This window comes from Callithrix jacchus, chromosome 11 (genome assembly GCF_049354715.1).
Source record: "Callithrix jacchus isolate 240 chromosome 11, calJac240_pri, whole genome shotgun sequence".
NCBI classification, from domain to species: domain Eukaryota; kingdom Metazoa; phylum Chordata; class Mammalia; order Primates; family Cebidae; genus Callithrix; species Callithrix jacchus.
The window spans coordinates 88019850-88255254 of NC_133512.1; the positions used below are offsets into that span (position 1 = coordinate 88019850).

Consider the following 235405-nt stretch of genomic DNA (forward strand, 5'->3'; position numbering starts at 1 on the left):
GTATAGTGGATCCAAAGAGCCAGAAAGAAAGAAATGATTTATACGTCCAGAGAGCAAATAATACAAACAACTCCAGATGGAAGTGGTCCAAGCTCAAACTCACCTTTCTGCATGGTAGAAAGGTTCTAGATGGTAGAACTTCTAGATATTGGTAACACTGATTTTCTTTGCTACCACAGAAAAGTAGATCCACCAAGAAACAGGGCACGTTATATGTATCTCAAGATAATAGCTATGCACCATTATTTGAAAACTTTTGTGATAAGGTTTTTTTCTTGCAGATTCTTTGATAAAAGATTTTGAAATTATTTACTTCTGAAGCTCAGTGATAAGTATTTTTAAGTAGTTTAGCTATTTGGGGGCCACACCTGTCTTTCTAAATGGATTCATTCAATAAATGTTAGGGGTTATTTATTACAGCCAAGTGCAATTGGGTCTGGGGAAACAACGTCAAACCATGGAGCCTCATGCACTCATACTTTAATAAGGAGAGCTAGATAATATGCATGGAAAAAATAAACAATACTATTGCAGATTTTAAGTGCCTTAAAAGAAACAAGTGTGCTCAGTTTCTGGAATCAAACCACTTTGGTGTTTCCTGGGAGAATCACTTACAAGAAGTAGCTGTGTGCCCTTAGGCAATTTATTTAGCATCCATCTGGGTACCAGCTAACTTGTCTGTAGAATGGAGGTGATGATATTACCAACCAAATGTAATTGTTATGGGGACTAAACGAAGTATTAGGCTTGGAGTAAGGTCTGTCTCAATGTAAGAGGTAGATTTTAGATAGGGTAGTCAGACCTGCATAGAGTCCTAAATGACAAGCCATAAAGAATGAGAGAATAGAGCTTGGCAGTGGAGATGAGTAGTACCAGGGGGCTAAGGCAAGAAAAAAACTAGGACTCAGGACCAGGATGGGCAAGTGAGGCCCCTAAGGAGCAAAGTTTAAGGAGGTCCTCTCAGGGTCCTGCACATTCAGTGAGTGGCTCAAACTTTGCTCCTAGGTAACCTCACTTAACTTACCTTAGTTCTTGTCCTGCTTGGACCAGAAAGAAGGCCTGAGGCTAGAGCTTCGTAAGGGTAGGCATGTGTGATAAGAGGTCCTTGTGGGCCTTAAGTGGGAATCTGGATTTTACTCAAAGCAATTGAACAGTGAAATGTTTTAAGCTAATGAAAGACATGTTCTGATGTGTGTGTGTGTGTGTATTGTAAAGAAGGTTTTTGGTTTGAGCAGCTGGCTAAGGAGTCGCTCCATTTACTGAGATGGGGAAAGACCAGTGGATAAAGGAGAAGATTTAATAAACATCCCCAAATTAACATATTCAAAAACCAAACAACCAAGTGTAGCTGTTAAGTGGTTAATTGGATATTCATGTGTGGACCCTGAGGGAGCCTGGTCTTGGAGATATAAATGTGGGAGTTATCCAAGTACAATTGGTTTTTAAAAACCTTAGGATTTACCAAGCAAATTGTTTTGTAAATATAGATAAGATTATGCCAAGTTGTATGTGGAAGGGCAAAGGAAGTAGAATAGTTCAAACAATTCTGAAAAAGAAGAATAAATAATGAAGAATTGCTCTCCTTGATTTCAAGACTTCTGTGTAGACTTTATTTCTGGATTTTGTGGTATAGACTAATAGAACAGAAGAGAAAACCTAGACATAACACCATACAAGTACATATAGTATGACAAACTAATTTTTGATAAAGGTGCAACATCAATTCAGTGGAGGAAGCAAAGTCTTTTTAACAGTTAGTTGTGAAGCAGATGAATATCTTTAGGTAGAAAATGAACTTCAGCCTAAGCCTCATGCCTTTTACAAAATTGATTCCAAATACATAATTAATGTACATGAATTAGTTGTACGTGAATGTCCATAGTAGCATTATTCATATTAGTTAAAAGTAGAAACAACCCAAATGTTCATCAACTGATGAATGGATAAACAAAATTGGTACATCTATACCATCTGAATTAGTTTCCTAGGACTACCAAAACAAATTACTACAAATTGGGAGGCTTATAACAACAAATTTATTCTCTCACATTTCTGGAGGCTAGAAATCTAACATCAGGTTGTCAGCAGGTCCATGCTTCCTCTGAAAGTTGTAGGGGAAGATCTTTCCTTGCCTCTTCCCAGCTTCTGGCAGTTGCTGGTAGTCTTTGGTTTATAGATGCATCACCTTAATCTCTGCCTCTGTTTTTACATGGCAGTCTCTCCTGTGTGTCTGTGTGTCTGATTCTCTGTGTGTCCATATTTCTCTCTTTTTATAAGGAAACCACTCATATTGGATTTAGAGTCCACGGTAATCAGTATGATCTCTTCTTTATGTGATTATATATGATGCCATGACCTTATTTTTAAATAAGGTCACATTTACAGGTTCAGGTGGACACAAAATTTTGGGGGACTCCATTCAACTCAGTATACTTTATATATCAGTTAGCATGAAGTTTTCAACACCCAATTGTAGCATGTGTTTGTAATTCATTCCTTTTTGTGCTAAGTAATATGTGATACTGATTTCAGAGGGTGATTTCAGCAGGTAGCATTGACCATTAGGAGGTGCCTATAATTATGAACTAGAGAAGTGGCGGGGAAAATGGAGAGGAGGAGGCGTTTTCAAAATTTATTGTGAATTATAATAAATTTCCCTCTTAACACTGCTTTAGTTGCATCCCACAGATTCTGGTACATTGTCTCTTTGTTCTCATTAGTTTCAAAGATCTTCTTGATTTCTGCCTTAATTTCATTATTTATTCAAAGTCACTCAGGAGCAGGTTGTTCAGTTTGTATGTAGTTGTGTGGTTTTGAGTGAATTTCTTAATCTTGAGTTCTAATTTGATTGTGCTGTGGTCTGAGAGACTTATGATTTCAGTTCTTTCACATTTTCTGAGGAGCCTTTTACTTCTGATTATGTGATCAATTTTAGAGTAAGTGCCATGTGATGATGAGAAGAATGTATCTTCTGTTGTATTTGGGTGAAGAGTTCTGTAGATATTTATCAGGTCCACTTGATCCAGAGCCAATTTCATATCCCGAATATCTTAATTTTCTGTCTTGATGATCTAATATTGTCAGTTGGGTGTTAAAATCTCTGACTATTATTGTGTGTGAGTTTAAGTCTTTTTGAAGGTCTCTAAGAATTTACTTCATGAATTTGGTTGTTCTTGTACTGGGTATATATATATTTAAGGATAGTTAGCTCTTCTTGTTGAATTGAATACTTTAAGATTATGTGATACCCTTCTTTGTCTTTTTTATCTTTTTTGGTTTAAAGTCTGTTTTGTCAGAAACTAAGATTGCAACCCCTGCTTTTTTCTGTTTTCCATTTGCTTGGTTAAATTTTCCTTCATTGCTTTATATTGAACCTGTGTATGTCTTTGCATATGAGCTAGTTCTCTTGAAGACAACATACTGATGGGTCATGATTCTTTATCCAGTTGGTCATTCTGTGTCTTTAATTGGGGCATTTAGCCCATTTACATTTAAGGTTAGTATTGTTATATGTAGACTTGATCCTGTCATCATAATGCCAGGTGGTTATTTTGCAGACTCATTTTTGTGGTCGCTTCATACTGTCACTGGTCTATGTTCTTCAGTGTGATTTTGCAATGGCTGGTAATGGTTTTGCCTTTCCTTATTTAGTGCTTCCTTCAGGAGCTCTTGCAAGGCAAGGTGGTGGTAACAAATACCCTCAGTATGTGCTTGTCTGAAAAGGACCTTATTTCATCTTCACTTATGAAGATTGGTTTGGCCAGTTATGAAATTATGGCTTGGAAATTCTTTTCTTTAAGAATGTTGAATATTGGTGCCTGATGTCTTCTGGCTTGTAGGGGTTTCATTGAGAGGTCTGCTAATAGTGTGATGGGCTTCCCTTTGTAGATGATCTGGCCTTTCACTTTGACTATCCTTAACATTTTTTTCTTTTATTTTGACCTTGGAGAATCTGGTAATTATGTGTCTTGGGGATGATCTTCTCATGGAGTATCTTATTGGGGTTCTCTGCATTTATTGAATTTGGATGTGGGCCTGTCTTGCTAGGTTGGGGAGGTTCTGCTGCATGATATACTGAAGTATGATTTCCAACTTGGTTCCATTCTCACAATCTCTTTCAGGCACCCCAGTCAGTCACAGAGTCTGTGTCTTTATATAATTCCATATTTCTCAGAGGTTTTATTCATTCCTTTTCATTCTTCTTCTTTTTTTAAAAATTCTATTCTTGTCGACCTGTCTTATTTCAGAATGATAGTCTCCAGGCTCTGAGATTCCTTTCTCCACTTGGTTTGGTCTGCTGTTAATACTTATGATTGCATTGTAAAGTTCTTGTAGTATGTTTTTCAGTACTAAGAAATTAGTTATGTTTCTCTCTAAACTGGCTGTTTTGGCTGTCAGCTCCTGTATTGTCTTATCATGATTCTCAGCTTCTTTGCATTAGGTTACAACATGTTCCTTTAGTTCAGCAAAGTTCATTATTACCCACTTTCTGAAGCTTACTTCTGCCATTTCAGCCATCTCAGTCTCAGCTTAGTTCTGAGCCCTTGCTGGAGAGCACGCCCACAACCATCTAATCTTTGACAATCCTGACCAAACAAGCAATGGGGAAAGGATTCCCTATTTAGCAAATGGTGCTGGGAGAACTGGCTAACCATATGCAGAAAATTAAAACTGGACCCCTTCCTTACACCACATGCAAAAATCAACTCAAGATGGATTAGGATTAAGATGATGAAGACACCAAAAGTAATTGCAACAAGCAAATGTTGGCAAATGAGATCTAATTAAACTAAAGAGCTTCTGCACAGCGAGAGAAACTGTTATCAGAGTGAACGGGCAACCTATAGAATGGGAGACAATTTTTGCAATCTCTCCATCTGACTGCAGTCTAATATTCAGCATCTAGAAGAACTTAAACACATTTATGAGAAAAAAACCCATTAAAAAGTGGGCAAAAGTACATAAACAGACACCTCTGAAAAGAAGACATACATGTGGCCAACAAACAGATGGAGAAAAACTCATCACTGATTATTAGAAAAATGCAAGTCAAAACTACAATGAGAAATCATCTTAGCCAGTCAGAAAGGCTGTTATTAAAAAATCAAAAACAACAGATGCTGGTAAGGTTGTGGGTAAAAGGAGTGCCTTTACACTGTTGGTTGGAGTGTAAATTAGTTCAGCCATTATGAAAGACACTGTGGTGGTTCCTCAAAGACCTAGAGGCAGGAATACTATTTGACCCAGCAATCCCTTACTGGGTATATAACAAATGGAACATAAATCATTCTATTATAAAGATATTGGCATATGTATATTTATTGCAGCACTAATCAAAATAGCAAAGACATGGAATTGACCTAAATGCCCATCAGTGATAGACTGGATAAAGAAAATGTGGTACATATATATCATGGAATATTATGCAGCCATAAAAAGGAATGAGATCATGTCCTTTTCAGGGACATGGATGGAGCTGGAAGCTATTAACCTCAGCAAACTAATGCAAAAACAGGAGTCCAAATGCTGCATGGTCTTACTTATTGTGGGAGCTAAATGATGAGAACACATGGACTCAAGGTAGGGAACAACACACACTGGGGCCTGTTAGAGGGTGGGGCTTGGGATGAGGGAAAGCATCAGGAAGAATAGCTAATGGATGCTGTGCTTAATACCTAGGTAATGAGATGATCTATGTAGCAAACCACCATGGCACATGTTTACCTGCATATCCTGCACACGTACCCCTGAACCTAAAAGTTGGGGGAAAAAGAAAGAAAGAAAGAAACATTTCCTAGACACCAAGCAAAGGATTCAACATTCAGCAAGCATCCAGGAATAAGCCTTGAACTGGCATGCATTATTGAACTCAAAATATGTTTTGTCTCTTCTTTGGCTTTTTACATGCCTTACTCTCTTGCTGAATATTCATTTTCTCTGTTTCCAAATCCAAATAGTGGATAATAGTAAGCAATTGACTATTCTCAAGTTTATATGTTATATGTTCAAAAGGCCAGCCAACATTTCTCATTTCCGAATTACAGTGATGTAATCCAACCCTGAGGGTACACTTACTCTTAAATGAACTGAATAAATTAAATGTTAAGCTGAAAAAAAAATAGGATTTGGTGATTGGATATAAAGGATGAGGGGGAGAGAGGAGTCAAAGCTGGTAAGAAAAGAACAAGGAAGAGAAAAACTTTTTGAGGAAACAGGTAAGTTTTGTTCTGCAGAAGCGAATCTAAAAAGCTAAGGAACATCCACATCCAGTTAAGGTCCAAAGTTCCCCTAGAGAGGCCTGGGTTATTCAGCTTTAGAAGTCATCTAAGAAGTCATAAGGGACGTATTAAAGTAATAATGTTATCAAGGGAGAAGGGATAGGATGAGATGAGAGTGCCAAGAATATATTCTTAGGGATTGACAATTTCTTTAGAAAGTCCTCAAAAGAAAGGGATCACTTAAGGGGCCTAAGAAGTAGTGACCAAAGCAGCAGCTGACCTGGAAGAAATCAATGCTTCAAAAATCTTTCACTGAACTGTAATATACAGGCCGGGTGCAGTGGCTCAAGCCTGTAATCCCAGCACTTTGGGAGGCCGAGGCGGGTGGATCATGAGGTGAAGATATCGAGACCATCCTGGTCAACATGGTGAAACCCCGTCTCTACTAAAAATACAAAAAATTAGCTGGGCATGGTGGCGCGTGCCTGTAATCCCAGCTACTCAGGAGGCTGAGGCAGGAGAATTGCCTGAACCCAGGAGGCGGAGGTTGCGGTGAACTGAGATCGCACCATTGCACTCCAGCCTGGGTAACAAGAGCGAAACTCCATCTCAAAAAAAAAAAAAAGATAATAACAACCACAGCAATAATAATAATAAATGCATTTTATGGTATATCCTCTATGCCAGTGACTTTCTATGGGCTTTTCTTATATTACGTCACTTAATACACAGTCCTCTTGAGGTATACGTTATCTCAATTTTACAGAAGGAATTAGAGGTACAGAAAGGTAATATTACATGCCCAAGGTCATCTACCCAGAAGGGCAGGAAACAGCCAGCTCTGCAGTCCATGCTTTTAGTAATTTTTGTTTGGTTGTTTGTTTTTTGGGACAGAGTCTCACTCTGCTGCCCAGGCTGGAGTGCAGTGTAGCCTCAACCTCCACCTCAAGATTGTTTGAGCTGGGCTCAAGCAATCTTCCCACCTCAGCCTCCTGAGTAGCTGGGACTACAAGTGTGTGCCACTATGCCAGGATAATTTTAACATTTGTTGAGATGGACTCTCGTTGTGTTGTCCAAGGTGATCTCAAACTTCTGGCCTGAAGTGATTCTCCTGCCTTAGCTTCTGAAAGTGGTGGGATTATAGGCATGAGCCACTGCACCAGGCTAGTGATTACTAACACTTAGATAGCACTTCCATGTGCCTTGACACTTTTCTAAACATTTTGTGTTCACTAATTCATATAATCATCATGATAGCTTTTCAAGGTAATTACTATTATCTCCATTTTATAGATGAGGAAACTGAGGAACAGGAAGGCCATATAAACTGCCCAAGGTTATAGAGGTGGGACGTTCTAAACTAACACCAGACTATAGGGCTCCACAGTGGTGCTCAGATTTTACATGGAAAGTATAATGCTCACAAAAGCACTCTTTCCCTAGGGGAATACTTTTTTCCACCATTTGTTTCACTCTCACTCGGTAGAGGGAAACATTCCTTTCCAAAGGAGATTTCATCTTCTGACCAGTAAATCAGACTCAGAATGACCTATGATTCATTTACAGGTAAATCACAAGCTTTATTCCTGGCCAGATAAGAAATCAGTGATTTGGTTTTGTCTGAAGAGATCTGGGAATTCCCCCAAGATGATTTCCTGGAGTGGGTCACAATGCCACCTACATACTGGATTAATGACTTCAGTGTTCTGCTTGGTTCACTGATGACAGGAAACTGGTAAAACAAAGAGGATGAGAAACCAGCTGTATCACAGTAACAAATAATACTCAGATTTAGGCTCTTCTTCCTAGTTCCTGAGTTTGTTTTCTTTAACTTTCAAGCTTTGACTCAGACAATATGCAACAATTAGCTAATACAGTTGTTTTACTATTACAAATGACAATGGCACATTTCGTGGGGAATTTGTTTTAAAGTTAATGTTATCACATTTTTACAATTCTTATTTTCTATACTAGTACATGCAGTATTACTTTCAATAGTTTGCAAAAATTCTGTTGGGATCCTGAATTCCTAATTTTGACTGACATCTTTTGGGGATAATTTTAGAGGCATAACAATGGTAAATCAAATTTTTTCAATTTTTAGAGTTCATGTGCACAAGATAGTCAGGGAGAAAGATTAGCAACTAATTTTTTTAAAAATAGCATTAATCGATTCCACAAATAGTTACTATGCTGCTAGCCTATTTTCTTCTAAGCATCAAGTATAAAGTTGTGAGGAAGACAAGGCAAGATCCTTGATGTTCAAATGTTTATAGTCTGGCAAGAGAATAAATGTATAATTAAATGGTAATGATAAATTCTATGAAGACAAATTAACCAGGTAAAGGAGATAGAGAATAATGGAAGCAAATCGGAATTAAAATAAGAACTTCAGAGAAGGCCTCCTTGAGATTTTATTCTTACTGCGATGGAACATTTCAAGGATCTGATTTGTTACAAGGAGGAAAGACTGTATGTATGGGAGCAAGTGTAGAATCAGGAGCACCAGTTAAGAGTCGATTCCAATAGTCTATGTTCTCAACCTTATCTGCTCCTTAGAATTCCCTGGAGATAGTTCTAGCTAGCCCCAGTTGAAACCAGTTACCGTATGTCAAAATCTTTGAGAGCAGAGTTCAGGAGTTGATATTTCTCAAGGGTCCTCTAGTGATTTTAAAACATAGCCAAGGCTGGAAAAGGTTGTGGAAGAAAGATGTCAGGGCAACAAGTCTAGGGCAGTTTTCTAAATCTAGTAGGAACATGTTAGCTGTTAAAACAGGATTGGCTTCTTATCTGGATTTGTTTTCTTCTTTAAGGAATATGGTTAGGTCAGAGAACAAATTCTTAAACAGGAAAAAATTTATCAGGAAATGATGAAGATAGATATTGGCTAAGAAGCATTAACTAGTATAATACAAGGAAGTAGTGGTGAATGAAAGTGTTTGTCATGTTTGTTTCTTCACATATTCTAGTGTGGAATCCATGGTTGAAAATGGTTGTGAAAGGATGATGTAGAAGACTGGTCTCTAGCAGTGATCTATGCAGGTGGCTAGAGGTCAGATTCAGGATATACACATTTTGTAGAGATAGCAAGTAAGATTCACTGATAGATTGGAAGTGGGATGATAGGAAAAGATGGGTCATCAATGACATCCAAATTTTAGGCCTGAACAATTGGGTGAATTGTTGCATTTACTGCATTGGGGGAAAGTGGGTAGAAAAGTAGAGATGTATCTGTGTGGGGGAGGAGGTCAAATATTGAAATTAATAGTATCAGTTTGGACTTGATAATGTAAAGAGTGCTAACTAAACTCTAAAATGAATGTTAAGTAGAGAGTGAGATATAGATTCACAATTTGAATGATTTGTTTCTTGATTTAATAAAATCAAAAATTTCTTTACATTGCAATTTTGTAAACTGTAGTCCTAATAGACTGCTAGGAAAGAGTAATAACCCATAAATGCATAAACATTTTAGTGTTAAAAACATTGCAAAATTATGTTTTTAAAAATGAATTAAAAGATAACTAATGAAATTTTAGAACATTATTTCCAAAACTTTATTCACTACAGAACAGTTTAAAATTAGTAATATATTGATGAAAACCAAAAAGAGCTCAACAGATTTAATGGGTTCTTGAATTAAAGTAGATAGCAAAAAAAAAAAAAAAAGGGGGGCTTTTAGACAGATTAATCACTGTAAGAGAGGATCCTTTATCATGTTTTTAAAATACAGTGAATTAAGAATACATCAATTAGACAAATATATATCACATATTCAAATTCAATTGTAACATCAAATCAATGCAATCCAAAATGTCATTAACTGGAAAATAATACTCATAGTTAAAATTTTTATTGAGCACTTAAAATGACTAAGAACTATTCCAAGCATTTTACTTATATTAACTCTATCAGGTAAGGAATACTTTTAGCTGCAAGTGACAATTTCAGTATTGGTTGCATAGAAACCTATGGTTCATTGCTTTTTATGTTAAAAGGTGTCTGGAAACGTATTGGTTCAGTGGTACAATGGTTTCTCATAGCATCTATGCTGCTCTCTTGGCCTCATCCTCATGATTGTAAGATGCCACTCCCAGGTCCAGGAGGCATGTTTGTGTTAAAATACAAGAAAAAGGAAGGAAAGGATGGACTCAGGAACATCTGTCTCCTTTTATCAGGAAAGTCAGAGCTTTGCTAGAAGCTCCAACAGATTTCTGCTTAGGTCTCCTCTGCTGGCACTATTACTTAGCACCCCTACTTGCAAGGGATGTTGGAAAATCAGGTTATTACATTTTTTTCTGCCTTTATAGCAGAACAGGAGGAAGGAAAAGAAGGTTGAGAATGGGTTTTGCATTATCCAGCCAACAGTGACTGCCACAAATTCATGTCTTTCTTCTGCAAACCCTCTCAAAGTGGTACTTTTATTTATTAGCATTTTTCAAATGTAGAACTAAGACAGTGAGAAGTTAAGAAATTTGACCATGGTCACACAACTAAATAATGTAGAACCAGAAGTCTAGTCAGGTGGCCTGTCTCCAGAATCTACTTTCTTCTCAGCCACTCTACTATAGTATAGAAATTAGCCCAGACAGATTAACATTGAGCCTTCTCGTGTGAGTGATCTTCCATATAACTTCCTTATATTCTCATGAATGATACATTTATTATAATAGGCAATGCATTACCTAATGATAAAACTAAATAAATGTGTACTATTGCTCTTATTCTTTCTAATTGTACCAGTAATAACAAACCACATGGTTAATTTGAATTTGTAAAGTCACCCTTTCAAAGAATTCTAAGTGTTTTCATAAATATATACTTCAGATTTCCTCATAAATCCTGTGAGAAATAGAGGTAGACATGATTATTTGCATTTGATAATTGGGAATATGAGATCAAGCTTATGTCAAAAAGATCTGGAACTTAAACCTAGATTTATATAGAGCCAGGCCATTTGTACTTCATCAGATGCCTGTCAGTATAGATATCTTTACTTTAGGATAAATGTTAATTAAATTGCAGAAGAATGGAAACGTGTTACATTTCAAATTTTCTCACCTTGGCAAAGGTTTAAAGCTTTAAAACTCAACATTTAATGTTTCTTAATGTCTTAACAATGGTCTCTGAGATACCAAATTTTATGAAAGCTAGTTCTGTTGGTTACTAGAAATTCTGATACATTTTTATAGCTCTATGTTATAAAATGTATTACACTGAGTAATTATAAATTATATGCAGGAAGTAAATATACATTTTGTTGTTGTTTTTTGAAATTAAAAACTTACAGATATGATTCATGGCAAGTATGTTTTTCTGCTGGAATTTATTTTGTTTCTTACAATAAAATTAAGTAGTTTTTTATTACATTTTTCATATAATAGGCAACATTGATTTTTTAAAAATTTATTTTTGCTATACTTTATTTTTCTTGAATATTTATATTTATGCTTTTTGTTTCTATCCACACTGGTCTTTTTCCATTAATTTTTCAACTTTTGTTCAGGGGTACATGTGCAGGTTTGTTACATGGGTAACAAATTGCAGGTCACTGGGTTTGGTATACAGATAATTTTGTCACCAAGGTATTGAGTGTAATAGTACTTGATAGATAGTTTTCAAACCTCACCTTCCTCTCATTCTCCACCTCAAGTAGGCTTGACTTTGTATGATGGAAATATTTTACATCTCACACAAAGTAGGCACTGGTACTTACAAATTTATGAAAATTACTAGAACTGTTAAGATTGAGGTGAAAAATTTGTACAGCTTTCCACAGTTTCAAAGAGGTAGTAATAGATACTTGACCTCTTAGTGATATCAAATGTTGTTTCTTCCAAGTGTTTTTCAGACCTGGTTTGATGTATGGGTTCATCAGGAGAAATTCTAGGGTTATCTTTCCTATCTTTGTTCTCAGCAGGAAGATGCAATGTAGTTCATAGGTCTTTTGTTTGGGCATTCATATCTGCATTATGTGGAAGGAAGAAAGAAGCCACTCTGGTGTTATTCCACTTACAAGCATTGTGCAAGGTTATCCAGAGATCCACAGACACTGTATGAACATCTGCCCCTTGTGTGGATGGTCACCTCATGGATTATATCTTAAGTGCCCATTGTAGACTGCTTGCTGAAGAAGGTTACACTCATCTTTGTGCCAAGTGTTCACATGATTGGCTTTTTCAGAAAGTAGTTTTCACATTATAGTAAGGTTAGAAACATGCCTTCAGTTCATGATTTTCAGTTTTTTCTATGGATGTCTGATGGGTTATGGAGTGCTCTTGGGTTAAAAAGTAGACTTTTTCTTCATAGCCCAAATCAGCAATTTACTTGAATCTTTTCACAATTTTTTTTTCTTGCAATTGATATTGCTATTCATTTTTTCTTCATCTTGCTCTTCATCTTCATCAGAATTGCCTATTCTGAGACTTTGAGTACCAGTGGGAATAAGTATCCTTGTGTTTCTTTCTTTCTTTTTTTTTTTTTTAAATTGTACTTTAAGTTCTGGAGTACATGTGCAGATCTTGCAGGATTACTGCATAGGTACACACATGCCATGGTGATTTACTATCTCCATCTCCCTGTCACCTACATCAGGAATTTCTCTTAATGTTAATCCTCTCCAACTTCCCCACCTCCTGCTGTCCCTTCCCTAGCCCCCCACTCCCCAGCAGACCCCAGTGTGTGATGTTCCCTTCCCTGTGCCCATGTGTTCTCATTGTTCGACACCCGCCTATGAGAAAATGCAGCATTTGGTTTTCTGTTCTTGTGTCAGATGGTTTCCAGACTCATCCATGACCTACAAAGGACATAAACTGGTCATTTTTTATGGCTGCATAGTATTCCATGATGTATATGTGCCACATTTTCTTTGTCCATTCTATCATTGATGAGCATTTGGGTTGGTTCCAGGTCTTTGCTATTGTAAACAGTGCCACAATGAACATATGTGTGTATGTGTCTTTATAATAGAATGATTTATAATTTTTTGGGTATATACCCAGTAATGGGATTGCTGGGTCAAATGGAATTTCTATTTCTGGATCCTTGAGGAATTGCCACACTGTCTTCCACAATGGTTGAACTGATTTACACTCCCACCAACAGTGTAAAAGTGTTCCTATTTCTCCACATCCTCTCCAGCATCTGTTGTCTCCAGATTTTTTAATGATTGCCATTCTAATTGGCATGAGATGGTATCTCAATGTGGTTTTGATTTGCATTTCTCTACTGACTAGTAATGATGAGCATTTTTTCATATGTTTGTTGGCTGCATAAATGTCTTCTTTTGAAAAGTGTCTATTCATATCTTTTGCCCACTTTGAATGTATTTGTTTTTTTTCTTGTAGATCTGCTTTAGTTCTTTGTAGATTCTGGATATTAGCCCTTTGTCAAATGGGTAGACTGCAAAAATTTTTTCCCATTCTCTTGGTTGCTGGTTCACTTTGATGATTGTTTCTTTTGCTTAATTAGTTTAATTAGATCCCATTTGTCTATTTTGGCTTTTGTCGCCAATGCTTTTGTTGTTTTAGTCATGAAGTTCTTGCCTATGCCTGTGTCCTGAATGGTTTTCCCTAGGTTTTCTTCTAGAGTTTTACTCTAGAAGAAAATACATGGTGCTAGGTCTTATGTTTCAATCTTTAATCCATCTGGAGTTAATTTTAGTGTAAGGTGTAAAGAAAACTTCAGGCCAATATTCATGATGGACATTGATGCAAAAATCTTCAATAAAATACGGCAAACTGAATGCAGCAGCACATCAAAAAGCTTATCCATCACGATCAAGTAGGCTTCATCCTGGGGATGCAAGGCTGATTCAACATATGCAAATCAATAAATGTAATTCATCGCATAAACAGAACCAAAGACAAAAACCACATGATTATCTCAATAGATGCAGAGAAGGCCTTTGACAAAATTCAACAGCCCTTTGTGCTAAAACTCTCAATAAACTAGGTATTGATGGAATGTATCTTAAAATAATAAAAGCTATTTAGGATAGACCCACAACCAATATCATGGTGAATGGGCAAAAACTGGAAGCATTCCCTATCCTTGTGTTTCTAACAATTCAGTTTGATTAAGGTATTCAGAAAAGTCCAAGGAATTCTCTTGTTCTGGTTTTCCATTATCATTCACTTCCTTTATCCAGTTTTACTACTACTATATATAAAAAGTACTTCAAATGCCAGGGTATAAATAGTATAAGTAATATTTCTAGAGATGTGTTATATCTGCTTTATTTTATTCATCAAAATTTGATGATATTCCTGGTATTCTATCAGTAATTAATAGGATGCCTTTCCTAAATTAAAGGGCATATTCTGTATTGGGAGAGATATGAACTATGTCAATTTCTCACAAACAACTCAGTGACAGGTGGGGCTATAAACTGCATTTTACAGGTGTATTAATCTGTTTTCACACAGCTGATAAAGACATACCTGAGACTGGGAAGAAAAAGAGGTTTAATGGACTTATAGTTCCACAGGTCTGGGGAGGCCTCACAGTCATGACAGAAGGCAAGGAGGAGCAAGTCACATCTTACATGAATGGCAGCAGGCAAAGAGAGAGCTTGTGCAGGGAAACTCCCATTTTTGAAATCATCAGATCTTGTGAGACTTATTCACTCTCATGAGAACAGCATGGGAAAGACCCATCCCATGATTCATATACGGGAGTTATGGGAACACAAGATGATATGTGGGTTAGGACACAGAGCCAAACCATATCAACAGTGAAGTTACCTTAAAACAACTTGCCCTAAATCAAGGACTCTTCAGTGAAACTGAAAGGCCAGATACTCTGATTCAGCGGTTCCACATTATTTTTCACTGCACAACATTTTACTGCTCTAAGCACAAAGCAATAGAGATGTGCTGAACCCAAGGATCTAGGGGCAACAGTAAGGGAAAGTAGATAATGAAAACCTGTAAACTAGGTCTCGTGAGTGGGAGTAAGGGAGAAAGGGCATCCAGTTCTAGCCTTGTGCCACTAGCTGGTCATGCATAGGCCTAGGAGTTCTGCCTGCAGCTTTCCTAATAACAGCCAAGAGTGGAGTTACCAAACCTGATGGGGTCTGACCTGCAGGGCTTGGCCTGAGTTGGACAGGTCACTTGCCTCTACAGACCTAGGAGTTCTTAGATGGTGAGAGTCTAACAGGAAGTGAGGCCCTGATTTTTAACATTTCTACAATGTTTGTAAATAAACAAAATGAGATGATTATTTCTCTTTAGTAGACTTGATTGTTTACTACCATGTCAAAATAGCTTTCATTTTTCAGTGTTTCAAGGTTATAGAAAATGGATTTTTGCAGTTATTGCTGCCATAGAATGCTCTTAAAACAGTTTTTGTGAACCTGAAGAAAATGACCTCTGGCACATACCATTTTTATTTGGAAAAGTTTATTATTATTTATATGTATACAGTAATTTAAGCTAATTATAACTGCATATGTTTGATTTAAAGCCATGTTTGGAATTGTCGTATTAAAATAAAAGAGTAATATAGATAGGATGTTTTTGACCCCCAAGAAAAATTTTAGAAACCTGTCTCTCAAAATTCGTTAAATGGATAATAAACATCTTGAAAAAGGGGCTATTCAAATGGTATATTTTTATATTTTGGGAAAGAGGAGCACTTGTCTCCTTGTTCTGGCTTGGCTTTATGGCCAGCACTTTCTTACATTTTTGTAGTCACCAGATTGAACAGACATATTTGAATTATTAAACTGTAATGAGGTAAAGAATAGATTTTCTGAAGTTTCATAGGTTCTTGCTGAGTGTTGGGAGCAAAGTAAACTGAAAGCAGCAACATGAAGAGGAAAGCATATTTAAGATGGAAATTTAATGATCATTAACGACCTATGAAATGTGGGACCTTTTCATGCAATTTTATTTAAGTCTGAAAGTCATCCTGAGAATTATGTATCCTGATTTTGCAATTGAGAAAAAAACTGAGGTTCAAGAAGTTTAATTACCTTGCCTGGAATACCTGCTTGGATTTGCAACCAGGTCTCTTTTGTTCCACAATCATCCAACAAATATTTCTTGACACCAAGCTAGGCTTTGAGAAAGACAAAGAAGGAATATTGTGTTGTAAATATATCTTACTGTGCTTTAAACATCATCTGTTGGAATATAGTCATTCCATCAAATTCTCCATTTTTTTAGACAGCAAATGTGAGTTGTTATGTGCTGGTTGAAGACATCTATAAGAAACATAAAAACCTTGAAAAACTTATTTACATTTTAATGGGATTGACCTTAAGAGTCAAATGGCTGGATCCCCTCAGTAGCATAGAAATGCATGTAACAGAAGAAGGCTCTTGGGGCTGGAAGTGGTTGCCCACATTTGTAATCTCAGCCCACTGGAAGGCTGAGGCAGGAGGATCACTTGAGCTCTGGAGTTTGAGGTTACAGTAAGCTATGATTGTGCCATTGCATTCCAGCCTGAGTGACAGAGCTAGATCCTGTCTCAAAACAAAAGGTTCCTGGATCCAAGGAGGGTGGGAGGGTAGTAGCGGTCATGTGGTGGTGGTGGTGGTGAGGTAGAAAGGGGTGAGGTGAAAAGGCTAAGAACAATATCCTAGTTGTAGGAAAATCCTAAGAATGCGCCCAAATTGAGTAGGAGTTAGCACCAGGAGATAGGGGAGAGAGTGCTAAGTTTGTCCCAGGAAAGGCACAATGAAAGGTAATTGCAGACAATAGAGGACACTCAAGAAGTGAACAGTGGTAGCTTCTTCCAATCTGGGAGGTATGGGGAACAGGAGCCAGGCCACAGAAGAGAATGTCAGCACCAACCATGCAAAGCATCCCTCTACTTTTAATCCCCTATTTCACTCATTTCTCTTCATTTTGTTATCCTTGTGACCTCATTTCATACCACTCTCCACCTTGCTCACTCTTTTTATTGCTTTTCCTGAAACATGCTAGATTCTCTCCTATTATAAGTCCTTTGCTGTGGCTGTTTCTTCTTTCTGAAATGCTCTTCCAGTGATCTTCACCAGAGTAATTCGTTTACCTTTTCCATGTGTCTACTCAACTCTTACCTTCTCAGTAAGGCCTGTCATGCCCATCCTATTTAATACAGCAAATGGCTCCTTCACCCTCTGGCATGCCTTACCCTACTCTATATACTTTCAAAATTCATTGTGGTTACCACTTTCTGACATATCACAGTGTATTGTTTGCTTATATATTATGTTTATTTTCTTCTAAGCATAAGCTCATGTGGCAGGCATTTTGTTTTATTCCCTGATACCCTAGAATAGTGCTCTAGGCAAGTTGGCCCAAGTTAATGCCAATCAGAAATGTCACCTGTGAGCCTATACTTGTGTCTTTAAGCTAGTCTAATGTACATCACATGAATAAAATGACAAAGCAGTAGTCCTTAGGCATATTGCTAATCTTTAGCTCACCACTACCTGTCTTTACTATTATAGGGTCTGAGTCTTGTGTATTAACCCCCTACTCCCTGCCCAGCCACCACCACCAAGTGTTTTATATACTCACAAACAAGTTTGGTCAGCTACTGCAGGGGTTCAACCATTTTCTCTTTCTTTCCATTCTTCTTTTTCGTTCCCTTATGCTAAATGGGTATGACTTCTTCAAGTTCTTCCATATCTTCTTGGCAAGGCTATTGCTCTCATGAGAATCACGTCCTCTCCCTGCCACTTGGGCTTTTTCACTAAGTACCACCACTGAGTTGCTGAAGATCTGGTAATTGCACAGACATCTGTAAAAATAGGCAAGTATGTCTTTTTTGTGTAATTCTCTGATGGAAGGAGACCCAAAAATATTTATTTGTGGAGTTTTGCCAAGGACAATGTCTTATTGAAAGATACCATATAATTTGTTAAACCATTCTTGCCTTCTAGCCGTTTAGCATTTTTAAAAGCATCTATATACTAAGCATATTTATCAGCACCAGCCCAAGTGTTATATATGCATTATTTTCTTTTTATTCTTGAAACAACCTTGAGAAACAAGGGTTATTCTCCTCAATTTAATAGATAAGGAATCCCAAGAGCAGAGAACTTAAATATTACCTAAGTGTCACATAGGTAATAGCTATGTGGTAGGATTAAAAACTAGAATAATTAAACTCTATAGAAGATGATGCGCCACTATACCTACTTTACCCTGCTGTCCATTTCCTCCTCCAGCTCATACGACTGTGGGCTGGTAATTCAGAGAATTACTCTCTTCTGAGAGACTATGATTCCTCCAATTCCTACCAGCAGATCCTGACCAATGACACAATGATGGGGAGTTCCAATGGGCTAACCACTTGCTTCAACGTAGGGCTGATTCTGTGGTGCAACTTGTTCTGCAGAGCATTCCTGTGGGATCAAACTGAAATTATTCTCTAACTCAGCCACATTCTTCCCTCTCCTGACCTATACTACTTCCTTCACTTTTCTTCTTTTCAGAGTACAGCCTAACTCATCTCAGGTTTTCCTAGGGAACCTGACTTGAACCAGACCCATAATCCAATTTTTTAACTACCATAATAGACTGCCTTCTTTTTTTTTTTAATAGGACCAAGAGAGTTTACTCAGTTCTTTCTTCCCTTACTATAAAATGCCTCAATTGCTCATGTAAATGGATAGTACAATAGAGTATATCTCCATGATAAATGTATCTTGTGATAGGGTTTAGTTGTTCTTAAACCATATTCTTTTCATGGACAGTATTCTAAAGTTGAACATAGATAAATATTTGTAATTAGTCTTGTGAACTGCTGGCCCAAGGATTTCTAGTGGAAATTTTAGACTGTATTCCTTTGTATGGAATTAAGTTTAATACTTCACATTTTTTTTTTCTGATAGCAAAAATTGCGTAATTAGAAAATTTTAATACTTTTCCATAACAGAATACTAGGTTCCATGAAAGAGCATATATTTTCTCTATTCCAGAGTATTATGGGTTTTACCTGTAGCTTTTCAGGAGCTCTTTAACTACTGGAAGTAATATGTAGTTTTTGTGAAACAAAATACAGGTACATCCAAAATTAAAAATATATACTATATAGTAATAAGAATGTGCTATAAAATTTCTGGGTAGAAAGTGGAAACACAAAAGAAGATTAAGAGACAAAATTTTTTAGCAAGATGATATTCACAAAGAACTTTATTTTTCCAAGCACGCATTAATATTCTACCATTGGCTGACTAAAATGTACATCTTATCATTACAAATAACTTCTGTGTAATCAATCCACATGAGGCATTCCAGTGGAGGTCCTTGTTGATTAGATTGCTCATTTTTACTTCAAGGTCAGGGAAGCGGATAGATTTTGTAATGAATGGTATAATTGTTGAACATTTAAACAAACACAATCTATTTGGAAGTGGACGGTATGATTTACGTAATGGGATATCATGCCAACCAATCAGGTTTGGTTTAATAAAATGATAAATAGCTATTTGAAAAAAAGAGAGGCACAATTAGATGTAACTTATTAACATTAGAAAAAAATACCTTTGACAAAGTCTCCCTTTTCCCTGCTGTGCCACATCATCCCCACACACATCCCAACACACACATATCCCCCGCAGACTGTTTCTTAAAAAGACACACTATAAGATTGGAGGGAATGCTTTGCTTTATCTAGAAATTGACTAAGAAATCAGGAATGAAGTGTTGGAACAGTTGATTTTTAAAAAAGAAAACTGGTAGTTGGCTTCCTCAGTAAGAAGTGCTGACATTAATCTAAAATTTTTACAGATCAAGCACTTATATTAAATCCCTGAGTTCACAATTGTATTAAACAAGTGATTTTTATATGTGAAAAAAAAATTAACAAAAAGATTGTAAAAGTCTGAGATGCCAGGAGAGAGAACAGAAGGAAGAGAGTTGAACTTTGGTGTGACTAAGTATAAGATAAGATGTATGGGTAAAAATAATTCAAATTTTAATTGTGGGGACATGATCTTATGAGAGTATAGACCTTCCCTACAGATTTTTGGAAGTTAAAAATGATGGCTCACATTTAAAAACATTTTTAATTTTATCTTTATGGTGGTGAAACATATATAACATAAAATTTGCTGTTATAACAATTTTAGTGGCATTAAGTATATTTCAGTTGCCTTAAGTACATTCACAATCTTGTACAGCCATAACCATTATTCGTTCTAGAATTTTTTCATCATGCCAGACAGAAACTTTGTATCCACTGAACAGTAACTCCCCATTCCCCTTTGCCTCTTATCCCATGGAAACCTCTACTCTCTCTGTCTCTATAAATTTGCCTATTGTTGGTACTCCTAAAAGTGGAATCCTACAATATTTGTCCTTTCATGTCTGATCTATGTCACTTAGCATAATATTTTCAAGGTTCATCTATGTTGTAGCATGTATCAGAACCTTACTCCTTTTTATGGCTGAATAATATTTCATTGTATGTATGTTTTTTCTTTTTTCTTTTGGAGACAGGATCTTGCTCTGTTGGCCAAGCTATAGTGGCACTCTTATAGCTCGCTATAACTTAAACTCCTAGCCTTAGGCAACCCACCTGCCTTGGCCTTTCACAGTGCAGGAATTATAGATGTGAGCCACCATGTCTGGCTTATAAATTTTCTTTAAAAACAAGAAAGTGTATACTATCAGCCATGTAGTATGTTAAATATTTTATGGCCAATATCTCATTTAGTCCTCACAATAGCTAATAGAGTAGATGATACTATTATCTCCAATTTATAGTTGAGAATACTTTGCCCTAGAAAGTTTAAATAACATGTTATAGTAAGTGATAGAGATGGGTTTAAACCAGGTATGTTTATCTCTACTGTTAAATTACCAATCCTGAACTTCAAAAACTGTATGAGAGCAGAGCAAGATGGTAGAATAGAAGCCTATGCCGTTCATCCCCCTCACTGGAATACCAAAATTTTAACAACTATCTGCATACAGAAAAGCACCATCACAGGAACCAAAAATCAGGTGAGCAATCACAGTACCTGATTTTAACTTCATATTGTGAAAAGAGGCACTGAAGAAGACAGTCCTGAATAGCTAATGCTACCCCTCCCTCAACCCCCAGCAGCAGCCAGTGTGGTGCAGGGAGAAAATTTGTGGACTTTGGGGAGGGAAGAACACAGTGCCTGGGGGACTTTACATTTGAACTCAGTGCTGCCCCATCACAGCAGAGAATAAAGCAGTGCTGGGCTCAGCCAGTGCCCGCACAGGCAGGAAGCATTTGGACTAGCATTACCCAGAGGCGAATCACCATCCCAGTGGTTGGAATGTAAGTTTCTCAGCAATCCTCGCCACTGTGGGCTGAAGTGCTCTGGGGTCTAGGTAAACTAGAAAGGCAGTCTAGGGCACAGGATTACAGTTCCTAGGCAACTCCTAATGCTAGGCTGGGCTTAGAGCCAGTGAGCTAGGGTGTCAGCTGACCTAGGGAGACATCAGCTGGTACATTTAAGGGAGTGCTTGAGCCATCCCTCCCCCAACCCCAGCCCTAACTCCTGGATGATATTTTTTGATATTTCAAGGGAATCTGCTGCCTTGAAGGAAGGTGCTAATCCTGGTAGGATTAATCACCTGCTGACTAGAGCCCTTGGGTTCTGAATAACCACCAGTGATAACCAGGGAGAATGCCATGAGACTTGGAGTGTGAGATGTGTTGGTTTCATGGGTGACCCAGCACATTCTTGGCTGTGGTGGCAATGGTGAAAGACTTTCTGTTTGAGAAAAGCAGTGGGGAAGGTAAAGGGGACTTTGTTTTGCAACCTAGGCAACACCTCAGCCACAGTGGGGGTACAACAACAAGCAGGCTCTTGGGGTCCCTGAGTCCAGGCCTAGGGTCTTGGATAGCATTTACAGATGTGTTCTGGGCCAGAAGAGGAGCCTGCTGACCTGAGGAGAAGTCCCAGGTCTGGCAACATTCACCACAAGCTGGGTGAAGAATCCTTGGGCTTTTAACATTGGTGGCAGCCTGGCAGAACCCCCTGGGGACCAATGGTGCTAGTGGCCACAAGGAGAGGCTCCTCTGCCTGTAGAAAGGGGAGAGAATGGTGGGAACAACTTTGTATTATGGTTTGAGTGCCAGCTTAGTCACAGTAGAGTAAAACATTGCCAAGGTTTTTTGACTCCAATCCCTGGCATCAAGGATTGATGGCATCTCTGGACATGCTTACAGCCTGAGAGAACTCACCACCCTGAAGGGAAGGGCCTTGGGCAAGGTGCAGTGCTGTGCTGGCTTCAGGTCTGACCCTGCACAGTCCCAGTGGTGGTAGACACAGGGATGCTTATATCACTGCACTGCCAGTTCCAGGTGGCTCAGCACAGAGACAGATATTCAATTTGTTTGGAAGAAAGTAAGAGAAAAGAACAAGAGTCTCTGCCTGGTAATCCAGACATTTCTTCCAGGTCTTCTCCAAGATCACCAACGTGGTACCTCTATGAGTCTGCAAAAACCACAGCATTATTGGGTCTTGGGCCCAATTCCCTTAAAATACCTGGAAAGCCTTCACAAGAAGGACAGACACAAACAAGTCCAGACAATGAGTACTACAATAAATATACCTAATTCTTCAATACCCAGATACTGACAAGCATCTATAAGCATCAACAACATTCAGAAAAACATGACCTCACCAATTGAACCAAATAAGGCACTGGAGACCAAGCCTAGTGCCTTATTTATACATCTATAAGCATCAACAACATCCAGGAAACATCTATAAGCATCAACCATCAACATCCAGAAAACATGTATAAACAACATCCCAGAAACATATAAACATCTATAAGCATCAGCAACATCCAGGAAATCATGATCTCACTAAATGAACTAAATAAGGCACTAGGGACCAATCCTAGTGCCTAGAAACATACAGGTAACCTTCTAGATAGACTTCAAAATGGCTGTTTAGAGGAAACTCAAATTCAAGATAACTCTGAGAAGGAATTCAGAATTATATCAGAGAAATGTAACAAAGAGATAGAAACAATTGAATCCAGAAGAAAATTTAGAGTTGAAAAATACTATTGACATGCAGAAGAATGCAGCAGAATCTCTTAATAGCAGAAAGGATCAAGCAGAAGAAAGAATGAGTAAGCTTGTTGGGAGGCCGAGGCGGGTGGATCACGAGATCAAGAGATCGAGACCATCCTGGTCAACATGGTGAAACCCCGTCTCTACTAAAGATACAAAAAATTAGCTGGGCATGGTGGTGCGTGCCTGTAGTCCCAGCTACTCGGGAGGCTGAGGCAGGAGAATTGCCTGAACCCAGGAGGCGGAGATTGCGGTGAGCCGAGATCGCGCCATTGCACTCCAGCCTGGGTAACAAGAGCGAAACTCCGTCTCAAAAAAAAAAAAAAAAAAAGAATGAGTAAGCTTGAAGGCAGGTTTTTTGAAAATACACAGAGGAAACAAAAGAAAAATAGAATGTAAAAAAATGAAGCATGCCTATAGAATCTAGAAAATAGTCTCGAAAGGGCAAATCTGAGTTATTGGCCTTAAAGATGAGAAAGAGATACAAGTAGAAAGTTTATTCAAATAGATAATGTCAGGAAATTTCTGAAACCTGGAGAAACAAATCAACATTCAAGTACAATAAATTTATAGAGGCCAGGTGTCATGTCTCATGCCTGTAATCCCAGCACTTTGGGAGGCTGAGGCAGGCAGATCATGAGGTTAAGAAATTGAGACCGTCCTGGCCAACATGGTGAAACCCCATCTCTACTAAAGATACATAAATTAGCTAGGTGTCAGCATGCACCTGTAGTCTCAGCTACTTGGGAGGCTGAGACAGGAGAATCGCTTGAACCCAGGAGGCAAAGGCTGCAGTGAGCCGAGATCATGCCACTGCACTCCAGCCTAGTGACAGAGTGAGACTCCATCTCAGAAAAAAAAAACAAAAAACAAAAAAAGATGTTATAGAACACCACGCAGATTTAACCCAAAGAAGACTAGCTCAAGGCATTTGATAATCAAACTCCCAAAGCTCAAGAATAAAGAAAAAAAAGGATCTTAAACACAGCAAGAGAAAAGAAATTACATGTAATGGACCTCCAATATGTTTGGCAGCAGACGTTTCAGTGGAAATCTTATAGGCCAGGAGGGCATGACACAACATATTTAAAATGCTGAAGGAATAAAACTTTTACCCTAAATAGTATATCCAGTGAAAATATCCTTTAAGCATGAAGGAGAAATAAAGACCTTCCCAGACAATCACAAGGTGAGGGATATCATCAACACTAGATCTGTCCTACAAGAAATGCTAAAAGGAGTTCTTCAGTCTGTAAAAAAGAATGTTGATGAGCAAGAAGAAATCACTTAAAACTCACTGGTAATAGCAAACACACAGAAACAAAAAGAACAGTATGACACCGTCATTGTGGTATGTAAACTTTTCTTGACTTATATAGAAACACTAAATGATGAACTAATAAAAAATAATGACAACTACTTTTTAAGGCCTATACAGTACAATAAGACATAAAGGAAACAACAAAAGTTCAAAGGCAGGGGTACAAATTTATAATGGAGAGTTTTAATTTTTTTGTGTTTGTTTATGCAATGTGTTAAGTTGTCATCAGTTTAAAATAATGGGCAATGGGCTATAAGATAATATTGACAAGCCTTATGGTAACTTTAAATTGAAAAACAACAATACACACACACAAAAAAGCAGGACACTAAAGCATACCACTAGAGAAAATCTCCTTCACTGAAGGAAGACAGGAAGGAAGGAAAGAAGGAAGAGAAGACTGTAAAACAACCAGAAAATGAATAATGAAATGGCGGGAGTAAGTTCCTACATATCAACAATAATGTTGAATGTCAATGGACTGCTCTCTCCAACTAGTAGACAGAGAGTGGCTGAAAAAAATAAGACCCAATGATCTATTGTCTACAAGAAACATGCTTCAGCTATAAAGATACATATAGGCTGAAAATAAAGGGATGAAAAAAGATATTCCATACCACTGGAAACCAAAATAGAGCAGGAGTAGCCATACTTATATCAGACAAAATAGATTTAAGACAAAAACTGTATGAAGAGACAAGATTATTATATAATGATAAAGGGGTTAATTCAGCAAGAGGATATAATGTTTGTAAATATATATGCACCCAAAACTGGGTCACCCAGCTATAGAAAGCAAATATTATTAGAGCTAAAGAGAGAGATAGATATACTGCAATACAATAATAGCAGGAGACATCAACATTCCACTTTCAGCATTGGACAGATCTGCCAGACAGAAAATCAACAAAGAAACATTGGACTTGATTTCCCCAAGGAACAAATGGGCCAAACAGTTCATCCAATGTCTGCAGAATATCCATTTTTCTCTTCAGTACATGGATCATTCTTAAGGATAGACCATATGTTAGGTCACAAAGCAAGCCTCAAAACACTGAAAAAATTGAATTAAGCATATTCTCTGACCACAATGGAACAAAACTAGAAATCAGTAACAAAAGGAATTTTGGACTATACAAATACTTGGAAATGAAACAATATGTTCCTGAATGCTCAATGGTTCAATGAAGAAATTAAGGAAGCTGAAAAATTTATTGAAACAAATAATAATGGAAACACAACATACTGAAACCTATGGAATACACCAAAAGCAGTACTAAGAGGGAAATTTATAGCTAAAAGTGCCTACATAAAAAATGATGAAAAATGTAAATAACTGAATGATGCATCTTAAAGAACTAGCAAAGCTAAAGCAAAGCAAACTCAAAATTAGAAGAAGAAATAATAAGGAACAGGATAGAAATAAATGAACTTGAAAAAAACAGTACAAAAAATCAGTGAAACAAAAGTTGGTTTATTGAAAAGTTAAACAAAATTGACAGAACTTTAGCTGGACTAAGAAAAATAAAAGACTCATATAAAATAAGAGATGAATAAATAAGAGATGTTACAGCTGATACCATAGAAATTCAGTGATCATTACTGGCTGCTGGGGCAACTATGTACCAATAAATTGGAAAATCTAGAAGAAATGGATAAATTCCTAGACACATACAGCCTACCAAGATTGAACTATGAAGAAATCCAGAACCTGAACAGACAAATAACAAGTAATGAGATGGATGCCTTAATGAAAAGTCTCCTAGTAAGGAAAAGGCTGGGGCCCAATAGTACCACTGCTGAAATCTACGAAACATTTAATGAACTAATACCAATCCTACTCAAACTGCTCCAAAAAATACATAAAGAGGAAATACTTCCAAACTAATTCTGTGAGGCCAGTATTACCCTGAGACCAAAACCAGACAAATACACATTAAAACAAAAAAAGAAGAATACAGGTAGATATCCCTTATGAATGTTGCTGCTAAAATCCTCAGTAAAATAACAGCAACCAAATTCAACAATACATTAAAAGGTCATTTATCATGACCAAGTGGAATTTATCTCAGGGATGCAAGGATGGTTCAACATATGCAAATCAATCAGTGTGATATATCATATCAACAGAATGAAGGACAAAAAGCATATGATCATTTCAATTGTTGCTGAAAAAGCATTTGATAAAATTCAACATTCCTTTATTACAAAAACTCTAAATAACTTTGATATAGAAGGAACATACTTCAACATAATAAAAGCCACATACAACAGACCCACAGGTAGTGTCAAAATGAATGGGGAAAAACTGAAAGCCTTTTTTCTTAGATTGAAGATGACAAGGATGCCCACTTTCACCACTGTTACTCAAAATAGTACTGGAATTATATTGCCTTAGCTACAGCAATCAGGGAAAAGAAAGAAAGGGCATCCAAATTGGAAAGGAAGAAGTCAAATAATCCTTGTTTGTAGATGATATGATCTTATATTTGGAAAAACTTAAAAACTCCACCAAAAACTATTAGAACTGATAAACAAATTCAGTAAAATTGCAGGATATAAAATCAGCATACAAAAATCAGTAGCATTTCTATATGCCAACAGTGAACAATCTGAAAAAGAATTTTAAAAATTAATCCCATTTAAAATAGCCACAAATAAAATACCTAGGAATTAACCAGAGGTTAAAGAGCTCTGCAATGAAAACTATAAAACATTGATGAAATTGAAGAAGACACCAAAAAAATGGAAAGATATTCCATGTTTGTGTATTGGAAGAATCAATATTGTTAAAATGTTTATATAACCCAAAACAATCTACAGATTCAATGCAATCCCTGTCAAAATACTAATGACATTCTTCCCAGAAATAGAAAAAAAAATCCTAAAATTTATATGGAATCACAGAAGACTCAAAATAGCCAAGGTTATCCTGAGCAAATAGAACAAAACTGGAGGAATCACATTACCTGACTTCAGTTATGCTACAGAGCTGTAATAACCCAAACAGCATGGTACTGTCATAGAAACAGACACATAGACCAATGGAACAGAAAACTCAGAATAGAGAAACCACAAACAAATCCACACACCTACAGTGAACTCATTTTTGACAAAAGCGCCAAGAACATTCACTGGGAAAATACAGTCTGTTCAATAAATGGTATTGGGGAAACAGTATAAGCATATACAGAAGAATGAAACTAGACCTCTATCTCTTGTGATATAAAAAAATCAAATCAAAATGGATCAAAGACTTAAATCTAAGACCTTAAACTATGAAACTATTCCAAGAAAGCATTGGGAGAACATCTGCAGGACATTGGTCTGGGCTAAAATTTCTTGAGCAATACCCCACAAGCATAGGCAACCAAAGCAAAATGGACAAATGGGATCACATCAAGTTATAAGTCTTCTGTGGAGCAAAGGAAACAATCAACAAGGTGAAGAGACAATAAGATAACCCACAATATGAGATAAAATATTTGCAAACTATTTATCTGACAAAAAAATTGATAGCCGGAATATGTATGGAGTTTATAGGAAAAAAGTCTAATAATCTGATTAAAAATTGGCAAAGATTTGAATAGACATTTCTCAAAAGAAGACATACAAATGGCAAACAGGCATATGAAAAAGTGCTCAGCATCATTGATCACCAGTGAAATGCACTGAGATCAAAACTACAAGGAGATATCATCTCACCCCAGTTAAAATGGCTTTTATCCAAAAGATAGTCAATAACAAATGCTGGCAGGGATGTGGAGAAAGTGGAACCCTTGTATGCCATCAGTGGGAATGTAAACTAGTAAAACAACTGCAGAGAATGGTTTGGAGGTTCCTCAAAAAACTTAAAACTAACATATGATCCAACAATCCCACTTGTAGGTATATACCTAAAAGAAAGGAAATTAGTATATCAAAGAGATAGCTGAACTCACATGCTGGTTGCATCACTGTTCACAATAGCCAAGATTTGGAAGCAACCTAAGTGTCCATCAGCAGATGAATGGATAAAGAAAATGTGGTACTTATAAACAATGGAGTACTATTCAGTGATAAAAAACCGAGATTCAGTCATTTGTGATAACATCATTGGAAATAAAGGTCATTATGTTAAGTGAGGTAAGTCAGGTACAGAAAGACAAACATCACATTCTCACTTATTTGTGGGATCTAAAACTCAATGATTGAACTCATGGAGATGGAGAATAGAATGATGGTTACTAGAGGCTGTGTAAGGGTGAGGTGATGATGGTTAATGGGTACAAAAAAATAGAAAGAATGAATAAGACTTAGAATTTGATAGCACAACAGGGGGACTATAGTCAACAATAATTATTATGCATTAAAAAATAACTAAGGGCATAATTGGATTGTTTATAACCAAAGGATAAATGCTTGAGAGGATAGTTATCCCATTTTCCACAATATTATTACACATTCCATGCCTGTACCAAAATATCTCATGTACTCTATAAGTATATCACTTCCTATGAACCCACAAAAAAATTTTAAGAAGAAATATATAAAGCTATAGGAGAACATGTAGGGAATGACATTTTAGGGTAAACAAAGAATTGAAGGATTTTGCTGTTGCCATGTTATCAACTAACAGAATTATTTTTTCTGAATAGATGAAGGTAGAAAGGCAAAATGATTGGAGTTAAATCTTGAAGGATATATTTAGGACAAATAGAATCCTTTTTGATAAATCCTGAAATATTAGAAGTAGAGATCTTTCCTTAAAAATTTCAGAAGAAAAATTTTGAAGAGAATTACTATATTATTTAAGAAGTAGAAGTCATCGAGACTGAAAATACAGATAGTTGTAAGAAAAGGTTTATATAGGTTCATGTATTCTATTAAGAAAAAAATAAGGTTATTATGAAACTTCAACCCTAACTTGTTTTTAATTGATTTATTTATTTGGTGGTTGGTTTGTAAAGCCAGGGTCTTCCTATCTTGCCCAGGCTGGTCTTGAACTCCTGGCCTTAAGCAGTCCTTAAGCTGATGACATGTAAGGCAACTATACCGTCCCACATCACATGCTGTAGTCACACCTTTAAAGCCAGATGAATTAGCTTAAAGGTTATCTATTAAACTGTCCATTAATCTATGCTTTAATACTTCCAGTGTCAGGAAGAACACAGTCTCATTTCATCACTTGACTGTTCAGGTACACTGTTTCATGTTGAGAGTGTACCTTCATCCTTTTACTTTCTAGCCTAGGGTCTTATTCCTTTCATGAGACTATGCAGAACAAGTCTCATGTTTTGATCCCTATGAACATTTCAAATATTTGAAGACAATATCAAATATTTCCTACCTTCTTCCTCTTCATCATGGCTCAAGATTAGTAGCCATGACTGGAGAGACCAAGATACTAGAGATTAAAGTTCATGTTTTGTTCTTAAGATGCTTATAGATTTCTAATACGCTACAAAAGCTCTTAAATATAAAGGAAAATATTAATAAATTAGACCATTAAAATTAAGAACGTATTTTCATGAAATGATAGTATTAATAGAGGTGAAAAGTCAACTTACAGAGGGAAAGGAGATATTTGCAATCAATATACTATATCTGATGAAGAACTTATATCCAGAATATATGAAGAAACTCTTAAAAATCAATTAGAGATAGCATGCAAGATAATGGAAAAATGAGCAGGTACTTCACAAATGAATATATTCAGCTGGCCAATAAACATAAAAATGTACTCAAAATCATTAATTATCAGAACATTTAATTTTAAACTACAAAAGATTCTATTTACCACAATGGCTAACATTAAAACAAAATTCCTGATAATACATAGTATTGTCTTAGTGGTGAAATAACTAGAATTCCCATATGCTCTTGGTAGAATATGAATTATGAATTGGTACTAACACTTTGGAAAATGATGGAAATATTTACTAAAATTGAACATATGCAAATCCTGTGACACAGATTTTTTCCTCCTGGCATATACCTTAAAATGCAAAAAGAAGACAATCCAGTTATTTATTAACAGTAGAATGATAAATTTATCAAGTGTATACATACAATGGAATACTATGTAGTAAGGAAATAATTACCTTTATATACAATAACATGAATGAATCCTACAAACACAAATTTAGTGAAAGGAGCCAGGCACTGAAGAGTACATACTGCAATTTCACTTACCTGAAATTCAAAAATGTGCTAAACAAATTGATGGAATAGAAGTCAGAATAGTTTCTTTTGGGAGGAGATAATGATTGAAAGATGAAAAGAGGAAGAATTCTGTATTGCTGATATACTCTATTTCTTGATCTAGTGATAGTTGCCTGGATGTATTCACTTTGTAAAAGTTTGTTGAGATGTATACCTATATCTGTATCTATCTGTCTATATCTGTATGTGTAACTCATATGTACATATATAGCTAATATATGTGAATTGTGTACTTTTCTGTATATATATTAAATTTCAAAAAATTAACTTTAGAAGGAAAAATTGGCCATAGATGGGTCTAAAAATTCTAGTTACCTAAAATGTATGACTGCCATATTGTGCAATTGATAAGCCTGTACTTTCATAATAAGCACAATATAAAGATACTGAAACTTATGTGGCGTGTAACAAATTGAGTTTTGTCTTGGGAGAATCTGAAAAATACATACATACAGTGGTTTCCTAATCCTTCTCCCCCAGTAAAAGAATTCTAGCTCATCCCTTTTTGAGAATTGGAGTTGGGCAGTAAATGAGTCAATTACCGATCCAAATTTGTTTTTTTCTGGGTTTTTGGAACATGTGAACTGCTCCATGTAGGTTTGGCACATATCAAGCACCTAAGATATAAATTACTAAGTTTTTTATATTTGCATTCCATTTTACTCTTGAGTTTGTTACTAACTGAAATATCAGAATCTCTTTCACAATGGTAGCACTACAAACTTCATGCTTGTGTATTTTATTTTGATAGAATTTGTTCAATTTCCAGTCTGTTGAAATCTTCATGGATTGGGATTTACTTAATTTTATATTCAACAGTGGTGAAAATGTTGGTCAGGGAGGACTAAAGATAAAGCCCTGTAGACCATCCTTATTAACCTCTACCTTGGCTCACAGTGATCCATTAGACCCTTTTAGATATGGTCATTAAATCAGTTATGACTACTGCTAATGGAACTCACGTCTAGTCCATGCTTATTTTGTCAATGAGGATGTAAAGATAGAAATAACATAAAATTGCTGGGCGCAATGGCTCACACCTGTAATCTCAGCACTTTAGGAGGCTAAGGCCGGTGGATCCCCTGAGGTCAGGAGTTTGAGACCTGCCTGGCCAACACACTTGAAACCTTGTCTTTACTAAAAATACAAATATTAGCCAGGCGTGGTGGGGGGTGCCTGTAATCCCAGCTGCTCAGAAGGCTGAGACAGGACAATTGCTTGAACCAGGGAAGGGGAGGTTGCAGTGAGCTGAGATCACACCACTGCACTCCAGCCTGGGCAACAAAGAGCGAAACTCCTTCTCAAAACAATGGCATAAATATCTTTCATAATATTTTTAGATGTTTGTATTCTTATTTTAACATAAACTATATAAAATAGTGAAATATTTCTAAATCTTCCTCCTTTTTTTTTACTCCAATCCTAACTCACAAGCAATATTTAATGTATAAATATGGCTTCCAAGAAGAGTGATGGCAAATTAATTAAACATGAAGGCTAATGAATCTGGCCTTATGAAAAATTTTGTAACAGTAAATATTGCTTGTATGAACTGTGCTTTTCCAGGATGTTTGAAGTGTCTTTACTTTTCACTTTTCTCTTTTCACCAGCAGAGGGCAGGTAAGGAAGACAAAAGAAAATACTGTCAAAGTACCCAATCCTCTTCAACTATTTAAAACACTTCTCTGACATATATTTACAAAGTGGTCTATTTTTTTTCTCTTCAGTGATGCTATTTTGAAAATAATTGATCTAAGTATAAATTTTAATTTCTTACGTATATTTGGCTTAATGAATCACCAATGATATTAGTACTTTGAATTTTTAATTGTTTATTAATTAAGTTTTTGAATTATATTGAAAAGTCTGAATATTCTTTATGTTTTGAAGTGATATGTCTAAAATGTCCCCTTTTATTTTGGATAATTCAAATAATTAGACTTTTTCCTTTGCTGGTTTTCTAATTCAATGGTGTGAATATTTTCCATAGACAACTTAATATAGCCATTTGGTCATTTCCTTCAACATGCAGAGTTGTTAAGCATGGTTTTCAGTTTTATTGATCAAGTAATCTATCTTGTAAACATAATCGAATGAAACTCAAATGAGATGTGATAGAGTTTTTTCTTTTTTGCAACAGTATACCTTACAGGAATGTTTAAATACAATTTTAGTAGGTATATTAGGATGTTTTCTCTTGAAACTTTAAATTTGTTTAATTAATAATGAAACATCTTTTTTAGAACATTAGATGATATGATAAACTATGTAATTCAGCAGTTCAAAATAGCTTTCACGTAACCTTTGTTAAATCAAAGGTCAGGTGGCAACTTGGATTTTTGCCTTTTCAGCTTGAATAATGCCATTGTTCTGGAAGTAATGCAGCAGAGAGCAATTGAGTAAGTCCTGGGAAGATAAATCCCCATAACACTTATTCCAAGTACTAGAAATTACTTCTTTCCTTGAATCTTTTTTAAACTGTCAAGCAAGATTATGTATGAGGGCTCCCCTTGGTCATTCTAAGGAGTATTTCCAAATACTAGACAAAAATGAACTTCCTCAGATCATCTAATGAATACAACCTTATAGTTATTATAGCTTAGGACATAGGTGTATCGGAGAACACAAGGAAATGATTCTCGGGACTAAGCAAAAAGGAAATTCTTCCAGTAGGCAGAGTGATGAAGTTTCAGCCCTGGGATTGCCGTGACAGCCTCTTTACTGAATTCTTGTATGTCTTCTTTCTCCACTAGGCCACCATGTATATTTATTCTGCTTTTTTCTTTCTAAAATGCAACACATTGATGTTATTTCCTTACTCAAAACCCCATGCTGACTTCCTTTTGCCAATGGTAGTAGGCACGGGAGTCCTTTTTCTGCCATTTGAGACTCTGAACAAGGTCCCAATCTTATTTTCCACATTTATTCCTTCCTCTGCTTTTCACAAACCATGCAAACAGTGCTATTTCTAAACTATGTTCTTTTTCACTCAAATCTTTCTCACTCATCTCTGCCATCGGTGGCCCCTTGTCTTTCAAGGCCCATTGTCAATGACATTTTCTCCTGAAGACTTATCTGATTCTTAACTGGAAATGATCTTTGGTGCCCGTAAGTCTCATGGCTATTTGCATCTGTAGAGTGGCCCTCATTATATTCTATCATCTATTATAGGTATTCATATATTTGTTTCTCTTTATATGCCAGCTATAAAGTCCTTGAGAGCAGGGACTGTGTCTTGGTGTCCCCAGAGATTAGCATGGTGTCCTGCAACTGGCAGAGCCATTCAGAGAGACCAGGGCTAGTTGTATTTTTTCAGACCTTCAGTATATTAAAAACTGAAGAAATGCCAGGGTTAGAAAATTGTGGCATATTTTAAACATTACATCAAACAAATGGGTGTGATGAAAACACATACATGCCTACAACAGTCCCCAATGTAATTGTGCTGTTTATAAGATAATTATAGGATTTCTAAAATATTTAGCTTGTGGTACTTTTACCTGGACACAAGTGTAATGTTGCATATTTTGTATGTTGATTTTCTTCTTTCTGTCTTGTCAGTTTATTTCTGGGACTGTTAATCTGAGGCCTTGACCAGAGGACTCTCTAGACTCTATGTGAGGGCCCCCCCATGTAGATCTCTGAAATGTTAACTGAAGTGAGTACAGTTTAATTGCACACCAAAATGATGTTATATATAATATTATACCATAAATTTCTATTTTTGTGTGATCATGCTATTCTGAAATAAGCTTGAAGTTGTTAAAGTCTAATTAAATGTATAAATTTAACTTTTAGTTGTTTGACACTTCAAAGGTCGGAGAACTAAAGTACACTTTTTTAAAAAAAAATCATACTGTAAGTTCTGGGATACATGTGCAGAATGTGCAGTTTTATTACATAGGTATGCACGTGTCATACAGGTTTGCTGCAACTTGTCTTCTACATTAGATATTTCTCCTAATGCTATCCCTCCCCTTGGCCCTCGATCCCCTGACAGGCCCTGGTGTGTGATGTTCCCCTCCCTATGCCTGTATGTTCTTATTGTTCAACTCCCACTTATAAATGAGAATGTGCAGTGTTTGGTTTTCTTTTCCTATATTAGTTTGCTGAGAATGATGGTTTCCAGCTTCATTCATGTTCCTGCAAAGGACATGAACTCATTCTTTTTTATAGCTGCCTAGTATTCCATGGTGTATATGTGTCACATTTTCTTTATCTAGTCTCTCATTGATGGGCATTTGGGTTGGTTCCATGTCTTTGCTATTGTGAATAGTGCTGCAATAAACATACGTGTGCATGTGTCTTTATAGGAGAATGGTTTATAATCCTTTGGATATATACCCAGTAATGGGATTGCTGGATCAAATGGTATTTCTAGTTCTAGATCCTTGAGGAATTGCCACATTGTCTTCCACAATAGTTGAACTAATTTACATTCCCAACAATAGTGTAAGAGCATTCCTCCAGTATTTGTTGCTTCCTGACTTTTTTAACGATTTACATTCTAACTTGCATGCGATGGTATCTCATTGTGGTTTTGATTTGCATTTCTCTAATGACCACTGTGGTTTTGATTTGCATTTCTCTAATGAACGTTTTTTCATATGTTTGTTGGTTGCATAATAAAGCGTGTTCAAATATGATGGAGGAAGTCAAATGGTCTGTTTGCAGATGATATGATTGCATGTTTAGAAAACCCCATCCTCTCAGCCCAGAACTCCTTAAGTTGAAAAGCAACTTCAGCAAAGTCTCAGCAGACAAAATCAATGTGCAAAAATCACAAGCATTTCTATACACCAAAAATAGACAGGGAGCCAAATCATGAATGAGCTCCCATTCACAATCACTACAAAGAGAATAAAATACCTAGGAATACAGTGTATAAGTGATGTGTAGGACCTCTTTAAGGAGAACTACAAACCACTGCTCAAGGAAATAAGAGAGGATACAAACAAATGGAAAAAAAAAACATTATATACTCATGGACCGGAAGAGTCGTTATCATGAAAATGGCCATACTGCCCAAAGTAATTTATAGATTCAATGGTATTCCCATCAAGCTACCTTTGACTTTCTTCAAAAAGTAAGAAAAAACTACTTGAAATTTCATATGGCAGAAAAAAGAGGCCATATAGCCAAGACAATCCTTAGCTAAAATAACAGAGCTGGAGGCATCATGCTATCTGACTTCAAACTATACTACAAGGCTACAGTAACAAAAACAACATTGTACTGGTACCAAAACAGATATATAGACCAATGGAACAGAAGAGAGGCCTCAGAAATAACACCACACACAACCATCTGATCATTGAAAAACCTGAAAAAAACACGCAATGGGAAAAGGATTCCCTATTTAATAAATGGTGTTGGAAAAACTGGCTAGCCATATGCAGAAAACTGAAACTGGACCCCTTCCTTATACCTTATTAACTCAAGATGGATTAAATACTTAAATGTAAGACCTAAAACTATAAAAACCCTAGAAGATAATCTAGGCAATGCCATTCAGGACATAGACATGGACCAGGACTTCATGACTAAAACACCAAAAGCAACTGCAATGAAAGCCAAAATTGACAAATGGAATCTAATTAAACTAAAGAGCTGCTGCATAGCAAAAGAAACTATCAGAGTACAGACAACCTACAGACTGGGAGAAAATTTTTGCAACCTATCCATCTGACAAAAGGCTGATATCCAGAATCTACAAGGAACTTAAACAAATTTTCAAGAAAAAACAAACCCCATCAAAAAATGGGTGAAGGATATGAACAGACACTTTTCAAAAAAATTACTCATTTTTACTACCTGACTGACTAATTATATATTTCCCTGCACTATAAGGTGCATGAAGAGTCAAATTGTATCCTTGTAACTCTCTTGAGTTAGTAACAAAGATGAATGCTTCATGAGAATTAGTTTAATTTTTTTTCAAAACTAGCTTACAGGTAGAAAATAATGAAGAATTCTATCACTTCAATGTATGTAGAAATTATTACATACGAGTGCAAACTGATATCAATACTCAATCATTCTTTGATATTGGATAATATAGCTTAATTTTGCCTTGTTAGAGATATCCCTATCCTGAGGGACATAAATACATGAATTATGTATCTCTGTGATTCTCCTTCTAGTATAGAGCATATAAATCAGGCACACCTGGAGTAAGAACTCACCATAAGAATTACCATTGTTTATTTTTTGACATGTATGTATTTAGATTTTTTTCTGATACAATCTCATTTTCTTAGACTAGTTAGTAGAATGATATGTTTCAAGCCCTATTTTCCTAAATTAACATGAACCCAACCTTTCATATAAAATTATTTTATAGTGAAAAGGAGAACAAGAAATGAGTTATTATAATTCAGCAGTAAGAAAAAAAATGTGGTTGTTTAAACATTAGGTATCAACTTTTTCTCCTACATCCATACAACCGAGAGATGTGATGATTTTTCAAGGAGCAAGAACAGAGATGGATTGGACCTAAGGGGTGATGAAGTTTGAATTAATTAACTTATACTAAATGCAGTTGCTTCCTCTGCAAGAATCACTTGTAAGATGTATATAATTAGATGCAGAAAAACTTGAAAGATGAAGTTATTTGTGAAATTTATTGATTATTTTAAATCTGTTAATTTATTTAAAATGTATCATACGTTAAAAACATTTAAAAATCCATAATAACACTAAAGGTTTTTCTTTCTTTTTTTTTTTTTTTTTTGAGATGGAGTTTCAGTCTTGTTACCCAGGCTGGAGTGCAATGGCGCAATCTCAGCTCACCGCAACCTCCGCCTCCTGGGTTCAGGCAATTCTCCTGCCTCAGCCTCCTGAGTAGCTGGGATTACAGGCACGCACCACCATGCCCAGCTAATTTTTTGTATTTTTAGTAGAGACAGGGTTCACCATGTTGACCAGGATAGTGTCAATCTCTTGACCTCGTGATCCACCTGCCTTGGCCTCCCAAAGTGCTGGGATTACAGGTGTGAGCCACCGCGCCCGGCCACACTAAAGGTTTTTCTATGACTGGAAGTTGCAATTTGAATAACCCATAGTCACGCCTCTTTCTTATTCTCATTTTTATTCACAAAGTTTTATATTCACCAAAAGTAAAAAGCATTTTGTTAACTTTCAATTTGTTTTTAAGTAAAATACATGAAAATGTTTTAAATAAATCACACTAGAACTTAACCTTAGGAAACTGAATATCAATATGCATATGTGACTAAAATAGGGTTTTATGGAAAAAAGTGAGGACAGTTTCATAAAACCTAAGGAAGAATTTCAAGAGGACACAGTACATATAAAAATATGCCTGAGGCCAGGCACGGTAGCTCATTCTTGTACTCCCAGTACTTTGGGAGACTAAGGTGGGAGGATTGCTTGAGCCTAGGAGTTTGAGACCAGCCTGAGCAGCACTGTGAGACTTCATCTCTGCAAAAAATAAACAAAATTAGCTGAGTGTGGTGGCATATGCTTGTAATCCCAGCTACTCAGGAGACTTAGGTGGGAGGATTACTTGAGCCAGGGAAGTCGAGGTTGCAGTGGCCTAAGATCACACCACTGCACTCCAGCCTGCATGATAGAGTGAGACTCTGTCTCAAAAAGCAAACAAACAAAAAATATGCCTGAAAGGTTAGTTTCCATACTGCCCAGTACTTTCTAGTTGGGTAGGCATATACATGTCCAACAGGCATCTGAAAGTATACACTCATTTGTGGACAAAATCCTGTTAATTATATAATTGTGAAACATGCAACATAGTCCCAATGATGTCAAAGTTTCCATCAAAAATTTAAAATTTATCTTATTTGAAGAGACTATAAATTTTAACATTTTTGTGCAATGTTACCAAACAAAACATAGTACGTGGCTTGATTTATATATATAATCACATGGAATTTTATACTGAAGCCCAACAAAACTTCCATTACCCTTCACACCCATGATTTATCCTTTACTCTTTCTGCCAATCACAGGTGCTGGACAATGATTCTAGGTCTAGCCTGAATCTGAATCTTTGAATGAGAGGTGCCTCATCTACTGGACTTCTCCTGAGTATTGGAAAGGTAAGAAGAGGGTTTTGCTTCTTTATTCACTCCTTTCTTACCCTTTGTGTTATAACATGGCTTTCTTGGGATTCAAGGAAACAAACCATACAGTCTCTTTTGCTAAATACCAAAAATCAAGAAGCCAGTTGAATTTTTCTGTCCAAATTATTTCACAAGTGTTACACAGTAAAAAACTTTGTTTCTCAGTTTGAGGTCTCCTGTTAAAAATTTAAACAAAATTAATTTTACAATTTCGTATTCTCCTGTAATCCCAGCACTTTGGGACGCCGAGGTGGGTGGATCACGAGGTCAACAGATGGAGACCATCCTGGTCAACATGGTGAAACCCCGTCTCTACTAAAAAAAAAAAAAAATACAAAAAAAATTAGCTGGGTATGGTTGCGCGTGCCTGTAATCCCAGCTGCTCAGGAGGCTGAGGCAGGAGAATTGCCTGAACCCAGGAGGCATAGGTTGCGGTGAGCTGAGATTGCGCCATTGCACTCCAGCCTGGGTAACAAGAGCGAAACTGTCTCAAAAAAAACAAAACAAAACAAAAACCAATTTCCTATTCTCAATGATTTTGATTTTTTGACTGACATTTTACCCTACAACAATATAGTGAAAAAGGGTGGTCTTGGGATTGGTTAGACCTAATTCAGGACTACATGTACTAGAGGTGAGGAAAGTATGTTAAAGATTATTTGGAATCTTATTTTACTCAAAAGTAAAATGGTATGTGTAGTAATAATTATTTCATATGGCTATTGGGAGCATTAAGTGGGGAATAAAAACCACATAGAAGGCTTAGCACATTAGAGACTTAATACAAATCAATTTCCTGCATTTTGCTTATCCTGGATATACCATGGATTTGCTTCAGATTGGAAAACAAGACAGCAACAAAGATCCATGTTTCATGCTTCAGTGACTTAAAATATCAGTTGTTCTGGCCAGATGCAGTGGCTCACACCTGTAACCCCAGGACTTCGGGAGGCCGAGGAAGGATGACTGCTTGAGTTTGAGACCAGACTGGGCAACAAAATGAGGCCCTGTCTCTACAAAAAATAAAAAACGTAGCCAGGCATGGTGGTGCACACCTGTGATCCCAGCCACACGAGAGGCTGAAGCAGAAAGATTGCTTGACCTTAGAAAGTAGAAGATGTAGTGAGCCTTGTTTATGCTGCTGTATTCCAGCCTGGGTGACACAGTAGGACTCTGTCTCTCTCTCTCACACACACACACACACACACACACACACACACACACACAAATACACACACGTATATTAGTTCTACAAATAAAAACATTTTATTTTCAAAACATGGTTTGCTAAAAGTTTTTCAATAAGGGTGTAAAAACTATTATTGGTCAACTTTGACTTCTTCTAAAATGCTTTTGTATTTTGAATGAAATGTTACACTTTGTTAGTTCATTGCAATACTACTTAAATATGTAAAGTTTAAAGTCAGTAATGGTAAATATAGAAAAATCAGAGGATAAAATGAGTAGAAAGATGGAAAGCTACAGATTGAATATAATTATTTAAGTAAAATATTTTCCTAGAGAAAATAGACAATAGAACTTCGAGGTTGAATCTCTTTAAATGTAATATTTTTCTAGAATCCAAGTGTTTTTACATCATACAATAGGAGTGGAAGTTTGTCACCACTCTGCGGACAAACTCACTTTTCTTTCTTTCTTTCTTTCTTTTTGAGATGGAGTCTTGCTCTCACCAGGCTAGAGTACAGTGGTGTGATCTTGGCTCATGACAACTTCCACCTCCCGGGTTCAAGCAATTCCCCTGCCTCAGCCTCCTGAGTAGCTGGGACTACAGGCATGCACTACCATGTCTGGCTAATTTTTTGTATTTTAGTAGAGATGGGGTTTCACCATGTTGGCCAGGATGGTCTTGATCTTTTGACCTTGTGATCCACCCACCTCAGCCTCCCACTGCACCCAGCCTTTTTTTAAAAATTATTTTTACATTAAAAAAATTTAATTCATGTCCAGGTTTGTTATATAGTAAAAAATGTGTTATTTTTAATTTAACACTTTTTATTTTTAAGTAATGCAACTCTCATAGCAAGTAGTTAATATTACCTTGAAAGTTTCGTATCATTGATGAATTCCATCCTCTTAATAATCGTTACAGATTTTTGAACATTTGCAGACTAGTTTGAGGGTCTGGGTTGGCATGAGAACATGAAGGTTTACTTTTTCCTGTGAGCTTTCTTGGGATGAAGAAATTTGGTTTTTTAAAAAATGTTTAAGAAATATTTATTGACTATTGTTTTGTTTTTTACATGATTTATTTTCCACTGGAAAATAAATCCCACCGGAGATAGACTTTTTTTTTAAGTCACAGAGTAACCCCACTTGAAGCCAGTTTTTCAGATTTAGGCAGTTCATGCTGTAAGCCCTAGATCACATAGTCACCCTTTCAGGAGAAATACCTAATTGAAAAACATTAATATGAAGAGCATTAATTTTGAAAGTGCTAAAATGACATAAAGGGATTTCACTGGGCTTGAAATATTAAATATTAAAAATTATTAAAGGTTTGTATTGTTACTAACTTGTTATATATTGCATAGAAAATGTGCCAAATGTCAGTAAATTAAAGAACTCCTGTTTTTTAAATTAAAATTTACAGAAAAATTGTGATGATACCACAAAGAGGTTCTGTACATGCCACACCCAGTTTCTGTTATTATCATCTTACATTAGTATGTTATACTTGTTACAATTCGTGAACCAATAGTGATGCATTAGTATTAACTAAAGTCAGGGTTCTCTTTATTACTGAGTAGTATTAGAAACCAAGGTCTGCGTACTGTGGTGTGCTGGTTGCTATTGAGATGTTATTACTTTTAGATTCTCTCCCAGCTGACAGAGCAAAGAAATATGTGTGTGTGTGTGTGTGTATTAACCTATGTGTACACGTCTATAATCATTTCTATATGTAACAACTGTATCTTTATTAAACTAAATATGAGCTCATATGGTGTCTTCAATTCTAATTAATTACTGTATAGATCATTCTAGCCTCTTCCTCTTACCTCTTAACTCCCCATTTCAAAAATAGTGAAAAGTCTGTCTTCCACCATCGCCATCTACTTATCTAATTTCTCATTTCCAGTTTATGTATATAATGGTTTCAGAATTATTACATATAGCCCTGTGGGATACAACTTTGTCAATTAGTGGTGTTTATGTAGGTTCTTTTATCTTTAGTTTTACTGACTCTACTCATTTCCAAAGTTTCTTAGTCCAGAACATTTCACTCATACTTCTAGTGAAGTTGTTTCATATGTTAGTAACACAGATTCTTTCTTTGCAGTCTGCATTCCATTTTAGGGTTCCCTCCTCTCCAATCTCCTAAATTATTATTTTTTCAAATTCACATATGTCAAGGTTTATTCTTTGTGCTGTAAAGTTTTCTAGGTTTTGACAAAAACAAAGTGTCATGTACCCATCATTACAATGTCATACAGAATTATTTCACTGCCCTAAAAATATCCCTTGTCCTTTGCCTGTTCAACCCTTCCCCTCCTTTCCCAAACTCCTGGCAACCACTGATCTGTTTATCATTTCTATAGAGCTGTGCCTCTTCCAGATGCATATAATTGAAATCATATAATACGTAGACTTTTCACCCTGGCTTCTTTCATTAGCAATATGCATTTAACATTAGTCTATGCCCTTATGTGCCTTGTAGTTCATTACTTTTTACTGCTGGATAGTATTATATCATAGAAATGTACCACAGTTTGTTTCTTTATCCATTTGCTGATTGAAGTATAGTAATATACCTAGGAACATGACTGCTACATAGTAAGACTATATTTAGCTTTGCAAGAAACTGCTAAACTGTATTTCAAAGTGGCTGTACCATTTTGCCACAAGCAACTGTTGCCAGTGATCCAGTATTGTCAGTTTTTTGGATTTTAGCCATTCAAAAAGTTATGGTATCTCATTGTTTTAATTTGTAATTTTCTAATGACATATGATGGTGAATCTCTTTTCATATGTTTGTTTTCCATTTGTATATATTTTTTGGTATGGTGTCTGCTCAGACGTTTTGCTTATTTTTTTAAACTGGGTTTATTTTTTATTTTTATTTTTTGAGACGGAGTTTCCCTGTTTCACCCAGGCTGGAGTACAGTGGCGTGATCTTGGCTCACTGCAAGCTTCGCCTCCTGGGTTCAAGCAATTCTCCTGCCTCGTCCTCTGAAGTAGCTTGGACTACAGGTACCTGCCACCATGCCCAGCTAATTTTTTTTTTTTTTTTGTATTTTTAGTAGAGACGGGATTTCACCGTGTTGGTCAGGCTGGTCTCATCATGCTCCTGACCTCAGGTTATCCACCTGCCACGGCCTCACAATGTGCTAGGATTACAGGTGTGAGCCACTACACCTGGCCAATTATTATCTTATTGTTGAGTTTTATCTTCCTTTATTTTTGAATGAAGTAAATAAAATAAAACTGGTTGAGAAGATACACATTAAAAAAATCAATGAATTGAATGATACACATTCAATTCTTTCACAGGAAAACATCATGGAAGAGTCAGTTCAATATTCAGTGAATCATTAATATGAGGTTGTAAAATTTGATATACAATTTATTGAGCACTTATTGTGCTAAATTTTTTACTTTTATATTAACTCATTTACTTCTCACTGCAGCCCTGTGTAATGGAAGCCCTTCTTTCCACCATTTTATAAATGAAGAAACCTAAGATCACACTCAGTGGAAGAGTTCTAAACCCCTATGCCATGCTGTCTGATAGAAAATATATTTTAAAATTATATGATTGAAGGTTTGTTTACTTACAGAGCTAAAGGAAAGTATGTCTTAAATTTAATAATGAGTGATTTTAGAAACGGATTACAGGAAATAGTCCATCTTTCTTGAATTATCCAAATTGTTACAAGCCTCAAATTCATTGTTTGTATGCGAACTCTTTTAGATATAGTTTTTCCCAGATGTTTAAATTTATTTCACATCTCTTTTTTTTCACCTTTAGTTTCTTCAAGGAAAGTAGGATAGAATGTAATAATCAAAAAGGCTTTTCTCCCCCACCCCATTAGACCAGATAAATAATTTCCAAGAGCCATTTGCTTTGTTATTGGATAAGTAATTAACAAAAGGAATTCCTAAAGGCAATTAGAATCATGACCAAACTGGATCTTGAAAACAGCAGTACAATCATAGTTGATGGCTGTCTTGGTGGCTGGCGATGAGCCTGCAGCATGGGACTGGGTGTTCCACCATGGCTTGGCTGTTGTCCAGGGAGCTGTCAGTCGCTGGGTTTCCCACAGTGCCGAGCACGAGGCAGGTGCAGAAAGGATGAAGGTTTCTGTTCCCCATTAGTGTGGAGGGCATACAGGTCGTCTGACATGAGGGGTATGAGGAGTGAAGTTCCTGCTTTGCTTTGGGTAAGGAATCTGCATTGATAGGGGCTCACAAACCTGCTCTTACACCTCACATGTCTTGGCCTGGCTTTTGAGATGAGTAGGGAGTTTGAGTTTCCTTTTAGAGAAACAGCACTAAGTCACTTTCATTTTTTAGTTTCCTAGTATCTTTTGTTAAGAAAAAAATGAGTTCTAAAAATGTAAAATTTTTAGATTTCAAATTTACATTAAAAAATTAATCCTTTTTTTTTTTTGATGGAGTTTTGCTCCTGTTGCCCAGTCTGGGGTACAATTGTGTGATCTCAGCTCACTGCAACCTCCTCCTCCCAGGTTCAAGCGATTGTCCTGCCTTAGCCTGATGAATAGCTGGAATTACAGATGCCCACAACCATGCCTGACTAATTTTTATATTTTTAGTAGAGATGGGGTTTCACCATGTTGGTCAGGCCAGTTTCAAACTCCTGACTTCACGTAATCTGCCTGCCTCAGCCTCCCAAAATGCTGTGATAGGCATGAGCCACTGCACCCAGCCAAAATTAATGCTCTTAACATGTGAAAAATAAAGTACAGTGGAACTGTGACACTTAAACAAGATAATATAACTTACAAGATTTATAAGAATATTAACTGCTAATGAATAGGAGAGGGATTTGGTTATGGATTAAACATTCAAATTTACCCGAGGAAAGGGTTTTTCTTCTACTCCCAACGGGGCATCTTCGTGACTATAATGAGAAGATTTTGTTTTCAGTCTTAAAACAGGAATGGAGGAGAAATGCAGACCTGGGTGGGTGGGTACAAAAAACGGAAACTGCAGGAGACTAGGGAGTTACTGTAGATTTTGCAGTGCTGAAGAAGGTCAGAATAAATAAAAGAGACAATGTTGCTGGTAATTTTCTTTGGGCTCAGAGGAGTAATGCTTTGCTTTGCCAGAGTTGTAGTAAAATTTACATCCAAGAAGCTTGTTGGAAGTTGTAGCAGATTCCTGTTTTGTTTACTTGTCCACTGCCTGGCACAGAGACGGAACACTATAGGCTTTCCAAAAACATTTGTGAAATGGAATCAGAAAGTCACTTTACTTCCCAAGATGCAGTTCTTCATTTTGAAAAAAAATTATTAAAAAAATTTATAATTTATGACATGATCATGACATACATCCTTCCAGGTTTTTTTCAGTGCTTATACAAACATACATATGTGACCTGGAGGTCTCCTTTCACCCCGTTTTTGCAGTACAAATAAGGTCATATCTCTTCTTAGCTTTAAATGTTTAAAACATTGAAGTTAGCAAGAAGTCTAGAACTTTTTTTAAAGAACTTTTTCCACTCCTAATTGTCCAAGAACTCCAAGGTTGTTTTGGTTCAAAGAAGTAATTTCCTTTTCTAAACACTAGAAAAAGGAGAATATTAAGGATCTGAATAGTCTATTGTCACATGTCCCACCCCATTTTCTGCTGCAAGAGCCTCTGTCACCACAGCATTGTGTCACTGATGAAAATAGGTCCTCCCGTAGTGTCAGATGCATCCAAGTCTACTGCTACTATTATCACCCTGTTGGAACCGATCCCTGCACAGGTCACAGCAGTTCCTGGAGAAAGATGAAACTCATTCTCCCAGCCTTAATATCAGCCAGTGGTACTTTATTCTTGGACTTCCAAAGTTGTTATAGTAGTTTCCAAAGCCCACCTAGCACCTAAGGATGGGTGGGTTAAGACAAGCTTCCAGTTTCAGCTGCAAAAACAAGAACCCATCTCCCACCACATAGTAGGTGTTGGCATTAAACCTTGTCTCTCTGGCCGGGTGCGGTGGCTCACGCCTGTAATCCCAGCACTTTGGGAGGCCAAGGCAGGTGGATCACGAGGTCAAGAGATCAGTATCATACTGGTCAACATGGTGAAACCCCGTTTCTACTAAAAATACAAACAATTAGCTGGGCATGGTGGTGCGTGCCTGTAATCCCAGCTACTCAGGAGGCTGAGGCAGGAGAATTGCCTGAACCCAGGAGGCGGAGGTTGCGGTGAGCCGAGATCGCGCCATCGCACTCCAGCCTGGGTAGCAAGAGCGAAACTCCGTCTCAAACAAAACAAAACAAAACAAAACAAAACCTTGTCTCTCATTGTGTGGTGTGTTCTCCTTGGGATCTTTGATGTCTCTGTTTGCATACTCCAATTGGGGTCACCTCAACACATCAAATAGATTCTAACTACACTGAATCTCAAAAGAAAAAAAATAGTCTGTCAAGCCACAGAAAAGAGCTTGTTCTTTCTTTTCCTCCTAAGCACCTACATACTTTTTATTCCTTTAAGGAAGAGGGTCCATTCAATGAATTCAGAAGAAATAGAGAAAAAAATTCAAGTCCAGTTTGTGATAAGTCTTTGTTTTCACCTAAACAGAGAAGCAAGAACACAAATTATATAAGGCACCTTCTCTTAAATAAACAAAAGAGTTCTATGTGGTCTAGTGAAACACAGATTATGGTGATTAGCTGCTCAGCTCTGGATCCAGACCACTGAGTTTGTTCAGATTCTAGCACTCTTTCTTGAATTTGGGCATGGCATTTGACCCTTTGTACTTAGTTTCTTCATTTGTAAGATGGGATGTTGGTAATAAAATCTATCAACTTTATAGCATCTTCCTTGAGGCACATAATGCAATTTATGCAACATGCAAGTATACGTAACATATTTTTTTTGCAAAGATAGTAATATACTAAATTTGCTTTTTTTGAAAAATTATATTTTTAGGTAAAACTTGGTAAGTTAATTTGTTTGGATGGAAAACATACAAATTTATCAATTTGATTTTGCTTCATTAGCATGATATACTTTGTTCTAGAAAGGACTTAGGCAATTTTCATACATTTCTTTAAATATAATTTTTGCACATGTAAATAAGAGTTTCAGAGTGTTTTGCTATCATTTCATCAGTGTTGCCTCTCAACAGCCTTTGAAGTGAGGATTTTCCAGTCACTGTCTCAGACACAATGATGCAGGTTATGGAGGCCAATGAGCCATAGTCACCAAACTGGGAATTGGCTGTCCTTTTGACTTGGCAGTTAATCACTATAGTTTCACCAATCACATTGAACTTGAGGATCAATAAATGACCTGAAAACAATGAGTTTTCATAGACTCTTTCTGTATAGTGGAAGTTAAATCAAAAGGGAGACCCTAAACCTGTAAATTCTTGAATTTTAGTTTTTTAGGCCAAAAAGCCTTCTTTAAGTGACTTTATGTCCTGTCCTTGGTTTTTGATCATAGACTGGTATAAGGAATGACCATAAAATAAATGTTTTTGAAAAAATTATAGCTGAAAATATTGTCCATGATGCCATTCAGTGATATAAGTCTCTAAACAGCAAACTCTTCCATGAATGGAATGGAAGGGGGATAGTTTTTATTTCCAGGTGAACTTGCGTGTTGCTTTCTATGAGATATCAGACTATGAGAATAATGCAGTGGACTGGGTTTTGACAGTCAAGACTTTCAGAATTGATGTTAGTACCCATGTGGAATAAAATATTTCTAACTTATTTCTCTTATTATTATTATTTCAAATGCCCTGTTTTACCTGTTTTGATTACTAATTATCTATTTAGAGGGAAAGAGTTATAAATAAATTATTCATTGTTCTATTTACTGTGCACCCCTGCCTTTCTAAATTTAACTCTTCGATGTAGCATGTAAATTATCACTGAACTCATCTGAGAAAACATGCCACTATTTTTCATTTTAGAATTCAAATTTTTAATTATCTAATTATATATATAGCATCTGGCTTTCAGCATGATATCACTAATGAAAATTTAATCTGTGTTATGAATTCCCTGGTTTCTAGAAAAGCTTCAGTAGGAAAATGAGAAGAGAACCCATATGAACAATAAAACATTTCATGAATGGTAGCTTTAGAAAATCCTAGAGAATTTAGTAGCTTTTACATTTATAACAAAGTTGTATTTTTGATATTGTTCAGAATTATTCCAGTGTATTAGCAGCATTAATAAACTCCCATTTTGTACAGCGTGAAGATCTTTAAGACGTCCTTAATGAGAAACTACCTTTAAGTTACAGAAGACCCATCAGGTGCCAAATTCCATCTGGACAGAGTTACAAACAAATATACCGCTGATGATGAGCTGAAAATTAGAACAACCAAACAACAGAGCTTTAAAATATTATTTCAATACAATGGGACATTTCCACCTTATACAAATAGAATTTTGCTTCTCAATAAAAATTATTTGCAGTTGCAAGAGTACTTGATTTACCCCTTTTCATCTAGTTCAAGTACTAACAAAGTCTTAGAGAGCAAGAGAGTCCAATGTTCCTGAGAATTCTGACAGCTTTTAGAGAGTTCAGTTTTCTGTAGCATTCTATTTTGCAATACTACACAAAATTCTAATTTATAACCAGTGGTATGTAATGATAATTTCTAACATTTGTTAAGTGTTTATTAGGTTCTAAGCCCTTTATATTTGGTATATGTATCACATTTAATTTATTTCATTTAATGGCCCTCAACTGGGGACAATTTTGTACCTCTCTCCCCAAGATATTTGGCAATCTCTGGAAACAGTCCTGTTTGTTACAACCTAGGATATGTGTGTGGTTCTCTGAGCATCTAGTGAGTAGAAGTTAGAGATACTGCTGAACATTCTACAGTACAAGGGCAACCCCCACATCAAAGAATTATCCACACTCAAATGTCAATAGTACTGAGGTAGAGAGACCATAACGTAATCTGTTCAACAACCCTGTGAGGTGGGTACCTTTTCTTTTTTGGACAAGGTCTCAATCTGTCACCTAGGCTGGAGTGCAGTGGCATGATTATGACTTACTGCAGCCTCCATCTCCCAAGCTCAAGCCATCCACCTGCTTCACCCTTGCAGGTAGCTGAGATCAGAAGCATACACCGCCACACCTGACTAATTTTTTGATTTTTTTTTTTTTTTTTTTTTTTGTAGAGAAGAGGTCTTATTGTGTAGCCCAGGCTGATCTTCAGCTCCTGAGCTCAAGCAGTCCTCCCGCCTCAGCTTCTCAAAGTACTGGGATTACAGACATGAGCCATGACACCTGACCAAGGTGGGTATATTTAACGTTATTTTCAGGCAAGGAAACAAAACACAGAAATGTTAAGTAACTTACTTAAGGTCATACAGCTAAGTGAATGGTGGTGCCAGGATTGAAAACCTAGTTCTTTATTGCTTTAGCCCAAGCTATTTCCACTATACTCTGTCATGTTCAGAGAATGTTGATGTCTAGATTTGGAATTTCGAAGGGTGGAGATACTGCCTTATTCTGTACATCTGCTTTAGCACAAAGATCTTGATTGGTGAAAAATTAATGGTAACCATTCACCTCTACGCATCTTCAGATGTGCCCTTTAGAATGACATTTCAACTATTAGGTCAGTAACCCCAAGAGAAAATGGTTGTTTGAGTGCATATACTGTATTACAAAATACGTGGTGAATTCAAAGGAAAACAGAAGATGTAATTCGTGCCTCCAAGGAGGTTGTAGGGAAGAGGGGTTATGTATGTATATAAATAGAAGTTGGTGTGCATGTGTGTTTATAAACAGAATTGTCAGACCAAACATTATTTTGGAAGCAGTAAAAGTAAACTAGAATCTGGCCTACTCATGTCCCAGGACACCTCTTTCTAGTCCTGAAACATCTTTGTGAGACTGTAATGTGTGTTTACATCCTAGGTAATCACTGTGGTCCACTGTTGAGGAGCTGTGGCTGTTCTTACCCTTCTGGCTTAGATAAACTTATAAGCACAACCAGAAGACATATGTGAAATTGACAAGTCCTTGTATTTTTTTTTATGAGTTTTTCTTTCCTACAGGAGTGACTATTTCTTTTCCTCTTCTACTTTTTCAGGTTTTAGTGCACTGGGGATTGCTACCCACTTATCACTATTAAAGCCCACTCATGAGAGAATCTGAGAAATACTCTCAAATTAAGTTGAACATGGTGGATAAGTAAAGTATTGTGAAAGTTCACTCTCATGATTTCAAATGGTGAAACCTGGAAGGCTGAGTAATGTTTTATGGGAAGGTTATCACTTATAATCTTTTATATATTGAGATCATTTGTAAGAAGCACCCAGTATATTGCTGAACACAAAGTAGATTCTAAATAAATGTTGGCTTCCTTTTCTTCTACTCCTCCTCACTCTTCTTTTTAATATACCTTTAAAATGCTGCCACACAAATGGCCATCCAGTCTTCTATATTTAAGCTCATTCTTGCTTAAAACATTAGGAAATTCCATAGGGGAAGTATGGGTAGTCATTAAATGCTTGGGCTCAGGCCACAGATTGTTCAGGTTTAAATCCTAGTTTCCTCTGTTATTATTAATCATGCAACTTGCCTGGGAAAATATTAAACTTGTTGTTCATCAGTTTCATTATCTGTAATATATAGTTAATGAAGAAGTTACTTGTCCCATGAAGGTATCGTAAAGATTAAAAAAAGCAAATCAGGCTGTGTATTTGTCATTATAATTGGCATGTATGGTAAGTGCCCAAAAACCGTAAGTGATTATAAAATTGTTATAAAATGATATGAACTATTATTACTCAGCTTGGAGAGAAGAACTTCACTGTTTCACCTACTCTCACCCTGGCCCATTAATCTGTTTCCTGTTCCTGACATTTCGAAGACACGTTTAGGATTTCAGTCATAACCTTAATCCACATTTGAACACTTTTCTGGTAGATAAGTCCTCATTCCCACATTAGGTATGTACCTAGATGCAAATCCTGAATATCATGTCTCAATTAGTGCATTTGGACATGCTTGCTAACTGTGTTAAAGCTCTGAATAATGATAAAGTTTTATTTCTACCAAAACAAATTGGGGCTGTAATGTTTTATGATAAAAATCTAGGGTCTTCCTATGTACACTTGTATGTACATGCTTAAAATGGAATATTATAGTTAAATGTCATTCATTAAAAGTACATTACTCCAGTGGCTACTTAATTTGTAGATTTATGTTTTCCTGTTTCATTGTTGAACAGCTCTGGAAGTTATTATTTCATGAAACTAATGTGAGGAGAAAAATTAGGTGGATGTATAAGTGACGGTATAGAAATACATGAGGGTGATCTGATTAGAAGCAGTATTACACAGTTACAGGAGTAATAATTTACAACTGGACTCAGGTTTGAGTCTTAGCTCTATCATTACAGGCATTTACTTAACTTTGCTTGTTTCCCTACTCAGCTGAAAACTGAAGATAATAACACCTATTTACATGGTGGTTGTAGGGGTTATATGAAAAATGTCTGGCAGATAGTAGGAACTCAAGTAACTTTTATTCTTTCCAGAAGAAGAGGATTGATTGAAAAACATTTGGGGTCTCCTCTAGCCATATTCCTTGGTCAGCTTCTACAATCCTCTTTGGAACATAATTCTTAATTCCTTTATTTTCACTTGCTTATTGATCGCAAAGAAGAACTAATTTTAAATTTATTTCAAAGTGCATCTATTATATTTGCTGGGCCACACTAATAGTTATCAAGCAAACAACAGTTGGGGGATGGGGAAGTGGATAGAGTGAGTTCAATCACATGTCTGGGAAAAGTCAATAGTGAAGACAGAGTCTCAGTTTTTGTCATACTGGAGAGATTAAAATACAGGCAGAGGACTTCAAGTAACAGATTGGATGGTGAGTTAAAAATGCTGAAGTTCTTTCCTGGTGTCTCACTTAATGCAGTTGGGTTTATCTCTTTCCTCTTTTCTCTACTGATCAAATTTAGGATAATAAAGTTTAAATGTTTCTAAATCTTACTTTACAATATCAAGATAAAAAGGTATGCTTTTGTCCACTGAATGCAAAGCAGAGCTACGAAAACCTGCTGAACACATTCTTTATTTTCAACACATGTGTCTTTCCACCATTATGAAATGTACTGTTTTATTTGTACTGTGTTTGGATGATCATAAGTCAACAATAATAAATTCACAAGACCCTTGCCTTAGATGTGTCGGCAATAAAGTAATCAGGCCAAAATTTTACTTTTCTTTAAATTTTTCAATTCAAACACAATGTGTGCTTGCTTTTACATAATAGGGTTTAGGGATTGATTAGAGGGCTGGCTCTTTAAAAACCACCAGAGACACACGCAATCCTCACACCAAATGCTGAGAAGGAAGGTGACTACGCCTGGGAATGCCCAGATGCCCTCAGAGGGTTGAAGACGGCGTTTCTCTGAGTCAGGTCAAAGTTAACACATTACCTACGCTTCAAAGACTGCTTGGATTCCTTTCAGTGGATTAGTCAAGATGTTTTGATGACTGAGACTAGGAAATCTATAGGAGGGCGGGTTAGTTTACATTGTTCTTTGTCATTGTCGCTAAAACACACCAAAGCCTTCGTTAAAAATGCACACTGGGCTAAAAATGACAGACAAGGAGCAAATCCTGGGCCGGCAATTAGGCAAAGCATTATCTCCTCTTACCTCCTTGTAGATTTTTTTTTTCCTTTAAGTATGTCTCCTAAGATTTCTGTGCCATACTTGGAGTTCGCTCACCTAAGCCTGAAACTAACCACGCTTGTTCTCTTCTCCGACACGACACGCAAAGGAAGCACTAAGGTAAATGCATCAGATCCACACGGCCGCGGAACTTTTTGGCTCTCTAAGGCTGTATTTTGATGCATGAAAGGCATATTTTCCTCCCCTTTTCAAAATGCACCTTGTAATCCTGACAGGAACCCAGCTAGGGTCATCTGGAAAAGGAAGAAAAGGAGGAGGAAGGCTCCGGGAAGCTGGTGGCAGCTGGTCCTGGGTCTGGTGGACCCTGACGCGAAGGAGAGTCCGGGAGGCTCCCCGGGGACCCAGTTCTCCTGCTGATAGTTTCTTGCGACCTAGAACGTTGCCTACTGGACCTGAAGAGCTGCCGCGACTGTCGCCCACCTGTGGGATGGGCCTGGTGCTGGACGGTAAGGACACGGACCTGGAAGGAGCCCGCGCAAGGGAGGGAGGCTGGGAGTCAGAATCAGGAGAGGGAGGTGCGGGGTGGCGAGGGAGGGAAGGAGGAGAGAAGGAAGGAGCGGGCGGGGGGTGCGGCCCCAGGCGGGGTGGTGGGGGGGGGGTGCGGAGTGGGTGGAGAAAGCCGCTAGAGCAAATTTGGGGCCGGACCAGGCAGCACTCGGCTGGCTTTTAACCTGGGCAGTGGAGGCGGGGTAAGGAGCAAGAGGAAGGGGAGGTGTGTGGAGTAGGGGTAGGTGGGGGGAGTTGGAAGCAAATGACATCACAGCAGGTCAGAGAAAAAGGGTTGAGCGGCAGGCACCCAGAGGAGTAGGTCCTTTGGCATTGGGAGCTTGAGCCCAGTCGGCCCTAGCAGGGACCCCAGCGCCCGAGAGACCATGCAGAGGTCGCCTCTGGAAAAGGCCAGCGTTGTCTCCAAACTTTTTTTCAGGTGAGAGGGTGGCCAACCGAGCTTTGGAAGGACACGTGCCCACGAAAGAGGAGGGCGTGTGTATGGGCTGGGTTTGGGGAAATGGAACAAGCAGTTTTTAAAAAGATGCTCTATCATTCATTGTTTTGAAAGAAAATGTGGGTATTGTGGCATGAAACAGCATTAAGAAGAGATGGAAGAATGAAGTTAAGCTAATGGAATAGAGCCACATCTACTTGCAGCTGAAAAGTTAGAATCTCAAGACCCAGATATGCTTCTATGTGGTTGTTTTCTTTCATTTTTCTAAAAAACTAAAAAACTTGTTAACAACAAATACGTGTGGTTTATTGGTTTCCCCCCTCAAGCCTTGGACACTTGATTGTCTTCCTGGCACATACAGGTACCATGCCTGCATATAGTAGGTGTTCAGAAAACGTTTCTTGACTGAATTCTGCAAAAGAAAATTTTGGGGGGTAGGTAGAAAATATATGCTTAAAGTATTTATTGCTAGGAGACTGAGTGACTAAATTTAGTATTTGCCACAAGTAAATTATTCTTCCTTTAAAAATTGAAAACCAATTTGTTGAAATATTTATCTTGAAAAAGTTAACTTTACAAGCTATAAATTTTAAAAGCCATAGGAATAGATACTGAAGTTATATCCAACTGACATTTAATAAATTGTATTCATATCCTAATGTGTTGAGCCATAGAAGCTTGCAAACTTTAATGATTTTTTAAAATAGTGTCTAAGTTTGGAATCTTAGGCGGAGTGTTATTAGATGTAGCACTTCATATTTGAAGGGTTCTTTGAATATTGCATCTACTTTGTTCCTGTTATTTTACCTGTGCGAATGAATGAATAGGTACAGCTCTCTCATGGGACCTTACTTGACTCATAATTACCCAATGAATAAGCATACAGATGTATCCAAAAAGTCAAATATATTATAAATAGCTCATATATGTCTGTAGAGCAGAAGGAATTTAGCTTTCATATCTCTCTTATGTTTAGTTCTCTGCATGTGCAGTTAATCCTGGAACTCCGGTGCTAAGGAGAGACCATTGGCCCTTGAAGGAGAGCTCCTCCCTGTGGATGAGAGACAAGGACTTTACTCTTTGGAATTATCTTTTTGTATGATGTTATAGCACCTTTTGTTACTCCATCTATAAAATTGGCTTATCTGTTGATCTGCTTTCCTACTACTTATAAATCAGAATGTTAATTAGCATAAATTATAGACTTTTTTAGCAGAGAACTTTGAGGAACCTAATGCCAATCAGTCTAAAAATGCAGTATTCAGAAGAATGAATATTCCATGGATACTTCTAAATACCATTTAACTTAAAAATAACTTACTATTTGATCTATCAAATTGGGTTTTTATATAATTTTCTTTTTACAAATCACCTGATTAATGTAGTTTTAAAAATGCTCTCAGGTTGGTTTGCAAAGAAAATATATTATAAAGGCTACTAAATTTGTTAAGAGCATACTCATTTCTGTTCTTCAAAATCTTTCATAAGTTGCTCTAAGAATAGGTATGTTTTTAAAAGTTAAGTTCCTACGGTTTATAGGAACTGAAAATCACCTAAAATACCAGTGATTACAAATTTCCTTCTGGCCTTCTGGACTGCAATTCTAAAAGTGTAGAAAATATATTTTTCTGCATCAAGTTAGGCAGTACTGCTTAGTCTTCAAGAGTGGTAGGCTTTGAAGTCAGATTATTTTGATTCAGATCCTACATCTACTGTTTAATAGCTGTGTGACCTGAGGCAGGCCCCTTAACATCTCTCTGTGTGACTTGAACTTTAAAATTTGGAGACTAATAGGATCTATATCATAGGAGTTAATCTGTTGAGAAAAGGAATGTGAAGAGTTAGCCCAATGTTAACTGCTATTATTATGGATTACCGTATTTTTACAGTCATTATAGTACATATACCTTTTTTATATAAGATGCTCAATTAATGTTTGTTGAGTATAATTTTGTGACTCTCAATCTGTATATGCAGTGAGTGGGCCTGTATGACAATTTAATTTATGAAAAACTGTGTTTCACATGGCCTTACTAGCTCTACAGGAAACACATCACATATTTCTATCATATGATGTTACATGCCTTAGAACTTAACTTTCTGAATAGGATCCCTTCAGTTTGAGAGTCACAAAAGAGTAAAATTGTTATGGTATGGGTTATAGATTGTATTGAATATCTCCTTATATGTCTAGGTTTTGTCATTGGAAAACCAAAACAGTTTGGAAAATAGTATATAAGTTATTTCTTACTTTTTAAATTTTGCATGGATTTGACATCAAGTATAAATTTTGAAAGACATCTGAACTGTCATAATCCATATATGTATAAAATAAACATAATCTAAGAGAATTTCACCATGAAAAATTCAGGTAGTTTGTGAATGTCAAGGCAAACAAGTAAATTAAGTCGAAACTTTTATGAAAATAACATTTATGAAGTAGGAAGCTTTTTTTTTAAACTAGAAGTGATATATTAGCACAGAATTTATAATTCATATACAAGTGGGATTGATTTATAAATGGTCACTGACAGATTGTGCTTTTTTAATTTGGAGCAATTTTAAAAGTTTACATTTTCTCACAACTTTTAAGGTAGTTATTCAAGTTGTTCTTCTCTGTCTCTTCTCTCATGCCCTGAATTTTTCATGTTTCGATTAGTTGTAAGAGTGTATATCAAACTGTGTGTCAGATGACATAACTTGAATTTTGGTCATGTTATCTGTGCTACAAGTCTAGGTCTATACTGAGGAATTGTGAGACCCTCACAGAATCCAAATATACAAATGCCACTGATTTCTTACAAGGCACATGGGGTCTCTTATCTCTGCTGATAAGTCTCAAGTAAGAACAAAGAGTAAAATATTGTTAGGATTTAAAGCGGAAATTAATCAAAAAATCACGTAGTGTAAGTCTCATGTTAACAGTAAGATAATTTGAGATGCTTTTGTAATTATTAAATAAAAAGCAATGAGAGATTTTTAAACAAATACACCTGAATTTATATATCAGAATAGGTATGGTGGTTCAAAATAGCTACCTAATGAAAACCACAGTCGTATCCTAAACATTCTGCCTTTGATCAGAATAATTTTGGGTCTCTTAGTATGAAATTGCCTTTCTAAATAATGCATAAATTTCTTCTCATTAGTATATATTAGCCTCATTATTTTATAGTTATTATTTAATATTCATAGCTTGCTTTAGGTTAAAAATTATATTACCCAGACTAGTTTCTTGGACTTGCTTCCAAGTGACTTTTGACTATATAACAAAATCAAATTCACTCTGAAAATATAAAGATTTTTCATCACAATTTCCTTTGTTAACAGCCAAGTGCTACCTAATTTTAGGTGTTTTCATTAAAAAAAACCTGCATTGCAAACTTCAAAGACAGTTCCTTTGTTTGTTTTTAGAAGACAGGGTCTCACTCTGTTGCCCCAGCTGGAGTTCAGTGACGCAGTCATAACTCGCTGCAGCCTCCACCTCCTGGGCTCAAGTGAGCCTTCTATCTTGCCTCACAAGTAGCTGGAACTACACGTTTACAGGTGTGTGCCACCATGCCTGACTAATTTTTTTTTAAGTTTTATAGAGACAGTGTCTCACTGTGTTGCCCAGATTGCTCTCAAAACTCCTGCCCTCAAGTTATTCTCTCACCTTGGTCTCCCAGAGTGCTGGGATTACAGGCACAAGTCACCTCACCCTGTCAGCCCAAAGACAGTGCTTAATGAGAACTATGTGCTCTGAGCTATGAAAGTATAATAATAAATATATTATGAAAGATTTGTAAAGATGACCATTTTTAACGGCACCACACTTATTTAGTTATATAAATTATGATACACTATTACAAATTCATCATGATGATTTTATATTTACATTTTATTTACATGTTTGTGATTTGTGAGGAAAGCTAAAATTATGGCTGAGGCATAAATATTTTTGCATTTTGTTGTGGGTGTTTGTAAAAATGTTGCCACGAGAGACTAGTTGGCTACTCAAGCAAGGGTTTAGTCTAGTTCTGATCAATACATATGCATTATCTCAGACATACCTTAAGCAGTCCAAATCAAACTAACATAGATGCATAAAACAAAGGCCAATATGTGTTGAACAATTATATTGTGATGTACAGCTGCCAGTGTTCCTGATTACCATGAGTCCATTTAGTCAGTCCATGGGCAAATGCCAACAATGTGGACAGCCCAGGGTGTCCACATTCTCTTTTAGCTTTATATCCTGTAGGAATCGGAGGAGGCCACCTCTGGGATAGGAGCCCTTCTGTCTTGAACAATGTTGCCTGAACACTAACAAATGTTGACTGTCTACACCAGTCCCTCAGTAGTCTCTTCCATTCAGCTTCCTTTTGCTGACCATGTTTTGTTATTACACAGTTGAGATTTTTCAACTGGGAATATGTGTTAATTTTGTGTCAATTTTGATTAACTTAATTCTCAGAGTTCTAAAAATGCCTCCTGTACATGATATATGACTAAAATTATAATTACTTATGTTTATACATAAAATATCTGTGTATGTATAATTATATACTTTTCTTTTAGTCAATTTCACAAGTTTTAAAAAGTCCTTCTTTGTTTTGAAGTTTATTCCAATAGTTTATATATGCTAGTTAAATTATTAATCACTTGATTCAAGGAATATTCTTAAATACTTATAAGGCATAGTGTAGTTTTAATATTTAATTCCTTGCTAAAGAGAGAAGTGGAATCTATTTTTCTTAGCTGCTTCATCAATATTTTATGTTTGATGTGACAGTCAAAATATCCCTCAGAGCCAACTGTTACACTAGGGAAATCACAGTTTTCCAGTTATGTTTTATGGGAGGGAGTGGAACAGCGTAATAATATTCAATACATAAACGTTAACACTTGTTTAAAGGTCCTTGAGTGAACACTGCTATAAAATGCGTTATTATTGCTAGTGTCTTTCACAAGAGCCTGTAATTTCAGTATGATAGAGCTACAATATAAGCATAGTATTGCAAAACCATCAGGAAAGGATGTTAACTATTTAGCATACAGTTATATATTGGTTGTCAAACTTTAAAAACTTCTCTGACTCAGCAGCAATTTTGGCAATTTTGATCCCAATGCATCTGCGTAGGGCGTCTTCCTGGAGCAAAACCTCTGAGATGCAATGAGGTCAGGAGGGGAAACAGACTATGATAAAGGTCTTGTTGTTTGGAGATCTTGGCAGAAAGATCAATTTACAAATATGTCAAGTGTATTATCACGGAGGAAAACATTGCTCTTTCAATTGGTTCTCTTCAGCACTCTAGAATCAATGTACCACAGAGTTGTTTCAGTGTGAAATTGGCATTACGAAGTAGCTTTACTGTAGGGCTTTGTGTCAGCAAAAAGCTTAGGCTTCTTTTAGCAAGAAGCTTGTACAAATTTAATTTACTATTAGCTTGCTCGATAGAGACATTCCTACAGAGCTCTGAAAAATCTTTTCTCAGAATTTTCACAGCTGTATTCAAGTTGCAAGGCTTGTCAAATTTCCTATTTTCTGTGCAGCTCTATTACTATCTTTTGACATAATTACAATTTCAGATTCTAAAACTTTGTATGTAGGGCCTTTTATAATTTGTTTAGCACAATATTCAGACCATTTCAAGACTCTTCCATGGAACAATTTAATAAAGATCTTTTTGTGATGGTTATGAGTTCATGGTGATCAACCCTGGAGACCCATGTATATTGTAGATTGATGACATTTAACAGCCCTGCAGTGTTGGCATCATTTTGATAAAAACGAGTCAAAACAAGTGGGACTGTGGGCAGATTCTTAATACTTAAAACAATTATTCCATCAAAGTTTTCTTGTGTCCCTTCTGACTTAGCCTTTGTGGGATAGCATGCTTACTAATTCCTTGGTCATGGGGTAAGGAAATGAAGATTTTTGCTAGGTCCGTAGGATTATTAGAACTTTCGACCCTAAAACTATACCTGGATAGAGCCAGAAAATTTTCCCATAGCTTGCTCGAAGGAGTTGAGATAGAGCAGTACTTCTTTTGTAGGTCATGATTCTGGCTAACTTGGAAGATAATCTCATTTGAATTCTGTATTCTAAGTGAAACATTACGAAGGTAGAGGTAGACAGAAGGAAATTTGTTACTGCCTTTATGAAACAAATTATCTGAAACCCAGGTTTCTCAAGGGCTTCATAGAAGCACTCAACTGAAGCACTTAACCTAGTCTAAGGCTGGTCAAGGAAGGCTTGCTGGAGGAAGTGTCTTTTGCATTCACACCAAAAGGAGGTTATTCAATTGGAATTATCCAGAGAGGGTGGGGATAGGTTAGGAAAAATTTGAACAGATAGTGTGGAGGACTGTCAGGATAAGTAAGCATGGCACCTTCAAAGAATCCTGAGAAGTTCCCTATGACTGGAACATAAAATGTGTGACAGAAATTTGTGGGAGATGGGTCTGGAAACTCTAAAAGGGCCCAGAACATAAGGGATTTTGTAAGCTTTGTTTGGGCTTGATCATACTGGAAGTGAAAAGCCATGGCTTTTAAACAGGGAGGGACATAATTGATTCACATACTGTTGCAGTTTTGCAAAAGAAAAGATGAACTGAAAGTGGCAGTAGGGAGAGAGAAAGAGAGCAAGCGAGAGATTTGAAAGACAGGAGGTAAAATCAACTGGTTTGGTAATTAATTAGCAGTGGAAAAGGAAAGGAGACGAGTTAAGGATAACATCTAGATTTGTTGATTTGGATAATGGAGGGGATAGTGGTGCTGCTTACTGAATGAGAAAATTTAATTGAAGAAGAAAGCATAGAGTAGGAGTGGAGACCTATGAGACTCTAATTCTCTCAAAAACAGAAAAGGAAATGATGTGTATGGCTCAGGGTCAGGCAAGATGGTTATTTGAAAATGTTTTAAAGGGATTTAGAGCTTAGCCTTAGGTAAGAGTTATAAGATGTCTGAGGTGACAGTTTTATAAATATTTAGAGTGCCCACAGGTTGGGCCTTATTGTGGCATAGCATGACCTGAGTAATAGGAACAAGCAGCTGAGTTTTAGGGATAGTGCTGGTTAAATTCTACTTAGAAGGTCTACTTAGAACTCTCCTATGTAACCTGCTAACTGATGTCTGAACCTCCTGATCTTCACTTCTTTAGGCAGTGCTTTTCTCATCATGGGACACAACATATGAGAGGTCATAGAAACGTAATGAGTTATGAAAATCTGTTTGGGACTTGAGATACCATCTCCAGTGATTGAATAAAAATAGGACCTCACCTACTATGATGAGGTTTTTGTGTGTGTTAAAAGAAGGTTTTCTTTACTTTTGAAAAGGTTATATATCCTTTTTTTATTTTAAAATTTTGATCTTTGTTAAATATGCAGAATTCCTTCTCATCACTGCCTAGAAGTGCAGCTACCTCCTACCTGACTTCATATCTACTCCCAAAGGCTTAGTGAAGGCTTAAGAATTTCAAAAAGAGACTCTAGAATTTCATTTGGTACAAGTCAGGCAAATACATGAAAATTAGGCATAATAGGCAGAATCCCCTGACAACTGTGTTTAGAGGTGATTCAAGGGCCAGACCTTAGAGTCCAGCATTGGTTATGGGTGTGACACAAAAATGAAGCCTATGTTGACTGGGATTAGCAACCACAGTTCTAGAGGAAGCAAGGTGGAGAAACTATATAGGGGACTCCCTTTGTACATTTTATTTATTTTAAACATCTTTATAAACTCTAGAAATTAAAACAATACCAACACAAAAGCATCAGTTTTTCAACCAAAAACTGTTATACTTTGTTATACTTTTATGTGTAAAAGTATAATCCATTGTTATACTTTTATGTGTAAAAGTATAATCCATTGTTATACTTTTATGTGTAAAGGGACAGATAGTAAATATTTTCAACTTTGTGGGCCACATAAGTCTCTGCCATAGACAATATGCAAACAAATGAGCATGGCTGTGTTTCAATTAAACTTTATTATGAACATTAAAATTTGATTTTCATGTAACTGTCACATGTTGCAAAATACCTTTATTTAAATTCTAATGCAATACGTTTTAAAACGTATTGTTTTAAACGTACAGTTTTTAGTCTTTCTTAGTTTAAAATAAAGATATGGAAAATATTTTAAGGCTTTTGTGACATTATTTTGTTCAGTAATTGAATAATTTTAGAAGTAAGTGAAACATTTAGACATGCAAAATGGACTTTTCAGGAGAAGAAAATGGTAGCTTAACAGTTATTAAATTATTTTCCGGAATAATTTTTGCCTTAAAGGCATTTGTTGACCATTTCATTGCCTCTTTTTCTTTTGGACTATGCATCTTTTAATGTGTCCTTCAAGACAAAGGCTCTATCTTATCTCTCTTGTGTCTTGCATTTTCCCAGGGCAATGTTTTTCACAGTTGTTTAAAAAACAATACTTTCATCAATTTTCAAATGAAATCTTCCATGGGACTGCAGTATATAAAAACAGAAGTGACAATAAAAGATAATAACTCTCCCATAAATACAAAGAAAGTTAACCTAGCGCTCTAACGTAAAGGCCATGGTGATTTTGTATAACATTCATGTGCAATTTTCTTGATCCTCCATGCTTGTATTTTTCACAGTGTTATGTTTTTGAAATTGAGATGCCTTTTATAATTGATGTCAAAAGAAACTTGTCCACCACCAGGCCAAGGAATAAGTTGTAATATGGGAACTTATCAATACATAAAAGGTATATATTCCTGTGACCTCAGTTGAATTATTTGCATTGGTTGCATATCACAAGGCTGACTTAAAGTCAGTTTGTTGCTTGAAATTTCTTGGGATAAATTAATTTGTGATCTAGTTTTGAAAAAACAACCAGGTAATATTTAGTCTGAAGTTTGTCTGGCATACTAAGCAATGTAATTAAAGTAGAAGTTGCCTAAGCTCAGCACTGTATTATGCCTTGAAATTATACTGCCTGTCCTACAGGTGGAGGTGTTATGAATGCAGCTTGTCACTGTAACTCTATTCATAGCTCTGAAAGGCTGAGAGTGACTCAGAAGAATATTTTTGGTCTGAATATGAAGAACGCTTAGACTAAAACTTTAATTATGATGCTGAAGAAGAAAGTGGGTAGGTGATTGCATGAACAAGTGCAAAATATTGTTAATTTCTGAAAACTGTATATAGTTAATATAGTGCTTCTTTTTGAAAAGACTATCGTTAAATCGATGGTGAATCCTATAACCAATATCACTTTAAAGCAAGTAAGCATGATAAAGTATTATAAAACCATGATAATATCATATGTGGCTTGTTATTGTTCCCTGGGTATTGTACAACTCTGTTATGCTGTGATGAGACCTCGTGCAAACAGGTATGTCAAAGATATGATGGGCTATTAACTGAGCTTGGCCCATGTATGCTGTAGTGACATGTTCACTAATGCAGTGCAGAGATAACCAATAACAAATCATAACAGGTCTAAATATATGCAAAGAGATGTCAGCAGAAGCTTTCCTACATAGTGGATACTAAAATAAATTAGCCTGACAGCCCAGAATAATGTTTGGATGAATCTAGTGTGCTACAATGAACATATATCACACATTTGAGAATGGGCGATTTTTTTTGTTCCTATCTATAAAATAATATTTTAAAACATACACATTTCAAATCAGAAGTTGGTGAATTCACTGAAATATCTCTAGAGAACACTGGATGTTGGGGCTCACAGTGTGAAAACCACTGACTTCTTCCCCCATATTGGTTGTTCCTGATCTTCCCTTGTGTCCCTCATTTCACCCATTTGTATCCTTAGAAAATGATCTCATATTCTACTTCATCTTTATCTTCATTGTCAACCCTCAGGTAGCAATATATGATGGAAGGAGCATGTACTTTGGAATCAGACAGACCTGGCTGGAATCCTAACTCTGTCACTTATTAACAATGTGATCTTAGGCAATTTACTTAATCTCTCTCAACCTCAGGTATTCTCATCAGTACAATGAGTTATCCTTATCTTAACATGGCACAGTATTGTGATATCAAAAATTCATTGAGCATTTGTTCTGTGTATTAGTCAAGGTTTTCCAGAGAAGTAGAACCAAAGGTACACACACATATACACACACACACAATTTATTATAAAGAATTGGCTTACATGATTATGATGGCTAACAAGTCCAAAATCTGCAGTATGGATCAACTGGCAGGAAACTCAGGAGAGTCAATGTTCCAGTTTAAGTCCAAAGGCAGTCTGGTGGGGAATTCTCTCTTTCTCTGGGAGGCAGTCTTTTTGTTCTATTCAGGCCATCAGTTGATTGGATGAAGTTCATCTTTATTAGAGAGGGCAATCTGCTTTACCCTAAGTTTACTGATTTAAATGTTAATCTCATCCAAAAACACCCTCCCAGTTGACATATAAAATTAACCATCACTCTCTGTAAGCACTTTCTATGCATTAAGTGATAGCAAATAATGCCAGACATAAGGTGTCTTTAATAAATGGTAAGCGCTGTTATCAGCAACAACAGCATTATTATAATTTAGCACCTTTTCATCTTTCCGTCTGGGTGCTGAGAAAGTACCTTTCTTCTCTAAATTTAACCTTGCTCTCCTATGAATTATACCCAGTGCTTTCTCTGAATTATGGATGTCATACTCCTCCTACAAATGCTCCTGTCCCCAATTCTACATTTGTATCCTTTGGTTTGCCATTGACTTTTATCCCCAGCTTTTACATTTATAGGCATATGTCAGTTAACAATGGGGATACATTCTGGGAAATATGTCCTTAGGCAATTTTATTGTTGTGAGAATACTACAGAGTATACCTATACAAACCTAGATGTTGTATTGCCTACTATACACTTAGGCAATATGACGTTGCCTTTTGCTTCTAGGCTACAAACCTGTACAGCTTGTTACTGTACTGAATACTGCAGGCAGTTGTAACACAGTGGTGTTCGTGTATCTAAACATGTCTAAACACAGAAAAGGTGAACTAGAAATACTATGTAATGATCTCATGGGACCACCATTATATATGCAGTCTGCTGTAGACTGAAATGTCATGCAGAATATGACTGTATCTTACATACCAGAGTATAACCTTTGTTCATTTGTCCCCTTGTATGCATTATCCTAACGTGGAATTTCTCTGTTACTTAGGGCCAGCGTATTAGTTTACTAGGGCTACCATAACAAAATACAAACTTGGTGGCTTAAAGAACAGAAATTTATTATACTACAGTTTTGGAGACTAGAAGTACAAGATCAAGGTGTTGGCAGCTTTGATTTGGTAGGTTTGATTTCTTCTGAGGCCCATGAGGAAGAGTTTATTCCATGCCTTTCCCCTGTCTACCATCTGGTGGTTTGCTAGAAATCCTTGGCATTCTTTGACTTGCAGAAGCATCACGCTGATCTCTGTCTTCACATGGTGTTCTCCCTGTGTGCCTGTCTCTGTGTCCAGACTTCTTTCCTATTAATATAAGGACTCCAGTCATATTGGTGGAAGGTCCACTCTAGTGACCTCATTGGAATGTTATTACCTCTGTAAAGATTCTATCTCTAAATAAGGTCACATCCTTAGGTACTGGGGATTAGGACTCAGACATATCTTTTTTGGGGGAAACACAATTCAACCTATAGCAATCAATAACAGTCTTTAGGAGCAGAATGACATATGGAAGTAATTTGAAACCATAAAGTATAATACATGTAATTTATGAAACTTTTTTTTTTTTTTTTGAGACGGAGTTTCGCTCTTGTTACCCAGGCTGGAGTGCAATGGCACAATCTCGGCTCACCGCAACCTCCGCCTCCTGGGTTCAGGCAATTCTCCTGCCTCAGCCTCCCGAGTAGCTGGGATTACAGGCACGTGCCACCATGCCCAGCTAATTTTTTGTATTTTTAGTAGAGACGGGGTTTCACCATGTTGACCAGAATGGTCTTGATCTCTTGACCTCGTAATCCACCTGCCTCGGCCTCCCAAAGTGCTGGGATTACAGGCGTGAGCCACCGCGCCCAGCCCTATGAAACCTTTTAAAAGCTAAATGTACTTCATGTATAGTAGTCCATGAACAGCATGGAGCCATTGCAGAGGATGTTAAGTGACACCATATAGGAACAATCTAAGAGGGTCATAAGAAAAAGGACCTTTTACTCTTGAGAGGACTGAAGAATGACTTTCCATTTATGAAATTTTGGTACATGTCCACTAACAATAGGATGAAGGCCAAACGTTTGGAAGAATAATTTGATAATGGAAAATGTTGCATATGAAAACATTTTATTGAGGAGAATTAAATAATGTTTACTGGAAGCTTTAGGATGATCAACTTTAGGCCTCAGAAAAAGAGAAGAAACATTATTAAAGAATGGTCTCTGAACAGGTATAGACACCCTCACATTTGCATTGTGTTTACTATAGAATTGAAAAATGTTTTACCTCTTTTTTGGGGGGGTTTAATATTTCTGACCAGGGTAACAGCTAAGCAGCACCTTTTTGCAATCAGTGTCCTTATGTGGGCTATAAACATATTATGTTTGTGTAATTAATTAACTGAAACATTAATTTGTTCAATTTCTGCTCTGTCCCAGGCACTGAACAAAATGATGGAGATAGAAAGATAGATATCACATCTACATTGTCCTCAAGAACTGAGTCTTCTGAGGGAAAGAAATTAGCAAATTGTAATGGCAATTATGTTCCATGCCTCGTGCAGGGAATTCAGTAGTTAAAACACACACACACACACACACACACACACACACACAGCGCGGTGGCTCACGCCTGTAATCCCAGCACTTTGGGAGGCCAAGGCGGGCGGATCACGAGGTCAAGAGATGGAGACCATTCTGGCCATGGTGAAACCCGTCTCTACTAAAAATACAAAAATTAGCCGGGCGTGGTGGCACGCACCTGTGGTCCCAGCTACTTGGGAGGCTGAGGCGGAAGAATCGCTTGAACCTAGGCGGAGGTTGCAGTGAGCCAAGATTGCTCCACTGCACTTCAGCCTGGAGACAGAGTAAGACTCCGTCTCAGAAACACACACACACACACACACACGATCTATAAGGTGTTTCTTCTTGTGGACCTTATAGTCTAGGGTGCTTGGAAACATGGGGGATTGGTAGACAAGTAAATACGCATTTTGTGGTAAAGGCTCAGGTGGAAGAAGTACAGGATAGAATAGAGCACACTACAGGGAATTAACCTAGACTTCAGAGAGGCTCACACATACATAATTTATATATGACTATTTCCATGCATTTGAGGCTTCTTGAAAATAGAGGCTAAGTTTTATTTTAAGTAAGTTATCATTTTTTTTGGTGTGATGTGGCTGAACCAAAGAATGCCATGCCCAGTGATAGTAATAGGAGAATCTTTTGAAAAATTAAAAGATATCTAATAAGTCAATAGTTTCATTCAATAGGAGCTCCTGCAGAGTTCAAAAAGAAGAAAATCTGGCACATTTCCTTTAAAGTTCATTTTCCTAAACTGTGAATGGATGCAAGAGATTATAACATTTTGAGGCAGAAAAAAAATTCTGAAATGACTATAAAATTTTTCTCCAAATTATCATGCTTTCTGCTTTTAATGACCTGATTGCAAAGGTGAACATTTTGAATTCTTGAATTGCTTATTAGAATTGGTTAATGAATCAATTATCCATTATTGTGTGTTTTGCTATTGGAAAAATAGCAACTTAAGTGTTTTGCAGACCTTTACTTAGGTATATGTTGCTTTTACGAAAAAGAAGACATAAATATGAAGTAAAAGGGATTTAAAGCAAGGCTCTTGCAGTAGAGTTTTATTAATTCCTTGGTAAACCTTGAACCAATTGCTGTCTATGTTCTCTGCCTCTGTCTTGTTCCTCATCTCTGGGATTCACTGTGGGAATGGGGGATTGTTAATCTGGGGTTCTGACCAATCCTGCCTCTCTCAAGCTTTGCTATTGGTCTCCTTCCCAGTGATAGCAAGGCTTGAGGAAAATGAAAGTAGCTTTAGTATTGGTCCTCAAACTCAAGAACGGGATGAAACTTAAATCTTGAGTCACACAATATGTCTACATACATTCTCCTGCGCCCAAAAAGGCAAAATAAAGAAGATGCTAGCTTTACCTGTTAATTTGCAGTACTTTGCAGTTTGTTTTCTTGAGGGTTAAGTAATAACAGGGAAGAAAAAAAAAGGGTTAAAATGCCACCAAGAACATAATTCCATGTTTAGTTTGAAAATGGGAAATCAGCTGCCACTGGGAAGTCTGAATCCAATGCCATGATGTTCTTGGAATCCTTCTGAGAAATAATCATGCGTAGCCGTAAGGTAACAGCATAACAGAGCAAAGAATGTAAACAGATGAGGGTGAAGGAAAGATCACAACAGATGAGAAAAATTCCAGATGACTGATCATTTTATCTATTTGGATGATTTCAGACAGAATCCTAGAGACCAACTTTATTACAAGTGAATTTTGAAAATCACCAGCTTTGTCATTGTGAGGCAGCATCAGTTTCAGTATTATCCTTGGAGTATTAATTGTTACTCATCTTCATCTTAGAACATTTTGAGGTCACTTCTAGTCTCTATTTTACCAATGAACAAACAAGTAAAAATCCCCAAACTGCATCAGAAAGAATTACACAGTATTTTTTTTTTTTTTTAATTTGGGAAAAGTCGATTCAAGGCAGTAACTTACAAGCAAGTGCTAGAAAGGATTTAATAAATAGTGATTTTTTTGTACACATAGTGAGAGGTCATTAAATCATTTAGTTGTTAAAGGTCATAAAAAAGTCTAGCATGCACTTTGCCTATAGTGGTTCATGCCAGACAGGTTCCTGACTCTATAGCCCAGAGATTATCAAAGGATTTATGTCCCCAAAGAGAAATGTCATCTCTACCTTTCAATAAACACTTTAGCAGAGAAAAATCAAATGCCTTTAATTCCAAATGTTGAGTTAATTCCAGAAAGACAACCATGGCTCAGAAAAGATATGGCTATTTCTCTGTCAAAAGACAGAGAAACCCATTAGATAGTGTTTACTTTAGGTCCTATTGATGGTATCTGAACGAGCTAGGTAAACAAAGAGCTTCAAGAAGGGATTTTGAAGACTAGAAAAAGAGAGGAAATACCAAATAAATGGAATAATTATAAAACAAATACCAGCAAAGTTAAATCAATATATCATATGGGAGATATCCTCATATCACTCATGTAATGTCTATTTTGTTTCTATATTAGGCAGAAGAGAGGTGGAACTTGTTTTCCTTTTTCCCTCTCGGCTTTGAATGGACATGCTTGAAACTGTTTCTCTGCTTCTGTTCTCTAGAATGTGATTGTCTAACAGTAATAGTGATGAAATTTTGACAGTTGCACAAGTTTCTCTCTTTAAGCTTTAAAAATGCCAGCCAGTAACCCAGTGGCATTTCTACCGTAAAATCTTAAGGCCAATCCATTTCCCCTCTTCCTTATTTTCTTGGTTTCAAATATATTTTTATTGCCAATGGAAATAAAAATCTCTAATTAGAGAGCAATGGTATCCCTTGTCTTGTGAGCAAAGAGCTCCTAAATATGGACTCATACAGGATGCAGCAGTTTACAGTTTCTAGCCAGTTGTTCCAGCTACAGTTTCGTGTCTCTTATTGGTGGCATAATGCCTCGATAGAATAAAAATCAACCCCAAATCATGGAAAGGCACTCTGTGGATGCTTCTCTAAAGTAGATGGGCATCAACTATAAATCACAATGCTTTGTTTCTTCTGTTATCTTTCAAGATGGGTCAGGTTTTTTTTGGGGGGGGCAGGGGCATTGCTTATTATTGTTTCTTAAGTGCTTGAGTCTTTGAAATCCAAGTTATGTGAGTGAATTAGATACAGCTGTTAGAAGTGGCCTTTCATTGCCAATGGTACATGTTCCTTGATTTCTTTACAATACTATTGCCTTTACCACTTTTTATTTGAATTCATAGTAGTCCCAGAAGTGAAGTTCATTGATTCTGGAGGACAAGAAAAAACAAACAATTTACACAACTTATGGTGCATGTCACCAATCCTTAGATCTTCTCATGAGCTATGCATGTAATCTTAAATCACTTGCTCTAGCCAACCAGCTATTAACGTATTTAAAAGAGCTTAGATTATCAAAGTCACTGTAATTAAAATTTTGATTTCATCAGTTCTAGGAGTGAAAAATCAAATGTTTTGTATAACTTTCTAATATTAACACTGACAGTTGATTTCTATATGCTGTTGTTCTGAATAACTTTATTGAGATATAATTCATATTCAAAACAACTTACCTATTTAAAGCATAGAATTCAATAATTTTTTTCATATATTCAAAGAGTTGTCTATCACCATAATCAATTTTAGAACACTTTAGTCACTGTGAAAAGAAGCTCCATTCCTATTAGCAGTCATTCCTTATTCCAAATTACCCTGCTTGCCCTAGACAACTACAAATGTACTTTTCATCTGTGTAGATTTGCCTATTCTGGAAATTTTATGTAAATGAAACAAAGTGTTATTTTGTGGCTGGCTTATTTCACTTAGCATATATATATATATATATATATATATATTTGAGATAGAGGTTTTCTCTGTCACCAGGCTGGAATGCAGTGGGGTAATTTCGGCTCACTGCAACCTCCACCTCTTGGGTTCAAGTGATTTCCCTGTGTCAGCCTTCCGCGTAGCTTGGATTACAAGTATGTGCTACCACGCCCAGTTAGTATTTTGTATTTTAGTGGAGATGGGGTTTCACCATGTTGGCCAGGATGGTCTCGATCTCCTGACCTCATGATCCACCTGCCTCGGTCTCCTAAAGTGCTGGGATTATAGGCATGAGCCACCACACCCAGCCTTTACTTAGCATATATATATATATATATTTTTTTTTTTTTTTAAATATTCACCCCTGTTGTAGCATGTATCAGTGGTCATTCTTCTTTATTTTATTAGAGTCAGGGCCTTGCTCTGTTGTCCAGGTTGGAATGTACAGTGGCATGATCGTGGCTCACTGTAGCCTTGAAGTCATGGGCTAAAGCAATCCTCCTACCTCAGTCTTCTGAGTAGTTGAGACTACAGGCATGTGCCACCATGACTGGCTAGTTTATAATTTTTTGTAAAGACAGGATCTTACTATGTCGTCCAGGCTGGTCTCAAGCTCCTAGGCTCAAGTGATCCTACTGCCACAGCATCCTAAACTGCTGGGATTACAGGTGTGAGCCAAAGCACCTGGCTTGCATTATTCTTTTTATTGTTGAAATATTGCATATATTAGAATATATATTTTATTTATTCTTTCCCCAGTTGATAGATATTTTTGTTTTTCTTAATTTTTGTCTATCATAAATAGTGCAGCTATGAACATTTGTGTACATGTTTTTGTGCAGACATACATTTTCATTTCTTTTGGGCGTATACCTAGGTGTGGAATTGATGGGCCATGTGGTAACTTTATGTTTAATATTTTCAAATTGTTTTCCAAAGTGGCTGCATCATTTTAAATATCTATCACCATTGTCTGAGGGTTTCAGTTTCTCTACATGCTTGCAATACTTATTATTATCTTTATTATCTACTTTTAAAAATTACAGCCATCCTACTAGGTATGAAGTGGTATTTCATTGTGGGTTTTTTCTTTTCCTCACCAATGATTGTGGATTTTCTTGATGGTGTCTTTTTAAGCACAGAAGTATTTAATTTTGATAATTTTCAATTTATTTATTTTTTGTTATTGCTGCTTGTGCTTCTAGTGGTGTATCTAAGTGTATGCTACTTAAAATTAATTATAATATGGCAAATTGGATACACATGTGGGCTTTTGGGTCACAATTCTATTTTTAAAAATTCTAACTTCGCTCTTGACAAATTGAGCTTCCTCAACCCTAGTTTCTCAACTGTAAGATGGAGATATGACCAAGACCTCCCTCTTGAATTGTTGTGGACATCAGATGGAATAATGTGTGTGAAATACCTAAAATTATGCAGGTCTGTGGAAATGAATACTCTACTAATGTGAGCTATCAATTTTGTTATAATCCCAATAATAAACTCTCATGCTGTGAAAATTAAACCAAAGCCAAGGAGTTGATATGAAGAAGTATGTAAAAATGTACAGTCATAATGCTTTACAGACAACATTGAATTTGGCTCCCATGAACATCAGCAATAGTAGTCATGGTAGTTATTATCTCCAGCAGGAACTGCAGCTGAGAGATCTTAAGAGCTTTTTCCAAGGCTACATGGATGGGAAATAGTAGAGACAAGGTTACAAGCCAGGGCTGTGTTTCTTCTTAAAATATTTAGTTCAGTTTTTTTTTTTTCCAGTAACAGATTTGTTTTAGGCATTAGGCGACCAGGGATTTGTATTCTTCAAGGCGAAACATTACCTCTGACAACCATTTTGAGAAAGAAAAAGTGATTTTATAGAAAATTAATATTGATAGCATTACATGAAAATCATAGAGTTAAAATATATTTGGCCAGAAAATTTATGTTAGTAGTTACCCATAGCAATTAATGCATTATAATTATAGGTACCTTTTCTTTAATGAAAAAGAATTTCTTCCTTCCAAAGTTATGCATACTATTGTTAAACATTAGAGCATATAGAGAAGCAAAAAGAAAATATATTTTTTGATACTTTCTTAATATGCTTTGGTTCCTAATAATATTTATATTTTAGAAGCATCTTATGAAATGGGTAGATCGATTTTCTATTTAATGTTTGGATTCATTAGGCATGAAGTTAACAAATTAATTTACATTCGGGTACCTGTATGGTTGTAAATCCTGGACCTCCAGAAGATTTTTCAGTATTGGTTTATAATCTTTTGTTTAGCAGCAAATAATTAGTTCTGCAGAGCTTCTGAAATTAATCAACCACTTTAATGCTGTTTACTTATCTAAAGAAAGAAACAGAACTTCTACAAGTCCCTTGATAAAATTAAGCCTTGGGAACAATTACCTTAAACACACACATGGCTTATCTTTAGTAAGCATGTACTCTCTAAGGTTGATTAAGCTGACCAAGTGGTTATTGCTTATAAATTCACCATTTTATGGAGAAGTAGCAAACACTGCTGAATACCTTACAGAATCAGAGGAGGGGAAATTAGCAAATTGACCCCAATGTTGTGATTTTAAATTGAATTCTTGAAGCCTACAAGTTTTACACAGGACTTTTTGAAAGCTGGATGCTATCACTTTGTCAAGTCTTATTTTTATTATGATTCTTGAGAAAAATACATCTGACCAACACTGAATCTAAATTGGGTAAAATAATTGTGACATTCAAAACGTTATTTATGATTTTAGAAAAATATCCTTATAGACACTAGATGAGTTTTAGTCTCAAATCAACTTTCCCCATCATAGTTATTTATCAAAATTACTAAAGCAAAGTGGTAGAGCTGTGCTCTAGGAGTTTTGGATTTATGATCATAATCTCTTCTAATGAGTCCTCTCTTTCCTTTCCCTCCCTTCAACATTTTTTTTTTGTTTTTTGGTGAGGACTATCCAGATCACGTGGCCTACGTCAAATTCATGGCAAATACATTTGATGCTGAGAAAATTTCTAATGTATTCGAATTTGTCTACACAAACTAGTTTAATCTCTATTTACCTCCTCAAGTATTAGTTATTTCATACATAAAGGAAAAAGGCTATTAGTCTAAGTGTATTAACATGTCAGTATTTGGGATAAGTGTCATGCAACTAGTGGTTTGAATTTGGTATTTTATTTTATTGCGTTTTACTTTATTTGCCTAGTTAAATAAAAAGTAATGTTAAATACATGGAAGCATGGTTGTTTTCTACACTAAATATCATTTTGACTTGAAAAGATCTGATATCTGACCTTCATCTGAAGTTTTAGCAGATGAAAATGTCAGATGTCTATGTTGAATTAATAAAAGGCAAATGTCAAATGAAAAAATAATTATAAGGTTTAATTATATGACTTTAGGAGGGCATGTTGTATGAAAACCAAAGCTTTAATAGTTATTATAATTGGCAAGTTCTTTTCTTTGTAAGGAATTACAAGTCACTTTATATGAAAATTGGAAGTTTTGTCCCAAGAAATGAAATTTGCTAAATATAGTGACATCTTTGTGTGTGTGTGTATGTATGTGTATGTGCGTTTTAAAAATCAAGTGATAGGGCTTTTCCTTAATAAAATCTGAAATCTCTTATAGTTAAATGAACAGAACAGTATATCTAGGATGCTAGACTTTATTTTCAAAGTTAGTTTAAAACTTAAAAAATAGTAAAAATCCATATGCCTTATGGATCTCTGTCTGCTACCACATAATGAATGATTAATTTCTGTTAGAAATAGCCAGAACTAGGCCAAGTGTAGTGGCTCATGCCTGTAATTCCAGAACTTTGGGAAGCCAAGGCAGGAGGATCTCTTAATAACAGAATTTGCAACAATCCTGGGCCGGCTGGTGAGGCCGTGATCTACAAAAACAAACAAACAAGTGAAGGACAATAAGAAAGAAAGAAATAGCCAGGACTTTGAACAAAATTTCTAAGTAGACCAGTTGACAAGTCTATTGTCAATATGTAGTGGCTGGTTATGAGTGGAGGAGGATAAGATGAACTAGAGGTGAGATGAGAAGACAGCAGGGGTAAGAGAAAGGCAGAGCCAAGTTTATTGCTTTTTGGTTATTCCGGGTGTATCTGCTTTGTCTCATGAAAAACCTGGATGACCATTGATTTCTAGTGGAAGAAATGCTGAAGTGAAAGTCCTGACTGTGCATTTTAAAATTCTAGATTTGTTTAATATACTCAGGGTTTTTCAAAAGGAAGGGTGACTGGAATTTTGCACTAATTAATAGTGCATAAAGTGTCTAAGTATAGATGTCTGTTTATTTTTTATTTTTTTATTTCTAAGACTGGCCTGAAGTGGGCATGGAGAACTCCTTGATGGGACAGAATTTTCATTCAATTTTATTGGTTTAACCTCACAAAATAAAGTATTTTCTTAAGATGACTCTATAGTCATTGTTGGGCAAGTATGCTTAATGGATTTTAGTTATCATTATTTACCTTAAACCAAATATATATTTCAGGACACAACTATAGATTTATTGTAGTGAATCTTCCAGGAATACTAAGTGATATTAATAATTATAGATGGTGAACTTAAGTCTTTATATTACTGAATCTGCTTGATTTGGTGATGCTAGGCTATGACATTCTTGCTAATCCAAACAATGTGTCATGGTGTAACGTAACTTATGAAAATGGGCACAGATAACACAGGAAGCTTTTTATAAAAGCAGCCCACAAATTGTGTTTCCTTGAAATGAACTGGCCATTTAAGGGAATGATCACTGGGTTGTAGATATGGACCAAAAGAGTTATGTTTATATTTTTTAAAAGAGATTGAGGAGATTTATTTTTAAATTTAATGAAAATGACTTTTTTGTATGGTATTGACAGTGAATTTCTGTTCATTTGTAAACATAGTGTCATATTTTAATAATTTCAAACATATAGAAAACTCAGACTTTATTAATTAATAGTTGGAGCACATTTTCCTTTTTTACTAAATGTTGTACAGGTTCTTTTCTTTCCATCCACAGTGCCATTACTTTCATTCTAAGCCTTTCAGACATCTGGCAGTCAGTGATCTGCCACACTTGGCTCTTTCCAGCTGAGCTGATTGTTGAATTTTCAGAAAATTTGTGAGCTGATTGTTAGACATGGCCATTATTTAAATTATTTTAACTTATAATTAAGTAAATTATATTAAAACAAATGTATTAAAAAACTCAAAAGTTATCACTTCCTAATTATTTTACATTTTACTATTATCTATGCTATTAAGGTTATTTGTGTTCATTGTATTTGAAAGGTGGACTCTATTCTATTGTACTTTCATTGTAGTATATTCTAATATGCAACTGTGTATCTCTTCCTAACTCTGTGTTCACTGACTTTATATTTGGTTGGTTTAATATGGTGACGGTGAGAGTGTTCACACCACAGAAATTAGCAAATGCCGTACGTCAGTTTATGTTTTTGTTTTCGGGAGGGGGATTGTTAAATATTTGCCTGCACAACATCACCACATGCAGTCTGCTATCTTTTGTTCTTCCTGCTTTCAGGCTCTTCTCCCAGCTGTCTGTCTAGCACCACCCAGCAGACTTTTTTTTTCTTAAATAGGGAAAGCTGAGCATGGTTAAAGAATGAATGATATCAGAAGAATGTGGAAAAATCTAGGCTTGCCATTTAGTAGTCTAGGCAACTTTAGCATCTCTAAGCCTCCATTTTTTTTACCCTTAAAATTGGGCAATGATCCCTTTTTTTTCTATCGATTTAAGAAGATTTTCCAGTGAAAGCCACGACCTGCTCATGTTTATGAAGGGACTTTGGAAAGTGCTAAATATATGCTGTTTTTTTAATCATTAGTAAACACTACTTCACGTTTTCACTTCTTGGCTTTAGTTTACAAGGGCTCATAGTCTAAATTATATCATAAATTGATGTCCTAGATGATTTTACAGCCTAACTGCTACCTATATTTTCAACTTTCCTTTTGTTCTTTATGTTAGATACTGGGATAGTGTGCACAGATAGGTGTGCCATCGTTTTCTCAGATGATGCCCACTGAAGACCCTGCATGATCATGGCACTCATTTTCCTGCTGTATTCAGATTGGCCTCAACAATTTTCATTATTGCTCTCCAGGAAAAATTATGAATGAATCAGATTGGACAATGAAGACTAAACCTAATTATCACTCTTTATTAAAGAAAGTTCTTGTTAAAACGCAGATATTGCAAATTAAGAGAAAAATATGACATAGTAAATTATAGTCACTCATTAATATCTTAGTAAGAAATAGTTAATGAAGTCACTTAACCTTGAAGCCCTAATTCAGTTAAGTTTCAATGAAGGATGAGTTATAGAGATATTGGGAACCCAGGGCAGGAGCCTACTGAAGAAGTTTCAGACCAAGGAAGTATAAAGAAGGACCTGGACCATTAGGGTGGGACCATTGAGGTTGGACATGAGGGCCACCTGTAAAGTTTTGCCCCAGAACAATGTCAAAATGTTTGCATTTGGCATAGTACTTTCTCTTTTTGTTTGAATGGCTTTGCTAGAATATATTTTCTATTATGGATTTATCTTGCTTCTCAGATATTGCTAAGACACTCCCTTTTGATTTTTGGTGGTTTAAAATGCATTTTGGTACATTACCAAATAAGGTCTGAATTATGCCAAATTTTAGAATTCTCCAGAGAAAAGAAAGATGCTGAGGGAAAAAGGATAGGTTTGGTACTCACTAAATCCAAGTTCAATTCCTTTTTTAATAAACATAAAATTTTACCTGAGAGAGCTATCATGTTCTCTAATTTTATTTAGAAATTTCTCTTTGTATATGATTGATTTCATAATCCTCCTCTGCCCCCTCTTCCCCTTTCTTCTTTCTAGATTTTCCAATCTTTATACAGATTATTCTGCCTTATGCTCAATAGTTAGATACAATATTTGTAAAAATCACTAGGGTATACTGCATAGTGATTTCCCATGGCAACTTTACTAGTTTCCATTATAAATTATTATTCATTGGTGCCTAGAGGTCAGATGAGTGTAGCTGCTATGGAGTATGAAGGCAAAACATAAGAAAGTTATAGTCTTACCCTCAAGTAATGATTCAAACATGATAATTAAGTCAACAAATTGATAGAAACTAGTCACTAACTCTGGTTATACTCAGTTCCTTCAACAAATAGCTCATTGCTGAGTATGCTATGCTGCAGTAACAAAATTATATAAGGCTGTTGATTAAGTGCCTGTCTTATCATTCAGAGTTCATTTTATATTTGAAATGGAAAAGGCTGGATTTCAGCAATTTGCTATAAACTGCTAGTATATGATGATTTGGGGGAGGTTATTTTTTAAAAAATAATTTAAATATGGAATGTTCAGCAGCTTGTTTTTTTTCCCTGGGAAAAATAGTATTATTATTCCCAATTCCTCTGACAAAGTGACTGTCACATTAATTCAGAGATGTTGATGTTTTATACAGGTGAGGCCTGTAAGAGATGAAGCCTGGTATTTATAGAAGTTGACTTATTTTATTATCATATTCGTGTGTACCTAATTTTCTACATGCCAGAAAATTTGAATAGGTATCAGATTTCAAATGTGTATTGGAGACCAAATCAAGTGAATATCTGATCCTTCTCTCTTTATTTTTAGCTGGACCAGACCAATTTTGAAGAAAGGATACAGACAGCGCCTGGAATTGTCAGACATATACCAAATCCCTTCTGCTGATTCTGCTGACAATCTATCTGAAAAATTGGAAAGGTATGTTCATGTACATTGTTTAGTTGAAGAGAGAAATTAATATTTGTATTTAGAGAAGAGAAAGCAAACATATTCATGGGCTTAATTCTTATATTTAAAATTAGGAGACAGGTATGGTGGCTAATGCCTCTAATCCCAACTACTTGGGAGGCCGAGATGAGAGGATTCCTTGAGACCAAGAGTTGAGACTAACCTGGGCAACATAGCCAAATTGCATCTCTACATGAAAGAAAAACGTTAGATGGGCATGGTGGTGCATGCTTGTATTCCCATCTACTCAGAAGGCTGAGACAGGAGGATCACTTGAGCCCAGGAGTTCGAGGTTGCAGACCCTCTCTCTCTTAAAGAGACCCTCTCTCTCTTAAAAAAAAATCTGATTTTCATGCTGAAATATTGACTAAATGGAGAATTAAACAATGAAATCATAAAAGAAAAATAATCATTTTCCTGAGAAATGACTTTTTTTCTCCCTGAAAAATACACATTCGGTTTCAGAGAATTTTTCTCATTAGAGACCATGAGATGAATGTTGTGAAAACTTAAGTAATACCATTATGAAGCAAATTGTGTATATTTGCTTTTGAAATCTTAATCCTTGAATACAGATATACTCCCTGGGAAGTGTTATGGTAATGGCTACTGGCTATCAAACAAATGTAAAAATTGTATATTTTTGAGTACCTATTACATGTGCCAGGTAGAATATCTCCTCTCGGCCACAGGAAAGCATCATTATCTCCATTTTACAGAAAAGCAAACTGAGGCTCAGAGAAATGATATATTTTGCCAGTTAATGAATGATGGAGCCATGATTTCAGCTGAGATCTGTACTGCCTTGCTTTCTAGAAGTGGTAGTCCCCACCATAAAGTATTTCTCAGTTTCCTTTACAATCAAATGGTTAGGACCCTTTTGATTGCCAGTGACAGAAACCCAATTAATTAGCTTAAGTAAATAAAATGAAATTTATTGGCTCATGAAGCCTGAACTATGTGAAGACCTAGGTAGAGAACTGGTCTTAGGGACTCAATGGGACCGAGGACTCAAATGCCACCTGGTGGCATTTCCCTTATGCTGGTTTTATTTTCTGAGATCAGGCCAGCTTTCTACATACAGTGGGTCCTTGGTTAGAACTCTTTGCTCCTATCTTCAAGGACCATGGAAGTAAGAGCCCTTTGTTCTTCGCTCAATGTGAAAAATCCTGGAGACTCTTGAGTCACAATGCTTACTCCTTGGGCCACTCATACTCTAAAATGAGTTAGGCTGAATCTCGTGCCAATGGCACAGGTCTGATGCCAGATAAAAGGGAGAATGAGTGGGGATAAAAGATAAAACATAACTATTAAATCATTGTACCAAAGTATAAATGTTAAGTCGACTTGCAATTTGTTTATTTTAATTAAATTCATTTCCTTGTTTTGGCATTTTGAAAACAAAGTAAGATATTAAACTTTATTTGTATTGATTTTATCCAAGGAATTAAGCCAGTAGGAGTAGCAGTTTCATAATTCTAAGACCAAGGACCAGCTTCTATTATTGGATATTTGGTGTGTGCAAGTGCCATGAGGAAGGGATACTTTGTTTTGATTTTTATTTTTTATTGGATTTGATCTCTTTTATGATGTATCCCCAAGTGCCCAGCATAGGGCCTGGAATATGGTATATACTCAATAAATATTTAATGAATGAATCAATGATTGAATGTGAAATGGCTGACATTATATAGAAACCTGTAGCATTGCTGGAGAGATAAAATATATAAACATAATTCATTGCAGATATATTGACAAGTTCAAAATAATATAATGGATATTGAATATCTACCTTTTTTTTTTTTTGAGACGGAGTTTCACCCTGTTGCCCGGGCTGGAGTGCAGTGGTGCGATTTCACTCACTGCAACCTCTGCCTGTGGATTCAAGTGATTCTCCTGCCTCAGCCTCTTGAGTAGCTGGTTTTATAGGTGCCTGCCAGAAATGCCTGGCTAATTTTTGTATTTTAGTAGAGATGGAGTTTCACCACGTAGGCCAGCCTGGTCTCAAACTCCCGACCTCAAGTTATCCGTCTGCCTTGGCCTCCCAAAATACTGGGATTAAAGACATAAACCACCATGCCTGTCCTTAAATATCCAAGTTTTAATTGTATGCTAAGGGAATAATTAATCAGAGTAAGGCTGGGTTAATTGAAAAATGTGTACTCCAGATACATTTTTATTTATGGCCAAATAGAGGACATCTATCTGAATTTGCAGAATTATCTGGCTTAACATTTTTTTATTTTCGTTTTCACTGTGTTCCCCATGTTGATTCAGTTTTAAAAATATTCCTATTTTATTTCAATTCAACAATGCTGTGCCAGTACAAACCCATAAATTCTATTATTTTTGTTTTGTTTTTTTGTATCTCTTCCTCTCCCTGTTACTTCTTTTCTTATAAAATTGGTATTTGGGATTGATTGAAATATTTTGGAAGAGTGACATATCATTTATAGTATTTTGTACCTCTGCACCCTTGGGAAGTGACCCTGGCTTCACATTTCATAACTGCCTTGTGACCATGGCCCTCAAATGGTTGCCAGATGGTTGAAGATTATTAACCCATCTGGCTCAATTTTGTGACCATGGATTGAATCCTGTACATAACTTCAATGTGCAAACTACATATCCATTCCAAGATTGTAGTCAGGATATGAGCTTTATAAGAATAAAACATATTCCCTTTTGATTTGGGCCTGGTATGTGGTGCTACTAGAACCACACCACCAACTCTTGGTGCTAACAATTTGTGGCACCAAGTTGTTCATGTTTCACCCATTAAACAAATTCCCCGATCTTGTCTTCTCCTCAGGTAACTACCCGTTCCTTTTTTGTTCTTTCATAGCTAACGTTGTCTGCTCTCCTGGTCTCTCTACTTCTTCACTTTCATTTACATCTCAGCTTCTGAAATATGGTTTCCATCATGTTCCTAAAACTACACTGACCAGGGTCACTAGAGACCTCTTAAGAAATATAACGACACCTGTCTACTTCGGTGCTGAGCACTTTTTCACATTTGAACCCATTTCATTGATTTATATACACACCCTTCCTTGGCATTCCTGTCTGACCCATTTCTCCTTTGATGGAGAAGGTGAGTCTCCTCCATATTTAGCTTTTTACTGTATTGTGAGTCACCAAATGTTATGGATGGGAGGTTAGCTCCGAGTATGAGAAAGGGTGGAGAAGAGTGTGGGGAGGTAAATAGATGGGAAAGGGTAATTAAGCTTTATAGAAAGGCTCTCATTAGCAAGCTTCTGGGGGATGCCAAGATCCACACCCAGAGATTGCCAAGCTTGTCTTCAAATATCAGTTGTATATCACTCCTTTATATTTTTTGTTTGTTTGTATTGTTTGTTTTTGAGGCAGAGTCTCGCTCTGCTGCCCAGGCTGGAGTGTAGTAGTGTGATCTCAGTTCATTGCATCCTCTGCCTCTTGGATTCAAGCGATTCTCTTGCCTCAGCCTCCTGAGTAGCTGGGACTATAGGTGTGAGCCACCATGCCCAGCTAATTTTTGTATTTTTAGTAGAGACAGGGTTTTGCTCTGTTGGCCAGATCACTCCTGACCTCAAGTGATCTGCCCGCCTTTGCCTCCCAGAGTGTTGGGATTACTGGCATGAGCCACTGCTCCTGACTTATTATTCCTTTAGAGTGATTTAGAGCCATGTTTAGTTATGGTAACTTGATAGTAATGGGAATAACCATTGATGAAATGTAGCCTTTATCTAATCATTTGTCTAGTTCTTTCTTGCTTGTGGTTCATGAAATTTTTCATCTCTGTACAGTTTCAAAATTAAGATGATAATATTTAGAGATAACCTTATTTCTTTGTGAAGAGAAAAAAGGCTTTTATTAACAGAAATCAGTGGCAATAATTTAATAAATACAATCAGCTGGTATTCCTATAGTATTTAAAAGAAAACACAATGTTCACTAGATTTCAGCCAGTTTTCAGACTACTTGATGTCTATTCTTACTATAACAGAAAATACATCATTTGATCCTGTACTCATATTCAAAGACTTTTACTCTAATAAATGATTTCAGTAGTTTAAAATGAAGTTTAATTATGTTTATCTTATGCTTCTACGTTTAAAAACAAAGTCTAACAGATTTTTCTCATGTTAAATCACAGAAAAAGCCACCTGACATTTTAACTTGTTTTTGATTTGACAATGAAATCTTGTAAAATCTGCCACAGCTCTAAACAGATAAAGATCAAGGTGTGAGGGAAAAATGTAGGATATTTATGTGTTTATTTTTTCCACCTTGTTCTAAGCACAGCAATGAGTATTCATAAAAGTCTTTCTTTCTTTGTCCACACTTTCCATTGTTCTTTAGAAGCCCCACACTTTTCTTTAACACATACAATGTGGCCTTTTCATGAAATAAATTCCCTGCACAGTGATATATGGCAGAGCATTGAATTTTGCCAAATATCTGGCTAAGTGTTTGATGTTAGAGGGTCTCCATGAGGTTTTGTCTCTATAATTACTTGGTTTAGTCTCCTTGGATATACTTGTGTGAATCAAACTGTGTTAAGGGAAATAGGACAAGTAAAATATTTGGCCATGCAACTTATTGGTCCCACTTTTTATTCTTTTGCAGAGAATGGGATAGAGAGCTGGCTTCAAAGAAAAACCCCAAACTCATTAATGCCCTTCGGCGATGCTTTTTCTGGAGATTTACGTTCTATGGAATCTTGTTATATTTAGGGGTAAGGATCTCTTTTGAAATTCATTATGTATCACATAATTATATGTTAATTTTTGTGATCCTTAAAGGACTAGGAAATCTGGTGAATAGGTATAAAAATATAAAGGATGAAACCAACTCCAAACCCTAAGAAACCACTTAAAACTCTAGTAAGGTCGAGTACAATTCCTTTGGAACTAAAATGTCCCGGAACACGGGTGGCAATTTACAATCTCAATGGGCTCAGCAAAACAAATTCCTTGCTTACAAAATTATTTATTGTTATGATTCCAAATCAAATTATCTGATCTATATGAGATTATTGATGCCTTTATTTTACAGTATTCAACAGGAGAATGTCAGGAGACAATGTTAGCAGAATTAGGTCAAATGCATCAAATTACACATATGAATATGTGTCATATTTTGAAATCATCTGCATGCTGAATTGTTTCAAATAAAAATACTAAAAATTTACAATATGGCAGCAAAGTTCCCTTGCAACATATTTTCTTTTCTTTTTTTTTATTGCATTTTAGGTTTTGGGGTACATGTGCAGAACATGCAAGACAGTTGCATAGGTACACACATGGCAGTGTGTATTGCTGCCTTCCTCCCCTTCACCCACATTTGGCATTTCTCCCCAGGCTATCCCTCCCCAGCTCCCTGCCCCGCTGTCCCTCCCCTATTCCCCCCAATAGACCCCAGTGTTTAGTACTCCCTTCCCTGTGTCCATGTGTTCTCATTGTTCATCACCCGCCTATGAGTGAGAACATGCGGTATTTCATCTTCTGTTCTTGTGTCAGTTTGCTGAGAATGATGTTCTCCAGATTCATCCATGTCCCTACAGACGACACGAACTCATCATTTTTGATTGCTGCATAATATTCCATGGTGTATATGTGCCACATTTTCCCAATCCAGTCTATCATCGATGGGCATTTGGGTTGGTTCCAGGTCTTTGTTATTGTAAACAGTGCTGCAATGAACATTCGTGTGCATGTGTCCTTATAGTAGAATGATTTATAGTCCTTTGGATATATACCCAGTAATGGGATTGCTGGGTCAAATGGAATTTCTATTTCTAAGGCCTTGAGGAATCGCCACACTGTCTTCCACAATGGTTGAACTAATTTACACTCCCACCAACAGTGTAAAAGTGTTCCTCTTTCTCCACATCCTCTCCAGCATCTGTTGTCTCCAGATTTTTTAATGATCGCCATTCTAACTGGCGTGAGATGTTATCTCAATGTGGTTTTGATTTGCATCTCTCTAATGACCAGTGATGATGAGCATTTTTTCATATGTTTGTTGGCCTCATGTATGTCTTCTTTTGTAAAGTGTCTGTTCATATCCTTTGCCCATTTTTGAATGGGCTCGTTTGTTTCTTTCCTGTAAATCTGTTTGAGTTCTTTGTAAATTCTAGATATCAGCTCTTTGTCAGATGGGTAAACTGCAAAAATTTTTTCCCATTCTGTTGGTTGCCGATTCACTCTAGTGACTGTTTCTTTTGCCGTGCAGAAGCTGTGGAGTTTCATTAGGTCCCATTTGTCTATTTTGGCTTTTGTTGCCAATGCTTTTGGTGTTTTGTTCATGAAGTTCTTGCCTACTCCTATGTCCTGAATGGTTTTGCCTAGATTTTCTTCTAGGGTTTTTATGGTGCCAGGTCTTATGTTTAAGTCTTTAATCCATCTGGAGTTAATTTTCGTGTAAGGTGTCAGGAAGGGGTCCAGTTTCTGCTTTCTGCACATGGCTAGCCAGTTTTCCCAACACCATTTGTTAAACATGGAATCCTTGCCCCATTGCTTGTTTTTGTCAGGTTTATCAAATATTGTATGGTTGTAGATATGTTGTGTTGCCTCCGATGCCTCTGTTTTGTTCCATTGGTCTATATCTCTGTTTTGGTACCTGTACCATGCTGTTTTGATTACTGTAGCCTTGTAGTATAGTTTGAAATCCGGTAGTGTGATGCCCCCAGCTGTGTTCTTTTTGCTTAGAATTGACTTGGCTATACGGGCTCTCTCTTGGTTCCATATGAAGTTTAAGGTTTTTTTTTTCCAGTTCTGTGAAGAAAGTCAATGGTAGCTTGATGGGGATAGCATTGATTCTGTAAATTACTTTGGGCAGTGTAGCCATTTTCATGATATTAATTCTTCTTAACCATGAACATGGAATGTTTCTCCATCTGTTTGTGTCCTCTCTTATTTCGTTGAGCAGTGGTTTGTAGTTCTCCTTGAAGAGGTCCCTTACGTTCCTTGTGAGTTGTATTCCTAGGTATTTTATTCTTTTTGTAGCAATTGTGAATGGCAGTTCGTTCTTGATTTGGCTCTCTTTAAGTCTGTTATTGGTGTATAGGAATGCTTGTGATTTCTGCACATTGATTTTATAATCTAACATATTTTCTTAACATCTTATGTGTTCACTAGTATGAAGAGTTGCACACCTGAAAATCAAGGCTTTGTGGTGCTTAAGTGCCTTGCATGTTCCCCAGCTGGTGTCCAATGTGACTCTGATTTATTATTTTTCTACATCATCAATGCATTATTTGAATACTTGGTTGTAACGTATAAAAGGTGACAGGTTCAAGACTTATTTAGTCTTCAAGTTAAGGCTGTGCACAATATTCACTTTGGGGTATTTACTTCCCATATGGATTGACTTGTGTTCATATAGGTCTTTATGCCTCAGGAAGTTAAGTAGTACTACAGTGTCTCCCAAAGAAATGCCATTTGAGTTACCTTGCTTAAAAAATTTCAGTTCATACACCCCACGAAAAATACATTTAAAACTTACCTTAACAAAGATGACTACATTTAGATCTGGAATGTTCTCTAATGCACTTGATAATTTTCTAGAAGAAATTTTTCTGAGTTTTGAAATCATAGATCCATAATATATATTCATATGGAAATCTGCAACCATTTGGGAATTTTTGGGTAAAAAGTATTTTATAAATTTAAATGAGGTAGCTGGAGAATTCAATGTTTTTTAGGTTCCCTTTGAGATGATTTTTCTCAATCAGGGCACTACCCAGAGCTTTGATAAACTATTTTATTTATAGCTTCTGATTTTATTTGATGTGATTTTTAGAAAATAAGTTTTGCTGGGTGCTTTGAATCAGGGTATGGAGTACAGTTCACTCTGATCCTATCATATAAATCATGTAAGTATGTAGCATTTTCAATAAATGATTGTTGGATTGAAGTGAATAATATTTCAAGCAATTGTTATGTCATGGCTAAGATTTCAGTGAAACTCAAAATTTCCCCTGGTCGTATTCTCCACTGCATGCTACTTCTATTGATTAACATAAGCACTGCTGAGTAGAAGTTGGACGAGGAGTCTAATTAGGAGGCCCCTTTCTAAGCTCTGCTTGGCTTGTAAAATAATTTATTTCTCTAGAACCCCCAACATAGTAGTTTCACGTGAGCAAAAGTGCCCACCTAAATGTCAAAGTTTGTATGATACATGGACATATCTAAAGAATATTTTTGTCTGATGTATTCCAAAAAATAAACATGATATAGAACAGTTTGATATTTATTGAGTACCTAACCTGTTCCAGTTCAATATGAAGCTCTTTATGCAGATTATTCTATTTATTTTTCTTAGTAACTCTTTGGAGCAGGAATTATCCCTAATTTACATAATAGGAAATTGAGCATTAGGGAAATTAAGTAACTTTTCTAAAATCACACATATGGTAAATTTAAGTGTAACCAAGTCTCTTTAGCTTCAAAGACTTTGACCCTTTCACTGAACCAGATTATGATTGCTATTAATATATAATTATAATTAATGATTGTATTTATGTACTCAACAGAATGGTAACTCTGGTAACTAGCCTTGGTTCTGCTGAGCTTCTCTGCATCTTCTCAGGAGAAACAGGCTACAGAGCTTGAAGGCTGAGGATTCTTCCAGGGTCACTTCAGGGGCAAATCTGAAGGAACTGCACAACAGGTAGCAGGACAGCAATCGATGAGATCTTCTCACTTATACCCCGGGGAAGGGACTGTGTGAAATCTACCCAAGAACCAGTCATGCTAAGGGTCAAACCTATAGACAAAATAAGGGATAGGAGAATGGAGTAGGTATGGAGAAAGACTAAATTGTTCTTGAATTTTTCAAGATTAAAAATATCCCAGCAAAAGAGATATTAAAGCCCTTCATGGAGTATTAATTATCCATGCTGGGGGGTGAGTGGAGAGGTATTCCTGAGCCCGAGGCTACAGCTCTGGAACTAGCAGCACATTTGAAGGGCAAAGCATGTTTTCACCAGCTCAACTCCTGCTGATAACCAATGAAATATTGGTAAGTAAAGGATTCTGGCGGGAAGAAGCAGCTGAAATGTGTATGGTGAGAAAACAGAGAGAAGAATATTTATATTGGAAATGGCACAAGTGTGTGATGAGGCTGCGGGTCTTTCAACCTTGTCATGGAGAAAAAGTCATGCTGAGACTATGCAGTTTTAAATAGTGAGAAATTTGCAAATTGTTAGGTCTTGAATAATTTAGATAACCATAGTGACCATTTAGATGAGTGCAGTTTTTTCAGGGTATTTGATCTCTTGATTTCATCCTTTTTGTCTCTTATAAAAATAAAAGGGGGAAAAATTTAGCCATTATAGCATTTCTCTAAATTTTCTCTGTCATTTTAAATAACTTAACCAGTGCCTTCCTATATATATAGGCATTTCTTCTTTCCTTTCATTGAGCAAGGATAAATGAACCAGGGATTCTTGAAACTGCTATAACATTGTTCTTAGAAATAGATGGTCATACTTCCAGAATGCCTATACATTCTTAGTCCCACTAAGCAATGATGGTTTTGGCATTAAAATATTTGGTTGGTTTCAGGACTGATGAGAAGAGTACTATAAAATCTGCTGTTAACTGTGAAAGGTTAAGAAAAAGGAAGTGCCATCATGAAGGAGCTAATCTTTCTGAAGTATTGCTGTAATGTTAAATCATATTAGCTATGGTTCTCACCATTAACTATGCACTCGTTTTTTTCATCTGACTCAGCAGCCAGATAGATGCAACATTGTCTTTAACATTTAAGACTCCTAGAATGGAAGAAAAACTGGCTGTTGAATAACTGAAGGTGAGAGTCAATCTAGGATAGTTTGAGGGAAGCCAAGTAGAGGAAGTTCTGTAAGCAGATTGCTGAGAGAATATGATTATCACAATGCATTTATTATGATAAGAAATTCACAGGCATTCACTCAAAAATATTCTTGATTCCTAGGCAGCTCTGGGCATGTTTCTACCAACAAATTGAGGCATATGTCAGTGCAGCTTAGGTCAGACTACCTTTTTTCATTAAACCTCACAAAATTTAAGGACGTGAAGAAGTCCTAGTACTCATACTGCCAGACCACAGTCTATATGGAAAAAGAGGATATCTGTCCCTTATGTTTGGATAAAAACACTGGGTAGGCATTTGAATACAAGCCTACTGCTAATGTGCTGGCCAAGATCTTTGGACCCCTAAAGGTTTGCCGAAAAATTACTGACAGGAGGAAGATTGATTAATAGAAGGAAAGGCACACAAATATATTTAATGTGTATAGAAGGGAGCCTTCAGGATGAAGACCCACCCTCTCAGTGCAGTACAGAAGCTTGTATACCATCTTGAGGTTACAGAAAGAATGAGGATTTGGATTGTTGTAAAACAGGTTTCAGTGTCAAGACAGGTTATAAGAGGCAGAAAGGAAGAGGCTTAGGTAGCAAAGGAAGTCTTGTTTTGTAGATAAATCCTTAGCAGCCCACAGAGAAAATAGATGGTAAATGTTTCTTTTCAGACCTGGACAGGTGTCAGACTCTTAGTTAATCTCTCCTAGATTAAAAAAAAAAAAGACCCTTAGAAAGGGAAAACCTGGCTGTACTAACAGATTTTCTACAGATGTAAATTTCTCCCACAAAATATAGCTGTGCAAGTCTACTTCTATCAGCTGGGCCTGTGACAACCATTTCAAAATATGTGAATGAAATATATGTAGGGGTAAACTGTTTTCATTTATTTCACTAAAGAGGGGATGGTGTTCTCTCGGGAATTCTGTGCATAGAAAGCCTGTGCCGTAAGCACTTTAATTTATATATGTCTCTTCCCGCAACTGGCTACCTAGGGACTGCTATCTCCAGCAAGTCTTCTAGATATCTGCCATGTGGAATTCCTTTCTCATCTCTCTGTCTCACCTCCTTATCTAGCTGCTTCTCTAACCCCAGCAGTGACTTGCATGCTGCACTCCCCCACAATCTCCTATGTCCTGAGTATTTTTGCCCCATCCTAAACCCTGTCTCTAACACAGCTGCACTTTCTCGTGCTACCTACTGCATTGTACATCTTCCCCTTAGACCCCATGATACAGTTCTGCCCAACACCAGAAAATGTAATTTAATTGGTCTGGGATAAAACCTGGGATGCTACCATTCTTAAAATGTTCCCCAAGTGATTCTAATTATACAGCCAATGTTGAGAACCACTTGTAGACAGGCACCAGCACAATGACTGAATAATCTGACTTTTGCTAGATCTAAGGTGAGGGGATTGGAGAGTGGTAACCATAGAAAAAACCGTTTAGTTTAATTGCTTTTTATTTCTTCTAAAAAAAAAATCTAACAACAGAATACATGTGCAGAACATGCAGGCTTGTTACATAGGTATATGTGTGCCATGGTAGTTCGTTGCACCTATTAACCCATCCTCTAAGTTCCCTCCCCAAACCCCCTACTCTCCTACAGGCCCTGGTGTGTGTTGTTTCCCTCTCTGTGTCTACCTGTTCTGAATGTTCAACTCCCTTTTGTGAGTGAGAACATACAGTGTTTGGTTTTCTGTTCCTGTGTTAGTTTGCTGAGGATGATGGTTTTCAGCTTTATCTATGTTCCTGCAAAGGACATGATCTCTTTCCTTTTTATGGCTGCATGGTATTCCATGGTATATATGTACCACATTTTCTTTATCCAGTCTATCTGTGTGCATGTGTCTTTATAATAGAATGCTTATATTCTTTTGGGTATATGTTCAGTAATGAGATTACTGGGTCAAATGGTATTTCTAATTCAAGACACTTGAGGAATCGCCGCACTGTCTGCCACAGTGGTTGAATGAATTTACATTTCCACTAACAGTGTAAAAGCGTTCCTATTTCTCCACAGCCTTACCAGCATCTATTGTTTGCTGACTTGTTAATAATCACCATTCTGACTGGCCTGAAATGGTATCTCATTGTAGTTTCGATTTACATTTCTCTGATGAATCAGTGATATTGAGCTTTTTAAAATATGTTTATTGGCCACATCAATGTCTTCTTTTGTGAAGTGTCTGTTTATATCCTTTGCTTACCTTAATAGGGTTTTTTTTCCTTGTAAATATGTTTAAGTGCCTTGTAAATTCTTGACATTAGACCTTTGTCAGATGGATAGATTGCAAAAATTTTCTCCTATTCTATAGGTTGCCGGTTCACTCTGATGATAGTTTCTTTTGCTATTTAGAAGATCTTTAGTTTAATTAGATCCCATTTATCGATTTTGGCTTTTGTTATAACTGCTTTTGCATTTTCATCATGAAGTCTTTGCCCATGCCTATGTCCTGAATGGTATTTCCTAGGTTTTCTTCTAGGGTTTTTAAGCTTGGGGTTTTACATTTAAGCCTTTAATCCATCTTGAGTTAATTTTTGTATAAAGTATAAGGAAAGGGTCCAGTTTCAGTTTTCTGCATATGGCTAGACAGTTTTCCCACCACTATTTACTGAATAGGACCTCCTTTCCTTATTGCTTTTTTGTCAAGTTTGTCAAAGATCATATGGTTGTAGATGTGTGGTGTTATTTGTGAAGTCTCTGTTCTGCTCCATCAGTCTATATGTCTGTTTTGGCACCAGTACCATGCTGTTTTGGTTACTGTAACTTTGGAGTATAGTGTGAACTCAGGTAGCATGATGCCTTCAGCTTCATTCTTTTTGCTTAGGATTGTCTTGGCTATGTGGAGTCTTTGATTCTATATGAAATTTAAAATAATTTTTTCTAATTATGGGGAAAATGTCAATGGTTCTTTGGTGAAAATAGCATTGAATCTATAAATTACTTGGGGTAGTATGGCCATGTTCAAAATATTGATTATTTCTATCCATGAGGATGGAATATTTTTCCATTTGTTTTTGTCCTCTCTTATTTCCTTGAGCAGTGGTTTGTAGTTTTCCTTGAAGAGTCTTTCACATCCCTTGTTAGCTGTATTGCTAGTTATTTTATTCTCTTTGTAGTGATTGTGAATGGGAGTTCAGTCATGATTTGACTGTCTGCTTGCCTATTGTTGCTGTAAACAAAATTCATCTCCTGTTCTTATTTGTGAAATTTTGGAACCAAATCTATTTGCAAATTAGAAATTGCTTGTGATCCTGGTTTTGCAACTTAGATTGGATACGAGAAGATGAGATATTAGCTCTTTCATTCCTCTGTAGGAATATGGTGCATCTTTCATTTTTATCACTACCTACTATCCTTTAATGACTAATGATTATGGCATGGTGAAACAAAGTAAAATATATTTGATGCACTAAGTTTGTATTTTCCCCAAACTTCAGCATTTTGTATTTTGTAACTCCGTTGGGATCTGCTTTATGCACTGATACCACGAATTTATTGTATAATCTTAAGCAAATGAAAAAAAATTTGTCTGGACCTCAGTTTTCTTAACTATACAATTGAAGGAAACCGTATAGTATAGCTGTAGTTCAGTGTAACATCTCTACCATAACTTCCATCTTTTAAATTATGTGTTTATGACATGGGGTCTAGAGAAATGGTATTTTTCTTAAATTACAGTGGTACTAGCTTATAACTTAATTTGCTAGGTCATATTGAACTGATAATGATATGTGGACAGATGAGCATCTGAGAAGAAACCAGGTTGTGTTATAACATTTTTGTTTTTGATTTAGGCTTATGAATAAGGGTGGCGATGGGGAGGGGACTTTGGAATCTAAATTCCAAAGTCCAGTTCAACTATTAGTTTTTGTTTATTTTTATTTTTAATTTTTTGTGGGTACATAGTAGGTGTATATATTGATGATGTACATGTGATGTTTTCATATAGGCATGCAATGTGAAATAAGCACATCATGGAGAATGGGGTATCCATCCCCTCAAACATTGAGTTACGAAAAATCCAATTACACTCTTTATCAGATCACAGTTTTGCCAGTTAATAGCCATGTGATTTTGGGCAGGTTACATAAATTCTCTTTATCTCAATTTCATTACTGTAAAGTGGAGATAATGATAGCACATATTTTATAGAGTTGTTGTGAGAATTAAATGCATTAAGCACATAGAATAGATTCTGGCCCATAGCAAATGCTTTCTCTATATATTTGGTACAAAAGTAATTGTGGTTTTCACCATTGAAAGTAATGGCAAAGACCACAATTACCTTTGCACCAATCTTAGTATATGAAAGGAATATATATATCTTAAACCTATATATATGTGCCACATCTATATGTCTCTGTCTAACCTATTATAATATATAACATATTTAATTTATTATAATATAGTAATATATATTCTAAACAAATATATATTACTATAATTAATATAATATATATAATTTTAATATATAATAGGCTATATTATAATATATACATATATGTGTGTATATATATGCCTTTCATAGACGTACATATATAGCAACAATAATAGATAAGAAAATAGAAAACATATATATACATATGTACACACACACATACACACACACACATATACAGAAAATATATATATATGTTTTCTGCCTTCCTTTTTTTAGAGACAGGGTCTCGTCATGATGCCCAGGCTGGTCTCAAACTCTTAGGCTCAAGTGATCCTTCTGCTTTGGCCTCCTGAAGTGCTGGGATTTCAGATGTGAGCCACTGCACCCAGTCCCTATATTTTAATAGACTCTCTACCTAAGTGCACAAATACTCATTATTTACATTCACTTATTTCTGTATATATGCTACAAATAAATCTTGAAGCACCAGTTTGATTTTTATAAGGCACAGGAATACATTTTGCTAATGCTTTAAAATGATAGCTATATTCTAGTATTATTTTAGAAATTAAAATTAATATTTTAATACATCTTTCATTATCATATTGTCTCAAGCAAACCTATAATTGCTACTATTTCAGCAAATCCAGGAGCTTTTTCTTATGAAATATGATGAATATAGCTTAGATTTCTAGTGAAGATGTTACCAGTAATAATTTATGAAATCAGTAAGCACTAAAAGGAAAATACCAAAACCAAAACATTTTGAATTAGTCATTGAATCTAAAAGCATGATTGAAATGTAGATTTTTTTTTTAGATTCTGTTCTAGGTGTGGTATATGTGTGTTTATGCAAAAACTATAAACAATTGTGGCAAAGTAAAGGAAATATTTAAAAATAAACTTCTTAAACAATACTTCAGTGGAATAAGCATGAATATGTTTTTATTATCTATGATAAATGTGAAAAAATTCTTAGCAGTTTGTATGAAGCCAAAAACTATCATGAGACTCTGCTGTGTCAAAATAAACAAAAAAATTGACACTCATGTTAACCCTACCGAAAGCAAAATTGTAAACTTTTGTTTTAATATATAAGCCAGCATTCTTGTATCCTATGATAAGTTCTGAGTGTAGGTGTGTTTGCTTTCTAAAATTTTTTGTATATATGTTTTCTTTTTGTTATTGTAAGTACTATGAAATTTTTATCCAAATTTTAATTTTTCTTAGGTGTTTTTTCTGATGAATAATCAGAATGATCAGATAATTATTAATCAATTTGATGTTAATCCTTCCATTTCTTTTCCCATGGGAATTTATACTTCCTAAAGGGGAGAGGTGATCATTACATAATGTGCTATTTATCTGCTTCTCCTTTTAATGTGTTGTGAATGCCTTTCCATGTCATTAGATGTTTTTCTACCTAATTACTTGCATGAGTCATATGGCTGTACCATGATTTATCAGTTCCTCATCATTGAATATTTAAATTGCCTCATTTTTTTTACTACTATAAAGAGTCCTTCATTACACACCCCTTTAAAAGCTGACTCTTAGAAGATTTTCTTGACTCTTTACCTAAATGTACAAATACATATAAATTGCTTTCCAGAAAAGATGTACTACTAATTTACTTTCCTGATACTGAACTATGAAAATTCAGTCCTAACAATAGATATTTTAAAAGATGTTTTTCAAAATGGTAGGTAAAAAAGAGCCTGTTACTATTTTTATTTGCATTACTTTTGGTTCCTAGTGAGTTTAAACTGTTTTTGTATATTAACTATGCAATTTTATTTCCTTTTGTGTGTGTAAATTGCCTTTCATGTTCTTTGTGTGTTTTTATTTTGGTGTATTTGTCTCTTTCTTGATACATGAGAGAATATTTTCCCTAGCCAGTTAGTTTCCTTATAATTTTGTTTCTAATGAGTTTAATTTTTTTAACAATTAGAACTTTTAATTTTTGAAAAATTTGCTTGCAAATCTATGTATCTTTTTCGTTTTCTGCTTTGACATTATTCTTTTATAAAGGCCATCCCACCCAAATATTATGTAAGCATGCGTCTATGTTTTTATTACTTCATCCTTTACACTCTTTTTGGAATTTATTGTGATGCATGTATGAGGTAGAAATCTAATTTCAAAAGGATAAGTATCCAGTTTTTCCATCATTTATTGCATGATCTATTCTTTCTCCGCTGAATTAAAATGTCATATTTTATAATATATTAAATTATTACATGTGCTTGGACATGTTTCTGGACTTTCCAGATAGATAGGGCTATTTCTTTGTCATCTCATGTGTTATTATGGCTTTATGATTTAATATCCAGTAATGTAAACCCTCTGACACATTATTTTTATTCCTCAAATATTTTTGACAAATTTTTTTCCAAATGAAATTTAGAATCATTTTATTCATTGATTCAACAAATATTTGTTGAGTGGATATTCTGTGCTTGGTATTGTGCATTGTGCTAGGATGATTGCAAAAATTGAAACTGACATTCCCTACCCTTATATGGTATTAAAAATTCACTTCCGGGCCGGGCACGGTAGTTCACGCCTGTAATCCCTTTGTGGGGAGGCCGAGGCGGATGGATCACGAGGTCAAGAGATCGAGACCATCTTGGTCAACATGGTGAAACCCTGTCTCTACTAAAAATACAAAAAAATTAGCTGGGCACGGTGGTGCTTGCCTGTAATCCCAGCTACTCAGGAGACTGAGGCAGGAGAATTACCTGAACCCAGGAGGCAGAGGTTGCGGTGAGCCGAGATCGCGCCATTGCACTCCAGCCTGGGTAACAAGGGTGAAACTCTGTCTCAAAAAAAAAAAAAAAAATACACTTCCAAAAAATCTACTTCAAATTTTGATGAAGAGTGCACTAATCTTATAACTTGGGGGAGAATGTAATTTTTGTAATATTAAGTTTTTTATTTCAGAAAGTTTTAAGTCTCGCCCTTTATTTGACGCTTTTAAAATATGTCCCAATAATGTTTTGTGAGCTGTGTGTTTTAAGATATATGTCTTATTGCTATTACAATGTATCTTTGGTTATATTGTTACTATGAATGGGATATTCATTTAATTAGTTATCATGTTTGGTATATAGGACTCTATTTTCTTAGCATAGTTATATTTTAAACCTATACCTATTAAACTCTTAATTCATTTAAATTTGTTACACAATCATATTCTATGCTGATAATGATACTTTTTGTTCCTTCTTTCCAATATTTGTACCTAAATCATTTTTCTTGTTGGGTTATATTAGCTAGAAGTTCCAGAAAAATGTTGAATGGTAGAAACAGCTAGTATTCTGGTTTTTTATTGACTCTAAAGGTAATGCATCTAGACTTTTATTAATTATGGCATTGATTGTTATTTTGAGGAAGAAATTCTTTTTCAGGTTAAAAATAAATCTTTATATTCAAGTTTATTAAGAACATTTATCAGAAACAGATACTAAAATTTTATCAGATTCCTTTTCAGTTGTTATTGAGATAATCATAGATTCTCCTGTATTCTGTTAATTAATTTCTTTAAATTAAACTGTCCTAGTGTTCTTGGGATAAAGACATATAAAGTACTGTATATTTAAAACCACTGAAAAGTATAACGATGATTTTATTAAGTGACCTGACACAAAAGAAAACAATGTAGCCTTAGAAGTTTTCCAACTGATCATTCTACTTAGAAACAACTCTGCTTTGGGATCAGAGCTGTAATTTTTAAAGTGAAGTTATCTTAATATTAACTCATTTAATGTAATTGCAAACCTGAATTCAGTTTTCTATCTTTTACCTGAACTTTCCTTCACGGTCTGAATACCTAGGAAAAGCAGACTTTCCTACCTCTAGACCCATTTGACGCTATCCTAGGTATGCATTACAATTTTTTAACCAGAAATGGTTAAAGAATTTAGACTCATCTACAGTAACTTTGAAGCTCTGATCTTAAAGTCCTGTGAGAAATGAGATATAATTCCTAGAAGATAAGGGGGTATTTTTAGGCTTCCAAAGTTTTCCTGGAAGACTGATCTAAATTGAATCCCCAAGTGACTCCCACCGGGAATGCAATCACTTGAGTTGTTTTCTAACCTGAGGCCCTCTACCCAGATGGTCTTCTGAACTCACACACTGTTCAGACTTTCATCCCTCTGAGTAGAAAACAGCCATAGTCATGGCAGGACGAGGGCTAGGACAATTACCCAAGGAATTCTTGGCCTCTGCCTTGTGAGTCTGCAGATTCAGATGATGTAATTAGAGATATTAGCACTGGAGGGGACATCACAATTAACTCTCTCCACCTCTTAGTTTATCAATGAGGAAAACTGTCCAGAGTAGGGAAGTGACTAAAGTAACACAGCCAATGTAGGTAATGTGCTGGATAAGAATTTGGAATTCATGATTTTGGATTCAGTGTTTATTTTACCATCACACTGGCTTACACATCGGTATCAGGCTTCTTCTATTATTGAAGTGAACCATTAAGTGAATTCGATCTTGATTTGTGTTTGATAAAGAGTGATAAACTATTTTATTAAATACCAAAATAATTGTACATTCTTCCTCCTTACATGCAAGCCTCAGTTTGCTTGTATTATTTCATGTGGTAGCAAATCAGGACATTTCTTGTGTCTCTGAAAATAGTCTGAACAATGGAGCACAGGCAGCTTTCTTCTATCAAGAATATAGGGTCTATGTTTCTCCCAGTCATTCTGGGGATAATTTTTGTAAAGGATTGCACTTCATGGATTAAGCTAGGTAACAGTTACCAGTGTTTTTTTCCAAATAAAGAAATCAGGTGATATCTGTAAATGGTTCCATTGTAAATATTAAAGAACATGCTTCTTAAAACAGATTAAGGAAAACTGTAGAAAGGGAGGGGTTTTAGAGAGCTGATTTTGTCCTGGAATGGTAACAGCTCCATGTGATGGTGGGGTTTATGTTGGTTTGCTGTTTGCAGATGATCTTATTATTAGAATTTTTCATACTGCAAATAAACTGCACTTTAGTCTGTAAACATATGCCCATCCATAGCAATGCTACCAGTTCTTTGTAACATAGCCACTGTTGTTCAAAGGATGACTATGTCCACTTTGGTTAAGGAAAGATGATAACTAACTCAGTAATGACAGTAGGTAAAATAGGCATTACAAACCAGGCATGGTGGCATGAGCCTATAGTCCCAGCTACTTCAGAGGCTAAAGCAGGAGGATCTGTTGATCTATAGATTTGAGGGTGTAGTGTGTTATGATTGCACCTGTGAATAGCCCTTCAACACCAACCTAAGCAAGAAAGCAAGACCCTGTCTCTGAATTTAAAGAAAAAAGGCATTCCACTCAGTTTAATATACATTTTAATTGCTTTATTATAAATTACAACTGAATAACAATTTAGCAAATAAGTCTATCATGATAGAGAAAACAAGTTCTGGAAAATATAATGGAGAAATCCAGGGGAAGAGAGTTTAGTACACATTACTCAAAAGGAAAACATCTTATACAAGTCTTAACATTTCTAATGTGAAAAATTCTGAGCTAAAATTTTGTGTGGTTGCTAAAATAGTTCCCTTTTTTCTCAGAAGTTTATTTTTAGCATTCCACAGACAGAAGTTACTCTTTAAAATATTTACATACTTGCTTTGCAAGGTATTATTTATCAGTAGTTTTATATTCTTTGAGATAATCTATCCATTCTCTCTCTGTTGGTATCCATCTTACATATCTGCATAGATATATATTGGGAGACAAATGAGTTCAGAAAGGGAAGAAATATGTTTATGCTAATCATTATATAAGCAATTTGACTTTATAAGCACTGTTGACAGGTCATACTCTTCCAGTTATTGTCTTACAATGAACAAGAAATGATGCTTTATCTGGTATGTATGGTAAATAATGCCCCTTGCTCTCTGCCTCAAGACCACATGTGATACTTCTAACATGAGTAGCATAAATCCAGTGTCCTTGACTGCAACGCAAGAGAGCATTTTGGCCAAGTATAAACCCATTAGTCATAAAAAAAATCAAATCAAAATAAGTTGATGGTATTGACATTTGTCTATGACAAACAACATAATATAGAAAAATTCTGGGATAAAATATTAATCTACAATAATTTTAAGGATTAAATATTGCTACTGAAAGCATACTCTAAACAAGTTTGTGGTGCAGATATATTTATAATTTTAAATCCAAGATTTATCTTAACTGTACATTTTTCTAATTTAAAGGAGTTATTTTGAAAAAAAAAAATACTTGAATTTAGAGAAAGTTTGGCAAGCACCTGTGGAACTTTGTAAAACCATCCAGGGCAGCACTTTCTCTGACTGCAGTAGTTCAGAAGTAAAAACAATACAACTGCTCCAAGTGTGGAAATGGGCAAATAACCCAATTTGTTCACAGGATGGCATGTTAAGCAGCACGTAGAATAAATGAGTTGGCTATACAAGTATTGATAGGGATAAATGTGAGAAACACAGTGTTGTTTTTAAAAAGTTGGAAAAAGCACAGTAGGATGCCATTTATATAAATTTTAAAACCTTAAAATCCATTATCTCTTGATAGATATTCTAAAAATCCACATGTGTGTAATAGAAGTACAAAACATACATAAAATAATACATACTATATGGTCATTTGTATACTTATTTACTTTTTAAAGAATATTTCAGTGGATATAGCAAACTAATAACATGTAATATTTGGGTAGGAGGTTAGTGATTTTCTTTTTAGCACCTACCTGTCTGCTGTCATTCAAACTCACACTTAAAATGTGGCTATGTGAGTTGACAGAACTCCAAGTTTGTGATTACTTTGGAAGCTTTTTGAAAGTTTGAATGTTTTCTTGCATTCAGAGCCTTGGTTGACACAGTTAATTCAATATAAAACATTGTATATAAAGCACAGAATGAGCAGCTACACAAAGCTACTCAATCAATGACAGCTCTATATGGGTTAGGATTTCTTGTGGGGGTTCCACTGATGTAGAAAGCATCCTCATCTATTGAGAATGAGGGGGCTGGAGGTACTGGATACTTGAAGTTTAGAACATACATTGTAGAAAATAGAAAAAAAAAACAAATTAATGGATGAGGCAGAATAATGCTTGGCAATATAGGGGGTAGGGGGCAGTCATGCTTGGTAATACATATTTAAAATAGAACCAATTATCATAACATCATTTCCTTGCAGGGTTACCCTCTGATCCTTATTTCACTAGGTTATTATAAAACAAAGTGGGGAATTATGTGTCCTTCCATTTTGAAGTCAATTTAGCAAGATATGTAAGAATTAGACATCCTGGGTTCAAAATCCCTGGATTCAGATCTATTCCCATATATTCAGGAGAGGTGGTAATAAATTTGATGGACAATTTAGTTTAGTAGTTGATTGAGGACCCTGATGAGGTATATTTGGGAAAATATAACTTCTGTTCTCCCTCATTGACTCACAAGCCTTTGAGGAGTCCAGGAGTCATTGGAATCTGGCCTGAGGTTGAGGTTGTTGGCAAACCCCTTCACCAAAGTCTATTCCTACTGCTGACTGAGAAGGTACTAGTATTGGAAGTGGCTGACTTTAAGTACTGCTAGTGCTCATGTGGTCCTCCCTCCCATAGCCAGCTCTGCCTTATATAGTTGCCTTGAGAAGCTAAGTTCATTCTGAAAATAATGCCATTCCCCCAAACACTTTTGAAAGTTCTAGTTTGAAATTACATCAAGTCACTTGGTCTCTTTGGCCTCAGTTTCTTCATCTGCAAGTTGAAAATAATACTGCCTACTCTGTAGCAAAGAAAGTCTCTATAGTGAAAAAATAAAATAATAATGCGTACTCTGATACTGAAAGTTGTAACCAAAAAAAGAGGGAAATGTTTTAGAAACTGTTAGGTGAGTGCTATGTAGATGTTACTAATTAACAAACCATTTTGGAAACTATACTTTTTATTTTGTGGCCACTAGTCACTGTTTAATTAAAAATACCTCATATGTAAACTTGTCTCCCAATGACTTTTGCTATAACAAGTCCCCACTCTTGTTTCAAAGTACCAAGATATTAAAAATAGTGCCAAGTGTTTCACATATGGTATGACCCTTTATGTAAACTCAATTTAAGTCTCCTCTAAAGATGAAACATCTTATATTGAAATTATCAGGGTATTTTATGAGAAAGAAATGAAATTTAATTTCCCTGTTTTTCTCCTTCTGCAGGAAGTCACCAAAGCAGTACAACCTCTCTTACTAGGAAGAATCATAGCTTCCTATGACCCAGATAACAAGACAGAACGCTCTATTGCGATTTACCTGGGCATAGGCTTATGCCTTCTCTTTATTGTGAGGACACTGCTTCTACACCCAGCCATTTTTGGCCTTCATCACATTGGAATGCAGATGAGAATAGCTATGTTTAGTTTGATTTATAAGAAGGTAATACTTCCTTACACAGACTCCATGGTACATATATTCTGTATTGTAAATATTTTAAATGCCAAATTAGGTATTGAGCTGATACAAGTAAGAGATACACGCTGAAATTCCATATGCCTATGAAACAAACAACAGGATAATTAATGCTCTTAATTATCCTTGATAATTTAATTGATTCAACTGATAATAATTGAACGTCTTCTGTAAACTGTCTGTGTTGTAGGGTTTTTGTTTTCTCCTAATCATGTTATCATGTTTTTGGAATCCATGGTTTCCTGTTAAGATGACTCACCAGCCTATATAAAAGTAATTGACAAAATATCATCTTACGGTAAAATGCTGCACATCTTTATGTTTAGTAGGAAGAGTTTAATATATAATTGTTAATGATAACCCAAGCAATAAAAGTTTTCACTGCTTGTTGTCACAAGTGGTAGTATCCATGGCTTATTTTGAATTGGATTTTTATCTTCCTGTGAGTCCTCAAATTTAAAGTTTTTGGAACAGCATGTGCATTGAAATCATAGGAATCTACTCTGCTTTTCTGCATGTGTTGTCCAGACAAGAGCCCAAGCTGCCAGGGCATGATTTAGGTGAATTCAAATTAACATTTAGGTACCTTACAAACACGATTTAAGTTTGTCTCAAAGCCATGTGCTTTCATCAACCTGATTCACTACCATGTGTGACTAACTTGGATCTGCAAAGTCATTATAGAAAGCTGTTTTTGATGGAATAATTTGGATATTGCTTTACCCTTCTCTTTCTTCTTTTACCACTGTAAAAATGTTATATATTAAATACTTGGCTTATAAGGGATATCGATCTGAAATCTGCCACTAGCAAATAACCCATAACCCTTCTAAGATATAACTGCAAGGTCGACTGTGTTGTAAAACCTCAATAACTGTACTTTATTGTTCAAAAAAGCCTTTTATGAAGGCAGAAGTAAGAAAAAAAAAACGGAGTCCACAGTTATCACCTCAGCTGCAATCTCATCAGTTCACAAGTACCAGGGAAACGTGTGATAAATCAACAAAAGTTTTATTTTGATCCAAACCTTTACATAAGTGAGGACATTGTTAGATATCATTTAGAATGTAGACTCTACACAGCTGGCATATCAGAGAAAGTTGAATTCATTTAATAAATATTTATAAAAATTGCTTATCTTAATGGTAATAGCATGTGCATGACAAATTTTTAGGCAATTAGGTACACCATCTCATTTGATCTTCTGCACAACTCTTAATGGTAGGTATTATTACCCCTATCATATGGATAAGGAAACTAAGATTTTAAAGGTACAGAACATGGTGCAGACACTGCTTCAAAATTTCTAAAATAGGTAAATCACAATCTTTGAACTGGAGGGTTTTCCAACCACTCGGGACAATAGAGTACTGATATTTAGTGGGCAGACTCTACTGCAGGGAGAGAGAGGCATGGGCTAATGGGGTACAGAGATCAAATAATGGGCAGGTTAGTTTGTAAACAAGTCCCTATGTAACATTTAGCACAAATATAGGTGCTTTCAGACCCAGATGCACTGATAAAAAGTTAAATGGTATAGTATTTGTCTTCCTTTCTCAACATTGAGTATCTGTGTTCTTGGTGAGTTTGATTTCTCTCTCTAACCACCCTTATGCCTACATTGGCATTATCACCAAAGAAGGCAATCCCGTCTCTGTGTGGCTTTGGTTTGGTTCCTAAAGTGAACCTGTGTTTACTCTTCCCAGGTCTGATGCTTTCCCATATCTGACCTGTTTGGCCTCATAACCAGGATATATGGGATATTTCCTACAATGTTCCAAAGTTTGTAACAGAGCTCTCCTCTGCTTTGTTCCAAATTCTGCAATATTTTACTTTAAATAATGAATTTAAATACAAACAATTTTGAGCTTTGCCTATACTTTTCAAGAATGCAGAAATAACTTAATTTAAAAATATTTATTGAGTCCTTACTGTGCACACAGCTCCATGTTAAGCCTTATGCAGGACTCAAAGTCACTTGAGACTAAGCCTGTTACTAAATCATGTGCAATTTAGCTCAATGGGTTTTCCCCCTTCATGTTGCTCTGATAATGTTTTGGAATTAAGTGCCTTGATTCCTTCTTTTCTCTGCTTATCTGCACACTGTTTATTATTCCACACCATCTCAAATTCTAACTCCTCAAGAAAATCCTTCCAGATTTTTCTAACCAGAAGTTTTAACTTTTTCTTAACTACCCTATTACTTTCTACTTTCCTTAACTCATCTATCATGTTATATTTAGTTATTTATATACTAGGTTGCTTTGAAGAAATAATTATGTTTTAATAAATCTTAATAATCATTGAGGCATCAAGTAGAGTGATTTGTATTTACTAAATGCTCAACAAGTATGTGAGAGATTCACTTGAAACTAATATTAGATAATTCCCAATCAAAGTGAGCTAATAGCAAATCAATTCTTCTACAGTTTGAGGTCAAATTGAGCAAAGTATGACTCTGATCTTCCATAATCATAGTCAACTTTATAATTTTAAGTAAATTTAATTAGTAGATAAATAAGTAGATAAAAAATAATTTACCTTCTTAACTATTTTTCATATGCCATTGCACTTTTCTTTGTAAAATTTAAGGATTTTGTTAATATACTTTTTCACAAAAGTAATAATTACTCAGCTATTCATCCCATACTTTTATTAACTTTAACCGTAATTTTATTCAAAAGAGTTAGTATAGGACTGCATGAAAAATTCAAGGCCAAGGCTTAATCTCAAATTTCCCTCCCTTTGGCTCTATTTTTTGAAACAAAACAAAACAAAAAATCCCATACCATATAAATGGGTATTTAAGTATAATATCATTTTCATTGTGAGGAGAAAAAATAATTATTTCTCTCTAGATGCTGGAAAATAAAACAGCTAGAAGCCTGCCAGTATAATACTGTTAAAAGTAATATTTATGAATCTGAGAAGATAGTAAGCTAGATGAATAGAACATAATTTTCATTACCTTTGCTTAATAATGAATGCATAAAAACTGAATTTCTCAGTCATATTATAACGTTACTTAAAATATATTTGTATTTTGTTTGTTGAAATTTTCTAACTTCCCATTTTTCTCTTAGACTTTAAAGCTGTCGAGCCGTGTTCTAGATAAAATAAGTATTGGACAACTTGTTAGTCTCCTTTCCAACAACCTGAACAAATTTGATGAAGTATGTACCTGTTGATTTAATATTTTATGCACTATTATTATAAATTATACAATTGAAAAGGTAGAGTTTTCCTGGGTCACATGATAGTAATTAGTGGTTAAGTCTTGCTTATCTCCAGCTTCCCTATTCTGGAAACGGAGAAAGGTAGACTGTATAGCATAGCGCCATTCTGGGGTCTGGTAGAACCACCCAACGCAGAGGCATCTCAGGCTGTTGTTAATAAGATTTTTCAAAACTTAATTCTTATAAGATCTTGCTTCTCTTTACTACTTTAAATCTGTTATATACTTTGGCTGAATATGATACTCAGAGCAATTTTTGTTCTATATTGTCTTATGTGACAAATTCAAGCTCCTTGAGGATAATGTGTTTTACTTATCCTTGCATGTCCAGTACTTAAAATAGCTTTGGACCCACAGCTGGTACAAAATTGATTACTGTTGAATTGAACAACTCTTCCTAATGTTTCTGTCAGTTGACAGAGATGTGCAGTTGTGCGGATTGAGTCTCTAGAGAGTTTTTTGTTCTCTCATGTCCTGTGCTGTATTTCTTGCCTAATCCAAAAAGAAATAAGTTACTAAAAACCTGGACATGATTCTTAAGATATCCAATCTCAATTCCACTGAATAAAAATATACTTTAAAATGCACTTACTTGAAATTTGTTCTTTGGGAAAACCTAGTCTGTATGTAGAATGTTAAAGCACATTGTTATGTGCTCCATGTAATGATTACTTGATTTTAGTGTGCTCAGAACCATAAAGTGTTTGATCATATGCTCTCTGTATTCGCTTTCTTTCATATGTGATTGTTTGTTTCTAGGGGTGGAAGATAAAATGCCACCTGTTTTTGCTGTGCTTTTATTTTCCAGGGACTTGCATTGGCACATTTCGTGTGGATCGCTCCTTTGCAAGTGGCACTCCTCATGGGGCTAATCTGGGAGTTGTTACAGGCCTCTGCCTTCTGTGGACTTGGTTTCCTGATAGTTCTTGCCCTTTTTCAGGCTGGGCTGGGGAGAATGATGATGAAGTACAGGTAGCAACTTATTTGCATAGCTTGAAAATTTTAAAAATTATGTTTTCAAAAAGCCCACTTTAGTAAAACCAGGACTGCTCTTTACATAGAACTGTGATCTTCAGTGTCACTAAAAAAGCCTTTTTTTTTTTTCTTTTCAAATTCTTTTTTGGAGGCAGAGTCTAACTTTGTTACCCATGCTGGAGTGCAGTGGCACCATCTTGGCTCATTGCAACCTTTGCCTCCCACTCTCAAGCAATTCTCCTGTCTCAGCCTCCAGAGTAGCTGGGGTTACAGGCACATGCCACCACACCTGGCTAATTTTTATATTTTAGTAGAGACACGGTTTCACCAGGTTACTCAGGATGGTCTTGACCTTAAGTGATCTGTCCACCTCAGCCTCCCAAAGTGCTGGGATGACAGGCATGAGCCACTGTACCTGGCCTAAAAAAAGACTCTTTAAAGTGGTATAAATATTACTTCCTATATCAATGGGAAAGTTTTTGCTTGTCAGTCTCTAGAATTCCTTTATAAATATGTTGATTCAGTTCATTTTTTAAGATATAAAACAGCTAAAAATGGATAAAATTTTTATGTGAGTTAAAAGGAATACCTGATTTTTGTGTAGAGTTTATTAGCTTTTAGGACTCTGGTTTACGGATCATCACACCAGAGCCTTAGTCACTTTGTATTACAGAATAACTAATACCAGTGAATGAATGACTTACACCAGTCACTGCTTGTGATAAAGGGCTTCCTGAGTCAGATAGAATATGACATAAAGTATAAAAATTTTGGAGTCAAATAGCTCTTTGTTTGAATCCCAGATTGCATACTTACTAGTTATATGACCTTAGTCAAGCCAGTTCACCTCACTGTCTTTGCTTTTTTCATCTCTGAATTGAGATACCCACCACTCATAGACTCTCATAAGGGACAGGGACAATGCCACGTAGGAGGCATTTACTAAACAGTAGTTATTATTTTTGCTACCATCTATTTGATAAAATAAATACCCATCTGTTGAACAAAAGAAATATGACTTAAAACCTTGAGCAGTTCTTTGTAGATAATTTGACTTGTTTTTCCTATGAGATTGATTGATTGATTGATTTACAGAGATCAAAGAGCTGGAAAGATCAATGAAAGACTTGTGATTACATCAGAAATGATTGAAAATATCCAATCTGTGAAGGCATACTGCTGGGAAGAAGCAATGGAAAAAATGATTGAAAACCTAAGACAGTAAGTTGTTCTAATAATTTTAATATTGTTAGTAATTCTATCCTTAATAAAAAAAAGTTTGTCATGGTAGACTTTCAGCTCATATTTGATGTTTCTGACAATCAAATTAAGTTATATCAGTATTCATGCATTAGTTCCATAAACTCATTTTCATGGGCTATAGTTTTATGTAATTGGTCCAGGGTGTTATTTTGCACTGCAAGTATATTATATTTATACCTTATTAAAGAATCTGCTACATGTGTTCATTGCTGCTCAATACATTTATTTCATTGAAATCATCAAGATACTGAAGGGTGATTAGTAACTCAGATGAAACTGGTGGGATATACAATTCTGAACCAAATAAATGATTTTCTATTATTATATCTTAATTTATGTATTATGGTACATTAACAATGAAAAAATTATATTTGATTACAATATGTTTGTTCTTCCTTAAGTTGGGAATGACATAGGATAAAATTCATAAATTGTGTTCCTATAAATCCTCCACTTGAAGTGAAGTCAGTTCAAGTCATGGAAGGTACCTCCTGAGATAGAATCAGTACTTGGCACCAATCTCCAGTGTTCTTTCACCTCATATAACCTTTCACTGATTAGAAAAGATTATGTCCAACAAAGAAAGTACAGCACAGACTGAGATATGATTACTGAGATAAATTTGGGCAAAATATAAACTACAGCACTTCTGTAGCAATGACCATTTTTCTTCAGTTGAGCTCCATGTTCTACAAGCTGCAATCAAAAAAGGTTCTAGGAGACTGAGTGAAAGTTGATACACTGTTGAAGGGACAAATAATTTCAGCACATGAGAATTTCACAAGCAAAATATACGAAAAAGAAAAGTACCCTTTTGGATGATGTCAGTATGGGTTATGGGGAATTCAGGCTGCTGAGTCCAGTATACAGTGGTAACTGAGCTGCAGGTGTGTGATTGGAACAACAAAAGAAATGCTGAAATATTAAGTCCTTTGCCATGTAAATAGAAAGAGTAAAAGAGCATTTATTTCCCAAACATTATTGGTCACCTGTTTTTGTTATGCCTTTCAAGATAAATCCAGGAAAGGAACTGCATTTTCCTTCCAGAAAACAAGATCTTGGGGGAATTGTTCAATTGGTAGAAGTTGTTTGTTTCATTAACAAGTGAGTGCTCCATTACGCTTGCTTGCTGCATCACTGTTCTGCCTGCAGACACATGTATAGCAAGGGTGATGACGAGGATATCAGGTCTGGTTTTCTCAAAACTCATGATAAACTCATGGGTAGGTCGTTCTTGGTGCTGACTTTACTTTGGTTTTTATTGCTATTGTTCCCTCTTCCTCAAAAGATGAATCTATCTCCTTACTTGGTATTTCTGTTTGATATATAGCAAATGTTTGGTTGCAACCTGTATAATCTGGCATGAAATTGTCACTTGAAAAGGCTAGAAAGTGCTGATGTAAATATGGGAAAGCAAGAATTGCTTCTACTCAAGAGAGCAAATACAATGTTCTGGAAGAGATTGGCAGAATTCACATCAAAGGAGTGATTACCCTAGCCTGGGCCACTGTTATACTGGTCAAAAGTCTGTGCAAAGCTCTCTGAAAATCTACTCTTTTATTGCTCTTTAGTAATAAAGTTACTTTCAATTTTAAAAATAAGAAACTGAAAAAATATTTTTATGATTCATAAAATGTTACTGATTATGTTATGGAGAATATACTTTCTGGGTGATTCTTATAAATCTTCTTGGATCCATTTCTTTTTTCTTATAGTACCTCTTCTTCGTGTTTTTCTCAACTCTTTCTAATATATTTCAATAACAGTTCAACAAATTTAATATTTTTATAAAAGGTGTTTTCTATCATTTTATTAATACCAGCCTAGGCCATGTTTTTCCTTTTCTTTTTGTGGATAAAGAACACACATTGTAAATTCAAAGTATATAGACCTCTACTGTGCTCTTTAACCTTGGCAACAACTCCATGAAGGAGATGATATGTTTTCCTTCTGTAGAGGTGGATTTTGTAAAGTTAGAGGGAAGAGTGACTTGCTTAAGATGGCATAGCTATAACTAGCAGAACCAGGATTCAAAGCCAGGTAAGATTCTAAAATCATAATCTGATTTCAGTATCAAATTAGGTCAGTAAGTATTAGACCTAAATAGCCTGAATTGCAATCTGCGTGGGCACACTGAACTCCATTTTCTTCATCAGTGTGCTCAGATTACGTTTTAGTTTTCATACTAAAAACAGAAAAAAGCATTCCCTCTTAGCTCTGCACTTGAGAATGAGAATGGCTTTTCTGAATTATACAAGCAAGTAGAACTAATGCACAAATGCCAGGTACCCACATGTACTATGCCATGGCACAGCTGTTGTCCCCTTCCACCAGAGCCCCCGGTCTGTATTTTGGTTGACCTTTCCTTGTACAACAGCTGGATGGGGAGGCTCACAAGTGATTCCAGTTGTATGGCTTCTGGAAGACTGGGACTGAGTTGAAGGCAGTGTTGTCCTCTGCTCTCTCTGTTTTCTGCCTGCTGGATCATTTAAGCATCACATGTATATTAAAAAAATAATTTCAATTTGTATTTTAGACTAGAAGATTGAATGTATAGTATAATGTAGTTGCAAATAATTACATTGAAATGAGACAGTGAGAATGTAGTATCTATTTTCATAATTTTTCAAAACCCACCTGCAACTTGAATCAAAAGAATCACTTGGGTTTTTTTTTTTCAAACGCAAATCCTGGAAACCTACTGAGACTCATTCAATCAGTAGCTCTGAGAGGCGGGCCTAAGACTGTATTTTTACTTTTTTTTTTTGAGATGGAATTTTGCTTTTGTTGCCCAGGCTGGAGTGCAATGGCATGATCTTGGCTCACTGCAATTTCCGCCTCTCAGGTTCAAGTGATTCTCCTGCCTCAGCCTCCTGAGTAGCTGGGATCACAGGCATGCATCACCATGCCTGACTAATTTTGTATTTTTATTAGAGACAGCGTTCCTCCATGTTGGTCAGGCTAGTCTCCAACTCCTAACCTCAGGTGATACGCCTGCCTCAGCCTCCCAAAGTGCTGGGATTATAGGCCTGAGCCACCACACCCAGCCAAGACTGTATTTTGAATAAGTATCTCAGGTGATTTTTACACATGCTAAGGTTTGAGAACCACTTTTCTGTAGTTTATATGTTACTTTCAATGTTCCTCAAAGCCAAGTTAGAATTTCCAGTGTTAAAAATCCGTTAGGTAATCACAGAATTGTCTTTTTTAAAAGAAATCTTGCAAAGTTATTCTCATTTCCACACTTAATTTTTAAAAAATACCAACCAACAAGCAAAAAATGATTAGTCTAACTAATCTTACAAGTTAATAATGAAGTGAATAAAGGCATAAAAATAATGTCATAATAATGTTAATAAGTATGTGCAAAACACTGGTACTTTCATTGTTATCCCTTCATATAAGGTAACTGAGGCCCAGAGAGATTAAATCACATGCCCAAGGTCACACAGGTGATACAATACGGAGCCAGGATAAAAGTAGGGGCAGAAAGACTCTGGAAACCATGCTCAGATCTTACATTCCAAGATATCTGATATTTGAAAAATAAATAACATCTCAAATTTTATTATTATTATTTTTTTATAGAACAGAACTGAAACTGACTCGGAAGGCAGCCTATGTGAGATACTTCAATAGCTCAGCCTTCTTCTTCTCAGGGTTCTTTGTGGTGTTTTTATCTGTGCTTCCATATGCACTAATCAAAGGAATCATCCTCCGAAAAATCTTTACAACCATCTCTTTCTGCATTGTTCTGCGCATGGCAGTCACTCGACAATTTCCCTGGGCTGTACAAACATGGTATGACTCTCTTGGAGCAATAAACAAAATACAGGTAATGTACCATAATGTTGCATTGTATACTATGATTTAAGTAATTAGTCAATAGATCAGTTCTAAGGAACTTTGCAAATGTGCAAAAAAGGTAGAAAAAATTTCCTTTACTAGGAAGTTATAAAATTTGCCAGCTAATAATAGGAATGTTCACCTTAAACTTTTCCTAGCATTTCTCTGGACAGTATGATGGATGAGAATGGCATTTTATGCCAAATCACCTTAAAATCCCAATAATGCTGATGTAGCTGGCAGCTTTGAGAAATTCTAAAGTCTTTAGGTGATAAGATTCAATTTATACAAAGCTAATTGGATAAACTTGTGTATGATTAAGAAGCAAATAAATGGTTATAATGCTTTTTTGCTGTTTTTAAAAATATTTAACCCAGAAAATATGTCTCTGTGACAGAAATAAAAATGAGGGTGAAGGGTGAACCACTTTTAGGTAGTTCTGCTATTATTTAATCTAGGCTAGAGGTTGCAAATGGTGACCCATACACCTAATTTTGGCTCCTCGAATTGCTTTGTTTAAACTTTAATTAAAAACATTTGAATTGGTTGCCATAAATTAAAAATTAGGAGAACACCCCCCCACCCCCCCCCACCCCCACCACACACACACACTCACACTCATATGTTCAGCCTTTTTCAGAGAATTGGAATAATTAGTCACTGGGTTCTCCTTTTCCACAAACTGTAGCAGCTCCCTCCTTGCAGAGCGCCTGCCCCATCCAGTTCATCACACTTTCTTCTGAGCCCCATTCCTTAATTATGTCACCTGTTTGGTCCTGAGACTAAGTGAGTTTGAGATCTGTGATTTAGACAAAGTGGTGAGTATAGCTCTGAATCATAGTAAGTAGCTCTAGGAATCATCTTACCTTCTGTTAACCCATTGAGAGAGAAGAGAGAGAAAGAAAGAAGAAGAAACAGACCTGGGGAGAGTCACTGAGCAGGAGCATAGAGACAGAGAAATAGATCTTGGAAACCAAACTGACAGCAAATGAGAGGAACCAAAAGAGACGTAGAGAGGAGCAGAGAAGAAAATGAAGAAGCAAGGCAAGGACCAGGCTTTTTTCATTACTTCTTATGGCCAAGACTTCAGGATGCATGGACTTAATTCTTCCTTATGCTCCTACCTTCCCTTAAGAAACTGATTTAGAGTCTCTAATAGAGCCTTTCTTTTAGAATCATAGTTTGATGCCTTAAGACTAGTTATATACCTTCACATCCTTCCTTAACCCACTGAAGTAATGCTCATGAGGCCTTTAATAAGGAGGGTGCTATTAAGATGAAGACATTCATTTTTTTCTCTGTCCAGTGTTGGATTAAGACACATTAGTGGGTAATTCAGAGTTGCTTTATAAATTCATCACTAAGGTTAGCACGTAATAGTACAAGGAAGAATCAATTGTATGTTAAATCTAATGTATAAAAAGTTGTATAAAGTATCACGTTTAAAGAGTATATTTCAAATATGATGAAACCTAGTACTTTACAAATTAACTGTAGAACACTGTAATAAAATTATTTTATTAAGAAATAATTACTATATCATTCTTAAATTCATATATAAGATGTAGCATGATGAGAGTATAAAGTAGATGTAATAATACATTAATGCTATTCTGATTCTGTATTATGCTTTTGCTCTTTTTTATAAATAGGATTTCTTACAAAAGCAGGAATATAAGACATTGGAATATAATTTAACAACTACAGAAGTAGTGATGGAGAATGTAACAGCCTTCTGGGAGGAGGTCAGAATTTAAAAAAAAATGTTTGCTCTAAACGCTTAAGCATTTTCTTCTTGGTGAATCTGGATTTCATCCTGATGGCAAATAAAATAAGAATGATGGTATAACTGGAAGGAGGATCACTTGCTTATTTTCTAGATTTTTTTTTTCTAGAGACGGAGTTTCGCTGTTGTTACCCAGACTGGAGTGCAATGGCGCAGTCTTGGCTCACCGCAACCTCCGCCTCCTAAGTTCAAGCAATTCTCCTGCCTCAGCCTCCCGAGTAGCTGGGACTACAGGTGCGCACCACCATGCCCAGCTAATTTTTGTATTTTTAGTAGAGATGGGGTTTCACTTTGTTGACCAGGATGGTCTCGATCTCTTGACCTCATGATCCACCCGCCTTGGCCTCCCAAAGTGCTGGGATTATAGGCGTGAGCCACCACGCCCGGCCTATTTTCTAGATTAAGAAGTAGAGGAATGGCTGGGTGTGGTAGCTCATGTTTGTAATTCCAGCACTTTGGGAGGCCAAGGTGGGTGGTTCACCTGAGGTCAGGAGTTCAAGACTAGGCTGGCCAACATGGTGAAAACCCGTCTCTACTAAAAATACAAAAAATTTGCTGGGTGTAGTGGCAGACACCTGTAATCCCAGCCGCTTGGGAGCCTGAGGCAGGAGAATCACTTGAACCTGGGAGGTGGAAGTTGCAGGGAGTGGAGCTGAGATTGCACCACTGTACTCCAGCCTGGGCAACAAGGCACGACTCTGTCTCAAAAAAAAAAAAAAAAAAAAAAGTATATGCATTATAAAAGCTCTTTTATTTCTTTCTAAGTCATATAATTTGTTTCACCTAACAGATCAGGAAACAATACAGAGATCATAGGTTTTGGAGCTGAGTTTGAATCCTGGCTCTGCCGTTTACTTTCTGTGTAATCTAAGTCAAGTTACTTGACTTTGTGGGCCCTCTGGCTCTCCATTTGAAAAATGGAGAATATTAATATTTACCTTGCAAGTTTGTTGTGAAGACTGCAGGAAAGAATTTAGGTAAAACTTCATCAGAGTACCATGCACACAGTGGTTCCTCAATAAACAGCTTCTCAGATCGCAAGTTCCAGTCAAAAGTGCTTCATATATACAGTCAGTAAAAGGATACAGGAGAGATAGACCAGTGTATTGCTTTCTACCACTTTTAACCTTTTTCATCCACTATTAAAAATTCTTTTATATTGCTTGACATCAGAAAAACGTATTATCAATGATTTTTAGTGTCTGAAGAGCAATATTTGATTATTGAGAACAGCTGTTGAATTTTTAGTTTCTTCTCACTTATATGGGTTGAGTAAAGGTAGGAGGTACAAAACCAATGTCCTAGGTCTAAATCTTAGTCTCTTACTTTGGATTCATTTATGTAAGTAATTTGAGCATCAGAGTTTCATTTTACTTCCTTTTTAAAGACATATATAAGAGAATAATTCCCATCTGCCTAGCAAAATTGTTTTGTGGAAAAGTTTGTGGATCAGATGTATTTCACTTTGATTTTAGGAATTTCAATTATCTTTCTAGGCATGAAGGAAAAGTATGAAGTTTGACATTTTCTACAACTTTCAGATCATTATTTTCTTACTCTGGTGCAAAATTCCTCAATTCCTGTCTCACTCCATCTAATCAAAGGGGGGTCATACTTGAGCCCTTACTATGAGCCGTGCCCTAGGATAAGCACTTTATGTGTTTTGTCTTACTTAATTCCCACAGCATTCTATGACCTAAATAAAATTAATATTTTCACTTCACTGATAATAAAATGGAAGATTCAAAAAGTTTGGGGACTTGGCTCAGCGCACTCAACTGGCAAGGACGGAAACTGGATTTTGGACCCAAATGTCACAGGATAGAGCCCTTTTCTCTAAACTATTGTCTTCTATCTGGTGGCATCCTAGTCCTCCAGTCTTTGACTGTCACCTAAACTCTGGACACCCCTGCTTGTTAAACTTCCTGTTTGAGACTTCAATGTAGTCTTCCAATACTGTCCTTAGAACTGATATTTTGTAGTGAGTTCTTCAAAATCTTTCTCTCTTAGTCATACCCTGAGTTTTGTTGGCACCTGAACTTAACCTCACTTTGGAAATGTCACATTCTGAAATCTCTTTCTCAACCTAAAATTTCCTAATCTTCCAACTCTTTGAGTCTTTTAATTCTACATTTACTGCCTTTCCATTTCATCAAAATTTCTAGTCTCGTTAACTCTTCGTTTTGGACTCCTCCTGATTTAGCCTCTGCTTATTCAAAGAACAGTAATTTCATTCTCCACTGCACTCTCAAATCCCTTTTCCTTTTGGTGATTTTTTTTCCCCTGCCAAACATTTACTTTATCAGTTTTCGAGAAGGAAGTGGTATCTGGGAAACAATGGTGCTATCTGTTGACTCTAGTCAACTGTAAGCTTTATACATTTATTGTTTCAACCTCAAATGGGTCTATAGTCCTTCTTGGGAAATCCTTTCATTTGTCTTTAATTTCCTTTACCATTTCCTTAAAGGCTATTCCAGACTTTTACCACATTCACAAAATTTCCATCTTCTCCCAGGGCCTGTTCAGTGCCAGTAGATGACCTTGTCTCCCACCATACTTAGAGAAACTTCTCTCTTCATCCTTGGTATTATCTTTTTCTTCTTTTGTGTCTAAGAGAAAGATGTATGCTTCCTCTTATCCTTGTCCGAACTATTCTATTTTGCTTCATCTTCTCAGAACAGGGGACCAGCAATTATTCTTCCTCCAGAAGCTTCAACATCTTTTGTCAATTGACTCCTTCTCATGTTTAAATACTTTCAACTTAAACAATTTCATTCCTGACTTTTGCTCATGCAATCTCATGCCCCAAACCTTATTACTTTTCTTTTCTTTGCTGTCAAGCTTGCTCTCACTTCTTCACTTTTTGTGGGCTTCTCCCCACAACATAAATTCTGCTATCACCAATCTATTAAAACTCTTGTGGAAATTATTCTTTAATTTAGCTTCAGTGATCCATTCTTTCCAGACTTCAGACCATGACTTCTAAGTCTGCCCTGCCTGCCACTTAAGTGATGATGGGCCAATGGGCCCCCACCTAGGCCTCTGTATTAGTCTGTTTCTTTGCCGCTGTTAAGGACATACCCAAAAATGGGCAATTTACAAAAGAAAGAGGTTTAAGGGATTCACAGTTCCAGAGGGCTGAGGAGGTCTCACAATCATGGTGGAAGTCATGTTCACATGGTTACAGACAAGAGAATAGAACTTGTGCAGGGAAACTTCCCTTTATAAAACCATCAGATCTTGTGAGACTTCTTCACTATCATGAGAATAGGTTGGGAAGGACCCATGCTTGATTCAATTATCTTCCACTGGGTCCCTCCCATAACACATGAAAAGTATGGAAGCTCAAGATGAGATTTGGGTGGAGACACAGCCAAACCATGTCAGCCTCCTTCTGGTTTTTTATGTTCTCTGTGGATGACGTCTCTCAGGCTCAAGTGATATCAATGTGCTGATGACTCTCAAATGCACATCTTGGGCCTCAGTTTCTTTCTTGAATTTCATGCCTATGTTTCCAGATTTCCTATATGTACCTCAAGGTTCTCATTCATCACTCCCCAAGCTTCATAAACCCACTCATTTTAGTGTATTTTCCATCTCCTTTGTTAGCATCCCTGAGAGGCAAGTCCCTGGTGAGTTATATACAACTCCTCCCTTGCTCCAAACCTGAGAGTAAGTAAAATTGCTATTTACGTATTAGGAAGCTGAGACTTAGACAATTTAAGTAACTCAAACAGTTTAAGTTACACAACTAGCTGGGGAGAGCTAAAATGTCAGGCTATGCTTCTGTGACTCCAAAGCCATTTCTCATTCATCATATTGTCACTTTTTTTTTTTAAATCACATATGTGATTTTTTTTTTCTTTAAGAGGCAAAGTCTTAGTCTATCATGTGGGCTGGAGTGCAGTGGCACAGTCATAGCTCACTGTAACCTTGAACTCTTAAGCTCAAGTGATCCTCCTGCCTTAGCGTGCTGAGTAGCTAGGGCTACAGGTGCACACCATCATGCCTAGCTTTTTTTTTTTTTTTTTAATTGGAGAAAGAGTCTCACTCTGTCGCCCAGGCTGGAGTGCAGTGGCACAATCTTGGCTCAGTGCAATCTCTGCCACCTGGGTTCAAGCGATTCTCCTACTTCAGCCTTCTGAGTAGCTAAATCACTGTGCATGCAGATCTGTCTTCCTGGGATTACAGGCACCTGCCACTGTGTCTTGGTAATTTTTGTAGAGATGGGGTTTTACCATCTTGGGAAGGCTGCTCTTGAACTCCTGACTTTGTGACCTACCCGCCTTGGCCTCCTAAAATACTGGGATTACAGGCATGAGCCACTGTGCCCGGCCGCCTAGCTAAGTTTTAAATTTTTTGTAGAGACAAGATCTCACTACATTGCTCAGGCTAGTCTTGAACTCCTGTTCTTAAACAATCCTCCTGCCTTAGCACCCAAAGGGCAGGAGTTACAGGCATGAGTCATTGCACCCGGCCCATGTACATGATTTTTAATATATGCAAATATACATATTTATTATGTGTAAATATAAATATAAATGTGTGGAGTGATATCCTTTGAAATGTTAAACATAGTTACTCCTCAGTGGTACAACTATAGGTGATTTCTATTTCCTTATTTCTGATTTTCTATGTTTTCCAAATTTCTTGAAATGTGTCTTTTGTAATCAGAAATACAAGCTATTAGTAACAACAATCTTCCATTCATACAAGTGCTTATTGGATAAAAGTCCCACTTCTAAGCATGACACCCATAACTTTTAGGTTAATAGCCTTTGTCACCTTGCCATATACATCTGACCCAACCACTCACACCATTCCTGAGATATATTTTGTTCCTTTGTGCCTGAATCACTGTGCATGCAGATCCATCTTCCTAGAACACCTATAACCATTTCTTGGTCTTGTGAAATCCTATTTGCATTCTTCGTAGCCTAGCATGTATGTCATTTACTTGGTCAAGGGTGAGTTAGTTGTTCTCTTGAATGTACTCCCATAGGACGTAGTGTGATTTCCACTGTAGCAGCAAGCACATTGCCATATTCATTCATTTATCATTCTCCCATGTAGGATGTTTGAAGTTGTCTCTAATACAAAGATTATGCTCAATAAATATCTCTTAGATAAATAAATGAATAAGGGAATAACAAATGCCTTTGTCTCATTTTAAAACACTTTCATTGTTAGCTGCCCATATAATAAAAACTCAAAACAGTTATCTTCAAGCTTGATTGTTTATGTATGCCTTAAAAGAATTTTAAAAACCTATGTGCCCCGACACACTTTTAAGTTAACGTATAAAGTTTTCAACATAGTTTTAAGTAGTGCCAAATGATGTAGTTTCCTGTTTATTTTATGCCATTTGGGTATGCTACATTGATTTGTGTCAAAACTTTGAAGCTATAGTTTCAGTGCATTCAATTTATGGAAAAGAAAGGAATTTATGAAATCAGTTCTTACTGTCAAGTCAATCAGCTAAATATAACTTGCTTTCTGTCAGAAAAAGTCAGACTTAGAAATACAGATAATTAATGACTATTATTAACTTATTAAAATTAAAATAATTAAATAATTTGTTAATTAAATGCCTTATTCCTTGACTCATTTCTGCAATTTCACTCTAAGGTACGACACATAGATTGCCTTAGGTTTGAAATCTGGGTGAAATAAGATACTGTCTCCTTCAGTGTTCCTGCCTTTGCTTTTATTGGAGCCTCTTTCAAGAAAAAGTCATTCTCTCATGGTCCCCTTGTGTGAGTTCCAGAGGTTTTTCTACTCCAGAAAGTGCAGTGTAGTAAGACTAGTACTGTACTCCCTTGTGTGGTAAGTGAGAAGGCTGTCTGTATAAAATGAGGGAAGGACTCATGAGAGGGAAGTAGGTCAGGAGAAATGATAGATTCTCAGGCAGGTTAATTTTGGGAAAGAGTAAATAGAGTCCCTTAAAACAAGGTGCATCAACTGCTTCCTCCTGATCAATATTTAGGATTGTTTACTTTGATTTGAAGACCACTATGCTAAAGCTTCTCAAGGGGGCAATAGTGAGGCAAGGAATTATTATTATTATTATTATTATACTTTCAGTTCTAGGGTACATGTGCAGAATGTGCAGGTTTGTATACATAGGTATGCATGTGCTGTGGTGGTTTGCTGCACCCATCAACCCATCATCTACATTAGATATTTCTAATGCTGTCTCTCTCCTAGCTTCCCACCCTACTACAGGCCCCGGTGTGTGATGTTTCTCTCCCTGTGTCCATGCAATCTCATTTTTCAACTCTCCCTTATGAGTGAGAATGTTCGGTGCTACCAGCGTGATGGAGTAGAATTCAGATTTGGGTTGTGACTTTAAAGCTACGTGACTTTAGTCATTTAACCGCTGAGTCACAATCTATGGCTTTGAAAGAGGAGGATTATAAAATCTATCTCATGTTAATGCTGAAGATTAAATAATAGGGTTTATGTACCTGGCTTATAGGAGAAGAGGGTGTGTGTGTGTGTGTGTGTGTGTGTGTGTGTGTGTGTGTGTGTATTTGTGTGTATTCAGTCTTTACTTAAATTAAAAAACCTTTAACTTGATAATGGGCAAATATCTGAGTTTTGGATCATGTCCTCTAGAAACCATATGCTATATAATTATGTACTATAAAGTAATAATGTATACAGTATAATTGATCATGTGCCATGTGCTTTTTAAACTAATCATATGTAAAATAAACATTTATTGAAAATATCTGACAAACTCATCTTTTATTTTTGATGTTTGTGTGCGTTTTTTTTTTTAACAGGGATTTGGGGAATTATTTGAGAAAGCAAAACAAAACAATAACAATAGAAAAACTTCTAATGACGATAACAACCTCTTCTTCAGTAATTTCTCACTTCTTGGTACTCCTGTCCTGAAAGATATTAATTTCAAGATAGAAAGAGGACAGTTGTTGGCGGTTGCTGGATCTACTGGAGCAGGCAAGGTAATGTCTTTTATTCTTCATTAAGAACTTAATTTGGTATCCATGTCTCTTTTTTTTTCCTAGCCTGTCTGTGGTGTAAAAGGCATTTTGGAGAAATTCTTACATGAGTATTAGGAGAATGCATGGGTATGGTGTCTTGTATAATAGAAATTATTCCTCTGATAATTTCCTCTAGCTTTAAATTTCTTCATATTATTTTCAGTGGCTTTTTCTTATACATCTTTATATTTTGTATCACATTCAACACTGTATCTTGCACATGGAGAGCATTCAATAACTTTATAGAATAAATAGATAATCCATTTTAACCAATCTTAACCAGAACAGACACTTTTTCAGAGCTGGTCCAGAAAAATCATGACTTACATTTTGTCTCAATAACCACATAAGCAAAAGGTCCCCATTTTTGTTAATGCTAGAATTTTGGAGAATAGATTTAGATTTACTTACGATATAAGGAAAAATTATTTAGTGGGATAGTTTTTTGAGGAAATACATAGGAATGTTGATTTATTCAGTGGGTCACCCTCTTCTTCATATTCCACTCTAAGACCAGCTTAATCTGGCATATTTGGAGAGACATCTGAAAAAAAAAAAACAGTAGATTAGGAAGAAAAATAGTGAAAGGACTAAACTTTAATGTCAGGAGAGGAGAAGACTTTGTACTGATCTTCAAGAACATAACCTATTGTGTAGATAATGATAAACACTTGTTCTCTTTTAACTATTGAGGAAATAAAATTTAAAAATGTGAAATAATAAAATTAGAGATAAGAAAGAGCTTTCTAGAATTAGAATGAGCTGAAGGGCAATAGGTCTTTGCTTTAGGAGTCTATAAAATGGATCCTTTTACCCATTTAACTGTCATTCTAGCTGTGGTACTTTGTAGAATACAAGAAAAAGTTTGGTGGTCTTTGAAGCTTTTCAAAATACTTTCTGGAGTTATACCCAAGGATCTAAGACAAACAGAAAAAGAAAGAAAGAGAGGAAGGAAGCAAGGAAGGAAGGGAGGAAGAAAGGAAGTAAGGAGGAAGGAAGGAAAGAAATAAGTAAGAGGGAAACGGTACTGCTGCTGTAGGTAAAAATGTAAATGAAAATAGAAATTAAGAAAAACTCATGAAAGGCAATTATTTATCAATATCTAAGATGAGGAGAATCATATTTTGAAGAATTTAATATGAGACTTGGAAAACAAAATGCCACAAAAAATCTTCAGTCAATAAAGTTGGTATCAGGTTGGGTGTAGTGGCTCACACCTGTAATCCTAGCACTTTTGGAGGTGAATTGCTTGAGTCCAGGAGTTTGATACCAGCCTGGGCAACATGGCAAACCCCTCTGTCCAAAAAATACAAACAAAAAATAGCTGGATGTAGTAGTATGTGCCTGTAGTTCCAGCTACTTGGGAGGCTGAGATGGGAGGATCACCTGAGCCTGAGAGGTGGAGGCTTCGGTGAGCCATGATTGTGCCATGGCACTCCAGCCTATGTGACAGAGTGAGACTCTGTCTCAAAAATAAAAAAAAATTTGGTGTTCACAATGCTAATAATAAAATTTGGTTGTTTCCCTCTCCAGTTGTTTTCCTACACATGAAACAAGTAAAGTAGCTGGGATTGTGCATTTTTTTTTCTTACAAAAACATTTTCTTTCTTAGACTGTTATTGTTTTCTTTCTATATCTTGTATACTATTACCAGCAATTTTCACTATTAAAAATTATACCATAGGAGGGGCTGATACTAAATAAGTTACTGATGGTCTAAACGAGGATGTTTATTTGTTAAAAGACAGTAATTGTGTTTAATAGAATTTTAAAAATTAATTCTGTATCTGTCTTCAAGATCAATTTGATAGATGTGCAAAAATAGCTTTGGAATTGCAAGTTCCAAGACTTACTGGCAATTAAATTTCATGCAGTTTTATTAAAAATTGATGAGCTGTTAATTACTGGCTGACACTGAACTTGCATCTTATGGGAAGCAGCTATGAAGGCAGAGTCAGAGGAAGTCAGTTATCTCTTGGAAATATTTAAACACTTCTGTGAAATAGAGTTTGCCAACTCAATCTAGGAGGCTGCCTTTTAATAGTATTAGGAATGGAATATTTTATAGTTTTTTTGGACAAAAGATCTAGCTAAAATATAAGATTGAATGATTGAAAATATTAACATTTTAAGTTAACTCTTACCCACTCAATACAATTTGGTAATTTGTATCAGAAGCCTAAAAGATAATCTAATGATTCTTCTACTTCTATAACTTACCCTAATATGTTTGCAGAGATTTTTTGTAAAGATCTTCATTATAACATTGCTTTCAGTAGCCAAAAAATTAGGTGGAGGGAGCCCTATAAATGTTGACTAATAGGGGATTGATGAGATAAATTTTGTTGTAGTTCTATAATGGCATGTTATTTGGCCTATAAAAGGGTTGTTAAACAATGACTGTGCTCCACAGAAGCACAGCCTCCCCACCATCGACATCCCTCAGAAGAGTAGAACATTTGTTACAATCCGTTAACCTACACGGATGCATCATTATCACCTGGAATCCACAGTTTTCATTAGGGCTCACTTTTGGTGTTGTATATTCTGTGGATTTTGACAAATTGATAATGACGTGTATTCATCATTATAGCATCATATAAAATAATTTCACTGACCTAAAAATCCTTTGTGCTCTGCCTAATTATTCTACTCCCCTCTAACCTCTGGCAATGATTGATCTTTTTACTTTTTCCACAATTCTGCCTTTCCTGGAATGTTGTATATTTGCAATTGTTCAGTATGTAGCATTCTCAGACTGGCTTCTTTCACTTAGTAACTTATATGCATGTAAGTTTCCTTCATGTCTTTCATTTGTTGATAGCTCATTGCTTCTGAGTGCTGAATAATATTTCATTGTTTGAGTGTGCCGTAATTTATTTGTCCCTTCACCTACTGAAGGACATCTTGGTTGCTTCCATGTTTTGGAATAAAACTGCTATAAACATAAAAAAAAAAAAAAGAATGACTATGGTAGATGTATATAATATACTCTTAAGTGAAAAAATAGTTACAAAATGTTATGTACAAGTCACAAAATGTTATGTACATTATGATTTATTTTCATAAAAACATATGTGTATGTATATATGTGTGTCTGGAAAGACAAATTTATCAAGTTATCTCTGATATTTTGGGTATATTTTATATTCCTGAATTTTTGAAGTTTTAACAATGTATATATATTACTTTCCTGATAAAGTAATAACATTGTTGACTTTTATCACTATCCCCTATTAATAATCATCTAGACTACAAAGGGCTATATCTTCTCCATTTTTATATTCCAAGGACTGTCAATAAGTGCCTAACACTTGATAGGTATATTATAGAAATTTAACTGAATATCTTTGGGAAATAGATTTTTGTTTGTAGTGGTTCTAGTCTACATTAAGTGTCTTACACTTATGAAACTTCCTTGAATTATTTTAGTGAATAAAGCAATATTAGTATAGAATTTTGCATCACTGGATGCCCTTGACTGAAGGCTGCCTTGTGGCATCTCCCAGTGTATGGGGAGTTTCAGTCCTCCGTTGTCTGCATCACAGCTGAAGCAACGCTGGGTTGCTGACAATCCCTGACACCACCTTGTCTCTATAATCCATCATTGCCTCACTATGGTAGTGAGTTTTAGCTTATTCTTGTAATAACTGGGACTTATATGTATAGAATAAGCTATTAGTTTGTGTTTTTGCTTGCTTTTTATGCAGAATACATGTCTACAAAGAGTTTTATCAATATTTTGGAATTTGGGGAGATATGAAATGAAAGCACATATTAAATACACACACGTACACATAATACATGATTTATTTTATTTAAGTTTTAAAGTTTTCTCTTTTTTTAGAGATGGGGTCTTACTCTGTCATTCAGGCTGAATTGTAGTGGCATGATCATAGCTCACTGTAACCTTGAACTCCTGGGCTCAAGTGACCTTTCTGCTTCGGCCTCCCAAAGGGCTGGGATTATAGGCATGAACCACTGTACCTGGTCCAATATATATATATATATATACTTTTTTTTAACCTGGATCATCAGAGCTATATTTTATTTGGGTTTATAAAACTGTTCTATGTGAAAATATCACTTCTACTCTTAATTTAGAACAAAAGAATTTTATATTGAAATGAGGTAATTCAGACTTTTTTCCCATATAATGTTAATTGTAAAAATTACTGAAACAAATATCAAAAAGAGATCCTTTCTTTCCCATTTTGCCCTGTAAGATGAGAAACTTTTTAAATTAGAGAATATCATTTGTTGGTAATACTGTGGGGAAATCAGCACTCTCATATAGGGTGTATAGCATTCCTTTTTTCTGAATATATTTCAGGTGATATTATTTATTAAAATTTAAAAATGAAAATAAAAATATGTATAGAGTTCAAAATTCTTCCTCTACTGTCTGTCATCTGTCCATTTTCCATTCTCCTCCCTTCCCTCATCCAACCAAGGTAGCCAATCCGGGTAATTTTTTTTTTAGTATCTTTCTAGAGGTGTGTGTGTGTGTGTGTGTAATTTTTATTGTTCCCCACCTCTCTTTTTATGTAACAATATGCAGAGTTTTGTTTCTTGCTTTTCCCGATAAAATAAAAGTCTGAGAAGATAAAGCTAGTGAATGAATGTGGTATCATGGAACCCAACTGATGCCAAGGAGAAGGGTATTTATTATCAACTAGGTCAAATGCTCATTCATCAAGTAAGATGAAACTGCTGTAATTAACTAGTGTCTTTTGCAGTATGGAGATCACTTGTGACTTAATGAGAGCAATAGTGGAGAAGGTCAAACTTGACCAGAATGAAACTAGAAAGAATAAGAGGAAACAAAAGATCAAATATAGTCAACCCTTGATAACTTATTCTTTTGATATACTCTTGGAGTCCACTTGCTAATACAATTGACCCTTAAACAATACAGGCTTGAACTGCATGGGTCCACTTATTTATGGATTTTTTTTTTCAATTAATACATTGGAAAATTTTTTGGAGAGTTTTGACAATTTGAAAAAAACTCACAGACAAATGTGTAGCCTACAAATATTGAGAAAATTAAGAAAAATATATGCCATGAATGCATAAATATGTGTAGGCACTAGTCTATTTTATCACTTACTACTACAATATGTACACAATTTATTATAAAAAGTTAAAATTTATCAAAAGTTAACACACACTAGCACTTACCCTACCTGGTACCATTCACAGTTAAGAAAATATAAACAATTGTAAGAATTTAGTATTAAATCATAACTGCATAAAACTAGCTGTAGTACACGTGGTACGACTGTAATAATTTGGTAGCCACTTCCTCTTGCTATTATGGTAAGCTCAAGTGTGTGGGTATCCATTTAAACACCACGTGATGCTAATCATCTCCACGTGAGCAATTGTCTCTCCAGTAACTGCATATTGCCATAAAATGTGATCTCTAGTGGTTTTCGCACATTTTTCATCATGTATAGTGCAATGCCATAAACCTTGAATAACATCAAGCAATCCATACAAAGTGCCACTAGTGATGCTGGCATGTTATTCAGCCAATAAAAGGGTTGTTAAAGTTACAACTTCTCCCAAGAAGCACAGAGAAGTTGTAACATTACAAGAGAAAGTTGAATTGCTTGGTATTTACCATAGATTGAGGTCTGCAACTACAGTTGCCCACAATTTTGAGATAAATGAATCCAGTATAAAGACTATTATAACAAAAGAAAAGGAAATTTGTGAAACCATCACTGCAGCTATGCACAGGTATGAAGACCTTGCATTTTTTTGCAAAATACAAAATATGAAATATGTGTTAATTGACTGTTTATGTTATCATTAAGGTTTTCAGTCAACAATAGGCTATTAGTAATTAAGTTTTTGTGGAGTCAAAATTATACATGGATTTTTGACTACACAGTGGGTTAGCATCCCTAACCCTCAGGCTGATAAAAGGTCAACTGTGTGTTATTTAAGATTTTTGTATTTATCTTCATAAATAAGATTAAATCTATATTTTAAAGCAATCTTCATATGATTTTGTAATTAATATCATTCTTTTTTTTTTCTTTGAGATGGAGTCTCAGTCTATCACCAGGCTGGAGGGCAGTGGTGCCACCTTGGCTGACTGCAACATTTGCCTCCCAGGTTCAGGTGATTCTCCTGCCTCAGCCTCCTGAGTAGCTGGGACTATAGGTGCATACCACCACACCCAGATAATTTTTGTATTTTTAGTAGAGACAGAGTTTCATCATGTTGGCCAGGATGGTCTTGATCTCTTGACCTCATGATCTGCCTGCCTTATCCTCCCAAAGTGTTGGGATTAAAGGCGTAAGCCACCATGCCTGGCCATTAATATTATTCTTACCCCATAAAAACAATTTGGAAGTTTATCTTCTTCTTTCCCTCTGATTTTGTAACAGTTTAAATAGCACTGGAGTTATCTGTTTTTAATCTCTTTTCAAAGCAGTCTCTTACAAGTTTTCTCTATTTTTCATTTATTTCGTCATTTCTTATATTGTAATTTTGTAACTTCTTTGATCATAGTTTTATTTCTGATTAGGCTACTACTAAAACCAAACAAATTTTCCATGAATTAGCTTTTAAATTTGCTAATTAGTTTAACTGTTCTGTTGTAACTCATTAGTTTATAATTTTATTTTTATTAATTATTCTATTTTTCTTCTACTTTTTTGTTGTTTTTTGAGTTAGATGTTTGATGCTTTTTTAAAAGGCTGTGCATTTTCCTCTGGGTAATACTTTAGCTATCTATTATGGATTCTGATATATAGTGTTTCTATTATATTGTTTTCTAGAAAATCTGTACCTTTGATTCATATTTATTTCTTCTTTGACCTAAAATTTCCTAAGGGAAAGTTTAACATTTTCCAGAAATAAAACAAGTTTTCTTTGTTTTCCAAGAATGTTGTTCAAATTATTTCTACTGCTTGGAATTTTTATCATTTTTATGTATCCAATAAATAGCCAATATTTGTAGTTGCTGTCTGACCACATAAAAACAGTATATTTGTGTAGTTTTGATTAATAGGTTAGAGTTCAACTCAGATATTAAATGTACATCATTATTCATGACATTTAGATCTTCTACATCTTTACTGATCTTTTTTCTACTTGCTTTTTTATTAATAGATAAAGTTAAATTAAAGGCTTCTCCTACAAATGTTTCTCCCTGTTATTCCTTATAGGTTCTATAATTTTTGCTTCAGGAATATTGCTTTTTAAATTTAATGTGTAGATACTTACACTCTAGCATTATAAAGGACTTTTCTTTTTTATCGAATGTATTTGGGCCTATATATGCCTTACGTGAAAATTATAGTCCTTTTTCTTTGTTTCTTTGTTTGTATTTACAGTTTTAAGTTCTATTTTCAACGTTTATGCATCCTTTGCTTTACGTGTGTCTCTTTTAGTTAGCATAAAGTTAGGTTTCTCTTTAATTTCATCTGAAGTCTTTTCCTCTTAATAGATGGGTTAAGCCAATTGAAAAATAAAACTGACATATACTTTTATTTCAAGTATGTCTTCCACAAATATTTTTTGAATAGATTAGCTAATACACTTTGGAATTTGTTTAAAAAAAAGGTTTTGTAGGTGACGGGGGGATAGAGACAGCAAACCACCGTGGCATGTGTGTACCTATGCAACAGTCCTGCAAGATCTGCACATGTATCCCAAAACTTAAAGTACAATAAAAAATAATGATCATTGTGGTGAAATACACATAACATAAAATGTATCATTTTAATCATTTTTCAGGGCATAGCTCTATGGCGTAAAGTATACTCACATAGTTGTGCAACTACCTCTTCCTTTTGATTTTTATTTACTAATTTTGTAAATATGCTTCATCTGAGTTCTGTCTTATTATGTTTTGTTTTATGTTTTTCTTTCCTTTATTATGAAGTCACTATATTGCCTACAGGCAATATAGTTTGTCTTTATAAGACAGACAGCAAATTTCTTTTATACTCCACACTTATACCCCATTTCCTTCATTTGTTTATTTGGTTTTTACTTCTAACTTTTCTTATTGTCAGGGAATATAACATATTCCAATTTTGCTCTTCAACTCTAATTCTACCATTAGTTTTAATTTTTGTTCACAGTTATATAAATCTTTGTTCACTGATAGTACTTTTGGACTAACATCACTTAGATAACTTTATACTCCAAGAAAAGCTAATGGAAACAATATTACCTGAATATGTCTCTATTATTTAATCTCTACCTAATAAGATGAAGATAATGAATCTACCTTGTAGGATTTCTGTGAAGATTAAATAAATTAATACAGTTAAAGCACATAGAAGAGCACTCAACACAGAGTGAGCACTCAGCAACTGTTAGCTCTTACTAACGTTTCCCATCCTCCAACTATCTGAATCAGGTGCCCTTTCTCTGTGAACCTTTATCATAATACTTGTCACCCTATATTGTAATTGTCTCTTTTATCCCCCCTTGTATCTTTTGTGCATAGCAGAGTACCTAGAACAGGAAGTTCTTTAAATATTTTGAATCAAATGAGTTAATAGAATCTTTAAAAATAAGAATATACTCTTCTGCTTAGGATGGTAATTTGGGGCAGGCGAATCCTTAGAGTAATTTGATAGTGACCTAATAATGATGGTTTTTAATTCCAGACTTCACTTCTAATGATGATTATGGGAGAACTGGAGCCTTCAGAGGGTAAAATTAAGCACAGTGGAAGAATTTCATTCTGCTCTCAGTTCTCCTGGATTATGCCTGGAACCATTAAAGAAAATATCATCTTTGGTGTTTCCTATGATGAATACAGATATAGGAGTGTCATCAAAGCATGCCAACTAGAAGAGGTAAGAAACTATGTAAAAAATTTTTGATTATGTATATGAACCCTTCACACTACCCAAATTATATATTTGTCTTTATATTCAATCAGTTTACATACATTTATGTTTCCTCTAAGGGTAAGCTAACATGAATGGATCAATTAATAAAACACACAAGCTATGCTTTAAGAGGCTTGCAAACACATAAAATAAATGCAATTTATTTTTAAATCATAGATTCATTTTATCACAATAAATGCATTTTATGAGATGGTAAGAATTTTGTTCACTCATTAGTGAGACAGGTGTCCTCAATGGTTATTTATATGGCATGCATATAAGTGATATGTGTATGTTTAAAAAGATACTCCAAAATTATTACGTTGATTTTAATAATTTTAATAATACTATAGCCTAATGGAATGAGCATTGATCTGCCAGCAGAGAATCAGAGGAATGAAATAGTGGTGACAGATATTGTATTTCTGGCTTTGAACAAATAGCCATATAACTTCTAGTGACTGCAATTCTTTAATAGAGATGCAAAATGAAGGTGAAGCTATTACTCATTTCATAACAATATTGGAGAACATTGTTCACTATGTAAATTGTGTGATGGTAGGTTCAGTAATGATAGATGCGAATGTTAGGGCAGAATGTAACTATGAAGTTTATTGGCTGTATTCTCCAAATAGTGATTCTGATTTAAGAGTAACATCTTTGATAGATGGCATTTTTAATTCCTTTATTTAATCTTTTATGAAAAAAATGCACAAAAAGTAAAATGTAGCTTAAAATATAGTATCCCAAAAAATGGAAAAGGGCTAACTGTGGATTAGGTGGAAATGACAATTCTGATAAAAAGGATTGCATGCTTACATAATGGTTCTCCATGTATATACTCACTCATTCAACAGTTTTTTTTAATAGCCCCATGCTTATTTTGTATACACTTTGAGAGTGTAATGAAAAGAAAAGCTATCTTCTTAAAGTTTAGACTTACCTCGAAGAGGATATACTTCACTCCTCAAAAGGCCTTCTTCCAGGAATAGTATTTCATAACCTCATGGTTGTAAAAATCTGGATTTGTTACCAAAAAAACCCTGAATGTTTCTAGTTAACACAGGTATTTGTCTAGAGGGGACTAGGATGCAAGAGTGGTAGTGCCTTGCAAGATAAATCATTTTTTTTTTTTTTTTTTACTTATGAGTGTAAAGTTTTATTTACTTATGAGTGTAAAGTTTTGGAAGGTGACTTGCAGACTTTTTTTTTTCTCTCTAAGTACGTGTTTTCCAATAGAAATTAATTTATAAATGGTGGTTTGATTTCCTTGAGTCAACCTTTAAAAGTATATTTAGCTGAAATATAGTTAGGTATATTACTAGTAATAAATTTAGGACTTTGGGTCTCTCATTCTCAAAATGGGCATTTACTAATTTCTGAACACTGTGCTAGGTCCTGGAAATATCAACTTGAATAAGACATGATCTATTTTCTGAAGGGTTTATAGTGGAGTCCCATATGTTAATAATGAAGGATTGTATAGTATATGAATAATATTTCAAAAAGGCTGTTAAAAATAATGAAAAAAGGAGAAGAGAAAGAATATATATATATTTTTTCAGATTGCATGGCCAGCCTTAAAATTACTATTATTTTGAGACAGAGTGCTCTGTCACCAGGCTGGAGTGCGGTGGTGTGATCTCTGCTCACTGCATTCTTCACCTCCCGCGTTCAAGCAATTCCTCTGCCTCAGCTGCTTGAGTAGCTGGGACTACAGGTGCTCATCACCATGCCCAGCTAATTTTTTCTATTTTAATAGAGATGGGGGTTTCACCACGTTGGCCAGGATGGTCTTGATCTCTTGACTTTGTGATCCATTTGCCTCAGCCTCCCAAGGTGCTGTCATTACAGGCGTGAGCCACCCGCACCCTGCCAAAATTATTTTTAAAATACATAATTCAGTGTATTTGTTTAGCATATTCACAGGGTTGTATGATCATCATCACATTTTTGGCCCCTTGAAAAGAAATCCTGTACCCATTAGCATTCAATTACCATTCCCTTGTAGCTAACTCCAGCTTTAAACAATCACCCATCTACTTTCTGTCTCTATCAATTTGCCTCTTCTGGACATTTCACTTAAATGAAATCATGTAATAGGGTTTTTTTTTGTGCCTAAATAAGCTTCTAAAGGAGAAAAAGGTAAGGAGTCATAATTTAGCAAATATTTATTAAGACTTGCTATATTTTATACAGTGTACTAGGAGCTGGAGATGAAAATACTTATTGAACATGATCCATATACTTCAGGAGTTCATGGACTAGTGGGAAAGATAAACATATCAATAACAAATCAAAGTGGTGATATAATAGAAAATGACAGAGGCATTTTTATAAGAGTAAAAGGAGATAGCATGGACTCTATCTGGGTCTGCATAATGTGAGGAGTAACCTTACACAAGGAGGCAGAAGACTGATGTCGTCTAATGGAATGATTCACCTTGCAATTCTAAGAGTGTCATGAATGAAACTTAGGGCTTCAAAGGAATATTTTGATTAAGAGCTGCCAGTAAAGTAGAGTAAAGATTAGATTGCATGAAGAAGTGGGAGATTAATGAGTAAATGGTCACTGGCTTGTTGAGAAGATTAAATGAGATGTACATATAAGGTACCTAACACAACATCTTGTACAAAGTAGCCATTCAGTAAATACTAGTTTGCAAAGGGAGATACCCTTTGAGGTGAAAAATACTATTAGAAATCGTATTTCTACTACTGATGGTATTTCTCCTACTTATACCTCCCTTTGAGGTGAAACATGCTGTTAGAAAGCATTACATAGGAGAAATACCTCTGAAAGTCAGTTCTTGTGAGAGACTATTGTGTAGAAAAGATGGAGGTTGGTGTAATTAAGGGGAAGGAAAGCAATGAAGCCAAAGACTGATGAAAAAGCATCAATATGAATTTTCATGTTGACAAAAGTGGTTATAAAAGATAATTATAAAGATGGCCACTTATTAATATGGCAGTTGTTCTATGTGACACAATCTACAGAAGTTGGTGTATGGAAGAAAACAGCATAAGATCCTGAAGGTTTGAAGTATGGGCACATTGGCTCCATGCTCAAGAAATGGCAATGGGGCTGGGAGGTGATTCTCCTTTGTGTCCCTTTCAGACACACAAACATTACTTGTGTGAGTACCTTGTGCCAAACACTATTCACTGTGGAGTGAGCATGGTAGGTATCAGATAAAAACTTTCTTGTCTTTTCTGTCAAATAACCTGTAGGCGGGCTGGGGGTAACAGACCATTTCAGTATAAAGTGCTGAGCCAGAGGTACCCTTAGGGTACTACAGAACCCTAGCTGATGGCTTTTAGCCTGGTTCAGGGAGGTTGTCTCTAAAAGCAGACACCTTTAAGGCTGAGTCAAAGAAAAAAATGTATTTTGGACATAGGAAATTGTATGAACAGAAACATAGGACATGAAACTAATTGGTTGGTGTAGGGAATCATCAGCATAGAACCAGGTAGAACCAGAGTGTAAGAAGCCAGAAGGCCATGTCATAGAGGCCTTGTATACCAGTCTCAGGAATTTGATTATGGAGAGCTTTCATCAGGGGAATGACATAATCAGCTTTGAAGTGTAGATAAATCACTGACTGTGATAGTGAGGTGCAGAATTAAGGAGGACATGATTAGAAGCTTTGTGAATAGCAGAAAGAACATAGATTTTGAAATCTAAAATACCTGGGTTACTATACTATCTATTTTACAGAGTTTTGTGGATTCTTCTGGCATATATAATAGAAAATAATAAATAAAACAACTATTATTATTGACAATACTATTTGCTATTCTTACTAGAAGGAGAAAGACTAATAGGGAGCTGTTTCAGGAATCCAGATATGATAGACAAGAAGAGATAAGAATTACATAGAGGAATTTTGGGAAGAGAAGAAATGTCATGTTTGTGTACTCTTGGCATCCATCAGAAAAGGTATCAGGAAAAATAATCCTTCAGGAAAGAGTGATTTTTTTTTTTCTTCAAGAAATTAGAAGAGGAGGGAAATTGGTTTCTCTTTGGGGTTCTACACAATAGTCTCTCACAAGAACTGACTTTCAGTGGTATTTCTCCTATGCTTTGGGGTTAGGAAGGAAGAATGCAGAGGTGAACTACTTAGAATTGAGACATCTGATCAAGGCAGAGGGATCACAGCTTTTGCTAACAAAATACTAGTGGAGGATGCCACTAGGTGAGATTTAATGAATAATTGTTGATAATAAGCTCCATTAAAAAAGAAAACAGTTTATCCTTCTTTGCCTAAGTGTCACATAAAACATTCAGCTTTTTATTACAAAGAATCCCTGAGTTCCTGCTTTCCTTTTTGTCCTGCTCACTTTTGGAACTGGTTTAGGCTTTCTTTTTTTTTTCTAGTTATGATAGAAAAAAAGTCACCCAGGAATTTCCTACATCTCTTGTATTTTAAACGGGCAAATGTAATGAATACAATGAATAACTTAGTATATGCTATTATTTTCTCTATGCTGAATGTTTCAGACATGTTCTTTTCTATACAATGACATGGTCGGTTCCTTGAAAACATCAACTCCAAAAACTTTATTTTGGTGTACTCTACCTAGCACATTGACAGAGTATTTTTTTTTTTTTTTTGAGATGGAGTTTTGCTATTGTTACCCAGACTGGAGTGCAATGGCACAATCTCGGCTCACCGCAACCTCTGCCTCCTGGGTTTAAGCAATTCTCCTGCCTCAGCCTCCTGAGTAGCTGGGACTACAGGCGTGCACCACCATGCCCAGCTAATTTTTGTATTTTTTTAGGAGAGATGGGATTTCACCTTGTTGACCAGGATGGTCTCGATCTCTTGACCTCGTGATCCACCTGCCTCGGCCTCCCAAAGTGCTGGGATTATAGGCATGAGCCACCGCGCCTGGCCTTGACAGAGTATTAAATTCTTGCTGGATGACTGTTTCAAAAGTGTTTTGAAGTAGGCATGTCAGTTGCAAAAATTTTGCTCAGCAAATGTTCTGTCTCACAGTCTCAGACTTTGAGCAGATGATTACATGGCAGCACATGATTGCTGGGAGTAACAGACAAAAGTAACTGAAAGTGCTCGTTTATCTTGACAGTCAAAATCAAAAGTGTTCTCTATTTTCAGTGACTTAAGAGTTTCCATTTTTGTATTTTTGGTATTGTTAAATAGGTGTTCTCACCTTTGAAAAAGGCCAATGAGAATTCAATACAGTATAAAGCCTGTGTGCCAAAATAAGGTGCCTTTTAAAAAAAAGTGTGGAGAAGTTTTGTTCATGAGAACTTGAGATACCTTCAGAATCCTTGATGGTTAAGCAGCTGGTGCCAGCACTAGAATTCCTCAATATGTTCTCTATGAACCCCTAATCACCAAATACAAACATTCGTGATTCAGTATGTTTTCATTTTGATTGCCAAAGTTGATCTCGTTCTTAATGTGTTACACCTAGACTTGGAACTGGAGATGAGAACGGAATATTTTCTTCCTCATTTTTGTGTTTTTGTTAAAGTCTAATGTCTGCAAAGCACTTGCATATGCAATGATGCTTGGTGTCATAGGAGTAGGCAGGTAAGTGTAAATTTGTCTGGATAGGAGAATGCATGCACAGCATATTTCACATAGTTTTCTGATTTCAGTTTGTTTTTGCAAATTATTCACTCAGTGAGATAGCGTAAAGACGTTATCACAGGGAAGGGCATGGAGATAGTTCTGTGTTGATAGAAAACTCGTAATGTACAGCCATGAGTGAGAAGTCAGGTTGAGATGCTTCACCTTCAGTCCTCCTCTTTCATAAGCAGCTCCATGTCCTGTTTTACATATCCTACTTTAAATCTAGATTATAGGAGAATGACGTTCTAGGCAAAGTGACACTTATTTTAAAATATTATTATGTCTGTCTGTGCTCATTAACTTATCCTATCATTTTTCTCCCCATGTCCAAACCACCTTTAGAATCGCCTAAATACTTGTAGTTATTGTAAACAGCACCAGAGACTTTGCTAGTTTAAAAGGAGAAATCAACATAATTAAGCCCTTAATTTACTTATCCCTTGTGAGATTATAATTCTGGTTTGTTATTAAAAGAGGAACAGAGTATACTCTTCTCTTGCCTTTTTTATTTCCAGACTACCACGTCTCCTGCACTTGACAGCACCATTGTCTACCATGTAGCCCCATGGCTGACAGGAGGAGAATTCTAGGCAGGCCAGTGTTTGAGTAACGAGTAATTGGACTGTCTTTACTCAGTGACTCACTGTCTTTACTCAGCGACTCATTTACATTTTGTAAATGTACCTGGGTTTAGAGAGTAATTGGCTATTATGAGAGGTGCGGAGTGGAGAGCTGGGGTGGGGAGAGTGAGAAAGAGGTCAGAGCTTTAGGATACGTAATTGGTTTCCACAAAGTTGTTGCATACTTTTGGAATCCTGTAATGGTCTTCATTAAGTAAGTGTCTGTTATGGCAGCCATTATCTATGCATTATAATAAAAATTTATTTACTATGTAAGTTGACAAAGGTAAAATCTGCATGTATTTTCTAAACTCTGCTTGGCATTTTTCATATTTAAGTCACTAGAAGAAAAAAAATTGGGAGGGAAGCTGGAAAAAATTTATTGAAAGAAAAAATACTTGGGAGGGAAATTGGCAAGAAGTATGAAAAAGTTTGGGAGGGAAGTAAGCAAAGAAATGAGTTAATGACTGTTCTGGAAAATAAATTATATCATGCAGATATCACATGACTGATGAAATTTGAATCTGACCTCTTGCTCTCCAGGTCTGGTAAAAACTAACCTGTAAGGACTTGAAACTTAACCTTTGAATGGTCAATCCACGACTGTAGGAGAATTTGTGAATGTTCAATTGGGAGCACTGAAAATAAAAAGGTACCATAGGAATTAACATTTGCATTCAGTAGCCAAGACATAATGAACATTTAAAACAGGTATTTGAGGCTCGGTGCAGTGGCTCATGCCTGCAATCCCAGCTCTTTGGGAGGCTAGGTGTGTGGATCACAGAACAGGAGTTTAAGGCCAGCCCGGCCAACATGGTGAAACGCTTTCTCTACTAAAACACACACAGACACACACACACACACACACACACACACACACACACACACTAGCCAGGCATGGTGGTACATGTCTGTAGCCCCAGCTTCTTGGGTGGCTGAGGCACGAGAATACCTTGAATCCAGAAGGCACAGGTTGCTGTCTGCTGAGATCACGGCACTACATTCTAGCCTGGGTGACAGAGTGAGATTCTGTCTCAAAAATAAAACAAAACCTATATTTGAAACACATTGAACTATGTCCCTTAAGCAAGAATAAGCCATACTAAATGATTGTACCTTGAACTACCTGTAATTTTCTACTGATAGGTAATTAAGCTTCAAAGCACTGAAACATATTTACTATAATATGAAGCAATAACTTTTTTTCAAAAAATAAAACTACCAGAACCAAACAGAAATGCGATAGCATTTTATGAACTAAACTGCTGTTTCATTTCACTTGAGCCCTAGAACTAGAAAATAAAATGTAGTTAACATCTGCAAACAGAGCATACACATCAGCATTGTGCTAAGCACCTTTCATGATTCGGTCATTCAAGCCTCACTTTCCATTTATCTAGTGACAGCTTCCCCTAGAGTTTGCACCCGAAGTGAAAATATGCTGAATTCCAAAAATGTGAGCTAGGTTTTAGAAGTTAAAAAATCACAATTCTGGAACTAATTATTAACCTAAAAAATGAGAGTTCTTATGTGTCTCAATAAAATATCCCTAAGTCCGTCCCTCCAATAAGATTTGAGCCACTCAATGGAACAGAAGTATACAAATACAGCTCTCTAGGATCAAACTATCCTATGAATAGATAATAAAATTAAGACATTTATGTTATGTTTTCATATTAAAATACAAAATAAAGAATTGTTGTTTTCCAAAGGTAAAAGCCATGCTGTATCATGATATATATATGCCTGATGTTTCAACCCTCTTGAAGAATTGAGATTCTTGACTCTACACTTAGAGTTTTCTATATTGAACAGATGTCTAATTTTAAAAAGTCAAGAGAAGATCTTACACTTATTTTGTAATAGTACCTTAGACATACAGAAGGAGCCTCAGAAATCTCTGAGTAAATCTTAACATCTGCAGATGAGCATCTTACCAGGCTTCTGACTCTGCAGCCATAGAGAAATATTCATGAAGGCTTTCCAGGAAAGGGATGTTGATATTTCTAAAACTTGAGTACAAGTATTCTCTAGACAAAACAGCTCTTGGAAAGGCAGATTGTATTCCCATTATTATATTGTAGAACCAAGACATTAATACCAGATTTTATTGACCAGATTTAGTTATCTTGAATTAGATTAAGAAACTGAAGAAATTGATTTTAACAAATATTTGTTGAGTTCCTGTATGGACACACTGTGTTTGGCATCAGGGATATTGTCTGCAAGTATAACAGGAGTTCATATCTGTAATGAGTTTATGATTTACAGATATCTTTGCAAAGAATATATATGTGTGTGTGTGTGTGTGTGTGTGTGTGTGTGTGTGTGTATGTGTATGAATATGTACATTCATTTAGTAAATACTTAATGAGTGCAAAGCTTGAACTAGGGACTGGGCCAAATTCTAGAAACATATTTGGTGACAGAGACACAATCCCTGTCCTCAAAGAGCTTTCACTCTAGTAGTGAGGATGAAAACCAGTACATTTTGGTTAGTTACATGGTATTGGTTAATGTAGGGTTCTCACACAAGTCTAGAGAAGTAGCACTTAATCTGGTCTTAGATGATCAGGAAAGGTTTCCCTAGAGGAAGTGACATTTAATCTAAGAGAGGATGCATAAACAGGAGTCATCTAAGTGAACAACAGGGAGAACATTCCAGAAAGAGAACAAAATGTACACGGCCTGATGCCAAGAGAGAACTTTGTTGCATTGGGGAACTATACCCAGTTCTGTATGGCTGGGCTATAGAATGAAATGAACCTGGATCCAAGAGAGAACACTTTGCTCTTTGGGGAAGCTGTAGGTATTACAGTAAGGTTGGAGTCTGGAAAGAAAGGGGTATATTGTGAGATCTTAATTGGGAGAGGACAGTTATATCAAGAACTTTATATACTCCAGTAAGGAGATTGAACTTTAAAAAAAAATTTATTTATTATACTTTAAATTCTGGGGTACATGTGAGGATTGTGCAGGTTTGTTGCATAGGTATACACATGCTGTGGTGGTGGTTTGCTGCATCCATCACCCCATCATCTATATTAGATATTTCTCTTAATACTGTCCCTCCCCAATCCCCCCACACCCTGCTATTACTTCCCTAGACCCCCACCCCCCAGGCCCCAGTGTGTAATATTCCCCTCCCTGTGTCTGTATGTTCTCATTGTTCAACACCACTTTTGAGTGAGAATATGTGGTGTTTGGTTTTCTGGTCTTGTGTCAGTTTGCTGAGAATGATGGTTTCTAGTTTCATCCATGTCCCTGCAAAGGATATGAACTCATCCTTTTTTATGTCTGCATGGTATTCCGTGGTGTATATGTGTCACATTTTCTTTATCCAGTCTATCATTGCTGGCCATTTGGGTTGGTTCCAAGTTTTTGCTATTGTGAATAGTGCTGCAATAAACAAACGTGTGCATGTGTCTTTATAATAGAATGATTTATAATCCTTTGGGTATATACCCAGTACTGGGATTGCTGGGTCAAATGGAATTTCTATTTCTAGATCCTTGAGGAATTGCCACACTGTCTTCCACAATGCTTGAATTAATTTGCACTTCCACCAACAGTGTAAAAGTGTTCCTGTTTCTCCACATTCTCTCCAGCATCTGTTGTCTCCTGATTTTTTAATGATCGCCATTCTAACTGGTGTGAGGTGGTAGGAGATTGAACTTTACATTGCGGACCCTGGGACTCATCAAAGGGTATTAAGTCTGAGAGTGGTGATATGACTAGATTTGCATTTTATAAAGTTTGTCATTGACCGAAACTTGAAGTATGGAGTATTGGAGGAGCAGCAAGGCTGGTGGCAGGGAAATCATTTAGGGGGCTGTTGCAGGGCTTTAGGTGAGTAATAATAATGACCTGTTAGGTAGGAAGGAGTAAATTGCTTCCTGATAGATAATTAGAAGATTGAATGGATGGACTTGGTCACTATTTGGTATGGAAGGGGAAGCAAAAAGAGATGTCAAAGATGATGCCAATTTTTAAAAGTAATTCAACCTATTTTTAAAGTATTTTTCAGCTTTATTAAGGTATAATTATAGGTGTATGCCATTTAAAACATGATGTATATGTATATCATATACAAAACAATGTATATGATAAACATATACATTGTGAAATGATTACTGTCATCAAGCTGATTAATGTATCACTCACAAAAATATCATTTTGTGTGTGTGCAGTGAGAACATTAGGATCTACTCTCTTAGCAATTTTCAAGTAGAGAATACATCTATTACCAACTATAGTGGCCACATCATACAATAGAGCTCCAGGACTTATTCATCCTGCCTAAATAAAACCTTTTACCCCTTGACCAACATCTTCCCATTCATCTCTCCTCTCCATGCCAGGTTTCTAACTTGGTCAGTTGGGTAGATAGTAGTACCATTTGCTGAGGCAGGTTGGTAGGGTGAAAACAATGTGCTCCATTTTGGAAATGCTGAGGTGACCAGGGAACTTTCAAGGGAAACTGTCTGGCTCTAGAGCTTAGAAGAGATGTTTGAGCTGGAGACAGATATCAGGTAATCTTCAGTATATGGGTTGTAAATAAAGTCATAGGAGTGGATGATATCACCAAAGGTGAGTATAGTATAAAAAGACTGCACTGAGGACAGATTTCCAAGGAATTTCAATACTTAGTAGGTATGCAGAGAAAAGCGGGGCTGTGAAGGATACCAAGGAGGAGACTAACAGGCAGGAGGGAAAACTTCCAGGAGATGATGGCATCATGAAAGGGGAGAAGAGAGAATATTTTAAATGATGTAAAATGCTCAATAATGGCATCGTTTTGGAGAGGCCAAGTAAGATTCCTAAGTACCCACTGGATCAAGTTCCTTAATCTTATAAAAACTTATGCAAATTAATAAAGAGATGATAATCCAATAGTCAAAAATGGAGAAAGCATATAAACAGAAGATTTATCAAAAATATTAAAAGTATTGAACATATAAAAATATGTTCAATCTGATATGTAATGAAAGAAAAGTAAGTTAAAACCACAATGGGCATGCCTAAATAACAATATGAGGAAGGCTAAAGAGAGGAAGCATTTGAAATTTCAGTACAGAAGAGAAAAGAGGTGACTTAGAGAACAAGGAGACAGAAACCATAAAACATGTTTGGAGGATGAGACTCAAACAGGTAGAAGGAACCCTGTTCTGGAGTAGGATGAATACAGGTAATGTGTGTGGATGCAGATATGAAGTAGGATGTATGGGAAGTTGAGTGGGTTCATATTTAGTTATTCATTCAAAAATACTTAATTGAGCTACTACTGTGTGACAAGCATCATTCTAGAAATGGAGGACACAGTGATAAGCAAGACAGTTTGTACTCTTGTGTAGCTTACATTCTACTTTAAGAAGACAGATTATAAAGAGATTAAAAATCAAGAATACTATTTTCCAGCGTTAACAATAAGAAAAACAGGGTGATGTATAGAGTGCCAGGGAAAGTGCTTTCATGGACCTCTTCATTCTCTCCTCTCCTGGTGTCATTAGCTACTCCCTCATCCATGCTGCCATTTCTCCTTGTTTATGTTTCTAGTGTAGTACTCATCACATTATTACTATAGAGCCATCTACCTTATGAAGGTGAAGGTGTCAGTCTCCTTACTTCCAGAAAAAAAAAAGGCAGAAAGACAATGATGCTTTCAAGCTACCATAATCCTTGATAAGTGTATATTTGGGAAAACCACCTATTCTAGCACACTTGAAATTTAAATAAGTCAGGAAAAATTTTTCCAGATCTTCTCCCAAATTATCTTCTCCTTTTTCCTTTCCCCTTGGGAAAGAATCTCTTCTTCATGCCTCATAACCTTAAATTTAAGCTGTGGAAGTTCAGGTAGGTGGACAGTCAGCAAAGGGAAAGATGGAAAGCTTGTGTTACAAAGCCAACTCTTGACAGAAAAAGGATCAAGGTGGAAACTTCAGAAGTAATAGGTAGGTAAGTATAAAAGCGAGCTCCTAAGATCTGAATTACAAAGCAGAAGACTTGTTTACTAGGGAGCTGGAAAACATGTTAGGAAATCCAGAGCAGGAAGAAGTGATAGATAACACAGCAATATAGCAATGAAGTACTAAGAAAAGAGTTATTTTTCAGGGATTGGATTTATTCTAGAATTTTAGGTAGCATTTGGGCATTTCTATGTGGGCAGACTTAGAGGTGATAGTTGAAGAATTAGCAGCTCCTAAATGTCAGTTTTTAGATCCATTGAATCAAAATCATCTAAACAGCTTTCAGAAACCAGATTTTTTAAGGGCCATTTCAGAGATTCTCGAATCTGGAGTCTAGAAATCAATAGCTAGATGAGTCTACGGTAGAGCTAGAATTAGAAATAAAATAATTTGTTTGTTTCAAATATTCTTTCTAATGTTACTTCCCTTACCCAAACACCTTAAATCACTGCAGTCCATAGCCATTCTTTTAAAAATGCTTGAGACGGAACTATACACATAGAGAAATAAACACTAAAGAGACATAAAGATATTAAACAGTTATATATACTTACAAGTTCATATATATAAAACTGAATATTAAACAAGTGTTTGATATTAGTGACAAAATCTGTAACATCCATTATATTAGTGTTTTTTGTATTTTTTGTTGGTTCTATTAAAAATTGCATTGGAATTTGAGTTTTCTGTTATATATTTGGTCAGTACCTATCAGTGAAGGAAAAACCTTTTTTATTATTTTATTTATTTATTTATTTATTTGAGATGGAGTCTTTCTCTGTTGCTCAGGCTGGAGAGCAGTGGCACTCTCTCAGTTCACTGCAACCTCTGCCTTCTGGGTTAAAGTGATTCTCCTGCCTCAGCCTCCTGAGTAACTGGGACTACAGGCACCTGCCATCAGGCCCGGCTAATTTTTGTATTTTTAGTAGACATGGGATTTCACCATGTTGGCCAGCCTGGTCTTGAACTCCTGACTTCGGGTTATTTGCCTGCCTCAGCCTCCCAAAGTGCTGGAATTACAGGCGTAAGCCACCACACCTAGCCCTTTTTCTTTTTTAAGCTGATTGAAGACTCTTAGTTCTCATACTTTTTAGTAGTGATTAGCCAATGTTTCTATATACAGCTATTTGTAATCATGTTTGACTTAGGTCAACAAATGATCTTTCCTAAAAATTCAGAACCCCAATTTTAATTTCCAGATTATTTAGTATCTATTTTCTGCTGTGGAAGTTGAATTCTGTTTATATATATCATACAGAGCCATGTGACACTTTCAGCTACATATTCACACTTATAGTAGCTGTATGAAAATTCATTCTCTCTCTTTCTAATACTCTTGGCTCTCTCACATTCTCTCACACATTCTACTCTGCCCTTACTCTATTCCTTCTACCTGTTCCCTCTGCTCTTACCACGCTTATTTTCTTCCCCCTCCCTCTTGTCTATTTTCCTTGTGCATAAAGCACAACACAGTGCTTAGTAATTATTAAGTATTAATAACAATGGCACTAACCATCCAAAGATTTTTAAAGACATGCTTTATTGAATGGCATTACATCTAAAGTTCATGTTTCCTTTACCCAACCAAGCTTCTCACCCTCCTCCCTTACCACAAGCATCTGTATGTCAAGGTTGTTATAAAGAGTGATAAGCCAGCCATTAAAAAAAGTTTTATGGTATTTTCCTATCTGCAAAGTCACAGGAAGCTCAAATGTACTCAGTAAATATTGCAAAATTACACAGGACCATTAAATGTAACACTCCGCCCTTTAAAGTTCTCTCTCTCTGTCAATATAGCAACACCCTATGTTATTGCCCTATTCTATGTGCAAATCAGAGTTAATAAGCTTTGTATTAGCAATTACTCCTTAACAACTTCTGGTTCGTTTGATCCAGTTGAATAGCGTTAGGAGGATGAAATTTTGTCACTGAAAAAAAATTATGAACATTTATATGAAAAGTGCATATATCACATTGGGTATGTTATGCACTCCTTAATAATAAAGTAAATTAATCTTTATTGCACACTTATTATAATATTACTTTGACCCTCTCTAGTACTCTTTATCTAAGTATTTTCAAGTGCTTTACAATCTCAGACCCAATGTGTTGTATGTACAGACTCCTTTGAAATTGACATTTGCCTTTCTGAACAGCTTGTTGTAAAGAAAATCAGCCAAAAGAACAGTATCTAGATGAGTAGCTCAAACATTAGTACACGTAATAGTCACAAGTCAAAAATGCAGGTAAGTTTACACTGTCTGAATTTTCCTAAGAATCGGTGAAGATTTTGTTTGTTTGTTTTGAGGCGGAGCCTCCCTCTGCCGCCCAGGCTAGAGTGCAATGCCGCGATCTCAGTTCACTGCAACCTCTCCCTCTGGGGTTCAAGCGATTCTTCTGCCCTAGCTTCCTGAGTAGCTGGGATTACAGGCGCTCACCACCATGCCTGGCTAATTTTAAATTTTTGTATTTTTAGCAGACACGGGGTTTTACTATGTTGGTTAGGCTGGTCTCCAGCTCCTGATTTGGTGATCCGCCCGCCTTGGCCTCCCAAAGTGCTGGGATTACAAGCTTGAGCCACCATGCTGGCCGGGTGCTTTTTTCTTTCCTTTTCTTTTTTTTGAGGTAGAGTTTTGTTATTGTGGGCCAGGCTGGAGTGCAGTGGTGTGCTCTTGGCTCACGACAACCTATGCCTCCCGGGTTCAAGCGATTCTTCTGCCTCAACCTCCCGAGTAGCTAGGATTAGGCATGCGCCACCCATGCCTGGTAGTTTTGTATTTTTAGTAGAGACGGGGTTTCTCCATGTTGGTCAGACTGATCTTGAACTCCTGACCTCAGGTGATGCGCTTGCCTCTGCCTCCCAAAGTTCTGGGATTACAGGCGTGAGCCCCTGCGCCTGGCTCAGGTGAAGCATTTTTAAGTAAGTGCTCCAGGAATTCTGAAATTGGTCCAAGGACCACATATTAAGAACTAATGATCCAAATAATTTGACTTTTTTATCTGTAGATAAATCAGATGAAATTGTTAACACCTGAGGAAATTATTAAAAATTAACATGGCAGTGGAGGATAGTTTGAAAGAGGTTTTTCAGGGCCCTTTCAACAAGAAAATTAATTGAATACAATATTAAAAACTCTGTATTTGATTTAAGACTAAGGCTTTAATTTATTCTTAATCTCTATAATTTTTATGTCATACCCAGTGTCTTAATTCCAATGAATAATTTTCCACAGCAATTTTTGTGGATAACTCCAAGGGACCTCAAAGGAAGCTATAGTGTGAACAAAGAGAAGTAGAATTTGTCTCTGTGTGTAAGAAGCAGCACGGGCTGTTATACTACTTTTTAAAAAAATTATGATAGCACCAAGTGGAATTGTTTATTTTTTTAGATTCATAGAAGCGAAAATCTGCTGTTATGGCTGGAAAGCCAACATCCTTAAGATGAATATATTACCATATTTGAGTGCCCTTAGTAATGAGCAAAGATAAATCTTTATGAGTACATACAAAATGCAGTGTTTTATGTTAAATAGAGAAAGCCAAACACTAATACAAATGAATGACAGATTAGGTAATCAGAACAGATACAGACATTAATAGCAGGATATTGGTATTATTAATGTATCTGGTTTTAAAATAATGAACTTAATTACAATTCTCCTCAGCCTACCCCCACAATTGTATTTTATTTCAGTCTCAGCAGCTTCACATTATGATCTCTGAAACACTTATTATTAAAGATACCCAAATGTATGCATTTCTCTTTATATAAATGTTTCAGTCCATAAAAGCAGGCCAAATACATTAGCTCAAAACATCAAATATTTTCAGATGTAGGAATCTTTTATTTTCACACTTTTAAAGGTAATCTGTATTTCTAGTGTCTATTATAGACAGAAAACTTTCATATGACAACATTCTTATATTCTTTTTTTTTTTTTAATTTTTATTTTTTATTGCATTTTAGGTTTTGGGGTACATGTGCAGAGCATGCAATACAGTTGCATAGGTACACACATGGCAGTGTGTTTTGTTTGCTTTCTCCCCTTCACCCACATTTGGCATTTCTTCCCAGGCTATCCCTCCCCACCTCCCCCTCCCACTGGCCCTCCCCTTTTCCCCCCAATAGACCCCAGTGTTTAGTACTCCCCTCTCTGTGTCCATGTGTTCTCATTTTTCATCACCCGCCTATGAGTGAGAATATGCGGTGTTTCATTTTCTGTTCTTGTGTCAGTTTGCTGAGAATGATGTTCTCCAGATTCATCCATGTCCCTACAAATGACACAAACTCATCATTTCTGATTGCTGCATAATATTCCATGGTGTATATGTGCCACATTTTCCCAATCCAGTCTATCATCGATGGGCATTTGGGTTGATTCCAGGTCTTTGCTATTGTAAACAGTGCTGCAATGAACATTCCTGTGCATGTGTCCTTATAGTAGAATGATTTATAGTCCTTTGGATATATACCCCGTAATGGGATTGCTGGGTCAAATGGAATTTCTATTTCTAAGGCCTTGAGGAATCGCCACACTGTCTTCCACAATGGTTGAACTAATTTACACTCCCACCAACAGTGTAAAAGTGTTCCTTTTTCTCCACATCCTCTCCAGCATCTGTTGTCTCCAGATTTTTTAATGATCGCCATTCTGACTGGTGTGAGATGGTATCTCAATGTGGTTTTGATTTGCATCTCTCTGATGACCAGTGACGATGAGCATTTTTTCATATGATTGTTGGCCTCATATATGTCTTCTTTTGTAAAGTGTCGTTCATATCCTTTGCCCAATTTTGAATGGGCTTGTTTTTTTCCTGTAAATCTGTTTGAGTTCTTTGTAAATTCTGGATATCAGCCCTTTGTCAGATGGGTAAACTGCAAAAAATTTTTCCCATTCTGTTGGTTGCCGATTCACTCTAGAGACTGTTTCTTTTGCCGTGCAGAGGCTGTGGAGTTTCATTAGGTCCCATTTGTCTATTTTGGCTTTTGTTGCCAATGCTTTTGGTGTTTTGTTCATGAAGTCCTTGCCTACTCCTATGTCCTGGATGGTTTTGCCTAGATTTCCTTCTAGGGTTTTTATGGTGCCAGGTCTTATGTTTAAGTCTTTAATCCATCTGGAGTTAATTTTCGTGTAAGGTGTCAGGAAGGGGTCCAGTTTCTGCTTTCTGCACATGGCTAGCCAGTTTTCCCAACACCATTTGTTGAACAGGGAATCCTTTCCCCATTGCTTGTTTTTGTCAGGTTTATCAAAGATTGTATGGTTGTAGATATGTTGTGTTGCCTCTGATGCCTCTGTTCTGTTCCATTGGTCTATATCTCTGTTTTGGTACCAGTACCATGCTTTTACCCCATTCCTTATCCTTCTTTCACAAAACCCCCAGCTTCAGACAACTGCTGTTATGAATTTGACATGTGCTTTTCTGATCCATTTAAATAAATTTACATTCATATATACATATAGGTACCTAAGAACAATAGTTAGTGGCTTTTGTGTGCGTGGCTTTAAATTTTACATAAATGGTATAATTTGTGCATATCCTTCTTTAACTTGCCTTCTTGGCTACTGTTACGTTTTTGAGATCTAGCTATGCCACTGATACATAGAATTCTCTTTCATTCTTTTTCATGTTGCTTTGTACTCATAATGTATCACATTTTATTTATTCCTTCTGTTACTGATAAACATTTAGATTCTTCCAGGATTTTACTCAATACTGCAATGAAAATCTTTGCATTTTCTCCGTTGCACATATGCAAGACACTTTTCTGACGTATGTATCTATAGATGAATTGTGTGGTTGTAGGATACATACATACTTTTAAAATTTTGCTAGATACTCTCAATTTGTCCTTTGAAATAGCCATACAATTTACAGTACCACCAGCCACTTATGAAAGTTCCCATGTCCTTATATCATTGAAAGTTCTTGTTATTAACAGAAGTGCTAATTGTTGGCATTCTGATCTGTAAATCAGAATCTCTATTGTCCTATCTCTAGTTCAAATTTGCAATTCCTCAATTACTTGTATGATGCTATGCATTTTCATGTTTGTTAATCATTCTGATTTCACATACTTTGGTAAGACATTGTGGTGGCCATGAGATGTGCCTTACAGAGGACTTGCTAGAGGAAATATAATTGAATGAGAGCCCCAGATGCTGTGTATTAAAATCCTTCACTGAGTTTGTCTCATGATTCTCCTTCCACGTGAATGAATGAGTACAACTGGGATACTAAAGTAGTTGTGTATTTTGGAGGTATGACACTTCCATATTGGCTGGTTCTTGGCTCACAAATGATTTTACCAAACCTTCCTTAGACTGCTCAGTGTTCTAACATCTTCCATGTAGCCTTCTACCTTTCTTTCCTTTACTAGGGGATTGAATTTACATTGAGGTCTCATAGCCTCCTCTGCCTCTCCTTATTTCCTTTTATATGAGTATTTGGTTCAGGACCTCCATTTGCAGCTTGGAGGTCCTAGGCTAACACAGTTCTATACATTGCATTACCATCCTCTAAAGTGGGATCTTTGGTTGTAGAGTTTTAAAATTTTTTATGTAGTCAGTTTTATTCACATTTTTCTTTATGGTTTGTACTTTTGTGTCTTTAAGATATTTTTTCTAACAGAAATCATGAACATATTCTTCTGTATCACAAAAAGTTTTAAAATTGCAATCATTAGAATTAATTTTTGTATATTGTGTGAGTTAAGAATCTAATTTTATTGTTTTCCATGTGGAAAGCCATTTGTCCCAAGGTAAGTTTTTGAGTAGTCCCTTCTCCTATTGTCATTCTGTTATCTTTCTTCTAGGTTCCAATCTATGCATTTGATTCTTTATAGGAAGAGTTAGCCCTTTGTGTCTGTGGGTTTCAAATCCATGGATTCAATCAACCACGGATAGAAAATATTTAGAAAAACATCAGAATTGAGCATATAGATACATTTTGCTTGTCATTATTCCCTAAACAATACAGTATAATCACTATTTATATAGCATTTATATTATATTAGGTATTATAAGTAATCAAGAGATTATTTTAAGTATACGGGAAGATATGCATATGTTATATGCAAATACTACCCAATTTATATAAGGGATTTGAGCATTCATGGATTTTGGAATCTGCAGAGAGTCCTGAAACCAATTCCCCACAGATACCAAGGCATAACTATATTTATTCTATCATCTATTTGTTTATTCTCACATCAGTATATACTTTTAAAATAATAATAACTTCTTTATTTAACTTTATTTATTACTTACGATTAGAGAGTTTCCTCTGGTGAGGCATCATTAAGCTGCCCATAAAGACAAGTGACGGTTAGGATCAGTAAGACTGGGCGGAGGAAGATCCAACACGTCTCCTATGCATGAAGCAAAAGTGCACTTGGAAGCTAGCTCTGTCATTAGGTTGTCCTCTATACCCTCACTTGATTATAAGCTTTTGAAATCAGAGACTATACCTGTCTCTGTGTTACCTACAATACTTCACTCACTGCTTGGAACCTATATGCCTGCAATAATTTAAGCCTTCCCTGGCACCCAAAGCATAGAGCAAATCACATTCCTTCTTTTACCTTTGAGAAGCTCAATCTTCAAGGGTAGAGATATGTGAACAGATAAGAAGAAAATGAATGACACAGAGCAGAAAGGCATGACTGTCAGAGAAGTCATTGGAGACTTTATAGAGGAAATTAAATTTTTATTGATTTTGAAGGAGCTTGCCAGAGGAAGTAGAGGATAGGCATTTTAGACAGAGGGAACAGGAGACACAAAACACAAAGTGATGGAAGGCATGATGAGTTTGGAGAACTACAAAACTTCAGTGTGGCTGAAGGGTAAGGTGGTTATAGAGTTCTGGAAGGTGAGGCACTCACCTTCCCAGATAAATAATCTGGGAAAAATCTTAAAAGTCATTTTTATTAGTTTGGACTTTATTCTGAAGTACACATGGATCCAATAATTTTGTTTTGTGTTGTTTTAAGCAGAAGTGTGACATGATCAGCTTGAATAAATGAACAATTTGAATTGCTTAAAGTGGATCACACAGTCTACTATTTTTAAAGTTATTCTTTGACCAAAATATTCTTTATTAACTGAGGGAAAAAAGGGCTTTCTTGAATTTTTGGGTTGTGAGATAGATGTGCATTCTTGATTTATCATCTTCAATCCTGTTATATAATGTAATAACCATTGTTATTATCCTTAGCAGTGCTTTCCTCAATAAAGTTTAATGGCCTATAAAATGTGACTTTCATTTACAAATATAGTACATCTAACCAGAATTTACGTGGCTGCTATCCAAAATACCAACTGCAATTGACCCTTGGACAATATGGGGTTAGGGGTGCTGATTCCCTATGCAGTTGAACATGTTATGTAACATAATACATAACCAGTGTTATTATGTTATATAATGGGATTGAAGATGATAAATCTTTGAAAAATGGGGCAACTAAATTCTTATAATTCCATATCTTTCACATATGTTTTTACTTTTTTGATAAGAAGTGGTAACTTAGTTCAGAAAGAAAATAATCATCCCCTTTTACTTATGCAGGATACCAAGCCTATCTTAGCACCAAAATAGTGAATGATGGGGATCAAACTCTATGAATGCATTCATATGTACATATATATGGATATATAGTACACACATATGCACATATACATATACATACTTGCATATATATGTATACACATGTATATATGCATATGTATATTCTAATGTATATGTATATATAACCAAGTTATTGTAGAGTTGACCTTTGAACAACATGGGTTGGAACTATACAGGTCCACTTACAGATAGATTTTTTTTTCATTTCTGCCATCCCTAAGGCAGAAAGACCAACTCCTTCCCTTGTTCTGCCTCCTCAGTTGATTCAACATAAAAACTATGAGGATGAAGACCTTTATGATGATTCACCTCCACTTAATGAATAGTACATTTCTTTTTCTCCTTGGGTTTTTAAAATAACATTTTCTTTTCTCTAGCTTGCCTTATTGTAATAATATTGTATATAATATATATAACGTACCTAATATATGTTAATTGACTGCTTATGTTATCTATAAGGCTTCTGGTCAACTGTAGGCTATTGCTAGTTAAGTTTATGGTAGTCACAAGTTACATGTGGATGTTCGACTGCACAGGGAGTCAGCACCCCAGCCCTCATGTTGTCCAAGAGAATTGTCCAAGGGTCAATTGTAATTGGTATTTTGGACAGCAGCTGTGGTAAATTCTTGTTAGATATATTATATTTATAAATGAAAGTCTCATTTTATAGGCTATTAAATATTATTGAGGAAAACATTGCTAAAGGGTAAAATCTTGTCTAATGCTTGAAACATCTTTGGTTTCCTATCACTTTAGATCTTTTTTAAGTAATTGCAAAAATCTTTTAAGCTAAATTTAACACAACCAGAGAGCCAAATATTTAAGTTCCACTAATGAAGATATCTAAATTTCTGTTAAAAGTGTAAGATATATTTTAAACCCTTATAATATAACTCATCTTTCTCTCAGTCAAACCTTTTTTTTAAGACAGTTTCTTTGCTTCTTCCTAAGTAGTCATAGTTCAACAAGATTGCTATTGAAATTGTCTGACTAAGTATGTTAACTATATAATAAGATGACTGGATAAGAGATAAATATAGAAAATTAGCTTTTCTTTCTATCAGCAACAACCCTTTAGGAATTAAAATGGTAAACTAATAACTATTTGTTTCATAATAATAGCAAACCCTCAAATATTTCGACATAAATCTAATAAGAAATTTATAAGACATAAATGGAGAAAATTGAATTGAATAAACCCTCACTGAAGTACCTAAAACAAGATTTGAATTGATAGAAAGATCATGATTTTTAATAAAATCTGCATCTTAAAAATGCAAACCCTATCCAGATTTATGCACATTTAATAAAAGTGTAAATACATCCTAATGAGGTTGGTTTTGAAATTTTGTTAAATGGAACTTAAATTTCATATGGGAAGGAAAAGTCAAAAAATGGTTGAGAGTGCATGCTTTGTAGACAAATTGCCTTGGTTGGAATCCTGGCCCTATCATCTATTAGCTGTGTTATCTTTGGAATGGCATCCATCTTTTCTTATAGATATGCTTATAACAGTGCCTGATATATAGTAAGCACTAAATATAGATTAGCTATTCTTGTTATTATTTATTAGCATTGTTAATATTTGTTATTATATGGAAGACTAAATGACCAAAGAGAATCAAGAAATGTAGGAATAAGATTTATGCTTTCTCAGATATTAGAGCCATTAAAAAATCAAAGTACTGAAATATCTAGCAGGATGTTAATATAGGAATGAAAAATGGATCAGAGGAACCAAACAGAGAAGCCAGAAATGAATCTTAGTAAATATGAGAATATGATAGATACTAAATGAATTCAATATAAAAAATTCATTTAATCATGTCTGCTATCCAAATAAAAAATATGTGGTTAGATTCATGTCTCATACCAAATATAACCATAAATGGCATCTTGATTAAATTTTTTAATTAAAAGAGAACAATAATATTTCAAAAGAAAGATAGGATACTCAATGTATAAGCTGAAGGTTGGGTAGTACTTTTCAACAAATATAGGAATTTGTCACTTGGAATACTAGAAGAAAAAAAGACAGCAAACAAACACAGGAATTCCACTTTCAAACAGGTATAATGATTTCATGAAATGTTAACATTGTGCACGTGATAGATGGTTTATGGATAGTATAAAGGAAAAAGAGAAAAAGGAAAAATGTTTTTTAATATATGCAGCAAAAAATATTGTTAACATCTATTACATACAAATAAAAGTGACTGTATAAGGCAGAATTCAATAAAAATAGGCATTTCACAGTAGAGCAGTCCACATGTCCAGTATTCACAATTTCATAGGTATTAAGGAAAATACAAATTAAAATGGCAAATTTGCAAAAATTAAGGTGTGATTATGGTAATATCTATTGGTGGTGGTGATTATAGGAAAGGGATACTTTCAAAACTTGCTGATGTAAATATACTTCTTTTTTTTTTTTTTTTTTGAGACGGAGTTTCACTCTTGTTACCCAGGCTGGAGTGCAATGGCACGATCTTGGCTTACCGCAACCTCCGCTTCCTGGGTTCAGGCAATTCTCCTGCATCAGACTCCTGAGTAGCTGGGATTACAGGCACGCACCACCGCGCCCAGCTAATTTTTTTGTATTTTTGGTAGAGACGGGGTTTCACCATGTTGACCAGGATGGTCTCAATCTCTGGACCTCGTGATCCACCCGCCTCGGCCTCCCAAAGTGCTGGGATTACAGGCCTGAGCCACTGCACCCGGCCCTGTAAATATATTTCTTTCCATTGTTTTGTAAAGGAACCTGGAATATCTTTTAAAAATAAAGAAAATGCATATTTTGACCTAGTCATCACATTCATGAGAATATATCTTACAGAAATAAGATCACAAAAGCATAGACATTTATGTGCAGTGATATTATTGGTAAGTTTTTTTTTTTATGAGGAAGGATATTGGTAGTAAATGCTAGGGAAGATCACATAGGATCTAATAAGCGTATTTATGAACTAAGAAAGCTTATGCTTTCAGTCTAGTCTAATCTAGACTGCAAATAAATTTCAGCAGGTGAATTCAAGCACAGAATTGCTTGAAGGCAGCTTGCATCATTCTACTTTCTTAGAGTATTCTGATACTGACTTATTAAGAAGATTACTGTGATGTTGATTATTAAAATATTGATGTTTCTAGGTATTTTTCATTCAGTAGTATGTTATTCAATTAGCAACAAGTGTAGAGTTTTAAAAATATTCTTGTTTGTTTTCACTGCTGAAACCTATTCTAGTGGAAATTTCAAATAGACAATTAGTGATCCTAAAAGCAAGATAAATTTTCTTAGAAAAGACAAGGTAAAGAACATGTATATCCTCCCTCAATTCTTTTATAAGGTAATAAGATGAATAAAAATATCATGGCACAATTTAGCATTGTAAAATAAAATCAATTGGTCATCTCTAGTGTGGTTGTGCTTGGAAAGTGAAAGAAGTCAAGATCTTGTCTGGGAACATCGTGTCTACCTTGACCTCACCCTTAAGAATCCTAATCTTTAGTTTGAAATCCCATGGCTACATACATATCAACTTCAACCACAGTATATCTGGCAAGGTCATGCAGACCTGGGACTTGAGCTTCTGATTCTAAGTCCAGTGTTTTTCTGTCTGGCTTCTCTTGTGCATTCCTTATGATGATATGCTAATAAAAGCTATATGATCAGGCCTTAAAAATCTGCTTTTTTTTTCTAATGGCAGAATGGAGCATATTACCACATCAGGTAAATATTCTATTCAAGGCTTAATGGAAATGAATGTCATACTTAGATCATTGATAAATATCTCATTTCCAAATTATGAGAGTTACCAATATTTGAGTGTATATTATGGTCCAGCCCTTTATATTACATTACTTCAAATTTTTGTAACTGTTAAAGGAAGATATTATTATTCCCATTTTACAGATGGATATTTGATAGAAAATACTTCCTCAAAGCTGTTAGTGCAGTAATGAAGACAGGGTTAGAAAACAGGTCATGTTGCTCTCTGACTAATGTTACCACTCATGGTTTCTATTTTGTTTAAAGCTTTATTTTATTTTACTTTGTTTATTTTTTGAGCTTGTCACCCAGGCTGGAGTGCAGTGGCATGATGACAGTTCACTGCAGTCTTGACCTCCTGGGCTCAAGCGATCCTCTCATCTCTCAATCTCCAGAGTAGCTAGGACTACGGGTATGTGCCACCATGCCTGGCTAGATTTTGAATTTTTTGTGTTGCCCAGGCTAGTCTCAAATTCCTGGGCTCAAGTGATACTCCCAAAATGCCAGTATTACAGTATTACAGGCCTGAGCCACCTTGCCTGGCCAAGTTAATTTTAGAATTAAAAATATTCCATGTGGATTGTTACATTTTATCTCATTGTTTTATATTTAGGAAATTGCTTTATAAATACCATTTTCTTAATTTTCATACTTAGCACTCCTTATGAAACATAACCTATTATTTGACCCAGGTTTTGATTAGAGGAATTGAGTCACAGAGCTGTTAAGTAGCTGCGATTTCACAAGAAGCCAGACAGAGCAGGGTTCCAATTTTGGGTCTCACATTATCCAATTCAGTGTTCCAGTTTTGTTGCTTATTGAGCAACCACTACAAGCACAGGTTACATGACATCTGATAGCTCTCAAATGGATTTCACAAACACAATTCAGATTTCGACTAGCAGTGACTCAGGAGCAAGGGCACTTGGATGTATTTCTTTATGGCATTTTTCCCAGGGTACATACAACCTGGAAGGTCTCTTGAGTATGGGGGAAGGTTTCACCCTGGGGAATCCTATTCCCTCCAAACTGGGACAAGGGGAAGGAGAGTACTGTCTCTCATCAGCCATCTCCTCAGGTAGGCCTGGGGAACTCCTGGGATGCAGGCCATGGCATACTGACTGACTGTTGAAAAAACCAGGCACTGGGGCACACTGCACTACTCTTAAAAAGGAATCAGAGGCCCGGCCCGGTGGCTCAAGCCTGTAATCCCAGCACTTTGGGAGGCTGAGGCGTGTGGATCATGAGGTCAAGAGATTGAGACCGTCCTGGTCAACATGGTGAAACCCCGTCTCTACTAAAAATACAAAAAATTAGCTGGGCATGGTGGCGCATGCCTGTTATCCAAGCTATTCAGGAGGCTGAGGCAGGAGAATTGCCTGAACCCAGGAGGTGGAGGTTGCGGTGAGCCGAGATCCCGCCATTGCACTCCAGCCTGGGTAACAGCGAAACTCCGTCTCAAAAAAAAAAAAAAAAATGAAATCAGAGTAGTTTGTGGTTATACTTGAAATGGATAGAGTTACATGATACCAAGCAACTGTTAGCAATTCCTTCCCTGAATCCCTCATTTTCTTAAAGCATTTTCTCCTTTTCCTCATTAAGCTTTGAATTGGGATTTGAAGAATGATGAGACCAAAAGAGGGCTGTTTCTGGTCTTTGGAGGAATTTGATACTCCATTTGATCTAAGTGTGCAAAGCCAGAGTTCACAAGAGATCTTCTAATCTTTTTCTCTAATATTTTCCCACCTTATTCATATGGGAAAGAAGGAAGGGAATACTTAATTTCATTCTCCTTCCTTCTATTTCCCTGACTTGTTTAAAATACAAATGTTATAGACACCTAAGATAGAAATTTAACTGAAACAGCCTCTTATTTATTGTCTTAAAAATTAGTGTAATAAAATAGCATTTGTAGTCTTTGGACATTTAAATCCAGCAGGGTTATTATCTTTTTCTTTTTAAAAAATTTAATTCAATTGTGTTTAGACTACAGTTGGTTTTTGGTTACATGGATAACTGCTTTATTGGTGATTTCTGAGATTTTGGTATATCCGTCACCCAAGCAGTGTACACCATATCCAATATGTAGTCTTTTATCCCTCCCCTTGCCCCATCATTCCCTATTGTCCCTAAAGCACATTATATATTTCTTAGGCCTTTGCAGCCTCATAGCTTAGCTCCCACTTATAAGTGAGAACATGCAGTATTTGGTTTTCCATTCCTGAGTTACTTCATTTAGAATAAATGGTCTCCAGATCCATCCAAGTTGCTGCAAACGCCATTATTTCATCCCATTTTTTGGCTAGTTTTCCATGGTGTATATATGCCACATTATTTTTATCTACTTGTTGGTTGACGGCATTTAGGTTGGATCCATATTTTCACAATTATGAATTGTGCTGCTATAAATGTGTGTGCATTTTTTTTTCACATGTTGACTTATTTTCCTTTGGGTAGATACCCAGCAGTGAAATTGCTGGATCGAATGGTCATTCTTTGAGGAATCTCCATACTGTTTTCCACAGATGTTATACGAGTTTGCAATCCCACCAGGAGTGTAAAACTGTTCCGTTTTCAGCACATCCATGCCAACATATATTATATTTTGACTTTTTAATTATGGCAATTCTTGCAGGAGTAAGATGGTATCTCATTGTTTTAATTTTAATTTGCACTTCCCTGATAATCAGTGACGTTGAGCTTTTTTTTTTTTTTCTGTGTTTGTTGATTGTCTATATTTCTTGAGGATTGTCTATTCATGTCCTTTGCCCACTTTTTGATGGACTTATTTGTCTTTTTCTTGCTGATTTGTTTGAGTTTCTTGTAGATCCTGGAGACTAGTCCTTTATTAGATGCATACTTTATGGATATTTTCTCCTACTCTGTAGATTTTCTGTTTACTCTGCTGATTATTTATTTTGCGGTGTAAAATCTTTTTAGTTTAATGGTCTCCTATATATTTATTTTTGTTTCTGACCTTGTGATCCTCCCACCTCTGCCTCCCAAACTGCTGGGATTACAGGCATGAGCCACCGTGCTGGGCCTTTTTTTTTAAAGGCCAGTAAGAGTTTACTACCTATCTAACTCTTCTCATTCTTGAAGTCTCAGACCAAATCCCATCTGTTTGAAAACCTCTAGGGTATTCTATCTATCTTATGCTTCTGTTATGTGCAAAATTAATTTGCCAATTAATTGTGAACTGTTTTATAAACTATCTTAAAATGGTTAATTAAATCTTTGGGATGGTGTTTAGCTTTCTCCAGGATTATGACATACCTTCTCAACTAGACATATGATGGCTAGGAGTCAAGGACGATTTCTCATAAATTCCAGTCTTGTTTTACAATGCCTAGAATGGTTGTTGTCACAGAAATATTCATTACCTGGAAGAAAGGATGACAGGACGGGCAGAATGGATGGAAAGAGGACATGGGAATGAGGTGCTGAGGACAGATGAGGAAGAAAGCTGTTTTAGTTGGGAGGATAGGTGAGAGAACTATGGAAAGGAATTGCCTTGGACCCAGAAAGCCTGGTGAAGATGCTTAGGTCCTGCAGGGGTGTTAATAGTGTACTTTTAGTTTTTCTTATTAGGAGGTTTCTTCATTTTGGGAGAGTTCTTTTGAAAGAGTGAACTTAAATTGGAGAGAAGTGCATTTTAGTAAGTTAATAGCATTTGAATTTGCAAAATGGGCCTATGGATGATCTATGGTGTTTATATACCCATATTTTACTTTTTGTATTTTATTATTATTATTTGGTGATTATGAATGACATTTTAAAAGTTGCAGAAAAATTTACATCTAAAATTTCAGCAATGTTGTTTTTGATCAATGAAATAAGTTGCATTTGAAATAATGGAGATGCAATGTTCAAAATTTCAACTGTGGTTAAAACAATAGTGTGATCTATGAGTCATTAAGAGGAAGATGTGCCTTTCAAATACAGATTGAACATAATAAAAGCCACTCTCTAATTTTCTATTTTTGATAATAGGACATCTCCAAGTTTGCAGAGAAAGACAATATAGTTCTTGGAGAAGGTGGAATCACATTGAGTGGAGGTCAACGAGCAAGAATTTCTTTAGCAAGGTGAGTAACTGATCATTGGTCTAGCAAGCATTTGCTGCAAATGTCATTTCTGAAGAAAACTACAGACATTTCTCTATTGCTTTATATTCTGTTTCTGGAATTGGAAAAGTCCTGGGAATTTTATAGCTAGTGGGTTAAGAATCACATTTAAGAACTATAAATAATGGTATACTATCCAGATTTGGTAGAGATTATGGTTTATTCAAAATCTGTGACCATATTTTGGCGTCTGTATATTTTCTTGCCTCATGGTATAGTTTAATAAAAATGGAAAACTCTAGGATTTTGCATAATACTGGAAAGAGAAGGTGTAAATATCTGTTAGTTCCATCATAGACCCTGCCACTCCAATGTACATACTAGCTTTAGGCTTCTGTTTAGGCTTCTTGGTATAGATAAACAAACATTTTCAAAATTTTTGAGCAAAATTTTTGTAACAAAGGGAGGAAGGCAAATGATGTCCCTTGGCTTAAAATCAGTAATCTTTAAAATAAAGAGGACAAACACATTAACATAGTTGGGGGAGGAGCTTTCTTAGTAGAAACACTGTTGGTTCAAGCATGTTAAAGCTGTCAAAGACATGTAAATATAGTTAATGTATGTCAAGGAGAGAGCTTTGTGGTTAAACTGTAACTTTCAGTTTAAACAATTATTGGTGACAGTGACGCGGATGTCAAATGTTTCTCAAGCTTTATCTGAACAAATTTCTTCTCACTTTGTTGCCACAGTCATTAACAAGAAATCACATTGACTCATTGATGTTTTGGCTCCTTTCCCTTACTTTCTCTTGTTTCCAAAAGCTGAGACAGGAAACACCCTCACTGAGCACCAGCAATTGCCTCATAGTATCCTAGGCTTGTGTGTATTTGTGTGTGTGTGTAATCCCCTTACAGCTCTGCAAAGTAAGAATTGTTCTCCCTTCTTTACAGAAGAGATCATAAGATAACAGGCTGTTAGATGTTAACTTGATAAAAGCAAGTGGAGTCACAATTGAACCGTATCTTTTTGATTCTTTCCATTAAACCGTGCTTTAATCTTAGAATTACACTGTAAAGTAATAAATCAATAGATATGGATAACTCACAGACAAGATAATTGTTTCTAAATAAATGGAAAATGATTATTTTTATCTGTGAGCCAAGGTAAGACCTATTCTAAGCATTCCATTAATTTAGAGAAGGTAAAGTATATGGCTTCTAGTCATCCAACATAGAATTGAGTTTGTGTTATCAGTTTAGATTTGGTTTTGCTGTAAGGAGCATACCCTTTAAGGAACTACTAAAAATAATTGTCTATTCATATTCTCATCAGAATGTGTAATGTGTTGTCCATGTTGGATGATGAATTTATTATTTCTGATTTCATAAGGAACTGGTCATAGATGTGAGGGAGAGAATTAAGAACTGAGTGTGGGGGGAAAAAACCTGTGTACATTTTGATGGGATCCATTACCTAGCTCTTGCATGCTGTTTTCAAAAATAAGTTACACATCGAAAATTGCTTTAGACTTTATTTTAAAATTTTGTCATTGGTTTTTCAAAAAAATTTTAAATTGGTTTTAAAAATGTCTTAATTGTGTGCTGGTTGAACACAATTTTCTACAGAAGTACCAATAATTACATGTATAAACACAGAGTCCTATGTACATGAGATATAAGTAAAGTTACAATCACACTTGAAAAATTTAAGTGTTATGAAGAAATTATCCCATTTCTATTAATATGGAAACTGTGTCTTCATCTTTATTATGGTTCTAAGATCAATGAAATGTAGATTTTACTTGCTTATAGTTTCATATTTTACTAGCTTATAGTTTCATATATTTTACTATTATAATAGTAAAATATAAATAGTAAAATATTATGGGTATACCTTTTGTTGTGAAGTACTCACACTTACTTGGAACTTTTACGAATATGATACAGAGACTGAAACCACAGGAACAAATTGCGATATTGATTATACAGTTGTGGCAGCACTGCTTTCAATTTGTTGATAGCAGTTAACACTTAGAAAAACATTTTAAAAATAATTTCACACAAATGCTGCAATTTATTAGCTATCTCTGACATTTTACAGTTTGAAATAGTCTACTTTCTTCTTGGTATCCTCACCTAAATGTAAGATCTTTGAAGGCAGGAACTGTATCATTTTTTGCCATTGTATTTTGAGCACATAGCATGGTACTGGCCTCTAAATAGATACTATTGATAAAAGGTTTTCTTTTTTAAGGTCATATTTTAAAGTGTATGCTATGGTACAATTCAGTTTGTAACTTTTGCTAGTTTATTCCACTTACATCTAACAAAAGCATGTCAGCAGTTCTTGGAATGTTGTGAAAAGTGATAAAAATCTTTTCAACTTATTCCTTTATTTCTCATTTAAATTAATCTACCCTAGTAAAAAGACATGTATAAAAGTGCTACTTCTGCACCAGTTTTGAGAATAGTGTTATTTCAGTGAATGGATGTGGTGACCATATTGTAATGCATGTAGTGAACTGTTTAAGGAAAATCATCTACACTAAAAGATACAGGAAATAGTGAGGAAATGTAATTTAATTTCCATTTTCCTTTTAGAGCTGTATACAAAGATGCTGATTTGTATTTATTAGACTCTCCTTTTGGATACCTAGATGTTTTAACAGAAAAAGAAATATTTGAAAGGTATGTTTTTTGAATAACTTACTTACAATGCTCATGCTAAAATACAAGAAAGAAAGACTGTACCATCATACACTACATTTTACCTCTTAAGAAATATGTTCACCCTTGTTGGTATTAACTCAAGCCTGATCTTCCCTACCTGGCCAAGATTCAAGATCACTTCCATTAAACCCTTTTCTGTCCATTTCATGCTAAACCAATTTTTCCCATTGCTATACTGTTATAGCAATTGCCATCTGTGTAGTTTTTGCAGTATTATTGTCTTGTGACATATATTACTTTAATTGATTATTATGCTTAACATTTTCATTTACTTTTTTGTGTTAGTATTTTATTCTGTCTTCTCCTTAAGTAGTACACTTCTTAAGAAAATGCCTATGCCAAATGTTTTTGCTAGTTTTGCTACTGGTTTAATGTAGGTGAATGCTTAGACTACTCATCTACCTCAGTACTTCTTCGGGGACCTCCTTCTCAGTCACACAGAGCTCAGAACTTATATTTCCTTGGAACTACCGTTAGGGTCCAATATACATGATATTCCCTAGACAGACAGTTAGTTATATGACCTGACTTCAAAATTTTAAAATGATTCCATGGACTGTAAGGTAGTCTATTAGGAGAACAGTTATTATGCTCTTCTAGAAATAAAGACTTTAAGCTATAAATATGGATATGTGTATAAAATGGCTGGATTATGCCTAGAAGTACTTTTCTTAAAATTTAGTTAAATTTGATATCCAAGATACTATTTTTACAACCCTGTGACTGTGATAAGTAACTTCTATATTAATATAAACCTTGCTGCATTTGTATTGTTGTGTTAGTGTGTTACGGAATAATCTAGAATGATGTATCTTTCTATATGATATATAATATTTTAATGCCTAAAAAACTGATATTTCTTAGATCATTCTAGTCTGGATTTACTTCTAGAATAAATGAAAATTTTATTAGAAGAGAGTCAAATTAATTATCAAATTCTCAGTTATTGTTGCTGTTTTATTTTTAGTGAAACAGATTAGTTTTAATGTAAGCACTTGAGAAATAAATTGGTGGTCAACCTAAAATGTAAAAAAAAGAAAGAAATTAATAGAAAATTTAAAGAACAATAAGACTCTGACATTTAAAAGACATGGAAGTACAGCTCTCTAGGGACCTTGAAGATCATCTAATACTTTCCTCATTTTCTAGATAAATAAACTGAGACCCAGAGGATAAATGATTTGCTCACAGCCAAATATCTGCTTAATATAGGAAATTTTATTTCATTCTCAGTCTGTTAACATGCAACTTTTCTTTAATACAGCATGATATTTCATGCTATCAGAATTCACAAGGTACTAATTTAATTACTACAGGGTACTTATAGAATCATTTAAAATATAATAAAATTGTATAATACAGATTATATGCAATAAAACAATAAAATGCTAAAATGCAAGACATTATTGTAATAAAGTATTTATAAAATTGATATTTATATCTTTTTATATTCTTAAAGCTGTGTCTGTAAACTGATGGCTAACAAAACTAGGATTCTGGTCACTTCCAAAATGGAACATTTAAAGAAAGCTGACAAAATACTAATTTTACATGAAGGTAGCAGCTATTTTTATGGGACATTTTCAGAACTCCAAAATCTACGGCCAGACTTTAGCTCAAAACTCATGGGATATGATTCTTTTGACCAATTTAGTTCAGAAAGAAGAAATTCAATCCTCACTGAGACCTTACGCCGTTTCTCTTTAGAAGGAGATGCTCCTGTCTCCTGGACAGAAACAAAAAAACAATCTTTTAAACAGACTGGAGAGTTTGGGGAGAAAAGAAAGAATTCTATTCTCAATTCCATTAACTCTATACGAAAATTTTCCATTGTACAAAAGACTCCCTTACAAATGAATGGCATCGAAGAGGATTCTGATGAGCCTTTAGAGAGAAGGCTCTCCTTAGTTCCAGATTCTGAGCAGGGAGAAGCAATACTACCTCGCATCAGCGTGATCAACACTGGCCCCGCACTTCAGGTACGAAGGAGACAGTCTGTTCTGAACATGATGACACACTCAGTTAACCAAGGTCAGAGCATTCACCGAAAGACAACAGCATCCACACGAAAAGTGTCACTGGCCCCTCAGGCAAACCTGACTGAGCTGGATATATATTCAAGAAGGTTATCTCAAGAAACTGGCTTGGAAATAAGTGAAGAAATTAATGAAGAAGACTTAAAGGTCAGTATAAATTGCTTGCGGGTACTTCACCCCCCAGAGTGCAGTTGAGTAGAATGCAATATGTAGCATGTAACAAAATTTACTCAAATTATGAGATTAGGATAAGGTTTGTCTTAAAACTCAGAAAGTATGAAGTTTATTAATTATGCAAGCAACTTTAAAATGTAAAATAACAAATAATTTCTTTTTGCAATGGACATATCTCTTCCCATGAAATGGGAAAGGATTTAGTTTGGAGTCCTTTACAAAGCCAGTGATAATCGTGACTATAAGTTAGAAAGCACCTGCTTTATTACCATCTTGAACTCTCTGTGGAAAGAGGTGCAGTTTAAATAACTCTGTAAACAAATAGTAGCTTTCATTATTTAGAGCTCGCAAAATAATTTGTATGGAAGTAGTTTATATAAGGTATATAAACATTTAGCCTCTTAATAGGACTAACTCATATTCTGGTTTATATATCAGTCTTGCCTGAATTTAGCTAGTGTGGGCTTTTTTTATCTTGTAAGTTTGCTTTATACATTGGGTTTCTGAAAAGCTTTCTTTTAAAAAATGTATATGAAGCTCAACATATACTAGTGCCAATCTTCAGACAGAATGCTTGTTATATTAGGTTTCCAGTATAAAAGCATTTTATTTTTAAAAGAGGAAAAAAATATACTAAGGAAAGTTTTTGTTGTTTTAGTAGAAAACTTAATGCCTTGGATGAAATGAGCCATAGGCAGGGTTGTAATGAATTGTTATGTTTAATAGCATAGATCATTTGAGAATAATGTGACCTTTGACAAGACACAAGTCATTAACATCTCTAGGCTGAAGTTGCCTCCTTTGTAAAATGAGGGAATAAAATACATCCCTAAAGTATATAATTTAATGATAATTTGTCTGTATAGTTTTTTTTTTTTTTGAGATGGAGTTTTGCTCTGTCACCCAGGCTAGAGTGCAATGGCGTGAACTTGGCTCACTGTAATCTCTGCCTCCTGGGTTCAAGTGATTCTGCCTCAGCCTCCTGAGTAGCTAGGGTTACAAGTGTGCACCACCAAGCCCAGCTAATTTTTATATTTTTAGTAGACAAGGTGTTTTGTCATGTTGGCCAGGCTGGTCTTGAACTCCTGACCTTGGCCTCCTGATTTGCTTGCCTCGGCCTCCTAAAGTGCTGGGATTACAGGTGCCCATCCTGAGCAACCACGTCTGGCCTGTCTATATAGTTTATTATCAATCTAAATGAATTTCTCAATCCTGAATCTAAAATTTAGTTGTAAAGAATAATATCCTTGTCTAATAATTGTTACTATTTATGGATTGCTTCTAGTGCTAGGCAGCTTATATTTAGTCCCCACAATTACCCTGGAAGGTACTTACCATTTTTCACATTTATAGATAAGGAAACTAAAGTTTGGCAACATGTTTGAATTATAGCAACTCCTAGCATGTTAATGGTGGAGGTTGGGTTCAAATCCAGATCTGTCTAACTAAAAAAATGCATGCTCCTAACCAGTGCGCTGTATCCCAATTCCATAGAACCCTTCTTTATGTTTCATAATGCTTTCTCATAAGTTTTGTTGATTTTATGAGAAACAAAACTACCTTTTCCTTTGGACTATCTGGACTCTCTCTTTTTCAAATTTTTGAAATGTATCTATTTGCCAGGAGACAAAGATTTCTGAAGGAATATGCCCAGGATGGGAATTATGTACTTTAACTCATAGCTGGAAAGAGAGAGAGTCCTAAGCTACTAAGGAATGTTCAAACATAAATGGGCTTTCAGTTTATTGGAAGACCTTTATAGCTAGTAGTATACTGAACTGTACTTGTCCATGGACCCCTGAAGAAACAGGTTAAATCAAGGGGAGTTCTGGGAAACTTCATTTAGAAGGTATCATCTATTTGATAAAAGATATGTCACTGTTAAGCCTTAAAATGGTAGAATTGTCCAATAACTTTGAAAAATTATGGTGTTTCTCAACTTTAGTAAAGCTGTGTCGCTCCAGTAGACATTATTCTGGCTATAGAATGACATCATTCATAGAATTTATAATGATTTATATTTGTTAAACTACACTTAGATTCAAGTAATAATATTCCTTTATTTCCACTTTTAAAAGTAAAACCACAGTGGTGGCATGAAAGTGTACTGTCTTATTATCATAACCATAATTCTTTTATTCAGGAGTGCTTTTTCGATGATATGGAGAGCATACCAGCAGTGACTACATGGAACACATACCTTCGATACATTACTCTCCACAAGAGCTTAATTTTTGTGCTAATTTGGTGCTTAGTAATTTTTCTGGCTGAGGTAAGAATGTTCTATTGTAAAATACTACTATGATTTAAAGTTAAATTAAGAATAGTTGGGAAGGATGTATACATATTATGCACACACATGTACATATATATACATACATATATGTGTATATATGTATAAGTATGCATATACACAAATATATAACTATACATATAAATATATATGTACATATTACATATATTTATAATTTTACAGTATATAATGGTATAGTTTCATATAGTTCTTAGCTTCTAAAAATCAACAATTAGAAATATTATTGATATTTTATTTCATGTTACATATAAAATACATTTAAATAGAAACATAAGAAGAGTTTTTAATAGATTTTAATAATAAATGTTAAAAGAGTCAAAAGCTTAAAGTAGAAGGCTTTTGTCTGGATTGAAATTAAAGGCCAGGCACGGTGGTTCATGCCTGTAATCCCAGAACTTTAGGAGGATGAGGCGGGAGGATAGCTTGAGCCCAGGGATCAAGACCAGGCTGGGAAACAGTGAGACACTGTGTCTGCAAAAAAATTTAAAAATTAGCTGGGCATGGTGGCATGCGCCTGTATGGTTGAGGTGGGAGAATCTCTTGAGCCTGGGAGGTGGAGGCTGCCGTGAGCTGTGATTGTGCCACTGCACTCCAGCCTGGGTGCCAGAAAGATACCTTATCTCATAAATAAATAAATAAAACACTGAAACAAATCTGTACTAACTTTTAAATTCATTTGACTCTAGATCACGGGTAAGCTTTTGGCTTCCCTGGGCCACAATGGAAAAATAAAAGAATTGGCTTGGGCCACACATAAAATATGCTTATGATAGCGGATGAGCAAAAAAACAAAAACAAAAAAAGAAAAGAAAGATCCATGCATAATCTTCGTGATATCTGCCACCACGGATAAGCAAAAAAGTCCTCTCATGCAAAAAGTTGAACACAGCTGCTCAAGATATTTTATTGTTAAATATGCAGGCAATTACTATTTAAGTGATGATTTCTTCACAAATGAGATTAAATGTATATTAGTGACTTAGCATTCACTTTAGACAATCCTTTTAGAGATTCAAATAACCTACTTGCTTACAGAAATTTTGTTGTCTTCAATGTCCTCTTTGGTTTCTTTACCAACCCTCTACTGTTCTTTACATCACCAAGTTAAAAAAAAGGGGGGAAGAACGAAAATCACGTGATAGGCCACAATTTCAGATCTTCATCAGCACAAGAGGTTCCTGAAGCAATGGATGAGGCTTTTCTCTGGATCAGGAGCAGCCACATAAATGCTTAAAAGGGCCTGGCAGGGAGCGTCAGTGGGTGATGTGGCTGGGACGCTGAATGGAGAGCATTTGTTCTTCAGTTATCTATAGAAGGCAGCTGTCACTCAGCACCAGCAAAGGCCTTGTCATGAGGAAATTGGGGATCAGGTTTGCCAGATATTTTTGTGTATCAGGATAAGACAGAGATCCAGCTATTTTTTGGTAATTTTTTCCTATTTTAAACTATGGGTAGTTGATTAAATAAAAAAAACAAAAACAAAAACAAATGAATACCATATGGGCACAACAAAACACATCTGTGGGTTGGATTCAGCCTGTGAATGATTACTGCAGATATTTGTTCTAGAGGACATCCTGGGTATGTAGTAATATAAAACCTAAATCTAAACTCAAGGCCCATGCTACCTTCAGGGAATAAATGACCCAGAAGAAGAGCCACCTCTCCTAAGGAAGTATAAATGTATAAATAACTGAGACCTAAACTTGTAACTATACATTTTTCCCATTGTTGGTTGTTGCTAACCTCAATTAAGAAGGCTTGATGATATTTGTAAAGTATCATCACTCCACCATGCTCCAGTAATATCTGAATGGTCAAGAAATATCTAAAGATATGTACCAAAAAGTTGTGCATACAACTGTTGTAAATTAACAAACCAAATGGAGGCTTGATACAAGATGCAGTATAGCATAGTGCCAACTCTGGAATCCAACTACTCAGAGTGTGAATTCTAACTCTGTTCTAACCATGAAACTGAGCAAGTTAGTTAAACTCTCTGGGTTCGTTTTCTTATTATTTAATGGAGATTTTAATAGTACATCTACGTAGGCCATTTTGTGATTTAAAAGACATCATGATTATAAAGCACTTAATGTAAGGCTTGATACATAATGAGCAAGGTTTGTTGCTGTTATCATTAGTATCCTTAATTGTCATTATTATAATACGATAGTATGAGGTGAACAAGTTCATAATAGCAATATAATGAAAATTTTAATGATTTCTCTTATACTTTAACAAAAGTATGAGATTGGGTAATTTATTACTTTTATGTGAGTAATAAATATTGAATTAAAATATATTTAAAATTTACCACATTAGTCTCTGCCAGTCGTGCCAAATGACCAACATGAATGTGAGTAAAACCCAGTCCATGCCCACTTAATCTCAACCAACCCTTTATAATTGTTAATGACTTGAACCTCTGCCTTGAAAGATTACATTACTTAATTGTCTTCAACTTATCTGAATGTGGTGGTGATTTCTGTAAATTTATAGGACCTTTGTCTCATGCAGCTCCATGGAGTTGAACTTATGCACCTTTAAAATGGTATGTACTAAATTAATTGAGTGTTGATCTGCTTCACATGTGTACAATATTTTGCACTCACTAAACCAAGAAAACAGTGGTCCTTTAGGACAAGAAAATAAATTATAACAGAGAATTTAAATGCCATATAAATATGTTATTAGTTGAACTGCCACAATTATTTCAAAAAATGACCTTTTAGTAGACAAAACAATTGATTTTTTTTTTTTCTTCACGAATTTGCGTGTCATCCTTGCGCAGGGGCCATGCTAATCTTCTCTGTATCGTTCCAATTTTAGTATATGTGCTGCCAAAGCGAGCACAAAACAATTTATTTTGACCTTTTCTGGGCAAGAAATAATATAATATACTATGCACATTTTTGGCCAGTATTCTCTAGGCCTTGCCAATTAACTGGTTCTCAAAATTTTGAATAATAAAAACTTGGTGATAATAGAAAAAAATAGTAATTTTTAAAAACTATGCACACCATTATACAATTAAACAATTTATTCACCAGTGTTCACAATTCTATTGCCTTCTTTGAATCAAAATTTACAGTTCTTCTTTTAGATGAAGCTCCTTTATGATACCAGTGTGCCCATTTCTCATTACCATTATAATGTCTCATTAGCATGTCACATTCTGGTACAACTGCTAATCCAAGATTACAGTTTAGTTCTTTTAAATTCAATTGAGAACCTTATACTCATGGTCAGAGAACCTAAAGGAAGGTTAAGATATATTTCTTCCTTGATGTAAATGATTTGTCTATTTTTAGTTTTCCTAAATGTCATATTTCAATTGAGATTTATGTTTTTATAGGTTAGGTAAAATATGCTGCCCTTTTGCAATACGAAATACAGTTTTTAAAAAAAATTCTTCAAAGCTATTAAACTGAAAAAAATAATTTGATCTGTTTAGTTTGTTAGCACTTACCAAAAGGGAACGAGTCTACTTTAGTATTTTGTACCATTTTCCCCGCTGTAGGGCAGTATCTTCTGTAAATTCTTAGACATTAACGACAAAGAAATAGGCAAAAAATTATGTTAATTCTTAGACCCCTGCTTAGCAGTGCATCACTGACTAGATGAAGAAGAAACGAAGACAATACATTAGGAAGCATTTTCTTTATTTTTTATTTATTATACTTTACGTTCTGGGGTACATGTGCAGAACATGCAGGTTTGTTACATAGGTATACATGTGCCATGGTGGTTTGCTGCATCCATCAACTGGTCATCTACATTAGGTATTTCCCCTAATGCTATCCCTCCCCTATCCTCCCAATCCCTGCTAACCCACCCCTAGCCCCCCACCCCCCAGCTGGCCCCGGCGTGTGATGTTCACCTCCCTGTGTCCATGTGTTCTCCTTGTTCAACACCCACTTATGAGTGAAAACATGCGATGTTTGGTTTTCTGTTCTTGTGTCAGTTTGCTGAGCATGATGGTTTCCAAAAAAGCTCACTATCACTGGTTACTAGAGAGATGCAAATCAAAACCACATTGAGATATCATCTCACACCAATTAGAATGGCAATCATTAAAAAATCAGGAGACAACAGATGCTGGAGAGGATGTGGAGAAACAGGAACACTTTTACACTGTTGGTGGGAGTGTAGATTAGTTCAACCATTGTGGAAGACAGTGTGGCGATTCCTCAAGGATCTAGAAATAGAAAAATTATTTGACCCAGCAATCCCATTGCTAGGTATATATCCAAAGGATTATAAATTATTCTGTTATAAAGACACATGCACACATATGTTTATTGCAGCACGGTTCGCAATAACAGAGACTTGGAACCAACCCAAGTGCTCATCAATGATAGACTGGATAAAGAAAATGTGGCACATATACACCATGGAATACTATGCAGACATAATAAAGGATGAGTTCATGTCCTTTGCAGGGACATGGGTGAAGCTGGAATCCTGGTTCAGCAACCAGAGTCTTGTTGTTGACTAGAATATCTGAAGATCCTGTTTAATGCTTTCATTCTGATTGTTAAGAATATGTCATAGAACTGCTGTATCCTGTTTCTTTATGACTTCCTTTCTGTTTGTTGATTAGAAATCCCTGAATGGCTTTACATTATTAGTACGGAAGAGATGTAGTATATTCCCATAAAACCACTGCTGCTATTGAATGATAGTAATCATTTTGGAGCAGTGTTATGACCGTTGGTTTATGTTTTAGGGTGTCATTTGACTTGTGAAGCATTGAAATCCATGTATTAAGCATACTGTTTTCTATGTGATATGGAATTATACTTAAAACCCTGAGAAAATGGAAAATAAAAATATTTTTACTTTTCACCTTAATCATCTAGGACTATCACTCTATCATAAGCTGCATAAACTTTATAATCTCAAAACATTTTGGAAATGAAATGACAGAACTTGCTTACTCAATTGTTTCTATATGCACCAAATGTTTTTTAAAGTTATTATGTTAAGTCCTTGAAAATATTTTGTTCTAGTCAACATAAGAAGTTTATGTTGGTAGTTCTATGTGGAAATAGCCAGGAAACAACTTTATATTATGATGACTAGACCAGTCCTTAGAACATTGCTTTGGTTATTGTTCCATTAGTAAATGTTATAAGATAATTATTTCTAAGATTTACTTACCATCAAAGAATGTTGGCAATGCCAGCATTATTGACAATCCTCTAATTAGAGCAAAGGGGAAATATATTAACAAAATATGATAATAGCCAAATAAAGAGTGACTCAGAATGTATACCCTTATCTAGGATCTTGAGTAATTCGATTCTTTTTAGGAACTAGACATTTGTACCAGAAGACTTTTAAAATAGCTAGATTGTTTCTGGATTTCTTTTCATTTTGAATTAACTTGAATTTTGAGGAAATAAGGGTAGTTTTTTATTGATACAGTGTATAAGCTCTGTGTACAATGAAGAAAATTAGGAAAGTGAGAATAGTGCCATCAGATTTTTTGTCATTATACTTCTATCTGATATGTGAATTTAACTAAAACTTATATACCTCAGTAAAATATAATACTTACTAATATAATTTCTTAATTTAAATGTTCCCTATAAGGTTTTAATATATTCTTAAGTACTGTTAAATATTTAAGGCAAATTCCAGTATAAAATAAGACTTGTAGATATCTTATTCTAAGCATATTTGTTTCTCTCCTATTTATTTTTATTCTGTGTTCATTTCTAAAATTGTTTTACTCATAACTGATTTTTCTATTTCATTCTATGGTAAAGGTATTATTTGGCTAATTGTATAATTTCAGGGTCATTTCTAATATTCCAATTGTGGTGGTATCAACACCAGATTATATTTCTCTATAGGGTTTACAATGGAATGCCACATTGAAATAGAATAGAAATGGAATGCCACATTGAAATAGAATTGAACACAGATGATCTAAATATAAAAATGACTACAAAAATCACAGTTGTTTAAAAAGGGTTTTTGGTTTGTTTCTATATGGTGTAGAACATTTCTTCCTCAGCCAAATGTTTCCACCTTGAGAGAGCTATAGAGGTTCTATGTTGTCCTAGTAACAATAATATGTTTTAACCTGAATGTACCTTATCTTTATTCATAAACTGTGACTTTTTACATTGTTGAAACTTTTTTTTTAAGACAGTCTCACTCTGTTATCCAGCCTAGAGTAAGCAGTAGTGTGATTTTGGCTCACTGCAATCTCTAACTTCTGGGTTCAAGCAATTCTGGTGCCTCAGCCACCTGAGTACTGGGGACGACCAGTGTGCACCACCAGGCCTGGCTAATTTTTTTTTTGGTATTTCTAGTAGAGATGAGGTTTCACCACATTGGCCAGGGTAATCTTAAACTTCTGGCCTCAGGTGATCTGCCCACCTTAACCTCCCAAAGTGCTGGTATTACAAGTGTGAGCCACTGTGCCTGGCCTGAAACTTTTAATTCATTTCCATTAATATTAATCTCACCTTTTCCAGTAATGAATTGGTTTCCCAGGTATTAGTCCCCTGTAATCATTGAATGGCAAATGAAATTATTTATGGCAAATAAACAGATTAATTATCTGCCAGCAGGCTTATATTTGTGTTTATTATTTTTATATAACATATTTATAAAATATATATTTGTGAATGTTTTGAATAATAAACAGGAGATAACACAAATATATAGATATAAATATCTAATATAAATATAAATATAAAAGATATAGATATCTATATATATTTGTGTTATCTCCTGTTTATTATTTAAAACATTCAGCTATGATCTTGGCTCTCTTGTGAGATTCAATAGTTTCTATTGAATAAAGGAGAAATGAAAAAGAATTTACTCCAGTGAAATTTGAATTTTATTAACTTAATGTGTTCTCATCACAAATAATAGTACTTAGAACAACTATTACAGCTGGACCCAGGAACACAAAGCAAAGGAAGATGAAATTAAGTGTACATTGAGGTACACACATCAAATGGTGTGATGTGAATTTAGGTGTGGGCATGGGAGGAATAGGTGAAAATGTTAGAAATAAATCAACTGTGTCTTCTTCCATTTCAGGTGGCTGCTTCTTTGGTTGTGTTGTGGCTCCTTGGAAAGTGAGTATTCCATGTCCTATTATGTAGCTTGTGTTTTATTTCTGTTGACTGAACATTTTAATCCACTATGGTATGAATTGTAATCCAGTTTGTTTCACTTCTCCTAAGCATTAGGGTAGTGGAAAAACAAGGTTTTTGTTTAAATGATAATCATTAGTTGGACGAGGTGGCAAATGTCTATAGTCTAGCTCCTACACAAGCTGAGGCAGGAGAATCACTTAAGCCCAGGAGTTCAGGGCTGTAATGTTCTATCATTGTGAATAGCCACTGCACTTTAGCCTGTACAATATAGTGAGACCCTATATCTAAAATTAAATAAATAAATAAATAAATAAATAAATTGTGAGCATGTGCAGTTCCTGCAGTTTCTAAAGAATATAATTCTGTTCAGTTTCCATGAAATGCAATAAAAATGTTTGAAATAACATTACACATTTAGGATTTTCTTTAAATATTTTAATTTAATAAAGATAAACTTTATCAATGGTAAGAAAGCATATCCATTTTCTTGCAATAATAGTAAGTTTTTGAGATTAAGTATACATGCTGTGTTAATGCAATATGTTATATTTCTTTAGACTCAAATTTAGTTCCATTTACATGTGTTGGAAATTCAGTAATTAAGTTTGGCTGCCAAATAACAATTTCCATTTTCCTTTACAGCACTCCTTTTCAAGACAAAGGGAATAGTACTTATAGTAGAAATAACAGCTATGCAGTGATTATCACCAACACCAGTTCATATTATGTGTTTTACATTTACGTGGGAGTTGCTGACACTTTGCTTGCTCTGGGATTCTTCAGAGGTCTACCACTGGTGCATACCCTAATCACAGTGTCGAAAATTTTACACCACAAAATGTTACATTCTGTTCTTCAAGCACCTATGTCAACCCTCAACACATTGAAAGCAGGTACTTTACCAGGTCTTAAGAAATGGGAGTGTGATCCACCATCAATAGGGCCTGTGGTTTTGTTGGTTTTCTAGTGACAGTGCTGGCTTTTGTACAGAGGCATCTGCCTTTTGTTGAACCTCCTTTTGACTGGCATGCACATTTCCCAGATATTATAGGTTATCATATATTGTTGCTCCTGATATTTCTGTGTTAGATAATTAGAGTAGCTTGGTTTGTAGAATGTGATGGTGAGACTGCAGCAGCATAAGAAGGCCCTTATGGGTAAGAGATACCTCTCTTTTCAAATATTTGGTCTAGCTTTCTTCTGGGCACCTTGTTGCCAATATATAGTGTTGTTCAAAAGGGCAGGAGACTTGAAGTGATCAAGGAAAATGTGATTTTTCTTCTGTTGATTAAGTTTTTCGTTGGAGTAGAATAATCTAGTTTCATGTAACTGCTCAAAGTTATATAGTAGGGGGGATCATCATATTTGAAGTAATAGAAAGTCAGAATAGTAGAATAAAGGTCCTAAAAATTAAAAAATCTAATAAGGTGCTTTGAAAGAAATCAATTCTGTTGATTCCTCATTAGATAGATTTGCATTTAAAGACAGGTTAATAAGGATTCCCCCAAGTTTTTTCACAGCAATCTGTGAGCATTTTCTCTGTTGAGGCATTTACTCTGTGGTATGAAAAGATGAATCAGGGAATCAGGCACAGTTTTTATCCTGGAAAAAGTCAGAGGTGAGAGGAGGAGTTGACACAGAAATATCTGATATAAAGCAAAGATTAAATTCCAAGACCGAACTTTTCAGACATCTAAAAAACTTAAGAAAAACCCATCGTATTTTCTGGATAACAAAATTTCAGTGTTATTAGTATGTAGGAAGATCTTGATATTTATTCTGAATCCCATGTGTGTTGCTGAAATCTTGCCTCATTTGAATATAGTCATCACCATCCTGTTTTGGAGCTGGGAGTTTTAGACTTAGTATGTCCAATTAACTTGATCCGGTGATTTTATTTTTCATGGAAATCTGAAACCCAGACAAGACAGGTGATTTATCCAAGTTTCTAGAAGAGTCAGACATGAGCCAGGAGGCACAGTGGAAAGAACATGAGCACTGCCTGAGCTCCAAGTTGATGCCATAAGAGCAGTGATCATGGGCAAGTGACTCTTCTGAGCCTTGACCTCCTCACCTGTTAAGTGGGGAAAAGAATATCAGAGAATCTTTGTGAGAATGAAACTAGGCAATTTACTTGCCTGCTACAAAGCCGATGGGAAATCAATATTAGTTCCCCATGGTTCCCTTCTGTGGGTGTGGTTTTCACAGAGGATGCACTGGTCATTCCACCTCTTCTTTTTCAAGCTCCTCATTCCCTTTGACACTGTTCACAGTTGGTTCCAAACCATTTGAAATATAACAAGCAGCAGGATGGTTTTTCTTTTCACCAAAGCAAATTTCATTTTCTAAACACTGTTTATAAATACCATGGGCTATTTTTTCAAGTTTTGATTATCATGAAATGATACAAATATGTTTAATTAAATATGCTAAAGAATGTATTACTCAATAAGCATGTATTAAATAATTCCTACATCTAAGGCCTTTTTGCCTGGGGCTATGGGTGATACAAAATAAATGTGGCCTGATCCCATTGACCTCTAGCAATTTACATCCTAGAAAAAGAGTTAAGATATGTTTATAAGTGCCAGTGATATAAGACATGCATATAGTCATTATAACAGAGGTGCAAACATGATTTATTAAGTATGTCCAGAGGAGGCAGAGATTAATTCCAGCTGGAGGAAACACTGCTGCTTTCTTGCAGGAGGGGCATTTGAGTTGAGCAAAGGAGGAAACATAGATTTTGACAACGAGAGATGAGGGGAAAGGGGTTTCAGGTGGAGGGAACCGCATGGGGAAAGCAGAGAGGTAGGAAAGTGTAAAGTGTGTTTAAAGAATAGATAAGTTTGGCTAAAACAGGATATTTGAGCAGAGGAAGCTGGTACTAGGTAGGCAGGTTGAGCCCAAATTATGCTAGGCATTAAATATTAAACTAAGAATTTTGGACTTTATCCTACAGTTTATGGGGGGTAAATGATAAGATTCAATATTACTTTATTTGTATAGTATTATGTTTCATTTTCTCTAATTGTTAATTTAATTCCTCTCTAGGTAATGAATTCCTCAAGGGCAAGGAGCATGGCTCATTCACCTCAGTTATCTCAGTGCTTAGTATTGTGCCTGGTATATAGTAGATACTTGTATATACATTTTTAAATTGAAGCAACAAGTTATCAAACTTACAAATGTTAATCCATAATTCAGATGGCAAGTGGAAATGTAGACTGTCAGCGAAGAGGGTAGAAAGAGAATATGACAAAGGAGGACCAGATAGTGTGGCAGGCAGGGAGAGAGAGCAGCCACGGTGTCCGTAGAGGTATGTGAAAAAGGTTTGGAAGTCAGGAGGGGGAAAACCCTATGTGATGGAATACAAATGGAAGGGAAATGATGACAGTATATCCAGTAAGTTGTCATTAAATGCAAGGTTGGAAAAATAAGATTGTAATAGCAGGATGAGTACCTACCCATTCCTGACATATTTTATAGTAAAAGCTATTTCAAAGACATGGTGTGTAACTTGAATCTTGCAGGAATCTGATACTTTAAAAAGGTTTAAGAGTACAAAACAATAACTTTAACCCCAAATTTTCCAAGTCCTTATTGATTTTATTACATGCTAATTTTTATTTGGAATCTGAATGCATCTACTGTGACCCAAATTTAGTATTGGAAATATTGATACGTCTTTTTAAAATTACTGGTTTTTGAGAAATTTATCATCTTGTATATTATAGGTGGGATTCTTAATAGATTCTCCAAAGATATAGCAATTTTGGATGATCTTCTGCCTCTTACCATATTTGACTTCATCCAGGTATGTAAAACTTAGTACTGTTAAATATCTTTGTATTTGCCATGTTGTTTTTTAAATAATAACAAGAAGCAAATGTGATTTTGTTTTCATTTTTTATTTGATTGAGAGTTGAAGTCCTGTCCATTGCATGAAGTTTGTGATTATCCAAAGCCTTCAAAACAGATATAAATTTAACAAATTCAGTAATAAGTCAGAACTGTTTACCTGTTTACCTGGCCCAAACGTGAGGTAATCCAACATTCAGATGTAACAGCTGTCTACTTGGGAGTGATTTGAGAGACACAGAGTACCATTTTCCCTCAAATCACTGGCCACAAAGTGTGACATTTTGGCATTGGCATCACTATTTGATGGAAGCCAACCTATCCCCAAAAGGCCTGTGTTAGAATGAAGGTGGATTCCCTGGGTGGGTTACACTTGAAACTAACCTCACTAGTGAACACTTCGGCACAGAGTAGCTAGCCCATTCCCCCACGATAAGGACCATAAGGAAGGGACAGAAGCAAAGATAAATTTTTGAACAAGAGAGAGGGGAAAGAAAAATCTAGGTTTTTATGAGGGCTGTCCTTGAGTGATAGATGTGAATAGGCCTCCAGGGCAGCCTGGCTCAGAGGCTGATTCTTTGAGTCGGAGTGACTGACTGGTGGTGAGAGTGGAGAAGGAAAGGAGGGTGGAGGTGAAAGTGACCTTGGGGCATTAGGTCTCCAGAAGTGACATAATTTAAGGAGTGTTGTAAGCTGTGATTGTTGGAGTAGGTTTGAGAACAGCTTCCTGAGCTTCCTGACTGGTTTAGGTAGCTCCAGAGAGCAAATGCCACAATCCCAGTGATCTGCTTGGAGAAACAGTTGGAATAGGATGCTGCCCATCTGGGATGAGTCATTGTCCCCTCTTGCTCTTTCCCCACCCCTGCAAAATAATAACACTGTATTTGACTGAACATATAAAACAAAAGAAGGATTACCACATAGTGTGTATATATTACCAACATTGGCAGGTGCAGAAAAACCAGACTGACAGTTTGGCTCATCTGAAATGACTGACACAATCAAATATATTTACTGTCCCAAGTGAACTTTAGCATTTTGGATTTCCTTTAGTTGTCTTGTTTAAATATATAACTTAGAAGCAGCTGATGGAATATTTAAATCCATGCTTTGAATTCATGCATTCAAAGAAACATGTACTGTGTCACTAAATGCTGGATATTTGTTTATTATGTTAAGAGTATAAATAACTAGTCCCAAATATAGTATTATTAAATCAGATAAAAACTGGAATGTGAACCTCTTGACCTGATTGCAAAAGTCTTTGCCAATGGTGCTTCTTCATAATTATTTAAGGCTCACTTCAGAGCTCCTCTGGAAGAGTTAATTTTTAAATGTTTATTTTATAAACTAACATTTTTGACATATGTGACAGCTCTCAAATTTTTTTCTTTTATGCCAATTTGAATCATTTCTGCTCAACTTCTTTTTTTTTTAATTGAGACAGAGTCACACTCTGTTGCCCAGGCTGAACTGCAGTGGCACAATCTTGGCTCCCTGCAACCTCCGCCTCCTGGGTTCGAATGATTTTCCTGCCTCAGCCTCCAGAGTAGCTGGGATTACAGGGGCCCACCACCATACCTGGCTAATTTTTGTATTATAATTATAGACGGGGTTTCACCACGTTGGCTAGGCTGGTCTTGAACTCCTGATCTCAAGTGATCCACTCACCTCAGCCTCCCAAAGTGCTGGAATTATAGTTGTGAGCCACTGCACCTGGCCCTGCTAAACTTTTAATGCTGAGATTCATTTGATTCATTTGTCATTGCTTCACAAGTGATTAGGCAGAGGTCTTATATATTAATTTTATACTATTTTATACTTTTATATTATTTTGTTTGTAAATGAGTCATATTAAGGAAGCATAATATATGACAATAAAAATACAGCACAAATTTGATTAATTCTGATTTTATTAAATAATTAATCACAGGGCTCCTTTAAATTGTGAACTCCTCTGGTTATATTTAATTGTGTCATACCTCTGGTTATACTTAATTTCAAACAAATGAAATTTTGTTCTGTTCATGATATTTCAGAAGCAGATCTGTTGCACAAAATAAAGCTTATCTATAAATTTTTAAAAAATATTTCTGTTCAGTCTATTTTCTATTTTTTTCTCTTTAAAATTTTAATGTTATTGTGGCAAGTCCACTTAACATGTGATTTACCCTCAACAGATTTTTATGTGTGAAATACAATATTGTTCGCTACGGGCAGAATGTTGCACAGCAGATCTCTGGAACTTATTAATTTTGTAATACTGAGACTTTCTACCTGTTGATCTCTCTCTCCCCTGCCCTGTTACCCATGGTTCTGCTCTTTGCTTCTATGAATTTGAGTATTTTGATGTCTCATATAATTCTTCATTCTATTTTCTAACTTTTGGCAATGTTCTGACAAATTTGCTTTCTGGATCGGAGCACCGTATAATGAAAATTGAAAATCTTGGTTCTGTTCTACAGATCCCACTATTTTATCTTGATCAGACACTTATCTTAAAGGGTCTCAGACACTTATCTTGTCACATGTAGAATGGAGAAGATAAGCCTGATAATGGTCCCTTTCAGTTATAAAGTTATATCAGTTGAAAATGCATGTGTCGCTCATGGAAACTGGTGAGTTTCCTCACTGAATAGCATATGGATGTTATAAAGTGTTTATTTTTTATACTTTCTGCTGACAGTTACTTTATTCAAATGGATTATTGTGAATTAATTATTAGCAGACTTCGTACCTTTTAAAAACATATGTATTTGGTGTCAAGTAGAAATATGAAATTTATTAAGTATGATTTCTTTCAATGTTAAGCATGAGAAAATAGGCTCCAAAAGGTTAGTTTGTCTATGTGACAAGCTTATATTTCAAGCAGAACTTTCTGAATCAAAAGACTCCAAGACGAAAGTCCAGCTTTCAAAAATTGTCTAACCAAAGTAAGTCCTAAAATTCACCTTCATACTAAAATCATTTAAAAAGTTTGTTTTAAATTAATATTCACTTAAAATTTATTTATCATACAATACTTTAAAGTATCTAGGAAATGAAAATATTCCAAGATCAAAGACCACTGTGTTTCAAAACCTCAAAAATGTTATCAGTGACCTAAACAGCTTTTAAAATTTTCATGAAAATTGTACTTGCAGATGGCTACTTTCCTATTAGGAACAGAATAGTGAAAGTATTTAGAAATAAATCACTGACACACTCTGTCCACTTTCCAATGTGAAAACATTTACTCACCAACATGTTTTCTTTGATCTTACAGTTGTTATTAATTGTGATTGGAGCTATAGCAGTTGTCTCGGTTTTACAGCCCTACATCTTTCTTGCAACAGTGCCAGTGATAGCAGCTTTTGTTTTATTGAGAGCATATTTCCTCCAAACCTCACAGCAACTCAAACAACTAGAATCTGCAGGTATGACAGTGAATGTGCGATGCTCATCTTGGAAAAAAGCCACAAGAGCCATTTGAGGTTCTTTTTTCTTAATCTACTCTTCAAAAAAATTCTGCTTTTTAACTTTTACATCATATAACAATAATTTTTTTCTACATGTCCGTGTATATAAAAGGAAACTACATTACAAAGTACACATGGATTGTTTTTCGTAATTAACGACCATGTGACTTCATTTTGGTTTTTAAATAAGTAGATAGAGTCTTACCATGGTTGGCTTACAGGGCATTCATTTATAATGTACTTATATCAATTAACTTAGAAAATGATAGTGCTGCTATTACCAAAGGTTTGTCTGGGTTTCCAGATGATACTTGACCGAATGTGTTCCCTTGGCTTGTTGTCTTCCAGCCCCTTTTTTCATGTGCTGGAGCTGCCATTTCGTGTGCTGGAGCCCCCAAACTCTGCTTGTGCTGTTAGGGAATCCCATTTTGCAGTGACAGCCTTAATGTGGGGGCATTTTCAGGGAATAAATAAATTTTCAGTATGTTTTGGTTTTGTAGGTTATTAACTAAATCAAATAACATAAACTTCCTTAATTTAGATACTTGAAAAAAATTGTCTTTAATTTAGAATTACCGAGAAAAATAACTCCCAGTGGTAGCCAAGAAAAATGAATAAATAGAGGTGGTGATTTTTTAAGTTCATATCTATGGTAGCCAAGTAAAAAGAAGGGTACTCATTAATAAAATAATAAATCATATCTGTTCAAAGTATGGCATCATCATGAAAAAACCTCTTTTACCAATGACATTTGTGATATGATTAATTTAGCCTTTTTCAGGCACATAGTTTTATGAAATTACATTCTGTGCTTTTGTTATTTGTAATGTTTTCTATGGGAATATTTCACAGGCAGGAGTCCAATTTTCACTCATCTTGTTACAAGTTTAAAAGGACTATGGACACTTCGTGCCTTCGGACGGCAGCCTTACTTTGAAACTCTGTTCCACAAAGCTCTGAATTTACATACTGCCAACTGGTTCTTGTACCTATCAACACTGCGCTGGTTCCAAATGAGAATAGAAATGATTTTTGTCATCTTCTTCATTGCTGTTACCTTCATTTCCATTTTAACTACAGGTACTATGAACTCATTAACTTTAGCTAAGCATTTAAGTCAAAGCTTTGTCAGTGAATAAAATGCTGCATTCTTATAGGTTAACAATTTTAGATATCTTTAGAGTTTTTTGGGAGTTTAATAATTAACAAATTTGTTGGTTTATCATTGAGCAAATGATTTCTTTGAATTTTTATTGTTTTAGTGTTGAACAAATAATTTCTTTGAAATTGGAGATATATGTAATATTATCCCTATTTTCACAGTTTTAAAAACTGAGACACACAGATTGTCAAATAGCAATTTTGTGATTGAAGGGAGAAAAAGTCACCTCTTCATACTCATATTGATGAAGAGTCCTGGCCTCCAAATTAATAGATCTGTAAAGAGCTATCTGAATAGGGGAAATAAAACATTCCCATTTACACACAAACACACACACACACACACACACACGCACACACTCTAGTTCCCCTTGTCAGTGTGTTTTGTTTTTTTAAAATCTTCTTGGTAAAATGTGTTATCTAATGTGAGTTTTGCACAAATCAGCTTGACACAGAAAAGAAAGAAAGTGCCATGTTTTTCAGATACAAATGTTCTGGATTTTAGGAAACAAAATATTTAGTAAGTAAAATAAAAACCTATGTAGGTAGATTTGTTCCTTTAAGAATTTGAATTTCTGAGTATTTATGATAAGTGTTTAAATTGTTATACGTGACAGTGAATATTCAGAGAAAATGCCAAATCAATGCCAAATCTGTAGGCTCATTTGATTGTAGGAACAGAATTCTGCTCAAACTAAAAGGAGGCATTTGTTGGAGTTACAGGAAGGCCTCAGGGAGTACCAAGAAGGTGGTGCCATTGGCCCTTAAAGAAGTTGGAACAAGCACAAAAGAGTCAGCTTCAGCTCTTCTTTTTCTTGATTCCATATCTGCCCTGGGTTCATTCTGTTCTGTGGCTGTTTGATTCATTTCTCTCTCTGAAGACTAGTTTTCCTGGTGTATCAGGGCTAGTCCACATTGACTTGATGTAGTATATCCATTCTGGCCTCCTGAATTAACAGCAGAGTTCCTCTATACAATCACAAAGTCCTGGAGAGAACAGAAAACAGGTTCCTTTTGGCTCAGGGGTCCGCCTGCAGTCTACTCTGCTGATCTGAGGATAGTGGGTTCACTCCCTTAGTTGTTCTCTCAGCTAGGGCAGTGGAAAATGACTCTGTGAAAGGAATATACATGGGCAGGAAAATGTACTAATCCTCATCAGTACTGTAACTTTAAAAATTCTTTTAAGTTATTTATTTTTTTAAGCCTTTTTTTATTGCATTTTAGGTTTTGGGGTACATGTGCAGAACATGCATGATAATTGCATAGGTACACACATGGCAGTGTCTTTTGCTGCCTTCCTCCCCTTCACCCACATTTGGCATTTCTCCCCATGCTATCCCCCCCAGCTACCCCCCCGCTGTCCCTCCCCTATTCTCCCTGATAGACCCCAGTGTGTAGTACTCCCTTCCCTGTGTCCATGTGTTCTCATTGTTCATCACCCGCCTATGAGTGAGAATATGCGGTGTTTCATTTTCTGTTCTTGTGTCAGTTTGCTGAGGATGATGTTCTCCAGATTCATCCATGTCCCTACAAAGGACATGAACTCATCATTTTTGATTGCTACATAATATTCCATGGTGTATATGTGCCACATTTTCCCAGTCCAGTCTATCATCGATGGGCATTTGGGTTGGATCCAGGTCATTGCTATTGTAAACAGTGCTGCAATGAACATTTGTGTGCATGTGTCCTTATAGTAGAACGATTTATAGTCCTTTGGATATATACCCAGTAATGGGATTGCTGGGTCAAATGGAATTTCTATTTCTAAGGCCTTGAGGAATCGCCACACTGTCTTCCACAATGGTTGAACTAATTTACACTCCCACCAACAGTGTAAAAGTGTTCCTTTTTCTCCACATCCTCTCCAGCATCTGTTGTCTCCAGATTTTTTAATGATTGCCATTCTAACTGGCGTGAGATGGTATCTCAATGTGGTTTTGATTTGCATCTCTGTAATGACCGATGATGAAGAGCATTTTTTCATATGGTTGTTGGCCTCATGTTTGTCTTCTTTTGTAAAGTGTCTGTTCATATCCTTTGCCCATTTTTGAATGGGTTTGGTTGTTTTGTTTTTTTATAAATCTGTTCTTTGTAAATTCTGGATATCAGCCCTTTGTCAGATGGGTAAACTGCAAAAATTTTTTCCCATTCTGTTGGTTGCTGATTCACTCTAGAGACTGTTTCTTTTGCTGTGCAGAAGCTGTGGAGTTTGATTAGGTTATTTGAAAATAAAATCAAAGAAGGCTGAATTACATAAATAAAGATTTGTTAACAATTAATTCAAAGTAGTATTACACATGCTATAACATGGTTGAGTGTGGCTGAGTCTTATTTATTTACTAGGGGCAATAATCAAAACATTTAACAATCAGCATAATACAGAACTTACCAGTCAAATCAGATGCTCAGCCAGAGTGGATGTTGGCCACCCAGCTATTATTATCCCTGGCTCAACTAGTCTTCAACTGTATTAACTTGCAAACATTAATTAACTCTCTAAGCCCCTCATTTTTCTCAAGTGTAAATAGACACAATAATATCACCTATTCCATATATGTGTGGTGACTATTAATGTGATAATTTGTGCAAAACACTTAATATAGTGCCTGGTCCTTGGTAAATACCAAATAAATGTTATATGACTTCTTCTTATTAAAATTTTACCTTTTCATCTTAACCTTAAGAAAAAGCAATATATTGCGGCTCAAATAAATCTTACCTATATCAAAATGCTTTAGTACTACATGCAGGTATATGCTGTGTATATTATGCCTTCTGTTAGAGGAATCGCAGAAACAAAAATTTCAATTAATAATAATGTGAATTGTTTCTCACAATTGTAGAACCTTTTGACAATTTTATCATGCATTATAGATGTAAGAACTCTCGGCTGGGACTTGATAGCCTAACTTTATAATAATTTAAGAACATTCCTCTTAGAGAATTTTTTGGCCATAATAGTGGATACTTACGAATTTTAATTAGTGGTCCTTGTAATTAAACACTTAAGTATTGTTCTTCCCAGGTGCAACAATCTTTTTTTTTTTAAAAAAAAAGGGCAATCTTTTCTCTTTCCAAATAGCAGACCTGTTAGTTTTCTGACTCTGGTGAAGTGCTATGTATACTTACTTCCTAACAGCATGCAATTAGCAAAGGTCCTCCTTGCAAAGGCACAGAGTACATCTAAACATCTTGCAGATACTATTTGGACACACTCCTCCCCTGCTTTTGTTTTTTTTTTTTTTTGTAGGGGAGCTCATCTGGATACAGGACCTTTATTCCCCATTGCCCATTCTAATATTTGTTACTGTCATTACTTATAGAGTAATAATAGAGGAGACAAATATGGTACCTACCCAATACCAACAACACCTCCAATACCAGTATCATTTTTTTAAAAAGGCAACACTTTCCTAATATTCGATCACTCTTTAATTTAAAGTCTTGGTTGAATGCTTACTATATGCAGAGCATTATTGCTATTAGTAGATGCTGTGGTAAACTGAGACTCAAAAATTATTAATATCAGCATAAAATTGAAATGTAAATTTAATGTGATGTGTGCCCTTGGAGAGGTGTGAATAAAGTAGTTCACAGAAGAGAGAAATAACATGAGGTTCATTTATGTTTTGTTCATCTATAGGAGAAGGAGAAGGAACAGTTGGTATTATACTGACTTTAGCCATGAATATCATGAGTACATTGCAGTGGGCTGTAAACTCCAGCATAGATGTGGATAGCTTGGTAAGTCACTATCATCTTTTTAACTTTTATAAAAAAAAATTCAGACAAGAAAAAAGTATGAGTAATAGCATGAGGAATAACTGTATACTCTATATTGAGCTTAAGAAATAAAACATTACAGATAAATTGAGGGCTACTGTGTATCCTTCATTAAACCCGTATTTCTTCTTTCCTCTTCATAGATAGCCACTATGAAGATCTAATACTGCAGTGAGCATTCTTTCAGCTATTTTCTCCTTCAGGGTTTTTTAGGACAAATACCTAGGAGTGATTTTGCTGGATCATAGAATTCACCCATGCTTAACTTTACTAGGTGGTGTAAAATTCCCTCAGGTCTGTTGTACCAACATATATTCCCGTCAAGAGAGTACAAGAATTCTCATAACTACGTATCTTCAACAATACTTGGTATTGTTGGACTTTTTCATTTTGGCAGTCTGATGGAAGTGAAGTGATCACTAAAAATATGGGGCAGCTTGATACATATTTACTGGCTTTTGGTGTTCTCTAACATTAATTTCTTATTCATGTTGCTCACACATTTGTTACCTAGATTTTTTTTTCTTCCTTAATTGATTTGTAGAAATTTATGACTTCTGGATTGATTGTCAGTTCTATACATTTCAAACATAATCCCTCAGTCAGTGGCTTGGGTTATAGAGCCTTTTGATGAATAAAAGCTTTTAAGTTTAATAAAGTTCAATGTATTGTCTTGTCTTTTATGTTTTGTGCTTTTGGTATCTTGATTAAGAACTCTTTCCTTATCTCGGGCCCTCAATTTTAGCAGCATGATGTTTTCATGATATTATTTAAATCTTTTCACATTATTTAGTGATAGCTCCTTTCTTGTTCCTAAAGTGTTTATCGTTGCCTTCTCTCTTCCTGCTTGATAAATATTGCCACACATTTGTATACCTTATTCATGTGTACAAAGACCACATTTTAATTGTGTTATTTCTCTTGTTTTGGTTTCCTAGAATGCAGAGCCATTAATATTATAGTAATGTTTATAGTAATGTTTGCTGTATTAATTTTCTTGGTTTACATAATAGCCTCTGCCCATTGATGTCAAAACCTCTATTTGGTGCATTTCTATTCTGCCTGTTCAATCGCTGTGAAAGTTTCTGTAAGGTGTTTTTATTCCTCTAGTTTTTCACATGTGCATCCTGGGCTTTGTGACCTGTGCTTTGACATCGTGTCTTTCATCTTATGCAATAAAAGGATCTTTGCAAGGACCTATTATGTTATAATACAGTCTATGAAAACTATCAATATTTGCATTTGATCACATTTTAAAGAATCACGTTCTTTTGTTTGAATATCAAAGTGAATATGTGAGTTTCTATTTCCTTGCCAAATAGCACAAGTAGCCTTTTCCTGGGTGTTTATGGGCATTTATCTGGTTATTGATTCCGATCATATTGCTGTTAACCATGCCATTGCTAAAGTTATACAGTAACTTGTTTGTTTTCACCTTGGCGTATGTTGAGAGTAGGAAATAGATATGGCTGTGCCCTCAAATTCCACGTTTATATGATGTTAACCCTAAAGGTCCTTGTGACTTCTGAAGTAAAAACTCAAAGTGTTGTCATTTTACTTACTGAGTTGTTAACTGAATTTAGAGTGAAGTTTATAATGGAATAAACAAGATTTTTAGTTTGATGTGTACTTTTAGTTTTTCAGAAAAAAATGTTTATACATGGAAAGAATATTTTATTTACCCATTTGGCCTAGTTTAGACAAGAACACAGAGTCAAATGTTGACAGAATTCTGAAGTTATAAAAATGACAGTGTGGCTTTTTTTTTTTAACCTTCCCCCTGCTGTTTATGCCCAGGTGCCTAGCTTTCCTTAGTTCTCAAATAGTAAAGGTAGTTTTTGGATAATAACATTTAGCCTCAAATTGTACTGTATTTATGATCACATATCTCAAATATTGGTACACAAAACTGTACAGTAACCTTTATATTAGATTTTCCTATGAAATTTTTTATTATATTCCCTAAGATAGCTTTTTCCCACCTTCTCCCTTCTCAGGTGCTCCAATAATTCCACCCCCTGCACTTTTAGCCAGTGACTTTATTATATCTTTTTTAAAAATCTAAAAATACTGCTGCAACCAGAAAGAATTTTCTTTTTTCTCTTTACCAGTTGCACCAGGCTACTGCACCTCTCCTCATGCACCACCTTCTGCCTGTGTTCTTGCTCCTATTTTCAGGAGCAAGTAATTTGCAATACCTTCCTCTTTGTAGGACCTTTCTCATTAGAGTAAAAGTACTTTCCCTTGATCTCCAGCTACTACCCCATTTCTTGGCCTATATATAGCTGTTTGAGAAAGGGCCACTTTCCATCTTTTCCTCAAACTACTTCTATTCCATTCTTTTCCTCAATCCACTTTCATTCCATTGTTTCCTCAACCCATTCTTTCCACAGCCTAGTTCATTTTATTTCCATCACTCCCATTACTCAGGACCAATATCTTGCCAGAGCCAATTTCTCTGTCTCCCTTGGCAGCTCCAGCAGTATTTATGCCATGGACAAATTCTTCTTCTTGTGATACTTCCTTTCCTGCTTCCATGACACTACTCCCACTTCATTTTCCTCCTATCTCTCTGGCTCCTCCTTTGTCCCTTTTGCTGGCCCCTTTTCTCTTTCAGATCTTTAAACATCGCCTATATCCCAGCCTTGTTCTACTCACACTCTCCAGCGGTTATTTTCTAAACTCATGCTTCAGAAACTGTCTCTTGATGAATCTTGGAAGGCTGAGGTGGGCAGATCACTTGAGGTCAGGAGTTTAGGACTATCCTGGCCAACATGGTAAACTTCTGTATCTACTGAAGATATAAAAATTACCTGCATGTGGTGGCATGCACCTGTAACCCCAGCTACTTGGGATGCTGAGACATGAGAATCGCTTGAACCTGGGAGGCACAGGTTGCAGTAAGCCAAGATCATGCCATTGCACTCCAGCCTGGGCACCAGAGGAGACTCAAGGAAAGAAAGAAAGAAAAAAAAAGACACCATCTCTTGAAGAATCATAAATTCATATCTCTAGTTTAGACTTCTATCATGCTTGCTAAATGTGTATCCAACTATCATCTTAACACCACCATACGTTCATAAAACACAATTATAGAATGTCTTTCAGTAGGCTTGACATTTTAAGGCATGAGTTTCTGTTTATTATCTCCTTAAAATATACCCAGGGTCTCAAGAGACTATTAACAGGACAAAACTTCTATTCTACTTATTAATGTGTCTGGCCTTATTTAGCAGGTTGGAAAAAAAAGTCATCTGAATATCATCACTTTATGACTAATATAGTTTAATAGTTTGTGAATCATGCATGTAATTTAAAAAATAGTAAAATTATCAGAATATAATTTAGAAATTTCTATTAGAAAACTCCATGTTAGGGGTTTCCAGTTATTTCAATGTTTTAAAAATTGTTATTTCTATTAATAATTCACTTTTTATTTTAACATAAATTGTGGCTGTCCCTATTCTTTCTTGAGACGGATTTTCGCTCCTGTTACCCAGGCTAGAGTGCAATGGCACGATCTCAGCTCACCGCAACCTCCGCCTCCTGGGTTCAGGCAATTCTCCTGCCTCAGCCTCCTGAGTAGCTAGGATTACAGGCACACGCCACCATGCCCAGCTGATTTTTTGTATTTTTAGTAGAGACGGGGTTTCACCATGTTGACCAGGATGATCTTGATCTCTTGACCTCGTGATCCACCTGCCTCGGCCTCCCAAAGTGCTGGGATTATCGGTGTGAACCACTGCGCCCGGCCTGTCTCTATTCTTTTCAGTTGTATTTCTCATACCATTCTATAGATGGGGTGAAATGAAAAGTGTTAATTTTTTAAAACTCCATCCTCAAATGATATATGGATTTATAGCTGTTATTGCTAAAGCAATTATCTTATATATTTTCCTGCAAAACAAAGTTGTGTGCTGGTTTATTTATTTATTTATTTGACTTATAAGATACCTTCCTTCCATTTTTAGTAACATAAGTTTTCTCTTTCTCGTGTTCTTAACTACTTAAGCTTTATGTAACTTAAGCACTTAAGATTGCTATCTATATGAATGAATAAAGATTAAATAAATAAGATCTAGAAAGGGCGACAAGAAAATGCTTCAAACTGAACCGTGTCAAGCCATCTAGTGATTGGTAAACTACACACGCTCACAGTCACATTGTCAGAAAGAAGCCACTGACAATTCAGTTTGTTTCAGGACTGCCTACCACATAGTGAGCACAGCTAAAAGACTTTTTATCTTTTACTGTTTGTTTCGGGTTCCAGTAATGATCAAGTGACTAATTGTACAATGACCATCAAGAAGTCCGATGCCTAGAGAAAAAGGGAACCTGGCTTTTCTGCATTACCTCTATGTGAATATTATTCTGCCTCTTTAATTCTCCAAGTGAAGCAGCAGATAAACCATCCCTGTTTATGTTAGCTGTCTACCCTGTTCAACTGGGTGTTCTAATAACAGGAGGAATAAAGCCACCAGGGTGAGCAGGGAAGGCAGTGAATCTGCAGGGCTTACGGACAGATTACTGTTAGTGAGGCTCTAGAAAGTTCTTGCAAGATTGATGCAATCTGAGAAGAGTTTTCTGTCAATAGAAACTCCCTCGGTTTCTCCTTTGTCCTTTTATTGCCTGTGTTTGTTTCGGGTTCCAGTAAAGATCAAGTGATTGATTGTACAGTGACCAACAAGAAGCCTGGTATGCGGAGAAAAGGGGAACCTGGCTGTTCTGCATTGCTCCTGATGTCTAATTTTCTTGTACTGAGTGTAGTTTTTGCTGTAAGAATCTGAGGGGAGGAGTCATTTCTTCAATTTTTTTTTGGTCTTCTTTCAATGGTTTTTTGACCATGTCTATCTTTTTCTGTTTTCACAAGTCTTTTAAATTTTCCTCTCATGACCTCTATCTCCAGACATTTTTCCACCCATCTCTTCTCATTTCATCCTGTAGAACGTCTGTGGTAAGCGTCCTGAGTTCCACTCTGGCCTTGCCACATGTGGCCTTGGGCAAGTCGTAGCCTCCTTGAGGGCCTTATTTTTCTCATTTGTAAAATGAAACAGTTTGGATAGAAGTTTTCTAAACTTCCTTCCAGCTTTGACAATCTCTTTCTTCTGGATCTTTTTCCTATGAAAAATGTCAACTCTTGATTAGCATGTAGGCAGGTATTATTCCACATCCTTTAGGAATCACATTTCCGTTACTATCCCAGAATGCTAGAGTCCATTGATTAAGTTATTCACTGCTGCAATTAGCAAAGCTGATCAAAGAACTCTGAATCAGTGTGTCACTAGAACCAACAAAGAAAATACCATTATGATGTTTTAGAGTCTTGAACTAGTAGAAGAGAGTTAATGAGAACCCTAAGGGATTGCTGAAATGTTAAAAACAAAAAACAGATTGAAAACTTTAAAAAATTCACTGAGCTTCATGCCTATCACTTTAACTTCCTGGGTTTAGAGAATCTCATTTATGGATTAGATCACAAGTTCTCATCCTACTACCACATGCAGAATCTTTATCAAAACACAGAGTAGGCAGGTGTGGTGGCCCAAGTCTGTAATCCCAGCACTTTGGGAGGCTGAGGCAGGTGGATCGGATCACTTGAGGATTGGAGTTGAATACCAGCCTGGCCAACATGGTGAAACCCTGTCTCTACTAAAATTACAACAATTAGTCAGGCATGGTGGCACATGCCTCCCAGCTTCTGGGGAGGCTGAGGCAGGAGACTCTCTGGAACCCAGAAGGCAGAGGTTGCAGTGAGCCAAGATAGCTCCATTGCACTCCATCCTGGGTGACAGAGTAAGACTCCATCTCAAACAAAACAATAAAAAACAGATTACTCAGGGTCCACTAAGACCAGTGAAGTCAGTTCTCTTGGTAGGAAGCAGGGTGACTGGGCATGATGTTTGTAGTTTTAAAAGTGCTCCAGGTGATTCTAGTGTGTATCAAGCAAAGCTTGTGAATCACTGTACTATATGCTCTCTAAGATTCATTTTAGCTTTGATTTTCTGTGAGTCAAAGCAGAGGGCTCAGCAAACTTTTTCTATAAAGGCTAAAATAGTAAATATTTTCAGCTTTACAGGTTGTAATGTCTTTATGACAACTCAGTCTTTGGAGGGCAAAGCAGCTGTAGATAATATATAAACTAATGAGAGTAGCTGGATGTGTCCTGTGGGCCATAGTTTTGCTGACCCCTGGTCTATGTCATAGAATTTCCTTTCGAATTGATGGACCACCAGCAAATAATTTTTGTCCTGTATCAATCAATGATACCTATATACATCTCTGCAAGACATGTAAAACATGAGGCTTAATAACAGAGTACTTTGGGGAAGACACAATATTTCAAAATTAAGATGCTTGGAAAAAAATCTTATTAAAATAGTGAAAACTGTGAGAAGGTGTTTTGATTTGTTGTTTTGGATTCCTCTTTTTGCAAATTATTTTGAAATATTTTTAGCAGAAGCCACATAGATCCAATTGCATTCACCAAGCTATATTGAAATTAAGCTCCAGAGTGAGTAATAGATGTGATGAGTGATGCCTGACCTTTTCCTTTTCTTTTCTTTTTTTTTTTTAATTTTTTTGAGATGGAGTCTCACTACATTGCCCAGGCTGGAAGGCAGGGATGTGGTGATGATCTCAGCTCACTGCAACCTCTGCCTCCCAGGTTCATGTGCTTCTCCTGCCTCAGCTTCCCGAGTAGCTGGGACTACAGGTGTGTGCCACCATGCCTGGCTAATTTTTGTATTTTTAGTAGAGATGGGGTTTTACCATATTTCTCAGACTGGTCTTGAACTCCTGACCTCATGATCCACTTGCCTAAGTCTCCCAAAGTGCTGGGATTACAGGTGAGAGCCACCATGCCTGGCCAATGTCTGACCTTTGATGGGTAAGTTTGAGTCTTCTTTTGCCCATTGGCACACTTAGTACCATGTTTACCCAAGTTTTTAGCTATTGAAAATGGGCACCAGTGTATTTTGAAACCTCATTGTTAACTTGGGATATGCCTTTTGTCATGCTGCAAATAGATTTTCTTTCTTTTGTTTGAAGATCACCATCTCTGTTTCTTCTGATAGAAAAAGTGACACTGACTTCTCAAGTGATTTGCCACGGGTAAAAATATGTAAACCATTTCTGTAGAGAGCAAGCTATAATAATATACTAAAGGGCTAGGTTTATAGTATAAGTAACTCATTTATGCTGTTAATAATTTATAAGAACATGGCAATTGACTGACTTTTTATGTGCTCTAGGAGTGTAAGTAATAGATGTAGAAACATAGACCAGAGTTTCAAGAACATGTTTTGGGCAGAGAGTCTGTTTTCTTGCTAACCATGTCTCTTAAGTTTATGTGCGTGGCCTGAAGATTATGCTAATGGATCTAACTTGGCCTTCGGTGTCAGGTCTGTGTTAGTGAGTATTAAAAAGTATAGTTTGTGCCTACTGGGAAGGATTTATGATTTAAAAACCCTAAATCTCCCCTTATAAGTACTTCATTCTTAGAATTTTTTTCTATAAAATGTGTAATTTTTTTTACATTGTGCCAGTTTTCTAGATGATTCTCTTCATACTTATTTCTTGCAATCCTCCTATAACTCCAGTCATGAAGTCTCTTTATAGTATTGCCAGCCAGATCTCTGGTGTGTGAAGTGTATTTTCTATGATGGCACATAGTTTGGGTGTTAATGCCTTATCTTGATGTGCTGGCTTCTGAACAACCAAAGGATGAAAGGAAATAGAACAAATATTTTTGTGAGGGAGAGGGGTCTGGCTTCTTAACTTGTTCTAGAATAAGCCTGTAAGCCTCCTCTTGCCTCTTTGTCACAAGAAGAGAAAAGGAAAATCAAGAATTATTTTCTTCTTGGCTTAAATGCATCCCTTATAAGGTAAGGTTGAGATTAGGCTGTGAAGCTATATTTTTGACAAGACTGTCATAATCCCAAAAGACTTTGTTCTTCTAATGCTTAGGTTAGTAACTTTAGACATTCTTATAAAGATAGTGAGGTCCAGTTTTAAGGATTGATCCCTTCTCAAGGGGCTCAGAAGAGGTTTTGAAAGATAACAAAATTAAATAATGAAACCAAGAATTTAAAGCAGATGAAGATCCTTAAGCAAAAGTCCCACCAAATTTTGGCTAAATTCTAATGTACAGAAGTCTGCACAAATTCTGTCAAGTTTTCTTCCCCACAAATGAAGAATGGGGTTCATTGTGTTAGTGCTTGGGTCTCATTTTGGCTTCATTTTCTATTTCTCAAAGTCTAAGAGAAGTGCTCCTACTGAAGCAGACGTTGGGATTTTGCTGTTGGCAGGGCAGACTTGCTCTAAACAGAGCTATCCCTCCACCCTCCTTAGGCAACTCTTTTCTATGCACAGGAAGCAGCAGGCTGTTGTTAAGGAGTTTGCCAATCCAGTCATTCTGATAATTGCTGAATACAAATTTCCATCCAGCACAATCTAGGTAGCTACACAATGGCACAGTAGTTTTTATGCATCACATGAAAATGCTTAGTAGGCACTCGAAATGAGAAAAAACGTTAAGTGTGGTTAAAAGCTCAATGAAAACAAATAGATGAGACTAAAAATAGTTTGATATGTTGTAACTTCCGTCTAATCCAAATAGCAATGAATATTTTGAGGCGGAGGAGCTGAGGGGTAAAATTGTATCCTGCACTACTTGCTAATGTACTTGCAGCACTGTCATTCTTACTGCACAGACACTGCTTTCTGCATAGGAAGTAGAATAATTGATTCATTCATTATTAACAAAGATTTATTAAGTGACTACATGGTACTAAGCACTAGATGGAGAGGGATGTTTTGAACTGTCCATTGTTTGAATACAACAAGGAATGCTTTGAACAAGGTTACTATAATAGGCAGAATTGGTTTAACATGAAGCGTATGAGGCATAAGCTGCAGGTCCTCTCACTTGCATGAACTCCTTTGAAGGCCCTATATTTAATTGTATATGCATAATTTGAATTTCGATTTTTTTTTAAGAATTCCCCAAATTACTTAAGCTTCAGCCTCCGCAAAACCTGGATCCATCCCTGGTAGCAGCTATGAATCTTTGGCTCTGTAACTAAGTGTGCAAGAAATACAACTTTACTTTTTCTGTGGTTGAGTTTATTTTCTATATGAGCATACGTTCCACTGAGTGAAAGAAATAATATAATTAAATTCAGACATTTTGCTGGGTTCTAAGTGGAGTTTGCAGAATGCCATCATATTAGGGATTAAGGTGTTGTGTCTTGACCTGCATCGTCTTTTGTCTGTGCTCACAGTCTCTGAGGCACTGATGTTCCTATCTGACCCAGAGGTGCATGGTCCATGTAGATGGAGCCTTTGTCTTTCTTGTTCTCACTGTGAGCTCTCCTTTGCTGAGCCTTCTTCAGCTTCTTCCATGCCCCTGAAGAATCGAAAGATTCAAATCTGAAGCTATGTCAAGTCGTCTGTCCATAGACATTCCAAGCAACCATGTTCATTCTACTGCTCCCACATCATGCAAGACACAGGAAGCTTCACTATGGCACGAGTCTTTCCTTGGCTTTGCCTTGGAATTTAGGCATAGGCCTCCTTTGTTCTAAATTTTCCAAATCACCTTGAGGACAGAACCAGGATTTGGTTGCAAGGTAGAACTTTTCTTAGAGGACCTGGTTTCTAAACCCTCTTGTTACTCCCATTTATGGACAACCTTTCTTGAGTCAGATTGTGGGGTGAGGAGAGTGACTGCTTCTAATCCATTATAACTTTGTCTATGGCTACTGTTTTTGTATAAACACTATGCATTGGGTCCTTAGGCTTTGGCTTTTGGAGCTTAAAGGCCAATATTCACATGGTTCAAAATTTTCAAATGATCAGTATCTGACTTGAATTTCAAAAGCCAGTTTCTGAAACTTAAATGACCAGAAATGATTTGTTCTGCTCTGGTTCTGATGTGGCCTCTCCTTCCAGAGGTACTGGAGGTAGAATATCCAAGCTGGAAAGCCCTCGAATACAAGGAATTGGTTAGTAATGCATAATCTAATTTGTTATCTGTCTACATCTATTCAATAATGGCATTTCAGTGGCTACACACTGACCGTGGTAGAAGTGTCTGCACAAGCCACTTTTTCTTCCTGTCAGAAAGTATTCTAACCCACTTTATTGAATGACTGTCTGCTCGTATGCTGGTGAATGAGTGCCCAGTGTTAATATGAAATTACATGTTCTTACCTAGGCGTATTTGACCATGCTATACAGAACCATGATAGTCCATCTTAGAGTCACATTAAGCAGCTAGGCTGTGAGAAAGATAATGAGTTGGAAAGTTAAATTCTGTAAATTTGATTGGTACATTCCATGTGTCACATTTGACATTAGAAGTTCTGGATTCACCCTCTAGGTGAGTTTCACTAATGGAGAATGTAATTTGCAATGCGCAAACACAAGTCCTAAACAGAAAACATTGTATGTTACATTCCAGTGCTGTCAAGATAGTGGTTTTCAAAGTCCTTATTTTCTAATAATACTATATGTAATTCTGAGTCATTTAGATAACAGTAGTTAAATGTTTTATTGATTGGAAGTATTAAAATGTGAAGAATTTTTGTTATATAGTGTCTTTCCTGTCTTGCTTAATAAAAAATAAGTTTAGAATGTTTATAGAATTAACAGGCATAAATATCAAGTCTCAACTTTATGCAGCTAATCTACATTTGTGTATACCCTTCAGTTATTTCAAGAGAGGGATGCTATTCTTATGCAGGATAAATACAATAAGAAATTTTAAATGCATTAAAACTAATTCTCTGGCAGTTTCATCTCAATAGTAGTTGCAATTTAAATTTATCTCCCAGACCTTATTATAGACTAGCAGCTCTCTATGAAAATTAATGACAGTGTAAGAGTGTATTTTAATTCAAAGTTAAACAAGAATAACTGAGTTAAGACTTACCTACCCGGAAAGTTACTCATAATTCAGAGTTTAAAGTATTACATGTGTACAGTCATGCCTATATGCCTTTTACTTCCTTTACTGTTATTTAGTGTATAGGCTTTGGGGTCCTTTTCACATCCATTAATAGCGGGCTTGACTTCAAAAGGATTCTTTTCGTGAATCTTGAATAATTACTGGAGACAATTTGAAGATATTTTCAAGATGAAGGAAACTGAAGCACAGAACGCCAGAATGAAAAAGAACTTCATAAACAGAGCAGGCTTGATCAATGGCATGTGAAACAGGCAATACAATTAGAATTGCTAAGATGGAATTTTAATGTTCAATTAAGGATCTGTGTCTAAACTTCTCTGCTTTATCTACCAATCATTCCATACTAAAGATGAAGAATTTTTCCCATTCCACCTTTTGATAATGAAAAATAGAAGTAATAGAAGCAATGCACTTTTGCCCATACTTTTTTCCGAAAAGGATAATTTATAAAGTCTAAACGTTTGGTATAAATAAGATATGTTAATATCTTAAAGGAAAGCTAATAAACTCTTTGACTGAATAAAGCCAACATCAATAATTTTAGTAAGATTTACTTAATTTTAGTAAGACTGAAAATAAGAGCAGTAAAATTGTGTCTAGTCAGCTACTAAGGCCTGGGAAGGATTGAACCACAGGATCAAGGATGATATCTTTTACAAATAGCACTCTGGGAAGCTGAGGTGGGTGGGTCACGTCAGGAGATCATGAGCATCCTGGCTAACATGGTGAAACCCTGTCTCAACTAAAAATACAAAAATTAGCTGGGCTTGGTGGCACATGCCTGTAGTCCCAGCTACTTGAGAGGCTGAGGCAGGAGAATCCCTTGAACCTGGGAGGTGGAGGTTGCAGTGAGCCGAGATTACACAACTGGACTCCAGCCTGGTGACATAGCAAGACTCCATCTCAAAAAAACAGAAAAGGAAGTTGAATGAATTCAGAGTCTTCAAATTCTTTCTTCTTATTCATTTATATTTATTTACTCAGTATATTCATTTCTTCATTTATTTTCAAATATTTATTGGGTACTTACTATATGCCGGGTTGTTTTTAAAATCATATTCCACATTCCAATAAGTCACAATTATTCAGAGAAGTATGCTTTTGTTTAAAAAAATTGAACACCTTAAAAATTATGAAGTCATTTTCTTTGTGTGTGTGTGTGTTAAAGGTATACTTTACTAAATACTACTTGAATAGATTTATAAAGCAGTTACATATTTAGTTTTAAATATAACCCTTACTTGCAATTACATTTTCCTAGCACCAAAAATGAATATTTAAGTAATTTAGATTAAAAGCATAATTATTTAACTGCAGATATATGCCAATGACTTAAATTGTTTGAAGATTAGAGTGAAGTTGTTTAAAATTGACTAATTATGAAGTTTTCACTTAACCACATGGTTGACACACAGAATGATAGTTACTAAGGTAGTCCAAGAGAAAGAGAAGAATCTTCAGTAGTGGTTTTCAGTTGTGTACATTTTATTATAATATACCGGTTGTACAGCATTGCACAGTGCTGTTCATAGTAGAAATAAATTTTCTCTTTGACATCATCTATTCCCTTGAGAATAGTTTGGCCATTTATGTGTGGCTTGCATAACTGAGAATTAGGTGATCACAAAAATAAACAGGCCGATACAGAGCCCATTTATATAAGTCCTAGTTAATTCTCTTCAGTTAAGCTTTTAATTATATCCAATTATTTCCTGTTAGTTCATTGAAAAGCCTGACAATAACCAAGTGATGAGTAGCAAGTGTCGCATTTTACAAGTTATTTTTTAGGAAACATCAAACTAATTATGAAATGGCCTGCCAATCTTAAAAACCAAAATGTTGTTATTTTTATTTCAGATGCGATCTGTGAGCCGAGTCTTTAAGTTCATTGACATGCCAACAGAAGAAGGTAAACCTACCAAGTCAACCAAAGCATACAAGAATGGCCAGCTCTCAAAAGTTATGATTATTGAGAATTCACACGTGAAGAAAGATGACATCTGGCCCTCAGGGGGTCAAATGACCATCAAAGACCTCACAGCAAAATACATAGAAGGTGGAAATGCCATATTAGAGAACATTTCCTTCTCAATAAGTCCTGGCCAGAGGGTGAGATTTGAACATTGCTTGCTTTGTTAGACTTGTGTTGAGTAAGTGAATCCCAGTAGCCTGAAGCAATGTGTTAGTAGAATTTATTTGTAGCATTATTATTATAGAGTAGAATCCATATTGAACATATATCTTTTGCTATTATATAGAGTCATTATTTTGAATATAAAATTTAGTTTTCAGAGACCTGAATCTATATAATGGGTTTATTCTAAATGTGATTGTACTTGCAGAATATCTTATTAATTGCTAGGTTAATAACTAAATAAGCCATTTTAAAAATCAAAATTATAACATGTTTTAGATTTTCCATCTTGAAAATATCTTCTAATAAGAATAATATTTTATCACAGACTCCATCTAATGTCTTAGATTTTATCTAAGTTCCATTCTGCCAAACAAGTGATAACTTTTTTTTTCCTAGGTTTTTTTTCAGTTTGTTTGTTTTGGTTTTCTTTGAAGTTTTCACTGAGATATAGATTTTTTTTCCTGGTTATTTACTCTATTTATTAAGCATAAGTAATTGGCATTATTTTGAAATACTTCTTATGGATCCCAGCACTGGGCTGAACACAGAAGGAACTTAATATATACTGATTTCTGGAACTGATTCCTGGAGACAGGGATGGTCATTATCCATTGACTTCAGGTTCCATAAACATAGTTCTTCACTGTCTTCAAATCTCTAATTCTAGACTGCTCTATAAATCTAGACAAGCATATTATATATTTTTGATTGATTTTCTTTTTTATTTAGATAAAATAAAAGGGAGCTGAAAACTGAATTGAAAACTGAATTTTAAAATTTTATCTCTTTGTGGTTAATTGCAAACACAGATATATAAATACATATAGAGATATAGTTAGTAAAGATGTTAGGCCACCTTCCTTAACCCTGACATAGAAACAGTTTTGCTCATGAGTTTCAGAATATATGATTTTGAAATTTGCCCATGGATTTTGGAGCATTTGATAAACATTTAATGCATTACACAAATTCTGTAAAAACATATATATAGGGTGAACAAAAAGTCCCTGTGTACCATGTGAAATGGCTTAAAATGGAACACTGGACATTTTGACACATCTTTTTGCCTTATAGTTGGATAAATAAATTCACATACCACAAAAATGAACTCTATTATATTTCTGTTCATCAAGAATAAGATTCGATTTGTTTTTCATTTTCCTAAGGGAAAACAGTTTTAAATGGGCATAAATGGAAAGACTTTCCATTCCATATTGAATTTTCCCCTAGTGTTAGGATGAGTATGTTTATGGATATTGGGGTTATAACTTGAGCCCTAATGAAACCTCTACAATTTTTGGCATTTTTGCTTCATTATTTAACTTGCAGAGATGTTAGTTGTACTTTGGAACTATGTAGAATTAATGATTTGTCTTGGCTCCTTTCTTGCACTGGAAAAAGTAAAATTAATTACTCTGTTTTGCTTTACATATCAATGAATACCATAGCTGAAAGCATTTTTTTCCTGGGGTCACCAAGATGAATGCCAAAAGCAGTATCATTATTATAAACAATAGCAAGAATAGGTGGTATAAACCTAGATAGAAAGCCTTGGTAAATTGACTTTCTCTCCTCCTGACCTCCTGCCACTACTTTGTTTTGCTGATGCTCATTTGTCCACTTATTTAAATTTAAGCAAGCCCTAAAGTAATAGAATTTGTGGATCCTCATTCGTATGGAAAGTTTCCCTGATTTGAGATTAGTAATTAGAGATGTAGCAAAATGAGAAAGAATTAATATGCTCAGGTATTTCATTTTCTCTAAACCTGGATATACAAAATAGGCCATGTGTGTTCAGTAACAGTTCACTGAAAGGCACTCTCTAGGTACTTTGGGGCAATTGAAATTTACTCACACAGGGCTATGGATTGTGCCATTTGTGAAAAGATAAAATGACAACAAATTTAGTATAAATATCTCAGTTAGCTTTATTTTCTATTCTAGATTTGGCCAATCCTTCATTTCACAAATTGGAATAAGTGTTCTAATAAGTTGAGCAAAGGAGATTGGCTTTATAGACCAAAACAGGACCAAAGAAAACAGAAACACAGAATAAGAAGAGAATTGGTCTTTCCAAAGTTACTTTTCTTGAAAAGTGGGGACAAGGAGACAGAATAATAGAAAAGCACTGATTGGTTAACATTGGATTAAGAATTAAAACAGAGGGAACTTTAAGATAGAAATCTGAAACTGACCTGTTTGGGAAATCAGGCTGTGTCATCTTTGTTGATTTCTTGGAAGGCCAGATAACAGCTTAGTTTTGCTTTGGTGAACATGGGTGACTACATTTTTATTTTTAGTCTGGTCTGTTGAGGACTTATGAGAGAGCTTAATCCAAAACAATGACTTCCTAGAATTTTTGTTTGACACATCCAAAGAGGGACTTTAATATTTATTGAGAGCTTATCATATCCTAAGCACTGTTTAAACACTTTCATTTACTATTACATTTTATCCCATTATAACCCTAAAGGCAGATAGTTTGCTTTCATTTTTCACACTGGAGGAAACTGAGGTTCAATTAAGTGAGTAAGGAAGCAAGGATTTTAAACCCAGATCTGTCTGAGTTCGAGGTACTTTTTCACCAGATGCCATTGCATCTCTTTAAAGAAGGTGGAAGAACAGAAAACATGGGGCTGGGGAAGAGAGAAAGTTTCTGTCCCAGGAGATGATAATCTGAAAGGGGAAATATAAGATCCGCTGAAACCTGAGGCAGATTTATTGTGATGGTAACAGCATAAATTTCACAGACCTTCATTTGCCTGAGCCAACTTTGAAGGCCCTGATCTAATTTTGTATTTATAATTCTATAATCTTTATTCTTGGAAAGAGCCCTCCCTCGAAATTTACAAGATTTTGCCCCCAAAATCCTTGAAATGCTCTTGAATAAGAGATATACAGGTGAATGTTATGGGAATTCAGAGGAGGAAGCAGTTAGTATCAATTGGTGGAGAGTTTGTCTATTCAGGGAAGGTTTTATACGGGAAGTGGCATTTAGAATAAGGCTTTGAGAACTGAGCTGTGTATTTGAACAAGTAAAGGTGGTGTTGCAGAATTTTGCTCCTTAGTTCAGCTAAAACTCAGGTTCTTTTCACATGACCAGGAAAATTTAGACACAGACACATTGAAAAGTGAGTAGAGCAGGATTTTATTGGGCGGAAAAAAAAAAAAACCTCAGCAAACTGAGACGGAGGCCTTCTCACAGATTGAATCCCAGGCCACCACACAGTAACTGAAGAGAGTAGGCTCCTCCCCTGCATAAGGTGCAAATTCCTTGTGGCTCCACCCAGTTCCCTTCAGCCTGCGTGTGGGGTTCCAGGTCTGCTGTGGGCATGCCCAGACAAGCCCTGGGCGGGTTCCCATCTGCCTAGGCATTTGGCTGAGTTAGTTGAGTGAGAAAGGGTGGTCCAGGCAGAGGACATAACATGAGGCAACGGGCATACACAGAAAACAGTGACTGGTTCAGTCAGGTTGGGGATGGCAAAGGAAGTAATGGAAGACAAGATTGGAGCAAGATGGATGATAGATTGTGGATCCTTTTTTTTTTTTACGTAAATATAAATATAGAGACAGAGTATCACTATGTTGCCCAGGCTGGTCTCAAACTACTTTGTTGCCCAGGCTGGTCTTAAACTCCTGGCCTTAAGTGATCCTCCCATCTCAGCCTCCCAAAGTGCTAGGATTACAGGCATGAGCCACTGTGCCTGGCCTCCAATTTTGGAATTTGGAAGCTAAAGCAATACAGTTGAAAACTCAGATAATCCAGGTGGATTTTGCTATTAGGTGCTATTTGATTTCTGGTACAGAGCTTCTAAAACCCTTGGAATTTCCTAAGTGATAAGAGCGACAGGAGTATCTTTTGTTCTGTTTTTTTTCCCCCTAGTTCCTGAAATAAATCTAGAGCAATAAAAGCAGATAACATCCTTTGTTATTCATAACAAGTCCCTTTCAACTACACCCCAGTTTGTATTTATGAGGTGGCCTTTGGAAAGTCCCTAAGGACAGGAATGGGGAAGGACTGGTTGCCAGGGGGTCAGGTTGAAATTTTCAGCTTCACCTCTTGACTTCCAGGGACCATTGAGGGGCTGAAAATTGTGTACAATCAACAATGGCCAGTGATTTAATCAACCATACCTATGTAATTAAGTCACTCTATAAGTCTTAACTGGAAGTTTTTTGGAGCGCCTCCAGGCTGGTGAACACATCGAGGTGCTCAGAAGGTGGTATGTCAGAGAGAGCACAGAAGCTCTGTGCCCCTTCTCACATGCCTTTTGCTACGTATCTCTCCCAACTAGCTGTTCTTGAGTGGTATCCATTTATGATAAACTAGTAATCTAGTAAGTAAACTGTTTCCCTGAGTTCTGTCAGCCATTCTAGCAAATTATCAAATCTGAAGAGTTCATGGATTTACAGATACACAGTCAGAAGCACAGGTGACAGTCTGGGCTTGCCATTGGCATTTGTAGTATGTTGGAAGGCAGTCTTATGGGAATGAGCCCTTATCCTGTGAAGTCTATGCTAACTCCAGACAGTTGTCAGCATTGCTTGGTGTCGAAACCCCACATTATTGTTGTTACGATGTGTATTGTGAGTAATATAGGGAAAACAATTTGGTTTTTTTTGTGTGTAGTCTTTGGTCATCTTCAAGAGCAGGGCTTCTCACAGTGTGGTCCCTAGGCCAGCATCATCTGTATCACTTAAGAATTTATCAGAAATGTACATTCTTGGGCCCCAACAAAGTGAATAGGGGTCTGACTTTCAGCACAACTTCCAGATGATGCTGATGCATTCCTGCCCAACCATGAAAGCCCTTGTTTAAGAAGGCTATTAGGGCTGGGTGTGGTGGCTCACACTTGTAATCAAGCACTATGAGAGAACACGGTGGGAGGATCACTTGAGCCCAGGAGTTCTAAACAAGCCTGGGTAACATGGCAAAATGCTGTCTCCACAAAAATTAGGTGAGTATGGTGATGTGTGCCTGTAGTCCCAGCTACTTGGGAGACGAGGCAGAAGGACCACTTGAGCCCAGGAGATGAAGGCTGCAGTGAGCTGTGATGGCACCACTCTAGCCTGGATGACAGAATGAGACACTATCTCAAAAAAAAAAAGAAGAAAAATGAAAAAGAAAGCCATCAGGTATAGAGGACTGACAGTAAAAGGCCAGTTGCAAAAGGTTAAGGAATGGGTGGATACTGAAATAAGAAGCTATGTAGAACACCATTGGTGGTGGTAGGAAGTAGAAAGCAAGAGCACTGGTCTTTGGGGGATGGTCATATCAAATGCAATATGGAGGTATTTGCCTCTGCACTGAGGAGAAATGTATCTTCTCCAAGATAGGGGGAAAGGAGGTAAGTGAAGTTAAAGAAAACCTTTGAGCACAGAGTTGGGAAACTGAAGGTATTTGTGTTGTGCTCCCTCAATCTTTTAATTCAGCTATAAGCTAAACTCATGAAACTTGAGTAGTGTCAGTTTTTTGTTTTTTTTTTTTAAGGACGGGGTTTCACCATGTTGGTCAGCTGGTCTTGAACTCCCGACCTCAGGTGATCCTCCTGCGTTGGCCTCCAAAGTGCTTGGATTACAGGCGTGAGCCACCACGCCCAGCTGAGTAGTGTCAGTTAGCTGACTTTTTTATTCTTTTGATACCGTGTCGGCTATTCTGGGTCTTTTGCCTTTCTTTATATACTTAAGAATCAGTTTGCCAATATACGTTAAATAACTGGCTGGGATTTTGTGATTGGCTTGAATCTATAGATGAGTTAGAAAGGACTGACATCTTGACAATGTTGAATCTTCCTATCCATCATCAACAAATATTTTTCCATTTATTTGATTTGTTGATTTTTTTTGTCAGAGTTTAGTTTTCCTCATATAGGCTTTTTACATATTTTGTTCAAGTATTTCATTTTCAAGGAATGCCAGTGTAAATGGTATTGTGATTTTTATTCAAAATTCCACTTTTTCATTGCTGTTATATAGGAAAGTGATTGATTTTGCATATTAGCCTTATATCTTTCAACTTTGCTATAATCACTTATTATTGATAGTTTCAAGAATTTTTTGTCAATTATTTTGAATCCTCTACATAGATGATCATCATCCGAACTTAATTTTATTTCTTCCTTCCCAATCTGTATACCTTTTATCTCCTTTTCTTATTTCATTAGCTAGGACTTTCAGTATGATGTTGAAAGTAGTGGTGAGAGGAGATATCTTTGTCTTTTTCTTGATCTTAGAGGGTTAATTTCAAGTTTCTTATCATTAAGTATGATTTTAGCTGTAAGGTTTTTGTAGAAGTTTTTTTTTGTTTTTTATTTTTTTAAGTTGAGGAAGTCTATTCCTAGTTGGCTGTTTTTTTTTTTTTTTAAAGAATCAGGAATGGGTGTTAAATTATGTGAAATACTTTTCTACATCTATTGATTTGAACACTTCATTTTTCTTCTTTAGCCTGTTGATGTGAATTACATTAGTTGATTTTAAAATGCTGAATCAACCTTGTATACCATACCTGGGATTAATTCAGTTTGGTTGTGGTGGTATATAATTATTTGTATACATGTTGAATTCAATTTGTTAATACTTTTTAAGAATTTTTGCATTGGTGTTCATGAAAAATATTGGCGTGTAGGTTTTCTTGTGACAGCTTTGTCTGCTTATGGTTTTAAGCTAATGATTTTCTGATTTTACCTATGGAAGTTAGAAATTAGTTAAAATTTCTAATTTTACCAATCCTCTGCAATCTCTTCCCAAATGCTTTTACATGTCTGTTCTCTCTGAAAGTAATATAGCCTCTCCAGTTTTCTTTTGATTAGTGTTAAAATGGCCTAACACATCCTCTTACTTTTAGTCTATATGTGGTTTTAAAGTGAGTTTCTTATAGGCCACAAATAGTTCAGACTTGTTTTTTGATCCACTCTGACAATCTTTGTCTTTTAATTGGTGTATTTGGACTATTGATATTTTAAATGATTATTGATATAGTTAGATAAACATCTACCATATTCATTCCTGTTTTCTGTTAAATTACTTGTTCTTTGTTCATATTTTTATTGTCTACTCTTTTTCTTTCCATTGTGGTTTTAATTGAGCATTTTATGTTTCTACTTTCTTTCTTTCCTTAGCATAGTAGTTCTTTAATTTTTAGTGGTTGCCCCTAGAGTTTGCAATATACATTTACAACTAATGTAATTCCATTTTCAAATAATACTAAATGATTTCATGTGTAGTGCAAGTACATTATAATAATAAAATGCTCCCAGTTCTACCTTCCAGTCTCTTGTATTGTAGCTATAATTTAGTTCACTTACATATATGTATATACCTAAATATATACATTAACATATATATGATTGAATATATTGATGAAATTATTTTGAACAGACTGTTTTCTGTTAAATCAATTAAGAGTAAGAAAATAGAAGTTCTAATTTTATTATAAAATGAAATACTTCCATTTATTCATTCTCTAATATACTTTCTTTCTTTATGTAAATCCAAGTTTCTGACCTGTATAATTTTCTTTTTCTCTCTTCAACTTCTTTTAACATTTCTTACCAGCCAGACCTACTGACAACAATTTTCCTCAATTTTTGTTTGTCTGATAGATACTTTATTTCTCCTTGACTTTTGAAGAATAGTTCCACAGGGCACAGAAATCCAGATTGGTGATTTTTTTCCTCTCAAACTCTTAAATATTTCATTCACTGTCTTCTTGCTTGCATTCTTTCTGAGAACTTAGATGTAATTCTTACCTTGGCTCTTCTATAGTAAGATGTTTTTTCCTCTGGCTTCTATCAAGATTTTGTCTTTACCTGTGATTTTTCTGGTTTGAATATGATATGCCTATGTGTAAGTTTTTTTGGCATTATTCTGCTTGGTTTTCTCTGAGTTTCTTGGGTATGTGGTATGGTATCTGACACTAATTTAGAAAAATTCTTAGTAATTATTGCTTCAAATATTTCTTCTGTTCCCTTTTCCCCCTTTATTCTCCTTCTGGTATTCCCGTAACATGTATGTTACACTTTTTGTAGTTGTCCCGCTGTTCTGGATTTTCCGTTTTCTCTGGGTTATTTATTATTTATTTATTTTTTGCCTTTGCATTTCAGTGTTGGAAGTTTCTATTGACATATCCTCAAGCTCAGAGATTCTTTCCTCAGTGGTCTTCAGTCTACCAATGAGTCCATCAAAGGAATTCTACATTATTATAACAGTATTTCTGACCTATAGAATTCCTTTTGATTCTGTCTTTGAATTTCCATTTCTCTGCTTTCCATCTGTTCTTGCATGTTGCCTATTTTTATCATGAAAATCTTTAGAATTTTTTTTTTTTTTTTTTGAGATGGAGTCTCATTGCCCAGGCTGGAGTGCAGTGATATGATCTTGGCTCACTGCAACCCTCACCTCCTGGATTCAAGCAAGTCTTCTTCCTCAGTCTCGAGAGTAGCTGGAATTACAGGTGCCTGCCACCATGCCTGGCTAATTTTTGCATATTTAGTAGATATGGGGTTTCATCATATTTGCCAGGCTGGTCTCAAACTCCTAATCTCAAGTGATCCACCCACCTCAGCCTCCCAAAGTGCTGGAATTACAGGCATGAGCCACCATGCCCAGCCTTTAGAATATTAATCATAGTTGTTTTAAATTCTCAATCTGTTAGTTCCAACATCCGTGTCATATCTGACTGTGGTTCTGGTGCTTGCTGTGTGTTTTTAAACTGTGTTTGTGTTTTAATGCCTTGCAATTTTTTATTGAAAGGTGGACATGATGTACTGGGTAAAAGGAGCTGTAGTAAATAAGCCTTTAGTGATGTAGTGTTATGTGTAGCAAAGGGTGAGGGAAGTATTCTGTAGTCCTTTGATTAGGTTTAGTCTTTCAGTGAGCCTGTGTCCCTGCAGCTTAGAAACACTTGTGAAGTGTTTTTTTTACCCCTTTTGGTGGGACATAGTGACTAGTGTGGGTGGGAGTTGAGTATTTCTCTTTCCCTAGGTCAGGTAGGCTCTGAAAAAAACCCTGATAGGTTACATATGGTAAAATAGTCTCTTTCGAGGGCAGGCCTTGTTATAAGACTAGAAAGCTTTGGACCTGGATGTGGTGGCTCACGTCTATAATCTCAGCACTTTGGGAGGCCAAGGAGGTGGATCACCTGAGGTCAGGAGTTCAAGACCAGCCTTGCCAACATGGTGAAACTCTGTCCCTACTAAAAATGCAAAAGTCAGCCAGGTGTGGTGACACACATCTATAATCCCACCTACTTGGGAGGCTGAGGCAGGAGAATTGCTTGGACTCAGGAAGTGGAGGTTGCAGCGAGCCAAAATCATGCCTTGCACTCCAGACTGGGTGACAGAGCAAGACTCCATCTCAAAAAAAAAAAAAGAAAAAGAATAGAATGCTCTGGCATGTTTCAAAATGGTTACTTATCCCCTCCTTCTGCTGGAAGCATAAGGGTTTTTTCCTCTGATTTTCACTGTGAGAACCAGGTAAGGATCTTACCCGCAAAATTAATAAAACTATAGAAATCCCCTACTGACTGGGCCCACTTGGAATTTTCTTGTTCTCATACTTGTTCACACTGAATCTCTAGCAATTTTTCACTTACAATTTAGGTTTTCATACCCTAGCACTGGTTCCCTCAGAGTTTTCTGCTTATTGGTTTCTGTTCTTTAAGTTGTGATTCTCTGTCACAACTTAAAGAACAGAAACCAATAAGCAGAAACATCTGAGTACCTACTTCTCTGTCTCCCATTTTGGGAGGCAATGGTTTGCCCTGTGATCTCACTTCTCTGACAGATCTAAGAGAAGTAGTTGATTTTTCAGTATGCTCTGCTTTTTACTTGTTGTTAGGATGAAATGACCACTTATAGGATTTCTGCAAACCAGACGACAATCTGAAAGTCCTGTTTTTTATTTTTTATCCCTTTGTTTAGCATGTTACCTATCTTAATATATTTTAAGTAAATGAAAGCATAGCTTCTATCTACTTCTAGGTCATATGCTTCCTAGGAATTGATTCTTAAAATGTTATTTGGCTCACACTGTAATCCCAGCACTCTGGGAGGCCAAGGTGGGCAGATCACTTGAGGTCAGGGGTTCGAGACCAGCCTGGCTAATATGGGGAAACCCTGTCTCTGCTAAAAATTAGCTGGGCATGGTGGTGGGCATCTGTAATCCCAGCTACTAGGGAGGCTGAAGCATGAGAATTCCTTGAACCTGGGAGGCGGAGGTTGCAATGAGCTGAGCTCATACCACTGCACTGCAGCCTGGTTGATAAGAGCAAAACTCTGTCTCAAAAGAAAAAAGTTATGCTGAGCAGTCTCTGAAGAACGTAATTTCTACTGCCTTGCCTTTAGAATTTATAACAACATCTTGCAAAGTATCACAAGATGCTCCAAACATATTCCTTATGTGCTGAATTAAGAAGTTTACTCAAATTTAGGATACTAGTAATATTTTGGGATATCCAAAAACACTGCCAGCTCAGCTTTGAGCTACTCTTCTTGGGGGTGATAAAAAGCAGTTGAAACTTAGGACTTAAGTGGGCATCTCATTTAACTTTTAATTGATTTCTGTGTTGTTGATTATGGTGAATAGATGAAAAGAGTAAATATTCTGTGCAGAAATATTATTCAATCTTCATGTGAAAACACTTTGTCCATAGCAGTTACCTTATGGAAAAGATGGGCTATTGCTTTCTTTGCTCTTAACTGAGGCTTTTAATTTGAAGAACCTATACTTTACAAGTTTTTATTGTTAATGCATGCAAAATGTAGCAGCTGTTTTACAACTGTTATTTTTAAAATCTATTTTTCTTTTTAATCTCAAATAGTTTTTCTTAAAAGCTTTTTATCTAAATTGTAATAGCCAGATTACCATCTCCAATTAGAGTGTCTCATCCTTTTTTTGTCTTTTCTTCTTCCTCTCAACATGCCAACTGGGATCTTAATTTGGAGTCAGATAGTTCATGATAAATCTGGACTTATCAAAATTTTTCAGATGGTGTATTGTATATATCACAGTATTGGACAGTCCTCTGATTAAATAGATCTTTAATAGTACCTCAAGATCTATACTTTTGGATGAACTTAGCTGCTTTCTCCACTTATAGTCTCTTCAAAATACAGAAATAATTCATAAGACTATCAAGGGTTCAGATCATATCAGCATGAACACCTAAATACCTGTTTGCTTTGTTAAACACGTATCCCATTTTCTATCTTGAAAAAAATTGGTGTAAAGTAGTTGAATCATTCAGTGAGCATATGAGCAGCATATTCTCAATACTATATTTTATTAATAATTAATAGAGATATATGAACACATAAAAGATTCAATTATAATCACCTTGTGGATCTAAATTTCAGTTGACTTGTCATCTTGATTTCTGGAGACCACAAGGTAATGAAAAATAATTACAAGAATTTTCCATCTGTTGTAGTATTAAAATGACAAGTAAGATACCCTGAAAGGAATGTACTGAGACCGTTCTGTTCATGGTACAATGCAATTACAACTAGCACCAAATTCAACACTGTTTAACTTTCTACATATTATTTTGATTTATCTTGATCCGACATTCTCAGGGAGGAGGTACACTGAAGTTACTAGAAAACACTATCTTAAAAGCTTATTTGTGGGAAGTTCTCTGGCCTTCTTCAACAGATCACTGAGAAGCTTGGAAAAACAAGTCCCGGAAACTAATTATTATGTGTCAATTATATAAACAAGAAGACATTGTTGGGTACAAACCAATGATTCCTTGCTTTTGAAAAATATGTCAGACATCATGCATTACCAGCAGTTTAATGACACAAGGAAACCACAGTAATAGCTAAAACCTTTAAAGCTAAACCAAAGATTTACAAATTGCTTCTTCATCCAGTCTTATTCCAACCTAAAATGTAAGTTCTCTAAAAATTTCAGTATTTGCTTCTGAGGAGAAGGAAACATTGCCATTTATCTAATCCTCACTGGAAACCTAACTAATGATAACAAGGATTTAGATCTCAAGCACTTCTTACCAAAATTTTCAACATGACATTATAGCAAATCACCTTCCCCTGCACCTCACCTGCACTGGACATATTCAGGTTGCTTATACAAAATTTTACTATTGTGTTTGAAAATTTGTGACCCATAATAAATGTGTTTGTGCAGCATTAGCTGATTCATAAATGAAAATGTAATTTTAAATTCCATAATATTTTAAAATTAGGAGTGGTTCTGGCGATTGATCAAAATTGATTAAATCCATTATTTGTTAGATCAGTTAAATTATATGAGTTCATTCATCTGCTCGTAAATCCATCCATTTTTCCATCTGGCTGTCCCTTAGTCAATTCAAATAAATATTTATGGGGCACTTTGGGTAAGCCAGGTGCTAAGAATTAAATGCAAAACAAGATAGAGTCCCCTGTCCTTGTTAAACTTACGTTTTTGGTACAAACACAAGCAATACTCAAGAAAAAATAAAATAAGTACTGATTGTGATGAATAGTATGAAGAAACTCAACAGAGTATTATACATAACATTTGATTGATCTAGTTTTCTCAGTTGTCAAAAAACAAACATTTGTGAAAGTCTCATTGTAGAGTTCTTATGATGAAAAGGAGGTCAACTGTGTCATTATTGCTTATTAGCTTATCCCAAAGACCTAGTTTATTACCAGGTTGCAAATAGTGTTCAATAAGTAATTCTTATTAAGGGTTGTTATGTACTTTAAAACATTTACTGTGATCCATTCACTGGTTCTGGTTTAGAAACTTACTTGTCTATGATGACATAGTATAGAAATTGAGAGTGAATATTTAGAAATTCATTTTTATATATTTTAAAGGATTGATATGTAGTGAATTAGAAATTTAAAAAGAAGACAAAACTGTCCTTCACTACAGATTGAAAAGCATCCTAGTAAAAGACCGTTGCTCAGTTATACTATAGAAAGGCCAAAAAAAAAAAAAAAAAAAAAAAGAAAGAAAAGAAATGATGTAAGGGGAAGGAAACAAACATTTATTCAGTGTTCCTAATGTCAGTCAGTTCATTCAGTGGTCAGTTAATGATCACAAGAGTGTTCCACCTCGCTCAAAGCACCTTCCTCAAGTTCTGGCATCTGAGCTGACATCAGAACAGAGTTGGGGCTCTCTGTGGGTCACCACTAGCACTTGATCTCCTCATGCAGTGCATGGCGCACATCCACGCTATGTCCTTATGGTCTTCAGGCAACACGAATAGTTTTATTTGTTTTCCTTGATAGACTTTTTGCTTCCTGAAATTCCCTTCTCACCAATCTGATTGAATGTCAGAATGTGATTTGACAGCAGTCCAAAGTGCTCATTCACTGAGGAGTGGCAAGGCCTTTGCCCAACCTGCCTTCTGTGTGAATATACTGCTGCCTGAACATATTGTTTATTGCCAGGCTTGAACTTGACCTAATTAATTTATTAGGGTCAATATCTAAATATTAGATCTATTTCAGATTAAGTAATTTTTAAGTTGTGTCCACTTTGGGAACTAGATCAAATTGCAGATCTCTGCTTCCAGCTTAAGCCATGTTTAGAGATAATGTGCATGAAAACACTCTTTGTTTTTCCTTTATGCAAAATGGGCATTTTCAATCTTTTTATCATTAGTAAAGGTCAGTGATAAAGGAAGCCACATCAGGGGTTCAATTCCTTATGGCTAGTTTCTCTATTCTGTTCCAAGGTTGTTGTTCTCCATATATCAACATTGGTCAGGATTCAGTGTACAAAAAAGGTTTGAATGAAAATGTGAAAATCTTCCACTGGTGACAGGAGAAAATATTCCAGTAGTTTTTATTGAAGTACAATACTGAATTTTGTTTATTGCATGGTATCTGTATGTCACAGGAGTACTCCCATCACTTTTATCTTATAGGTGGGCCTCTTGGGAAGAACTGGATCAGGGAAGAGTACTTTGTTATCAGCTTTTTTGAGACTACTGAACACTGAAGGAGAAATCCAGATTGATGGTGTGTCTTGGGATTCAATAACTTTGCAACAGTGGAGGAAAGCCTTTGGAGTGATACCACAGGTGAGCAAAAGGACTTATTCAGAAAAAAAGCAACTAAATTACATTTTTAACCATTATCTGACACTTGTGCTCCAGAAATTTACATAACTCTGCAAAATCGATTTATTACACATTACTGTCTTTTTTCTCCAGTGCAGTTTTCTCATAGGCAGAAAAAATGTCTCTAAAAGTTTGGAATTTTCAAATTCTGGTTATTGAAATGTTCATGGCTTTGATGGTGTTTTTCAGAAGACCCAATCTACAGTGGGAGCCTTGGGCTTTTGTTTTTAACAGCTCTTTTTGTTCCTGCTTCAGTGGTCTGACCTCCAATTTAGCAACCACCAGGTTTAGAAATGCTTTGCAAGACATGAAAGATACTCCTGAAATAACAAACACTTGGAATCACGAGGTAGTTGAATTGAAAACAGAAAGTGTAATGATTATATTTTGTTCTTTGGATGGGATGAACCATGTCAGATTAGTCTGTAGCTTTTTTTTTTTTTAAATGTCACTTTTCAATTTGGGTCACAAAGAATCTCTAGCCTCACTGGCTTAGTATCATTCTACTAATTAGAATGTGTTATTGTGTAAGAGTACTTTTTGTATATGAAGAAATAGCAACAATTCCAGTTTAAAATGATCTAAATGGAAACCAAGAAATGTCTTCACTGGAACCAAATCTTGAAGGCATTTACTGTATTTTTGCTGGTATTTTCTCTAGTCTTTCTGAATATATTCTCTCTTAATGATCATTTTTTTCCCTTTGTACTAATGGGCACTGAATCCATTCCACTACCATAGTTCTTTTTAACACTACTCTACTTTTTACACAAAATTAAAATACCAGGAGCATCTCCAGGTTGACTGACTATAAATCTAGACTGAGAAAAGAGCTTGTATTTCCTAATAGATTACATTTGTGGGACATTTTCTCCTTTCAACTAATGAGGCACTAAATATTGCAACTGCTCAACTGGTGCTTTTAATTTATTTGTCTACTCTTTGTCATGTTGCCAGAAGCTTTATCCTGGTTGGAGTTTTGAAAACAGTGTTGTTTCCTCAGGAAAAAAAAAAGGGATTGTCAGATGATCAAAAGATAAAGAAACACTGGAAATACAAGTATCCCGAGGTGATAGCATTAGGCAAAATAAAAATGTTGAAAAGTGAAATAGAACTGGCTGACCGAGAAGTGTTGTTACTCAGTTCAACCTAAGTCTTCTGGTCCCATTTTTAATGAAAAATAGTACATTTTTTGTTTTTTGTTGTTCTTGTTCACACAAATCTGCCCATTAGAATAAGCCAAGGTCTAAAAATTAATTTTGGTTTCACTGAGAATCTTTTAGTTTACCGACTATGTAGTAGAGAGGTTGTATTTTATTGCATGCTCACACATATGCAAGACATGGAAGAAAACGGAGTAGGCCAGAGATATGAACATTCTTTATCTTGCCTTTCTGCCAGAGTGAGTCTTCCAAGGTTGTCTTCTTTTTTTTTCTCATTTTCACTCTTCAATGGTTTCTAGCATTGTATAAACCAAACAAAAAAATGTGTTCAGAGATTCCTTCAAAAGTGCTGGACGATCCTGATATAGATGCTTCTTGTATATGTGTTTATGCTGCTGGTTTCCAGGGCTGTCTCTCAGTATCACAAAGATGTCTGTAAATAGGATATGCTATTTCTTCTTTGTGACAAGTTTTGAACATTATGTGAATGCCCAAGATAAAGCAAAAGAGGGCAAACTCCTCATATATTTTTCCTGTCTAACCCAAGAGATGCTTTTATTTCCCTAACTTTTTTTTGACAGTTCAAATTAAGTAATATTGTCCTTTCCTAAAGTTTAAACTTTAAAAAGAAAAAAAAAAAAAGAAGGAATAAAAAATTAAAAATCCAGAAAGAATTATGTTTGTTTGCTTTTCTATTTTTTTCTTCTTTCCAACTGCCAGACCTTGCAAGGGCATAGTTATGAAGATCTTGGACACTGAGACATTAGAGATCTCTGTATCAATGGGACATTTGTTTTCAGACACGTGAAACAGGAACTTTAAACAAGAAATTTTCCCTCACTTTCTCATAGTGATCCTGAGACATCAGCTGTGGAATCACAACATATCAGTTTTGGCAGGTCCTTGCAGGTGTTTTTATTTTATTTTATTAATGTTCTTTCCTTCTTTATTTATTTTAAGAATATTTATTTTACGAATGTAAAGAGCATTTATTTTATTAATGTTCTTCCCTCCCTTATTTTATTAATGTTCTTCTCTTCCTTCCCTTGGAAGACTATTGTGTAAATTTCAAGGTGGAGCTCCTTTAATTTGCTCTGTGTTACCTGTGAGCTGTGAGGTCATGAAGAAGAGACAATGGGGCTTATCACCAGAGCCCCATTGGCTTAGTCACTTTGAACAACAATATCTAAAATGATTTATTAACCTTGAAATGTGTTAAAGATTTAATTCATTAAAAAACAGGAAAAAAATTTTTTTAATGTATTTCTAAAGCTTCAGTTACAAGTTTGAAAGGTGACACACTGTTCTGAGGAAATGTCTAGGCCTATTCTTGCAATGAGCCTTTATGATCTGAAGAGAATCTATGTCCACACATGACTCCCACCACAAAGTTGGGGCATCTTTTGCCCTGGGAGATATCAAATGGGACCAAAACATGTATTTGTAGATCTGAATGATGATTCAGCAGTGGAGCACTTCTCACTCATTTTATAATAATTAACAACTTAATAATTAATTATTAAATTTCTCTATGCTTAACATTATAAGTATGATAGCTTCTGTGATTACATAAATGGTATAGATAACACTTTTCCTTGAACTGTCACAGTGAGGTCCCAATTCAACCTATGAGCTTCAAATGAAAAGTTCAAAATTACACTCATTGTCATAAGTCAGAGATGAAAGGAAGAAAGGATTTAGCCAAAATGATAAATTAAATACAGGTGATTAAATATAGTCATGGGTCAAGGTGTAGGCTAGTTAGGGAGTGTGATGTGGTTAATTATGAAGGGCCAGCTCCCAATCCCTGTTGTTGCTACTCCCCCACATTTGTGATCCTTCCTTTTTTTCTACTCTCCCTGCAGTGACTTTCTCATCTTCTCTCTTGCATCCCTCTGTTATATTATTCACAAAGTAGACTTTTCAAAGCAACATGTAAAATTTGCAGATTTGGGTTTTTTTTACTAATTCCAACATTCCACTCCTACATTCCAGTACCACATGGGATTTAGAACCTTGTTTATAAACCCAGTACTTCTAATATATCTTATATTAGAGTAATCCATGTATTTGTTTAATTTCCACTTAGCATTGTAAATACTTTGCAGGTATCCTAGTTAAGAAAGCAAAGTTTAAACACAAAATCATCAATGATTAAAGCAGACCAGATAAAAGAATGTAATAGAAATGCTAGATAAAACATAGGGTTTTTTTTCTTATTAATTTTTCTCTCTCTTATAGAGTGCATAATACAGTAGCTTGCTTGGTAAGAGTTCAATATACATTGTTTTGTGCTGAATCACTAAATGCTTGATCTCTTTAACAAGAGATTGTGGTTATGTCAATATCTGAATTTGAGTCTGTGTAATCTTAGGCAAGTTATTTTTCTGTGCCTCAGTTAAAATGAGTATAATGGTAGTAATGAATGCATTGTGTTTTTGTAAGGATTAAATGAGTTAATACTTAGTACTCCTCCCTGGCACATAGTAAGTACAATATGCTGTGTTGTGGTGGTTATTATTATTTATAGTTCCTTGAGCACAAGAAATCATGCCTCCATCTTTGTATTTTATTGGAAGTATATACCATAGAAATGAACAAAAGAATATAGATAGTTTCACAAGGAAAGTGATAATTAAGGTGGTTCATAAGGGGTCATAAAGCTTGTAGATTTTAGAAAGGTTAAGGGCATGAGGATGTGGAGAGGGTGTTCCAGGATGCCAGGCAGGAGGACAGATTATGGACAAGTACTAAGATGTGAACTAGAAAGGGTTGAGGGGCAAAAGGTCAGAGGAGGCCACATGTGAGGGAGTATTAAGAGAAATAAGTTAATACTTGACAAGTACCAAGATGGCTTCAGGAAGAGGCTGGTGAAAGGGTAGTGGAGGACCCTGCTGCTGGTAGTGGCATGGGGTAGGTGGCAGGAGAAGCAGGGATATGAGCTAGGAAACTCTCCAGCTATGATGTGATGAGTCTGGACTAAAATAAGAACAGTAGGGGTGGAGTACTGAATTTAAGGGAGGAGAGAAAAATAATTGGTATGGAAGTAGATTCAATGCAATTTTATTATTTCTGAGCCTAAAAATGTGAAATTTTTGATTATTTGGTCACACCAGGAAAGTATTTTCTTTTATGCTATCTCTGAAAAAGTATATACTCAAAAGTTGTAGTATAAAAAGTTCGTAAAGCATGAAGTAATTTTAGAGGAGACAATAATTTGGGTTACCTACAATCATTTGCATGCAACTATATGTATGTTGATATTATAAAATTATTCTGTATTTGTTATAAACCTTAGATAGTTTTGACTGGAGAATATTTTATTCATCTACTTATAGCTACTTTGTTCTAGCTAATAGATATTTTTTAAAACAAAGCCACACTTTTTTGGAAACAGATTCTTGCACTGTCACCTAAGCTTGAGTGTGTTTTCTAGAATTCCTGGGCTCCAGTGATCCTCCCACCTCAGTCTCTTGTGTAGGTAGATTACAGGCCCACCCCACTATGCCCAGCTGTGTTAGTCCATCCTTTCATTGCTATAAAAAAATGCTGGAAACTGGGTAATTTATAAAGAAAATAAATGTGATTGGCTCACAATTCCTCAGGCTATACAGGAAGCTTAGCAGCATCTACTTCTGAGGAGGCCTCAGGAAGTATTAAATCACGGCAGAAGGCAAATGGGGAGCATTCATGTTACGTGATGAAGCAGGAGCAAGTGGGAGTGAGGTAGGAGGAGCCACACACTTTGGAATGAGCTTATCTCATGAGAACTCAATCAGTGTTATGAGGATAGCACCAAGAGGATGGTGCTAAACCATTCATGAGAAATCCAGCTCTGTGATCCAGTCACCTCCCACCAGGCCCCAGCTCCAACAATGGGGATTACAATTTAACATGAGATTTGGGCAGAGACACAGATCCAAACCATACCACCTTTTAGGGCACTTAAAAAAAAATCCTCTGACATAAACTTAGGATCTTAATTTGTTCACACTGAACAGTTTTTATTATACAAATTCAATTTATAAAAAAAAATTGCAGACATTGTCAAAAAGGGAGATCCAAACCACTGGGATATTTATAAGCATTTTGGTCACATTTTGATAGAACTATACATGGAGAGAGAGAGAGAGTGTGTGTGTGTGTGTGTGTGTGTGTGTGTGTGTGTGTATATAAAATACACTCTATTTACCTACCTACTATATATAACTACATATATACCTACTATATATAGCTATGTAACTATATACATATATGTGTATATAACATGTATAACACACTATATACACAATACATATATAGTATGTTATATATAACATGTTACATCTATAACATAAAATATATATGTTATATCTATAACATACTATATATAGTATATACATTGTATATATAGTGTGTTATATATGTTATATATACATATATGTATGTTACATATACACATATATGTGTGTTATATATGTAACAATATATATTGTACATACATAATATATGTAGTATATATACTATATATTGTATATGTGCTATATATACTATATAATATATAGTATATTATACAGTATATAGTATCTATAGACAATATAATTATATAGTTTATATAAACAATATATGTTGTATATGTTTATATAGTATATGTAAACAATATAGTATATATGAATAATATATGTTGTATATGTTTATATAGTATGTATATAAACATATATTGTATATATGTTTATATATATACTGTGTAAACATATATAATATATAGTATGTGCTACATATATTGTGTATATATTGTATATAATATACAATATGTATTGTATGTATTATATATTGTATATATGGTATATTATATATACAATATATAATTTGTTGTATAAATAGTATACCATATATACAATAACTGGTGCAGTGGGAAAATAGGACATTACATACTGAATTGAGTCATCATCATTTCTGTTCAACTGAATACTTTATTGTAATGAGGGTTACTTTCTGTGGACATCTCAATCTTCCACACACATCCCCTTTTTTTGGAATAAAATTTCAAAAATGGAAAAAGAAATCATATACTATATTGCATATATAGTATAATATATACAATACATATGCAATAATATATGTAATATACACATATATATTGTGTATATTATGCACAATATACATATTATATATTTTATATATATATATTTTCCTTCTGAGCCAAAACCAAAACAGCCCTGTGTCCTTAAAGAAAAACAGTCACACTTTCCACTTATGTAATTCGTATTACATCCAGTCACCACCCAAGCCAAACTGCTTTATTGTTATTTGTTTGATATACAATGCTAAAGCATAATGCCAGTTGCAGTGAAATATATGTGAATAACTCTGAGAACTCCATATAGGCTCACCTGTTGCCTCTGAGTTGAGTTGAGGGTCAAACTATAGAAAAGAGGTTTGTCACAGAGTGAGTAATGGTGCTCCTACTCTTCCAAGTCTCAAGAAGTGCTCTTTATGACATATATGATGTTAAATAAATATCAGATATTTGTACCTCCTAACTTTCCTATTGGAGAAGTTTCTTTAAAGAGAGATAAAGGGCCATTGTGTGATTGACAGCTTCAGGTATATTTTTTGCTGCACCATCAGTCCAAGTGTACCATGTTGGCCAAACCACTTAACTTCTCAGGGCTTTGAATGTTTCATTTGTAAACCAGAGAAAAGAACTTAAGTGACCTCCAAGGACCTTTCAGATTTAGAGATGAGTTTGTGGAAAGTTCAAACAGTTTAGAAAACAGAACTAAGGCACCCACTGGCACCCCGGGAAACAATACAGTGCCAGATACTATTTGTAAAGCAGGAATGAAATGCCTAATTGTATGAAATTGAATTCTTACTGAACCAGTTCGTGCAGTTAAATTTTTTTTCAATTAGAGCACTTACTTCAGTACCTAATGCTAAGACAGTAAACCATAGACAAAAGACCTACAGAATTTCTGAATGGTATCAAATTCACCACACTTAAAACTTTGGGATGTGTAGTTTCAACCAACAGTTTTCCTTCTTCATAATGTTGAATATATATCTATTTTAACTAAATTAATATATATCAACGTATGTTTGAGAGATATTTTATATAAACTATTTGACTAAGTATTATGAGTAAAATTTAGGCATACCATTTCCTAAGCAATTATAAGAACAATCAAATTTTAATGGGTTGTTAGTATTATTTATTTAAAGTCTGTGATGCTAATAAACATTAGGACACATTTTAATAGAATTATACATGGTGTGTGTATTAGATATATATATGTATGGCAGAGTATATATATATATCTACACATATCTAGATAGATATACACATGTGTATCTATCCATAGATCTGTGTGTATATATACATACATATATCTATGTGTATGCGTAATATGTGTGTGTATATATATATTTTTTTCTGAGCCCAAACAAAACAGTAGGTTGTAATAGCTATTCTTTCAGAAGAAAGAAAAATAACATGCGCTGAACTCTGAGTTTGATGTTTGTGTATTCTACTTCCTATTTTCACATCAGTCCTTTTATTCATTCAGGCAGCATTTATTGAGAATATATTATGAACATAGCTTATGCTAAGGGCAGAGTACACAGCAGTTATGGTCTAGTAGGAAAGATGGACCTTAAAAACAAATGATCTCAGATGCACATATAATCAATACTCACTGTAAGCTATGAAAGCAGAGTATGAGTGTTATGAGACCATATGTTGGGAGACCTTATTTCATATTGAGGATTAGGAAAGATACTCCTGAGGAAGTGATATTTAACTTGAAACCTAAAGGCAGTTGACCATGGGAAGAAGGTAGGCAATGAGATTCCTAGGCAAGGGGAATCCAGTGTGTGAAGAAGCTGAAGAAGTGAAAGAAAGCCAGTGTGGTGGTACTAAGAAATGGAAGAGAATGGAGAAAGGCACTAAGTGAGTCAGAGAAGTAGAAGGGGCCAAATCATGTAGGGTCATGTAGGCCGTCTTAAAGGCCTGAGTGTAGTGGAAAGCCTTTAAAAGTTTGTTAAAAGGTCAATGGAATGATCTACTTTTGATTGCAGTGAATTGCATTGATTGCTGAATGAGAATGGATGGGAAGAGATACAAGAGTGGAAGGGAAGAATCAGTTAGGAGGCTGTTGCCCTGCTCCAGAGAGGACTGATGATTAATTTTATTTGGGAAGATCAGGGAGAAAGATAAGTCATGAATGCTCCCAAGTTTCTGGATTGAGGAAATGAAGGTACCATACACTGAGATGGGAAAGCCTAGGGGTAGAGTAGCTTTGAGAAGAAAAGTAGCATTTCCCCATTTCATAAAACATGGAGGATCAGAGGCTGGGTTCCTGTGTGTAGACATACCTTCCAGGCCAGAACTGCATTACTACAGCATCTTTTCAACTGTATTACTCTTGCATCTTTATGAAAGGCATTACTAAAGCATTGCCTTTCATAACTCTGTGTGTGTGTGGATGCCATAAATTCTTTGGCTTTCCCCCACCATCCTCCACAGTCCTCCATGATAATGCCATTATTCCATTTAGATTTGTGTGCTTTCATTGGATGTATAAGTCTCCTTGAAAGTAATAAAGAGGCTATAGCCCAAATGAAACCCTTTAACTCAGGGCCTGTGTAGGAAGAGGAAGCTCACCTCTCCAGGAACTGAGCCTGTGGCCAGAGGGACGGATAACAGTTTAAATAAAGAAGATGCTGCTGAGCACTGATGGGCTCTTTATGCACCCATCAGCCTGCTGCTGCCCAACCTTTAATCTTTCCTGAGCTTTGAACGGGAAGGAAAAATGGTCCACGAAGGACTCAAGCCATTTTGCTGCGGTAACAAGCACAAGTTTAGAGACAAACACTCCTGCGTTTAAATTCCAGCTCCTACTATCTCCTAGCTAAGTGACCTTGGACAAGTCACTTAACTTCTCCAAGCTTCTGTTTCCTCATGTACATAATAGGATTTACCTCATGAGGTTGACGTAAAGATTGAAAGAGAGAACATATGGAATGAGCCTGTTCTAGGACATGGTTCATTGTAAGTCTGCCATAAATGGGAGCTAAGTGTCCCATCTTTTTGATGGACATACTTCTGTAGCAGAAAACAATACATTGTTTGGTACTTGGTAACCCTTACAGTTATCATTTCCCGTTCTTCTCAATAATGCTATAAACTTTTTATTTAAAGAACTACAATACAAAAATAAAAATATATAAAAAACAGCACATGGCAAAATTCTATTGGCAAGGCTTTTTAACTTTATATACTAAATAAATCCAATTGCTTAAATAGTGAACTGACTTAAGTTCTCAGAGCTGCTTCTTGTTTAATTTTCTTTCATTGGTCAGAATTCTCCAGTAATGTCCTTTGTCTACTCTCTTTAGTTTATACAGACATTACTTTTATTTACATAAAAGTTTGGAGGAGATACATAAACATATCCATCACATATTTATGATCCTGTGAGTCATATGCTCAGATATCTCTTATATTCACTTCTGTAAAGCAATGTAGGTACCTTTCAGGATGGTAACTTTGATGTAGATTAAGAAATATAAGCATGGGGGTCCTGGTTGACCTCTCTAGAGAGTTTCTGAGACATTTGACAAGAACTTTTTCTTTAAGTCATAAATTATGCCCTGGCGTATCAAGTTTCTACGGAATCCTCAGTAAACTTGCTGAGGATACTCTCCTGCCTGAGAGATACAGACGCCGTTAATTTGGGATTGACTTGCTTTGTGTTATTCATTCTGGACCAGATGGGCACTGAACATTCTCATTTCTAGGCAATTGGTAAAAACTATACTTCAAGAAATTTCATTCTTAATTCCCCTTAGTGGATGTTATTAACCAAAGGCAAAAGAAAAAAGAGTAAAAATAAATTGCAAATGTTAACAGCAAAAATATTTTCTTCAAGTCACCCCTATGCACAGAGAACTAAATATTATTATTGTTGTGGTGTCACCATTCCCCAATGAGACAGTGAGTTTTCTTTTAAGACATTTTAAAATAATATAGGCAGACTTAAGTATTTGCTGATCCCGGTAAGTAGATGTCTCAGGGTGATAGCTGTGCTGTGCTCCATGTAGGGAATTAGATTGTCATTTTATTCCTTAGCAGGAACATGCATTCAGTTAAACAAATATTTGACTTCTGCTCTTCCACTGATTTCTAAGTTGAGGCCCTCTCTTGTGCCTGTCTGGTCAGATAAGTAGAATTGTGCCTTGATTTATAGATGAAATGAACATGTGCATTTGAATAAGCATAAGTTAAAGAAATTTCAAAATCCCTTAGGAAGCTAGGCTTATCAGAGAAATCCAAGGAAAATACATTAACAAAATAGGAATTTGTTCTAACAAGTTAATTATAATTCATAAACTTACTGTTTTTTAACTTTTAACTTTTATATTATATTTGCTTATAATAAGGAATATTGCTAGGAATAAAATTTGTTAACATTTTACAATTTACAATTATCTCAATTTCTTTAAAGACATTGGGATTAGAAAAATGTTCACAAGGGACTTCAAGTATTGCTGTAATATTTTGTTTCTTAAAAAACTATACAAAGGAGACATGATAAAATATCAAAATTTGAGAGAACTGGATGGTAAGTTCATGAGTGTTTCTTATTTTAAAATATGTTTTCTGCTTGACATATTTTATAATACAATAAGGGAAAAATAAAAAGATATTCAGGTTATTCATACTTTTTTCTTCTTTTCTTCATTGCTGTAGAAAGTATTTATCTTTACTGGAACATTTAGAAAAAACTTGGATCCCTATGAACAGTGGAGTGATCAAGAAATATGGAAAGTTGCAGATGAGGTAAGACTGCTAGCTGAAATGATATCGAAAGAGGTAACTCTTACCAACACAAATGGTTGATATAGCTGAGATCATTCTCTACACTTTGTGTGCATGTGTGTGTGTGCACAACTTTAAAATGGAGTACCCTAACATACCTGGAGCAGCAGATAGTTTTGACTGGACCTACTCCTCTCCTCAATGGTAAGTCTCCAACCATCAGGCCCTATCTTGATCCATTTAGGCTGCTAAAATAAAATACCAAAGATTGAGCTGCTTATAAGCAAGCAATCTTTGGAGGCTGGGAAGTCAAAGACCAAGGTGCCAGCAGGTTTGTTGTCTGGTGAGAATATACTTCCTTATTTATTAATGGTGATTTCTTGCTGTGTCCTCACGAATGGAAAGGGCAAGACCTCTCTGGGGTGTCTTTTATAATGGCACTAATCCCATCATGAGGGTTTTGTCCTCATCATCTAATCACCTCCCACATGTCCCACATTCTAATACTATCATTTTGGGGGTTAGGATTTTAACATGTAAATTTGGGGGACAGGGGAACACAAACATTTAGACCATAGCATTTCACTCCTGACCTCCAAAGTTCACGTCTTCTTCACATGCAAAATACATTTATTACATCCCAATAGCCCCCAAGTCTTAACTTGTTCCATCATCAACTTACAAGGCTAAAGTCCAAGGTCTAATCTAAATATCAGCTAAATCAGCACAAACAGCTAAATCAGATAGAGTGAGACTTAAGGTGTGATTCATCTTTAGGCAGATTGCTCTCTAGCTATGAAACTGTGAAATTAAACCTATTATGTGCTTTCAAAATAAAATGGTGACACAGGCACAGGCTAGAGAGTCCCATTTCAAAAAAGAGAAATAGAAAAGAAAAAAGAAGTAACAGGTCTCTATAAGTCTAAAACTAAGGCTTGAGAATAATTTGCTTTGCTTTGCTCTCCAAGCTCACTGGGGTGGTATCTCACCTCTAGACACACTGGGGTGGGTACTCCATCCTCATGGATTTGAGTGACTCATTTTTTGTGGCAGGTCTGTGTTCTGATTCCATGCCTGTAGCTCCCTGAGTGTGCAATTGCATACCTGGTGGTTCTACTGGTCTGGGATTGCATGGGTGGCCCCACCTTCATAGCTCCACTGGGCATTTCCCTACTGGGGGCTCTATGTGATGACCTCACCCTTGTGGTGGTTCTCTACCTGGGCCCTGTGACTCTCTGGGTTCTTGAAATCTAGGTGGAGGCAGCCATGGCCCTACAGTTTTGCTGAGTGTGGTATGTGAGCACCAGGGTCTGCTAGAGCTACACCTAGGGTGGTAGAGATACATGGTAGTAGGGTACGGTGAGCTGATATTGTTTGGCTGTGTCCCCACCCAAACCTCATCTTGGATTATAATCCCCATAACTCCCCCCTCAACTTGTTGAGGGAGAGACTTGACGGGAGATGATTGGATCATGGGCATGGTTTCCCTATGCCATTCATGTGACAGTGAGTGAGTTCTCATGAGATCCAATGGTTTTATAAGGCAGGTTTCCCTGCTCTTGCACCCTCTCTCTTGCCTGTCACTGTGTAACACATATTTCTTTTCCTTCTGCCATGGTAAGTTTCCTGAGGCCTTCCCAGCCATGCAGAACTGTGAGTCAATTAAATTTTCTTTATAAATTACTCAGTCTCAGATACTTCTTTATAGCAGTGTGAAAATGGATTAATACAGGAGCTGAGTCTGCAGTGTGAGGTGGCAATGTAAGGTGGCACAGGGCGGCTGTAGCCCCTCGTTTGGAATCTTTCTGCCCTACCCCAGCCAGTCTGAACCTGTGATGGGCATGGCAGCTTGGAAGATCTCCAAATGGCTTTGGAGTCATTCTTCCATTGTCTTGGACTATAAATTCTGGCTTCTGTTTAGGTGGCTGACTCATATCCCCGTTGTCTTGATGCAAAGCATCTAGTTTCTGTTGAGATGGCTAATCCATAATAATGTCCTTATCAATTTGGCCACACCCTTTGTATTCTCTTCTGAGCAGGCTTTCTCATTTTTCACAATATGGATAGGTTGAAAATCGTCCAAATTTTGAAGTTCTGCTTCCCTTTTGATCAACAATTCCATTTTAAAGTCATTTCTCATCTTGAATTTTACTATGAGCAGTCAAGAGTAACTGAACTGTTCCTGCAACTTTGCTTGGATTATTTCCTCAAATATTCAATTTCATTACTTTCATATTCTGCCTTCCATAAAACACTAGGACATAAACAGCTCAGCCAAGTACTTTGACGCTTTATAACAAGGATAGCTTTTCCTCTATTGTCCAGTAACATGTTCCTCATTTCCATTTGAAGAGCCATCAGACTGGCCTTTGCCATCCATATTTCTGCAAACATTCTGCTCGTGACCACTTAGGTATTCTGTAGGAAGATAGTGGCTTTCTCTACAGCTCTCTTTCTCTTTGGAGCCCTCACCAGAATTGCCTTTACCTGTCCATTCACAGCAATATAGGCTTTTTCCAGCATGTACCTGAAAACTCTTCTAGCTTCTACTCATTACCTGGTTCCAAAGCTGCTTCCACATTAAGTATTTGTTAGAGCAGTACCCAGCTCCTAATACCAATATTTTGTCTTAGTCCATTGGGGCTGCTACAACAAAATGCCATAGACTGAATGTCTTATAAACAACAGTAAAATTTATTTTTCGCAGTTCTGGAGACTGGGAAGTTCAAAATCTGGTGCCAGGAGATTTTGTGTCTGGTGAAGGCCTGCTTCTTCCAAGATGGCTGTGTTCTCACTGTGTTGTTACATGGCAGGAGAATGGGCAGGCTAGCTCTCTGGGGTCTCATTTTTTTTAGGGCACTAATCCAAATCATGGGTTTAGGGTAGAGCCCTCATGACCTTAATCACCTCCCAAAGGCCCCATCTCCTAATACCGTCATCTTTAAAGTTAGGATTTCAACATATGAATTTGGCAGGGGGACTGAAGCATTCAGTTTATAACATCCCCCATAGACAGCACGATTTTGGCCTTCCCTACTCCATTTACATCAATGAAACATGAGTTAGAAGAGACCCAGGCAACTCCAGTACACTGGGATTAATCCCATCATAAGGTATCATCTCTCCACAGTTTCTCATCTACTCCCTGTCTGAGTTCTGAAGCTCTCCACTACAAGGAGGAGGCTTTGGTTTGACTTGATATACTTCCCTGGGAAACAGGTTTAGCATAGAAGGGTAATGCTCACTCTAGAGCACCTGCAAATGACAATAATTTTCTCTGGAAGTCACCAGGAGTCATCTGCCTTTGGGGTATGTGGCTGTGAGCACATGCCAGGCAAAATGCCACTTGACCTAGATGAGGCACATGTCCTTTGAAGCCATTAGGACATTATGTAGGAAATATATTAATTAAAATGGAATAAAAATTTCTAAATAACACCTTCTGTTTATCCAACAGGTGGTTCATTGTAATTGAGGGCATTATACAGAATAATTTGGTGGGGAGGAGAGCTGGAGTGAAATTCTCAGTTTCTTTAACAGAATACTCTAGCTATAAACTTATAATTTTAAGAATATAAGCACTAAAGAAAAAGGGAACATAAATTATTTTGTTTTTATTAAACTTACGTTCAAAGGTCTGGATTGTGGCAGAATAGAATCAGGGGACCTAAAATGTTAGCCTTAAAGGTCTTCTTAGAGAACAACTGTATTCTACCATTAGTACTTTTGGTGCTTGTAGCCCAACTTCCATTCCAAATTTTCTTCCTTTTTCTGCCTCCCTTCACAGTCCCTTTTCTGGACCTTGCCAGGAGCTTTGAAATGACTGTGAGTGTTAAACACTTACCCGTTGAGTGCCCAACCTTAACATGCCCCTAATAAAATGTACTTAGATTAACCGTTTTCATTATCAAAGTTTCCTTATTACCCAACAAACACAGGGGCTTTAAAGAAAACATTAACTAAATTGCAAGTGACACATTTTAAGATCTTTGATGTGACTTCAGAGAATGCACTATAGGAACACAATGCAATGGGAGAGAAACTTGGGAAGAAAGACATTAGCCTTTATAAAATCTTGCCAAAATCAAAGTCAAATGTACGGGAAAGCAGGATCATAAAAATAATCTAAAATCTTAGAACCCGTGGTTATGATTGTAAATATTAATATAATGCAAAATGTTTACCTGTTTAGATTTTTATTTAATCAGTTCATATTTAGGTTTATATTTCTACTGTTCTCCTTTTTAATAATTTGCTATTCACAAAGCTGATGATGTTAGTCTAATTTTAATGTCATGAGTGCATTGAATAGTAGTGCTAAGTTTTTGTTGAGTAGTAATGTGCTTTTTTGAGTAGTAATGATAGGTTTTTGATGAAGAAGCCTGCTAGAAGCATGCAAACAAACAAGCAAGTATCAGCCTAGAGAAGCAGAAAAGGCATTTGGGTTTAAAAGTTACAAGGCCTAGGCTTGAATCTAATATAGTTGATCATGTAATTTATCCAAACAGGACATTTTTGGGTGTGTCACTAAAACAAAAGCTATAAAGCAGGACTGTCCGGGGCTAATCAGGATGTATGTCATCTCACTTAGTCCTCTCTGTCACCTTGCTGTGCCTTGTGTCTCTAGAGGTAAATGAACAGAGTAATGACAAATAGCCAAACACCTGAATCTTATCCCAGCAGCACTTCCTACATAATTCCCCATTATCCCAAGTGGAAATTAAAAATATATACACTGACAATTCCAGGCCAAGAAATGCTTTAATCTTAGCTTGGATGTGGCTTCCAATTCCAGTGTGGAATCTTATCCTTGCTGATCTGGACTGTGTCTCATGAAGCCATGAGGACTTGTGCCTCGTTACTAGCTGGAAGGCTTAGACCCAAAGCTGGCCCAGACAGCTTCTTTCTCCTTATTTTCTGGGTCCAGACCTTCACCTTGGCACTCTGCCTTGTCATTTGATGGAGGAATTTAAAGCAAGTCCAAGGGAAGGTAAGAGAGTTTCTAAGACCCAGAACTTAGTTTAATTTACCCATCCCAAAACAGCTTAGGCCCAGACAGCTTCTTCAGTGCCAAACTAAAATTACCAGCTGTGTAGACCAAAGAGAATCTCAAAAGAAACTGAATCCCAAGGGAAAAAATAGACTTGTGGCATTCTGGCCCAAAAAATTGGTAGGGTTGTTATGACATGTAAAATGGGCTTAGCCCAGTGCCTGGCAAATACAGGTATTAAGCAAAAGTAACTAAAATCCTGTTTTTACTACCTACACTTCACTTGGTCATCCTTTAAATGGTTTTTGACAGAATCCTGGTTCTTGTCTCAGTTCACTTAGTTTCCCTGGGAAATTTCATGTGTCCTCTTGGCTTTAACTAATACCTCTATTTTGAGGACCTCCAAATCTGCCTATTCCCAGAGCTCCCCACCTGATATCTTAGCGTATGAAAAGCGCCTTATGTCAATAACTGAGTTTCTTCCCTGCTCCACCAGATACCTGTCCTGTGTTCCTAAATCCAGTGAAGGGCATCCCACCCTCCTGTTTTCCAAAGCCAAGACCTGGGACTCATCTTTCACTCTCAAGTTCCTCCGCTGGTACCCACATGTCACATCCTATCAATGCTATCCCTGCAGAGTATCTGGAATTTATTCACTTTTCTTCATTTCCACCTGACATCACTACCAACACTTGCATGAATTCTGAAATAGGTTCCTGGCTCATTTTCCATATTGACCCCCAATAGTTCATTCTGCTCTTTGGAGCTCTGATGATCTTTCTAAACCCCACATCTGATCATTTGTTTCTTCCCTTCATATGGCTCCTTAATGCCTTCTGGACTAAGTCCATACTACTTAAGGTGGCTTACCAGGTCCTTCGTGATTTCATGTTTGCTTGCCTCTCTGAACTCACTCCCCAGCTTCCCCGTACTTCCCATTATTCAGTTATACTAAATTTCGCTGGATCTCTAAAGCACATGTGCTTTCTGTTCTGCAGAGGCTTTTTTGTTTACTTGCTGTTCTCTACCTGAGGAAACCCCCTTAGCCCTCCACTGCCTGCTTCTACCATCTTTCAGGCCTCTCCTTATACATCACTTCTTTCCAAAAATCTGCCTCTATTCTCCAGGTCTCAGGGACCTTTCCTGGGTGTACCCTATAACTCCACCCCTTTCATAGTATTTCTCACTCTGGCTAGAGATTTACCTTTTAACTTGTCCATGTTCCCCACTGCAGTGGACGTTCTTGGAGGTCGGGAATTATATCCTATTCACTGTGGTATTTCCAGTGCCTAGAGTAGTCATGCACACGTAGATGGTGTTCAATAAATATTGGTTGAATGAATAAAGGGGTTCTTTAATTTTATATGTAACAGATCATGGAAACAGCCTTGTAATCGATACACAGCAGGTATTACTGTGCTCATTTTAGTAGTGAGGACACAGAACCTTGTGATGTCGGAAGGCCTTGACTGGGGCTGCTGGCAGATGTGGGAGCAAAGCTGCATCCCTGCTTGTAGTTCATAGGCAACTTCACCCCAGCGGGCTATCTCAGGGTCATCAGTAATCTAAGTACAACATCTGTTGATTTTGGAATGAAGGCTTTTTGGGTTATTGTTTGCTTTTTCAATTACTTATAAAATAGTTTCCATCCTTACTTATTGATAGTTAGGTAAGTTATTTTAGAAAAGCTAAATAGCAGAAATAGTGGCTTTTTAAGTTGAAAATTTACCCTGAAAGATCTACAGAGTAGCAAACAGAGTATCAAAAGGAGTTGATTGTGTCTATTTTTGTAACTGCCACTTATGGATTATTCAGTCAAACCACAATTCACTTTTCTGATTTTTTTTCATGTTTCTCTGTCACAAGAGCAAACTCTTGCTCCATAATAACATTCCAGAGTACAGCAATAGCAAAGTCAACATTTTGAATCCTTTACAAACTCTTAGACTGTTTTTTTAGTTTAACATGTTATAAAACAAAAATTCTTTCTTCACAGCAATTTGCGAAGTACATACTATTTATTAGTTCATCGGCATAAAGCTGGCAAATTCTTTTTTCCTAAAGTTCTTTATATCTACAAACTGTTGATGTTTTTGTTTATTTATTTTTAATGCTAGGTTGTAATGAAAATAATTTGAAAACTTTGGATTCTAGTAAATTTGAAGTTATCTTAGTTTGGACAGGACTCAGCTGAAGTTTATACATATTTATTTTTAAATTATTAAAGAGTGGTTTCCAATGATAGTATTAACAAGATTATATTGAGGGCTGGGTGCAGTGGCTCCTGCCTGTAATCCTAGCAGTTTGGGAGGCCAAGGCAGGTGGATAACCTGAGGTCAGGAGTTCAAGACCAGCCTGCCCCAACATGTAGAAATCTCATCTCCACTAAAATACAAAAATCAGCTGGGTGTGGTGGCAGGACACCTGTCATTTCAGCTACTTGGGAGGCTGAGGCAGGAGAATTGCTTGAACCCAGGAGGTAGAGGTTGTAGTGAGCCCAGATTGCACCACTGCACTCCAGATTGGGCAATAGAGTGAGATTCTGTCACAAAAAAAAGAAAAAGGAAAGAAAGAAAGAAAGATTATATTGGATATATATATATATATTTGTGTGTCTATATATACATATTTAAAGGATAAAGGATTCTGTGGCTAATGATTACTAAATCAGATAATCTCAATTTTCTGGGCTTTTTTCCCCATAGTGCTTATCTCTTTGAACAGTCATTTTCCACTTATGAATTTTTTCTCCCAGTTTGGACCATAATTTCCTTTAAGGCAGAGCCTAGTGTCATTCATTTTTGAATCTTGGGTCTGTCAGAGTACCTAGAATTTAATAAACTCTCATTAAGAGCCAGTTGAAGGAATACATGACTAAGCAGTCATTTACATCCGAAAGATCAGTAGGAGAATTCTTATGGGCACATATGCTTTGTAACAATAACTTTGTATCTTTTCAAAAACAATTGCTAATCTATCTTGCTTTCCATTATCTTGCAAAAGCCTATTATACCACGTCTGGCAGAAAATAGGTACTTAATAAAGTTCTTAAATGTTTACTGACTTCAAATTTTAAGTTTTATTAACTAGGTTGACTTTTCTCTAATGAATCTGATTCTAAAAATCTTTTTACTATACTTCATAGTGAATAAAACAGTTACATAGGAATATTGCAAAATATCCCCTGTATTGGTCAGTCTTAGTGTCATTCATTTTAAAAATTCTATTCTCTAAATGTTGACAGTTATATATAAATTTATATAATTATTTATTTCTAATAAAGAATTTCATCTGGGGAAAAACACACTGCTCAGCTTTTTGCCCCAAGTGCAGAGTTTAACACAGTCTAATAGCTTTCCAAGTATGGCCATAGGAAATTAGCGTATGACTGGTGTGAATCTAGAGGGAGAGTACTGCATTCTGACCCAAATCTCAACCTTGTTACTATGGGCATGACTAACTTCACAGTATTGCAGTACTTTCTGCTAACTTACTTCCCAAGGCAGCTTGTGAAAGAAAATTTTTACAAACTGGTGTCACACTAGGGTAGTGTTTCAGTAACCAAACCCATGTTCTTGGGGTTTTCCAGGCTCCAGTAATACTAATAGTTACTGTACATTAGGCACTTAGCATGTGCCATAGTCTGTGGCAGCTGCTTTCCACAATTTATCTCTGGTAATCCTTCAAACATCCCTTCGACATCAATATTATTATTTTCTCCATTTTTTATGTATGAGATAAATGAGATTTGAAATAATGCACCTGGTATCGTGAGCAAATGAGCTGAGGAGGGCAGATTCAAAGCCGATTCTGTTTGACTCTAGAGCTCCAGTTTTTATTCTACCAGGAAGAGAACTACCTTAGGATTTAAAACAGAAATGATATGGTCAAACCTACATCTTAGAAAGATCCTTGGGGTGTTTGTATGGTGGACTCGCAATTTGACTAATTGAGATTTGTAGGATGATGCTTAAGAGATGATGATGACCCAGATGGGGGTAACTGTAATAGAGTTGGTAAGGAGGAGGATGATTTAAAAAGTAATTGGAAGAAGTCTAGGGATGGAGATAAAGATTTGAAAATTATTAGCTAATAGGTGGTCATTTATACCCTGAATACCCTGAAAATGACCAGAATCTCAGAGGACAGTTGGAAGACTAATATTCAAAGGGGCAAAAAGAGGGAGCGTTGCCCACACATGACAATGGGAAGAAATGGTCACAGAGTGTGTGGTTTTTCTCTTACTTCATAGTTTTATCTATTTGTTACAGTTTTCATGAATTCAAGACATGAATAGCAATTTTCCATATATAATTAAAAAAAACACACAGTTGATTATTTTATGCTATCTTTTGTCCTCAGTCATGATAGAGTAGAAGATGGGAGGTGGCATCAAGGATGACGTCATAACTCCATCCTTTATGCTACGTTCTATCTTCTGTCTACATAGATGTCATGGTAGAAGGCATACCTGCAATCTATACATATTATCTTTTCCAGCATGATTCAATTGTGTTGCAATAATTTATGTATACCTTTGTAAACCCTGAGCCTCACAAGAGCCATGTACCATGCATTGTTTCCTCACTACCTTTTGGGATCCCTGGCACATAACAGGCCCTCGTTGAAAGTTTCCTGATGAATGAAGTACAAAGAGAAAACAAGTCATAGACTGATTCTTTAGAGCTGTTGAGATTATAAATAGACTTTTGCTCAATCAAATTCAAATAGTGGCAGGTAGTGGGGGTAGAGGGATTGGTATGAGAAAGGTAAGCTTTCAGAACTCCTGTGTTTATTTTTAGAATGTCAACCGCTTGAGTGTTTTTAACTCTGTGGTATCTGAACTACTCTCTCTAACTGCAGGTTGGGCTCAGAACTGTGATAGAACAGTTTCCTGGGAAGCTTGACTTTGTCCTTGTGGATGGGGGCTGTGTCCTAAGCCATGGCCACAAGCAGTTGATGTGCTTGGCTAGATCTGTTCTCAGTAAGGCGAAGATCTTGCTGCTTGATGAACCCAGTGCTCATTTGGATCCAGTGTGAGTTTCAGAAGTTCTGTTACTTAATAACACAGTGGGAACACAATCATTATGCCTGCTTCATAGTGACACATATTTCTATTAGGCTGTCATGTCTGTGAGTGGAGGCCTCCCCCAAGGTATGAAATAATTGCCCAGTGGAAATGAGCATAAATGCATATTTCCTTGTCTAAGAGCCTTTTGTTTTCTTCTGAAGATAGTTTTTAGTTTCATACAAACTCTTACCCTTTGTCAACACATGGTGAAACTTTCAAATAATGGGCATAATCTGATCCTTATGATTGCCTTTATATCCCATTTATACCATAAGCATGTTTATAGCCCCAAATAAAGAACTACTGGTGATTCAATGTAATGAAAAGTATACTCATTTATAAAATTTTCTTTGAAATATTTATCCTGTTTATATATGGATACTTAGAATCTACCCCATCTTTGAAAAGCTGATTGTGGCTAACTCTATATCAACATTATGTGGAAAGTTCTTAAAGAAATAAGTAATTTAAAGAGTTAATAGAACAATAGACATATCAAGGTAAATACAGATCATTCCTGTTCTGTGACATTATATGTGGTATTGTCTTTCTTTTCTAGAACATACCAAATAATTAGAAGAGCTCTAAAACAAGCGTTTGCTGATTGCACAGTAATCCTCTGTGAACACAGGATAGAAGCAATGCTGGAATGCCAGCAATTTTTGGTGAGTCTTTATAACTTAAGATCTTGTTTGTTTCCCTTGTAATTCTTGATAACAATCTCACATGTGATAGTTCCTGCAAATTGCAACAATGTACAAGTTCTTTTTGAAAATGTGTGTCACACAGCTTTGCTCAAAAAAGCTGCATAACTTTTTCACTTTGATCTGAGCCATGTGATGAGGTTGAAATACAATAAATCCAAAATGGCAGCATATTACTAAGTTACATTAATAAATAGCATATATATATACTTTTTAGCCCTTTATTTGGGGACCAAGTCATACAAAATACACTACTATTTAAAATTTTTTTTTAAAAGGTCCTTATCATTCTTTCAATAACTAAATCTCCCATGTATGTGGTCTGGGACAGGTCTGGTTGTCTTACAATCTGATTTATGGTATCAATGAAATAGTTGAAAGGCTCAATTAATTTTTCTAGTCATTATTTGGGCTCAGGTAGTACCTTTCTCCACCACCTTCTCACTGTTCTTAAACAACTGTCACAGGACCAGGCACAGTGGCTTGCTTCTGTAGTCACAACACTTTGGGAGGCTGAGGTGGGAGTATTACTTGAGGCCGGGCATTTGAGACTAGCCCAGGCAACATAGTAAGGCTCCCATCTGTCTTTATTAAAACAAAACAAAACTGTCACAGATTCTTTCGAGTGATGTTTACAAATTCCCTCTGCTTTAGTCACAAGGAAGTTCTGAGGATGATGTATCACGTCATTTCTGTTCAGGCTTTTGAGCCTCCTGGAGGTAAATGGTTTCCTTACTGAAGGCTTGTTATTACCATGATCATCGCTAAGCTTGAAGTAACAAATTATCGGGGCAGACTCACAACCTCTTGCCCTGCCATGCACAAGATCAAGAATCTAAGTAACATCCTCTATTGTCTGATCTTGGATTTGCTCAACCTGAACAAGCCAAGGAGGCGTATTAAACTCAGGCACATCATGACCAATTTGGAATTATTAAGCTTCAGATCACTGTTTAAGAGATTCAACTCTTTGTGGTGCTGTAGACTTACACTCATTTTTAAAGTAATACATAAGGGACCTAATATTTTGTTTTCAAAGTATCTTCAGTTCCTCCAACCTTTCCTGAAGAATCTTCCAGCTGCTAAATAGAAAATCACAGCTAATTTCACAGAAGGTAGAACCTCCTTAGAGCAAGAGGATACAGCAGTTAAATGTTATATACCTGCTCAAAATGCAAGGCTCTGGACATGGCATTCTTTTGGCTTTTATTTTCCTTTGAGCCTGTGCCAGTTTCTGTCCCTGCTGTGGTCTGACCTGCCTTCTGTCCCAGATCTCACTAACAGCCACTTCCCTAGGTCATAGAAGAGAACAAAGTGCGGCAGTATGATTCCATCCAGAAACTGCTGAACGAGAAGAGCCTCTTCCGGCAAGCCATCAGCCACTCAGACAGGGTGAAGCTCTTTCCCCACCGGAACTCAAGCAAGTACAAGTCTCGGCCCCAAATTGCTTCTCTCAAAGAGGAGACAGAAGAAGAGGTGCAAGAAACAAGGCTTTAGAGAGAGGTGTAAATGCTGGCATGGGACATTTGCTCATGGAATTGGAGCTCGTGGAACAGTCACCTCTGCCTCAGAAAACAAGGATGAATTACATTTTTTTAAAAAGGGAAACATTTTGGTAAGGGGAATTGAGGACACTGATATGGGTCTGGATACATGGCTTTCTGGCAATGGTCAAATTGTGTGAAAGGTATTTCAAATCCTTGAAGACTTACCACTTGTGTTTTGCAAGCCAGATTTTCCTAAAAACCCTTGCCCTTTGGTAGTAATTGGAAAGGCAGCTCTAAATGTCAATCAGCCTAGTTGATCAGCTTATTGTCTAGTGAACTTGTTAATTTGTAGTGTTGGAGAAGAACTGAAATTATAATTCTTAGGGTTATGATTAAGTAATGATAACTGGAAATTTCAGTGGTTTGTGTAAGCTTGTATTCCTTTTCCTCTCCTCACACCATGATGTTTAGAAACACAACTACATTGTCTGCTAAGCATTCCAACTATCTCATTTCCAAGCAGGTATTAGAATACTGCAGGAACCACAAGACTGCCTGCCCATCAAAATATGCCCCATTCAACATCTAGTGAGCAGTCAGGAAAGAGAACATCCAGATCCTGGAAATCAGCGTTATACCATCCAGGTCTACCAAAAATCTCAGTATTTCGGGTAATCACAATACATCCCTTACCTGGGAAAAGGGCTATTACATGGGGGACAGGATGGTTCCCTTGATAAAGAAGTTGAGATGCTTTTTCCCAGACTCCAGAAAGTGACAAGCTCATAAGACCTCTAAACTAAAGGTTGGCTGGAAAAGTATGTTAGTGCAGATTGCCACAGGAAAACCCTTCTGTCCACAGAAGCTCCAGGTAAAGGGTGCATAAGTAGATAGGCCATAAGCACCATGGGTAGATACACACGAAGTCCAAGCATCTAGATATATAGGGTGATGGTGGTATGTTTTCAGGCCAGATATATGTACTTGGTGCTGTCTACACTGAGTAAGAGAGAATAAGAGACACCCTGAGGAAGTGCCAATCATGAATTAGTTTTATATGCTTCTGTTTTATAATTTCATGAAGCAAAATTTTTTCTCTAGGAAATATTTATTTTAATAATATTTCAAACATATATAACAATGCTGCATTTTAAAAGAATGATTATGAATTATATTTGTATAAAATAATTTTATATTTGAAATGTTGACTTTTTATGGCACTATTTTTAATGATACATTATGTTAAAACTGGGAAGGGGGAGAACCTAGGGTGATATTAACCAGGGGCCACGAGTCACCTTTAGGTATGGAGAGAAGGCTTGGGGCTGATACAGTTGTTGCCCACACCTGTATGATTCCCAGCCAACACAGGTTCCCTCTTAGATGCAGTTCTGAAGAAGTTGGTACCACCAGTGCTCCCATCAAGGGTACATTGCCTTCCAAACTCCAAACTGATTCTTAAGAAGATTGTATTATATTTATTACTGTAAGAAAATATCACTTGTCAATAAATTCATACAGTTGTGTGAAACTTCGTTGTTTTCAGATGTGTTCACTTTTCACGTCTCTTCAGTCTCTTACTCCAATCTCTAAGCTTCATGGAACATGAAACATGAATCTGTCTTTTAGATATAGCCTTTTTTGAGAATCTCATGTGAATTAGAACACAAATTTTACAGTTATCTTTTTAAACTATGGTAAAATATACATAACATGAAATTTTCCAGTTTAACCATTTTAAAGTTCAGTTCAGTATCATTATGTATTTGCATTTTTTTGGGTGAGGCTTGAAGAAGGAAGATGATCTTGTGTAGATCATACAGTATTCGTATTTTTCTGCTTACTTCATTTAGCATCATGGCTTCAAGCCTCATCCATGTTGCAACATGGGTCAATTTTCTTCCTTCTCAAGGTTGAATGATATTCATTATACAGTAGTCTCCCCTTATCCTTGGGGGATATGTTCCAAGACTCCAAATGGATGCCTGAAATCACTGAGAGCACCGAACCTGATTACTCTGTTTTTTCCT

At 35.9% G+C, this 235405-nt stretch overlaps 1 protein-coding gene and 1 non-coding gene across 3 annotated transcripts; one reads left to right on the forward strand and one right to left on the reverse strand.

Moving 5' to 3' along the window:
* The first annotated feature begins 53527 nt into the window (after positions 1–53527).
* Positions 53528–234906, forward strand: CFTR (CF transmembrane conductance regulator). 2 transcript variants are annotated; one of them, XM_017975483.5, is made up of 27 exons: positions 53528–53653; positions 77873–77983; positions 82622–82730; positions 100443–100658; positions 103775–103864; positions 104735–104898; positions 105997–106122; positions 109753–109999; positions 111663–111755; positions 118585–118767; positions 127449–127640; positions 156250–156344; positions 158924–159010; positions 160512–161235; positions 163406–163534; positions 170648–170685; positions 171349–171599; positions 174444–174523; positions 177833–177983; positions 178878–179105; positions 182833–182933; positions 195799–196050; positions 209964–210119; positions 221055–221144; positions 230977–231149; positions 231744–231849; positions 233185–234906. In XM_017975483.5, exons 1-27 carry the CDS (start codon positions 53601–53603, stop codon positions 233383–233385), a joined length of 4446 nt encoding a protein of 1481 aa, XP_017830972.2. In that variant the 5' UTR covers positions 53528–53600; the 3' UTR covers positions 233386–234906. The 2 variants fall into 2 exon arrangements, with proteins under 2 accessions (XP_017830972.2, XP_054093448.1); XM_054237473.2 differs by lacking the exon at positions 100443–100658.
* Positions 166326–166432, reverse strand: LOC118143908 (U6 spliceosomal RNA). Its single transcript, XR_004728393.1, has one exon. It is a non-coding gene; the product is annotated as a U6 spliceosomal RNA (small nuclear RNA).
* Positions 234907–235405: the final 499 nt, after the last annotated feature.

Coding starts and splice junctions, on each gene's coding strand:
- CFTR (XM_017975483.5), top strand. CDS start 53,601: ATGCAGAGGTCGCCTCTGGAAAAGGCCAGCGTTGTCTCCAAACTTTTT. Junction 127,641..156,249: donor AAGCATGCCAACTAGAAGAG/GTAAGAAACTAT, acceptor TTTTGATAATAG/GACATCTCCAAGTTTGCAGA. Junction 221,145..230,976: donor TATGGAAAGTTGCAGATGAG/GTAAGACTGCTA, acceptor CTCTAACTGCAG/GTTGGGCTCAGAACTGTGAT.